A 263,532-nucleotide genomic window follows, 5' to 3' on the forward strand; every position below is an offset into this window, starting at 1 on the left:
GGTGTATGGTACGTTCAAGTCAGAATTTCCTGACCCTAAATAGATGGGATTTGTTTTTATATATAACAAGATTTATTGCCTTATATGACCCTAGTCCTATACAATTACATATAATATGTAAATATATGAAAATTACATTGTAATAAAAACACTTAACATACCAAATTTAATAATTACTAGGAAATAAAAAAAAGTTATAAACTCAGCTGTTTAATCAATGGTTTTGATATTTACTGTATATACTGTATATTTAGTGCAAACTCTAATTAAACGTGCAGTCATTTTAAAGGTATAATCTGTTAATTTATCCAGCCATTCTGCTTCAACTGACTAAAGCATTCTCTCTCTCTCTTTCTCTCTCGCTCTCTCTCTTTCTCTCTCTCTTTCTCTCTTTCTCTTTCTCTCTTTCTCTCGCTTTCTCTTTCTCTTTCTCTTTCTCTCTCTCTCTCTCTCTCTCTCTCTCTCTCTTTTGCTTTCAGAGTGAGACAGAGTGACATTCACACACTGTTCTGCTGCCTGTAGGCCTGACATTTCTGCTGAGCTTTGATGACAGTCTTTGAACAGAGATGTGTGTGTGTGTGTGTGTGTGTAGGGATGCGATGTCTTTGGCTTTTTTTCAAATTTCGCATCTCACAAAGCATTTAAAAACTACTTCTATGGCACTGAATTCCCAAACTCCCAAATTCCTCCTCTCACCTGGTTCCAAACACCTTGGCTCTCCAAAGACATTATTTTTCAGAATCACCTTCACACCTTAACCATCCATTCATTCATTCATTCGTTGTCTGTAACCGCTTATCCAGTTCAGTTTGGAGAGGATGGAGGGTGGTGTGTTTTAACCTGAGTGCTGAGAGAGTGTATTTTGCACTCAACCCCCTCATACCCCACCCCTCTCAGCCCTCACAACGTAGTCAACACATGCATCTGTCAGATGTACCGGTGCTGTGAAGTGGGTGGAAAAAGTGCACATTGGGCACGGTATGCCATCTCTCTCCCTCTTCCTCTCGCCTCACACATCTTCCTCCTGTTTGATCCCCGGTCTGTGTTGTAGCTCTGAATCGTCTGAAAAAACGCTGCAACTTGCAGAACTGCAGAGAAGAGGTGAAAAGTGGATTGTTTGAAGGTGAAGGTGATGATTTGTTTGCCTGTGTTTTGGCACCAGTTTGGCACGGCAGGTTTTTGTCACATACTTTTTTGCTTTTGTTGGAAATGTCAGCTGAGTCACTTTTAATGTTCTCCTGTGTTTGTTCGTACTGAACCTCATACAAGCCTAGTCTGTATAAACTACTGCTCTTTCACACAGCAAAACGCCCAGCTCTTTCTCTCACTGACATTATTTCACCTTTGGAACACGCAGGTTTGTACTGAAGCTTGAGGTGAATATGGAAATGCACCTAGAAATATTTCAACGTCCTGTTTTTCATCTTTCATTACGGAGCTCCTCTGAATGGAGGGATGCTGGTGAGTAGGGTAGAAAAGTGGATGTTTTTGTCTTGAACTAAAAAGCCTACAGGTACAAATGAAAATACAAGTGACCTTAACTCTACAAACAGTGGCACCATAAAAGAAAGAAATGCAAAATGATCTTTTGTAGCAATTAACAGTAATAGGAAGTTCATAGTACATAGTATTTTCTCCCAATAGTTCAGAGGATCTATAGTTCTGGGGTCTCCTCTGAGTTTTAATGCAGAGCTCACATGATGCTCAGACTGCCCAAGATTAACTAAACCATTCATTCATTCATTATCTGTAACCCTTATCCAGTTCAGGGTCGCGGTGGGTCCAGAGCCTACCCGGAATCATTGGGCGCAAGGCAGGAATACACCCTGGAGGGGGCGTCAGTCCTTCACAGGGCAACACACACACTCACACATTCACTAACACACTCACACCTACGGACACTTTTGAGTCGCCAATCCACCTACCAACGTGTGTTTTTGGACTGTGGGAGGAAACCGGAGCACCCGGAGGAAACCCACGTGGACACAGGGAGAACACACCACACTCCTCGCAGACAGTCACCCGGAGGAAACCCACGCAGACACAGGGAGAACACACCACACTCCTCGCAGACAGTAACCCGGAGGAAACCCACGCAGACACAGGGAGAACACACCACACTCCTCGCAGACAGTCACCCGGAGGAAACCCACGCAGACACAGGGAGAACACACCACACTCCTCGCAGACAGTCACCCGGAGGAAACCCACGCAGACACAGGGAGAACACACCACACTCCTCGCAGACAGTCACCCGGAGGAAACCCACGCAGACACAGGGAGAACACACCACACTCCTCGCAGACAGTCACCCGGAGGAAACCCACGCAGACACAGGGAGAACACACCACACTCCTCGCAGACAGTCACCCGGAGGAAACCCACACAGACACAGGGAGAACACACCACACTCCTCGCAGACAGTCACCTGGAGGAAACCCACACAGACACTGGGAGAACACACCACACTCCTCACAGACAGTCACCCGGAGGAAACCCACACAGACACGGGGAGAACACACCACACTCCTCACAGACAGTCACCCGGAGGAAACCCACACAGACACGGGGAGAACACACCAAACTCTTCACAGACAGTCACCCGGAGGAAACCCACACAGACACAGGGAGAACACACCACACTCCTCACAGACAGTCACCCGGAGGAAACCCACACAGACACGGGGAGAACACACCAAACTCTTCACAGACAGTCACCCGGAGGAAACCCACACAGACACGGAGAGAACACACCAAACTCTTCACAGACAGTCACCTGGAGGAAACCCACCACACTCCTCACAGACAGTCACCCGGAGGAAACCCACACAGACACGGGGAGAACACACCAAACTCTTCACAGTTAACTAAACCTCATTATCATTTTGTCTCCTGTGTCTCATTTCTCTTTCTTTTAAAAATCTCTATTAAGTCTCCTGAACAATTAAGGAGCAACATTTGAGCCATAAAATCTTCCTCTTGTTCGTATAATTCTTTCTTTCCACATCAGTCTTGTCCTTTCCGCGATCACTCTTTATCACTCTTCTTCACTTTCTCGCCCTACATCCCTTTCTTTGCTCAAAAGCCGCCACCCTGTCCCCTTCTCTGCATCAGGTTTTCAGGCTCACCTCTGTGCTCTTCCTCCTCCTCTTCCTCCCCTGCTGCTCTGGATCGATCCCCAGAAGGGCTGCAGTGCTCCTGTTAATTGAAAGCCGATCAGTGGCCTGAGGCAGGGCTGAGAAACAGCAGCTCAGGGCCGTTAAAAAAACCAGCCAACACGACACGCTAAACCCACCAACCTGGAAGAGGGAGAGGAGTGTTAGAGAGACCCCAGGGATCAAGAAAAAACAGGCTTGTTTTAAAGCCAGAAACAAGACTGAGACTTGAAATGTGAAGCTCCAATTTGCTCATCACTGAAGTATTCCACCAACACACTGCAATTGTTAAATATAGAGCCAATGATCTGAAACTTGCCACTGTCACCTTGGGCTTGCTCATCTGTGGCTTTCTGATGACTAATTCTGTAAAGTTGCTTGGTGACAATGTGCATTGTAATAAGTTCGATACAAATTAATTTATAACAAATTTACAAGACAATGAGGAAAATTCAGATTTCTTTATTTAATTTCTTACCAAATCACCAGTGAACTTCAACAATTCTAACTTCTAATGTTTTTTTTATTATTAGGCTAAAGCACCTTTACTGCTAAATATTAATTTAGGAGGTAATAAGTCTCCTTGGTTGTTTATTGCCATTTCACATGTGCAGATGTAGAAAATGAAAGTAGAGGAGATAAACATGCTGAAATAAACCTGATTACTGAGCTACAGCCCAGGTCTTTCTGGAAATGTTTAATTGTAATGACTGTAATCCAGTCTAAGAAGTACAATATCTACACAACCATTGGAAAATTCAGGTAACTGCCAAAAATGATCATTCTGGATGCTTTATTGCAAAAGAAAAACAAAGCTTAAATTGTATTCATTATTCTATCATTATTATATCATCAATTATTCATTATTATGTGAGTGTGCCACTAAAACTTCACCCAAGATAACAGCAGGGTCGTCATAGACAGGGCTGTATGTTGGAAAATCAGGTCTTCTTTTGGAACACTGTCTCATGTGTAAATGGAATTTAACACTAAATCATTGTCTGTCCATATCCATTCTCACATCCCGTCGTTGCTAGTGTTCCTTTGACTTTTCCTTGTTTCTTTCTCTTCACTCCTCATTCTGTACCTTCCTGGTTTTTTTCCCTGTCTTTCTCTTCCAGAGTGATAGAGTGAGAATAGAACTGGGACAGAAGGAGAGAGAGAGAGAGAGAGAGAGAGAGAGACAGACAGACAGAGAGAGAGAGAGAGAGGTTAATTGGATTGTAATTATACTAGAGGTGATTAATTGATAGCATCTGTAAATTTGGATGTTTCCATTGTAAATGTGACAAATGAGCACAGAGGCAGTAGAGGACAGATGGACTTTGAGTGGCTCCTTTACACTGATCTAGGATCAGTTTGGATTCTATTTTTTGTAATTTTTTGTATTTTTTTTTTTTTTAATTAAAATGGAGCAGGTTTTTTTTTTTAAACAATATTCTCATATCAGTTTCGCTACTCTCTTGGTGTTTGAGACTGAGTGTTCCCCAGATGTGAAATTCTTATGTTAATTAAGGGTGTTTTCACACCTGCACTTTTCAGTCCGGTAGTTGGATGTAGGCAACATTACCTGCTTGGGTCCAAAGATCATTGAACCTTTCAATGAGTGTAAAGCTCAGTTATGTACTGAAACATTTTACTCTCATTTAATCTAATGTGTTCAATGTGGTTCAAGTCCCACTCCGGATGACTGTGTTCTCCCTGTGTCCACGTGGGTTTCCTCCAGGTGCTCCGGTTTCCTCCCACAGTCCAAAAACACACGTTGGTAGGTGGATTGGTGACTAAAAAGTGTGTGTGTGTGTTGCCCTGTGAAGAACTGCTCCCCCCCCACACACACACCTCCAGGGTGTGTTCCTGCCTTGCACCCAATGATAGGCTCTGAAACCACCGTGACCCTGAACTGAAAAAGCGGTTGCAGACAATGGATGAATGAATGAAAACACTATTCCATGCTCAAGATATTGGACGGTGGCTTTATAACTACTGAGAATATCGACCCACTGCTCCAATTCTGGGGGGTCTTTTTAGGCCTATAGCCAGTGCTTTCTACTGAACTTGATGACCATATGTTGGAATGCAACTGGCCCCTGTTCTATAGGATTTTCTATTAAGGTAGCTCTGTTTTCACCTTTGAAGTCCTGTGTCCTCACTGTGTTCACCTAAGAGTAATAAGAAGAGTGTGGATGCTTTATCTACTGTATCTGTATACTATATCTCTATCTGAGTAACGCTTATTGTTTGTGCACACGTACGAACACCAGTCCAAGTCTGAGTGACTGATGTTACTATTATTATTTTTTTAAATAGTCATTTTTTAATTTAAAATTGCAAGCAGAGTCACTAGTTTAAAGTCAGATATGAGCTAAATTCATATGCATTCTCCTTGCAATGTTTCATTTTATGTGCTATCAGAAATCATTCTTGGAAATAAGCCTTCTTTTTTAAAGCGCACTGTGATAAATTCTCACTTTTCGTCTGTATCTGTTTGTGTTAAGCTGTGGCTGACGTGCCCTAATGTTTTTGCTCTGATTAATGTGAGACATGACATGGGGGCAGTGTGCCTCTGCTGGGATAAGGAGATTTCATTCCTACCACGCTTTGATGCTCCTTGGTTTTCATGCTTTTTTTTGTTTCTTCTTTTTTGTTGACATATTTCCATACACACACACACACACACAGAGAGAGAGAGAACAGTTACACAAACAGAAATGCAACTTTCAAGCTCCCCATCATAGGAGAAACAACAGCCTTCTCTTATCTGCTGTGCTTTGGGTGGAAAGAAAAAAAAAGCTTGGTGCATCACAAATGCTGAGAAAACAGAGATTTTGTTTAATCTCTACTGTGTGGGCTACACAAGATATAGGCCACATACTAAAAAAAACATAGTATATGCCTACACATTGTTCTTAGTGTGTGGTTCTTTACTCGTCAGAACAAATTGCTCATTAATTGGCGAGGGGGAATAAGTTGTCTGGCTGTGTCGCTGGAGCATGTGAGGAATGCTGCAGAGGAGGACCACATGAGGCTGGAATTAAGCTAATCAAATAAGCCTCTAGCTAGGCCCTATCAGACAGCTCCAGACTAGAGGAACAGTGTACCCACGTCCCTGAATTTACATTTCATCTCTCCCCCCTGGGAAACACACTCTGCCTTTCTCTCCCAGAACAGCTTACAGCAACATGGAGAGTGGAAAATAGAGAGTAGAAAGAGTAAAGAGAAAAAAAGAGAGAGAGATTTATAAAGTCCTTATATATCTTTATTTATTTATGATTTACTCCAGTTTCGTACTCATTAAACCATTCAGCACCTGTGGTTGGAAACATTCCCATTTTGGGAGGGACCCCTCTCATCAGGATAGATCCATTATTCCATTCCTATTCCATTATTTCATCAGGGTAAAAGTAAGTGAGCCATGTTTTTGAGGGATAAAATTTGGCTTAATTCAAGCTGTCGTTCCCTCTCACTATGGGGGTCAACCATTTGACCAAGGTCACACGTGCAGCACTTGCGTAGAATACGTATAATCATTTTTCTACATCTCTATATATCAATGTCTATTGTTATGTAGAGATGTTAAATATCAGTCATACTGCACATGATGAATCCAATTCCACTGCAAGCCTCTGCTTCTAGTCTGTTTTATTCATTCATTCATTATCTGTAAGCGCTTATCCAGTTCAGGGTCGCGGTGGGTCCAGAACCTACCTGGAATCATTGGGCGCAAGGCGGGAACACACCCTTCACAGGACAACTCAGACACAAATCGTTTCACTCACACCTACGGACACTTTTAAGTCACCAGTCCACCTACCAGCGTGTGTTTTTGGACCGTGGGAGGAAACAGGAGCACCCGGAGGAAACCCACGCGGACACAGGGAGAACACACCAAACTCCTCACAGACAGTCACCCGGACCAGGACTCGAACCCATAACCTCCAGGTCCCTGGAGCTGTGTGACTGCGACACCTACCTGCTGCGCCACCGTGTCGCCCAGTCTGTTTTATCACCTACTTAAATATAAAAAGGACCATCTGACAGATGTGTGAAACATCCATTAAGAATGAACATGGCATCTAAGAGTAGGGGGTGGGGGTCCAAATTGTGCCTCAGAATAAGAGAAGACCGATCCAGGGGATATGAAAAAGCACACTGGTGAAAAAATATGAGAATACGATGATTACTGGCTGCTAATGGGTTTCAACATATCTATTAAAAATGAGTTATTTTATAACTCCTTTCTTAATATATCTTCCTAGACATTTCCTTTTCTCTTCCATTTCCCGTGACACTGCTTAGAGCACAGAATGCCCAGAACTCCAGCCGAAGTTCTCAGAGTTCACTCCCCTCCTACACTCACACACACTCTTTTCATAACGCATATATTGCAGGCATAGTCTGGACTAGCAAATAACTGTTAAAAATAGTATAGCATCAGTTATTTTTCAGTTCAATGACAATATCTTTCTCAGAATGTATTATTATTAATGTCACTGTGTGCTGTGGGTATTGCTTGCTTTCAGGCCAGCGTTTAGCCTGAAAAAATGTTGCTTGTTTTCAATTGGCTGCATAAAAAGGGATACACAAAGAGATGTGAGGAGAAGGTTTCTGATATCTGTAGTAAAACACTATACACTGATCTTTTTCTATATTAATTTTCAATTTTAAAAAGCTCCACTTAACATATAAGCACGCTTTGTAATTCTGCAGTTACAGACTCTAACACTATTCTCCAGTGGTTAGGACCTATGCAGATATCCTACTAATTGCACCTATTTGGAAGTTAAAGCTGACAAATAAATGGAAAATGAACATAGAAACAAGGTCATTTAATGTTAAGACTGATCAGTCTCTCTCTCAGTGTGTGTGTGTGAGAGAGAGAGAGAGAGAGAGTATGTGTGCATGAGTGTACGTGGGTATGTTAGTGATGTACAGTTGCAGAAATAATTCAACTACCATTGCAAATTAGGTTTATTAGCAAAATTTACAAACTTTCAGATGTTTAAAATAAATCAATTAAAATAAAACAATTGGGGCACGGTGGTGCAGCAGGTAGCGTCGCAGTCACACAGCTCCTCTCACAGTCCAAAAACACACGTTGGTAGGTGGATAGGCGACTCAAAAGTGTCCATAGGTGTGATTGTGTTAGTGAATGTGTGAGTGTGTGGGTTGCCCTGTGAAGGACTGGCGCCCCCTCCAGGGTGTATCCCCACCTTGCGCCCAATGATTCCAGGTAGGCTCTGGACCCACCGCAACCCTGAACTGGATAAGCGGTCACAGATAATGATAATGAAAAAGAACAATTAAAATATCTCAACACAATTAAATTAACAAGTGTTTTCTACAAATTAAACATAATGCCACTTTTGACTACTGCGGTTTTAGAATTATTCAGCCCCTTCATGAGAATCAGCGTTTGTACTTTTTTCTAAACTGTTATGACTTGCTGCAATTGTGATGCATAGCCAGTCCCAAGCTTCTGGCAACGTTCCTGAGAAATCAGAATCTTGGCCCATTCCTTAGCGGCAATGGCCTCCAGCTCACTAATATTCTTGGGTTTGCATCGTGCAACTGTCTTCTTCAAATTCCACCAAATATTGTCTATGAAGTTCAAGTCAGGTGACTGTGACAGGAAATCCAGAACCATACAGGGCCTTTTTGAAACCAAGCGTCGATGGACTTTGAGGTATGCTTGGTATCCTTGTTCTGTTGGGAGTTCCAGTGACACACAAACTTCAGATTCCTCAAAGAAGTCATGATGTTTTCTCTTAGGATTTCTTGATACTTGACTGGACCCATCTTGCTCCCCACATTCTCCAGGTTTCCAGTGACAGTGGAAGTAAAGCAACCTCAGAGCACCACTGAGCCACTGCTGTGCTTCACTGTAGACAGTGTTCTGTTCTGCTTATGTTATCATTCATCCTTCTCCAAAAATGCAGCTGATCCATAGGCCCGACCAGTTTTGTTTCAAAGCACTAAACAAAACAGAATGACATACTTATATTGTTTTTATCATACTGGAGCTGATTCTTCTTGTGCTTTTGAGTCAGTGGAGGTGTACATCTGGGAGACCTTCAGAGTTTAGTATGTGCCTTATTCTGCAAATTGAAACCTCAGCGCTTGCTGCCACTAAAAATCTTGCTGCAGGTCTTTTGCAGTCACTTGAGGGTTTTTGATCACCTGCTTTCTGCCCTATATAATCCTTCCAGCATTTCCTGGGTGTATTCCTCCGTCCAGTTGAATGTGCCTGGTATACCTCCACTGGGAGGCATCCAGGAGGAATTGATTTTAGATGCCTAAACCATCTCAACTGGTTCCTCTCAACGCTAAGGAGCAGTGACTCTACTTTAAGCTCCTCTCTAATCACTAAGATCCTCAGCCGATCACATAGAATACGCCCAGCAACCCAGTGAAGAAAACCTATTTTGGCTGCTTGTATTCGCGATCTCGTTCTTTTGGTCATTACCCAGAGCTCATAACCATAGGTGAGAATGCGTACATAATCTGACTGGTAAATTGAGAGCTTTGATTTATGGTTCAGCTCTCTTTTCACCACAGCTGTCCAGTACAGTGATTGCATTATTGCAGACGCTGCACCTAACCTACGGTCAACCTGACAATCCCTTTTCTCATCACTCATGAACAAGACGCCGAGATATTTGAACTCCTTCACTTGGGGTGGGTTCTCACCCCCTACCTGAAGAGAGCATGCCATCTGTTTCAGGGAGATAACCATGGACCACCTAAGACTTGGAGGTGCTGATCCGCAAACTGCTCAAGTGTAAGCTGAAGGCCTCAGTGTGAAAAAGGCAGAAGAATAATATCAGTAGGGATGCCACCTCCTGAGCACCTCGACGGAAGCCCTCCTGTCCCAGGCTACACCTTGCTACCCTGTCCATAAATATCAGGAACAGGAGTTGAGACAAGGCACAGCCCTGACGGAGTCCAATGGCCACGTTGAACAAGCTTGATTTACTGCAGATGATGCGAACACAACTCAAAATCTGACAGTTTATTTGGAGAAGACGTATGGCCGAATTTCCAGAGAGATTCAGTGGGAGGTGCTTCAGGAGAATGGGGTGCAAGGGTAGCTCCGCCAAGTCATATGTTTCTTGCACTCTCATAGTTTGTGTTGTGTTCGCATTCTCTGCAGTCCAGTTATTTGACGTGTTACATTTCAATCAGACCTGATACAGCTAGTGGAGTTCTTGATTAGTTACATGAGATGTGCTTGAGACAAACCTAATTTGTAAAGGTGTGCTCTTGTAAGGGATTTAGGAGGTTGAATAACTCCTGAGACTGCAGTAGTCATTTAAAGTGCCATTTTGTGATGAATTTAGAGAAACAATTTATATTAGTTGTGCTGAGCTATTTAAATAGTTTGTGTATGATTGTTTTATTTGCAAACAGCTGAAAATTGGTCAATTTTGCTAATAAATTTAATTTGCTTTTGAACTTTGGATTACAACTATACAATTGTAGATCACATCTGTGAGCAATAGCCGAAAGTTAGGTCACATGCGTTCAAGTGGAGTTTTGATCTTCAGCTTCTCTTGAACAATCAAGCCAGTATTGCTAATGATGGCCTTCATCTCCAGAAGAGAAGTGCTCTCTGAGAAGGCAGGAGTGGTGAACAGACGAGAAACAAACTCCCAAAGCCCTCTTCCCCCCTCCCTCACCACATCCCACACTCATCTGAGAGCCCTCTAAAGGGAGGCTCCAGCAGCACTACTGCTCACAGTTCTGATTAACCACCTGTGCCTCTAAACACTCCAAGAAGCTAATACAAAACCCAGCCCCAAGCTAGAGACAGCCATCTCAGCACAAGTGTTACAAAATCAGACAATATTACATGGCTGAATGATGCTGAAAGTGTTGTTAAACAATGCTGTTATAGTTGACTTTTACTCTGAAGTTCCCTTCCAGAGTTTGTCTAGTGTTAGCTACCAAAAACAAACAAGTGTACGCTTTCACAAGTCCTTATAATATACGGGAAAAACTGCTGTAGGATGAATGTTGAGGTCATCAAACAACTATGATGGCTTCAAATTGGGCTTCGTTTCCCCAGTTAATAGTGACCAGAATATTATGAAACGTCCAAAAAACATAGTTTTATATAAATGCTTCTATGATTTTCCATAGCAGTCATTTTTGGGACAGAGTGCAGACATTAAGCAGTCTGAAACATACTGTTAGCCACAGGAGTCATGACTTTGTCATTAACACTAATAAAAATACGATACATAGCATACACACTTAAGATTACATCTTTATTATTTCAGCATTGATTTAACACTCCAAGATTAAAAACCAAGGGATGTTCTGTTCTATTAGTGGATACATTAAAAATGGTTTTTAAGCAAGGCTGACCAAAGTTAATGACTATCCTTGCTAAACAGCTACAGTTTAATTGTGGCACTAGCTGATGTTTGACGTGAAACTCCCCCTTGGTTCTTATACATTAAAAGAAGCTACAATCCCACAATGCACTTTGTTATGGAATACACTATTAGGATGGATAATTAGTATATAATTATAATGATAATACAATGTATTTTAGCCCCTATACTGATGAGAGTCATTAGAAACATTAGTAAGTATTGGGGAGTGAAGCAGCAGTTTATAAAGATGAAAGAAACATCAGCAATGTTATAAAAAGCTCATCCACTGATGCTGTGGGCCTAGGTGATAAGAGATCCTCTAATAGACCTTTTTTAAACATGGCTTTCCTATGTGTGGGTTTGTTTCTTCATCTGAAGTGGCTTGGATTTTACAGAAATGATCCGAATAAAACTAATCACTTTCATAAATATTGTGTACGTCTTTTTGTTGGTGAAAGTCACAGAATGCTCTTCTAAACTGCTTCTATAGATTGTTAATATTTCAGTCCAAATGCATAATAAGCTGCAGCTTTGTTTTCAGATAACAATATCTGACAAGCTAATGAAAACTTGATCCAATTTAAAGGCAACTGTACAGCAGAGCTTCTGTTCTGATTTCATGCTGATAAGTCCCAGCGCAGAGAGAAACCCTGTGATGAATTAGTTATAGTATCTGGAACTATCCTTATATGGCCTTATTGATCTGAGTGTTATTGCAGCATAATTCAGTTTCCATATGAATCACTAATCACTGAGACACGCACATTCACACACACGCACACACACACACACACAAAGTCAGCGATTGTATCTATCTATCTATCTATCTATCTATCTATCTATAATAGATCTAGTTATTGTGTATGTGGTATGTGTGTAGCCAAATCATCCATCAAGTCAATTGTCTCCTCTCATTTGTCCGTGGTGTTTGTGTTTACTATTTACTGGTTGCCACTGTTGTTCACTGATACATTTGCTGACAGCTTGTATTTCCATTACGAGTCCTCAATTAATACTCAGAAACACAATTATTATGACAAGGTGTCTAATGTGGGGTGTGTGGCCACAGAATGTATTGTGACAGGGTGTACTTCAACATCACTCTCATTGCTTTCTCTCTCTCTCTCTCTCTCTCTCTCTCTTTCTCACACACACACATACACATATACACACACACACACACACACACACACACATTTATCTCTCCCTATATTGCCCATTACCCTACTCTCAGCCAAAATTATAAAATCACTTTTTTGATTCTGCACTTACATTCTGTTTTATCAGATCCACATGCTCCATTATTAGCCCGTTCCATCCAGTTTTTTTTCGTGGTCAGGACCTGCAGAGAACCACAAATGTGCAGGTATTATTTTGGTGGTGGATCGTTATCAGCGCTGCAGTGTGTTAGTGTGTGTTGTGCTGGTGAGAGTGGATCAGACACAGCAGTGCTGATGAAGTTTGTAAATCCCTCAGTGTCACTGTTGGACTGAGAATAATCCACCAACCTAAAATATCCAGCCAACAGTGACCTCTGGGTGGCAACAATTGAACACTTCTGAAAGACTAGAGGATGACTAACTTAAAGCACATCTGAGCTACTGACTCAGACTTTACATTTCCAAGGTGGACCAAGGAGGTAGGTGAGTAATATAGTGGACAATGAGTGGGCACATTGTTCTAAACCTCCAGCAGCGCTGCTGTGCTGAGACACTGATGTGGTGATCACGTCTGCACTGCCCAAATAACTCCTGCTCTATAGGGGGTCTTGACCAATAAAGAACAGCGTGAATGGGGCTGCAAATATATGCAGAACAAATAGTTGGACTTTGTAATTTTAGAACCTAAAACGAGAGAGAGGGAGGGAGAGAAAATAATTGTTTAGGTTTCTGTTTTTGTTTCCACATGTTCTTTGTTTGTTTGTTTTTCCATGATTTCATCATGCCATCATGTTCTTGTTTTATTTTTTTTAATAGTCTACTTTTACACACACTACAGTCAACAAACTATATACAGACTGTCAACAACATGTCAGTCAACAGTCATGAGCTAAATGATTCTCAGTAACGTGATTAGATATTTATCTTTCTTTCAACAAACATGTCATAAACACAATCACTAGATGTTTTCTATCGTGGTATACATCCTACACCTCCTGTCAAAGAAGTGATATATGAACCCTTGATTTATGACCCTTGATTTATGACTCCTGCTTTATGACCCTAGATGACAGGTCAGTTTGATTGACAGGATCCTCCTTATGGGGCAAGTCCAGATATGTCCTCCCAGGCCCCCACTCCAGCAAAGATTTTATGGCACATACATTATGTCCCCTCAGTTTGGATCAATCACAAACAAAGCCTTTCAATATGTTAATGTTAAGAGGTGTGTTTTTTGGTGGTGTGTGGAATTTGTATATATACAATTATATAGTAGTTTGCATTCCTCTTACAGACAAGTCTGAATGATTTACATGATAAAATGTATCCAGAAAATAGAAATCAGACACTTCAAAGTGTTTCTACAGCTACACGAAAAACTAGTTCTCATGACTCAATCTGTCTTTTGCATTGAGGAAGACTTGAGGATAATGTAGTGTTTTTGGATATAGCTTAGGGGAACATTTATTTAATTCATTCATTTATTGTCTGTAACCCCTTTTCCAGTTCATGGTCACGGTGAGTCCGGAGCCTACCTGGAATGATTGGGTGCAAGGCAGGGCACACCCAGTCCTTCACAGGTGACACATATACACACTCACACCTACGGACACTCTTGAGTCACCAATCCACCTACCAGTGTGTGTTTTTGGACCATGGGAGGAAACTGGAGCACCCGGAGGAAACCCAAGCGAACACTGGGACATGGGGACTTAAACCCACAACCTCCAGGTCCCTGGAGCTGTGTGACTGCGACACTACCTGCTGCACCACAATGCCGCCCACGAATATTTCAGTGACATAAAAGATAACCTCTTTAATTCACAAGACTCTAATGTTGTGAGGATGGTCAATACGAATCACCTCCTACCAAATGTGTGCTTTTAAAAGAAGAATTGACCACACACGGTGTATACCACGAAACAAGGCTCCACAACACTCAAGCCACCATGTTTGAGGATTTTCATCCAGTAGACCACTTTGACTCCTGTAGCGTGTTTGACCGTCCTGTTGGGGGTGTTCAAGACAAACCTGCATGATTGGACCATGGTGCTGTGAACTACATTCATGATCACAACACAACACCAGACAAGAGGTGGTTGGACCAACTGTGCTGTTATTCATTCATTCATTCATTCATTCATTCATTCATCTGTAAGCGCTTATCCAGTTCAAGGATTCCAGAGCCTACCTGGAATCATTGGGTGCAAGGTAGGAATACACCCTGGAGGGGGCGCCAGTCCTTCACAGGGCAACACACACTCACACACTCAAACATTCACACACACAATCACACCTGCAGACACTTTTGAGTCTCCAATCCACCTACCAACGTGTGTTTTTAGACTGTGGGAGGAAACCCACGCAGACACAGGGAGAACACACCAAACTCCACACAGACTGTCACCCAGAGCGGGACTCGAACCCACAACCTCCAGGTCCTTGGAGCTGTGTGACTGTGTGACACTACCTGTTCAATAAACTGTTATTGAAGTTCCTAAAGACAAAGGTATATCAGCACCCACTGAAGCTATGGATGGTTGAGTATGTGTCACAGGGTTTGGGCTTATAAAGTATGCCATCGTTGCAATCCTGCATTATATCATACACAGCCATTTGAAAGACTCATGTCTTGCTTGGGAGATTGACAACCCTAGCCAACTTTGACATTCAAGAAAGCTTGAGCCTGATATTTACTTTTTCGAAAATACTTTGAAGAATTAATGTATAAATTGTTCACACCAAATTTGAAGCGCGCTATAGCAGGGCTTAAACATCGCTATGGAATACAACAACCTCTTCTAAAAACTCATGGGTCTGTTGAAACCATTGTATGTGAATCATGGGGCGAGCCATTCATTGCAGAAAAGCTTCAGGAAATAAGACAAAACTGATTGATCACATACCTGAACTGTTTTCTGATGCTGTCAATTCATAGTCAACACTGTGTTTCAACACAGTCTGACAACACATAGTCCTGTCAATCAAACTGACCTGTCACCTAGGCTTGTAAATCAAGGGTCATAAATGACTCTTTTGACAGGAGGTGTAGGATATATTCTGTTGTAGTAGATAAAGATCAATCCCTGTGTAGGGTTGCACAATGAGGTCTAAAGATGTGTGCCTCTCACAGTTTATCAGATCAGTCTGAGACCAGACCATATTCCAGATCAGACTTCATTCTGGAACCAGTAAACAGCATTATATCCAGACTGGTCTCCTCTCTTCATTTTGACACTGCCAGAAGACACGTTTACAACAGTATTCAACTAAATATCAGGTAACTAACTGGCAACAAAACATGTAAATATTTCCCTGTTTCTATTCACGTGTAGTAATTAATGTTACATCTGATAATTTGTTGCATATTACCAGACTCCTTAATGAAAATCTTGTATCGGTTGGAGAAACAAAGCCATGACAGCACCAGACAAGCTGATAATCTACAATATCACCTCCATGTCTATAGACCAGACGGTCCAAATACAGTGAAAAAGTTGATAGTGTATCGAATGTCTACTAAATATCTACAGCTTTAGAGACACTTTAATCTGTAGACACTTTGTTGACAGTCATTCCCACATTCCCAAAATTTCTTAGATGATTGACAACACGTAGCGGGTTGACTGAGTTTACGACATTCATTCATTATCTGTAACCCTTATCCAGTTCAGGGTCACGGTGGGTCCAGAGCCTACCTGGAATCATTGGGTGCAAGGCGGGAATACACCCTGGAGGGGGCGCCAGTCCTTCACAGGACAACACAGACACACACACACACATTCACTCACTTGGACACTTTTGAGTCACCAATCCACCTACCAACGTGTGTTTTTGGACCGTGGGAGGAAACCGGAGCACCCGGAGGAAACCCATGCGGACACAGGGAGAACACCAACTCCTCACAGACAGTCACCCGGAGCGGGAATCGAACCCACAACCTCCAGGCCCCTGGAGCTGTGTGACTGCGACACTACCTGCTGCGCCACCATGCCGCCTAGTTTACGACATGTTTGTTGAAAAATAAATAAGGCCTATTCACATGTCTCTGAGGATCAATTGTTGAGCCCATGGCTTCATGACTCTCAACTGACAAGTTGTTGACTGTGTCTACAAGCGGACAAGAATTTTGTGAACCATGTTTCTTGAACTGTAAAGCTATAAAACGGATTCAGCGCACCAAAAACCGCAGGTGAGTGTTGTGACTACTTTTCTAATGTGATTTTCGGAGGGGGAGATTAGGTACTGTGTTTCAACTGATTTGTTTTTGCTAAAGTTGTAGCATGACAACTGAATTTCGCTTACTCGACGTTACATGTTCTTCAGTGTGGCTGTTCTGCAAGCACACATCACAGGGACAGCAGTGAAAATGATATATTGTATAGCCCAAGTTCATATCTTTTTATCTCTCTCTCTCTGTTTTTATCCATCTCCCCCCACCCCCACCCTTCCTCTTTGAGAGGTGCTCTGTGCTCTGTGGTGTCTAATGGGATTACATGACACACTTCAAATTGTACACAGACCCCTGGGCCTGAATCTGACCTCCATCTGACCTCGCACTCCAAAAACACAGGGTCACTCTCTCCCCTGAGCCATCATTTCTCTCTCTCTCTCTCTCTCTCTCTTTCTCTCTCTCTCTCTCTCACATTAACTTGCTTGCTCACTGCCCCATCTTTCTTGCCATCTTCTATGTCTCTTGCTCTCCCTTTCTTTTCTGTTCTTAATGTCTTTCTTGCGGTGCCTTACTCTTTCATGCCCTACTTCTCTCTCTCTCTCTCTCTCTCTCTCTCTCTCTCTCGCTTGTTTTCTCTCCCACTCTCCAACACCCTCCTCTCCAACAACTCATGCTCTTCTGCTTGACCTTCTGTCCACTTTTTGTACTTTTTTCTTCTTGCTTTCTTCATGAATAATGACCGTGTGTAATACTTTTTCCAGCGAGTGCTGTTGTTCCTTTTCTCGATCTTCTCTCACTTTTCATATTTTTGTTCATTTTCTTCTATTTTCTGTTATTGACTGCCTCTCAATGACCCTCCATCAGGCACAAAGCGCCCTATTGTTATAAAGCCAAGCAGAAAACAACCCTCATCTTCACTCTCCTACTGCAGTATAACAGTACCTCTCTCTCTCTCTATCTCACACACACACACACACACACACACACACACGTAGTGCTCAGAAAGGAAGCGTGTGAAAAAGCAGCAGGATGTTAAATGTATTAATAGTCAGTAATGAGAACCTCTCTTCAGCTACTACTGACTGCTCTGTCCAGAACCTGACGCTTTCATTTAAAACTCTAGCAGATCGTCTGTATAGAATTCATTAAAATAAATGTATAGTACATGCTACAATTTCAGTGAAATTTATTATGCAACATCCCATTTTTACAGATTTAAAGTAGGACTTAAAATGGTGTCCGTGTACGTGTCTGGACATTCAGATTAGTTACAATATTCAAGGCATAAAGAAGAGTAGTCATTAACATCCAGTAAGAAAATAATCTTTAGATATTTAGAAGCAAACAGCAAAATACATCCAAATACATATTATTGCTTCAAAATATCTGGGAAAATCAATAGGCTCCTGAGCTACAGAGGCTGCATTGTCAGATTATCCCAAGGGCTATCTCTACAGCTAACTCAACTGATTCAACAAAAATAGATACTGATTAGGACGAGCCATGTTCTACACAAGTCTGTTTTTCACAGCGGACATTGCGCTAACATTGCGCTAACAGCTAACAACTGATGTGAAAACATCAGTTTGAGGGTTTGAAACATATCTTGCTTGAAACATCATTCCTACCTGTAATTGTAAATATTACAATATATTTCCCATACTCGTGCCTGGAAGAGTTTGGTAATATTATTTCAGACACCCCTAAGTAGATCATTTCTCATCTCGTCTGCCTGCCTCACTCCCACCATTGGTCACATCTTCATTAAGGTGCTGTTGTGCAGTTAGAGAAAGAACTATATGTTACTGTGATGAACTAAACATCTAGCTTGTTTAATTCACCTTACTTTATGGTATTCTGGGTTTCTGAATTAGACTGTGACCACTGCATATGGATGCTAACATCAGTATACTGTAACTGAACTGAACTGGTTGACCCCCAATTGTCACTGTATAATTTGCACTCTGCTCCTAACATTACATTAGTCCACATCAGTAATAGGATTAATATCATATTTATGCTTCTACTGATATTTAAAACATTTTTAACATCAAAGTGTCAGTCAAAGTCACATAAAGAGCCTGTTAAATAAAAAGGGATTAAAGGTGAGAAAATATTCACATTCAAATGAGCCAGCAAACAAACGAATCACAAACTAGTAAATATATGCATAAATAAGGAAAAACATAGGAGTTAAGAGCACTTGGTGGGAGGTAATTTGCCCATGTGGTATTTCTGAATGACACATATTGGTAGGACACACACACACACACACACACACACACACACACACATCAATTTCCTTTCCTATTTTAGCAGTAATTTATGTGCAGCTCTAGTGCCTGTCAGCCAAGAGGATATAGTAGATGTGTGTGTGTGTGTGTGTGTGTGTCTGTGCATACAAATGATATTTTAGTATTATGCAGTGAATAAATTGGCATATATTAATGACTGATTTCAACATTTTAATATTTCAAAATCAACATATTCAAAAGTAAATATAACTATATTTCAGCTTAAGTCCACTCACTTTAGTGACAAAAAAGTAAAAAAATATATATTAAATAGGAAAGCTGATGATCTCCACTGATTTTTTCCCTTTGCTTTTATTCCTGCAGTTGTGGGGATGTTGAATTGTTCTGGGTTTGATTAATTCAGCCTGTCTACAATTAGTATTCCTCTCGGACTGAGCGCAGTGGCCGTTACACATCGCCATGATTCAACGTCTTTATCCCAGTGTAAAGTCCCCTTCACGCTCCCGCGCTAATTAATAACGTTATCAGCCGCCATTAAAACGCCTTTCAAATCACACCGGACCGAACACTGAGATCCGTCACAGCCCAAACAAGAGGTTAAACTGAAAGAGAAATATAACTCTCTCTCTCTCTCTCTCTCTCTCTCTCTCTCTCTCTTTCTCTCTCTTTCTCCCCCCCCCCACACACACACACAAACACAACTTACGTCTTATATTTTTCTTGGTATCAAACACTGCTACAGCTCTCTCTCTCCTCTCTGTAATTTAGAGAAGACAGAGAGAAGTAGAGGTAATTAATAGGGGGAGCACGGGGAGGTGAATGATCATAATCTACAGAAAGGGTATAGACACAGATGGCTGTGATTCTGTTACAGTGAGGAGTAGCAGAGCTGCTGAAAAGCTGCACTGGATTTTAACGTGACTCTGTGAGTTAGCCTTTACAAATCAGACTCACTCTGTCACAAATATAGAGCCCTTACACCATACACTCTTGACCTGACCAGTTTTTAACTCTAAATAGTCTAATGTTATATTTGTAATTTCTGGGCTCTTTTACATATTTCAGATATTCTGAGCTATCTGTAACAGATTATTGTTTAAGTAATTGTTTGTCTGTTTCAGATGATCTGATTGTGAAGAGATGGTAACACTACACAGCAGTTAATATTCATAAGTGTCAAAAAAGAGAAATGATCAAATTTAGACTCACAAAGTCTGAACTCACAATGTTATAATTCATTTTCTGGATTGTCTGTAAAGTGATTGTAGGTCTCTCTAATTGTTTTCATTCATTCTTAGATTAAGTGTGAAACAAATAAATACAGTGGAAGTTGAGTTCCTAACTTGTGTTTATTGATAGTCAGAAAACATGTTATTTCTTACTAATTCAAGGAATAAGGTTTAAAAGACCGTTGGTTCCCCCCCTCTCCAACGGTGTTCGGAAACTCTAATAGGCGTCTTGCCTGTGACGTAGATGGTGGACAACAACTCTAGAAGTTGCACTTAATTTAATGCAAAATGACGAAAAGGTGTGTTGTTTTTGGCTGCAATCATTCAATGTACAATGGGACATCTGTGAACAAATGGCCCAAAGATCCCAAAATATCCAGAAAATAGAATAAATTTGTCAACTTTAAACGGACACTTTGGAAAGGACCATCCGCTCACTCCATTATCTGTAGCTCATTTCACTGGCGCTTTTCCAACAATATGGGCATGTAAGGACACCAACGAAAGGTGTTCAAGAGCCTCTGTAACATGGAGGTAAACAGGGTAAGGACACTCACTTCGCCTGTTTTAGTTGGTGTTAGTTAACGTTAGCTTGACTCGCTAAACTCGGTGGCTCAGATTATACTCGGCTACGTAGTTGTATTACAGAGGTTTATAGTGTCGGAAGTCTGAAGAACCAGCACTAGAAAATTCGTAGTCCAAGTCAGTCATAACGGTGTTTTACCGCGGTGTTGTTCAGCTGTTGTCCACCAGTGACGTCACGGTTGCGTTCAAGAATTTCCGTAGCGAGCTCAGGTTTTTCCGTCAATTTAATAAAATGGTCAGTTTTAAAGCAAATTAAGCAGCTATTTTCATTTTAATTCATACTTATATATGTCAGTAACTAAAATAATGTGAAATATTCATTGAGGTTCATTAAGTGGTGCTTTGCCTTTAAGTTGTAATTCTAAAAATGGCAAAGCACACATTAACACACCATTCTAGTTTCTGAGTAGTATATATTATACTGCTAATAATAAATATATTTAGTGACTTTCATATTCACTTTAAACACCTTAAAACACCAAGTATACCAGATTAAAGTATAACATGACATGGTACTGGACTGACAACAAAAGTTCCACTGTTCCAGAAGGCAACCAAAGATTCTAGTAATTTGGGTAGATTAATATAATCCTATATTTAATTTACATCCAGAATTGACAGGTTATATTTATATTTACATTTTTGGCACTAGGCTGAGGCTGATCCAGAATGACTTACAGTTTAATCATGTTACAAATGTTAGGAGTCTTTCTCAAGGACTCTTATTGGTGTAGCATAGTGGATTAATTTCAGCCTGTTGCAAGGAACACAGTAGTGTTATCCAGTATGTATCTAGTGTCTAGATCACCAAACAAATCAGTACTTCTTCACATTTGATTTGATGATAATAATATAAAATATCATTTAGACACTCGTACTCTTGATTAAAAGTTTAGTGTCTGAAATGTTTTAACAAGCTACCACTAAGGAAGTGAATTATATGAAATTACAACATTTCTAAGGGTTAATCGCTACTTCAGGGCATACATATGGCCAGCATTTGGCCCTGAAATATTTCCCCATCACGCTTGTTGTTTAAACATAAAGAATATGGCACAGTGTAAAGCTTTTAAACCACAAGCTTCTCTTCAAATGTATTCTGCTTCAGAGTGGGATTTTAAGCAAAAGCTGGAAAGACTTTAAAGCGAATCAAACAGTTTTGCTTGATATAGTGAATGCAGAACAAAATTATGCAAAAAAAAAAAAAAAAAACGAGGACTCGCTGTGTTATAAGAGGCGGTATATGTGAGTGTGTGTGTGTTGTGTGGGCTCAGTGTATGGGGAGTGTATTTGTGAGTCATTGCCATCATCTTCAAACAGCGTGCTGCTCTCATGCTGAACAGCCAAAAGCAAGAATTTTCACTGGAATGCCAAGCCGTGTCCTTCATAAACAAGGCCATTTCCATTCTACCCCGGAACAAATGAGTAACAGATAAATAAGTGTATCACCAACACCCTCTCAAAGTGAAAAAGAACAATAGTTCCTTCACATCACATTAACAATACACATCTCCACTGTTACATGTTGAACTGGCAGGATACATCTGCGATGGTGATCAAAGACAATGAACAAATCCCATATAATAATTTTAAACAAACAGAGCACTGAGTTTAGAAAATACACCGACCTGAAAATGAGAAACCTACGTAAAACACAACGTACACAAAGAACACAGTAGGGCAGATCAGCTCAGATGTAAACATACGGGAAAGGGCACACAAGCAAACAACAGGTTCAAGTTATGACTGAAACAAAGGCCTTTTTTTGCATTTGAATCTTCATTTGCCTAGTGACCAGTCATTCACAACTATGCGATGGAGCAAGGGACGGGAACAGAACCAGAACGCTTATGGGACTGGACCAGACAGGATAGCCTTCTGTCCCCTTGCAAATCAATAAGCCTTGGGCAGTGATTCATCAGTTGTCCTTCCAGTGACCACTTGTCAGGTACTAACCACTGCATACAGGGAGCGGCCCTCAAGACCTGCCACTGTGAAGATGCTCTGACCTAATCATTATGTCTATCACAATTTGACCCTTATCAAAGTGACTTAGATCCTTAGGCTGGACCATTTTACCACCTCCCAACATCATCCTCAAGAGCTGACTGTTTACTTGCTGCCTTATGTATCCAACCCATTGGCAGATCGACATATGCACAGCAAATTCACCAGTGTAACACTTGTTTTTAATGTGTTTGAGACGAGATATATCCCTTCTGTCCACCCCCCACCCCACCCCACAGAAATGACTCAATACTCCAGCAGCAGAAGCAAGATGCCACAGCTCAGTTGGAGTAAGGGAGTGGTCTGAAGAGCAGGAAACTCAGGTGATGCAATGGCCTCACAATCACCAGATAAAAACCCATCAAGAACTTGTGGTTCTCTGCTGAGAAACGAAATATCCACCGTGGACAGGAGTGAAGAGTGTGGAGTAGTGTGAGTGTAAATAAATATTAAAAAACATTAAAAAAATAATAAAGGTTTCTTTGCCGTAATACCGCATGGCATAAAACTTTCCCCCCTCAGGAACTTTCTGTAATGTTTCTGAGAGTGAATTTTCTTGTGGAGTGTTACTCACCGTGTCTTACCAATATTCACAATATACCAAATATACTCTAGTTTCATTAAAACTATTTCCAAAAAGACAATACAGAAGAGCCGGGGAGCTGTCTGTGGGGCCACATCAAACATTCATGCCCCATGAACCCTATTCTGGGCCTTGTTCTATGTCATCACTCCAAAAACCTGTTTTTTTTTGGCACTTTTATTTTGATTTTATTTAGACCCTGCAGATTCATGTCTCCAGCAGGTCATTATTTGTCTGCAGATGATCAGCAGACGCAGCGGCAGCGATGTCACTGTGACGCCTGAGGAGCAGCACATAATTCATATGCATCCCTGGGCCACACACACGCTCCCTACACAACATTAATTAGTATCTGACTGAGCTCTTTCATTTCACATTTCAATGACTAATGACTCTGAGATCAGCCCCTCGTTAATTCCCTAGTTTACCTGTCATTTCATTTGTATAATTATTCTTTAATTATTTCCCTCACACAAGGCGCCATTATCGACATCAACAAAATATCCACCGTGACATTATAGATCACACAAACACAGACGGTAAAATCCAGGGCAGGTTCCTCATGATGCATGATATGTCCGGCTGTATTCTGAATTATTTGACCAGTCGTATGGGAGAGTCTGGAGTAACCACAAAGCCATATACTATAAGTGACCCTGTTCAGAATAGCCATTTTCACTGCCTGTTCCTTTAAATGAGAATGAGCCACAGCTCAGTTCAGCACCAGGCACCCAGGACCCAGGAGTGAGGAGCAGAAATTCTGCACTTTAAACCATTTTTCTCAGTTCACTTCCTTCTCCATTCTCGTTTTCACAACCTTTTTATCAGTCTACATATTCCACCATGCTGTTTGTGTTTATTTTTCTCGGTTTAATCTCATCACGGGTCTGTCACGCAAACACAAATCCAGCTCTGTGATTGGAGAGGCTCAGATGAGGAGTCAGGGCAATCCTAAAGTTAGCTTGTTTGTCCCGTGTTATCAGTTTTACGCAGCTCTCAAAAACAGGTTCATTTAATTTCTCAGTTTGTCGGGTGTTGGGAGCTCCACATCCTCAAATAAATGAGCTAATGCATTGAAAAGGTGTTTTTTTTTTTCATGATACACATCGCCTTTAAAACAATTGATGCCACTGTTTACGTCAGTGCCAATATGAATGTAATTAAATGCTGTGAAACAGTGTCACAGTAAAGTTTTTCACCATTTCTCCACATAAGGTCCACTTACTGTAACTAGGTACAATGAGAAAGATCCTCAGCCTCTAGCTGCATGAGCTTTCTTCCGCATTTTGAATCAAAACCAAGAAATAATTAACAGTTTGCCGATGTGTGTGCCCTTTCTCTGCAGGGGTGGATATTTATACAGTGGCGCTACTCCGGCAAAGCAACACAAAGAGAAGTGCTAGCTTGCTCTGGGAGGCCCAGGGGTTGGCAGCCGGAGAGGATTCTGGGATTCATTAGTTGCCAGATATGGGATGACTCATGGCGGTCCCAGTGACCTCTTGTTCATTTGTCTTTCATTTATTCATTCCCTCGCTTTTAGCGGATGAATAGTTTTTATGAGCTGTGCTTCAGAGAAAGGCCGCTGTGTCACTCGTCGGAGCGGACAGTATTCAAACTAAACTGATGTCGGCTGTAAACTGATAAAGAAAAAAAAATCCCCTCTATCGATGAGCTGGAGCTTTTCAGAATATCAGCTCCTAACTACGGCATTACAAAAAAAATAAGACGCAATGGACTTGTTTGACTTATCGACCTGCCCCTGTTCCCTCAGATCAGAGGACAAACCTTAAGCCAAAATCCCATTCAAACTAATGAGAAACTAGCCTGCCACTGATGCAATTTGTCCTGCTCTGCTGTACTTAGAGCTTCCGCTGGCAAGGTTTTCCAATGGATGATTGGAACATTTCTGTGAGGATCTGATGTCAATGAGCCATAGGAATCAGGATCAGATATTGGATAGAGCTCTTACTCCAGTTTCACTGCTTCACAGCCCAGAGGTGTGGGACTTCATACCCCTTTATCTTACACTTGACATTGAGAACAGAGAGACTGGGCTTGTGCAGCTTAAGAACATGCCATCCCCTTCCTTTTCTTTTCCTTTCCTTTCCTTCCTTTTCTTTTCCTTTCCTGTCCTGTCCTATCATGTCCCGATGTCCTGTCTTATGGAGTATGCCTTGCTTAGCCTTGCCTTTTTTCTTTTCTTTTCTTTTCCCTTTCTTTTTCTATTTTTAAATACAGTTTACACACCTTAATGATACACAGCAAATTCTTCAGTGTTAAATCAACACTATTAGTGTTAACCTAACAATGAGAGTGTTAATTTATTACAATAACTGTGTTAATTTAACGCTGATTGATTTAACGCTGGTGTCTATACGTTATGAGACACGATTTCTAAAGGATGAGTGAGATGTCAAAGTTGCTACCTGGCAACAGTTGGTGTAGAATAGCAGGATTATTCTGTTTGTATACGTTCTTGTGTTGATATTTTGAAGTCTGGGGTGTGGTCTTCCCTGCAGCTGCTCCTCTTGCTCCTGTCCTTCCAGAAGCAAAACAGGAGACGATCGGAGAAAGCAAATGATGAGTTCCTGGAGACTTTATCAATCTCATTCGTAGAGGAGGAGGTCAACAGTGACCTTGCTCCTTAGATAAACAGTGTGTGTGTGTGTGTGTGTGTGTGTATAAAGCGTTTGGATCACCCTCCACTCGAAAATATAGCAGAGTACTCTCAGTCCTCTTTGAGGTAGCTTCATGAATATCAATGCCATCTGCTTCTGGCAGTCTCTCTCTCCCACTGTCACTCATCCTCACCCCATGACAGCTGCCGGAGAAGGTTAAAGCCTCTTTCATTTACCATAAATAAAAATTATTGCCACTTGAAAAATAAAAAGGCCATGTTACGCAATCTGAAAAATGATGTTGAAATGTTTGTATGTGTACATGAGCATCTGCAGCAATACCCCCCCCCCCCCCCCCCGTCAATACCCCCCTCCCTTATGGTGCTCAGCTCCATTCACACTGAATTGCTCGTTCCTTATCTATAGTCTCAGCCACAGACACTCTGCCCACAAGTAGATGGAGAGTCTGATACCTTCAGTGCGTTAATCTGGCTTCATTGTCAGGATTCTGCCAGTTGCATTTTGATTGGCTCTCTGTACATCAGTGTATTCGCGCTTCCGTGTATCGTACAACTGACTCTGGTTAGACCTGAATCCAACACTGTGTCCAAAACTGTGCCCTATTTACTATATAGTGTACTTTTAGGGGAGGTGTTTCAAAAACATATTGGATCCCACAGTACACAGCAAAATGTGGTGTTGTCATGTACACTAGCTGACAACAGTGGATAGTAGATACCCATAATGCACTGCACTGCTTAGTAAAAACCTGCATGAGCTAGTGGATGATTTCAGTTCCCTATAATAGTGCACTATATAGTGAGTATAGAGAGTAGTGTATAGGGAGCCGTTTTAGACAAAGCGCAAGACTGCATCCTTCTAAATGTCATGCCAACAGAGCAGACTTTGATTGGTCCTTTTAAGTGCTGAAAAGTACCAGGCTCACCCTACAGACACAGTTACTGGCCATTTTATCAGAAACACCTAAAACATAACTGTGCATATTATATATATAATATAACTGTATATTTTATATTTTATTGCAGACTGTTGCAGCTGTTGGTGCAATTTTTTATTTTTAAAACACTAGGTAAGATTTTGTATTTTGCTCCTGGGCTCCCCCTAGTGTTGCATAGTGTAATTCACTTTTTCAGTACAACATTATCAGATTGTCAAGTCCAAGGGGAATGGGGAAGTATTGGGTGGTTTCTTAGCCTTCTCCCAAATATATATAGTGAATTTTTTGCAGTGCTAAGCTGGCAGTAGCAACAGCAGAGGCTCTATTCTCCCAATAACACTGTCTCTAGGCTCTCTGTCCTTAAACCTTCTAGATGTGCAGGACTTCACCAAGGCCACCTCTCTCTCTCTCTCTCTGTCTCTCTCTCTCTCTCTCTCTCTCTCTCTCTCTCTCTCTCTCACCCACTTTCTCACTGTGTGCCATAAAGACGAGTAGATGCCTCTATAAGAGAGAGAATAGCTCTGTGGTATCTGTATATCCCTTACCAGACATTTTTGGAAATCTTCGCAGCTTTGCCGGCATGGCTCCCCTGCTGAGAAAATGACAAAGCGGAGGAAACAAAAAACCATCACAAGCCCAATAAGCGTCACAGAGGCAGAATTAGCAATGTCTTTATGGAAATGAATGCCTGTGATGGTATTGACAAGGGGCCCGTTGAGCTACCCTGCTCCGCTCAGCTCATAAACGTGGCAGGATCTTTTTAAAAATGATCTACAAAGATGAGGTTAAATGGAATATACCAATAAACCTGCACATTTCAGAGGGAGCTGTATAGTAATGTATATATTATATAAAAATACCACGTCCCCCATTGTCACCCCACCCCATTATCAACAGATTAATCTATGCCCTTGTTTACATAACCTATTTACAAAAAACATGTTTGTTGTTGCCCACCCAAATAATCCAAATTCCCACCCAAAGATGGCATACTAGTAACACCTCTGTGTGATTATGAGTAAGCGCCAACATCTTTTCTTCACTGTTTATTTCTGTATATTAAAAAATAAATCCCATCGATTGCAGTGACACAATAAAAAAATGTACATTCACAATAACAAATGTTATTCCAAATGTCTTTTAACATCATCCCAGATATCAACATTTGTAAATGTTAAGGTTCTGAATGAAGGTTCTATTGATGTAATGACATATAGTAATAATATTTTTTTGACCCATTTCTGTTAATATGCAGTCACAGGTCTATCACACTTGAGAGTAGTAATGAACTGCAGCTTGTGCACTTCAGCAAGATTTATTGCTATTAATTAATTTATGTTAATTATTTTCCCGCCAAATATGGGAATATAGGTATCACAACAAATTCCAGCCAAAGAGAGACATCCAGAAAGTCATAATAATATTCGTAATAATAAATAGGGATTGTTTTCCTCCAAATGTACAGATCTCAAGATTCATGCAACAACTGCAGCCTGGGTTCAGCACCATGGTCAGCAACAAGTCGGCTTTACTATTGTAACACTTACACTAGTGATTTATAATTTGTTTTATTTTATTTTATTTTTTAAGAGAGCACACTTTGGATAAATTAACGACAAAAAGGATATGGCTATTTTATTATTATTATTATTTAAAATTTATTGAAATTAAGTGAAGAAATTATTGATAAATAAGGTTTTTTCTCTGAGGCTTGAACACTCTGGTTCTCGTTCATGTCCCCAGCTCCTTTTACACAAATGTTTGGATTTTCACTCCGCCCCTCCGGGCCCTGCTCTCATGCTGCGTTGTGATTGGTTGAGCGGCGCCCTCTATGCAAATTACACTGGGGGAAAGGGGCGTAGTGAAAAGCCCAACGAACTGACGTCACACGGCAGAGTGGCAAGTGACACGCGGAGAAAGAAAAACAGACTGAAAACGACACCTAGGGTGACAAAAATTAAAGAAATAACAATGCATATATAAGAAAGAGAGAGAGAGAGAGAGAGAGAGAGAGAGAGAGTGGAAGGGACAACAAAAAAGAATAGAGTGGAGAGAAAAAAGAGAGGGAGTATAAGAAAGGCAAGAGTAGAAGAGAGAAGGGGTGTGTGAAAGAACAGGAGTTTATAAAAGGGACAGAGAAAGAGAAGATAGAAGAGAAAAAGGAAAAGGGTGAGAGAGTGAAAGAGAGAGAGAGAAGAGGAGGAGAGAGTGAAAGAGGAAGAGAGAGCGTGCAGCTTGTGTGTATGTAAGAGAGGGAGAGAGAGAGAGAGGAGGGGAGACTGGGAGGGAGGGAGAGAGAGAGAGAGAGAGAGAGAGAGAGAGAGAAAGATGGCTACAGTCACGGCGAACGGAGTGCAGCAGGAGAATGGCTTCAGCACCACGAACAGCTCCAGCAGAATGAACGGACTCAGCATTGGGCAGAGCACCATCCCCATGAAGGACCACGACGCCATCAAGCTCTTCATCGGACAAATACCGCGCAACCTGGAGGAGAAGGACCTCAAACCGCTCTTTGAGGAATTTGGGAAGATATACGAACTCACCGTGCTCAAAGACAGATTCACAGGAATGCATAAAGGTCGGTGGGAGCGATGCCTTTCTAACGGTTTCACCCATAAACAACACACAGAGTCACTGTCCACAGCTTCCACACACAGTCAGGAGAATGATGTGTGACACAGGTGATATAACATTGCACAGGACGGCACTACTGAGATCTGTGTATGTGTGTGTGTGTGTGTGCGTGCGCGCGCGCGCGCCCCTGTGTGTGAGTGCATGTGTCCATGCTCGCGCCTTCCCACATCCACGTGAATCGCTACTACTGTCCCAAAATGCTCTCAGCCTTCCATTCAGTTTACTCACGCATTTTAAAGGGAAACGGGGCTGGATTCCGTTCGGGGCTGTGTGTGTGTGTGTGTGTGCGCGCGTGCGTGTGTATTTCTTTGCTCTGATCTCTACATGTACTCTAAAGAATGGTAACTTTACAGAAGTGTGGTACTTTATGTGCTAACAGGCTTTTTACTAATCTCTGCATGAATACCTGCATGAATGAAACCTTTTGAGGATATGCATTTAGCAAATTCAGCCACTTTATCTTCCCTCTTTAACATCTCCCTCCATCTAGCAGCGGCAGGCAAAACTTAATGGACATTAAATTAAATCTAGTTTATGTTTGTCATTTCAATTACGGCTGTAAAAACTGTTCCATCTCCACTTTTGTTCATTTTTCTGTTGTGTGAACAAACATTTTTCCGACTACACAAATAGAAATGCTTCCAACTTGAAAGAAAATCTCATGCATTAACTTGCATTTGAGTTAAGACCACGTTTGCCTTCGATTCAAATGAAGTATTATATACTAAAGACACGTTATGGATAAGTGACGCAATTGTAGCTTGCCTTGATTACACATTGTTTCTCTCCAAAAACCTAAAATACATACCTCAATGAAAACAACCTCAAACATGACCCCTAAACGTACCCCCCAGGATCATACGATCGTACCAACCCCTATAACCAACGTTTGTCCTTTGCATTGTAGACTTTTAGAAATTAGGAACACATGCTACTTTTCACTGCCAATTTGAAGCAAATATTAGCGACCGGTTCTGCACACTAGCTTTCCATTTACACACTGACAACACCACGGAATGAGTAATGAAGCATTCTAAAAATAAAAAAAAAACACTAATTAAGCCCACCAGAAAGTCAATTTCATGTTCGCCATGAGGCATCCATTGCACTGCTGTGGGACTGCGTATTATGATCCAGACCATTTAAATATTTAATTCTATCATGTCATTATTTGGTATTGTTCTTTAGAAAAGTGCTTAGCCAGGGGTTCATATGCCCCGAGACACGTGCATAATGATAATCTGTATTTAAACTTCATTTTGAATTAAATGATATATTTTTTTTCTAATAGACCACTTAAAACGTACTTTAAAAAAAAAAAACCCTCTATGGTGATGTTCCAAAAGTGCGCTCAGATAAGAAGTGATTATGCCTCTTTTCTCTTTTCGCTGTTCCCTATAGTCCACAGGGAAACGCCGCCCTCCACAGTAAAAGTGAATATATCCCTTCATTTTCTGTAACCGCTATATCTTGATTAGGGATGTGGTGAGTCTAGATCCTACCTGGGATCACTGGTCACAACACACCCTGTATAAGGCATCGCTCCCTCACCCAGTCACTCATACACTTACACCTATGGACAGCTTCCAATAGCCAATCGAAAGAGAAGCACCCAGAGGAAACCCACACAGACACAGAGAGAACACACCAAACTCCACACAGGTCTGTCGCCTGAGGCAGGTCTTGAACCCACAATCCCAGGACCCTGGAGCTGCGTGACAGTGACACTACCTGTTGTACCACCGTGGTGCCCCAGTGTTAAAATTCAAACATTGACAAAATTGGTCATTTACAGTAATGTAATTCTAGCTGAAGGAAGTAGTAACAGGTGATGTAAAGGGTTGTCTGGAGTAATAACATAAAGAGATAAAGATTCAAGCAGCAAAAACAGTGCTGTCATTAGCTGCCAGCATCATTTATCATTTAATTTTATTTAGCATACATCTAGTATTTTCTATGTTTTATAGCCTATAACTTAACCCAGTTATATAATGAAGCTGACAGTCTAATTTCACGTATTCATTTTAAATGTTAGGTGTACAACTAAGTTTGAAACAAATTTGGGCAAGGCATAATTGTTATTCAGTATCCAGACATTATCCCACTTATTTGCCATTGTTTGGTAACTGTTTCATAGCAGAAAAAAATGCTACATTCAGCTAATATTGAAATCACCATCTTTAACTCGTCTAAAACAAAACCCACACAATATTATTCCTCAAATAATTACAAATTAATGCACATGCTTTTGCAGTGCTATGATGGAACTCACAACAAATGTAGTGATGAATAGATTATTCTTATTTGCCATTTCCAGACTATTTAATATTTAGCTTTTTTTGTTGTTGTTGTAATAAATGATAATTGTCATTCTTTCATACTACGTAACAGTTAGCACAAACGAAGTTTGGGACAATATTTGATATATATTTATACTTTTATAATTATACATTAAGTAAAAAGCTTAAACTCTTGTAAATGTGATATATCAAGATTTTCATATATATTTTAAATTTTTTAATTTCTTTCTTTTTTTTTTTTTTTTTTTTTTGTGGTTAAAACAGTGTAAAGTAAGGTTAGGTGTCATGCCCAGAGACACATTTAACTATTAAATGCTGTTTCTGCCAAAGCTGAACTAAACTACACTAGCAGCAGTAGCAGAGGTGGTAGCAGTAGGCTTATCAGCAGTAATTTAGTAGTAGTAATGAGTAGCAGTACCAGTACAAGTAGCAGTAACAGTAGCAGTAGTACAAGTAACAGTAGCAGCATTAGCAATTACAGCAGTAGCAGTATAAATAAATAAATAAATAAATAAATAAATACGTATTTTAGTTTTTAAAAATTTAACAAAATAGTAATGACTCTTATTTTGAAAGCAGTTGCGTTTCATTTTGATGAATTTTCCTGGTTTAGGATTAATCTAGATCCTTTTTGATTGCGTGATACGTTTTGAATGGTTTCTTTTGTGTGATGTTGGCTTTTCTCGGCCGTGTGTGTGTGTGTGTGTGTTATTAATGACTCCACACAGGGAGACTAATGTGTGTGTAAATGTGAACTCTACTGAAGTTTGTTGTGGTTAATCTCAGTCGGTCCCCTCTCGGTCTCAGTGTGGAGTTTGTGTTTGACTCGTTAAAACGGTTGCTCTTCCACACAGCGCTTTAACTTTAATCACTGTATGGAGCTGACTTGCACTGGTTTTGCGAAGTTTATATTCAGCATCCAGTCGCAGATTCTACTTCCACTCCTCAGATGGAAATATTTAAAATGTGAACGTGTGAAAGACCGCGTGAATCCGCATTAATATCCACTCAGCTCGGTGTCCGAGGACTCCAAGGTAAATAAAAACACAATTTTAATTAGGGTGACCGGGTCTGAGATGGTGAAAAATAGGACACGTCTTGGCGGGGGGGGGGGGGCAGCTTTTAGGTCCTTTACACCTTTATTTGCTACACATGGGAATATCTTTTTTTAATTCATCCGAGAACCTACATTTACGTTTCGGCATTGCTGCTCGAGATGAGAGTAGGTGCCTGATGTAAACAAGGACTACTGACGTGCAGACTGACCAATTAATTGTTTACAGAAAAGGTTCGACCAATAACGGTAGCTCTACAGTCAGACCGTCCAATCAGAAGATTCTAGGCTACTTCACCACGCCCCCTACTCACTCTCACTCAAGTGAACCAATCGGAGAAGGGGAGGGCGGGTCTAGTTTGTGAACGGAACTTCTCGAAGTTCTATGTAAGTTCTAGAAAAACAAAGTCCCGGACGTTTGTGAAATTCCGCCCTGACATTTTTTAAGTCTAAAAAAGAGGATATGTCCGGGTAAAAGAGGACGTCTGGTCACCCGAATTTTGATATATAGAGACGGGGTTAAAGAGTTACAGGCAAGCTTTTTATAAGCACTCAGTCTAGTTTGCTATTTAGATTGAAGGGTTAGCTAACTTTTTAACAGTTAACTATTAAATTCTTAACAGGTAGCACCCGGTCGTGAACAGTGGTCTACAATGTCAGGTCATTGGCTTGGGTTTATGACATCAGAAACCCTGGCTGTTTGAATGTTTATCCTGACAGGTCAAAACACTCAGACTTAGCTTGACTGCTTATTTTACGTACATATTCTAGTGTATAAAAACACCAAATGGACATGTTAACAAGAATAAATCTGTAGATTAAACTGTAAACAGCTCTCATTTGAGATTAAAATCACAAATTGGGATATTTATTCTGTATGCATGCCATTATTTTTACTCTTTCATTAAAATTAGCCGAAAAACAGCAAAGCTGGATATTCCCCAAAGTAGGATATCACATTTAGCCAGATAATTTAGGCCAGAATTTGAAAATGTAATGTTCCTACGCTCATTCTTATTGGACAGGCTTTACTTCGGATTTGAATTTATCTGGCTGTCCTGAGAAATCCTGGTGGAATTCACTCTTTTGTGAAACAAGACACAGTCTTCTCAGTATTCACATCCACTACCACTGCTCCGACGAGCTCCAGTGTTAGCTTCAGGTGAAACCACATAAATCTAGGTTGTTGTTTTTTTTTTGTTTTTTTATATCTGATGATTTAATACAAATGTAGCAAGTGAATTATTTAAACAAGCGTATGCCTCTACAATGATTGTGGTATGGTGAGTTACTGTAAGATCATAGCTTTTTATTATCATATTTTTAATCATCTTATTGACTTTTATTGAATTAAGAAAGTGGTTTTCTGTAAACCTTTTGAGAATGCATTTTTTTTGTTGTCTAACACTAGTATTTATTAAAAAAATATTTTGCCCACTGATATTAAGCCATAAACCTGGACTTTTTCTGTGATAACTATTTATGGCTAAAATTGCAGTTTTATAGATGTGATACATTTTACATTAAAGCAACACTAGGTAAGTTTCACTACTTTTGCTCTTGGTCTCCCCCCACAGTTTTGAAGTGTAATTCACTTTTCACAACACTGTCCTGAAATCAAGGGGATGTTTTCCTGCCTGCCTTCAAAAGTATGTAGTTTCTGCAGTGCTGAAAGTGTTGTTTTAAAGGCAGTAAAACATGGGCCCGTTTCCCTATTCAAGCTGTAATCATAATGCAGAACCAGATTAACATAACCAGGATCTTGTTTGCCTAAAACAACTCGCTGTGACCTGCAGGCTCCCTACACCATGCCGCCTGTTGTAAACCTCCAGTTGTCTGTCAGCTGTAGTCTAGTCCATGGTGATCCATATCTCACCCCGTCCGTGACTCAGTGATCGATTAAAATAACACTCTGGCTTTGTTTGGGCCTGTCCTCGATCGTCTATGAATGTCAGCACACAGGAGCCATTTATTTCAAGGAGAATGACATCGCAAAAGAGTTTGACTTTTACAGTTGTCCACTGTAAAAGAAAATAAGTGAGGACTTGTAGACCTTGAGACTGTTTGATGAGCTGGAATGGCTTGTGGCAGGCTTTTGTATTATTATATTTTTTATATATTAACCTATAAATGTATTGGTCCTACAAGTTGTGATGCAGGCTAATAATCACAAGGCCACTTATCTCCCTGAAAAGAAGAATCACAAATAATGTACTGAAGTATTTTACAGTTTGGACACATAGTGTTTGGAAATCCCACATTGCCTGCGATTGTTTAATGCTTTTTTTTTTTTAAGATACATATTGATGTTAAAATGTTACAAAAACAAACATCTCTGATTTGTTGATTCTCTTGAAGCTTGATTTAACTTACAAAAGCACAGAAAGTATTTCCAATGTTTACACTTAACAACTTGATAGTATTTTGTAAATATAAACACATTTGTTTATTTAATTTAATGTCTGCCACATGCCAAAATGCAAATTTTTCCACTGTGTTAAATCACATTTACTTTTAATTAAACTATTTAATTTACTGGGAACTGACTATTATTAAAATACAAGTGGAATTTTTGCCCATTAAAGGCAACATCATTCTAAGACACTGCTGTTCTCCCTGGTTTGTTTACGTTCAGAAGCTCTTCATCTTTTAAGGTGGAATGGTATATTTGGAAAAAAATATATTGTTGTTTGTATGTGGATGAAATGTAACTTTAACTGTAAATTTTTTATTCACTGTTTGATTTACCACAGAAACTCATTTGCCTTGAGTTGTTTAGTTTTTTAACACTTTCAGTTTATGTTTACTTTCATGTAAGCACTATTCTGAATTTTGAAGAATTTCTAGTTCCAGCTTACGTAATCTGAAACAGCAAAAATAAGTCAGTATTACCCACCCATGGAGCAGCAATAAAGCAACAGACTCATCTTTTTTAAGATTTCTCAATGTTTGGAGACCTCTCAGCCATTTAAACACCTCCAGATTTTTTTTCTGTTCCATGAGGAGAGAGAGATAAAGCCTAGAATATTGGACTGAGTCTGTTTTTTTAAACCTGTTTACTGACACTAGAGCTTTGTAAACACATCAGACTTGTTGTCTAGAGCGCAGATCTAGTGGAGAGCTAATTAATGATGAAGAAACATCCTCAACATTTTGGAAAAAGTATTTTTTGATTAAAAGTTTTTAAATAAGACTTCAGTTGCTCATCACTCTATGGTCATAATTGCCCGAATCTATGCTTTTTGATGCACCATAGGAGACACATCAGGACTGCAGGCAGGTCAGTTAATCACACACATTTTGTGTCTACACAGTCTTGTTTTTGCAGTATGTAGCGCATACAAAATGAGGCCTTGCTCCTTGCGTATTAATTTCAGTTTACATTTCATGATGCGGTGGCAGAATCTGTTAAATGACAACAGTTTTAGTTTTTTGAAATATTCCCAAGTCTACGTGGCTATGTTTATCATTGTAGCATGGCAGTTTCTCACGCAGTGTTGTGTGAGAGCTTGAAGTTCACGCACATTCAACATTGGTGTCCAGTCTTACCCAACACAGATAAGGGAATTTCTCAAGATTTCCTGACTCGTTTTGCAATGTAAAGTACGGTGCTTCTCTTATAGCATTTAAATTCACCTGCTTATAATGCAATGCTAATAATAATGAATTGAAACATGAGTTTCCAATGAACGTTTTACTTTTATTTTGCCCCTGTCCCAGCTTTGTTGGAGTGTGCTGGAGGCATCAAAAGCAAAGTTAGTTTATATTCAATAAACACAATCAAGTTATTTAGTGAAAACTTTGGAACCCTTTTCATTGTATCATTGTCTGTTAAAATAATTTTAACAGAATTATTAAGCATCACAGATACTTCTTTTTATTGAATTTCGTACCAAAAGAAAGCATCTTTAAATAGTATTATATTGGGGGTAAATTTATGGCAGACTGGTCTGTAGAGACCCACTCCAGGTGAAAAGCCCTCAGAATCTATCACCACCTCTGTGTGTGTGTGTGTGTGTGTGTGTCTATTTGCATGTGATTGTGTGCATGTTTGAGAACATTCACCTACCTCTTGGTCCAGCTCTTTGTCTGCCAGTCAGAGAAGCACCCCATTGGTGGTGGGGGGGCAAATATTTCAGCTGACTATAGTTATCTGTCAAATTTTAGCGGCCACTTCCAGCGCACACAAAGGTCCGGCACAGTGGGAGTTAGCCAGTACTTTGCAATGTTTAATTTTATCATTCATTACTCGTGCCCCAGTAGCCCCATATAAATGATGTAATTGGTTTTAAATAGCTTTACAAATTGACTCTATCACACACAAAAGTACTGAAATGTCAAAGGAAAGACTGTAACTCTGGAGTGATGATTCTGCCGCTTTAATGAGCCAGGTTAGACAGTGCGCTGCATAGAGAAAACGCTCTGTGAATTGTTATTTCATCCAGTACATTACTTACATTTGTCTTTTTCTGATTTTTTTCTTTTTCTCTCCCTTGTTCTGATGAAGAGTGACACTTCTTGGCACAGGCGATGCTGTTGCATAATGTGGCTGAATTTATTTGACTGACAAATGAAGCTCTTATATTCAGAGTAATGTAAGTGATTTTCTGTGTAGCACAACAAATTATGAACATTTATTTACAGTCATGCATCCATTACTGAGTCTTAGACTAGTTTAATCGGCATAGCGAACTCAGGCTGAGTTTGTAGTGAAGTTAGAAACAATTGAGGATGATTTCTTGGGAACTGAAGGCCAGCATTCGTAAAGATGCATGTCACCAACTTAAGTAAATACATACGGCTTTATAGCAAAACGTTTTAAGTACATACTCCAACAAGCCTGGGTTTTAAAGGTTACTTTGGGCCATTTTAAAGTGATTTAACCTCTAAGCGTTATGATAACTGGCACTTGTTGCCTCAAGTTTGTGTAGGACTTACGTATGTTTTTGCTTCAGTGGTCATACGAGGCTTGTGTTGGTGTTGTATAGCTGTGATATTCTGAAATAAAATTCACCTGATTACTCTGAAGGACTGATAATATATTACCATTCGAAATTCATTTTTAAAATGCATTTTAAGATGCTGTTTAACATTTGAAGCGATTTTGGAATTTTGTTGAATGATTAAGTACAGTATTTATACTTAGTTATCTATAAGTTCCCAGCCTCAAGATAAGATCACATTGTTTCTAATACCAGAGATTTTAAATGATTTTATTTTACTAACGTGTCTCAATTTCTGAACCTGAATTCTGAATGATTGTGAAGACCAGCAAAGAATAAGGGAGATCAGATAAGAATGACTGTAGGGTAAATTCGCTTAATTGAGTGATTTAAGATTGCCCTACGTTGTCCTCTCTCATCATTAGCTTGACTTAACATGTCCATGACGTCTTATCTGATAGATTCTTCAGAAGGTTCAGTTCCAGAATCCGGGATTTACCAATATTATCAATATTTATAGGTGCATCATCCATCAGACTGTACTCTGTGGCATATAGTCATACGACAAACTAATAACAGCAGTGTAGAATGCCACTAGGATGTTGAACTGTGACTTTTTTTTTTTTTTTTTTCTTATTGAGAAATATAGTAACACTTGATCTCTGGTCAAACTGACAGCCGGCATGTGGTAGCTAAAAAGTCCTTGCCGTATGTTCACGTATAAATATAATCACACTTTGTCCGTTAAGAAACACTTTGCTGGTGGAGGCTTTTACACAGTAAATAAAGACCGAGAGAAAGGGAATAAAGCCCTGTAGCTGATGCCCTTTTTGTAAGTTTGACATCCTGCTTTTTTAATGGTCATTTGTAACCAGTAATGAAGGTTTTTCAAGGATAAGTGTTGAATTCTTGGAAGCAATATGAATGTTATAATAGAACCGAGTACAGTACGTGTCCAGCTTAGTGGGTCTTTATGTGTCAGGCTCAGTTCCACTGGACAACTGGAAAATGACCATGATCCGTCTGAGCTACTGTGGCACAAATTCCAAAGTACTGTGTGTTCTGTCACAGCCAGCATACACTTTTTTTCAGTTTATGCTTCAGTAGCTGTTCTGTGGGATTGAACCATATGTGCCACCCCTAGCCTTCATCAGTGAGCCTTTGGTGCCCATGACCTGTCACTGTCCTTTCTTGGGCCGCTTTTGGCAAAGACAAATTACTGTACACCCCACAAGAGCTGTTGGAGATGCTCCGAACCAGTCATCTAGCCATCACTGTTTTGTCCTTGTCAGATTTTCCAGATCCTTACACACTTGCGTATGTCAGGAGCTGACTATTCACTCGCTTCCTGATACATCTCACTCCTTGACTGTCAGTGGTTTTAATCTTGTGGCTGTTAGGATGCAAAACCATTTAAATTTAAATCAATACATCATAAATCAAGTTTGTGAATGTGGGTTCTTTACAATTAAGGTTTGTGTATTCATTTCCAGTACAATTTAAGAATTTTTTAAATCATTGAGAAATAGTCTTTATGGAGATGCAAGCTTTTACAATGCTTTATTCGTCATAAACACACAGAAATCATTCTAGCTATTCTTGGTGTGTAACTCACATTAATGAACAACGCTATAATTGAAAATTTTATGGTCCTTTCACAGTGATTGCTTCACTCATTCCAAACACACTGCAGAAGGTATTTAAACAGCCTCACACACTTCACACACTCAGACTTACTTATATTTACCTGCTGTGAACTCCAACCCTTAATTGACAAAGGGTTTTCTGAAGCTTGATTGAACACCCTCCTTCATATTATCAACAGTGTGTGTTAACAACATAAACTACTCGAAGTAGAATGATGTTGATGGTCATGTTTGTGCAGGTTATTTGGTTTATCTCCTGATGATTAACACTTTGTATTTCTTGCATGCATTGTTTTTATTTGTTCGTTCGTTCATTCATTCATTCATTTATTCAGTGTCGCACACACTTTTGAATAGCTTGATTGAATGTGAGGAGGAAAACTCCTCACAGACTTGAGGAGGGGTTTGAACACAACTCCAAAACCCTGGAACTGTGAGACAGTGACGCTGCCTGTGGAACGTTTTGCTTTCAGGCTTTTTGTGGTATTTCTAATTATGCATCATTTGATTGGAAATGAATTCTGTTCTGTTCAGGAACGTGTTTATTGGGTTGCAGTAATTAAAGTGCAGTATTTTATAAGAATGCCATTCACATTTATTCCAACTTTAAATCCGTAGACAGAATATTTAGTGCAGTTTAAGATAAAAACAAAGCACTGTTGATGGCTTCTTCACTGATTTTGGTTTCTTCATGTCGCTCACAGTTTATTCAGTTGATTCAGTAGTGGGCAACCTGTGGTTTATAGCTTGTTTTTTGTGAATCTGCACGTTAAAGTGGATTGATACAGTGTCCAGGTTTTGGGACAATCACTGCTGGGTGTTGCTACTCAAGTCAGAATAATTCAGAAGATAAAAGACGAAGAGAAGGGTAGGCTGTCATTCTGATGATACCTTGTTAAGTTTTGTTGTGGCCATTATAATTGGTCATTTATTTCTGGTTATTACTTAATGCGTTTAGTAACTTTTTCGGTGCATAACCAACTCATGTAAACTCATAACCAAGCATTTTATTTAGGGGTTCAGATATTGATGAGTCTTGATGAGTCTTGATGTATGAGTGGCTTGATATTTGGATTGAAGTTGCAATGCAGAAATCCAGAAATGATATATATTTAATTTTGTGTGTACCCTTTTAAATATATGTAGTTTTGCAGTAATTTGGGAACAAGTTACTAAAGACTGCTATTATAGAATCATTATAGACGTGTAGGTTCATTAAGAATAGCTAAGAAACAGTGCTCTGAACTTCTGAATTGGGATTCCCAGCTCTGAAGGATAGTGTCCAGATGGTGTTATAGTGTGCTTTGTTGGCTGAGTATTTGTGGGAGAGCAGTGAACATGTCTCGGAGCACGTTAAGGGGAGACCTGCTTTATATTCCACAAAAACAACCTGGCATTTCATTTTAAATTGATATAACCATTTATATTTTACTGTGAGAAAGAAACATGAAAGTGGAGAAAGGAGTAAACAGAGATCTGAGATGATTTCTTTTTCCTCTTTTGATTACTGTAAGGCCTGTGGAGATGAAACGGTTCATCTGAATTTCTAAAACCTGAGTGTCCTCGACTGACTTACTCTCCTTCTCTCTGTGTGTGTGTGTGTGTGTGTGTATGCCTCTTTCTGTGTTTTGCAGGATGTGCCTTTCTAACTTACTGTGCCAGGGAGTCTGCACTGAAGGCTCAGAGTGCTCTTCATGAACAGAAGACTCTGCCTGGGGTACGTTCCCTCACTTTCTTTTTCTTCTAGCCCTCTATCTTTTGTTCTGCATACACTTTCTCGCTCTCTTTCCACTCTTCCCTCTGTCTTTTGTGCTCTTTTTGTCTCAGTCTTGCCCTGTCTCTCTCTCTCCCTCCGTCTGTCCCGAGCGTACACACACACGCGAACCCACTCCGTCAATCTCCCACTCTCCCGTGCTATCGGGCCCTTAACCGAACCCATAATCTACACGAAACAAATAATGTCCACTGTGGTCCTGTGTTGTTGGAGTTGATTGGACACGTGCTGTGGCTGCTCAGTCCCTGTGCTGTCTGATCTCACTATTCTCTTTAATGATGCTCCATTAGGACTCGCCTCCTCCTCACACAGGCGTGAGATAGTGGGAGTTGTGCTGCTGCTACATCAAAACTCCCAGCATTTCAGAACACATTTGGTTGAAGCTTACAGTCCGTTACAACAAAACTCGCTGCATTCCAGAGCACTAAGATGGACTTGGCTGTTGCCAGAAACAACCCTGAATTTTAATCCAAACCCTTACAACTTTGAAATGTCACAAAATAAATAAATAATTATTTAAATTAAATTAATTTTATTTTTTGTGATATTAGCAAAGCCTTCTTTACTAATAGGTTTGTACCTACCTTTTGCTTTTTTGGTAATAATTCAATTAGTTTTTCCCTGGATACAACAAGTGGTAAAGTTATTAATAATTTCATCATAATCAATAGCATGTAGGAACAAATGTCCTCTGTTACAGGAGCTTTTAGACACATAGGCTGGGACCTTTACATACTGACAGCTTCCAACTCACAAATAAAGGGTTTAAAAAGTCTTAGGAACCTGCAAAGTCAAAGTCTTTCAGTCTGTGTGTCTGTGACACAAGCCGTGTTGTGATTGTGCATCGTAATTGTGCTTTTATTGGGGAAAAGAAGCTCCTCGTCTCCAGCGTCTGTCTGCTGTTCGCTGACTGGATTCTGACACACCAGTCTTTCTTCTGTTGCCGTGGCAATACAGCAGTGTGACTAGGATGGCAGTAAATGTGGTGTGTACCCACTCTCTCTCTCTCTCTCTCTCTCTCACACACACACACACACAAACACTCATATGCACACACACAGCTTTTGTCTGATGAAGGCCTCAGCGGCTTCATGCACACCACAAACGCTCACTGGTGTTAAAATGGATCATCAGTTTTGGCTCAGAGCCAGGGGGCGAATAAAACTAGCCAAGCTGACCCAGGCTGTGACGGAGCTGCAGGCCAGGCTTGGTCATAAAATCTAATGTCCAGCTGTACTCTGCTCCAGCCGAGGACACAGCACTGCCCAGTTTTAGTTTGACAACATCTAATACAAAGCTATAGTGACCACAGACACAGCAGAAAAGAGGGTGTGGGAGTGAAGCCAGTGTCCAGCTCAATTCAAAATGTTTAATTCAGTGTCTATATATTAATCAAAAATAATCTCAATTGTTGTCAGTTTTAGTATTTAAATAGATTTTGTTGACCTTGTAGAAGATAAACCACTTTTTTTTGTATATTTAAAAGGACTTGGATGATGATGTGTTAACGGTGATTTTAATTAAATATGATTATTTTAAAGATCATTATCAGCATATTTTTTTGTAAACAAGACCAATTGGTTTTGAAGTAGTGTCTTAGGAAAGGAGGCATATTTGTACATTTTTGTAAGTATATTTAGCACTTTTTGTTATATTTGAAAAATATATCATTTTTGTGAAGCCACTTTTTTGGAAAAGTGTATTATTTTGAAAAGTACTATGTTTCATTTAATACTTTCAAATAAGTTGTGTTTTGACTTTTATCAAATGCGCATTCAACAAATCTATTGAGATATATATGTATATATAGTTTGTGTGTGTTTGTAGGGCATATCTACATCACAACCATCATTTCTCTCTTGTTCGGACCAGTTTTAGTTGAATTTTTCACTTCATGTTGAAGTATTTCTCTTTTGTTATTTTCTTTTTTTTCTGTTCTTGCTGCTTCTATTCTTTTTCTGAACTCCTCGGTGCTTGGGCTTATTAACAGGATCGTTAAGTGAAGCTGTACAGGCTCAAAAGCCAATTAAAGCTTTCTCAAAGAGACCTTTCTGCATCTCTCTCTCTCTCCCTCTCCCTAACCCTCTCTCTTTTTATCTCTCCCCTCTCGTTTATTTTGTTCAATGTGACTGTGCAGTTGTAATTTGTTTTGATTCTTTATTTGTGGAGATATTCTCAGAAAGCCAAAGTCTTTCATAAACGAGTCACAGAAAGGAATGACTGGATGCACGTAGAGAGCAATTGCGTCTATTTTAGCATGCTATATCACTCTGCTGTTGGTCACAACGCATCCTTCTGTTACTATAACTGATTATTGGCCTCTTTGCTGGGTTTTTCCCTTCTGCACATGGGGTCATGCATATAAGGATTATATATTACACATGTAAGTATTTTCATATAATAATCAGAGGTGGCAAATACAGGTCAGAACAGAAAAACAAAAGTTTCAGCTGAAGAGGTCTGAGAGGTTTAGAAAAGTCAGGCCGTTGAAATGAAATCCTGGAAAGTATTTTCTTACTTGTGCCAACCCGGGTCATAACAAATAACCTACTCTACATAACCGATATCATGTCATGAGTGTGGGAACATGGGTTGCCAGATTGTTTTCCTGAATTTGAGAATGATGTGAAATCCAAAGGGACACTGAAGAAAATCTAGTCGCATTAAATTTCATAAGAAATAAAAATGGTTTTCAGTCCTGTAAAAAAAACTCAGGGAGTATTTCCTTTGTTTTGGGTCATTTTCCACATATTGTGAATGTATTGTACTCGTCAAAAATTTGGATATCTTCTCAGTCAATGGTTTTTCTTTGCTTTTTATTATTCTCTACATTGTAAATGAATACAGAAGACATTAAGACTATGAAGGAACCGGTATGGAATTATGTAGTAAGCAAAAAAAGTGTTAAACAAACCAGAATATGTTTTATACTTTAGATTCTTCAAAGTAGCCACCTTTTGCTTTGATGACAGCTTTGCACAGTCTTGTCGTTCTCTCAATCAGCTTCATGAGGTCATCACCTGGAATGGTTTTCAGTGAACAGCTGTGGCCTTGCCAAGAGTTCATTTGTAGAACTGTTCGCCTTTTTAATGTGTTTGAGACCATAACTTGGGTTGTGCAGAGGTAGGGGCTGGTACACAGTTGTACACAGTGAACAGCCCTATTCCACCAATCTCTAATGAGAAGATGTGTCCAAATTTTTGATGTGTAATAAATATACATCCATTTACTTGGCCGATTGTTTTAGTTTATTGTAGCGTAAGTTGGTTTTGTTTCAGCTTTTCTTTAAACGTAAGTATATTTTTATTAAAATGAAACAAAAACCAAACACATGCACTTTTACACATTTGAGAGAAAGTTTAAATGTGCACTCTTCCACTCATGCACTTGTGCACAAAGGACTCATGTTAATTGACACATTCAGTAAGTGATCTTCATCCACATTCTGAGCAGGTTCATGCTTTTTTTTCTTCCTTGCGTCAGTGCAACGGTATCCGGGGCAACCAGGGATTCGGTCTGCCAGACACTTCAGTCCAGCATCAACTCTGTGTGTGTTTGTGTGTGTGTGTGTGTTTGTGTGTGTCAGAGTCAAACCAAGCTGCTCTTTTAAAAATGAGTTGTGCTTCTGTGAGCTTGGTTTGTCACGCATTGAATTCTTGGTAAAAGGCCCCAGCCCCAAAAGAGCTTGTGAGTGTGTTATTAGAGAGACAGACGGACACAAAATGAAGCCATTGATTATCACTATTTTCTTCATCTAATTCTTTGCCTTTCATACTTTTATGTTCTATTGAAGCCCATGTACACACACACACACACACACACACACACACACACACACAATCACAGAGAGAATGCAAAGGAAATGCCACACTGCAAACTAAGAATTTGTGTAATGTATACACCTTTTACTTCAAGGCATCAAATTTTACCCAAGCATTCTTTGTGAAATTCCTTAAATTCAAAGATTGAATCCAAATTCTGAAATAAACTTCTTAAATGAAGAAAATAATAATAATAATTTCAAAATCTTTTTATTATTATTTAAGTGTTGCATGTGATAAAATTACTGAGGCATTAAATCACACATAGCTCCAGGGACCTGGGGGTTGTAGGTTTAAGTCTCGCTCCGGGTGACTGTCTGTGAGGAGTGTGGTTTGTTCTCCTTGTTTCCGCGTGGGTTTCCTCCGGGTGCTCTGGTTTCCTCCTACGGTCCAAAAACACACGTTGATAGGTGGATTGGCGACTCAAAAGTGTCCGTAGGTGTGAATGTGTGTGTCGCCCTGTGAAGGACTGGTGCCCCCTCTAGGGTGTGTTCCTGCCTTGTGCCTAGTGATTCCGGGCAGGTTCTGGACCCACCTCTACCCTGACCTGGATAAGCAGCTACAGACAATGAATGAATATAATATTTAAAATATTAATGTAGTGTATGTGTCAAAACTTTGTCTATGCCTACTGTGTGTGTGTGTGTGTGTGTGTAGGGTCTAGATGTATGTGTATGAACTTCAGGCCCAGCTTTTACTCAGATGCTGAGAAACAGTGAAAAAACAGAGAGAAGAAGAAAAACACAGCAGTGCTGAGTTCAGCAAAGCTCAATCAAAGCCATCAACCAGACTCTTCAAACAGAACAGTTAATCACACATCAATCAACACACACTCTCTCTGGCTTTCTCACTCTCACACACTGTTTCTTTTACTCTCTCTCCCTCTGTCTCACACACACACACACACAGTTTCACAGACGATTCGCATTCCTACTCAAACACGGCTGTCGAAGCGCACACACACACTGTTGCCACTTTCCGGGATGGCTTTAGCAGTGGAGATTTAAGTTAGTTAGACTTTCTGCATATCAATGAGTCTGTCTTAGGGGTCAAGCTGAGGACGAGCGCAATTAACACACTCACAGATACACACACTCATACACACTATAACTGCAGAGTTCCGGCCTCCTCACCAGGACAGTCTTCATCAGCATGTTGAAAGGATTAACTACGCTGCACTCATCTTATCAGAGCACACATTTAAGAGTGACCTTGCTTCTGTTTACATCCTGATTAAAGGAGAGGGAGTGAGTGACAGAGAGATACACAGAGAGGGAGAGAGAGACAGGCAGAGTGATTCATTAATGATAACAGCATGGCTTGTGTAACTGTGAACTCTGTGCTTTTGTTCAGAAGTCTGTATTCACCATTCAAAAGTGTTCTGTAATATTACAAAGCAATGAGTGACGAAAGGCCATGCGTCACAGTGATTTTACACTCTTACAAGTACATGTGCCAGAAGAGTTCTTTGCGTTATGCCTTTGCAGAACATCTTTTTTCCTAAATATGTTTCATGTAATGCTTCTTGGAAGAACTACTGTAAAGGAGGACTCTAAATGTGGAATTGCAGTCCTCCACATAATGTAAAAGTTCTGGGAAGAAAACCTGTTTCCAACATGTTTTTATTTTCTAAGCATGCAGAACAACAGAGGTGTCTATTGTATTAGTGTACCACAGTGTGCTGAGATGTTGTCACGTATTCTAAAGTCTTCTTTCAATAAACTTTTAATAAAATGTTGATAATGTTTACTTTTAATAAACATTAAATCTACTTTTGATGGTATTTGCTTAGGAGTGTAGTTTGGTAAACATACGTGGACATGAACATCTAGAATCATCTTTAGTTTTGAATACCGTTCCATTTCCAGAAATGATGGGACAAATGAAATGTGCAAAATGAAAAGTGCAGTGATGTGCAACTGATTTAAACCAAAATGTAGTTGAAAATAGCACAGAGACATTATTTCAGAGGCTGGGTCTATTAGAAGTAAAGACTCTGTCAAAGTCTGCCTGGGCAAATAGTGCTACAGTTCAAGAATAATGATTAACTATATTCAAAACTTTGGGATTTCACGATCTACTGTACATAATATCATTAAAATATTTAGAGAATCTGGTGAAATTTCTGTAAGCAAAGGACAAAACCAAAAAAAAATATGGTAATACTGTCAGGCTGTAAGCTTCAGGCCCTCAGATAGTACTGGATTAAACATGCATTGGCGTGCATTACTGCATATGGAATGGGTGTCTTGCACATCTGTGAAGGCACTGTTAATGCTAAATGATATATACAGGTTTTGGAGCAACATGCTGCTATCAGGGCAACATCTTTTTTGGGGAAGACTTTGCTTATTTCAGTGAGACAAGGCTAATACACATTCTGCATTGATTACAACTGCATGGCTCCTTAGTGGAAAGAGTCAGGGGGCTAAAAGGGTGCTAAACTAGTCCAGACCTGTGAGATCCAAGGAAAATGAATGGGGAATTCAAATAAAAATCTATAATAGAGAACCCAAGCTATTGAGCAGCTGAAATCCTATAACAAGCAAGAATGCAAAAACATTTCTCTACATCAGCTGATCTCCTCAGTTCCCAAAAGCTTACAGTGTGCTGTTAAAGATTATACAACACAATGTTAAACATCCCAAATTTTTCCAATGTGTTTTGGCATCAAAAGAAAATAATTTTTCAAAAGTATTAAGCCCAGAAAGCTCAGCAGCATTTATTTTTAGAAGCGATATATGACTTTCTCCTTCTGCAATAGTTTCAGATTGCGTTTGCTGGTGCAGGGGCAAGTGTTAAGTGACAACAGTTATAAATGTATTCCTGAGCACATGTGGTTTACTCACCACAGTAGAATAATAGTTTCTCACCCAGAGAAATCTGAGGGCTGTAAGGCCAAGGCCAGATTTTGCGGAAATGGATTTTTAACTGGGAATGTTAATTCAGATTTCAGATAATGTAAAACCCCCTGGTTTTGAAGGACACAGTATGTAAACATTGTGGTATTGTTGGCTTCTGGAGCCAGCTGAGGTTAGAGACAGCTGAAGTGCATTTACACAGCATGATGTCTGAATGACACAGTGCTTGAGTTGTTGGGGGAAATTTTGTCCTCCCCACCCTTGACTGATAGATGTGTCTATTTAAAGTGAGTGTGTGTTTGTGTGTGTGTGTGTATGTGTGTGCGTGGCTTGACAAAACAAGGCTAGAAACTGTTAAAGCAGAGCAAATGCATGCTGGAAGTGTAGGGTGAAGAGATACGACAGCAGAGCTTCTGAAATAACACCAAGGCTAACATTACACACACACACACGCACACACACGTACATGAAGTCACAGTTAATCTCTTCACACTTGAGAGAGAGTGAGAGAGAAAGAGAAATTGAGAAGCAGAGACAGAAAAGTGATAGAAAGGGTACGAGAGAGAGAATTGGTGAATGAGAGAGGCAGGTTTGCGGAGAGAGTGAGTGAATGAAAAGTGAGAGAAAGGAAAAGAGAGGTAGAAAGGGCCTAGAAAGAGTGAGAGAGGGAGAGGGAAGCAGACAAGGCGAGTTTGAGAGAAAACTAAAGAGGGTGAGAGATAGGAAGGGTAGGCCTAGAGAGAGAAAGAGAGGTAGGGCAGTAGAGAGAGAGAGAGCTAACAGAGAAAGAATAACCCTTTATTCACAGAGGATTAAATTAATGAAGTTTTCAGTAATAATTAGTGGCGTCAGTAATTATTGCAGACGTCGATGTTCATTCAGGACGGATTACTAGCTCAGTACAATGTATTTCCTTTGATTCTAGGATGCAAGTGCTACAAGAGTTGTGCTTGAACACCCACTTATGAGAATACAGAAGCACTGCACTCTTACAAAACCTGTCAGCTGTAATGACCATGGCTTGATTAACCCTTACAAGTCTTACAAGGAGTTATTTTCATGCCATAGTTACATTCATGTGTTCATACATATTTACTGACACGGTTCAAGTCAGGTTTAAAAGGCAAAATTAAGATCTTTTTTCAGTTTTTATGTTCATAAACCATAACTGCACACACATCAATATAAAACCTCAATAATATCTTTTTATATATACTTTCTACCTATGAGAGCAAATGTGGGGTCAGTTGACAGTTTAGAATCTGTTTTGTGTAGATTACCTCCGATGAATTCAATGAGCTTTATATGAGTAGAATAAAATAGCTAGGAATAAAACAGCAGGATTTTTTTAACAAAACTGTGATCACAGTGACCTCTAAGGGTTAAAATGGTGTTAAAGCATTAGGGAGCACTACTGGTGGAGGCTGATTTTAGTGCCTTTCCTCCTCTGACACACCTGGTTACCCACACAGAGAGCTCAATAAGCAGCTGATGAGATGAATGGGGTGTGCTGAATTGGGGAGAACACTTACAGCGCTGAGGTACAAACTCATTTTCAGAGAGTCTCTCAGGGACCAGGCCTTAATGCCAATGCAAGCACTTAATTGACATTTTAACTGTGGATGTGACATTATTACACTCTTCAAGGACGTGCAATGATGTCTGAAATGTCCTATTGTTGTAGGCTACTCTTCGTGTTATTATATTAATGTTTTAAAACTTATGCACTATTCTAGATTAGAATGTCATTATTACATCCTATGTTTCCCCTTGTTTAACTATACCGCTTGCTTATTTTTTTCTGTTATATTAATAATTAAATCATGCTGTTATTATTACCTTATTTTCAAAGAGCATGAACTTCAAGAAAACATTTCTACTTGATAGACTAGTGTTGCAAAAAGGGTTTTAAAGTAGTTGCTTATTATTGAGCTATGACTAAATGATAGAATACTGCACTATGGAATTATTTGAGCGAGGAATTGAATATGGGTCATTATATGGGTCCTAATAATTTAAGACATTCAATATGGTGTTCCACGATTAGTGATTGGATCTGGAGCTTTGGTCTGGAATATTTGGGAACGTAGATAGAAATGAAAAAGTTCTATTTTATGTTCAAAGTTAGAGTTCTAGGTTGTTTGAAAATCAGATTAACATGCTTTTACAGGTGCAGTTGCTCCCAGTGAAGGACATGCACTTAAGGAATGTTAATATATTTCATAAACTATTGAATATGCTGTATGGAAGATCCCAGCTTCAGCCCCACCCACACATAAACAAGTGTGTGATATCTACAGTGAGCAGGTCCCTGCTCAGCACACCGTGACTGAGCCGTTCAGGGTGAGAGAGTCACTAGATTTGTGAGGTTTGTGAATTGACTAACCTTTAAATGTTATTTGAGAGTTTTGCTTTTGAGCAACATATACTTGAGTCTATGTTGTTTTCAGTTGGTTTGTTTCGGTTGTAAACCCTGCTGTGAGTGTTTCCTTCCCCCACTATGACAGCTGAAGAAGCTACTAAATGTAACTGTAGTCTGACCACGGAAATCACTGCTTGCCCGTATTTAAAAATAGTAATAATTCAGATTCACCCTTCAGTGTGAACACAACAAGAATTCAAATCTAATTTCTGTGGTCAGACAATAGGGTCAGTTTTGTTAACATATGTAGCCACACCAGTTATGGTAGTGATGCATGCATGAATGCACTGAGGGCCAGAGGGCACATGAAAAAACACACAAAATTTACAGACGGATTGGTCCCATTGAGTCACATTAGAGATTTGAATCCGATTTGAATCTAATTTCAAATGTAGCTTGAATCTGCCGCTTTCTTCTCAGAATAAGTTGTTCTTGGATTTGTTAAGGAACCAAACGCACCAGACTCTCTAAACGTAAGAAGTGTCAATGGAGGTATGGGTTGTGAGACTAAGGCGTTTACATTTGAATGACACTTGGCTCACTAGAAGTGCTATTGCAGTCTATATCACCTCACTCTGGGAGATCAGTCACCAGCCAGTATGCTTTCTGATGGTATGTGAACACAATAGAAAGTAGAGTGCATGGTTAACATGTTTTTTTTTTTCCAGTTATAGTGTTTATAGTGTTTAACCATGAGCTGTCAAAGATCATGTCCATGCAGCATGTTTCCAGCAGCTGATAAAGTGTATTTCCTATTAACTTGTATAACACCCGGGATAGTGGCATGCTTTCACATATATAAGAGGTGTTAATTGATTAATCCCCTCGGGGAATGTGAACACACACACATAGGTGCACTGAGCACACACGCCCAGAGCAGTGGGCTGCCAGGGCTTGAGGTGCCATAGATATTGAGAGAGGAGACAGAGCTGTTCCTTCACACCCACTCTACCCATCTTCCTGCCAGTCCTGGGAATAGACCTTCCTTCAGTACCACGGTTTACAGTCAGCCTGATCCATGAGTCTTGTCATGTAAAGTTTAGCTGTGCCTGAAAACTTTCGGTGCTGTTTGACCCTACTCCCACCACACGCGCACACACACACACACAGGTTCCCTCTTTGTTTTGTGCTTTCCTCCATGGCAAAGCCTCAGCTTAAATCCCCCTTAACTCAGCGTAGGCAGCTGTCCTTAAAATGCCATTATCTCCAATTAGCTCCGACACCTGCCCATGCCCAGCAGCACACACACAGAGGCCTGTCTGAAATATCACACCTGGTCTGCTGGGATTACAGCGTGCTCCTGCACCTGCCCCCAAGCCCCTCACACAGCACAGAGCGCACACAACACGGCGGATTAGAGACGGAGATTAGCACAGGATATTGTGTGTGTGAGTGAGTGCGTGTGTGTGTGTGTGTGTGTGTGTGTGTGTGAGTGTGTGTGTGTGTAAGTGTAGGTGGTGTGGAAATGATAAATTAAGTCAGTGTGTAGGGTACAGGGTTTCTGTGCTCTGTAGCGTTTCTGATGGATGAGGGAGAATAGACTGTAGAATACCTGTAATACTCACTGTGCTCATTGGTCAGGCTCCGCCCACTCTCTGACAGCCTGTGTTATATTATGCTATTAGATAGTGTTATACAGAATTATACACCGTTTCCATAAGAACTCGAGCCAGAGAGAGGAGAGAATCCTGAACAAAATTATAGGCATAAATATGAGCAACAGAGTGTAAGAGAGAGAGAGAGAAGCAGAGAAAAAGGGAGCAGTAGGGAGTGATGGAGGTAGAGAGAGAGGAAAGAGGAGTGGAGAGACAGAGTTAAAGGGGTGAAAGAAGGAAAGAGAAAGAAAGGTGGAGACAGAGTTAATGGAGTGAAAGAAGGAGAGAGAGGGGTGTTAAAGAAGAGAAAGAGCAGTCGGGGTGATGGAGTTAGAGAGAGAGATGTGGAGAGAATTAAATGGAGAGGGAGGTGGAGAGACAGTTAAATGAGTGAAAGGAGAGAGAGAAGTGTAAAAGAAGAGAAGGAGCAGTAGGGAGTGATGGAGGTGGAGAGAGTGAAAGGGAAAGAAGGCGGGAGAGGAGTGGAGAGACAGTTAAAGGAGCGAAAGATGGAGAGAGAGGGGTGTTAGAGAAGAGAAAGAGCGTTCGGGAGTGATGGAGTTAGAGAGATGTGGAGAGAATGAAAGGAGAGAGGTAGAGAGACTAAAAGAGTGAAAGAAGAAGAAGAAGAAGAAGAGAGAGAGATAGAGAAAGAGAGAGAGGGAGAGTGAGAGGTTAGAGAAAAGAAAGAGCAGTAGGGTGTGATGGAAGTAGAGAGAGAGAGGCAGAGAGACAGTTAAAAGAGTGAAAGAAGCAGAGAGAGAGAGAGGTTAGATAAGAGAAAGAGCAGTAGGGAGTGATGGAGGTAGGGAGAGTCCATAAAGAGGAGAGACAGTAGAAGAAAAGAGAAACAAAAGAAAATAGTGAAAAGTGACAAATAGAGAGAGAGAGAGAGAGAGAGAGTGTGAAATGTTTTGGAGCAAGAGAAATAGAAATATGGCTTGAGGGAGAGACAGAAAATCTGTAAGAGTAAGAACATTAAGATGACTGAAAGTAGGAAAAAATGAGAGGAAAAACTAAGAAAAACAGAAAAGTGACAGAGACAGGGAGTAGAGAGACAGTGAAAGGAGGAGTGAATGAGATAAATAGAAGGAGAAAAAGAAGTGAGGGAGAGACAGAAAGAGCGAATGACTGATAAGAGTGAGAACAAAAATGGGAGTGAAGTAAGAATAAGAAAAGAAAGGAAAACAAAGAAGAGCAGAGAAAGAGAGAGAGTGAGAGAAGCTGCTGTAGGTTGTGGCTGCTGATGTGGTTGATTGACAGCGATGGCAGATAAGGAGCTGCTGCGAGAGAGGACAAGCCGAGCTGCTCTGGAAGATAAGAAACAGATTAACAGAGAGAGAGAGAGAGAGAGAGGAGGAGAGAGTGAGCGTACAGAACCGAGACTCTGAGTTACAGATGCTTTAGTGAGTATGTAAGAGATGTAAGAACAACACTAGTCTTTGTCTATGGACTTGTTGAGAGTATATTTCTATGTAAGGTCTGAATGATACGGCTGCATCTGTGAATTGAAGAAGTACGTTTTGCATCTTGTTGACCACACCATAAGGAGGAAGCAGCAGTGTACTCTCTCCCCCGTAAAAAACAAGCTGTAACTGCCAGTCTTCCCTTGACTTCTTGTCAGGTGTCACTCAAATCACGTTTCTGTGGCAATATCCGATATCTGCACTGACTTTGACTGACTTTGACCGACTTTGGTCTGACTATTTCCCAGTGGCGGGGAGAATTCCACTGGAGAAAACGTCCAAGTGTTTTAGGGCAAATGGAAGTAGAAAGAAACTGCCCGTCTGACAAACAGTGAAACTGTTCATTTCAAAAACTGATTCAACGAGCAGGGCTCAGTTATGAAATATGTTGCAGAAATTGTTGCAGCATTGTTGCAAATAACCCATTCAAAAATAAAGACGCCATAAAGTTTTCCTTAAAGCCATAGGGCAGGGTGTCCAGTCTGAGTCCTAATGATCTGCCACGCTGAACCGCTTAGCTCTAGGTGTAATCAAACACGTCTGAACCAGGAAACACAGAACCTCAGTGTAAGTTATAGCTGAACTCTCCAGGGTGGTAGATCTACCGGACCCAGACCTGAGGACACATGTCTCAGGACAGCCATTTTGTTTTGTCAATGGTCCTTCGAAGAATTGCGTTTGTAAATGAGAGTGAAGAAGCTTTCTGTCAAACTTGAGCATAGTGTAAAAATTATTTATCAATTGTTTGCAAGTAACTAATCACTACCAGTTCCAATTCAGTCATTTTCCCTGTTGCTGTTGTTAACATCTGACTGCTGAAATACTTCTTGTGCTCTAAGCAGAACAATCAATGGCTTTTAAAAAGAGAGAAGGACTTTCCAGAGCCTAATCTGTTCTACTGTAATATTTTCAGTTTTACAAACATGAGATGAGCAGTCAACTTTCACAGAATTCTGCACAAAATATTACTTACTAGAATGCATCTACCTAGCTAATAAAACATTATTTACATATGGTTAGAAAGATGAATGGATGGATGGATGGATGCTTGGACAGACTTTATGGTCCCCAAGTGAAAAACTGAAATTCATGAAAATAACATGGTAGAATATTTACACTCAAACTGTACATGACCAGTGTACAGTAAGAACTTGGACACCCACATACAGGAAAGATCAGTGTCTACAGATTAATAATCCCAGTTGGCAAAAGAGCCTAATGGATAGATGCAGAGCCATCAAATCCAATAAACGCATTACCGGAGACTTAGAATTGCATTAATACCGGTCAATAGTCTGCTGCTTCATTAATCAAGTCTTTATGTTTAAATACATTAATAAAATGTAATCATACTGTTTAATCAATACTGTGTGCTACCTGGGGAAAAACAGCACACAGCTCTTTACTATTTACTTTACTTTCTCTCTTACCACCGTGTAGTCTGAAGGAGGAAGGAACTTAAGAGTGCTGGTAAAGTAGATAATAGTAGATTATTCGTCTAATAATAATACGTCTTCTAATATCAGTTTTCTCCATATGTGTTTTTTCTTGAATAAAAAAAGATTTCGATGAATTAATAAGCAATAACCAGTGTTTTATTTGCTCTAAAATTGATATACTATGTTTACACGAGGTTTTAAATCGTTTATGTGGAAAATATTGTTGTAATCCAAAATTCAAACATTCTCCTACATTTTTGTCATTCTGTTGTAAATGTTGCTTAGTATTAAAATGACAATTTTCATGTATTAAAAAATGTATAATTATAATAAGTATTAATATGTTCTGGTCGGCTAACGTTGAAATCACCATCTCTAAATCATCTAAACCAGAGCACATGCTTTTGCAGAACTTTTCCTTGATGGGACTTTTTATGTTATTGTTGTTGTCATTTTTAATACTACGCACCAGTTACCGAAATATGTCAAAAGATTGCTAGAGTGTTTGAATTTAAAGTTTGAAGTTAATGCTTTATTCTACACCTAATATTTCCTGAAGGTGTAAAAATCACATGATGTTTAAATAGTAAATGAAGGCAAATTTAACTCCTGAATAAACAAGTATTAAACAAACAACAAATGAATGCCACCAAATGACACGCCTTATACTATTATGATTGTATATTATACATGTTTTTAAAACAGTGCGACCTCTCGGTTCTATTTATGTAAATGTAAGATGATGATTTGCAGCTTACAATAAGTTTTTTTGTGCTTTCAAAGCATTTCTCCTTCAGTACCGCAAACTCAATCTGGGAAAGTAGGGCACAAAAGTCTACTTTGCATTTGGTATGAATAATGTCAATATTGTACCCCTGCTTTTCGCCTAGAAGGAGGCGGAATATTGATGCAGATGCAGATTCTGAACTCTTCACCCACAGCTTTTCTGGAAAACATCCAGGGAAGCCATGCAGCAGGTCAAATGAGTCTGTAGACTAGATTTATCTGTTTACCCAGTGATGCTGTTTTGTCATTAGAATGGCTGCCAAATGCAGGTTTGTTTATAATCAGGTACTTGTAATGTCTGGAAAGGGAACTCGCTGTAAAACTAACAGACTCCCGACAGACTGCGCAAACACAGCAGCTCAAAATATCAGTGTCCAATATAGTCCAAACTTGTCTGCTAGTCTCTTCCCTGAGAGGATTCAGAGTAAATGCATGAGAATGACAAGCAGAGCAATCGAAGGACGTTTTTAATGGGATTTTACAGGAGATGAACGTGTGACACTCACTCTTCTTCTGTGTGAATCAAATGAATTGTAATAAAGGCAGATGGGAGTCCAGTTCTGCTTTCACTTGATTGTAGCCTGTCAACAAGTTCTTTGATCACAGCTGTAGTGCCTGTTATGGGTATTTGTCATTTGTTGATATATTTATTAGTCAGATAGTTTTCTGTTTGCTTTGTTTATTTAAATGTGTCAGACATTAACCATCTGTGTTCCCAGGACAGGTTAAACATTCAGAACAGGACAACTTTACATCAGCTTTGATACTGTAAAGTAAGAATTTGTTGGACTTTTTACAAAAGATACCATTTGCTTAGTCGAAAAGACTGAAATATTTATTTTCATTTATTATATATCATCAAGTTGCACATTTTTTATATATATTTTTGGAACATTCATTCATTATCTGTAAGCGCTTATCCAGTTCAGGGTCACGGTGGGTCCAGAGCCTACCTGGAATCATTGGGCGCAAGGCGGGAATACACCCTGGGGGGGGCACCAGTCATTCACAGGCAACACACACACCTTCAGACCTACGGGCACTTTTTGAGTCGCCAATCCACCTACCAATGTGTGTTTTTGGACTGTGGTAGGAAACCGGGGGCACCTGAAGGAAACCCACGTAGACACAGGGAGAACACACCACACTCCTCACAGACAGTCACCCGGAGGAAACCCACACAGACACGGGGAGAACACACCAAACTCCTCACAGACAGTCACCCAGAGGAAACCAATGCAGACACAGGGAGAACACACCACATTCCTCACAGAGAGTCACCCAGAGCAGGACTCGAACCCACAACCTTGGAGCTGTGTGACTGCCACACTACCTGCTGTGCCACCGTGCCGCCCTGTTTTAGAACAATTAATCCACCTGTCAGCTAGGATTCCATTACTCACATAGTGACACCAGCCTGAGAGGGTGAAGGCAAGCGCATGCTTCCTTCAAGACATATGAAGCCAGTCACTGCCTCAGGTTGAACGGCTGATAACGCAACATCACTGGACAGTTCGGTGCATCAGAGGACACAGCCAACTGCCCAGATCTGCCACATCAGCCAAAAGGTAGTTCAGTTCAGTTCATTCAGTTTTGCCTGCTGTTTAAAGTACATACATTTTTAAAGTGGTTCCCAAGACAAAAAGGCATTTTTAAATTGATGACTATGTATAAATTTATGTCCAAAAAACCAAAAAAAAAAAACCAAAACAATTCATGAAGGGCAATGATAAAAAGAGAAGGTGCCATGATCATTATTTCATCCTGATTACTGTGTTTCTTCTTTAAAAATAAATAAATGGAATATTCAGTTTAGTTTATGCATGTCAACCAATCAGAAATATTCTAACAGGGAAGGGCGGGGCCTAAACAGCAGTGTTTGGAGTATCCACTTCATGTTTCAGAGTATTCTATATGATGTAGTTTAGGTTTTCACCATGAAATTAAATCAGCATGTGGCCTGTGCATTTATTCTTTGAAGAGGCCATAAAGATCTGTGTGTGTGTGCACGCTTGTGTGTGTCCGTCCGTCCGTCTGCTGTAGCGGTGCAATAGTTGATATTAGAATTGAGGCCTCTGTCCTGATTGTGTGTGTGTGCTTCCCCGCGTGCATTAACTCAGACCTGAATCACCTAACAAGGATGTATGGCTTCCTCCGTCTTCATCTGTGGCCATTTCTCCTGCACATTTCACCCTCTCCCATCCTCCTTTCACCATCCCTCGTTCAGCTGGACCTGTGTGTGGCAGAAATGTGAGACGTGCCATTACCTGACTGTTACCTCATTCTCGGTGCCTGACAAACGACGGCCGTGTGGTGAATGGGGAGCAGGCAGAGCAGGCCAGGCTGTGCTGTGCCTTGCTGTCAGCCATAATGGAGCTAAAGCTGTTATCAGAGGGTATAAGCCGTTGCTGCAGCCCCCCCCCCCCAAACCCCCTCCCCCCCGGCTCCTGCACATCTCCGGCCCACTTCCTCCTACTTGCACTGGCCTTGCTTACCCAAGCATGGCTAATACCTTATTATCATCTCATTTCCGTGTGTAACTGATTAATTAGCAGATACTTTTAAGGCTTTTAAGCAGCACCTCTGGCCCCTTTTAGCTTTTAAAGCAGCCTGAGCTTTGGCTGGCAGTAAAGGTGTTTGGGCTGAGCCGGAGCGGAGGCTGAAAGGTTGGTGAAGCTTACCTCCAGCAATCTGAGCACTAATGCTAATGTTTTTCATAAGCTTTCATGATTCTGAAGGAAATAATTAAATAAATAAGTGCATGTGCGATTAAAAAGAAAACAAATGCCCAGATTTGGCATGCAAGCATAATTCTGCACTCCCTCAGGATATGTAGGCACTGGTGCAAAACAGAGCCTCTCTGAGTTTTTGCTTCTTCTTTTTTTAATGTAGGGAAAATAAGTTCTATATTATTAACATTTCAAACATCTAAACAAGACAGAAATGGCTTGGCAGAGTTCCTGGCCTTTTTGTTCTCGCTCTCTCCACAGCCCTCGTTAGCTCCGTTTCCTGAATATTTGTTTTCCCACTTTGATGGCAAGTGAATCGGTGAGAGCAGGAACATCCGGACTCAGATGACAAACAGTGCAGAGTTATCATCACATATAATACAACTGAGAACAGTCCTTTATTATAATGAGTTGCACTGCTGACCCTTTTGTCTGGATAATACTCACAGGGCCAGAGGTGCTTACATTAAAAGGCATGATAGACAATGGATTGACTCAGTTGCTATGTACACTCATAATAATGAAAATCTGAAAGTAACGTTACAAGCTAATCACACAAACACTGCCTATTATTTGCACCGTTGTGATATGTAGAGTTTAAACCAATGGTTCCCAAACCTTTCTGCAGCGTTTCCATTGCGTAGATAAGAATATACTCCACTGGAATCTTATTGAACAAAACAATAAAGTGGTAAATTATGTGCACAGTGGATTTTTTTTGTCATTTATAAGTGATATGCATTATATATGTATTCATTTGCCCACTGTTATTTTGGAGTATTCTGTTGGTAAACGTAACTTATGACAGGAGCCTTGATTATAACAAGTCTCCCAATGCACCCTATGCATTCTGTTTGTGCCTGCTGAAAAAGACTTAGGGCATCTGGCCCTCAGTCCAATGGTCTGTTTTTGGCCTTATGAGCTTTGCTTCATAAGCCCAAACATCTGCTTCTCCTTCCCAAACTCACCCTCTTCCCCCCGCCTTTCTTCCAGTCTCCTGTACTAATCTATTGATCCTGCATCGACAGGGCAGAGCTTGGAACAAAAAGGCACTTATGTTCCTCTTAAACGAGCATTGAAAAGCCTTAATTCCCTCTCCATCTACCTCCCCCTACCTAACACTCACTGCAGCACATCTGGCCTTCAGAAAGAGAGAGAGAGAGAGAGAGAGAGAGAGAGAGAGAGAGGCACTGTAATGCCCTCAAGGTCTCATTGCAATTAAAAGGCACCAGAAGTATTAAAAAGGCATTAGAAGAGCTGGCAGGGTGTCTGTGCCAAACACGTCTAAGACCCTGGCTCACCCTTACGCACGCACACACACACCCACACACACACACTTTAACACTCACTCCTCACTTCCCAATTACCAAATCAGTCATATATGCAAAGTAATGCTCAAACTTTTCCTCTTTTAATGCTTCTGTCTCTAGATTACATATAAAGAGATGATTAAAATCAAATGAGTGATGTCATATTCATTTGGGTAGAGTGCCTCTCAAGGCCTTTTAGATCTCACTGAAAAGACCTACATTTTTCTGCAAAATAAAAGCATGTCAATTATTAATTTTGGCATGTTTCAGTACGCTTGTTGTGTTTAAATTCTGTGTGTATTATAGGAATACGGTTATTTTATTAAGGGTTTAAATGGAAAAATAACAGAAGCTTTTAAAATGGTGGAAAAAAAGAAACCAATCAGGGTTTTTCCTTTTCCCTCTCTATATACAGACCCCTTGTTCTGAAAATCTGATTTCTCTTGAAGCTTTATTTGAAGCTTTATTAATTAAACAAAAGAAATTCACTTAACAGCTTGATTGTGTTTTGTAAATACAAAAAATAGTTACAGTTTGACACCTGAGACACACTCCAGAAAAGTTGGGACAGTGCAAAATAATAGGGTAAGAGAGAAGTTTAAATTAATGTCACAGTGTTCTGAAGCATTTCACTAAAAGGAGGTCAATATAAAAAGGTATAAAATGAACAGTCACTAAAGGCTCAGCCGTTCTTATCAAATATAATAACATTTGTTCAATTCAAGACTTTTATCTATAAAAAGAGCGAAAAAACAGTCACTGTGATGGCATGGGGGTGCATGTCTACTCAGTACTGACGGGAACAGCAGTGATTTTAGATCATGAGTGGGATATAAGGACAATACTCAATATTTTTTGTCTTGAGATTGAGTTTTGCTTGAGATTATAGCAGCATGAAAACACATGCGTACACACACACACACACACACACACACACACGTGCAGTGAATAATACACATACTGACACACACATGCCATGGTTTGCTGATATATTTTCTTAAAAATAACACAAATGAACATAAATAAATGAAGCATATTCACTGTATTGTTGTCCTTATCGTTTAAATAATCTATTTTGTTATGTTTTATAAATTGCATTTTTTTCTCTTTGACTCAGAAGAGGGAAAATGACACAACTTTCCAGGACTGCTACCCACTTTGTCACACCAATTTTCCTAGCCTACTTGCATGCCCTACTTATTCTAGGCTACTACTGTGTTGTTTTTTGTTACATTACACTGTGCAACCGAGCACAAAAAACACATCACATCACACCACTTTGGCAAATGTTTTCATCAAACTGGGAAAAAAATATATATGTGTATATATATATATATATATATATATATATATTGCAGCTCAAAACAGGACCTTAATATCTGCCTAAATTTTGCAAACTTGGGCAGATGTTTGCTTACTTCTACAGTCTTTTTATTTATTTATTTATTTATTTTTTACAGTGAACCTACAGAAAGAAACCGACAGTTGTCACCACTCATACAAGGCTGATTTTTTTTATCTCAATGCCAAAATTATAGGTTTTACATATTGCAACTGTTTTACCTTGTGTTCTAATCACACCTTTGATATGAGATGAATTGAAATGAGATGCGTTTTTTTCAATTATATATTTATTGGATTTTACAAGAATACAAACAATAAAATATACAAAAATCAAAGCAGAAACCTCGCTGCAACTTTATCAAAGGAAGATTGATACACAGTTTAAATTCTGATAGATAATTAAAATAAATAAATAAATACATAAATAAGCAAATAAATTCATTGTAGATATAAAAGGGTAAAAGGATAATATGTAAGGCAGTATAACAATAATGTAAGAAAAATCATTTATCACCCACCAGTTTTCAAACTGATAACCAGATCTCACAGAAGTTTTGATGTCTGTTATGGATTTCAAAGGTGAGCTTTTCTAGAGATAGAAGATTCTGAGATTTGTGACAGCCACATTTTAAATGAGGGAACATCTGGTGATTTCCCAAAATGAGTTTTATTAAATTATTACTAAGTCAGGAATATTCTTTTGAATTTCCCAAACAAAACGTAACATTTTAAAATACAGTTTTATGTATTATCTGAGGTTATTTACCCTCTCCTTTGCTTCTATTTTTGACTGTATTTGTTGTTGAGATGCTGTTGGGTACGACCAGTGTCTTTGGCTTCATTTAGAAATCTAAATAAACATCATGATCCCAGCTGAGGGCCTGTGGCTAATGTCATTTCAATATCACCACTCAATGTCACTGCACTGGCACATACTCCAAGGGGGGGAGGGAGTGACCAGGAGAGTGAGGGGTGGGAAAGATGGGGTAATTGCAGGCTGTAATTCTGTCTCCCTCAGCCAGCGACTGCTTTTTTACACAACGTCTGTGAGAAGATATTTCATTTTTTTCTGTCCAGTACGGTCTCCCTTTCACCCCTCTGCCTTCGCTTCTGTCTGAGTCAGTAATATATGAGGATACTTCTCCACGGCTCTGGATAGAGAGCGGGAGAAAGAGACAGAGGGAAAGAGATAAAGAGAGAAATAGGGAGATGTAGCGGTGCATAGAAGAATTAGATGCTGGAGGGCAAGGGGAAATACCTGCGAGAGAGATGGCTGATGGGATAGCGGGGGGACTGCCAGGATAATGTCTAAATGTCTGTGTAGATCTGTCTACACAGTGTGTGTTTGATTCACAATCTTACAAATGTCTATCAATTTACTTATAACTTCTTATAATACAGCGTCATTGCTTAATAAAATCTCTCATCTTTTTGAGATTGTTTGATGTCAGCTGTCCATAAATAAACATTAAATATTATAATGCTTATGTACAAACCATTCCATTCCATTATCTGTAACCGCTTATCCAATTTAGGGTCGCGGGGGGTCCAGAGCCTACCTGGAATCATTGGGCGCAAGGCAGGAATACACCCTGGAGGGGGCGCCAGTCCTTCACAGGGCAACACAGACACACACACATTCACACCTACGGACACTTTTGAGTCGCCAATCCACCTGCAACGTGTGTTTTTGGACTGTGGGAGGAAACCGGAGCACCCGGAGGAAACCCACGCGGACACGGGGAGAACACACCAACTCCTCACAGACAGTCACCCGGAGCGGGAATCAAACCCACAACCTCCAGGCCCCTGGAGCTGTGTGACTGCGACACTACCTGCTGCGCCACCGTGCCGCCCGTATGTACAAACCAAATTCCAGAAAAGTATCCTTTTTTTTTTTTTTACTAGAACGCAATATCAATTAATACTGAATATGAATAAGCTATTTATTAATTCTCTTACTACTTGATTAGATTGTGCACATATAAACAGCTTTAGGCTTTGATGCCTGCAACATGCTCCAAAAAATTGGGACATTGTTTACCACTGTCTTACCTCACCTTTCCTTTTACTTACACATTTGAATTTTTGGAAGCTGATACTAACTTTTGAAATTTAGCTCAAGTAATCAGTTCCTCAGCAGCATGGTCACCAATGTCTGATTCTCCTCTTCATGCTGTTCCACAGGACACAGATCTGGGATACATGCAAACATGCAGTGTGAGGTCCGGCATTCTCTTGCTGAAATAACCATGGACTTCCTGGGGAAAGACTTTTCCTTGGTGGCAGCATATGTCTCTCCAAATTTCCAATATACCTCTCTCATCACTGATAGCTTCACACATATTTCCATCACATATGTCCTCTGAGGGCTATAAGGACACAGGGAGAACACACCAAACCTCATACAGTCACCACAGGCTGGGCTCAAATACACAATCCCAGGACCCTGGAGCTGTGTGATATTGACAACATCTGTTGCCCCACCAAAGATTCAAAAGAATTAGCACGTTCTTTATTAGATTTGACAGAAATAAATCCCAACTTTTCTTGAAATGATGTTTGTACTTTATGAGCCAGAGGCTTTGTTCTAAACTTACTTTCGTTGACTCTAAATACAGACTCACTTTCCGGAACAGTTGGAATTTTATTGTAAAAAAAAATGGGTTTGTATGTTGTGGGTAGCTGTGTCGGCAACATCCAAAAAAAAAAGTAGAGTAGCCAAAAGTCTTTTAAAGTATTTTAACCTGTCAAATTTACTGAACTTAATTTTACAAGTTAATTTTTATTTACATTTATATATATTTCACATTGCATTTATTATATATTTTTTTTCTTTTCTTTTCTTTTTTTGTCATCTCAACAAGTAAATACAAATAGTTCACTAAAGGATTGGAATTGAAGTGTGTGTGTGTTGACATTGTGGGAAAACGTGTTTATGTGTGTTTTCATGTATGAGTGTATTGACATATTGGGAAACCAGATGTGTGTGTGTGTGTTTCCTTCATACCTCTTCACCTCTCCTTCCCGCCCCTCTTCCCTCTCCTCCTCTCTCTGCATGCCCTCTCTCTCAGTGACAGTAATTTGACAGGCGGGGAGTTGACACTCTGGAGTTTTTTGCTGGAGTAAGTGATTGTCAGGCTGGCAGTGGTGGGCCGCCACTGAGTGGCGGGCGGGGGGCCTGAGGTGTGATCCGTGAGCCGTGATTGGCCGGGAGATTGATGGGCGGACAGACAGGCCTTTGAGGGTTGGCAGGCCGCTTGTCACGGCACTGATGTGCGTCCCCCAGAGGGTCCCCGAACGCTCCAAGAGACAGAAGTGGACTCCACCACGACGGAAGAGGTGGCAGGTGTGTGATTACCACTGCAAAAGCCCAGAACCACACGCACAACTTATCACTAAAGCAGGACCCTCTCGCATGCTCTGGGTGTGTCTCACATTAATGCCATGGACCCTTCAAACCCTGAGGCGTGTGACAACGGTGACATTTCACTGCTTTGCGTTTTGCCTCTGCTGTCAAAGTATGATTTACTCTAAAAGTGAAATTAAGTTTTGTCGTTAAAACTTTGCTCAGCTGTCATTCCTGTAAAAGGCACCTCTGTGCGTTTTATGAATGGAATATGGGGTCTGCTGTTTTTACAGGAAAAGCAGAAGAGCTCATACCTGGTAAACGAGGAAAATCAACAGGAAAAAAAAACAGACTGATGTTTTTTTACACACAGACTGATAAATAAATACATTTATATACATTTAATATAATATATTTATTTACGTGCCCCTTACACTTGTGCTCTCACGCTGAACTGAACTGAGCTATGGCTTATTTTGATTTAAAGTAACAGGAGCTGAAACCAGTTCTATCTACTCTGAAAAAGAATATCTCTGTGCTGTTTGTTCCTTGTGGTATTTTGACCAGAAACGTGTCACAAATGTTTCATTAAGAGTCCAGATCGGTGCTGACTGGTGGAAAAGGGGTATAATATGTTCTCTTTGAGAAGTCCCACCCTATCGAGGAACCATTATTAGAGCATATCTACACAATTCTTTCTATCTCAAATTAAGCATTTTGCCTTGTGCTTTTCAAAATCAGACCAAAATACCCAGGATGGAATATGAATAAGCGTACATGTAAATGTTCAACCCAGTTTGAGATTCGGTGGCACTCATAAGGAGGTGTGGGCTTAATTAATGAGTCTGTGTTTGCAGCTGATTTGTTTGCAGGTAAAGCTGAGCTCGTCAGTGTTTGGTGTGATAAAGAGACACCGAGGGAGATGTTAACACACAGTTCCAGCACCGCTGTGTAAAGAGTTTAACCCATCCGTTTGTGTGCGTGTGTGTGTGTGTGTGTCTGTGAGTGGTGATTAGGACACACAGGAGAAGCAGCATCAGCAGCGTTTAGAGCAGAGAAAACAGGTGCAAATTGAGCCGTGGTACACACACTCTCTCTGGAGAGACAGACAGCGTGTCTCTTGTTAGTTTTATCTCTCTAAGACTTATTCAGATTAACTGTACCTCAGCCTGCTTCTGGGTGCCTGTACATACGGAATCCTTCCTCAAAAACAGATCCTATACACTCCAAAATGACACCACTAAACATCTTCAGCTTAGAATTATGTTCACCTCACACCTTCATCTAAGGTGGCCATTTTCACAACCCTAGAAAGGAGGACATGACACCACAGCATCGGGAAAAAATGGTATGGTATGGTGTCTAACTGAAATGCATTCATGAGTGTACACAATCATTTCGATATCAAGTAACATCAAATCTTATATAAAAGACCGAACCCACTTGAAAAACATATCTATAATATAAATTAGAATTTTTCTCACCAAAATAAGTTCTTAAGTTCTTTCCTGGCTGCCTCCAGGAGTTTGTTATTGGCCAGGAATTTGTGGTACATCTTTAAACACCCTTCTGTGAGGTTCACACAGATCTGAAACTCTGCCTTAACACTATTCACCTCAAGACAATTTCTCTCATTTATCCGCGTGGTGCTCACTTTCACAGCGCTGCTTGCGGCAGTTGTTAGAACTTACTAACAGACTAGCACTTAGAGGCTTTTAGCGGTTAGCTCGTTGGTGAGTTATGAGATCACATGGCGATGCTGTTAAACCAATTAAATTCAATGCGTTTGTTGCGACATTGGTTCATGAACCAATGACAAGCACAATGATGTACATCAAATGCAACCTCAGCTGCCCTCCAAAAGGAGGGCTAATAGGTGTTCGTCCAGGCATTGAGCCGGACCGAGGACAGGGAGCAGAAAATACACTGCAGGATGTCTGGCCACTCTACATTCATCCCACAATTTAATAAACACATTTTAAACAAGTTCTAAATATGTGTTATTTTAAGGTGGTACCATTTGGTTGAGATTGCCCAGTGTATTGTGGGATATGTACTTAATTCTGACATTAAACATGTAAAGTACAAAGCCTTGTACCATTGGCTTTTTTTCCCCATTTTTATAAAGCAGAGGTCTTCAAATCCAGACCTTGGATATAGGTCCCAGGCTGGGATTTTAAAACGTCTGGTAGGTATGACACTATAGCTGCAACTGCAGATGCACCTGACTGGCCAAGTATAGTCATACCAGCTGACCATTTTAAAATCCTGGCCTGGAACTTGGATCCAAGTTCCAGATCTGTAGACCTATGCATGTCATGACATCTAACTGATGGGTTCAGTTCAGTACTTAAACTCTTTATATAAGGATTTTTAGAAATGTCTATGAGCTGCTGAAAATGTGGGTGGTTACTCAGTAATGCTCTCATGGCTGTAAACAATCAGCAATTTCCAGTCTTCTTGAAAGAGTAGAAGTTGTAATTGCAGAAAATTGGAACAAAGGACATATTTATACCTCATATACTCATGGGGCACTGTCGGGATGTGTGAGCCTTATATCTGTGAGCACAAAGTGAAGTGAAGGGTCAGCACAGCCTGACAGGGCACAGCGGCACAGGTGTTGACAATAAAATCCTGTGTCTGAGAGAGCAAATTTCAGCAACTGGTGCTTGAGGAAAAGAAATGTTCGAAAATAAGCTAAATAAAGACTCAAAGTCTAGGAAACACTTATTCACTCTCCTGGACTCCTGGCTTTGAACAGTTGATGCATTACTGAAGATAGAACTGGAGATCTCCTGATGATAGGGCCAATGCTTATAGCACTGGGCCACTCTATATGCTGTGGATCTATAACATTTTTAATAGGCATGGGCGGTATCCACATTTTTCAAACCGTCATACGGTCTTGAAATATTATCATGGTATATGGTATTCCTGCTGTAGGGGGCGTACACTTCCAGGCTGCGTGAGCCACATATCTGTGAGCACAAATTCGACTGAAGGGTTTTTTTAGCTGTGCAGTTCAGCTCAGTACAGCCTGACAATGCACACCAACACACGTGTTGACAATAATTAACGAACTTGTTTCTGAGAAAGTAAATTTCAGAGACTGGTGCTGCAGGAATAGAAAAGTTTGAAAATATGAGAAATAAGATTGTACACCTGTGAAGTATATCTGGCCAGCTAACAGGCACTTGTGGTTTAGCACACCACAGCAGATTGTTTTCCAGTGAACAGAGTTCAAATCACATATTTAAAAGATGAAGCCTCATATCAGTGTCTTTTAACCCAAACTTGTAGTGCTGGGCGATAAAACGATATTGATATGTTTCGTGATTAATTTTTTGCTCGATAACGATGATAAGCATTGGGTAACAGAGCTTGATAACCCTTCATTTCTATTCCCGGTTAGCACAGCCACCTGCACTCTATCTGGCGCGTATACTCATGCAATTATGGTAAATGAACAGGCGACCGCATGAACGTAAGAAGTTAAACAAGACTATAATACGTTTAATTCAAGTGCTTGTGTGTGTTAAATATATATACATTTATATTAAATATGTTATAGTCTTCTGTTTGCTATGTGTTTTGGGGTGTATCTTGTTTGGTATGGCAACACCCTGTCAAAAGACAAATGTAGAAACTTTCCCTTTGTGCACAGGGAGGATCCGGTGGGGTTTTCTTCACTCAAAGTGTATTTTCCTTCCGCGAAATGTTTTCCGGTTTGCGAGAGCACTGTTCGTTGCCTGACCTGGTTTTCCTCACACGAAATTATTTTCTTTGCTCGTGAATTTTAATGGGCTCTGATGCCATAGATCAGGCTGCTTCTCTTAAATATAAACTCCCAAGAGTGGAATTTTCCTGCCTGGGTATGCTCCAGACCCACCGCGTCCCTGAACTGGCTAAACGATTAAAGGCAGTGAATGAATAAACGTGCGAAACAGAAAACGTTCTAGTTTCCCACTGTTACAAGCACTGTTCTAAGCCTTCTAATGGGTTAAGTGCAATATGATTATAGTTCAGCACTTGGGAGTGTTACTTTATTTATTTAAACATTTATTATTTTAATCTATCTTTGAGGTGGTAATGCACTAAGAATGTTTTCATAACACGACATAGATATCATTACTTTTATGTGGTAAGAAAATGTTATTGTTCAAGTGAAATCTTTCCTTGTGAATTTCAGTAATGTGCAAACTATATGTGCATATATATATATATATATATATTGTATTGTAATGAACATTTGATGTATTCAGTCTATATTTTTAGAAGGATCTCCTTTGTTACAGGTTGACAAAATGTTAATATCACGATAAATATCGAGATTGATCAATATAGAAAACCTTATCGTGAAAAAAATGTTGGCCATATCTAACATGCTAAACTCTGAACTGCGGAGGCTACACGGATTGTGTTTTTTCGCCACCCGTTTTCAGAGTGTGACATAAGCGGCCAGGGGGCTCCCACAGCACCCCCTCCCTGTGGCTCTCCTAAATGCACATGAATCAGCTCTGGCCTAGTACTTAACCTGTCAGAAACAAAACAGAAATTTGACACAAACACACGTTGTAATTTTGAGATATTGTCCACATATTCAGATACTGCAGTGCACAGTATTATCATTATACCGCCCAACCCTAGTGTCCACAGTGCTTTGGCAGTAATAGCCAAAAGTTTAATGTGCTTCCAGAACCCTGTGACTGTTTGCAGTGAGTGGCCTGGTTGCTTGAATTCAAAGTGCTGCTGAATTAAGCTAGTGAATCATAAAGGAGCAAAGGTCAAGCAAAGTTTATTTTTATTACATTAAAGAATATGGAGCTGATGTGGGTTTTATGCGGTGAACGGATAATGAGCGTTCTTTGCTTCATGGTTTATAAAAGAAAAACGGGCTGGGCCACGGGCCAAGAGCGCAAACGCTCATAATCTTTGCTCTTTCCTACTTTCTCAGCCAAAAAAACAGTTGCTTGCCAAAATCTGCTCCAAGCAGACAGACCAGGGTGTTACTCCCACCTTACCCCCCTCTACCCCACCTCCAAATCTCATGCTTATATAATTATTTAATCCAATAATCTGCTTCTTCTCTGGAAGCCTCCTGTCTGGTCTCAGTGGTTGTTCTAACGAGGTCCTCCAGTAATGGGCCCTTAATGAGGACTCTCTCTTAACGAGCTTTCCTGCTTCTTAACGAGCACACGGCCCTCCCCGGGTCCGGCAGCATCTGTGCTCAGGATAACGGGCAGCTAACCGCCTCGTCAGGCCAAACTATTCATGCAAACCCACCCTCACATACACACTCAATCATACTACTGTACCACCACACTAACACACACAGAGCACAGCTAGCCTATAGAGACCGGGTTGTCTTCCCCTAGCTCAACCCCCCCCTCTCTCTATCCCTCTCCCCGGCCATATGTTCACCTAAAGAGCATCTAAAAGAGTGGAGAGAACGCTCAGCGTGCCCAAACTGCCTGTAAACTTTTGAATTTCAGATTCACAGCCAGACTTGTCCTTCGGAGAACAATGCAGCCAGGCATTAGGAGGCTGATGGCTGGATATGATGATGGCAGATGGAGATAGTGAGCTTTTATTGTTCCCGCGTGTGTGAGGCGGCCTCTCTGATGGAACACACGTCGCTAGCACAGGGCCTTAAAAAGAGCTCCAGCTTTCCAGACTTGGACATGTCGCCGCAGAGTGGTCCTAATTAGGGCTCTGAATGTGGTCTGCCGAGTTCCAGTCAAAAGCAGTACCACTTCGCCCAAGGCTCTACCGTGGCAAATCTTTCAGCCACTCGCAGTGCACACCGAGCTCTGCTACAATCTGTCCTGCCTCGGCTGACTGATCTGAGGAGTGTATCAGCTGCTGTGAGATAGATGATTACCTGCAGATGCATATCTGCCTTAATTCATGCTTATCAAGGTGTGGAATCATAAGAGCTGAGGAAATGGAGATGGAAGACATTGCCAGAAGACAGCAGCATAAAAAACAGATTCCTACTGCAGCTGCGGTGGTGCCAGAATGACTGGCATCCCATGAAATATGTTGAAATAAAGGACCAGTGTTAATTTATTCAGTCACTTTTTGAAATTAGGGAGAGAATGAAATGAACCCGACAGATTTGGAGTAAAATTGCAGTAATAACTTACAGAGAAATATAGCTCAGGATAAAGGCTAACATGTTTATATCCCCTCAGTAAAATCCTGTGTAAACTGTGACAGCAGTCACACAGATACCTCTCTGCAGAATAACCCTGAGGATTGTTTTTATCCAGTTACTGAGTGGTGTGCAATAATTAAAAAATACAAAATTGTCAGAAAAAAACGTACCGTACAGGTACAGACAGAGTAATGGTAACTGTAAATGTAAAATTGTTTCTAATGTCTAGTTGTGTTGTCTAAAGGTACATTACATTCTGTTCTATAATAAATAAATACAGTAAAATAGAATTATATTAAAATAAATAAATGAATGAATAAGTTCTGGAGATGAAATGGAACGTATTATAAACTTAAAAATCTACAATTAATATAAAATATGGAAAGGTTATGTTCCCTAAGTAAATGTACTATATGTGCCCTTCAGTGTACCACCACGGTGACAGTAAAAGGTGTACTTCAGATGACTGTAATTAACATCTGTAATCACCTCTTCTATATTTCCATCAAAAATAAATGTCCTATATTTACACTGTCTTTTATCAGTCTTTTCACTGATCACATTTTTGTTGATAAATATAACTTTACCTTTTTAGAATGGAAAGATTGTCTGGTTCAGAATGTATAGAACTTTTAGTATATTGTGTTGTGTATGTAATGTCTAGTAAATTTAACCCCTCAGTCTCTTACTGTTATGTCCAACAACATTATTAATATTATCATCTGCTTTTATATTGCTTTCAGCTGAATGAATTAGAAGTGTTTAATTCTAGAAAGTTGCTTTCATTTGAAGTAGAAAAGTGGAGGCTGAAGGAGTTTAATTGTATTATGTCCTTTTTAAAATTGTTTAGCAAAAACTCTACAGTAAATTTAAGAAAATGTTTCTCACATTTCTGTTCCAAAGATACAACAGCTACGTTATGATAATTATAACATATTCATAAAGCGCCTGTTTTGGAGGAGACTGTTTATTCTCTTCTCGTCAGATAATTTTACCCTGACCCATAAGGTTAAACTTCTCTCTCATATTTTCAGTGTAAGATCAAACAGATAAAAAAAACAAAGACCATTTTCTTTCATGGTGTATTTTTGTTTAACTCTACCAATAATTCCGGAGGGCTCTGCACATTCTCAGCAGATTATAGCTGGTCTCGTGTTATTATTGTTGACAAATTGCAGAATGCCAGAAAGCGACAAATAAAACAATGCACAATTCTTGGAGAAAGGCAGCAATACGGCTCTGTTTTTCAGGATCCGGGCGGGCTTTGTGTCTGGAGCTGTTTGTTTAGTTTTGTTTTTAGAGGCAGAGCGGCTGCCTGTGATGTGGATTTCATTTCAATATAATTGAATCCTCTGTGCTTCCCTGTGTGGGGCAGAATTTGGTTAGGCCAGAACCTCCCTCTTTCTCTTGCTCTCTCTCTCTCTCTCTCTCTCTCTCTCTCTCTCCTCTCTCTCTCTCTCTCTCTCTCTCTCTCACTCTCTCTCTCTCTCTCTCTCTCTCTCTCTGGTTACCATGGCTCAGATTTGGTTACCCCAGTCAGAATGGAGCCTGGACTGGTCTCCATGGAAACTGTTCCTAATTACCTTGTTTATTGGAAATTAAAGATATAACATATAATGAAACAGAGAAAGCATTACCCTGATCTACTGTCATTAATTTCACTACCTGTCTGCTCTCTCCTCAGAGAGAAAGAGAGAGAGAGAGAGAGATAGAAAGAGAGGCATTAGCATAAATATGAATTTTTGTCAGCTGGAAAGCACTTGAATGCAGAGAGGAGAGAGAAATAATGAAAAAGGTGTGTTTTCATTTTCTCTTCTATATTTTCTGCATCAGGATAAATAAAAAGAGGATGGTAGGTGAAGCAGGAGGTTGGAGGAAAGGACGTATGTGGATGGGTTGTATGGCTGAGTTGAGATTGTTCGTGGCTGTTGGTGGCTTTAAGACCTTTGTAGTTTCAGAAAGTTTCATTTCAAAGGTGTGTTAGCATCTACGGGAAAAGCTTGATTTCAAACAGCAGTGACGGATGATTCTGAACTGACTTCTGATTTGCTGTAAAACAAATTAAGCTTGTAACATTTTAACGTTGTTTATGTAGATCACTCGTAGCATTGCTAAAGCGTGCCGTACCCCTAGATGAGTTTAACGTTGGTTTAGCCGCAAGCTTCATGATATCTCCATGGTTGATGGCTAATATTGACGATAGAACTGGTCAATTCTCTGTTGTTGTATTGTGTTACCTTCTCATAACATTACAGAGAGCTTGTAAACAAGCATATTGATGGCATAGTGTCTTCTAAAGTAATTAAGAAAGGAAGCAACAGATAAATTAGACTGTGAATGGCTTGTGAACTCTGTGGGTAACCTGCTCTCATTCCCATTAACCAGGGTTTGGCCATTTTGGGCTTTTTTGACCTGTTTTTATTGTAAGCTATTTATGGAGAGAGATAGAGATAGATAGAGAGAGAGAGAGAGTTAAAAAAATACTAACAAACCACATTTAAGAGTGTGCTATGTGGGAAAACTGTCCATCCATCCATTAATTTATTCTTAATAAAAAATAATTTCATACTAATTAATGTTTTTATTTTATTATTTTATTTTTAATAGAGGCAGTATATGAATATTGCGCTGAATTTAAAAGGGTAAATAATGAAGTAAAGAGTCTAATCACTTTACATATGAGCAACTAGGTCACTTTTCTCGAAAGAGGCTCTCAGTAAATTCTGCACCTAGTTATGTTTGGCCCAGTGTGTGTTAAGGGGCTAAAGGCAGGTGGATCATGACTCTGTGTGTGTGTGTGTGTGTGTGTGTGTGTGTGTGTGTGTGTTTGTGTGTTTGTTTGTGTGTGTTGGTATACGTCTGAATGGTCAGAGACAGGTAGAAGTTGAAAGGGTGCAGGGGTCTTTGTTAGGTGGGGGGCTGTCATGTTGCTGTCAGGCAGTGAGTACACACCCCCACCTCACCCCCCAACTCACTATCCCAGTGTAGCTCTTCACTGCCTACACACCCCTCACCCAATACAACTTTCCACTTTGAAACACACACATTCACACACTCTTGCCCACTCTGTTGTCTTTTCCATGCTGTAACCTCACCCACAGGTCACTGCAGATGTAGAGAACTCTCAGAACGACCCACCCTTGGTCAGTTTCCATTATCTAGAAGCTGGTCTAATAGATTCTATAAAATCAAGCTGTAATTATAGTCAATTTATATCCTATAGAATCATTATTCTTTTATTTAAACAACTGTGCTCCATGACTCTGTTAAACTGCTATTGATGTATGTTAATGTTAATGTAAGTTACAAGCGTTAAACAACATATGGAAAATAGTGTATAGGCTGTACATTTCTATGTAGTAGAGTATGGTTCTTGTGAATCTTTGTTAGTTCAGCATTAAATTAGTGCTGGAGTCCTACAGGGATGGTAGCAGAAATAAGCGTTATTATTATGGAGATATTTCTAAGTTTTGACAGTGAATTTGTTTGTTTACCAGTGGAAAAGTTATGCCAAAGTTTTGTGTATTTTAAATATGTATTCATTTATAATCTTCTCTTCTGTGAACAGTAAAAAAAAGGTAGTTCCACTACCTTTAGAAGTCCCTTGTCAATTTTTCTTGTCTTATTGTTCCATTTGTTTTGTTTCAGGCTTTTGTGCTTTGCTTTGTTTCTTACTTTATTGTTGTATTATTCTTATAAACAAAGATCTTTGTTCAGTGCTCTGGGCGATGCCAGTTGATTTAAAATGTGCTCTATAAACAAAACTTGTTTATTTACCATTTCGCTTACTTCCGGATTCCTTTCCATTGGGTCAATGAATAATAACAGCGCTTCTCTTTTTAACTGTAACTTTATTTCTCATTATAAATTGACCTTCCCTGACTTTTCGTGCACTCTCCGTCTGGTTCTGCTTATCCTCCTTTCCCAGATTTGCACTAATTCTCCCTGGACTAACAGCTGAATATTGATTATGTAGTTTGTCACTGTTCAGTTGTGATTTTAGAGCAGAAAAGTATGGAAAAGGACAGTGATACTATTATATGTGTAAAATAATAATAAAGAAACTGTATTTAGTTTGTAAATAATGTCAGTGTAACAGTAATCTATTTCAGATATTACTGGAGCATTGCTATTAATATTATGTTTACATATGAAATAATAAATAATATTTAAATTAAAGCCACTGAGAATGATTGGCTCTTTGCACAGACAGCGAGCAGAGCACAGTGTTCTTCTGTAGAACTGCTCAGCTGTTTGCATCGTCTTAAACTCCCTGAATCATACAGAGATGACATGTAATATATGGAAAGGATGCACAGAACAGAGAAGGGGCAGTTGAAAGTGCTTTTCTGTTGCATGAGCTCTTCTGAGACATTTTTTTTCTTTCTGTCTTTCTCTCTCTGGAGAGCATGGTCTCTAAGCACTGTGCTCAGAGTGGACACAGAGGCCCAGGGGAGAGCAGCTGTGTGTATGTGTCTGTGAGAGAGTACAGAAGTCCCCTTAGCCTTCAGAGAATCGCTCCCTCATTTCTCTTCTTCCTCCTCAGGCGTTTCTATCACTCTCCTTTAGGAGCTCTCACTGCACAGATTAATGTAAGGACAACAGAACAGAGCGTGTGTGTGTGTGTGTATATAGACTCTTCCCGTGCCCCGCTGTGTTGTGCGTCAGCCTCAGACTCCTTCAGTCCAACGCTGTGTTGTGTGTCGGCGTCGGTGACGGTGTCACGTCTGTTGAGTTTTATTCAGCGGGACTTCGACTCAGTTTGGGCGAGCACTGCGGAAATTGGAAGTGAATACTTTGTTGAAATATTAAGCAGAGTGCCATTCATCTCCTCTTTCATCCTCAGCTGGAGTTAAATGCAGTCAAACCACAATCTAACAGCTGCATCAGCAGCAAAACAACTTAGAGACTTTAAGATAGTTGCCCAACAAAGTTAGAAAGGAAACTGTTCGACAGGCTTTGCAGGTATTTAATTAGGTTTTTCACTGGAGAGGCTGATGGAGGTGATTAATGCTTACAAACAGTCCTTATGTTTCTTTCCCTCTCAAATTTGGGCTTTTAATTCCCTAGACTCTAGTAGTATTTTTTTATGCATAAACACCATAGGAAACAATCAGTTGTCTAAAAGGAATGTAAAAGCCTGTGTGTTTGATATATATATGATGTAATATATAATATATAATACAGCACTGTGCATAAGTTGTTGGCACCTGAGAAAATGAGATTTAAAAAGCTATTTATCTGAACAGTGCAAATGTATTTGCTTAAAACAAACAAACAAAACTAATATTACAATAGAACCAATTTCATTATTACAGTAAATAGTGATGTTCAGAGTGTGAATGTGTTGTTTTTACCCGTCCCAAATCTCTGCTCTTGCCAGTCCAGTGTTATTTAAGGTCGTCATCCAATACTTTATATTCAATCAAAGGTGCTGTTGATTTAACAAATCCATTTGATAAAGGAGAATGTCTGAAAACAAACTTTGTTTTACACAAAATATCTGTTTACATTTGATGTACATTGTTGTATTTGTTGTAATTATATATTACTACATACAAGCACCACGCTTATTCAGAGGATGATTTATCTTTAACAACAATGACAACAACAAACAACAACAACAACAACAATGATAATTATGCCAATATTTATAGCTCTTTAAAATACATGTACACATTATATTATGCACGCCATTATGTAGTTTCTTTTAAACAATGCAGATAATAAATAGTTCTGTGATTGATTAAAACAAATGCAGGTAACAAACCTGTTGTTAAACTCCTGTCATTATTGACACTGCTTTGGCTACTTCACCAAACAAGGAACTTCACCAAGAAATGTGGACTGGAAGTAGTTAAAAACCAGTTACTGCTTGGTTTCAGAGTGTAGCTTTTATACCAGTCATGTCCCGTTTACCCTTCAGCTCCAAAACATTGTTCAGCATCAGAATCACTTTATTGGCCACTGTGCTTGCACACAGAGGAATACGCTTTTTAACCCAATCCGTGCTGTGAAACACACATTTACACACACAGTAGTGAACAGCTGGGGTGCCTTGCTCAAGGTCACTTCAGTCATGACCTTCCTTCTCTGAGGATCAAAGCGGCAACCTTCTGGTTACAAGCCCGGTTCCCTAACCACCAGGCCACGGCTGTCCACCACCCTGTTCATCTATTCTTAGTCTTAATTCCCAGATACTTACTGTCTCTTCCCTGGGTTGCTAGTTCGTATATTTTGTGTTGTTTTGTTCTTTGCCTGAATTTTTTGGGCTGTTTTATGATTTCATTGGAATTATTATGTTCTCTGCTTAAGTGTACACCCTGCCTCAAAATCTGGTGGTAGGCGTTAGTCTTTACTTTTCCCCTGACACTTTCCTTGGGTTGCTACTAATCTCAGGGCTCTTCTCCTCTTTATTTCTCCTTCTCATGCTTCTGTCGTCCTTTTACACCTCGACGTTAGGCTGCAGTATGATTAATCAGGTTTAGAGGAATGTCTCTCCCAGTGCATCCTCGACCTAGAGAGTGGATATGCGAGTGTGTGTGTGTGTGTGTGTGAATGTGTGAATGTGTGTGTGTGTTTCCGCATGGCCTTTAGACACTCAGAGATGGCAGCCATGATGAAAATAAACACATCTATCAGCTTCTCCAATATTAAAGCCCCTCTGATTTCATCATCTCTGTTCAGACAGTGAGGCAGAGAGAACCACCAAGATGGTGGGGGTGGGGGGTGGGGGGATGACAAAAAAAAACAACAACCAGGAATAATATGCATGAAATCCAATTTGAAAAAAGCAATAATTAGATTTACCAACATCAGAGATGAGATTTGATCTTTAGATTATAAGTCTAATGAAGTCCTGCAATATTGGCCTGCATGTAAATGATTAACAAAGTTCTTGGTCATAAATCTTGTGACAGATTCATATTGCAGAACAGCAGGAGGAGGTGGGGAGGGCTGCATGTGCAATAAGGCTTGGTTGGGGCTGTTTTTGGTGACTGCTGCAGTAGTGGACACAGACAAAATATAACAAGGGTGAGTGGGTGGGATGTGTGTGTGTTGAGCTGCCCCTGTTTTGGAGCTTGCAGTGCTCATAGTCGTTGCAACAGACAGGGGACATTATGCAAACAGGCAGGTGAACACAAGAGTAAACAAAATAATGACGCAAAAACAAACGCGAGCGCAAGAGGCATGATACATCGGGTAATGCAGTGGGTAATACAAAAGAGGACCCTTCATAAGACCACGAGGACCTTGCTCAGCTGCAGTCTGGCTTCTGGAAGACATCTAATATAGCAGAGTTCATGAGTTCAGGAGCTAGCTGCAGGTGTGTGTGTGTGTGTGTGTGTGTGTGTGTGTGTGTGTGTGTGTGTGTGTGTGCATGAGTGGGTTGTGGCAGTGTGAAGCTAGAGATGGTTAAACCCAGTGCAAAATGTCCAAGTGCTGTCTGTCTTCCATGACACAGAATCACTTTTTGGCAGCATCCACCAATAAATATTCCAGTGGCGATGCACTAATTGTGCCATACTGTTTTTTTGTAGTAGTATATGTTTATGGAAGCAGCTTTAGTCTTATTTCCTTGTCTGGGAGTACACAAATCTAGATCCGCTGGTGTAACATGAAAGGAAAACTCCAATATTAAAATACGTTATTATTAAAACAGTATTTTCTTAACTGTTGGCTGTTTGTCGCAGACTCATTGGGCTTGTGATTGAATTCAGCCTTTGCCGTAGGTCTGGTTCCACTGGGAGGATGTGGGGCTTTGATAAAATAATGGAATGGTGTTTTTTTTATGTTTGCGGTGGGGTGAGGAGGGGCTCAGGATGCAGCATTTGAATGCACAGAGCTAAATTGCTTCTCAGTGTCTCAACTCCACTGTCTCTCTGGCCATCAGTCAAACGCAGGGAGAGCTCGCTACTCATAAACAGAACAGGCTCTGTGTCATGGCGGTTTGGAGGGGTTAGTGTGAGTTGGGTGTGTCTTAGACTCCTACTCTTTCCTTTAGCCTCATGCTGTAGATAACAGCTTTAGTCGATTTTTAATAAACAGTTTATTAACCCTGTAAATCCTTGAATATTACATAATTTCATGTTTTTACAAATTATTTATTACAAGTTATGTATAAAAACCATGGATATCCATTTTTGTGTGGTTTTTTTTAGTTTAATACATCATTGGAACAGCAGCTGTCCTTCACATCGTCTGAAAGTTTTGTAATGAATGAACCAATAGAAATACTCCAAAATGACTTGGAATAAAATATTTTCACATTGCCTTTCACTGAAAGAGAAAGAGGTACTTTTGTTTTCCTGTGAAGTTACTGGTTTGGAGAGACGTGTTAGACACGTCACAGTCACTTTATTTCCTAGAAGATAACTACGTTTTTGGAATTCTGACATCAGCGTGCATGTGAAAGTTATTTTCCAATTAAAGAATTTTGACAGAACCATGAGGCCAGGCCCAGACCATTTAGGCTCTATTACTTGTAACTGAGCAAATGGTATTCTTTTAATATGAAAAAGTGACGAAACACCATGGAGCAGCTGGTCGTAGTGGTCGGAAGCTCTGGGTGTACGTCAGGCTGGAAGGGTAAGTGTGACAGCAGGCTCCTGTGGAGAGCACCGTGTTAGTGGCCATGGGAGGGGACTTCTAGCCTGTCAGTGTGGAAACTGAAAGGGCTCTTGAGGAGGGGGTCACTTTTAATGAGCAGCTTTATGTGTTATCCCCCGGGTGGGCTTTCACCACTCTCTATAGCGCTGTGTGATATCTGAGGTGAAAGGAAGTAGAAGAATAGAGGAAGAGTCGAGACTGAGGGAGACGAGGAGAGGGAGAATGAGAGAGAGACTTATTACTAAAGTGAATTAATGTCAAAGACACAAAGTGAATGAAACTTTTGAGGGATAAATTGAACATAAAATCAAAAAGTACATTTCTGTGTTGAAGTCTGTCAGTTATTTTTACTGAAGGTATTGAAATAGATGACATTCACTTATTTTAAAGAAGGAAAGGGTCAGACTATTGCCATGATTGTCATGTTTTTATAATCTCCCGATCTTCTTGATGCATTGCATTTGATGAATCAGATGAAGACGTAGTCACGTCATGAACATTACTCACCAGGAATGATCGGCATAACGGACAGACAAGGGGACAGCGGTGCATTTCCCCAGTGAGTGGGAATTTAAAGTTGCAGGGGTGGGAACCAACTGCATTTGAATTTTTAAACAAATGCCTTGTGAAGAAGAGCATTGAGCACTTTGATTTGCACTTGCAGATATGATGTGGGTGGTGGATCATTCTCGTGATGGTGGTGGTGTTATTATTATTATTATTATCGTTACACTTATATAGCGCCTTTCTAGATACCCAAGGACGCTTTACAATCCACACTGCTCAGCACGCTCAATTCACACACACACACTGGCGAGAAGCGGCAGCCAAACGCGCACAGCGTACTCTGGACCAGAAACGACTGTCCACCTGGAGGACTGCATCGGGCACTAGGATTTCACCCAGGACAGAGCGCCAATCCATTTCTGGGCACACACATTCACTCACACACATTCATTCACTCACAAACCAGGACAGTTATTAGACAGAAGCCAATTCACCTACCCTCCATGTTTTTAGACTGTGAGAGGAAACCCACGCAGACACAGGGAGAACATGGAAACTCCACCCAGATGGGACTTGAACTCAAGATCCCAGCGCTGGGAGGCGAACGTGCTAACCACTAAGCCACCGTGCCTCCACGTTACTGTGTGTTACTGTGTGTTGCACTGATACGAGTGGATCAGACACAGCAGAGCTGCTCGAGTTTTTAAATCCCTCAGTGCCACTGCTGGACTAAGAATAGTCCATCAACTAAAAATATCCAGCCCACAGCGACCTGTGGGCAGTGTCCACTGGAGAAGGACTAGAGGATGGCCAACACACTAACACACCACCCAAATCACACCTGCTGTTTGGGGGTCCTGTGGGGGTCCTGACCATTGAAAAACAGTGAGAAAGGGAGCAGCCTGTTATTGTAGATCTACAAAGTGCCCCTATATGGTCAATGGAGCTGAGAGAATGGACAAGGAGGTGGTTATGATCGCATGGTTCATTGGTGTATTATGTGCTGTTCAACACAATCAATTAATGAATCAGGGATGAGGTTGAGCTTGAGGTTATCTGACTTCCAACAGTGTGGTTTTTGAAAGCATGCTGACTTTTTCTACCCGCCTCTGTTTGAGTGACCTCTGAGTTTCGAATGGCCAGTGACTTCTTCCTCAGCATCCTCCTCTCTGTTGTGTGAGGCTGGAGGGCTGTTGTTGCGCGTGTCCTGCTCTGGCTCTGGGCTGGAGGAGTGTTGTGTTCGCTGTCACCTCAGCCCCTCACTCGCAGCTCTGCGCTGCTGGATGCAGACTGACAGCCACTCGGTGAAGACTCAGACGTGGGGATATTGGGATTTGAAGGCCGTCCTCACACTCCTGACTGCTCGCTTCTTCAGCACCGCTGTTCACTTTTACTGCCATCACACACTCCTCTCAGACACCAATCAAATGCTGTGTGAATACACTCTGGACCTACACTGCCCAGCTGAGCTTAGAGGGAGGAAATCTTTATTGTCTCTTCCAGTGGGAACTCGGCTGTAGTTACACAGACAGATTTATAAAAGAAAAAAAAGAACAGCAGCTGGGTTTCCAGCAGAATAGGCAGAGTTATGGCAGTCGGACACACACATTAATGTAAAACGGATGCAGGTGTCTATAACAGTTACATTAACATATTACTTGTCAATTACTTATTTACATATGTCAATAAAACACTAATAACTGAAACATTTTATGATGTCACCGCATACACAATGAATTATACAGTATAGAATATAACATACTGATTTGGCATTAACATAATTAACATCGTTACATAACCTCGTTACAGAGGTGAAGTAGCTCATGGAACTGGCTTATGTCTCACTCGTTTACAGACATCCTCACTCATGTTCAGTGAGAAATACTCCACGGGGGCGCTGTTGAGTGCTTTGCATCAATATCACTTTTAAAAACAAGGTATCTTTTATTGCCACCCAATTTTACCCTGAACAGGATCCTCCGCTAGTCCCAGAGCCCTGTGTAGGACACCTTTGTTTAATATTTAGCATGTCGCCTAGAAAGCTGTTTAGACCTTTCCCCAAAACTAAAAATGCAGTTGAGGAAAGTATTGTCTTGGGAATAACACCAAACTTTACACGTTTTGTCCCCTGCTGTGATGTTAGCACTCAAAACCTTTCCAATGGTAAAAAATAAATAAATAAAAAAGAAAAACACCTTTATTTGGCAACTCAGAAGTGTAGCTTGGAGAAGAAAACTGTCAAATATTTTTTATATTTTTTTTTTAGCCAAAACCTCTTTATATCGAGGAGCACGTTTAATGTTGAAGCTAAATATACCACGTTACCACATGACCTTATTTTTCAAGTCAAACTTTCTGAAGGTGATTTTCTTACACTGAAGATTCAGAACAAAAGCAGTGTGTCCCTCATTTCTGATGGACATTAAACGTTCAACCGGTGGGTTTGTCTGCGCCAGGTTAAAAACTCATCCAAATCACAAAGCATCCATCAGGTGTCAGGATGTGTCTAACAGAATAGCGTCTCAGAGATGGGCATCATTACTCAGGGTCTTCCTAGATCCTCAGAGTAGAGGGTGAAAAAGGAGGGGGGGAGAGAGAGAGAGAGAGAGAGAGAGAGAGAGAGAGAGAGAGAGAGGTTCTTTGTTGCCGCTGTCTGTGTGCAGAACCTTGTCAGCCAGCGTCTTTGGCTTATTCCTCAGCCTCCAGGTGTTTACCTGCAGGCTCCACTTCCCTCCTGAGGAACACATCAGTGTCACACAACTTGCTGCTGCCCCCATCCATGGCCAAGGGGTGTGTGTGTGTGTGTGTGTGTGTGTATCTACATTTTCTGGAGCAAAACAATTGAAAATAGTGTCACACAATGTCAAGATCAACATCAAATTCCTCAAAAATGTTGTTTGTAAATTAAGTGATATACATATTGTTTATGTTTATAATTAACATCAATATTAATATTATATTATATACATATGTTATTACAATAAACATAAATACATATGTAACTAAATATGAACATATAAAATAATACATATGGGATACATGTGTGTGTGTGGGTGTGTGTGTGTATGTTTATGTGAGAAAGAGAGAGAAAGAGAGAGAGAGAGAGAGAAAGAAAGAAAGAAAGAAAGAAAGAATGTGAGTCTCTGAACAAGTGTTTTTGTGTATTTCTGTACTTGAGAGGACAAGAATGACAGAAAGAGCTCTCTCTCTCTCTCTCTCTCTCTCTCTCTCTGTGTGTGTGTGTGTGTGTGCGTGCATGTGTGTGTGTGTGTTCTGTCAGCTCTGAACAAACAGAGTAGCGAGTCGGCACTGCTGAGGCTCATTCTCATTAGTTAGTGTGGCATCTCTGTGAAGCCATCTGCATCATCCCAGAGACACCACTAGAGACCAGCGACAGAGCCATCACATCTCACCAGCTCCCGTCCCCCCGAACCCCTACACCCCGGAGAGAGAGAGGGAGAGGGAGGGGGGGAAGAGGGATAGAAAGAAAGCAGGCAAAGTTTAATGAGATTTCTGCCTGCCACAGCTGCTGGGAGAGAAAGATATGGCTTTTTGTAGTTATTTGCTTATTTTGTTGTTGTTGCAGAAACGTGGCAGAAAACAGTAGCACGCAGACGGTGGTGGAACAAAGCTGAGGGTGTGTGTGTGTGTCTGCATGTGTGTGACGAGAACTCTAAGTGATACAAATGTGTCTCATTTCAACAAGCCTTCCACATCATGTCATACAGCTGTGAGAAGGGTCACGCATCCCCTCGCTGTCGTATCACAGTATCAAATTCTCCTACCTCCTATGTTTTTTAACACCATTCCGGAGCCCCAGCTGTCTTTTACATTGTGTGAACTTTCCATAGCAAACTTATAGAAATGATTCAGAAGTAGTTGGAAAATCTTGTTACATTAACTCAGATCAGTGGTCCTGGTCCTGATGGGCCTCCGCTCTGAGCATTTTTTTGGAGATTGCTCTGCTCCCAACACACCTGAGGCAACTAATGAGGTCATTAACTACCCCTTCTGAATGTGAAGTGGGTGTGATGGGGTTGAGATTAAACTACAACATGCAGGACAGAGGACCACCAGAGCCAGGGCTGAGAGTACACTGTAAAAACCAATTATAGAAGTGTGTTGTTTTATACAAGATCAGGGCTTACTTGTAGTGTCCGAGATCCACAAACTGATATTCTGGTCTCATTCAATATGTCAAACTCCTCCTGTTCTGTTTGTTTCTCTTCTTTTCTTTTGAGTTAAATTCATTAAAGGATTGAACAATATAAATGGTCCAAAATAATTTTGCATATCATTTCTTTATTATTAAACAAATTTAAATTAGCAGTATTTTTGTCTTTCACCTGCAGAGTTAGCATTTTTGTTTTTTAGAAGGAAACTTTTATTTTGACAATGACAGAGTACAGAGTAAAGTAGTCATCTGTATCAGTAACACTACCTGACCTTTAACCCGATTTATCCCTGATTTCCAGTCTGGTGCAGTCGCAGGTGTCAGTCGGGGGGAAAGTCGTGTAGTGTGCGAGGGACTCTGACTCTGATTATTTGCCTCCAAATGGCGTTTCAGACCAGTCGCAGCATATCAAACATGTTTGAGTCCCATCAATAGCCAATGAGCAATAATAAACAGTTAATTTATGGAAAACTACAAGACATTACATAGTGCAGGATGCACCTGTCCCCAAAATAACGAGTATTACCGGTAAAAGAAAACACTGAGCCACAAAACAGCCTTCATTCCAACTTTATTCTAATTTTCCATTCCACCTTAAATGACACAGCACTGTGGCATTTCCTCAGTTTCGTTTTTCCATCTGACAACTGCAGCAGCAGCCTCCCTCTTTCTCTCCTCCATGTTTGAAATGTGCACCAGACAGCACTCTGTCCTCTTATTGGTCACCACATCGTTGATCTTTGATTATGTCACATTACATGACCGTTTCTCACCCCCGACACTCATATTCGGTTCAGACACTGGAAATTTGTCGAATACAAATTTGTCGAATCAAGCCAAAATCAGGCAAAATTCGTGTAGTCTGATCTCGGCTTAAGATAAAGAATGTAAGCTTTGAGGTCTAGTAAAATGAGAAACATTTACTTGTAGGTAATAACTGTTCTCAGAGTTACAGAGTTATTTAGAGTAAGAAAGTATCTGGCGAAAAATGAAATGACGAATTATTTCACAGGACTCACTTCACAGCCCAGCGCTGAAGAGCACATGTTGGAAATGAAATTCAAAAGCAAAGGCAACAACCAAATCTAAACAATATATCGGACCACTGAGCAGTAGCAAACAATGTAATGTAGCTACAACACAGCCATACAGACTCCGGCTTGAGAAGAACGGGCATCTTTCTACCTTAGCTGCGGTATACACGGTAGTGCAGAAAGAATCAAACTCACTCAGGAGAACTCATGCCAGGTCAAACAGCTACACTTAGACTTGTTTATGAAGATCTAGATTACATTTTATGTTTGTTTTTAAGGGAGCTCTACTCTCTTTTAGGATCTCTACCTGTTCTCAGACTCCCATATGTCGATTACTGATGTTTTGGTGGCTTGTACGGAACACTTATCTTGGAAAGTGTGATTTACACCACATTACAACCTGGCTCTGTTTACACATCTTGGGGAATGTTGCCCGTGGGATCCCTACTCGCATTTTTGTTCTTTATTTTTCTCAAACAATGGTACACAGTCAACACCAGCGTCCCCACTTAGGCATAGACACTTCTCGTATGATCAGACTTAAAGATGTCAAGCTTGTTTTCCTGTGTCTGTGTGTGTTGTGTGCTTGTGTAAGTGTGTGACTGGTAGGTGCCAGTGGTGCAGGTGGCACCCCTGGCATAGAAAGGGCTGAAATATCATTTACCAAGGTCGTACTCAATTAGGCTATTTGTTGAGCATAGCTGCGTGGGGTTGGCCTAATCAGGCGAGGAATGAAGACAGCGGCGACAAAAGAGGAAATAAATTAGCCGAGTCTCTCTCTCTCTCTCTCTCTCTCTCTCTCTCTCTCTCTCTCTCTGTGAGGCATGCTGCTACATGCCACAGAAATGGTCCATTTACCTTCGTCATCTCTCTGCTCAGTTCCAGAACCCCACTCCCGATTATGACTCTCTGGCTCCTCCTCTTTTTTATACTCTCTATTTTTCTCCCTCTTTCGAGAAATTCTTAAACCTCCTCCTCTCGTGTCCTCTCCATGCTCTGCCCTCAATCCTTCCTCGGCAACTGTTGCTATGTTTGACAAGCTTTACAGAATGTGAACAACATTTCATCTGACGTAATGAGGAGCTGCGTCTTACTTTTAGTTATAACATGTCAAAATACGTACATGTAAATCACATTTATGATCCTGAATTCTGATTGGCTGAGCCACATTTGAAGCCAGGGTAAAATACACAATGTATGAACACTTATGACCTTCCATATTAATGCACCTCTGTAATCAACCCAGTCAGTTTTACTCAGTTCTCCCCTCACAGAGATAAGAGTGTAAGAGTCCTTTTAAAAACAGGGCAAACATCAGAGGGTGTTCCTACCCTCTTCCAAAAGTTACACAGTTCAGTTGGTGCAGTGCTGAGTCCGGAGCAGCAATGGCAGAGGCTCTTTCTCCCTATTGCAAGCCAATGAAACATCACAGTGATTTACAGGGAAGCTGTAATTTTAAGGTAAAAATACCCCCTGGTAAGACTTTAAAGCCATTTTCCCGCTTATTGGATGTCAATTTGTTAAAAACAGTTGTGGTTTTATTTAGAATGTACTTGAGCTTTTGTCAAAATGGTGGCAAAATGATTGTTGTACCCACAACCTGCCTAGTTTTAATGAGTTGCAGGAAGCCAGTCTGCCTCAGTATTGTTCCGCAGTGACTCTATAAATAAAGATTAGCTTCAGTTTCTCATTAGAAGATAGAAATGTTAATTGAAGTGTCAGAGGCAGATGGGCTTTATTTCTAAATAAAGACAGCACGAGGACTTCCCATAACCATCTAAAGATTACATGTATTAAATCTAAACTGCTCTGTCTCGACAAAGACTAGCACTGGAGCCTGCTCTGTACGAGCTCCTGATTACGGCAGCTCATTTGGTCGTATTCAGCAGGCCACAGCCCTGCGGTGGTGGGCAATGCCACACTAATAGTTTAGCAATAAGAAGCCACTGAGGTTAATGGGATTTTGCTGCTAGATGAAGTTAGCTAATGTCTGATTCAGAGCCTAAAGCCTGCAGATCATCATTAGCTGACACAAATGTGCGAGCTCAGAGCCTGAGAAAGAGGCGGCCTGCTGTTTACCCAGATTTGATTTGGGCTCGTTTCCCTTTGTTGAGCTTTACAGCGGCACGGCTCCTCCCTCGAGTTACATGGCTGTTTGACTCTGACAAAAACAGTGTTCCACAAAGTTCCCTCTGTTTACCAAGCTTGCACCTAATCAGAGAGAGAGAAAGGGGAGGGGAGGGGAGAGAGAGGCTGAGGGAAACAGAAAAGGAAAGGAAACAAAGCACAGACAGACAAAGAAGACCGACAAAAAGAGCGAGAGACAAGGTGAGAGAGAAAGAGGGTGTGAAAAGAGAGATGAAAAAGGGATGAGAAAGTCAAACACAGAGAGATAGCGGGAGTGAGAGAGAGAAGTGAGAGAGAAAGAGGGAGAGAGAGAGAGAGAATGGATGGGTGGCTGAAGGTGTTGGCAGATTAATTTGATCGTACAAAAATTCTTTGATAAAGCGACAGTCTTGCCACTGAGATAAGGAGTAATACATCGATCACCTCATCTACTTTTCCCCTTCTTTTACCTCTCTCTCTCTCTCTCGCCCTCTCCCTCTCTCAAGCTGTGACATTTCCGTTTCCCTGGAGACGGAGTGTGCCAGGCGGTTGTCATGGTAACTCCAGTGCTCTTCACGGCTCTCCCGGTGCCAGAGCTCCTCTCCTGCCGTGGCAGAGGGAGAGAGCGAGCGAGCGAGAGGGAGAAAAAGCACACCTGCTGGCTTCCTGCTAATTGGCTATTTCTTTTTCTCTCTCGCTCCATCTCATCACTGGCATTTTTTTCCCCTCCTGGTATAACTTTTCTACCTCACAATCCCTCACTCTTTTTCCTCTCCTTAACACTGCTTTCAAACCTCTTCCTGTCGGTACAGAGACACGTCAGTGCCTGTACAACACAGAAGACCTTGTAACTCCATTTTTTGAAGGAGGGGGTGGGGGTGGGGGTTAAGCTTTTACATGAACAGTACTCACCACAAGGTTCAAACTTTTAGCACAGCTTTTAGAAGTCTACACTACTTTGTGTAGTTACTGAACACCCCGCCTTGTTTAAAAGTGTGTAATTGGCCTGGGATTGAAATGTTTAGTACGTTTGGAAATGACCCATTGCCCTTTACAATATTGCAAGCATTTCCTGATGAATGAAGCAGTCGAATAAAGTGTCATGAAAGTTTAAAGATTGTTGTTTCCTCCTCCTCCTCCTGTTGTTTGAAGATATTACAGCTGCAAAAACACACAGTGAAAGGCAGTACAAACAAGCCAGGGATTTTGATTTCTGTCTTCTGTTTCTTCTTATTTATTTTTATTTTTTTTGTCAAAGCTCTATCTAGGCTGGATTTTCCTCTCTGTTGTTGAGCCAAACAGACATTACAGTGTAAGACAAGGCGGCGCAGTCAGTGCTGTTGCGCGGCGTATAGACAGGAAGCTGTTGCGCACACTTGGGCTTCCAGCTCATTTCAGAGCCTGCCATGTTGACGCACAAGATAAAGTCGCGAAAGCATTCATTTTCTCCCCGAGCTCACATTCCACATCCTAACCAAAAGATCAGCTCCTATCCTCAGGTGAACAGGACAAATTGCCTGTCACCTCGCTACCGAGAGACGCCTCAGCGCCGTGAGAAGGATAACCCTCCCTCTCCTGTTTTCAATTAAGCAGCTGAACAAACATTCAATGTAAGAACCAAATCTTATTTTCGACACTTGGAAAAGGAAGACATTTTCAAGGCATGATGTTATTAGACCTCAAATAACAAGCTGACAATGTAACACTATTTATACCACTCTTATTACCATTAGTGTCATTAGGTTCAAAGGCAGAGAGAGATTGCTTAATAAGTCAAAACACCCGATCTGTTTGTTGTGTAATGCTGCTTTAGTGATAGATTGGAAATAGAATCCATTAGATATGAGCAGCAGCACAATAAAGTGAAACATGGTTTAAGGATTTATATGTTTGCTGTGCACGGTATGGCCAAATAAAACATGAACCAAGACCGTGAGCTTTACAGAAAGAACCTCCAGAGAAAGAGGTGTTACCCTCGTGTGAACCTGCAGCGTGTGGAGCATAAACTTCGCCTCTTAATTCTGAGATTAAAGCAGCTATATCTGTCTTTGAATTTATAACAGTATCTTAAAGCTGTCATCTACTGTATGATGTAATGAAGTCTGGGGGCGGCACGGTGGTGCAGCAGGTAGTGTCGCAGTCACACAGCTCCAGGGACATGGAGGTTGTGGGTTCTAGTGCCGCTCCAGGTCTGTGAGGAATGTGTTGTGTCCGCGTGGGTTTCCTCTGGGTGCTCCTGTTTCCTCCCAAAGTCCAACAACACACATTGCTAGGTGGATTGGCGACTCAAAGTGTCACACAAGTGTGTGTGTGTGTGTGTTGTCCTGTGAAGGACTGGCGCACCCTCCAGGGTGTGTTCCCACCATGTGTCCAGTGATTCTGGGTAGGCTCCTGACCCTGACCGTCACCCTGAGCTGGATAAGCAGTTACAGACAATGAATAAATGAATGAATGAATGTACTGTGGTCACACACAACTGTGAATGTTTATATTTACTGTGGTGAAAATTAGGGGGCGCCAGGCCTTCGCAGGGCAACATACACTCACACATTTACTCACGCACTCACACTTATGGGTTGCCAGTCCACCTACCAACGAGTGCTTTTTTTTGGACCGTGGAAGGGGTGGAGTAATAGCATTATGTTTATAGCATTTATTTGTGGCAATCATCCCCTGACTGGAGAAATGTGTTCCTCTGATCGTATCGGGATATTATTTGCAACCACTAATCTGTTTCTGCTGTAATGTGAGTAAGACAGTCACACTGAGGATATGAACGGGTGTATGAACTTGTTGGCTAATATAATATGAATATTTTTGGCTTTAACCTGTGCTTTTGCATTTTTATTGATTTTCTCTGAAGCCATTTTCACTTAGAAACAGAAAAAGTGAAAGGACATTGTCAGTGTGTAGATCAGTTCCTTGCTGCTTTATTGTACTGTGCCTTATAGAAAAACGCATGTGACCCATGTGACTCTCGGGGCAGCTTTTAATGAGCCCAGCACATCTTTGCAAAACTCTCTGGATATATCTGTGATGATATATTAGGTAAGACAGGGTTAAAGAGTCTTCCTCCTCTTCCAGAATTTTAGATGAATTTCAGCCCTTCTAAATTTCCTCTTCGTGAATTTTAGATGACTTTCACCTGAGCCTCGCTGACACTGATATCCCAAAAAAAGGAGGGAAGGAGAAAAAGGAGGGTGAGTGAGGCAGAAGGGTGAGGTCACGGAAAAACCTGGTAGACTTTGAGGGCAAGCAGACAAAGAGCATATTTGAGGGCACATGCAGGGTCCCGGAATGACTGGACAGAAAGGCCTTTGGCTGTGGCCTTTAGACCCGCCAGCTCTAGCACACCTGCAGCCAGCGATTGCACTATTGATCCATCGACTAGCAGGGTCTCATCTGTCCAGCCTGGTCCAGTAGCAAAGTCCAATTATCAAAGCTATCTCTGGCTTACAGGGAAGACTGGCAGCCCATTCACCACAGTGATCTGTGTAGGAATTGGAATCCAACCAAAGCCATGCTACTAAACCACAATCTGTGTCACAAGTCACCTTGATAAGGAGAGGAGGACGTCTATACTGACAGGGGCGCTATAAAAGAGTGACAATCGGCACAGCGTGTGGCACGAGTTGATTAAAATCTGGAGTGGAAAAGTTGCTGTGTAAATGCTCTATAGGAAGACGGATATAGAAGGATGATTAAATTATAGCTGGTGTGAGTGGTTTTAATCTCAGTGGAAGTTAATACACAGAATAGTTAGCTTGGCACAGCATATATATATATATATATATATATATATATATATATATATATATATATATATATATATCATGTAACAGTAGTACAAAAGGCTGCAATGTATCTGTAAAAGTGTAGGTCGTATTTTATTTATTTATTACTATTTATAGATTTTTAAATTTTGCATGGTTCAGTCTTTGTATCTGAATTCCGTTTCTATTCTTCAATTCTGTGATTCTGGCTGTGTTTTTTTGTCCAAGAAATCAGGGGGCCCTACTTTATGGCGCTTTTCCACTGCATGGTACCTACTCAACTCAGCTTGGCTCTACTCATCATTTTTTGCATTTCCATTAGACAAATTTTGTAGTCCCTGCTAACTCCTGGGTCCAAGCAAAATGAGCAGGGACTAAATTATGATGTGGAAACATTGCAGAGCCAGAGAGACTTGTCTGTCATGAAGACATGCAGACAACCAGCTATATAACGAATAAACATTGCTTAACGTTACTATTGCCATTGCTGTGTTTTAAAAGCCCGTGGTTTCTGTTCCTGGCTACATTTCATAGTAGAGCTGTTCTAGTGGAGAAGTGACTAGGGACCAGGGACTAAAAAGCATGTAGAGCCCAGCTTGGTCCCACTTGTGAGTCTCGGTTCCTTCCAAGGTTTCTTCCTCCAGCTTTGAGGGAAGGCTTTTTTTGCCACTGTCACCTGGGGTTATTTATCTTCAGTTTTGTTTTAGTTTTCAATGACTTTCAATGAATAAGTATTTTAATATTTTTTAACTACTAAAATATTTCAGCTTTTTCTTACAATATGGTGGATAAAGTCTCAAATAACTAAGATAATATACTAAAGGGATTTCCAGTGTAAAATTCTGCAGTGACAGTGCACCCTTAATGCCATTAATCACAAAGTAATTTGCTGTTATAACACTAATTTGTGCTACTGATGTATTCAGTACTGTTCCAAAGTTTACAAATAACCATGCGAGAGTTTATAATACAGTGTTTTCAAAATTGTAAAACCAATTAGTCAGTGCCCTGTGTTGTAGTGTGACTAGGCTGCAGATTTATATGCACGTCTTGTTGTTTGCAGTGTACTGTCTGTAATACAGCTGAATATCCTAGCTGCAGTGTATGTGTGCAGTCTAACAGACAGGGTTCATATTTGGTTGGTGAGTATAAATAGTCCTAGATGTATAATAGAGGGCTTTATGGAGGAGATGCGCTGTTGAGACTGAGCTCCACATGTTGACAGGGGGCTGTCAGGGCCGGTTTTGTCCGGTCATGCAGCAGGGTTCAGGATATTGATCTGTAATCTGGACACACAGATCTGCGAGGCTCGCTTCAGCCAAAACGCCCACGCACACTCGGGACTCTAAGAAAAGCAACATCCCTCCCTTCCTATCCTCCTCTGCTTCCAGACGGCTTGCCGCTTCACTTTTCCTCCCATCTCCCTGTCCCCTCCCTCTCCACGGCCTTCCGGTCACTCACACTGTACCTGAACGCACAGCTGCTCCAGGAAGTAAACAATTTATTGAGTAATAAGATTAGAACAACAACAAAACGTCTACTGAGATACTGCAACTTTATCAGAGCAGAATCTGTGCATGGTTCCACAGTCCACATAATGTGTATGTCCTTTCTTTCATTCATTATCTTTAAGCGCTTATCCAGTTCAGGGTTGCGGTGGGTCATTGGGCACAAGGCAGAAATACAACCTGGAGGGGGCGGCGGTCCTTCACAGGGCAACACACACTCACACATTCACACCTACGGACACTTTTGAGTCACCAATCCACCTACCAACGTGTGTTTTTGGACCGTGGGAGGAAACCGGAGCACCCGGAGGAAACCCAAGCAGACACAGGGAGAACACAACAAATTCCTCTCAGACAGTCACTCGGAGCAGGACCTACCTACCTGCTGCGCCACTGTGCTGCCCTGTATCTGTCCTTATATAATGAAATATAGTGTTTTAGCTTTTTTTTGTTGAATTTTATTTTTTATTTTTGTAACTGAGAGATCAGAAAACCTAGTTGTTTTCTGTGTTTGTATCTTGTAGTAAGAGAAAGTGGAGGGACTATACATTAGGGTAGGGATGAAAACGATGCCTGTGTTTGTGATTGGTCTTTGTAGCAAGCTCTTCTAGGTGTGGTGACAGTCTGAGGTGAGTTAACTGGATAAAGCTAAGAGTTTAATACTAAAATAAACAAGAAACAAAGAGAGTCAGCAGTCACATTAGTATTGTAATAATAGGACTGCGTATAAACATAAACATTGGTAACATCCAGTTTGAAATAAAGCAATTATAAAGTTTACAGTTAAATTAAATGCTCTAGTAGTAAAAGTAAAAACGACGTCAGTACTAGAGTGGTCAAACGGTCACATGATCTCCTGTCCTGTGAGTGTCACTGTTTGCTGTTTGTTGTATCTGTGCTGAAATTCGGCTCTAGACGAATACAAAAATGCAGATTGCTATTTGGTGTGAAAGTTGTGGTTTTTCGTGAATGTGCTTGAAAGTGGTGCAAGTGTTTGTACTCTTCAGAACTACAAAGCATATTTACATATTATTTACTCTGGCTAGTCACAAATATGCATCGTGTTCACCCCTGCCCTGATGGTACAGTCCAGCCACTTTCACTTCCTCAAGATGCAAAATCTAAAACTATACATTTCCATTAATAATAATAAATAAATAAATAAATAAATAAATTGCCTTTGTCCGAGGCTTATTTCCTGATTTAGTCTTATTAACATCGGAATGTCACAGAGAATACAATGACACATTGTAATGACAGGGACATAATTAGGTACTGCATTTAAAAAAAGGTTTGTAAAATGCACAGAACCATTTGGAAACATGTATAAAAATGTATAATAAATGTATTGTAAAATGTTACAATCAGCATTTGCTAACAACTCATACCCAAACTCTCTCTCTCTCTCTCTCTCTCTCTCTCTCTCTCTCTCTCTCTTCCTTATACAAAAGTTCTTCTCTCTACAAATAGCAGTAAGTAACTAATTCTGAGTTCAGTGAGCAATGTGACTGCTCTTCTCCCTCCCTCATACTTCCCTCTCTGCCTCAGCAGCTCTCTTCCCAGTGACACTTTAAACTGTCTAGTGAGCTGAGGAGGAGCCTATAGGAGGCGGAATGGTGTGATTTTTACTTAACATCAGATCAGACAGTGTTAGACTCACAGCCGAGCTGTAGAAGCAGAACCGTGCTTCTGAGAACTGTATGGCTTGTGACATTGTGTTCTTTTGTGTTCTTATGAGTTGTTTTCATGGTGTTAATAGAAAATGAAGACATTTCATTAACACATTTCAAGCAGGAAAAGACACATAAAGAGTAAAGGTAATTTAAGGAATACACAGTAAGACAGGGGTGTAAAAGGTGTAAAATTACCTATGTTCTGCATTTTTACATGTATATTGATAAGTTCCAAAGGAATATATATATATTTATTTGTGTCTGGATTCTGATCAGGTGAATTTGTTGAACATTGACTAATCTGTGGAAATGACCTGGGCCCTGATTGTTTACCTGTGTTGTGCCTTGCTGGAGTTTTAAAATTCAAACTGAAATCAGATGTCTAGATGGTTTGAAAATCTCAGCTGATAAATCTGATTCCTGACATCCATGAAATGCATATCTTTTTTTTCCACTCACCTACTTTAGTAACTGTCAGCAGTAACAACACCCCGTATTACTTCACTGGGCCAAATTGCTCTGGACTGAATGGGAGGTCATAGGCAAATGTATTTGTGTTTGTAACTTCACAACAAGGACAAATTCAAAAGAGTTAGTTTCTATAGAATTATATTAGAAATATTAACAGTGATTACACAGTAGAACACTCCATGTTCCATATCTATGATATGGGCCCAATAAGTCAAAGTGGGCAGACACAATAGTACTTCTTTGTTGTCATCCCAGCAGGGGATACCTGTTAAACCTCTTGTCTGGGTAACCTTTGTTACCTGTCACAGTTTGCTGATGTAGTGGAGCTCCTGTTTGATTGCGTTTCTTTTCAAAGAGCTTCATGCTTCACTCTGATGGCTTTTATCTGTCATTTTGCTGTATAGCAGAGCAACATAGGTTACTCCCTCTTTCACACTAACTGAATATCCAGCTCCCCCCAACCCTGTGCCGAAGGCTAGAACACTTACTGATGACACGTCTACACTCACACTGAACCATAAAATCGCTGTGCTGCTCAGGTTCTACTGGCTTGGGTTAATTTCGGCCAGTGTAGCGGTACATTGTCGTATCCAAACTCGACTGCGTTAGTCATTAGCGCTGTGCCTTAATCTCCTTCATTACCCCTGTACATCAGCAGATTTGCACACACTTTTTACGCCACCACTTTTAGTGTCCTGTTTATTTTTAGACTCCATGGCTAATTAGAGTGAGCTGGGATGGAGCCACTAGCGTAAAACGGCAAACATTAGCACGCGCAGCGCTAATGAGAGGAGATACCGCGGACAAAGATGGGTAATTTCATTGCCATATTATTATTTCCCCATTATCTTCCCTGAGCATGGCTGACCTCTCTCCATGGTCAGGAAACCGAACTGTGTTTTTGTGGCATTCTTGCTAAGTAGACAAGGATTGCTAACTCTCCTGGAAACGGACAGCTCCGTATGAGTGGCTATGTATCGTAATGGTTGTTTCTGCTGCTGGCCTGAGATCAGTTTAGCTTCTTAAGCTCTTTGTACTCGAGTCGGTACAGTTTGTCCCAGATCAGTCCTCGGCCAAGACAGACGCCCCCCTCTGAAATGAAGCATGGGAGCCATTCCACTGCAACACTTTAAAGGCATCCTACATTTTTCTATCCCTCATAGAGCAGATAATGTGCAACCCTAATATACCTCCTCCTTTCCCTCAACCATCTGAAGGCAAAAAAAAAAGACATAACAGTGTGAAACAGAAACCATGACGGCACGTCAGTCACGCTCCATAAACCCACACAGCGGTGTCACGCTGAAATATTTTTCCCCATCTCTTCCTGATTCATTCCCCTGGATTTTGTTTGAGACTCATCAGTAACCATAATGCACCTGGCATGCTTCAGAGGGCTCGGTACGGGAGCATCACGCTCGAGGAAAAAGACAACACAGAGATTATTTGTCACCATGTGTATCTACTGTTGCGTAGATTGAGACAGGATGCCTAATGGTAGGCATAGCACCTGCGAGGTAATTTATGGCCATATTAGTGTCTGTGCTGATTGATAACCCAGGGACGCTAATAGTTTTGTGGATATTTCCTCTGTATCTGCTCTCTGTTAAACAAACAGTATTAATTCTCTTACTGCTTTTAAGCTTGTCTTTCCGAATGGAAGATAACAGCTGCCTTGCAGTCGGTAAAACAAAAGCAAAAGCTCTGCCAACTGCCTGAAATGAACTAGGTTCCCATCTAGCCATGTTTATTTTTCAGTACTGGGTCTCCTGTGAGACAAAAAAAATATTATATGACAAATAAATATTACACAATGCTACTTGTTTGTATTATTATATTAAATAATTAAACTGCGGGGTCAGCCATGACCTGGTGGTTAGGGAACTGGGCTTGTAATCGCAAGATTGCCGGATTGATCCCCAGAGTCGACAGGTCATGACTGAAGTGCCCTGGAGCAAGACACCTAACCCCCAACTGCTCCCTGGGCGCTGTGGCTAGGGCAGGCCACTACTCCGGGCATGAGGGGCTCACTGCCCCCTATTGTGCACTAGTGTGGGAGTAAATGTGTGTTTCACTGCACGGATTGGGCTAAATGTGGAGAACAAATTCCTCTGTGTGCAAACACTGTGGCCAGTCAAGTGATTCTCATTCTAATTCTAAATATGTGTTATAGTGATATAATCAACAACTTTTTACATACTGACAAATAAGTCAACACTAATATAACGGTATATGCAGTGTACAAAGTTATAATTAATGGATCAACTGAAATGGTTCTTAGGTCCATCTGATGCTTCTTTCCATCACCAAATTTAGACTGATTTCAGCAGGAGGCAGATCTTTCAGTATCATGACCCCAAAACTATGAAACGCATTATCTCAATTTCTCCATCTTTGTCCCTCTCTGTTTTCTGTTTCGTCTGAACTGAAAACATACCTTTTTTTCTCTACATTTTCATCAGCTCCCTCTTGTAAAAAACTGAATTTATAAAATTATTATTATTAGTTTATTTATACATCCCCTGTATTGATGTATATTATGTCAATATTGATATAAACTGCCCTTGAGTGTGAGAAAAATGCTATATAAATTAAATTTAAACTGTTTTGACTCCTTTTGGCTCCATTTTACCACCTCTTGCTGTGTTTCCACTTGGTAAAAGCACCACTGGGTGTATCACCACCTACTGAGTGTAAGCACCGGTGGGCCTGGGCTAATGCCCACCCAGTCAGCCATTGCTAATTCCCCACGAGTGAGTTCACGCGTGCGGACACTCTCAACTTCCTGGTGGAGTCGGATTTGAGGCTGGAGCGCGAGGGGAGGTGAGAGGAGTGGGAGGCACAGGAGAAAATGCTGCCGCTTTTTGTGAACTGTGTAAAGCCCCACTCGGATGACAAGGTAAAAACGTTAAACACAACCTCATTTAGTGCATTAAGCCCAGTGTGGTGTTTTGTTCTCAAGAGGTGGATACAATAATACCTCATATATGTATGATATGTCACTTTTGATGGGTCTGTGTATCATTTGTCTTGTTTGGCCAGGACCAAGGGAACAAAAATACAAACATAAACACACCCTTAGAATGAGTCTGAAATACAGTCTTACGCTTTTATCATTTTCATAAACTGGCTCCAGATCCCCATGGTCAATATGTCGATATGAAGCCTGGTGTTTACTTTATATACACTTCATGGATTCAAAGCATTGAAAGATACGTTTTGTTGCCTCTCGGAGAAAGCAATTTTGGAAGACCAGTCCACCCTTTTCTGATTGGCTAGACGCAGTGCATCCGCAAGACTCATTTGCATAAAGTCGAAGTCTGCTGAACAGAGTATAAGTTGGAAGTAAGTGGACGTGTGCTGTTAGTAGGTGATGGTTGTTTTTGATTAAGGCCGGGAAAAAGTCCTGATGTTCTGCTGGTCAGAGATTCAGTGGAAAACCTCCACTCAGAGTTTGATTCCTCGAGGACTGGACTGGGTATATGTTGGAAAAACTGCCCTTATGTCTGATTTGTTCCAGACAACGCTGTAACACTTTACCTTGGCCAGTGGAGCTGAGTTTAGTCCAGTCATTGATGCAGTAGTGCTGAGGTTTGGGGGCAGCGGACAGGAACTAAGCTGCACACACAGTTTCCTGCTCTTTTTTCCAGTTTGTTCCGGGTGTACATCTTTTGTCATGACTTTTTCTGTCCATCAACGCGGTCATTATGTGCCTGGTACTAGGATGGCCATGAAAACAAAAATATGTCTGCACCAACCCACTTAGAACGAGGGGAGAGAGAGAGAGAGATAGACAGAGTGAGAGAAAGAGTGAAAGTGAGAAGGAGGGGGAGGGCGAGTGAGAGTGGCTGATGTAACTCGGTGCAACACTTCCCACAATCCTCAGCTTCGCTTTACTCCTGGAGACTTTAATAAGGCAACTTCACTAGAGCCGTATGGAAAGAGGAGAAAAAATAATGTTATGGCTTTTCACGAACACTCACTTTTTCGCACTCTGTTTGCCTTTCTGCGTTTCACGCTTTTAACACGGGCAGTATTGATCTATAAACCGTCTCTTCATCTCGGCATAAGTAAAGCCGCTGCACCTGGTTCTAATGCCGCCCAGAGGCTCTTTCAGCTGGGATGATGTAATCCCCTGAGGCTTATTAGAAATATTTTACAGCAGAACCACGCAGGTCACATCTTTAAAACTCGCTGAATTCCTCACTTCTCACAGAGGAGAGTAGAGGACGAGTTTTTTTTTTCTCCCCTCTGAGGCGGTACCTACTGAGCGTCTGCTTTTCACTGAAAGAGAAACACACAAGCCATGGGACAGATGGGTGTTTTTTCCTCTTCATATATCTCAGGCAGAGAGATGATTTTTTTTTTTTAAACTCCGTGATAATAGCACTCCCTCTGATCATTATGTATCGCCCCAAGGCTGAAGGCTTTCCCAGAAATCAGATAAGGTTTGCCCGCATGGTTCTGAACTGGCCGTGGTGTGAAGGATCTCTGAAGTATCGTTCATTATGATTTTCACATAAACAGCAGGCTGAATTTGTCATAATCTTTCAGAATTAAAGTCATTTTTCTTCAAACCAAAGAACACATCATGAGAATGTTAACTGTGATGTTAGGCTTAGGGCAGATGCAGAGGTGCACAGTTAACAGCAATGAATGTTTAACAAACACATTTATATTACATTATAGGATGGACAAAGTTTCTTGGACATGTCCTATGCCTTTTATACACACAGTTACATATATATAATAGTAATGTCCTGTGTGTGTTATATTACACACACAGGAGAAATGGAGCATTCAACAGTCCGGCAAAACCTTCGATGGTGAAATACAAAAAAATGCCAAACTGGAGGTGTTTACAAGAAGCATATTGTCGCTGTCTAGTCAAAAACATATGTCTCCAAAAATAGTAACTTCATAAGAGAAGGATTAAAGCTTCTTAACTTCAAATTAAAGTCAATGTAAAAAGATTGTATTCCATATAATTCTGGAGCATTTCTATTGGTCTAACATCTGCTGTGTTCAAATGATGCAGTTAGGGCTGGACGGTATGGCCAGAATTTATATCACAATAAAGTTCTTAATTTTGGTCGATACAATATAATTCTGATATCCATATAAACAGTATACAAGCCACTGAAAAACCTCCAAGACCAAACAAGAAACATGACATCACCATCAAACATAAACCTATTGGCTTTGTCAATGTTAGTATTTTTAAACTAAATTTTAAATTAAGGGCACTGAACTGACAAGAGTGAGTTGTAATGAACATCAGCCAGTGACAGATGTTGTAAATAATGTATACTGAAAATGTGTTAAAAAAATCAATTTTATTGAAACATTTTATATTGCGTATCAATATATATTGATATTGAATTTGTCCAGCCCTAGATGCAGTAAACTAAAAATCCACAATAAATGGAGATACATGTTTTTATTTGGACAGCGATGATATCTTTGCAGGTTTTGTAATATTGAATACTACAAAGCAATTTTATATAATGTCTGTGTAAATAAATGAGTCTATGTAAAACTTATATGTCATCATCCATAACATAACAGCTTATTTGTAATGTACATTTATTTGTTTGGACATTGTAAGTCCAACATTAAACTTATCCTTAGTAGCCTGAAATAAATGGCTTGTCTTTTTATTTTTTACGACGATGCATGGGGCATTTAAAAATAAATAAATACATATGGTGAAAAAAAAGGGTACCAATGACATTTTGTCTTAAAAATGTATAAAAGCAACACACACACACACGTACACACTTATCCTTCATCCTCTTATCTCCCTCCCACCCTCCTCCTTCCTTAGGGGCAGTAGAAATCCAGACCCTCGTTCTGACCTTACCTTCATTGAATTAGTAAATAAAATCTGATTATACTCAGAACTACAGCATCAAGGCTGATCTTCTTCACGGATGCCTCTCTACAACAAAAGAGAAAACTTTTCACCTCCCACTTCTGCTTTGTTCTTCTTTCCTAATGACTTCATCTATGAACTCTGATATTTGAGGTTTCAATTAGGCTCCGACGCGCCGTATAGCACGGCATACTCCGTACAGTTATTATGATGAAAACCCATTACGACAAATGGAGTTGGACTTAATTGGACTTAATATTGTGGGTAAACAATGTTGACATTCAGTGAAAGTGATGGAAGGAAAACACACTGCTGTTTTATTACCTCCAGGGGCTTAAATCTCAGCTCCGTCTTTCTGCCTTTATGTTACGCATTCAGTTTAATAAGCCACAGTATACATGTTTGGGTTGTGGCTGCTTCAGAGCTCACTTGGTTAACCTGCTTAACAACCGTGCTCTCTGTGTGGATAGAGATGAGAGGCTGGAGATGGACTGAAGGATGAGGGCTTTGCTCTCATTCTTTTTGCTTTCCTGCACTTGCCAATTTCTCTTTCATTTGTTCTTCTCTGATGCTTCTATAAGTGTCTTAGGACTCATCAAATCAGTGTGTGCCTGTTTCCAACTTCAGTGCAAGTGCTGGGCAAGTGCCTGTGCATGCGTTTACATATTTACACAACATGAGCAATAACGCTGCTCACATACACTTAGTGGTAATACATCAGGCAGAAGTGGGCACGTATGCACACCTATTTGTCTGTGCAAATTGACAGATGAATGAGCTCATAAAGTAGAGCGGTACCCCCCCCCACCCCCACCCCCCCAACACACACACACACACACACACACACACATTTGCAGCTTCTTTGATCCTAAAATGGTTTCTCCATTTTGCAAATGTCTGTTTATAATTTCTTCACGTCATATTTCCCTCTCCATTTTAGACCTTAGTGCTGAAACATTGTAAAGACTAATATAGATGTAATTATATTCAATTATAATTAATATTTTTTACATATGATGGTGTAATTATATTCAGTTCTGTATAATAATTAATTACGCAGTGGCATAACTACATATCCTTTATGTTGTCATTGCAGCGCTAACTACATTTGCATTAAATACTTATTGTATGTTCAAATATTCCTATTTTGACATAATTACACAGGAAATGGCATAGTTATTGCTAAATGGATTCCATGCATCAGTCTGCATCTTCTGGCTCATGGCGACATTTTAAGAAGTGCTTTTATTATTTATATTTCTGTAAAAACTATAGTTTGGTAAGAAAATTTTAAATGTTTTGACAATAATAACTTTTTAATTTTTATAACTATTAAGTTCTGATCAAAATAAATCCTTTTGTTTTCCACTTACAAACAAAAACTTGTTTGACTTAACCTTTAGAATCAAGAGAAAACATATTTATTTAAAATAAACATGCAATTACCTTCATGCTTTTTTTAATTACCAGAAATAACAGTGAAAACAAGGTTTACCACGTGAGTCTCACTAAGCTACTAAGCTCATCCTTCTCTCTCTCTCTCTCTCTCTCTCTCTCTCTCTCTCTCTCTCTCTCTCTCTCTCTTTCTCTCTCTGTCTGAAAGCAGGAGGTGGTGTATTACAGAGACACGCTCAGACGCTGTAATCTAGGCAGGACTCCTCTGCGTATGATTAAAGACAGCGTTTACGGCCCTAATGAACACACGCACATCCATCAGCCTCTGCTTCTGACCGGCCGCTGTGCCGCCAAATCCGCTAAAGACCTTGTGATGTCACCAGTTCCCTCTCATCTTCATTAACTTGGCAGAGAATTAAGGGGGAAGGTATAGAGCGAAGTGACACCCAGAAGGTTTTCGGAGGAGAGTGTGTGTCAGAGTTTGGGCTTCAAAGCAGCGAGGGAAGTGCTTCTGCTGTGGAATTAAAGCAATGTGATTTTTCTGATTTTTGGGATCAGAGGAAGTTTTTTTTTCTCAACATGATCCTTCTGAGACTTAGTAAGAAATGTTTGGCTATTAAAGTAGTATTTGTAGAATAATTTGAATCCAGTGTGAATCTGCAGTACAGGGTCAAAGTCACAGGACACCCTTTTATTTCAGAAACAAAAGAGGGCCTATCTTTCAGGCTATATCCAGAACATGGCCGCCATCTTGAAAGCCGCCATATTGGATCAAGGGCATGTTTTTTCAATGGGAAGGTGGTAATGTAGCATATCAAAGAAGACCAGAATTATCTCAGAAATCAATTGCCACAATCAGATTTGCAGTATCTCTTGTGATTCAAAAGTTACAAAAGTGACAGGCTCATTACAGGCTAAACCAGACCGTAAACACTCAGCGCCATTTTCGGTTAGAGCGTATGGGAGCATTGTCAGACAGCTCTGAGCATTTTGACTGTGTGTGTGTGTGTATATGTGTGTGTAGTATCTGAAAAACTGTCATCCTTGTGGCTACCCTTTAAGAGTATAAATTATTAGCATTACTTAAGGAGCCTAATTGTGCCATGTCCTATATTAATTGATTTTTAAGTTGTATTGATCTCATAGGCTCCATTTCATCCCCAGGACTTATATTTTTCACAGTTCTACTATGAAAGCTTACAAATATCCACTTCTTATTCAGCCTTTAAGGAAAAAAACTGGGCTTTAAAACCACTGCTATACCTGTGTACTGCTAAAGTACACATACATTTAGTGAACAATATTGTACTAGTACATTACCTTTTTTCTCACAGTTTAGTTTGTACAGTCTGAGAATAATAACTATGGGATGATTGGAATCCAGTGTGGATATGCACTATGTGTAGTTCATTTAGTAGTGGAATGGTTTTAATCCAGTGTGAATCTGCAGTGTGTAATTTGTACAGACTGACAGTAATAACTGTGGGCTGATTTAATCCAGTGTGGATGGAGTGGTTGTTTTAATCCAAGTTGCTACAAATACTTTTTCAGCAAATGACAGTGTTGAACACAGCATCTGTAAGTGTACATATTCCTGTACTGAAACTGGACATTCACACCTGTCACCTGTAACTCTTATGATCTTCAGCGCAGGCTCAGCATCTTCTCGTCCTGTTCCTTTGTTTAATCAAATCCTGTCAGCAGAAATGGTCATATGTTGTGCTGCTGTGGCATAAAGTGAACGTTCATGATGTGACCTTTCAGTCCGAGAAAGAGAAAATTTCATTTTCTCTTTAAAACACAGCTATACAGGGTGTCCTCCTGTAAACACCGATGTTCTCCATCCTTTGGTGAAAGAAATTCAGCTCCTGTAGCATTTTTCTGAGCTTCAGAACTCTTCCTCTATATAAGTTGCTCGTAATTCCCCGTTGGACAAACGATGCAGTGAATGCGGTGTTTCTTGTGATGAAGGTGGACCTGAATAAAGTCAGCGGTGGGAGACCTCTCCCTCTCTCGTCTTTATTGGCAAGTGTTCCAGGAGCCTAGAGGGAGATGCCCCACTTTTTTCACGCAACACTTGGCCAATCGCAGGTGTGGCGTCGCTGCTGTGTGCAGTCCCACACTGTTATTGGCTGCTCTGATGTTAGGCCAACTCTGTCGGCCAATCACTGCTGGCTCCAGGAGGATTTCCCAGCAGGCTGTGCAGCAAAGGATGAGAAAGTTTTGACAGGGAGTTAAGTTGGTGCAGTGCACTGTAAATGAATAAATAAATAGATAAATATATAGATAGATACTAGAAGTGAGAACTCACTGTAATACTTTACTGGCTCAGTGTGATGTTGGGAACAGAGTTTATGGTCAGCTTTACTGCTCCATTTGTGGAAAGAAGAGAGGTCCTGTCTCCAATGAAGTTCACTAGCCTATTGAAGGACCAACTTTGCTACTTCAGCACAACCTGCAGATGTATGAAAACGTATGGAGGTTGTGCTGTCATAAAGAAAATAGGTTTCTGCGCAGACTAAGGTAAAGGCCGTGTGGCTGTGTTGGAGTGAGAATGAAACAGTATGGCAGCAGAGCTGAGAGCATAGCTTGAATTGAGGTGGTTGGGGTGAGGAGGCTAATAGCTTTTGAAATATCTGTTGGAAATGATTTCTCAGTGAAATGTCGGACTGGGGTTAGCTTCAGCTCAGTGCAGGACTTCTCACACTCCATCGTCCACGGTAACGGATCCTGACCTGCTTTTGCCTTCTGCCGTAGTTCAGATAACGTTTAGTTAATGTTTAATCAATGATGTGGTAATGGCTGATGTTGTTGCTATAACATGCAGAGTCAGTGCTGATTCATGATGATAACGTTTACACAGAACTGTGTTGGGTTATACTCTTTAAAAGATGGTTCAGAAAGGGTTCTTGATTAAAGTCAATGGTTCTCTTACTGAATTCTATACAGTAACTAACTGTATTTAGCTTGTGGTAATGTGTCGGTGGATTCCAACATTTGTTTTCTGTTTTTTTATGAGGACAATATTAAAATAATTTTGCACACTTTTACTCAGGTCAGAACTTCTTTTTATTAATGACATTAAAATGATTATAGCTCTGTCTCTACATTGTCTTTCCTAATAAAACAAAAACATACATAGAGCACAAAGGCTGTTCTTTCAAAACAAATTGGCAGCGATGCTCAGTGACTTTGTTTTCGCGCTCTCGTCCTGAACCAATCACGAGCTGAGATCAGGCCGATGTGATCAGCGACTCGTGAGGGTTCAAATGGTCTTTGCACAGTGAAATGATTCTTTAGATTGATTGAGGATACGCTGTATGTAACAATGAAAACAGCCGTTAAAAATATTATGAATATTACAAATATTATTTGAACACATACCACCTGAGGTCGGGAATGGACGGAGCTCAGAGAATGTGGGTGTGGCGGTCACCTTGGTCACAAAACAACATGTCTGATTAAAGCTTGACTACAAGGACACCACCCCTCTCTCTCTCTCTCTCTCTTTCTCTCTCTCTCTCTCCAGATGCACAGCATCACTCTGACCTTCTCCTCTGTTCGTTCTGGAAGGGTTTTATGTCTGTAATAAGTGCCAGTCTGCTCCTGGTCAGCCCCCCTATCCTCTTTCACCTCTCTTTTATCCTTCCATCTTGTCTCCCACTTCTGTTCACACATGCCCATGACATTGTGAAAGCCCAGTCTCGCATCTCACTTTTTTATTTTGTGTGTGTGTGTGCTTTCAGAAGTATGTTTGGAAGTACTGTTGTGTAATTTCATGTTGCACATTTCCACTTACTCAGATAGAGGAGAGACACATATGCTCTTTGTGTATCGACCGTGCTACTGCCACATAAAATACGGTTTATTCAGTGCAGACATATTTTTCTTGCTGTAGGGGTCCAGCGGGTTCACCTATTGAGCTGCTGGGAATAATAATACATTTCATAGACCAAAATGATTGAATATGAGTTATGAGTATATGTGGTTGGTAAATTCCAAAATATAAATAGAATATATATAAAAAAAATAGGACATTCTAATGTTGTCTCTCTCTGTATTCATTGTGTTGTAATATCATACCATCATCTCTGTGTATGAAAGGGGTCTTTGCTGAAAGCCTTATATGCCACTTATTATTCTCATGATATACGTTGTTGGAAGCAGGCGTTACACATAGAAGCGATGTCTGTTAATACATTTACTTCTTGGGAAATGAGAAACATTCTATATTAACATTTCAGCAGTATTTCTAATTGTGAGCAGGGGGCAAAGAGGTGAGCTATTTTGCATCTTGTTGTTGCAGAGATACACCCCCCTTCCCCTAGCACCCCCTCTCTCTAACTGACTTTAATATTCAATAACTGCTGGTCAGTTTTGTGCCTGTGGCCTGTGAGGTCAGCTGTAGTTGTTTAAATAACAGCATGTACAAAGAGAGAGGTGGGAAACAACGCGTGATTTATCATCTCCTCTGCTCCTCTGTTTCTGCTCTTCGTTACTGCTGAACTCTATCCTCACAACACACACACACACACACACGCACATAAACAAACCAACACACATGCACACAAACATACTTCTGGGACAGTTAATCTCAGTGGACAACTTCGCTTTGAATACATTTTGTGAAGGCTGCAAGACCACACACACACACACACACACACACACACACACACAGAGAGAGAGAGAGAGAGAGAGAGAGAGAGAGAGAGAGAGAGGTCAGACCAGCACACACACACACACACACACACACAGAGAGAGAGAGAGAGAAAGAGAGAGAGAGAGAGAGAGAGAGAGAGAGAGAGAGACAGGTCAGACCAGCACACACACACACACACACACACACAGAGAGAGAGAGAGAGAGAGAGAGACAGGTCAGACCAGCACACACACACACTCACACAGAGAGAGAGAGAGAGAGAGAGAGAGAGAGAGAGAGACAGGTCAGACCAGCACACACACAGATCCCTGGCAATAGACTTAACATTGAAAAGCAGCTCACACACACAAACACAATATACAGTACTTATGGTAATTCTGGGTTTATATATTTTAATAGACATTGGAATCTGCAGCAATAATAAGGACAAGGAGTACACAGTTACAAACCAAGGAGAGGACACATTAAAGGGAACGTCTACAATTGTGGGGGAAAAGCAGTTCTCTCTCGTTGTTTACATTCAGAAGCTCTGCATCTTTTAAGGTGGAATGGTGTGTTTGAGGGACAAAAAACAACAGTTGTTGGCATGCGGCTGCAGTTTAACTTGTCTGTCAACTTTTATTAAATATAGTGCATTAGTTTTGTAGCACTTTGGGGAATGCAGTAAGCCGTGTCCAGAGTTTGGAGACTTTTCCACCTTAAATAATCTGAAACAGCAAACATAAGTCAATATGAGCCACCTAAGGAGCAGGAATAGAGCAATTTCCTCATCTCAGTTCATGCTTTTCAAAGTTTGGAGTTCTCTCCATTGTCTAAAAAAATTCCAGAGCCTAGCATACTGGACCGAGACAATTTGTTTTTTCCCCTCATTTACAGACATTGGGGCTTCATAAACACATTAAACTGCACACACATTTTGGAGAGCAGCAAATAACGAGGAAACACTTTCTGAATTTTAAAAATTGTTTTTATTTATTTATTTATTTTTTTACTACAAACGTGAACATGGCCTTATCTTAGTTTTGATTTCTTGGTTCTGTCTGTGATGATGTTTTCCGATTTAGCTTTTTTTTCTCCTGATGTAGGTAGCAGCCCTTTTGAGTGGGAATGAATGAAGTGAGTTTTCTGACATTTGCACAGAGCTTTTCGATCACGTTCCATTTGCTCTGAATAGACCGGAGTAAATTGCACTTAGTCGTTCTTGTATGTGTTCTGGTGCAGTCTGATATCTAGCTGAGATCCTGTGGTAAACGCTGCTCCACTGAGGTGAGAGTCATGTGTGTGAGAAATGGAGTGTAAGGGGAAACCAAAAGAATACAGCACCACACCCTCCAGGTCCCCCAGGGGCTTCCGGAAGGATTTCATCTGTTTTATCTTGCACTGCATTTTTTTGGGCTACAAAAAGCACATTCCTCTCTCACTCTCTCTCGCTCTCTCTCTCTCTTTCTCCCTCTCTCTCTCTCTCTCTCTCTTTCCTTCTCTATCCCTTTCTCCTAACTTGCACGAGCAAGACAAAGATCCTAATCAGAGCTGAGTGTAATAGCAGCAGTGAGAGACACACCAGAACAGAAGGAGAGAGGAGATAGAGATCACACGCTCGGAGAGGAGAGGAGAGGAGTGTGCTGTGCTTTTATCTGATGTCGGTTGTAGGTGTGTGTACTGATGTACATTGACTCTGCACCTTAGCACAGCACACAGACAACAGAATAAGAGGAGCAATTTCGTTCAGAGCCATTCCCAAACACAAACACTGAAAACTGACCCGGGACCAGCGTGGAGCGGGAAATGACAGATTGATTATTGCGGCTGGCACCTGTAGAACCTGAAGCCTGTTCTTACGGTTAAATATGGCATATTTATTTTAACGTTATGCTTTAAATAATATTGCATTCCATAATATCACTATAACACAATTAATTACATTTACATTCAAGGTATTTTCTGTATTTATTTCCTTGACTGTGTACACAGCAATAACCTCAGATCATACTAAAGTTCAGAAGCATGCACTCGACTAACGTTTACTGACTTTCATCTGAGACAAAGTGATGCATAATATTAGAAAAATGAAATCACACAATTTCTTGACCACATTAAATGACTTTAAATGTTTATTTCTTTATTTATTTACAATAAGTAGCTGAATTATGGCTGGGCATAGACTTACAGAGTTACTCTTTTGGCTTCAGCTAATAATGATGTTACTCACTGAGCAGGGAAAGGATCAAACTCTCCAGCTGGACGACAGAACCAGAAACACTGCTATGCCTTTAAAAACAGTTCTTTCTCTGCTTTCCTCAGTCCATCTTACTAGATCACTTCATCTTTCCATCACGCTGCAGGCTTATTAATGTCCTTTAAGTAGGAAAAATGAATTAGTCCATTCTCTAATTGTATACGTCTGGTGTTTTCCACCTTACAGTAAGCATTCAGAGGCTATGCAGGTGTCATTCTGCTGATGTTTATACATTTAAATGTGTGTACAGTGTTCTTGCTCCATTTTCCTTCTTCAAACTTTCACACACTTATGATTTCTGTGTCTCTCGATGCTCAGATTGATTACGCTCTGCTTTAAATCACAGCACCACAGTCTCATGATTGTGCCGTTATGTAAAATGTATTCCTAAAATAGGAAAATAAAACAAAAGCCGAAGCCAAGACAGAGGCTGGATTTTACAAACATATAATTGCAGTAAACACTACAGTAATATCCAGTTAATAAAGGTGGTGATTATTGCCCCGGTGGCAGTGTTCATGGGTTAAATGTTGCTTACTCGATGGGAATTACCAGCGTAAACTCTCGCTCTGTGTAACTCAGGCACCGTTCACGTTCGCTCTGCTCTGAATTGCCAAAAGAGGGAAGGAGCAGGAAACTGTTTAAGTAAATGAAATAATCTATTCATGCTGCACGGCAATCTCCAAGTGTTGCCGTGTGTTTCATGCTCAGGGACTTTTAAACCGTAATAGTGATCAAGTTAGAGTCAGATCAGTGGAGCACTAACGTAATACTGTTTATCTATCCTCCTTTTCTCAGAGCTCTCGTCTTTATCCCTCATTTTCTGATTCTGATTTAGAGAAAACTGTATTCCAGCCAGGTGAGAGTACGCAGTTACGGTTTTAAACAGCCGTGAATACGCTGTAGCCTCTTTGTGAGGGACTTTTATTAACATTTATGCACTAAATGTGATGAAACGACTGGAAATAGCATTGATCAGCACTCAACAGCTAGGTTTATCCCTTAGACATTGCAGTAATATATATTATATTAATTATTTCTCACTTTGAGCGCAGAGTCCACACTCTCAATCCATAGTATGGATTGTGTCAGTAGAAGCAGTGATATCCTGTGGAGATATTTTGTTATCTGAATTTGATAGTTATTGCTTCAGTCATGTTTTTGTGGATAGTTTTACCTCCGCTGACATTCTTCTGCCATGCTTTGGAAGTTTTAAAAAAGGCAGAAGAGCAGAAACCAGCCTTGAATCTAAAATAAATACAGTGCCTATGTAACTATTACATATTTAAGCCTGTATTTACATTTGTTACTTTTGCAATTACACTTTAATAGCCTCAGTACTGACAATAGATTTCTGTAGACCTACAGTGCCTGTGCGTTTGTGAATGACTCAGCTCCTGTGCCGTGATGAGCTCCTGCTGTTGTAATGGTTCAGCTCCATGGCGGGGTTTGGGAGCAGTAATGCATTGGCTGGTCATTGTCAGGGCTGTTTATCTGGAGTAAAGGCAGTGTTATTATATAGGACCTGACACTACACGGTCAACAGCTCCAGGCGCTTTGAAACAGTTCTCAAGTGGCTGTCAGACTCATTTGTCTCCTACCGTTCTTCTCCCTCCTTTTTCTCTCTCTGCTCCTTTCTTCCAGCTCTCCTCCACTCCACTCCATCACATACCACAGGCTCCAGGCGCCTCTGAAAGTGACCGCCTCCTTTCCATTTTCTCTCTCTCTCACACACACACACTTTGGTCATTCTGATTATAGTGCAGTCTCAGAATTGATTATGGAAAGGTTTTAAAGATTCACCTACTGTTTTTTGGGTTTACGTGGCATACTGACCCATACAAATCTGCACGTTAACTTACGACTCTTTTGTTTTGATGTTTCAAAAAGACCAAAAGACGAGATTTTCTGAAGTAGTCTTCCTGGTTTAGAATCCTTCGTTAATTTTATACCTTCACTGATATTTCCCCGTTTTTTCGAGCTACCTGTAGGAAAGCACTAGTACTCAATACACAGATATAATCACAAGTTACAGAGGGAATTGTTCCACTGGGAGGAGAAAGGAAGTCTTATATCCATTCTTGATAAAGTATTTTTTTTTTTTTTTTACTTTCTACCAGCAAATAGCAATTAACATGCAAAACAAAATGTAAAAACACAAAATAGCCTTTCCACAGCTGGGATTTCTCAGTTTTATCAGTGCTGGGACACAGTGCTTGGGAGTGCCATACAAAAAGCAGGTATAATTAAAGCTGGTTAATTAGGTTTTAGATGAATAAAGAAATATTAAAATATTAATTATTAAAATCTGCCAAGTCCATGTCTTCTTTGTGAAGTGGAGACAAGTGCAGGGAAAACTGTAATAATAAGACTGCAAGAATTATATTTTTTCATAGGATTCAGCTAAATATATATATATATATATATATATATAGTACTGTGCAAATGTTTTAGGTGCCAGAGATTTTAAAAATTATTTATTAGAGCTGTAAGTGTTTATTGCTAAAAAACAAACAAACAAACAGCAAATAATGGCCAACATTAGAATAAAACCAAATAACATTATTCCAGTGAGTGTGATACTCTGTGTGTGAATTTTTCCAAATCTCTCCTCGTGGAGTCCGTATTATTTGAGGTTATCATCCAATACCTAGTTTTAGAGGTTAATAAATAATGAATTTAAATAATGTGTGCTGTTGATTTCACAAATTCATGCAAATCAAGGAGAATCTGAATAAATCATTGTTCTTCAAAGTCACTCTTACATTTTTTTTAAATATATTTTAATTTTTTGTATTTACTGTGAATATATAAAACTTTATACAATCACAACTCTTACTGAGAAAGCATTAGTTTAAATATATATCATTATGTTAGGTGTCTAAGACTTCTGCACCGTACTGTGTATATAAATTAATTCGATTATTGTAAGATTGTTAGAAGGAGGGTGATTCATATATTTTCCAAAAAAAGTTTGGTGTAATCCAAAAGATTATGACGGATGTTTTTGTGTTATTATTATTAATATTATTTGACTTGTTAAAACTCTTACAGTGCCTCTTGAAATTTTGTTAACCCTTAAGGACTTTCTTTATTTGAGCAAAGATTTGTGCAGATTTTAACACAAGTCTTAAATAGTAGACAAAGCAAAACAGATCAAACAAATGAGAAAAAAATATTAGTCTCTGTCATTTATTTACTGAGGAAATGATCTATATCTGTGAGAGGCTAAAGGATGTGAACCTTTAGGATTAACTGATGATTGAAGGTGAAATTAGAGTGTTTTCAATCAACGGGATAACAACCAGGTATCAAGTGGGCACCCTGTTTTATTTGAAGAACCAGAATTTATCAAAGTCTGACCTTCACAACACGTTTGTGGAAGTGTATCATGGCACCAAAAATTTCTGAGGACCTCAGAAGAAGAATTATTAATGGTCCTCAGGCTGGAAAAACTATTACAAAACCATCTCTGAAAGGTTTGGACTCACCAGTCCCCAGTCAGGCCCATTGTGAACAAATGGAGGGAATTCAAGACCATTATAACCCTCCCCAGGACAGTCGACCAACAAAGATCACGCTAAGAGCCAGGCATGTAACAGTCTGTGAGGTCACAAAGGACAAAAAACCCATGCTGGCTAATGATAATGTTCAACTTTTATCATAAACCAGAGTTCCAAACAAGTAGACAGACAGAGGTTCAAAAACCAGAAATCTAAAGACTAAACCAGGTCAAGGCAGGAGAGACTCAATGCACTAGAAAAACTAATACAAGGATAGCTCAGTAATATTGTGCACTGGAGAGAGGCAAACTCCTCACATAAATACCCTCCAGACAGGGGTCTCAAATCAGTACTCGGGGGAAGGACAGCGGGGTGTGCAGTCTCTTTTTGGTGCGGGAGCTGTCCATCAGCACCACGTGAGCTCCCAGTGTATCTGTGTGGAGTTGGAGTTCCTGGGACTATGTGGAGCAGTTTTATAGGCTGACATGACAAAATGAGAAGCATTATGTTCGGAAAAAGGAAAAACGCTGCCTTTTTTTGCATCTGGCTCCGGACAGCTTGCCATTACTGATGGAGCAATGAGCTCTGAATAAAACCAGCTCACATTGAGCTGAATCTCAAAAGGATGTGTGTCATGACCGTAAGCTCACAAGACGTTCTACCAAAAGAAAGCTTTCAGGAGAAACAAGTTAATGTTTTAGAATGGGCAAGTCAAAGTCCTGATCTTAATCCAATAGAAATATTGAGCAAGAACCTGAAATAGTTCATAGGAGGAAACCCACCAACAAAGATGGGCTAATATTCCTCCAGGCCAGTGCACAAGGGGATTAGGTTTACATCATTTAGCCCCCACAGATCTGGAATACTGGATCACATTCCTCAATATATAAATGACCAAGTGCAACATTTTTTTATCTACTTTTGGAATTAGTGTATAATTCAGATAAAAATTTAACTCAAATTTATGAGAATTGTCTTAAAAAATTCCCTAAATTTCAAGCACCACTCTAAATGACCTCTATTTGATTGGGTAGATTGCACTGTGCTTCACATACCTCCCTCTCTCTCGCTCTATCTGTCTGTCTGTCTGTCTCTCATTCATCACGTTGATATTATATGATACAGTGTAATATATACCCCATTAAAAATATGAGATATTAGGTTTAAACACATAGGAATTCATTTAAAACAGGTTTAAACTTATATTGTTTCATGGCAATTTTATAGTGAGAAATGTTACATTAGTATCACTTGTGAAAGTATGGGTTTGGCCATGTTTTCATGCTTGTATATATATATATATATATATATATATATATATATATATATATATATATATATATATGTGTGTGTGTGTGTGTGTGTGTGTGTTTGTTTGTGTGCTGTAAGCTTGTTCTGGTGGAGTGTAACTATATTAAAAGTCCTGCTCTGTTGTGAGGTGCTATATCTTACTTTATAAATTTGGAGCTGGATGATGGAAGCTGCATATTTGTGTGTAAATTTAGCCCAAACTGCTGAGGCCTCCATCCAGCAATGAGCCCTGCACAGAGCAGCACTTCCAGCCTGGAACGACTGGAGCGCGCTGACGGATCGGCTGCCAGAGTGAAGCGTGATGCTTTTCTTTCTCTCTGCGTCATACACACACACACACACACACATACTCACAGTCAGGCTCTCCTGCCTGCAAGGCCCTGCCAGCAACAAGCAAGAATAAATGCCATCGTGTATTCTCTTTCAAGTGCTACAAGTTTTGTGTAATAATAAAACTAATAGATGTATAATTCATTGTGGCTGTTATGGGGATGATGACGGAGACAAGGGAATAAAATGTGGATACTGTAATGCGTGTGTGTGTGTGTGTGTGTGTGTGTGTGTGTGTGTGAGAGAGAGAGAGAGAGAGAGAGAGAGAGAGGTGTGTGTTCAAGTTGTCAGTTGAGTTTTTTAAAATGTAGGGCATAGGCTCCTCAGGAAAATAGGCAGCTCTTAAAAAGGCATTTTATTTTCCACAGTGTGTGTGTGTGTGTATGTGTGTGTGTGTGTGTGTGTCTATGTTCTATTGTGCTTACTATACAGTGCTTAAATTCCACTGCACAATAAGATTGTCCAAGATGCATTTGTTTGTTTGTTTGTTGAGCACTTGTTGTGAAGTAAGGGCTCCATTTACCCGACTAATTTCCCCACTTTGGCACATATACAAAACAACAACCCAGACAGTGTATACAGTAGAACCCGTGTGTGAGATTATAAATGACCTGCAGCTTGTTTGGTCAGATTGTGAATACGAGTGTTACAGCGGGCCGCATCACATTCTGAACGTGACATTAAGGAGGCTTTGTGGTCAACAGCTGTGACATTTAAACAGACTGGAATCAGCCAGACCTGAACAGAATAGAATTCCACAAACCAGACGAGCTGTGAAATGCTTTACACACCGACTGGAGCAAAAAGGCATTCAGGTTAATCTGGTGACTGCTAAAAAAAACTGAACCTCAGGGCTTCATTGCTTTATTGCATCCTCAATACTGTGATTGGAAACCTCTGAGACAAATACAATACAGTACAGGCTCCAGTCCCCGGTCCTCTTCTGTTTTCCTTCTCTAATCTGCCCTCTACAGCTCAGGAGGGGCGTGTTAATGAACTGATTAGTTAGTTTAAGTGTGTTGGGAAATGGGAAAACACTTAAAAGGTGTCGGTCACATGGTTCTCAAGGACATGGCTGGGAACCAATCAGGGTAAAGGAAGCGTCGGAAGTGTGTTGAATTTTAAAATGCTCGGTAACAGTTTAACCTTTTGAGCTGGCAGTGCGTAGCTCCAACCTCACACCCGTGGCCTCTCACAGGACAAAAAAAGAGCAGAGAACATGTGGAAAATGTTAGATGTGAAGCACCACATGGAACTGGTTTGTAGCTCACTCACACTGTCACTTACATATGCACTCACTCACCTTTAAGTACTGCTCCACAAGGGGGTGTTTTTCAGTGCTCGGCATCAAAGACACTATGTTTTCTGGTTTTTGTAACAGCACAGTTGCCCAGGACTGGCTGAGCATAACCAAGTGAATATTCTTCAGCTTCAGGTTTGCTGCGAGGATTCTGTGCTGCATTGCCCTTCTGTGTTGCTCTTAGTCTGCTAATTATCCAGCTAATTAACATACACAGTGCGAGTCAAGTTTATTATTAGTAGTAGAATTGTTAAATAGGTATTTATTAAAAGAAAAACAAATTGTTAAATAAAATCCCAGTGGTGAAATATATAAATCCATAAAAAACGTAAATGGCTACCGGTTGTTATTTATTTATTTATTTATTTGCTCATTGCTCTTTTTGAATTTAATTTCAATGTGTTTATCTCGGTGAAAGCACCTTGCTCATTTTGTGCCTGACTTTTGAAGTTTACCCTTTTATTTATAGACAGTAAAGTCACCACAAGACAAGATTAGAGTCATATAAACTTAAGTTCCTATGGGGAGAGATGCTGGATGTTCTGTATTTAGAAGTTCTCTGGCTGTTCTAGTGTCTTTTCAGTGCTGAACTAGTTTATTGAATTGGTATTTTGTGCTTCCGCACCAGATGCTCATTGGGACAGTTATCTTTGACTGTGAGGTTAGGGTACTCTACCCAAATATGAGTTTACCTGTAAGATTTGAGAATGGTTAGCACAGGTTACCTCCTGTTACAACAAATCTTTCATGTTGAATCGTATTCTTAAAATATCTCTGTCATTCTTGTCCACAGAAAACCACGTATCTCAGTTTGTTTTTGTACATATTTCATTTTTTAATATATTTGAATACTTCTCTTTACATGGTGTGAACATTTCACAAATACAACTTTATATTACCTTGTGTTAAGTGTTAAAATTTTGGAGGTTCATGTTTTGACAATTAAAGCTATTTGTGACATACGTTCATTTTTGGCAAGGGTTAGTTTGCCTTTCATCTTCATCTCCAGCCACATCAGGGAAAAAAAACAACCCTCTTCATACCCTCATTAGAGCAAATTCTCCATATTCTGGAGTTTATATTTTCATTATGGAATCATTCAGCCTACTTTTGGCCACAGAGATGAGTGCCATTTACATGTGGGCACAGGGAAGACACAGGGTATAATTACGTTTACTTTCCCGTTAAGTCAAGACAGCTCTCACCTTGTGCTGTTTCCAATCACTTAGTTAATAAAGCTTCTTGAAGAGGGAGTTCAACATGTTTCTCTCTCTCTCTCTCTCTCTCTCTCTCTCTCTCTCTCTCTCTCTTTCTTTCTCTCTCTCTCTCTCTCTCTCTCTCTCTCTCTCTCTGTTGTAAATGTAATAGAAAATAAAAAAACATTATCAATTTCCCGTCAAGCAGGCAGTTCTTTGGCAGGGAACTATAAAGATGTATAAAGATGAGATAGCTAATCATTCCAAAATGCACTTTTTTTTTATTATGAAAGGCTTTATATTAAACTTTATTGATGTGGCTGTAATTAGCAGTAATATAAAGACGTGAGATTGGAACATGTGGGCCCTCTTTTCATATAAAGGTCTGTTATTTATGTGAAAATATAGACTTCAAATCTGCTTAAAAATTCTCCTCTAGGAAAAGTGTGGCACTGAGCGTGAAATTCTCTACAACTCAGCTCCCTCTCGCTTTATAGACCTCCTTTCATTTTAATGTAAAATACCCAACTACGCCACTCTCCATTTACAGGACGAGAGAAACCTATTAAAGACTACTTTAAAGACTCTCTTTTCCTCCGAGTCCTGTTCCAGTAAATGAGCTTCAGAATCCACGTGAAATACAGCTGAACTTGTCAACATTTATTGAATGTGATGAAATGAACAGTAAAACACAAATAGAAGGAGCTTTCTCATGAAACAAAACTATATAGAAATAAAACAGCTCTTTTTCTTTCTCTCAAGGTCCTTTAAAAGGAGACAAGGACTTTAATGCGCTTGTCACTACTCTCAGAACAGAAGTTGTGTTCATTGTTAGGAATTGATGTTGAGCGCGGTTTTGTAGTTCTGTTTGTTTCGATCTCTTGCTATTAACGTCCAGACTCTCAGACTCTGAAATGTAAACATTTTTTTTTCATTTCCCTGGGTTGTATGATCTAACAGGTTGTATCAGATCAATAAGCCTTAAAGTGGATCACTCAGAAGGTGATCTAGAATTCTGTCATGGTGTAAAAGGTCAACTAATATTCCTGTCAATCACTTCAACATAAGACCTAAATGCAGTTCTGAACTATAGCTCCTCATCAACTGTTCACCAGGCAGTTAACAAAGTAAACATCAGTAGATAATGAGTTTGGGAATTACCAAACTGTCACTATATATCTTCCCCTCATTTTAAAAATGTAATATATATTGAATGCATTGCTCTATAGCTCAAAAACACTTTATCACTTTAATTTATGTCTCTGTTAAAATAAATTACATTAAGTATATAGGTTGTGCGGTATAACAGGGTCATGGTGGGTGCGGAGCCTACCCGGAGTCACTGGGCGCAAGGCAGGAACACACCCTGGAGGGGGCGCCAGTCCTTCACAGGGCTGTAATACTATATACCGCTGTATTTAAAAATGTGGACAATGTCTCAAAGTGAGGGCAGAATTTCAAAGTTACGATGTCTGTGCTGTTTTATGTCTCACTCTGTACGTACCATGCCAGAGCACATTCCCCATCGCAGTTGTGAGTTGAGCGCTGAGTTTGTGTTAAAAGACAGAGGAATGAAGCTGAAAACAGACAAAGTACTCAGAAGTACTTTGTGCGCACAGGTGTGAGGCCTTATCCTCTAAATACGTGTGATTTGAACTCTGTTTGCTGGAAAACCATGTGTGCTGTGTGTGTGCTAAACCACAAGTGTCTGTTCGCTGGCCAGCTATGCTTCTAAACAGAAACAGAACGTTTTAATCATCATGTTTTAATCACAGAAACATGTTGGGCTGTGCTGAGCTGAACTGCACAGCGCAAAAAACCCTTCACTCGACTTAGTGCTCAAAGATACAAAGCTCACACAGCCCAGAATTGCACCCCACCTCCCTTTCCAATGGTAGTACAGTATACCATGATAATATTTGGAGACAGTACAATGCTATGAAAAATGTGGATACTGCCCATCCCTGTTAAGAATATTCTGGATCCACAGCATATTGGAGTGGCCCAATGGTTTAAACATTGGCCCAATCATCAGGAGATCTCAAGTTCTGTCATCAGCAATGCATCAACTGTTCAAAGCCAGGAATCTGGAAGAGTAAATAAGTGCTTCCTACACTTAGAGGCTTTAATTGACTGCACTTTCAAAACCATACTTTGCCTTACAAATGCACAAGAATAAAAAAACAAACAAACAAACAAGACTGAATCTAAGTTCATCATCAAAACAAAGGCAGTAAACCATCTCCGTAGTGTTTGTAAGGGAGGCTCCATCAAGTAACTGCTCAGGTTATTTTGTGCTGGATGGCCTTAATGTGCAGCCTGATGATATTTTTGCTTTATTTTATCATTATATTTTTTTTTGAGCGTGTTGAACAAGAGCAGGCAGCCGTGCCCAACTTTACACACAACACTCCCTCCCTAACTCTCTCTCTCTCACACACACACACACACACACACACACACACACTCTCTCTCAGACCTCGCAACTGCCAGTCAGTGTAGCTTCCAGCACTGCCACGGCAAAGCTTGCATAAATTAGCATCTATTTGCATAAGAATCCACTAGTTTAGCAGCCTCACTTGGCTCACTCAACAAATGGCATTCTCCTGCCCCCCTACCCCAAATTCCTCTCTGTTTCTCTCTCTCTCTCACTCACACACACACACACACACACACACACACACACACACACTTTCAATGCCCCATCATTTCTCTTTAGTCTAAACAGAAATAAAGTGCTGTTTTACACATCATTATAAATTGCACATAATGTGTCTTCATCTTAGTGTCCTTGTGTGTTAAGTATGTGAACGTGGACACAGCCTTTTTTGTACATGTCCTGACAGTCTAATTAATTTTAATTAAGTAAGCTCATAATTAGGAGCCAATTTCTGAATTATCTTCTTTCCAAAAATCTTGTCTATGTCATCGAATGGCTTGAGTGTATAGACACACACTGACCACCCAGTTGTACATTACAGTTTTCACTGCATCACAATTTCACATTTCTACATTGGTTCTCTTCACCTGTGTGCATTTGTTTAGTTTTTTTATTGTAAGAAACTTATCAAGTTATTGATTTCTGCTGTTTGAATTCACACGACTGTGTCAGGTGATAAGTGTCAGAAATGAATTTGAATAGAAGCTTCGTAACTGACCAACAGTGCTTCGTTCTGATTCTGAGGTAGGGGGCTGCTGAATTCATCTGTTGAACATGAATCACAGACCTCACAGATGGAAGTCGTCTGTGAGCACACCATCAGAAATGTCCATGACGTCTGCATTGCTGTGATTGTAAACGTCTAGATCCAGCAGATTTGTGCTTAATGCTTCCTTATAATCCGTGTATGTGGAAACAGACTGGGTCATTAAATTTAGATCCTGATTCTGAGTGTTAAGTGCTGAACCCCTCTGTTTGCGTTCGGTTGGTAATCAGCAGAGAGGCAGTAGAGTGTCTTAGACAAGCAGAAGTGTGAAAATGCTGCTTATTGCAGCTTGAAAGCCTCAGCCTGGGCTGGGTTCCCACTGCCTAACGGAAATAAACAGTCAGTAAGAGAGAGTGACCCCATGACCTCCGCATGGGCTTGGCATGGCACTAATAGGCTGTGTGCTTCTCCTCAGAGTACACTTGAAACAGGAGTATGCACGCCTAATGAAGGGCCCGATGACTTTCTGCTCTCTCTGTCTCTCTCTTTCTCTCTCTCCCCCTGTCTCTCCCTCTCTCTCCCCTTTCTTTCTCTGCCTGTGCTTTTCTGCACACCTCACAAACCTTGTGGGATAAATTATTTAGAGTGTTCTGGCATCCAGAAAGCAGAGAGGGAGTGAGTGTGTAGACGGGGTCTTGGCTGGGAGCGACACTCCTCCACAGGTGAATGCAGCACAGCTGAAGATGCAGTGCTAGTGAAGCAGCCCACTACAGCAAGGAGAATAAATTAACATAAAGTTAAAAGCAAACCTAGCGAACAGCAGCCCACTCCGAAACTAGCTCAGCATTTTCATTTAAGCTTTGTGTGTGTGTGTGTGTGTGTTTGTTCTCGTGAGTTTCACTAAGCTGCTAAGCTCATCCGTCTCTCTCTCTCTCTCTCTCTCTCTCTCTCTCTCTCTACCTTTCCTCTTCCTGCTTTACATCACACATCTTCCTGTAGGCTACGCACCCTCTTGTCTCACCCAATCTCTAACAAAATGCTAAGACTTGATTATTTCAGTCTTGTCCTCAGGCTATTTTAGCTGATGCTAGATGAGGTGGACCAGTGGTGGGTCATTATTCATGGCTCATAGCTTCAGTCAAAAAAAAAATAAAATAAAATAAAAAATAAAGGCTAAAGGCATTGTATAACCACTCTGCCAGTTCCATTCGGGCACTAATTCTTTATTTCCATTCTGTGTAAACTAAGTACAGAGATAATGGGAATGTCACTAATACAGTGGGCTGAAACTAGAGAGAAAAATGTCACCTCTTCAGAAGCGTTGTTCCCAATGAATTAAAGCACATACTAAATAACATGATGATGACTAGGCCTCATTTTTTTTTAAATTAATATATTTTTTTATTTGTGACTGTCACTCTCATAGCACCCCCTGCTGGTGAAACCTCTGACTGCTACATGTGTGTGAGTGAGGGCATTCCAAAGTCACATAATGCATATCAGAAATTAACATTTGAGAACACTGAGATGTTACAGCAGGGACTTACTGGATTGAGCAGTATAAGTTTGTGGGGTGACGCTGTACGATTCTAAGCTGTACGATTGTGTCACTTGCCTGTCGTATGGTATGTAGCAAAAGAACAGTTGCTGTACTTCAGTGTAATAATTGTGTATTAATGCTCCACTACAATCAGTTAAAAAGAGTTAAGCATCACAAGTAAATATCTAATAAAGTAAATATTTAATTTTATTTAGCAAACTTAGGTCATGTCTAAAGCAAAAGGTCCTGTCTAATCAGTTTTCTTTCCCAGGACAGTGATTTTCATATTTGAAACACTTTTTTTTTGTTATTTTGCAGATAATTGTTTCAGTAAACTAAGTAATCAATCTGTTTAAGGACATGTAGCTGTCCTTAGAAAATGATTTTTAAAGAATAGATAGGGTAAGTGCACCTCTCATTTGAAAATGTATGCCTTAGTTCATGTAAGGTAATGTAAACTGGTGGCACTGAGCATGCATTAACTGTGCCAGTGGGGCTTGGTACAACTCTGTAAAGCTAGCTTGGAGTAGGGGTATATGTGAGATGACACACCTCACTGTTGAGCCTTCTGGAGGTGTCATGGGCTTAAGTCAATGAAACACTGATGAGGGGAGTGCGTACCTGATGACCCCTGAGAAGAGCTAGCAATGTAGGGGAGATTTGAGTATTGATGAAGGGAATGAGCTGGGCCAAAGGGATAACCATAGTTGTAAGGTGTAGCTGGTTGCTGATTGAATCATAAAAGGCTACAGCAACCCTAGTGGTTAGGTGTAGAGTTGTTGTGGTTCCGGACTGGAAGAGAGTGGGCCCTATGTGAAGCTCTAATGGACTGGCATTGGGTATTATCCATCTTACCCTGTGTATAATTACAATGAAAAATGTACAGTAACATCACTTTCTCACAACTACTGAGTTAATGCTCAGTGACACTCATTTATCAAGAATGATCAGCTTATTTAATTTAGCCCTCTGTTAACTACATTTTTGTTTTAAATTTATCAGTACTTCCTGCTGATCTACCCTCCCATTTACAGCGAAATCTAAAATGTACTTATAACAGAGTGATACACACAAATTCTTCTGTGTTATTTGAATGTGGGCTGTGGGATCCAGCAGCATAGTCGCACAGTTCCTCTCTGTTCCTGCTAGAGAAACATGTGTAAACAGTGAGTTTAGTGAAGAGTAATGACTGGTTGGTGGGTCTGAACAAGATAAGTAATGACCTCCGTTCACTATTTGTTTTACATCATTGTATTCCTTTAGAACCTCTAGACACTGTACAGTTCACAGTAGAATCACAGCCCCCAGGTTAAGATCAACTGAAGCTATTGTTTTGTCTTTAATTGGATGGTTAACCCTTAAATAATAAAAGTCATGCTGGCTCGTGTGTGCAGTTCTGGCCTTTTGCACTCGATTCAAATCAAGTCATTAAAAGCAAAGCAACAGAATAGATGTTGGTTTTTCCCCAGAAGACAGTGATTGGCACCTGATATAAATGTTTTTCCTGCCACAAAACAAAGCCGTTCTCACAACAGTTGCTATTCATCAAATTCAAATAATAGTAAAGGTCTCTTCTACTTAAAAACACAAATCTCGAATGAACTTGAGGTTTTGAATCTACATTTTGGACTGGGCGTATTTCAGTGATTTAAGTTTGTCCAGTACTTCTGTTTCTGGTGTATGGGTCGTCTAAAATGAAATGACGAACCTCAAAAGTCAAGGGTATGAATGACCACTAAGCTGCAGAGATGCAGTCGCCAAGGTAACAATGTTAAACACAAAAAAAGGAATTTTTTAACAAATTACGAAAAAGCAATTTAGTAAAACCTAAGGTGCTTATATCAACAATACACCCAAGTACTAATAGAAGTATTACTATACATGTTTTCTACAATACGTGAATCACATCCCATCAGAATTTTACTTAAGTGGCTGGTTCATTTTCCTAACACTGCCCCCAGAGGCCTGGAGGTGGATTGCAGGACTATCTTTCATTCTGTCCTCTGTTCTCTGCCCTCTTTATGGACAGAACTAATTAAAAGAGTGCAGCAGGGGGCCCAAGCACTAGAGTCTAAAACAGCCGGGCCCTGTTCATCTCTCCTCTCTCTCAGAGCAATGGCCTGACTCACTACAGAGGTGTGGATGGAGGGTGGGGATGACCTCAGATTCTTTTATTACAGAGGAGCATAGATCAACTCTCTCTCTCTCTCTCTCTCATTTTGTCTCCTTCTGTTTTTCTTTCTCCCTCTCTCTCTCTCTCTCTCTCTCTCTCTCTCTCTTCAATTTGCTCCCTCTTTTTCTCTCTCTCTCACTTTGCCTTTCCTGTTTCTTTGTCTCCCTCTTTCTACACCTTCCTCTGTCCCTCTCTCTCTCATGTAATTATTTTAATGTTCAGCAGCTCGGGGTGTGTCTGACTTTAGAGAACAGCTCTCACTGTACTATAAACCAGCGGTTCCCAAAGTAGTGGGCGTGCCCCTTGAGGAGGGCGCAGAGCTATTCCAAGGGGGCACGGCAAGACAAATGTATACATTATAATGAATGTCACTGGTAATAATTCCACTGTAAAAGTGATCAGTCACTTTATCTTGTTTCGTTCAGTAAGAACTTGTAGTTTTGTGGGAATTGCAGAGTTTAAACTACCCAGTAGAGTTTAGAAGCAAAAGATGTAGGCGTGTTTCAAAGTTGGGGTCTCAAAAATGTTTTTTCATAGGGGGCGCTGCACAAAATGTTTGGGAACAACTGCTATACACACACAAACACACACAGGGTTTTCAGGGTATCATATTATGTGCACTTCTGTCATTTTCAGCATAAAGGATCTCTCCCAATACACTTTCACTGTTGATACTGTCCTGCTAGTGTGTGTTGCGCTGGTGTCTGTGTATCGGGATATTTGATTTGGAGAAAAAAAGTGTCTTGAAGACTGCAGTGTGTGATCCACTCTGTATACAACATCAATGCACGAACATGCACACACCCACCCTCAACCACACAGTTAGAGTTAAAGTTACCATATTCCTGAGCCAATGATATATATCATGTTGTCTGCCATTTTTAGTTGCTGTGGAGTCTTTGGGATCAAGGGTCAAATGCGTACAGGGCCTTCAAACAGAGAACTCACTGGAGTCCATAAAACATAAAGGGCTGAAACCACTAAAATCCTGTAATGACTCACTGAAAAACATTGTTCTTCGTGTGTTCTGTTCCACTTACCGTCATAAATACTGCATTCAGTTTCTAAAAATCATTACTGAATGTGTACAGTACTGCATTTGTAAAGTGTTTTCACAGTATGCAGTGTCTGTTCTACTCATATTGACTGCTTTGTGTCTTGCACTGCATCAAGGGAAAACGAAATGTAATAATTAATATAGCATAACATTACTGTCTAAAGAGAAACATGTCTTTCATTTTCTTTTGATTTTTAGTTTACTATCATTTAAACACAGCAGAGGTCGATGATGAATGAACCAATAGAAATGCTCCAGAATAAAATCATTTCTCTTTGATTCCACTGTAAGTTAAGTTTTTTCCTTGTGTAAAGTTAATAATTTAAAAGCGAGGATAAGCAGGTGAGCATTCGACGTTGTTAACTCTGCTGTTTCAGTTTGAGCCTTTAGGTTTAGGAGATATCTTCTTCACAACAAAGAGAGGGAAAAAAAGCCCTTGTTCAGAAGTCACTAGAATGATTATTTGATATATGGAGCGGTTAAAGCCAAATACATCACAGGTGTCGGGCCTATACATCATTTGTAATGTTGCGTGAGCCTGCTGCCTGGCTGCTGTTTGGCAGCTTTTCTGCGGAGGTATTTTGCACTGGCTGAAAACAATCTAACGCCAGCCTCATTGATGATGATGAGTTCTGTGCCATTGAACAGAGATCTGTTCCAATTCCACAGGCTAATTCAGCCATTTGTCTTCAGCGTAATTGTGGCACTTCGTCAATGTGCTGAGTGTTTTATTTATCAATCAGATTGATGTGATCGCTTTACAGAAACAGGGCGAGCAGAATCAGACTCATGCAAAAGCATCAGAGCAAATAGCTCTGCATTCTGTGTGTGTGTGTTTGTATGTTGGGTTGAGTAATGTATACTGCTGACATATGGTATGGCTTTGGGGATTTCTTCCACTTGTTAGTTTTTTGCACTAATTTCTTCATTTGTTCTTTTGACGTGCGCTAGCAGTCAAAAGTTTAGACACTCATTTCAGTTAGTCATAATAAAGAAGGATTTAAAATCAGTGATGTTGAGATGTAAAAAATAATTTACATTAGTTTGGTGTGAAATGCTCTGTTAGTCAGATTAGTGTTGGTGATGGGAACCAAACGTTGGAGAGTCTAAGGCCTGTTGCATGAAAATGTTTACAGCATGATCGCCTGCTAGAGCAGCACGGTGGTGCAGCAGGTAAGTGTCGCAGTCACAAAGCTCGGGGACCTGGAGGTTGTGGATTTTAGTCCCACTCTGGGTGACAGTCTGTGAAGAGTTTGACGTGTTCTCCCTGTGTCTGCATGGGTTTCCTCTGGGTGCTCCAGTTTCCTCCCAAGATCCAAAAACACACATTGGTAGATAGATTGGAGGCTCAAAAGTGTCAGTCTGCAAATCTGATCAACATTATATCTGTAAAATTCACAAGATAAATGTTCAGCCTGCTGTAGATGGTGAAGAAAATCAAATTTGAATATCTTTGCTGTCCAAAAATAGTACATTTACAGGAGAAGTAATAAAACCTTCTTACCTTTCACTCAATGTGAATGTAAAATAATGAATTGTCCCCATGATGTGAAGGACAGCTGCTATTTTCAAATGATGTATTAAAAATGAAGATACGTGTTTTTAATTGGGCAGAAACGATCTACATTTTAAAGGGGCTCATCTAAAATATCAGTTAAAATAAGTTAAAAACATTTAACATATGCTCCGAATGATTTAAAAAAATAATAAACATATGTTTTGGGCCCTGCATCATTTTATAATAATAAAAAAAAAATCTTAATTGGAAATCAGAAAAAAACAAGTAATGAAGTACAAATAACTGAACTCTAGTATGGGGCGGCACGGTGTTCGCAGCAGGTAGTGTCGTAGTCACACATCTCCAGGGACCTAGAGGATGTGGGTTCAAGTCCTGCTCCAGATGTTTGCTCCAGAGTTTGGTGTGTTCTCCCTGTGTCCACGTGGGTTTCTTCCGGGTGCTCCGGTTTCCTTCCATGGTCCAAAAACACACCTTGATAGGTAGATTGACGACTCAAAAGTGTCCGTAGGTGTGAATGTGTGTGTGTCTGTGTTGCCCTGTGAAGGACTGGCGCCCCCTCCAGGGTGTATTCCTGCCTTGCACCCAATGATTCCGGGTAGACTCCAAACCCACCGCGACTCTGAACTGGATAAGCGCTTACAGATAATGAATGAATAAATAGGTGTCTCCAATTTATTGACTGATGCTGTTGCTTCATTATCTTTTTCCCATGCCATGTTTCCCTATAGGACTTCAGGAGAAAACACTCACTGGTGTATGTGCTAGTCTCTTTTGTTTGGACGGCTTTTTTTTTCACAAAGTAAAACTACACATGCACAAACACACTCCTCCATATCATTGGATCACAGGGCCTTCTGCAAAGCTTTCCCTCTTGCCTCTCCTCTATTCCACCTTCCTGCACTCTCCTCTCGTCTTTCTTGCTTTGCTCTGGACAGTGGGACAGTGGCTGTTCCTGCGGTACTGGCCCTCTGGAGCCTCATAAACCTGGCTCACTTGTCACAGTGACTGATCTGTTAGTCTTGTCTTTCAGTGTCTGATCCTCACCCTCCTCTCTGTCTCTTCACTGAAAAAAAGCCCATAAAGGTAATGTAGTGCACTAGCCCCTCGCTAGCTAACGTGATCTATACGCCAATCCATCCTCAGCCGGCCAGGGCGTCCTCTTTACGCTGCTGAGAAGAGCAGCAGATTCCTCATCCAATCCAGCACGTCTGGTTCAATGCCCCCAATACACCTCTCACCCCACCCAATGAGGCCAGCTGAGCGGAGGGGGTAAAAATAGTAGAGTAAGGAGGGTCATGGATGTTGCATAGAGCTAGATTAACAAGACTGGAACAGCCTTATCTGGACTGACAGCAGTTTTAATATCTTTTATAAATGCAGTTTATACAGACATTGGGAACTATAAACTTTATTAGTCATATGCAAAATGTAGGCAGGCTTACATTGTTGATTTTCTAAGTGATCATCATTTGGCACATCCTCTGCTAATATATAGTAAACCAGATTAGCTTTGTACCTCCTCATACACACATACCAAAAATGTATATGGATAAACAGGAGATGGTCCACAACTGTGGATATAATTTAAAATATATAGCAATCTGTACTTCTAGATTACTTCTTTCCGTTATCAACTAAATATAGTGTGTTCTCCCTGTGTCTGCACGTGTTTCCTCCGGGTGCTCCCGTTTCCTCCCACAGTCCAGAAACACACATTGGTAGGTGGATTGTCGACTCAAAAGTGTCCACAGGTGTGAGTGTGTGTCGCCCTGTGAAGGACTGGCGCCCCCTCTAGGATGTGTTTCTGCCTTGCGCCCAGTGATTCCGGGTAGGCTCCAGACCCAAGGCGATAAGCGGCTTGTGATGAACAAATGAATGAGTTTGCAACTAAAAGTGAGAAATTATTCTCTCAAATTTAATCCTGCTGTTATTCCAGGTCCATCCATCCATCCATTATCTATAACCGCTTATCCAAATTTTTTAGGGTCGCGGGGGGTCCAGAGCCTACCTGGAATCATTGGGCGCAAGGCGGGAATACACCCTGGAGGGGACGCCAGTCCTTCACAGGGCAACACAGACACACACACATTCACTCATACACTCACACCTACGGACACTTTCGAGTCGCCAATCCACCTGCAACGTGTGTTTTTGGACTGTGGGAGGAAACCGGAGCACCCGGAGGAAACCCACGCGGACACGGGGAGAACACACCAACTCCTCACAGACAGTCACCCGGAGCGGGAATCGAACCCACAACCTCCAGGCCCCTGGAGCTGTGTGACTGCGACACTACCTGCTGCGCCACCGTGCCGCGTTATTCCAGGTAATAAATGCAAATACTAATAAGTTAATGATCACAGCATGTCAGCGGGTTTCATCAGGACCAGATTACTCTGTGGAGCCAATTAGCAGGTGAGGGCAAGAGATCCTTTCATGTGTTACACCTGAAGTCTCACATTCAGAGGTTGTGTTTAGTGCGAGCTGGAATCACCTGCGAACACTGACTCACTCCAGCACCATTCACATTCAAACCAAAGTGTGTTCTGTGTGTTTTTATCTTCTCAGTGAGCACTGCCCTATAATTGCATTTATCAACAGCAATATGGATCCAGCCTGGCCCAGTGCCCCCAATACCCCCGTTCGGGCAGGCGTGCTCAGCTGCGGTAAAAATAGAGGTGGTGAGGGGCTTATGGATGTTAGTAAAACTGGATTGGAGCTGTTCTTTTGGACTGTTTTAGACATTCTACAGCACTGAAGGAAAAAATTTGCCAAGCCGTAAGGATCCGGCTTATTTATGAATATAGATGTGTGCTTTTTAGGAAAACATCTGGTGAGCATCAGATACTTTCAGCTTTGTATTAAATACTGTGAAGTGAGATTCAGATGTCACTACAGATCTTTGGAAGGCAGATAATTAAAGGAGAAGATCTGCGTGTATGTGAAGACCATGGAAAATGTTAATGTAAATAAGACATTCCAGATATTGTGTCTTTTTTACTTTCACAGACACTGTCTCTCACCTTCACCTAAGACCTGTCCATAAAGTGTCTTTTCTCACTCAGCACTGCAATATTGCATTTGTCAGAGTAATGACAATATAGATCCAGTCTGGTCCATCTGGCCCAGTGCCCCCAACACCCCCCTACAGGAAGTCCTGCTGGGCTGGGGTTAAAAATAGGAGCAGCAGGGCTGTTATGGATGTTAGAGAAGCACTAGGCTAACACTCGGTGACAGTTCCTTTGGATGGATTGCTTGGGCACTTTTCAGAACTTTTAAGCACCGGTGTTACATATAGGATAGTGCCAATGAACCTGAGGACAAAAGGAGCTCAAGTTAAACAGTTTTACAATGTGGAGCACTTATTTCTTCTGCTACTTGGGTTCATAGATTACGTGTAGAAATAGGTCTTAAAGCTTGTTTGTGTGACGTCGAATTGTTATTCAAAATTCAAGCATTCTCCTGCTCTTTGGTCATTTTATGGTAACTGTATTAAAATGGCAATTTTATTTGACAAAAAATATCTTAAAAATGTATTCATTTGAAAATTGGCAAGTGAGAAAAAATGATTCATCACTGTATTCCATCAAGGAAAAGGAGCAGAAAAAGCATGTGCATTCATTTGTTCTGTTCTTGGGGACAATATTGTACCCAAAAGTACATGTGAGTTGTGGTTTAGATGATTTAAAGATGGTGATTTCAATGTTAGTGTTCGTGAATATAACGTATTTCTGCTTCAATTATTCAATTATTTTTAGTTGAATTGAATGCCAGTTATCATTTATAATATGTATTAGGCATCAATTACCATAAAAGACAGAAGAGCAGGAATATGTTGGAATTTTGAATTACAATTATATATTACACACAAAATAATACAAAATACAAAAAGAATTTGTGAACCCAATAAAAATATCAAAGAAGCCTCTTTGATTTTTTATTGGGTGTACAAATATTATATATTATAAATAGTTTTTCTATTTGTTCTTTTTTTTTTTCGTCCAACAATGTCTCTCCCTTCTCTTCATCTCTATCCTACACTGAATTCCAAAGAGCTGACTGGTATAAAATGATAAAATGACCTTTGTCATTCAAAAATAAAAGTGTAGATCCTTCCTCTAAGATGAAATTTTCAGTCTGCTAACTGATAGTCTGTAATGATAATTGACAAGATTCAGATTTGGCTTGAGTTTCCCCTTGTTCCACCTTGGTATACTTTTTTCTGAAGCTGTATTTTGTGAAATAAAACTTAAAAGGTTTTAAATGTGTTTAAATATGACACTTTTTTTATCTTTGCTACAACCTTTTCATTTACTAAATCAGTGAAGACCTTATCATTGTCTGTTAAAGCTTTGATTTCAAACTGAAAATTTGTGTCCTAAAATTCAGCCTAACCTTCCTCTGTGCCTTGTACTGGGTTTTGTATTAGGGCCTTGTTCTATTTCACTCTTCTCCAAGACACGTGCAAAACTGCCATATATAATATGACAATATTTGTCACCTAAGAATAAAATATACACCCAGTTTGGTCTGTCTGGCACAGTGCCCCCAATACTCACCACTCCTGCTGAGCTTGGGGTAAAAATAGCGGCTAGGCTGTTATGGATGTTAGCGCAGAGCTAGGCTAACAGGATTGGAGCCGCGGCCTCTCTCTCTGGGAGGCCGGTGAGGAAGGCAGTGTGAGCGGCAGGTTCACTGAGGGGAAACAGAGGAGCAGAAAACTTTCTCCTGAGGGAATCAGTGCTGAGGTAATTAATGAGCTTAAAGAAAAAAGATCTCACTCTTTTACACACACACACACACAGAGAGAGCGAGAGAGAGAAAGAGAGAGTCACAAATGCATATTCACAAGTAAATAACCATGAAGACCTGATGTTCTGGTTACAGTTCTGTCTAACTGAACATTAAGAAGGAATTTTTAGCCTCTTACTAAGAAATAGCACCCCTGTAGTTAATTATTTAGCTGCTTTTTACAATTGAGTAACGTGAACTTATTTTGAATTAAGAAATTTAAATGACTTAATCTTAGAAGCATTTTACAGAAAACTTGTTTATATTAAGTTTTTTTTTACTTAATTAACTTTTCCAGGTTACTTTTATTCATTCTATTTATATATTTTATTTGTCTATTTTTATATCCTGATTTATATCAAACCAACTACTGATTAACTGATAGCTTATTACTGTAATAATAATTTATAGGTAGATTTAATAGATGTAATGCTGTTAATGAACCTGAATAAAAGCTGAGAGCAGCAATGGGCAGCAGTCAAGATCAAGGAAAAATAAAGATGCGTGTTTCAGTGTAGTTCAGTTCTCATGAAGTAACTTTTCTGACTACTCAAATTAAATGATGGCTAATAGCCAGTGATGGTTTATTACCCAGTGTGTGTGTGTGTGTGTGTGTGTGTGTGTGTGTTTGTGTCTGACTGAGATGCATGTTTCAAAAGACCTGTATTGTTTGATGTTTTTGTCTCATTTGGCTTGGTTTGAGAGCCCGGGCACTTTCAGCACAGTTCAGTCAGTTCAGTTTTGTTTTGATTCTTCTTTTTAAACATTAAAAGAGGAGCTTGTATGAGTCTGAACAGCAGCTTCATCAGTTCATCAGTTCGAAACACTCAGAGAGGAAGAACAGACTTTCTGATGGAGCAGTCCTTTGACATGTTTCTTATAAAACAGTGCAAGGTACAAGAGTGAGTTTTGTTTTTCTTTTCTTTTTGTCTGTGATATTTATGATGGCCGTCCAGATTCACGTCCACATGCACTAGTCTTCTGCTCCGCCACATTTACATATGTAACAAAAAAAGTATAGATTAGCTGATTCCCCCAGCAAGAAAAAGATTTGGAGTGTGAAAAAAAGAGATAATAAAAGAAGGGAGGGGTGGGGGGGTAAATAGATAGATGCAGAAAGGAATAAGGGGATGAGTGAGACACAGAAAGTGATGTGTGCTCCCCTGGTTAAAATGCTGAGTTTATTTGTTATTATTGATCACCCCATTAGGAACGTGTTCACAGAGGCAGACTGGGTTTTTAGGGAGACAGAGAAGAACGAGGCATGAGGCTCAGAGCTGTCTACTGGGACTCTGGCAGCACTGCAGAAGAGAAAAAGTTTCTCTCTCTTTCTCTCTCTCTCTCTCTCTCTCTCTCTGACAGAACCCTTTATTTACTATTTTTGATTGCTCACTGTGTCAAAACCAGTTGTGTGTGTGTTTATAAGAAGCAGTGGAATATATTTGCAGTATATGTGTTGAGCTGTACTACTGTGTGTGTGTGTGTGTGTGTGTGTGTGTGTGTGTGTGTGTGTGTGTGTGTGTGTTGTAGTATATGAGTGTGACTCCTGGGGTGGAGTGGTGTGTCTTGCCCAGTCTCTGATGAATCCATCTAATTAACTGAGTCTGATCTGCCGGCTAATCCCTTGCTCTGTAATAACGGATTAAAATGCTGCTTAAACCACCTGCTGTTACCGAACTGCCAGACCCTGCTCTACATGTGCCGACACCTCCTCATGGCCGAGTGTGTACGAACATCTGTCCGCGCAGATTATGTGCCCATCTTCACTGTCATCAGAAATGTGTGTGTCTCTTAAATGGACATTACTTTGTGGGAGTTTGATAATGTTCTGGACAGCGGTTATACAGTGGGCGTATTAACTCCACTACTCTCCACATGGTTTGATTTGAAGCACAGGCATGAGCACCGCAGTGCACCAATAAGAGTACTTCAGCAAGACCTCTAACACTACATTAGTTTGGTTTAGGTTTGTCATGTGTTTTCATTGTAAATGTAAAACCGTTTTTAAGATCATGCAGGAAGGTATATGTACTAAATATTAAAGCAAAAATAGCCCTCAAACTAATTTCACCATTATTAATATCACAGTGATATTTCTAAGGAGATTCTTTGGTCATTTTGGTTGGTTAAATAAATCAAGTTAATAAATTAGTGATGTATGGATGGTAAAAAAATGGGAACTGGGAGAGGTTTACATTTTTCAAAGCATCATTGACTTACACTGGAATGAATGAATGAATAAATAAATAAATAATTCATTCATTCATTCATTTTCTGTAACTGCTTCATCACATTCAGGGTTGCAGTGGGTCTGAAGCCTACCTGGAATTACAGGGTACAGGACACTAGTCCATCACAGAGCATCATACAGTCACTTATACACTCTCACAAATGCAAAAATTCACATAGCCAATGCACCTACTAATGTGTTTTGGACTGTGGGAGGTCACCAGAACACCTGGTGGAAACCCACTCCAACACTGAGAGAACACACCAAACATTTTCACAGATATTGACCCCAGGCAGGGCTCGAACCCACAACTCCAGGACACTAGAGCTATGTGACAGCGGCGCCACGTGCTGCACCACCATGACGCCTGAAAGCTTTTCGCTCATTCCACTCTATACAGTTACTTCAGAGAAATAAAATAATGTTTTAAAATATGTCTAACAGTATTATAGTCATGTAGTATTGCAAAATCTGAGGTATATTGATTATGTTTCAGAAGGCAGATGTCATATTTTCACAGTGAGGTTTTTATCCAGACTACAATGAAAAGGAAAGGCACTGGAAGAAGGAGGAAGGGTTGAAGGTGGAACTGGGCGTTGTCTGGCAGGAGGCGGTCAGGGGGAGTGGGGAAAAGTTTTTGTCACACTTGCTAAAAGAGGACATTAAAGTGGGACAAGGGAGAGTGGAGAGGGGGGCACTGGGGGGGCTCGTGAAAAATTGGAGGTTTTCTTGAACCTCATTGGGTACACAATGAAAACGGGGGGGAACGGGGAGAAGGGAAGATGCCGTGTGCCAATTCGCTGGTCCAGTGGGCTGCCAGCCCATTCTGCCCCGTTGCTTAGCAACTCCTAGTGTACCCTGGGCAGCTTAATGACTCTTGTTGCCGCGGCGACTCTGAGGATTCTAACGGGGCAGATTCGGGGAGGTGGGTGACCAATCATGTGAGATTAGAGCTCTGAGAACCGACTAATCAGCCGACAGGGGCCAGACGACCTTAAACGAACCCCAGCCAAACACTACCTGCGCCGTGCTGGTGTAGTCCATGCATTTATATCTGTTTACGCAGGTCTTACACTACGACCTCCTGATGTTCCAAATAATATCCGTAATATTATTCCCACACACACTGTGTTTACACTGTGTTTCTCAGAGTCTGATGCCGAGGTGAGCTGCTCCACAAGGTGAACTAACAGCACAAGCTTATGAACATATAAGACATAGTTAAACGTTGTGTGTATAAATATAAATGAATCAAATATAAAGTATTATTCAAAAATGTTAGAAAAAGAGTTCTTTGTTTTCAAAATTCCCACAAAATTCCAGTTATTCATTTTTTAAAAAAATTACCTGCAAACATGAAAACATGCCTTTGCTGAATTACACAAATGCCTCTACAAATGAATATCATGTTCATATGCTCCATATTTATTATACTCACCCTATACCTTTTTTCTGCTTCTTTATTCAAAGAAATCTGAATGGATATGATTCAAAGCTTCAGTGTTTAGTGTCGTTGAGGTCTGGACTCTGGAGGTCTGAGGGCGGCAGGTTCATTGTTCTGAAAACGACATGGACTTTTTTTATTTTATTTGCATATTTACCTTTTTGTATATTTTAGAATTTCAGAAATTGTTGATGAACAGCTACACATCCTTTCAGACCCTTTGTCACTGTGGGAGGATGGAGAGAACCGTCGGTCAAAGCACCTCCTAAAATATGAGCAAATTTAAATTAGTAGCATTTATGTTTTCAAATTAAATTTATTAAAAAAATGAATTTCCAATTTTTAACATTTAAAATGACGTCTTTGTACTATTTTCAATTTAATACAGAGTTGAAATGATTACTTAATTGTATTATGTTTTTATTTATATTTTATATATAAAAGGGTTTTGTATGTCTAAAGTAGGATGAATATTTCGTGAGTGTGTGTGTGTGTGTGTGTGTGTTTATGTCAGTGAAAAATGGCTGTCTTGTCCAGCTCTAGTTGTGAACTGGTCATTCTGTTGGCCAGTTCTGAATTAATTAAAGGTGCCAGAAAGCATGGCTCACAGGACAGTGTGTGTGGGTGTGTGTTTACACTTAAGTTGCTGTGTTTGTTTTTGTTTATTTGACACACTCTGTTACACCCTTGGGACGCAAAGGGACAAAGCACTTAACTCATATGTGCATCCACACACACAGTTACTAACCTTTACTGCTCTCTCTCTCTCTCTCTCTCTCTCTCTCTCTCTCTCTCTCTCTCCAGATGAACCGGCCCATCCAGGTGAAGCCGGCAGACAGCGAAGGACGGGGAGGTAATTAACCTTTTTTTACATACATGAACGAACACGTTCTCATTCACACCTCCCCCAAAACATGCCCATGTGGATACTATGGTGTGTGTGTGGGGTGTGTGTGTGTAGAGTGGCATTAATATAGGTCAAACGCCTCTGTTGACTCTCCATCTGTCTGGGCCTTCCTGGTTCACTGTCACTCGGCCCAGTTCAAAGACACATTAGGACTCTTTCCCCCTTCATGTCCCCGATCTAATGACTCCTTCTGATTACAGATGAGACATGCATTTAAAACACCTTCCAGACACATTCTTCAATGTTTCAAACAATGTTTCAGAAAGGATTCTCCAAAAAGATGTGGTTCTTCCAACAGTTTATTTATGTAAATGTGAGAAAAGTGAGTTTTTTTTGTTTTGTGTTTTTTTATTTGTAGCCAGTCTCTCTCCCCAGTTTACGGCCAACTCCTATTCATGTCCAACCTGAAACCACCCCGTCCTTGTCTACCCACACAAAGACAGGAAAGTTGTTATCTCTTGGACGCCTGGCTGTGGCTGACTGTGGCATTGCTGAGGCGTTTGCTATCTCTCAAAAATAGAGCATTGATAGTTGTGGCATCAATTTGGAGTCCAAAAAACATTTGGTAAGTTTTAAGAGTAGAGCTAGAGGTGCCTGACACAATCCTTTGGCTGGATGCTTTGGCTGGATAACGTCAAAACAGTGATGTAAAGTACTTGTCTTTTAATAGATGCTCATTTGTGTATAACATATGTCTGTACTGTGCTCAGTTTAAGGACAGTTCTCTCAGCACTGCTGTGTGTTTGTGGTTTTACAAATTTCAGAGCCATGTAACAGTGTATTGCATACATTTGGGGTCCAAAACTATCCTGGTTCTCTGGCATGAACCATGAATGCATAGGTTTGTTCTGTAAAATAAAGGAAAGTATTTTCTGGAATGACCATATTCATATTTGTTGGTGATATTGCTCATTTTTGGTGTTATTTTCCTACCGTACACCATGCCAGATTCCACATACAAGTGCTGCGCCAATGCTGAGGACCTTTAGCGATATTGAGTGTCGTCTGATGAATAGAGTTTGTCCAGAATCTTTAATTAAATCATGCTCAGTCTCCTTAAAGGTGCAGTCACTGAGATCTTTTCATTAAGATATCACTGCATAGTCTCGGGCAAATCAGTGGCTATCGGGACATTTTGTCATCCTCGTTAAACTTCAGCAAATGCCAAACTTGTCTTCAGTGCCAAGCGAGTCAGCCTGACTTCAGAGAGAATCGACAAATGAGTTTCCAACCCACCAATCTACTGCTGATAAGCACTGGAAGAAGACACAGAATTAGAAAGTGAGACTGAATGCAAGCAGTCATCCAGCGCATGTTTGACTGGGCTGAGGAAGGTAAGGGGAGCCTGCACATTTGTTGGTTTCAATGAGTTTGTCAGTTGCTCTTAAGCGTGTGCCAGGCTTATATCTTTTAATTGCAGACTTTAAAGCGCTTGTGAGGGAGAGAATCTGGATTGGAGAGCAGGGTGTTTTTTCCGTGTGCGAAGTTGCCTCAGAGAGCGCAGAGAATTAACAGATTTTGGTGTGGTGAAGGTTCGCTATAGAACATAAACAGTGAGCGGTTGCAAAGTGTGGTGGCAGTGTCTGTCAATTCCAATGAAATAAAGCTACATTGGGCTCTCAGATTCAGACTGAAAATCATAAATATTACTCCATATATATTTCTCCAAATATGTTTTTGTGTGCCAGTGACTAAAATGTTATCATGTGGATTATAAAAGCTGAGTGGGACAGTATTCTTCTTTTTATTATTATTATTATTTTATTTATTTATGCAAACTGGGTACAGTAAGCCTCTACTTGCCTTGCCTTAATCACGTAGTCCTTTTCCTTTACCTCACTTTAATGTTGCTGCTTCTTTGGATGCTGTGCTCTCTATGTATCTTTTGTTCGAATCCTTCATACTCTTTTTCTTATTTGTTTGCTTCTTCCTTGCTTGTTTCATCATATGCTTCTCCTTCATCTGCTTCTGTTTCTTTTGCTCTTTCTTCTTCTGCTTCTGGTTCCTCATCATTGTGCTGCGAATCACGGTGCATTACTCACGATAGCGATATTACAATACTGTGATTCTGCGATGCTCTAAATATTGCAAGACAATTCTCTACGATAAATCATGGCATCTGTGTAAATGAAGAGAATAAAACACACCAAAATAAGCAAATACCAGAAATTATTTATTTCTTGGTGTCAGTTTTAACAATCAGTATAAACAACATAAAACTAAGTGCATAGCTTCTTGTGTTTCTTTAATACACACACACTGACTGCAACCCTTCCAAGGGTAAGGTAAAATAGCCATAAACTGACATCAATTGGAACAGTTCTGCCGTTAAAATGTATAGGTAGAATTTGATTACTCACATTTGATACTCTATGTGGAGTAATTAAGTAGTGATTTCAGTAAATCGAACTGGAGGGTGTGTCTTAGAGTGTTTAGAGCACTTACGCTTCAATAAAATATCAATATTTGACACCACATATTAATAAAGTATTGCAAACAAAAACGATATATTGCCATATCGATGTTTTGCACCACCCCTAGTTCTCATTATTCTATTTCTTCTATTTTCACCTGTTCACCTGCTTCTTCTGTGATGTCTTGTTTGTGCTGTTTCCATTAGCTTCTTCTTCTCTGTTTAATATCGATCTTCATCATGTGCTGCTACTTCTTCTGTTCATGATTATCATGCTCTTTTCTTCCTGTTTCTTGTCTCTTCGTGTTTGTGTGTTTTGCTTGTGAGCAGCTGATGGTCAGCAGGTTCTCTGTAGCTGAGTGTGATGTGGCGACAGTGATGGAGTTTATGTTTCACTCTCGACGGCGGATGTGGTCTGAGTGTGGAGTCTGTGATTTACAGAGACGTGTGTGAATCAGACTTTTGTTTCTGTCACTCTAAACCCATTCACATCAGAGTGCTGTCAGATGGCCACTTTAATTAACCACCATCTAAAAACCAGGCCAAGCAGTGACACAGCCTGGGCCTGAGCCAATCAGCTTCCTCCCCCAGATAAATTAGACACGGGCGTAAAGGTAGGTGGATGGATGAAGCTGGTATCAATTACCATTCTCCTTCTTTCTCCACCTGAGCGATGGAGGGAGAGGAGAAATAGTGCAGAGACAAATGAAATACACACGGCTCTGGTGCCTCAGGACTGTCAGACAGTTTCTGTAGACCTTGTGTGTGTGAGAGAGTGAGAGAATGTTAGCAAATCAGAGTGAAATAGGAGGTCCCTGGCAGACTGGACAGAGATATTGAGTTAGAATGGTGGCTGGACTTGAGTGGACAGACCAGTAAAATGAAGAACTCCCCTGGCTGACAGTGGTTGTAGATTTAGAACTCAGTTTAGAGGACAAGAGGAGGAAAGCTCAGAAAATACCTTTGTAGGTGTTTTAGGATTCACACCTGTGTGCTGTTGTGTGTAATCACATGGTTATAGTTCTATAGTATTATAGAATGTAGTACTACATGCTACATCCCTCTTATCAAAACAATACAAATTGATTCAGCAGGTAGTGTCGCAGTCAAATAGCTCCAGGGACCTGGAGGTTGTGGGTTCGATTCCCGCTCCAGGTGATTGTCTGTGAGGAGTGTGGTGTGTTCTCCCTGTGTCCGCGTGGGTTTCCTCCAGGTGCTCCAGTTTCCTCCCACAGTCCAAAACACACATTGGTAGGTGGATTGGCGACTCAAAAGTGTCCATAGGTGTGAGTGTGTGTGTTGCCCTGTGAAGGACTGGCGCCCCCTAAAGGGGGTATTCTCACCTTGCACCCAATGATTCCAGGTAAGCTCTGGACCCACTGTGACCCTGAACTGGATAAGTGCTTACAGATAATGAATGAATGAAAGGATTCTTCTTTAGCATTTCATTTGGCATAGAGGGAGGAACATCTCAGCACCCCGGGCTGGGGTGATGGACTGCGGGTAATGGTGGACCTGCCTACCTACATATCCATGGTTGAAGTTCTGTGTTGTGAACTTGACTGTTGTTGGCTAAAATGAAAATAAAATTTGGCTTTTGACACTTTTCTCTCAGAAAACAGTTTAGCCTAAAGTCAGTAAATATACTGTAGTTTTGAAAGCTAGCAGCTAACAATCTCAGGGATTAAAGTTCTTAGCTGCTACCATGGATTTCCGTCACAGCAAGCCATTCCCTGCTGAGTTGCCTCATGCTATTGACATACAATATGGTGCTATTCTGTTGTAGTATGAACTTAATGTATTAATCCCAGGTCTGAGTAACAGGATCTGAACAAGCAAACATTTGCGACACTCGCTCGCAGAAAAGAGAATTACAGCTTGGCGCTTCTAGATAGTTCAACTAGGAACTGTGCCTCTAATGAGATAGCACAGCCAACTCATCCCCACCTTCAGGGTCAAAGAAAAAGGGTTTTAATGGAGTATACACACCTACATTGGGAGAAAACTGGGTAGTACCAATGAAATGAAAATAACAAAACAAGACTAATACCTAGGCTTTATGTCTATACTCTATAGACCTCTAACCTGACATCTCTATACAGTGATCACACACATCTAACCTGATCTCACCTTTCTTGGGAAACACACACAAATATTACTGGCAGGATGTACAAGGGTAAAAGACAAAAACAGTAGGAGCAACAATAATAGCAGCACAACCAACAATCAAACTAATAGACCAAAAGAAAAATAACCAAGATAGGATTTAAGAGTTACAAAGTGCAGAAGACAAAAGTGTAACACACAAAGCTGGATAACAACAAAACAAAAGCCCACAGTTGCAGCAACCATGTAAAGGAAAGAGCCCAAATTGGCTGCTTTGCAGACCTCCTGGAACAGCTTAAAAGAGCTACATGTTTCAGGACCAGTGAGTTGTTTTTGCGAGCTTGGATTGGCTGGGGCTGGAGGGCTCAACAGGTCAATGGAGATTGACCCTCCAGTTTATCTATGGAGTGGGAAAGACAAATGGGAGCACAAAAAAAGTAGAGAGAAATGAAAGAGACACACAGGTCAGATGCCAGAATGTGGTAACTCTTATACTTACCTGCATTTCTCAACCCTATATCTGTTCTCCTCCTGAGTAAGGGTTAGATTTCTTGTGCATGAATCAATCACAAACTGCCAAGTTCCTGTCCTGTGATAATTAATGACATTCACAATTCAGTGTTTGTTTCCAGAGCAGAAACCTATGATTTCATTACGCTTTCTTAAAATCATAGAGCATATGCCAGGTTTTAAAGTGCATCACACAATGCCGAGCATCATCTAGGGCTGTAAATATCTATAACATCAGCCTCTGAAGAAGTGAAGAGATGTTTCCTTTGGTGTGGTGAAGGATCATTGAACACCTTTGGAAACAGTTGTGGTGCTGATTGTGCGACAGACCTGAACGCCCAACGCCATTGCCTAAGCTGATTAAAGCTCCCGTGGGCGAATGGCACCAAATCCCAGCCGCATCATTCCACAATCTAGTGGAAAGTCTTCCCAGAAAAGCAGAGGCTGGTATTACACCGAAGTACCAAAAAATATCTATTACTTTTTCACAAAATCTTATGTTTATCTTCAGTTAAGTACTGTCTAGGCTTACTCCATCTGACAACATTCCTGGAGATTTATCACAGCTATATACGGGACTCCAGAACAAGAGTTTGGGGTTCTCTAATGAAGATTGAATCCTGACCGGTTTCTTAATGCAAGACTTTAAGGGTTGGCAACCCTGGGTGTATGGATACTCTTGTGTTCCCACAGAAAGAACATTGAGATAGCATGCTTTAGCCAGTGACTTCAGTACCTCCAGGAACAGAGGCTCATTCATCACACAGACATCAGCAATTATCCATCATGGATGGCCACAGAGGGGTCTCTATTGTATGCCTCAGAAGGCATTAGGCCCCATTAGTGGACTCCATACCACCACTACACCGGACACCCCCTCATCCTGCTCACGCTATGCCCTGGAGAGACGCTCCCTTGAGGGAGAGATAGTAAATCACAGAGTGATGAGCAGGAAGAGATATCAGTTCTGGAAATGGTTCTGGTGTAAGACAGCATGGTACTAGAACATCACCGCTAGCGTTACTGGGGCATCTACAGCATGATTAGAGTGTTGGTAATTTTACAAGGTTCTGTAGTCTCGTTTGTAATGGATTTAACTGGTAGTTGTTATTGGAACATAGCTCCCTAAATATCAACAGAGGCTGGATTAGAATAAAAGATTATCATATCCCAGGTATTAACAGTATTTATGAGTTTTGTGTGTCAATCTTTTGGGTGTGAATCAGCTCAGTTATTTTCAATGACCTCCAAAGCACTGGGCAGTTGCATTCCCATCAAAGCGTGTTGAGTAGTGTAATGTTGCTGTTTGAAAAGATGTATTGTGTGGCTTTATATGCCTTTGTATATGTGCTAGTCTTCACACAGCTTGGTATTATTGTGTGATGGGGTACATAGCTTGTTGGTTGAATGGGCAACGACTACTATTGATGTATACAACTTATACTGAATGTGCATACTGGATTCAAATCACAGGTCTTGTCTTTAATCACTTAAATTACTCTGTGTGCAAAGGCATAACTAATCCAACCCCAATAGAGCATCATCCATCCCTGATCTTACACGTTTGTGTTTTTTTTCTTGTTCTAAGATACCTGAGCTAATTAATCAGCTAATTAACACGACTTTCTTGAGAAATAGTGGGAGTGTTGGAACAGGGAAAACCCTAATTGTACAAAACCAGGACTGGAAGCTGCTTATTTAATTCTCTCTGTTTTTTATTTATGATTTTTTTGCCAAGGATTATCTCAGTTATCGATGTGAGAAAGAGCGACAGAAAGGAGAGACTGATTTTTTTTTTTTCTTTGAATCTCATCCCAAATAAATCTAGGAAGATGTTAACTCAAGGGGGAAACTCTAAATGAAGTGAACTAAGCAATGTGCTGGAAAGAAGTACGAAAGTTGACTTCAGCAGAGCAATCTGGGAGTCCAGTAAAGATTCCTTGATGTCCTGTATAACATCATTGACCTTTTGCTTTATTTTATTCTCCTAGGAATGATTTTATCAGATTTGTTTTGACAAGCTCTGGCCATCCTCTGTACTCTGTCTCTTCCTTTATCAGACCGCTCTGATTCCAATTCTCTGATACGAGAAATGCAATCAAAAAAAAAAAAATGAAAGCGAGAAAGAAAAAACAAGCTGTCAAGTGTTCTTCCTCAGTGTGGAAAGGGCCTGAATAATGTGCATTTAAACCATTAAAGAGAGCCAATTTGCCTCGACCCATTGCAGCTAGCAGAGTGCTGCTATCTTGCCTTCCCGGCGGCCAGGTGGGAGAGAGGAAGAGAGAGATGGAGGAGGAGATTGGTGAGTTTTAAAGGAGGTGTGGAAGTGGAAGGAAGAGTGGGGGGAAGGCAGGCGGCAGGGGTGAGAGAGATAAGGACAAAGGCAGGTAGAGCTGCATTTTGGAGTAAGGCAGTAAAGAGAAGGAGCAGAGGTGTAGTCTAAGTGATATGCAGCTATATACCACATACCCAGTGGAAAACTACTATGAGTTGCATACGTACACTGACACATACACTGTATGGTGAAATGTTGGTAGACACCCATTTGATATTGAATATTGTTTTTTTTTTTTTTTTTTAAATATTATAATATTTAATAATATAGTTGTGCTGCAGTATCTACTCTTCTCTTCTGAGAAGGCTTTAGATGACGTGTTGGAACATTAATTGCTGAGAGGATCGCCACAAGAGCATTAATGAGATTACGTAATAGATATCGAATGCTGCTCCAACATAGTGTGAATACATAGGATCTAAATGAATTATTTCCACCTTAAAATTGCAGCTACATAATCACTGTGATGCTTCACTGACATGTAAAAGGGAGAATAGAGCCTCTGTTGTTGCTACTCCAGGCTCAGCATGGCAGGAACTGCACTATGTAGCTTGTGGAGGAGGGTAAGGAAAAAATGCACCCTTCCCTCCACCTGCTCCTTGATTTCAGGACAGTGCTGTAAAAGTGAATTACACTCAACAGATGCAGGGGGATATACCAAATCTTACTTGCCGTTTCTTTAAAGACTTCTTTAATTAGCCTTATATATTATAACTGAATCATAATACTGTACATTCATTAGAGTTTAGTGAAAATATAACCATAGTGTAACAATAGAAATCTGCCAAGAGAAAAACATATATACTTATAGATTAGGGTGACCATATTTGAGTTTTCAAAGAAGAGAACACATGGGGCAGGTTGGCAGCACAAATGCTTCCATAACCATGCAATTATGCTGCTGAAGTTTAATACATAAACAGATACTTGTTAACAAGATAAAAAACAAATGCCTTTTTGGACAGATTCATTTCCATTCAAAAATTGGCCCTAAGCAAAAATAATAAAATAATATTTTTGTCATTTCTTGACAATTTATTATCATTAAAACCTGTTATTTTCTGTTCATACCAAACTTCAAAACTGAAGTCCTGTGTTAAAGCGACTTGTTTACACCAGAAAGCTCATGATCTTGACAGAAACTGATGAGTTTACTTTTTAACTGTGATTTTTAAACGTTACTAAAATCAAGCACCACATTTTATCAACCAGAAGTAATACAGACTTGATAAATGATCAGAGCATCGCTAGGATCCAGACATTTATGTAAAAATACTTATAATTCATATTTTATAAGGTCTGGCTGATAAAAACATGCTGTATGTGAGAGCTATAATTCAGTCTCTCCCCTGTTCTGATGTTAATGATCCGGAGAGTTGGCCTGTTTTCTTCTAAAGTTAATGTTAAACAGAAAAACTGCGCAGATGTAACTTGATTAACTCGTCAGTAACGGTCAGGTGTGTCCATGTATTTGTGTCGTTATAGGGACAGAAGTGATGACTTTCAGTTTTTAAAATATAGAGCAGAAAGTGAAAGGCTCGTGTGACACAGAGACGCTTCCAAATATGAAGGAGAGACTATGATAAATTACCTCTAAATAACAACTTTCAACACATTTCTGTTCGAGGCTCCAGTAAAACACTGTGATGTGGAGTGGACCTTGGCTGAAAGTGTTGTAAAGTGTGTCCCATTTCTGCTCTGAGCTTTGACACCTTGAACACTTGAACCCGGCGTGTCTCACCTACAACAGGGTCATCATATGTGATCGAAGTGCACACTTCAAGAAAGTGATTAGGGCTTATTGTAAGAACAGGGACAGGGGGAAGACTGTGGACGGCAACATCCCGAACAGTTTTGGAATCCCGGCCGGATGCATTTTTTAGGTCCCGAAAAGAGGACATGTCCGGAGAAAAGGGGAGGTCTGGTCACCCTATTAAAGATACATTGATACATACAGTGTTCCCGACACTGTTTCTGCTTTGGTCACCTTGTTTTGCTCATTTGCATACATATATGCCACATAACAGGAAAAAGAAATTAGAAGATGTTTCAAACTTTTAAAGTAGTGCCAAAAAACCACTGATGTTGCCACTAAATGGTGAGCTTTCCAGCGAGGATTGTTATGCAGCCACACAGATCAGTTGTGGACATCATTAATCAGTTTTAAAACTGCGATGGACTAGTGGAGTGGGCCTTTAGCAGTGAGGCAGCCGAGTGAATCTGGACAGTAAATCAGCCTCCTGTCCTCTAGCTGACATTTTAGTCCTCAGTGCATTCTCCCAGACTACACCTCAACTTCTAAATTCCCTCTTCCTCTTCCAATCGCTGTTGTTCGTTCTCTCTCTCTCACTCTCTCTCTCTCCCTGTCTCTCTCTCTCTCTCCTGACCTTGTCCTCCCCTGTGTCTGTGGAAGAAAAGATGAGTCTCCATTATCTATGATTGGAGATGGCCATTATCTAAACACAATCTATGAGGCAAGTCTCACATCATGGCGCACAGCTTCTTGTGGGACGGGGGCCATTTTGTTGGTAGGGAGAGAGTGCCGTTTCTGCCATTTTCCTTCAGGTGAACTTTACTGTTGTGTTTGCTGTTGTGTTGTTTCATTTTAGCCTTTAACCCTTTATACTTTAAGCGTATTACTCAGTTGTTAAATCTTTATTAACAGTAAAGACCTCTGTAAGCCCTAGACATAAATTTCTCATCCTCAAACTCATGCTGCATAATAAGTTGTGTGAGTTTCAAGTTACCAATGGTGGTGATGCATTACTCAATTAAAAAAAATCTTAGAATTTAGAACCAATTAGTAAGTGTAAGATTTAGTAATTAAATATTACTAAAAAATCTAATATATTTGGTAAAATTTATTCACATTGAAATACTGCTAATGACCATTTAAACAACATATTTCTTGTTTACCAAAAATTAAACATCTTTGGTTTATATAGTAGAAAGTATAAATGCTATAAATATATCTATTATAAAGTATTAATATTTCAGTAACTGTTATCCAATAATATCAGGTCTGAGTGAGGTCTAATTCATTCATTCACCTTCTGTAACCACTTCATCCTGTTCAGGGTAGCAGTGGGTCCAGGAAAGCTATTGGGTACAGAGCAGAAACACACCCTGGACATGATACCAGTCCATCTCATGACACCGCACACTCACACATTCACACTTATTGGCAATTTCACACAGCCAGTCAGTTTATCAACATGTGGTTTTGTGAGAAAACGAAAACACCCAGAGGAAACCCGCACAGACTTGGTGAGACAGGGAGCTATAACGCATCTCTGAAATGCATTTTGAGCTAATCCCATGTGCCATCTTTGATGAGCAGGAAAATGTGACCGCATGCCATTTGTCATGTGAACATTCCAATACAACGCTGAACAGTGATCAGTGATGTATTAGGTCCCAGAAATCGCCTGTAAACTGTTTGTTCTTTTAGTTGGCTTCATTCTGATTATAGAAGAGTTATAAACATCGTAACCGCCTGACTTTTTGGGTTTTTAATCATTTTTAAATATTGTAATTAATGAGGCTGTGATGAAAACACTTGAATGAAGGCCAGTTCTTTTATGTATTTTATATGCCACAAGATGTTATCTCCATGTCATATTACTTATACATTGGTTGTAAATTACAAAGTGAAGATAAATCAGGCTACATAAGGCTTGGACGGCAGACTAAAGCATGAATCAGCTGGGATTAGTTTACAGGGAGATGTGGTAAAGTAAATATTTGCCTACTATGAAATGAACCGTGGAAACATCAATCGGATGCAAATTGACAAGGGTAAATATTCCATCTCTTCTGCTGCAGAAAAAGTCTTCCGTGGTGTTCCCTCAGCACTGAGGCACCAAAAGAAAAGTTTACTTGAATTCTTTGCGGCTCTAAACAAGCTAATAATTACCAGCTTCAAGTATGTAGCACAGACGTTGTTCACTACTTGTAAATAGCTGAAGATCTTAAATATGAAGTATTTTGGAATATAATACAGATGTCTATACACAGTGCTAATGCACAACAGACGGAATGGGAGTTTTATACATTCTATTGAGCTTGACAGTCAAATTCCCAGTGTGAACCTTTTCATTTTTGGAGATAGATTGTCTTTCCTCCTAAGGCGATGTGTCTGTCCATGTATGGCCTTTTTCACCTTTTGACTAAAAGTTTCCTTCAGTTAGACAGAGTGTGAAGTTGACAGCAGCTCAAGCTGTCCTGAGCCTTTCCCTGTCCCTCTCCTCAGCAGGTGGACGCCACGAAGGCTTCTGGGTAAAAACAGACCAGGCTGCCACACGGGATTCACTGCCCGGGTGCAACTTTCGCCCAATGAGAGATCTTGTCCAATCGTCATGCAAATAAGCCCCTTCAACCCAAAAGTCAGACAGCCCCCAATGTCGTGTTTTACACTCGCCTTCGAGCGCTTTTCAGTCTCCGGCTCATAAAAGCAATAACTTAGCATTTGCTCTGCATTAATTTAGATTGCCTTGTAGGAACAGGGTATTGCACTCCGCAGCGTCGGCTCAAGTTTTTCATGGAAGAGCGTTCAGAGGCCTGTATCTGACTTGGGTAAAGGAAGTGATTTGAATTTTTTACTCAACAGATTTTTTTTTCCAGGAAAGAATTGAAAATGTGGAGCCTAATAACACACAGCATGAACTTTATCTCAAGTTACACTATAGCATTACTGTTAATAACAATAACCTAATATTACACTATTAAATGAGGCATGATATGCACCCTCAAAATATATGATCACTTATTAAACCTTGCAAATGGAATCATTTGTGTGGAATGGGGTTTCAGTTGATTCTGCTGAAGAAAACTGAGATTAGTCTGAGATTAGTCACAATTTTAGATCTCATAACTGGTGTATGATACGGTTAAATAAATGGGGATTTAAGGTATTAAAATGTCTTTTATGATGTGTGTACATAAAAGGAATTATATATGTTTGTTTTACATTTTTGCAGGACATTTTTCCAGCTTCTTTTTGCCCCTTAAACATTATGTACTGTCCCAGTCAAATGTTTGGACACGCCTACTCAGGGAGGGTTTCCTTTGTTTGGGCCATTTTCCAGATATTGTGAATGTACAGTACACGTCCAACGTTTGGACACAGCATCTCAACCAATGGTTTTTCTTTGCTTTTTATTATTCTCTACATTGTAAATGAATACGGAAGACATTAAAACTATAAAGGAACACATATGGAATTATGTAGTAAACAAAAATGTGTTAACCCAGTAAACAAGGAACGTCCCTGGACGTTCAAAATAGGTCTAAAAGTAGTCTGTTATATTTTAAACGTCAATGGACGTCCAAAATCCATCTTAATAAGTTAGTTAAGTGGTGACCAATCGATAACGTCAGTGGACGTCCAAAACGCGTTTTATACAAGTAATTTATCTCGGGACCAATTAATAACATCAATGGACATCCAAAATAAGTCTAATAGTCATCTTTTCAATGTCTGTGTTTCGATGTCTTTTCAAATTTCATTTTCAACCTTAAGAGAACGCTGATTAGACGGCAGTCGTTACGTTATTTCAACGTTGAATCAGTGGCTAATTGTTTACTGGGAAACAAACCAGAATATGTTTTATACTTTAGATTCTTCAAAGTAGCCACCTTTTGCTTTGATGGCAGCGTCTTGGCGTTCTCTCAATCAGCTTCAAGAGGACCATAACTTAAGTTGTGCAGAGGTAGGGGCTGGTACACAGTTGTATCCAGTGAACAGCCCTATTCCACCAATCTCTAATGAGAAGATGTGTCCAAATTTTTGACTGTGTATATATACACAGTAATAGTATATATTTACATAGTAAGTCATGTATAGTCCCTTTCACAATTCCCTCTGTCTCTCCTCCCACTCTCCGTCTCTCTCCTCTGTCTCTCTCTGAAAGCAGGGGAAATTGTGTGGAAAATGAGGGGCTGTCAGTCTGCTGCCGTGTCCAGGCAAGTGGACGGCCCTCATTCTACAAATGCAAATAACAAAAAGGAGGATCAAAAGAGTTATCAAAACACTAGTGACATCTGACAATTGCTTGTCTCAGGAAGCCTTTTCATTTCAGCTCGCTATATTAAAAATTAATGGATTTCACACAGGCGCCATATGCTGTCAAGATTGATGCTTCTCTCAGTGGAATAAAGTGCTACTTTTTCTTGTGGGCTGTATGCTTGTGTGGCATTCCGTCAACGTTGCCCTTTTTTTTCCCCCTCCACCCTCTTTGGATCTCAAAGGGAAAGAGGATTGAGTTGTTAGGGAAACCTACTTAGACAAAGTTCTCTCTCTTGTCTTTGTTTGCAAATATGTCAGCCCTCCAAACAATTAGTCCCATGCAGGAGTGTACTGGATGGTTAACATGTTTTTTTAATGATGGCCACATTTTTTTTCCAGCAACTCCAAGCCAACAAAGAGTGATTCCAGTTTTCCAATTCATGGAGAAAGTGAGCTACCGGGGAAAAGAAAAAAAAAAGCGGACAGCTGCCTCTGACGATAAAAGGCTCCTGCTGAGGGGCCTGTGGGTGTATTTCAAAGGCGGTGTGTGTGTGTGTGTGTGTGTGTGTGTGTGTGAGAGAGAGAGAGAGAGAGAGAGAGAGAGAGAGAGAGAGAGAGAGAGAGAGAGAAAGCGGCACATCAGAAAGCACAATGCTCTTGTTTCTTGGCACTGGCTGGCTCTGGCATTCAGCACTGCCCTGTCATGGACAGAAACTGATGAAGATACAGATGGATGGCAAAAATAAAGGAAAAATCAACTACAGAAACAAGCACCACAAGCCACTAGAGCAACTTTAAAGCACCTGGCTGTAGATTCTCCAAGACTGGGGAAGTGTGCTGTAGAGATAGACCAGCATTCTTCCAATAGATATTCCCTCATTTGGGTTTGAGTTTTGATGATGATGTTGTAGAACCCTATGGAACATGACGCTCCAAAATCTCTTAGTTTTCAACTGCGTTGAGATCAGATGGAAAGATATGGTACATGATGGACAAGCCCACACCAGGACAGAAGCAAAGTGATTAAAGTGCAGCTATATTTTAGAGAATGTGCTGTATTATATTCCAGTGTGAACATGAACTGAACCTGGCATGTTCACTTCTAATCTGAGCCGCTTCTTTATGTGGTAATGATAACTCTTACATATCTGATTCACAACACTGTGAACGCTGTTCAGAATTCATTGTTGGAGCAAAGTCTTTTTAGCAGCTTCCTTAAAACGCCTGTCACAGTGCTAATGTTTTGGTTTTAGAGGAAACACAGTGCTTTCTTATGAGATAAAGCTAGAGGGAAAACAATCTCAATAGCTACAGAGGAATAAATGTCAGTGAGGTTGTATCCCTTTCCTAGCGTTTTTCTGAATGGCTTTAAACAGAACTGAGGTTCACTTCTGTTGGATTTTCTTCCATTATTAAATCAAGAACAAAAACACTCTTCTCTATAAGCTTTGTTGATTGTAGCCATTTAGCTTTCACAGCTCTGTGTGATTTAATGAGAACGGTTTGAGAGAAGAAACAATGAGTGATGGTTTTAGCACCACATAGGGGATCTTTTGCTGTTTTGTCTCAGTTTTGGGGTGAAATCTGTTCGGAATAACGTCAGATGCAGACTGGGTTAAAAAGAAAAACATGAACTCCAAACAAAATAATCAGATTTTGGAAATACATTGTATTTCACCGTTGTTTTGATTTGGATTTTTAGTTTACTGCATCGTTTCAAAACAGCAGCTATCCGTCGCACTGTGTGAATGTTTCCTGATGAATAGACCTATAAAAAGTCTCCAAAATGACTTGGAATAAAAGTAATTAACATTGATCTCTACTGAAATTTATGAAGATTTTGTTTTTCTCCTGGAAAGTTACTGTACTGCTGCCTGAACGTAGCGTACCGACCACGAGCACGAAGCACCGAAACAGAAAGCGAAGAGCCTGGGTTTAGTAATAAGGCTGGCAGTGTAAATGCAGCTTTAGTTAGCTACTGCAGTGTGTATGAAGAACGCTCAGTGAGTAAAGGGCACAGTCTCAGTGTGCACTGCTGTTAAACAGCGCTGCTTCAGTCATGTACAGACCACGAGGAATCCCACCCTGCTCTGAATGGAAATGAAGTGACCCCTCTCAGAAACTATCGATTTAAATATGTATTGAGGAGCTGAGCTGAGCTGAAGGCTAAGCAGTGCTTTGTTTCGAGAGGCTTTTAGAGGCCATCTACTCCTCTTCATAAACGCTCTCTGAAGTCCAGCCATGGGTAAAAGAGAGACAGAAAAAACTGTAGCAGCCCAATGGGATCAGCCTGGGAGACAGGCACAAAGTGGGCTAATTAATTGAAATCCATATTCTTGTGTGCCTGTGCATGTAGAATGTGTGTGTGTGTGTGCGCGCGTTGAGCATGATAATCTTTACTGCTGCTGCTGTGGTGTGTTTGTGGTCAGGTACTTACACTAACTAAAGGAAATGTGAGAGACTGGTGGTAAAAAGTAGAGAGTGAGAATGAGGGTGAGAGAGAAAGAGAAGCAAAAAATGAATCAGAGAAATAGAGAGAGGCAGGAAATGAGAAACAAGAGAGACAGAAAGAGGAGAGAAAATAGGAGAGGATTAAAGAGAGGTGGAATGAGAAAATTGAGAGATATAAAACAGAGAATGAAAGTTAGTGATAGAAAGAGACAATGGGACACAAAGTAAGATGAGAGAGAAAAACAAAGAAAGAAAGGGATGAATAAAGACAAGGGCTGAGAGAATAAGAAAGAGAGAGAGAGAGAGAGAGTGACCATAAGAACGGCGCAACAGAGGCAGAGAGAAATAGAAGAATTATAACTAGGAGGTCTGGCAATGAAAAGATAGCGGACTACAAATTCAATTTTTCTCTCTGTCCCTCCCTGAGGAGAAGAGCAGGAAGAGCCCTCGATGCCCATCCCACACCCCCCCCACATCTTCCACTGAGGGTGATTTATTTTTTTAGCCTTTGCTAACACGTTGGAAATGTTCTCTCATTGTTCTCATGGCTAGTTAATTAGCCTTGTAAAGCTGACATTAGGTCTCTGAAAGGCCCCCGACGGGGAGTGAATCTGCAGCCCCTTAAGACTGGAGCGCCACGGGGGCACAAGCAGTGCAGAGAGAGAGAAAGATAATGAGGGAGAGAGAGAGAGCACAGAAGCAGAGGAACTGTGTTAGTTAATCTGAAAACAACAGCACTAGTAGTTGTTTCTTTATTTTTTATTGTTTTACATTTAGTTTACCATATTTGCATTTTAATTTCCCAGTGTTAATATTTTTGCTTATTAATGTTTATTTCATATTTGTGGATTTTCTCTGCGGAGTGATGACTTTGGCATGGTAGTGATGTCACTAGTAACTGAACCTGTGATCTCCTGCTGAGAGGGTAGATGCTTAGAGAGTCACATGTGGTTAACTAGTAGTATACGAGAACATATAGCAGTTATATGTGACCCCCTCGGTCTCCAGAGAACCCTGCCTACGTCCATGACACTGTTGTGTTGTGTGAAAATGAGAGGATAGCTCTGGGATTGTATTAGTGGCCGTATGATAGTGCTTCGTGACCAGAGGAAAATGCCATTCCGCCTGTTGCTCTTCTGTTGATATGCACTTTATTAACCAGTATCTAGCTCTTCATCGGTGGTCAGTTTTTGTGTATTGAACTGGAAACCCCCAAAACCAAGCTGATATGCTAAACCCACTAATGAATTGTGTAGCAACAGGTGGGCTACAGAATTTCTACACTTGCCAGGACCACCTGACTGCTACTTCTGATAAAATGGCCACTGAGTGTGGGTTATTATTAAGTTATTAGTAAGTGTTTCACATGGTTTTCACAAGCTTTAGCTGTTGCTTCCTGGGAGACTCACACACACACACACACACACACACACACACACACACACACACGCACACACACACAAAAACACACTCACCCACACTTATTCCAGTCCACTTGACCATTATAGTACCCCTCTATATTTGCATCTCCATCCTTGACACTGACACCCACCAACACTCACTTTGTGTGATGAGCCTTCCACACAGGCATTTGTGTGGGCAGGTGTGTGTGTGTGTGTGTGCGCGCACATGAGCGTTTGTATGCATGTGTTAAATCATGCACCTTGTGCATCTCATTTGAACTTGTGTGAGACAGTGTGTGAGTCAGGACGGAAGATCTCACTGAGAGGAAACCTGGCCTGTATTTACCTCTGCTGCTTGTGTGTGTGTGTGTGTGTGTGTCTGAATCATTTTCATAATCTGCTCAACATTCCAATCCAAGCAACATACACATGAAGAGTGAAGTGAAGAAGTAGGGGTAGCCATGGCTTTAAGGTTAGAGAGCAGAACGGAGAACTTTGGACCAGAAAGTTAAAGGTGTAATTTTAAACACACCAAGACAATAAAAAAAAGAAAAGAAAACAAGAAATAGGAACAAAGTATTAAAGCCTCATGGTAAAACATAAAAAAACAGATAAACAATTAATTGTATTTATTCTAGTCTAAGAGAAAGAACCAAAAGAAACAATAATCTCCCACTTCCTCCTTCGCAATAAACTGGAGAAAAAAAAGGAAAGAAAAAAAAGAATTGGCACCCACCCGCTACAGCTCCCATAACAGACGCTCTGTACTTACAGGTACACCGGCAATATTTACTAAAAGACTTAAGGGCAATTTACACATAGATAGAAGGATCTCACAATGAAATGAGCTAACAACATGACGCCATGTCTGAGAAATGCATCAAAAAAACACAAAAGGTTAAAAAATAAATGTCTAGACAAAGCATAACACAAGCCGGGATTCTGCAACCCCATGATGTCACTGGGAGGACCACCACAGGGTGCCGAACTCTCATTGGTTGCTGGCTTTTATATGCAGGGGAAAAAGCCAAGCACAGGAACAACTATGAAAACAAACAAACAGAAATACAAACATAACAAATATCCTCCAAGAAATAGGAAACAAAAAAAGTCTAGGGACATAACAAATAATAATGATCTTACGTAAATAAAATCACTACGTTTTTATTGTAGGCTGCATAGCTGCATTCATTCATTCATTCATTATCTGTAAGCGCTTATCCAGTTCAGGGTCGCGGTGGGTCCAGAGCCTACCTGGAATCAGTGGGCACAATACGCCCTGTAGGGGGCGCCAATCCTTTCTTACCAAAGACTAGTGAGAGAGAAATATTGAAAAATGAATTAAAACCATAGAATCCTCAAACTCTCGTCTGAGTACAGAGACGTCCCACTGTGGATTTGAGGAATCTCCCTCAGGATGCAGGCCGGCGTGGCTGTTTGTATCCTGTCCCCACATCTGTGCAAAATCATCCCCAAATTCCTGCCCTCCAGATGTTTGTGTTTGCATTTCCACCTTTATTTTTTTTCTCCTGCTACCATCATTCCGCTCATAAAAGGTTTTATTGGAAACAACGTGGTTGAGTTTGACATTTCTGAGACACATTGGTAGTTGGCTGCCCAACAGAAGCAACCAGAGCTTTATTTGAAAATAAACCCTCTGTGTTCTGAAAGAGAGACCAGTGCATTTCAGCAGAGCAGCTGATAAAAATAACACTATCCTATAAAAGTGATGGGAATTCACCAATGAAACTGATACAAAGACAATAGCTTCTCCATCTCTCTCTCTCCCTCTATCCCCCCCACCATCTCTGAACATTGGGGCTTCAATCTGTAGCGCTCTGAGAGATCTGCTGCATAATGTAGACGAGCAGGAAGGTAGCGGAGATAGATGATCTGTCCCATGCTATAGAAATACAGAGATTATAGTTAAAAGGGTTTAGCTTCAGAGATTAAATATGTCTTAATGGTATGTATTTAGGTCGTTCACAGCAAATCCCTTCTAAAGGTTTTATTCAGTTGTACTTGGTTTAAATTACTGGGATAGTTAACAATTTACTGTAAGTCATTTTACATAAGACTACATCCCAGATACACATGCCTTTCACCACAACTGACATAAGCACCCCTGAAAACTAGAGGGGCTTTTTCCCACAAACCTCAATCATCACTGTCCTTTCTGGGGTGAAACTGACTCACCCGGTATTATCATAGAGCATCGGGACAATGTACCTGCCCCATAATTCAACCTAGGTGTAATATTTTAGAGTGGGACTGAAGGCCTAGCTCTAATAGTCACAGTTCCCCAGTGATCGGAGCACGCTTCTGCGGCGGAGTGTGTAGGACTTTACTTTCATTAATATCTTAACTCTGAACCGGAGTTTGAGTTTGTTTCTCCAGACTTAGCATCACATTTCTTTTACTTTGGAAGGTTCTTCCTGACAGCTCTCATGGCAAAGCTCATAGAATCATCCAGAAATAGTTCAGTAAAGCCACATATAACTCACAGAAGGTTAAAAGCAGAGCGTCGTGATGATGAGTGTGTGTGTGCCTGTCTTGTGCGAGTGTGTGTATCTGTGTACACCATATAGCTCTGCAGAACGCTGATAGGGGTTGAGAAAGTGTGTGAGTTGCGTTTGTTCTGTTTTTCACAGACTCACTTTCTCACACTATCTCCCTCCCTCTCTGTGGCTCTTCGTTCTATTTTTCTTCTCGTTCCCTCGTTTGAACTCCTCAGTAGATCAGGCCTTTTCAAAGGGTCCTTTTAATGGCATAATAATATCATAAAATATGCCCACCTCCCCCCAGCTGAGCTCAAAGGAGCTTTATTGCCATGACCATGTAACAGCTGCCAAAACATTAAATCTATTTATAATACATCAGCCTATTAACCAGTCAACACACGCGCACACACACACACACAAAGAACTGTGTAACTGTACACATTTATCTTACATATAATCAGTCATAAGGAAACCTCAATTCATTTAAATTTTTTATATTATTAAAAAAAAAAAACGTATTACGGAGCCCCTGGAGGGACATGGTGAGAATTACTTTTTAGGGAAAAATCTCATGAGCACCACTTAGTAAGTCATGAGCACCACTTAGTATGTCGTGAGCACCACTTAGTATGTCGTGAGCACCACTTAATATGTCGGGGTATGTTGTGGGTTCGAGTCCCGCTCCGGGTGACTGTCTGTGAGGAGTTTGGTGTGTTCTCCCTGTGTCTGTGTGGGTTTCCTTCGGGTGACTGTCTGTGAGGAGTTTGGTGTGTTCTCCCTGTGTCTGCGTGGGTTTCCTCCGGGTGCTTCGGTTTCCTCCCACAGTCCAAAAACACACGTTGTAGGTGGATTGCCAGCTCAAAAGTGTCCCTAGGTGTGAGTGTGTGTTGCCCTGTGAATGACTGGCATCTCTTCCAGGGTGTGTTCCTGCCTTGCGCCCAGTGATTCCGATTAGGCTCCGGACCCACCACGACCCTGAACTGCATACGCGGTTACAGACAATGAATGAATGAAAAAATAAATTTATTCTCCTTGAAATGTTACCAGAATGTAAACGGCAGCTGTTTATTTTATTTATTTATTTAAATTATGTAGGACACTATATAATAGAATTTAAACTATACATAACATTCTCTCTCTCTCTCTCTCTCTCTCTCTCTCTCTCTCTCTCTCTCTATCTATCTATCTATCTATCTATCTCTCTCTCTCTCTCTCTCTCACTCACTCTCTCTCTCTCTCTCTCTCTCTCTCTCTCTCTCTCTCTCTATCTATCTATCTATCTCTCAGAAGACCGGAAGCTGTTTGTGGGGATGTTGGGGAAGCAACAGAGTGAGGAGGATGTTCGTCGGCTGTTTGAAGCGTTTGGTCAGATTGAGGAGTGCACCGTGCTCCGGGGGCCTGATGGGGCCAGTAAGGGTCAGCACCTACACACCTCCCTCTCTACCTCCTCAACTCCATTATTCTCCTCTTTGCTCCTACACTTCATTGGCTTTCACTGTAACACAGTGTCCCTCTGAACCATTCCCTCTTTTGTTCCGTATTTGCTTCGTTGCTATCTTTCCTTCACTGCATGCTTGTTCTCACTGGGGATACTCTCTCATCCTTGGCCAGTTTTTAAAACACTGTCTGCAGAACTGTTTTACAATGTTTTGTAATGTGTTTAAACCATTACAAGACTAAAGCTGGTTGGTGTGGTATAGCACCGCATATATACATGTATAGGCATGTGTTTGGTTCCCAGGAACAGCATGAATATTAGTCCTTGGGCAAGATTCCTAACACTGCATAAATGTTCTTCAGTGAAAGGACATTTTGTAAAATGCAGTAAAAACAATGTTGATATATCTATTGATGGAATATTGTAAATAAAAACAAATTTAAGAAGTGATGACTGCAACAAAGTCCAGGCAAAATAAGAGTGACATGTTTAGAACATGATGTAAGAGGCATCCACCAAAGAAAAGATGGGTTATGACTTATTATTTTGTGTCAAACTTCATGAAAGAATATTTCATTATCTTTGGTGATAACTGTGATTTCAAAAGGTTAAAATCTTCCGGTCTTCAGGTTTAAGTATATTCACCTGTTCGTTTGTGCACCTTGATTGCATTTGCACCTTCTTTCCCTCTCAGTGTGTAACATAGTGTCTCTCTCTCTCTCTCTCTTTCCGTCTTTCTCTCTCTCACACCTATTCATTCTATGCCTCAGCACACACCTGCCTCTCACACCTTCTCTATAGCGCCTTCCCTTTCTCTCTCCACATATTCATTTTCCCTGCTCTGCTCCTCCTTCAGTCCTTTCTTTCTCTCTCTCGCAGCATGCTCCATTCAAACACCTCCTACTCACTCTTTTCTTCTCTCACTCTTGTCTTCCGCTCTCTCCATTCTACAGCCCTGTGAAGAGTTTTCTGTTTTGGTGCTTCCTTTGCAGTTCAACAAGGAAAAGTTTCAATTATATACACCCTGAACAATACACAAAAGTGTCAGATTTTTTCCTGCCATTCACACTGCAGCAAGTGTTTAAGTAGCTGCTCACTTCACCCACTCAGCATCCCACCTCTCTTCAGTCTCCTGTGTAATTTGTGTAGATTTAATTTCTTCCTATTGTTAAACTCCTGATGGATTCTTTAGCCAGGTCCAGAATTATACCTCCCCACTGCACACTCCAAATATTAGTCCTCCTACGTGCTATCAGTAAGAGGGGGTGTAATCTAAAGGGGGGGTGATGTGGGCAGAGAACCCATTACTATTAGGTTTAAAATCTGCATAATGAAAGTAAGCACAAATGTATCCACTGAGAGACATTATGGGACTTCAAGTTCGTGAACTAGTTCCTTTAGATGGCAGTGCTGAGTAATGTTTGTTTATTTGAGCTCAACTGGTTGCTACTGTCAGTTAAACTGTTTTATTTATTTATTATTGTTTCTATTTTTTAATAACATTTGCCATTGGAGTTGTTAAATTACCAAGAACCATCAAGCCAGCAAAGGCTTGAAAGTTATTCGTAAGTTATTCGTACGTGTCTAATACAAGTTTGGACATTTCTGGCTTGTCTTGTCTATGCAAAGGTTCATCAAGGACTGTTAAATGACCACTAAATTTGATAAACCAATAAAATCTGCATATGCCATTTAATGTTAATAACATGTATTACAGCTCAGTCCTAGGTATTCATACATATGCTTAAATATATGAACTTTTGCAAAGATCAAACTATTTGTATTTCAGCAGAATGACAGTGATTTTATTGGTTACACAATCTGATCTAAGAATCTGATTATTCTACAAAATCTCAACCTAGATTCTCTTTCGCTACCATCAGCTTGAAAATAACTCTAATACTTTTTATGACTTGTAATGTAGCAGACAGACTCTGGCATGAACTCAGTGATGCAGCTTTTCATTTCCCAAAAAGCGTCATAGCGTAATCATCATCTCACTTAGGCTCTCTGAAGCGTTTAATGATGATCGTATTGCAGATCTTTATGGGAAGCAAAGCCAGGTCGTTTTTTTTCTTTTCTTTTTTTCCATTTGCCAACTGTCGTCTGCACTCAGTAAAATGGAAAGAGGAAGAGTTTCAGAGCGAAGGTGAAATGCTGTTAGAGAGTAAGTTTCTGTCCGCAGGCAAATGGACTCATGTTTGGAATCTCAGGATCTCGCTGGGGATGATCAGACTGTCTGGACTGTGAGATTAGTGGATATACAAGATGCAGGATGCTGTGGTGCAGGAGAGTGTTGCTCTGAATCACATCCATATACTGTGTGGAGTAGGGCCGTCTCTGCTGAGATCTTTCATGTAGATATTTAAAGAGCTGTGTCCATACTATCACTTGAATGTAAACGAGGCATCTCTCATCTTCTCTGCAATTTCTGTCTGAGTGGAAAACAGCATTTTGAAGTACCTACTTTACAGTGTGTCTCATTAGGATTCTCAGTCATTTCCCACTTGTATAACAGTTTTCATAACTCCGTATTTCGTTTGACAAATGTAAACTATGTACTTTCTTGGACATAAATGTAATCTAAGCTTATAGAAACCTGTTGTAACTAATGAATTTGGATACTTCAGGGTGCACTCTCTGTGGACCCAGACATTCACTTGTGTAAGCACAGCTTGTGTAAACTCTATAGAAAAACATGAAATTAAATGTTTCTTGCCCACTCACTGTCAATTCCTTGCTAAACTAGTATGAACTTTTCAGAAGTTTGGTCGTTTGTTCAAGGACTTAAATCTGATTACCTCAGCCACATTGAGATATTCATGTGACCACATACATTAACTGAATTCTTCATTAATGTGGCAACTTACATTGGAAACTGAATGGTTATTCTGTATCCTGTTCTCTGTACTGGAGGCTATGGAGTGATACAGCTATAGTGTGTTGGTGTATTCTGATAGACAGATTCATCTCAGCATGTCTATAACCCAGCAGAGCGTGTGGTTTGGTGATTTTGACGTGAGATAATGTGATGATGTCCCAGGCTCAGCAGGGAAGGAGACATAGCTCTATTGAACGCTGTGATGGGTGTGTATCATTGCGTGTATTCATTGTGCTTTTTGTCAGATTGAAAAGTGTGTGTGTGTGTGTCTGTGTGTGTATCACTGGCAGATGTGCAGCACTATGTATTTTACTTGCTTGTGTTTATAAATACCTTTGATCATATACAGTGACTAGCGTGGGGTAATATACAGCGTGGCGTGCAATATATTACATCATACAATGTACCTGACTTTAAAGTGATGTTCATGATTTTAATTAAAAATACACTTTTTTATACAGCTCAACACTTGCTAGCTCTTTGTTCTGTTTGCATGCTGGAAAATGCTCAGATGTGTATACACAGCCATAGCTCAGTTCATGGGGGGGGGGGGGGGGGGGGCTCTCTGTCCAAAATGGCTGTGGCTTTTGCTCTGTGCATCACAAGAAAAAGCATCTTGAAGCATTTGGAAGTGGAGAGAACTCAGAAAGTTCAAAAGCATGAAAAGAGATAAGGACGTTGCTCTATTTCCGCTCCATATATGGGGATATTGACTTAATTTTTGCTGTTTCTGTTTATTTGAAGTGAAACAGACTCTAAATTCTATAGACAGCTAACCGAATGAAAGTAAACACAGACAGTGAATAAAACCTTACAGACAAATTACACTACATTCCCGTTTCAGACTTAAACACTGAAACATACCATTTCACCTTCAAAATATGCAGAGCTTCTGAACGATCACAAAGATGGGGGGAGGGGGGGGGGTGCTGTGAGAACAGTTCCCCAGAATCATGTACTTTGCCATTATTTAATTTTTGATTTTACAATTTAAGTTTGTTTTTTGAGTGATTAATTCGAGTTTTATTACATAAACTGTGCATGGCCTTATCAAATAAATGCTCACTAATGAGGGCCAAGATTTATAAAACCCAATGAAACATTAGAGCCATATACAAGCTCACGACAAAGCAGAGACTGAAAATGAAGTGTTGAAGAGAGAGAGTGCGATTAATGAATGAAGATATATCACAGATGTTAAGATCCGCACAGCCGGGACTGAAAAAGAAAAAGTTGCACACTTTGGAATTTAGTTGCACAACCTTTAACTTTGATTATGGCATGCATTCACCGTGGCATTTGCTTTAACAGCCTTGTGCAACATCGCAAAATTTATTTCCCTCCAGAGTTGCATTTATTTTTTGGCCAAGATCATGTACTGACAACAGGAAAGTTAAACATTTTGTGAAGTCTTCTCCGGTTTATCTCAAAGACTAGCAGTGGGGTTAAGGTCAGGACTCTGTGGAGGCCAATTCATGTGTGAACCGAATCTTCACTGTTTGAGGCTGATGAATGTTGGCACCGTCATCCTGAAATATGCCCGTGCCATCAGGGAAGAAAAGATCCATAGATGGAATTAACTGGTCATTCACTGCATTCAGGTCCTCTGACTCTGTCTGACTCTGACAGCTGACATCATTTTATTGCCATGTGAAAATGCTCTCCTGTCAATTTTTTTACACTTCACAAAGCATTTACACGATCTCGGGGCACTGCCATTTAAGTTTTTCTTTAAATTCTTCTGAGATGTTGAGAGTTCACCTGTATATTTCCAGCTGAAACATATTAATCACTATACCAATGATACAATCACATTCTCTTTAGTTATTTCTTCATTAAATTGATTTGTTTTGTTTGTTTGATTTATGTATTTATTCAATTTTTGTTAGGTACTATGTCTTACCATAAGTTGCAGTGTCACACAGGCAGCACAGTGGCGCAGAAGGTAGTGTCGCCATCAGCTTCAGGGACCAGTTTGTTGGTTCAAGCCCCACCTCATGTCGTTGCCTGTAAGGAGTTTGGTGTGTTCTCCCTGTGTCTGTGTGGGTTTCCTCTGGGCACTGGTTTATTCCCATGGTCCAAACCCATGCAAAACCTGACAGAAAGCTTTCATAGCTACATAGACTATAGCTTTACTGTGTTGCATATATAAGGGGTATAAACACGTGATCATCGTATTTGTTCTGCCCATTGGGAGTGGATGTCAAAAAAGGTGATTTTGACTGAGTCCACTGTCAGCTCCTAATTATGACAACAGTCATAAATTTGGTCTACGGTGTAAAGTAGAATTGTTCATGTTGAGATCTGCATTTAGGGATGAATCTTTATCCGAAAGTAAGATGTGTGTGTGTGTGTGTGTGTGAGCGCCTGCTTGTCATGATCCCTCACGGTCTTTAAAAGTCTTGTCATTGCAAACGGTTCTGGCAGTGTGCAGCAGTGAGGCCGGCTTCCAGGAATTCAAATCAGACTGCCCCCCCCCACCACCACCACCCTCAAACCAGAAGGGCTGCATGGACCATAACACTTTTCTTTTGTCCCAGTGTTGATGTAGATTCATGTGGCTCTCAGCCTGTTAGTGTCCCCAGACCCAATAAAAATGGCCAAGAAGCTTAATATCCCTATCTCCCTTTTCCCCGGTGCTCCCCCAGGGCTGCGCGTCTCTGGCAGCCGGAGCTGAATAGAGTTCAGGCCTGTCAGTAATAATAGAGATATGGCTTTTAGTTCTGTAATTATGATGTGTTATACATGTCATCCATTCAAACAGTCTGAATTCATGCATGAATATTATTTTCTCTGTGAATTCAAAAGGGAGCATGGAAACCTCTCAGCTAAAAGCTGTCCAATCTTTTTTTTTTTTTTTCTCTTTTCACGTCCTCCCTTCTTTTTCACCAGCGAGTACAAAGCCCTCAAATTTGCACTATAATTTCTGAGTCCCTCATCACTTCCATTTCATTGGAGATCTTCAGCTCTTGGCTCTCTGTAATTCTCTTCTTTCTGGGTCAGGGAAAAGACACAGAGATGGAAAGAGTAAAAAAGCCACGGTGCTCAATGCCATCCATATGCTTTAAAATTCCCATATCATAGAAAAAAACTCATTTTCCAAGCCTTGAAATAAAAGGCTTTGACACAGAGTGTGAAAACACAGAGCAGGGCACAGGTTGATTCAAAGTGTTTGTGAGGTTTAGATTGATGAAAAATATTGCCTTTTTCCTTCTGAAAACTACTTCGCTATATATTTAACTTTTTATTTATTATTTACCTGAATAAAACCACCTGAGCTTTTTTTAGATAAAGTTTCATAACATACAAAACTTTGTTATATGTTAATGAAATAACAGAAGATAGAAATACCTTAGCAAAATAATGATCATGAAAAAACAAATCATTTATATGCTTTTAAATATCTTGTTGTAATATATTAATGGAAATAGAAATTGCAAACAAAACCGTTGAGTGCCGTTTAAAGTAATCTATGTTGTGATGCCACAGCTATGAATAAAAATTACACGATAGCCCAATGAATAAACATTAGTTTAGTTCCACTCTTACACTGAAGTAAGGAAGATTGTTGTTAGACTGTCTCTAGCATATATATTGAAGTGGAAATTGTGGGGGAGGATGAATTAAATTTTATGCTGCTCCGGACTGTAGGGAAGCAAATAGTTCATAACATTGTGGCAAAGCATACGCACAGGTTAACATCCAATGACCCCCATGTGTTAGCTTCCTCTCAGAAGGCATGGTGTTTTCTCCCAGGATTTCTTGATACTTGATTAAGTTCATATTGCTCTACGCATGCTGCAGGTTTCCAGAGGAAGCAAAGCAGCCCCAGAGCTTTTCAGAGCCATCTCCATGCCTCACCGTAGTGTTCTTTTCAGCTGATGCCTCATTCTTAGTCCTCCAGTCCTCCAGCTGATCCATAGGGCAGTAAAGTTTCAGTTTAGTTTGATAGCTCCACAGAACAGAATCCCAGAACTTATTTGCTTTATTCATATGATTCTGATTGTACTGGAGCTGGCTTTTCATGTGCTTTTGGGTCAGTACAGGTGTACATCCTGGAGTTGAGACTTGGACACCTTCAGTGTTTAGTATGTGCCTTACTGTGCAAACTGAAATCTCAGTGCCACCAAATCTTGCTGTAGGTCTTTTGCAGTCACTCAAGTGTTTTTAATCACCTACCTTTTCAGGATAATGTTGGCAGGTGATGGCTTCTTCTTTCTGCTACACTCAGGTAGTGTAGCTGATGTTCCTTTAACTTTGAACTTGTGAAATATGTTTTCAATGGTATATCTAGGAACATTCAGTGCCTTTACTATATTTTTGTATCTTTTTCCATGCTTGTACATAGCAATGATCTCTCAGCTTTTTGGACAAATCTCTTGACTTATTTCTAACATGAAATCACACGTCAGTCAACAGACCCCTAGCCAGTCCAGGTATTTGTAGTGCTTTATCTTAATCAGACCTAATGCAGCTGATGACGCCCTTGATTAATTACATCACATGTGCTTGATACAACACATGATTCTGTTTAGGAGGCTGAATAATTCTGAGACTGCAGTAGTCATTAAAAGTGGCATTTGATGTTGAGTTTGAAGAAACTACTTGTTGTTTTAGTTGGGTTGACTTATTTAAATTGTTGTTGTTTGACTGGTTTATTTTGAAATTTTGAATGTTTATATATTTTGCTAATAAACCTTGAAGTTGAATAATTTAGATCGCAACTCTACTCTTGCAGTCGGTCTGAAGACAGATACATGTAACATGCACAGAAACTCTCCAGAATGCTAGGTCTAAAGAAGAAGCAACAAATTTGTTAAATGTGAGTTACTATATAAATAATGTCATTAAAATAGGTTTTTACACTACTGGACATGTGTATATATACATCTTACATTTATGTATTTAGCACATGCACTTTTCCAGTGCAACTTACAAAAGTGCTTTGTGGTCATGAGGTAAAGGGTGAGCATTTCAAAGCAATACAGCAGGTCTTTTCAGATTATTTTAAAAATGTCTTGGTTCTGATACTGGCGACCTGCTTCTAAATTGAGACGGAATCCAAGGCAACCAATCAGAACAGAAAGCATTAACCTTTTAGACTCCAATATCTGTGACACATGTAAAGATTAAATGCCTTGTGTGAAATCTACGAGCATATGTCAGCATTAATTGGTTATGTAAAATAAATTCTGGCAGATTTATGAGCAAAAACCCCCACATATGTGAGATCTGAACTAAGTAGAATATAAATCTGGGCTCTTTAATTCACATATCTCAAAGAGAGGAAAGTTGTTCTCTCACTGCAGCTGGCTGGAGGATCACTGGTGGTTTCAGGTCAGCGAGGTTTGACCATTGCCAGGTTTGTTAGATGGATGTTTGTGCTGGACCATGTAGCCTTGCCTTCTCCCTACGTAAACGAAAGGGCCTGGGGGTCTCCACTTCTCACCGCTCGAAAGGTTAAGCTCCTTCTGTTTCCTCAAACAGAGCCATGTATTCAGGATGGCACCCCAGCAGGCTGACTCATTTAGGGTCACAGAGGGAAAAAGAGAGGAGTTTTCATCTCCATCTGGAGGGGGTGGTGGGACAGGGGGCTTCAGACACCAATTGTACAGAGCCACAGGAGAAATCAAAGCATGTTTCTATCTCATCGGACAATGCTCTTAGCTTCCTTGCACTCCTCTTTTCATGTGCCCTCTTTTAATACACTCCTTTGTTTTCCTGTGCTTTTCAGAGGTGTCTTTTTCCCTGCCCCTTCATTGCTCCCAATGAGAACTGTTCACTATCAGAGGCAATGCTTAGCTTTGATGCCTCTAACAGAGAGATGCTATTGAAAATCACTGGCGTTAGGAATATCAGCACAATTTAATATAAGCATATTTTAACCCACCCAAGTCCCCCACTGTGTGTTTGTCTTGACACATTTTTGTTTAATTGTTCCTCAGCAGTTATGCATGTGATCTCTGAGTTTGAAACTTCTGACAGAAAAACAATCTTGTTGCTATATTTTTATGATTTATCTTATTTTGGAAATGGGAGCAATCTAAAGAGAATCAGTGCCAATTCAGAATATAAATTAAATGTAAATAATGTCTAATTCAATAGACAACTAGCTATAAATATTAGGCAAAATGTATTAATAATTACAGGTTAACATCAAAGACTTAAGGAAGACACTGTATTATTGAAGTGAAGTGAAGTTGACATGCACCACACTTGCACTACCTCTGTATAATACAACATGAGCATGTGAGTTTGTTACAAGCCCAGTCCACAAACACCTTATCTGCTACCCCCCAAAACAGTAATACATCAATATTTGTAGAATATATATATTTGTTTTTCACTTTTTAGAGCTTGATGCTAACAATTAGAGTTAATGCTAATTCGATTTTAGAGTTTACTGCAGAATTACAATCATACAGATGTTCCAAATGTGGAAACATCAAGTTAAATTGGAGGTATGTCTCTATTTTGTGGTGTTTTTTGTCATGCCTGTCATAATTAAAACACTCATGCTCTCACACACTCAGTAAGTCTTTCATATATCCATACATTTTATATAGGATCTAAGAAGATTCCTACTCATCACTGAGATCAGTACATCACGCTTCATAGAAGAGAAAACAATGGAAAATGGAAAAATTGTATAAAACTGAGCCAAAATTAAATTACCTTTGTGAACCAAAATAGAGCGCTGTGTCCACATTAACATAATGTATGTTTAATGTGATAGACTGGCATTTGAAACTGCAAGGTACTCGTTAAAAGCCACATTTGTTAACTTTGGCCATGTCCCTGTATGAACTTTCCTGCTGAGGTACTCAGGCTTCCCCCTAAGGCATGAGAGCTGAGGCTGGTTTATGTTCTGGTGAAAGAATCTGATGTAACGCTTTGTCAATACAAACCTGCTGCTTTCTTACAGCCTCATTTATTCCGGGGGAATCCAATGAAGCAGCACTTGCTCGTAATTCTACTGAACTCTTTGTGATAACAGATTTGCTCTAACCTACATTATGCACTGAAAGTGGGCTGTAAATAAAATCATGTTTTAGGGTTTAAGTGTGTTTGACTACACCTTTTTGTAATAGACTTCATTCATTTTAGGAGAATTAGTTTCAGGTTTGAAAGAAATCTGCAGGGACATTTACTCTGCACACTTCTTTTTTACTCTCAATCACTCTTTTTTGTTATTATTATTACTTTTTTATTATTATTCTTGCCAACTTTATGCACAGTTTACAGTCACTGATTTGATGGGCTATCATGTCTTGCATGGATTTTTGGGATCTGATACTTGCAATATCCTTTTTTCTTTTCTTTTCTTTTTGTGTTATTTTGCTTTCCCATTCTCTTCCTCGTACACAATCTTTGGATTCTGATAAAATTGTCATTAAAAACATAACGTTTGCGTCATGGCGAGGAATAGAGCCAGCGCTAGTAGATAAAAGAGAATCCAGTTAATTTTAATGAAACAAATCAGGGTCACGAACTGAGGAAATGTAAGCTACAGTCCAAGGTTAAAAACATAAACACGAGCGAACAGATTAAAAAAGGGCAAATCCAAGAGAGTGTTCAAAATACACAGTAAAAAGGTCATAAATGAAAAACGGAGACAAAAGGCTTATATACTAATTAAAAATAACGAGTAAAGGTGTGTTAATATTGAGGTGGAATGCTAATCTGGAATGTTGGAAAGTGTTGTGATTGGAAGTTCTGTCCATGTGATCCTCCAAAAATATCCTGAGAAATGTAGTCCTTTAACAATACAAGTAGAATAGGATCATTCATATCAATGTAGAAAGTGTGTGGGTTGAGTCTTCCTCAGCAGGAGGCCTGACAGTTTGTGGTGGTTTGGACTGAGAGTGAAGTAAACGAAGGATACTGTTAAGGTTTATGTGTACATTTTTGAGCCAAGAGTTATGATATAGAGAATGTATGCCTACGTGTACATGTGTGTGTCTGTCTCTGTCTGTGTTCCATATACGCCTAGGTTTTCAGAGTGAGGTGTTCAACACACTAGGAGCGGGAACATTGCTGTGAGAATATGATCACACTCAGTCTGTTAAAAGTCAGTGAGATCCAGTACTGATGTTAGCTGTGAATTGAGGGGCTTGTTGTTTCCCTGCCTGTGGCTATGATATAGGAATATTTTATATTTGAACCTATATCTAATTGGTTTGGTGAACACCAGTGTAAAATGCATCACGGTTCCAGACCTGTAGCCGGCCTTGCTGCAGCATATGAGAGCAGTTTATCAGTCATAAGCACCACACCACCCTCTGATAAGTGAGATTAAATGGACTGCGTGATTCCTGTGATATTTTATAATTCAATCTGTGCAAATCCTGTGTTCTTTAGATATGAAGGATGTTTACTCCTCCAGTAGATATGGAGATGTGAAATAAACAGGATGCACAAGATTGAAAACTGTATTAGCAGTGGGTAAACTAAGCCCCCTTTTTCGCCTAAATTTATACTCATGCATGAAAGGCGAATTATATTGGCACTCTTTGTCATCATAATCTCCATTATAAGAGACTGCACACAGATCAGCATGTGTAAATATTAAACAGATTAATAAACACAAACAAGGCTCTCAGTGGATGTGCGTGTGTGTGTGTGTGTGCGTACATGTGTAAATGTGTGTGCATGTGTGTGTCGGGTAGGGTAGGTGCTAGAGAGTAGAGAGAGAGAGAGAGATTAGCAAAAGGACGTGCTGCTCCATGTGTCTAATACATTCGGCACAATTATACAGATTTATTCAGATTGCACACACACTCACACACACACACACACACACACACAAATGACAGAATACATTAACACAGCAGATAACATGAAAACAATGGTAATGGATGTATTTGCCCTATTCAAGAATATCTTGCTAACACTGACCCCTGTTTTCTCTCTCTCTCTATCTCTCTCTCTCTCTCTCTCTGTCTCTCTCTCTCTCTCTCTGTCTATCTCTAGGCTGTGCCTTTGTGAAGTTTTCCAGCCATGCAGAAGCGCAGGCAGCCATCAACAGCCTCCATGGTGGACAGACCATGCCGGTGAGTGTTTACACACAAACACACACACATTGATAAATAAATTTTACCCAGCACCAGAATAGAGACAAAAAAGTAAACTGTTATACAGGTCAGTCTCTCTCTCTCTCTCTCTCTCTCTCTCTCTCTCTCTGTTTTTCCCTTTCTCTCTCACAGCTCCCTCACTCAGTCATTCTCACTTTCCTTCATTCTTTGTCTTATCACCCTCTGCTCTTCCTCTGACACTTCTAATCTCTCATTCTTTCTTTCTTTCTTTCTTTTTTTCTTTCTTTCTTTCTTCTCTCTCTCTCTTACACACACACACACCCCTCCCTCTCCCTCATTTCACACATCTGCTGTCTCTTATATACTTTCCTCTCTCGTTCTGTTACTTTTTAAACATATATTTCTCTCTCTCTCTCTCTCTCTCTCTCTCTCTCTCTCTCTCTCTCTCTCTCTATGTACTTATGTACATATGCTTCCCCTCTTTTCTCTCTTGTCTTTCTCTCTGTCTAATGCTAATTGGGTTACACTGTAAATCCGTGATTCCCTGCTTGGCACTTCAGGACATTATAAAAGAGGCGTATGCTTAAGACCGTACACAAGTTACATATGTGATTAACCATCCAGATGATGTTGAACAAACTCTTTCCATGCCAATAACATAATGCGTTAATGCATATTCAGTAGTCACATTTGTCCTGTTTGGCACAGAGCACAGTAGAGTGACATCACACGCTGCTCTATTGGAGCAGCAGTGCCATGTAATGATCTCTGTGCTAATAGCAGCCATGCTTTGTTGTGTTTAGAATTAATCATGAAGACAATGAAATACAGCTTTTTTGTGCAGGTCTTTAACATTCAGCATATTGCTTGGGTCACAGGTATACGCTGGTTCTTTGTGAATGCATGTGGCTTTAAGCCAAAGGTGAGGCTCACCTGATCAAGTTACTGGGGAAAAACACATAAAATATATATGTGCCCAAGTCTTTCATGTGCTGTAAATTACAGTTTCAGTGAAAACACTGTGTCTTAAGGTCATGGCAAATCTCTTTCGTTTGTGGAATTGTTGCATTACTCCAACATGACATATGGGCCTAGGAACAATCCAAGGGTGCTAAAACCATCCAACTTGTCATTAATAATCCATATCGTCTATACCCTGCGCTGCCTCTGCACCTGTACCCTTCACAATCCGTCCAGATAGGAATTAGATTAATAGACAAGGTGGTCATGAGAACTCAACCAAAGCCATTAGGACCTAGTGGGAATATTCTTCATTTGCTCAATATCTCTGCCACATGTTGTCAACAATGACTAAACAAAATGGTGGATCCAGAACAGGAGAGAATGGTAGGCAGAACGGTAGAGAGAGAGAGAGAGAGATGGAGGGATTGTGTGTGATGAGAGGATGATAAGAGTGGGTACAGTGCCAGCTGCAGGAGCTCTCGTAGCCAACGTTGGCACAGGAGCAGCTGGCGCCTGTATTAGCGTGCGTAAATATCACCTGGCCACTGATATGTTTGACCATAATGAAAGGATTTAATGGAACAGAAAGAGCAGACGCAGACACAGAAGGACACAGGGGATGGAGTCAGTCAGGGCTGGCATCCTCACTGGCTTTTGGCTGCTCCAGGACTGTGTTAGCATCCAACTTGATTAGCCACTCTACAGCCTGCTCTCCCTTAGAAGTTCTAGAATGTACGTACGCTCCAGAACGTGGTTTGAGTCTGGAGCCTATCCAGAATCAGGAACACACCCTGGACAGAGAGCCTGGGCGTCACACCCTCACACATCACACACTCTATCAGTCATAAACTCACACCTATGGACAGTCACATAAAATAACAGCCAGTTCACGGTGTTTCAGGCAGTGACCCGAGGTGGGGATTAAACCCAGAACCCTTGAGCTTTGTGACAGGAACACTTCTTGTCGGTACATTGTACCACACTGTTTTAACATTAGCTGTGAAGATTTGTTTGCATTTAGCCACAAGTGCATTGGCTACAGTTATTGAATGGATGAGTGGATGATAATTCAGAGAAAATAGATGCATAACTTCAAAACCTATTGCTGGGTTAGTCATTTTCAGCTTTGGAGTTGACATTGAGCATGATAACCTTATGTCCACCATCAGTACACATCAGTACACTATTAGAAATGGTGTCTAAATACAAACCCAATTTCTATGAAGGTTGGGACATATTGGAAAAGGTAGTGAAAATAACACTGTGTGATTTCTTATTGAATTGACAAACAGACAGCGATAAATATTCACAATGTTCTTTTTGTAAATATAAACACATTTAGATGTTGATGCCTGTCACACACAGCAAAAAAGATTGTTTACCACTGTGTGGTACATGACCGTTCATGAGGATGCTAATTATTAAAAATTTACAAGTGAAATTTGTACCCTTTGTGGCTTGATACAGTTATTTTTTAGCCGCTCAGCAGTACATAGTTACTGTTGCCTGATTCTCCTCTTCATGATGAGCCAGCAGACCAGTCAAGCACATGCATTCTGTGTCAGTGAAGCCATGTTGTTGTAGCACAAACAGTATGGGCCTTGGCACAGTTTTGCTGAAATAACCCCAGTCCACCAGGATAAGACATCATCCTGACAGCGGCATATGTCTCTCTGAAAATCCTATGTTTACCTCTACATCAATGGAAAACTCTCATGTTTGTATGTCACCCAGGCTTGGTCTCTAATGCACCCCATACCATAATACCACTGATAACGGTCTGGATGGTTCCTTAACATAATGTCTATTTTTGTTTAAAATGTAAAAAAAAAAGCTGAAACATGGATGTTTCTAATGTCACAATACATTTCTATTGTCTTTGGATCACCTGAGATCCGCTTGGGCCCAGAGACGCATTAGAGGTTATTCACAGAAATGATGTATGGTTTTCTCTTTGTGAAATAGATTTTCAGGGTGTATTTCTTGCTGCAGTGGTAGACTGTGTTAAGTGACAACTGTACCTCCAAGCTGATATGTCTATATTTATCATTTGAATATGACAATTTCTTATGCATTGGCATCTGAGTGCATGAAAGTCACACTCATTTAACATCGGTGTCCAGCATTACTCTACATGGACTGGTATTCTGCAGAATGCCTGAAACATTTCACAGTATTAAGTTTTATAGATGATCAAATTCTTTGCACTCCTACATTGAATAATGTTCAGTTTGAACTATTTGATGATTCTCTCATGTTGTTCTCTCAACTTGTCTTTGGTGAATTTGATACCTTTTATATTTATCTGCTCATTATGCAATGCTTCAAAACAGTGTTATATTTTTTTATAAACGTGTCACCTTTGTGTTGCAGGCATCCAATTCCAAAAGTGTTTATATTAAAACAATATTAACTTTGAAACGTGGCTCAGTGAAAACACTGGAACTTTTCATTTTTATCACATAAAGCTTCAGCAAAATTATAAAATGTCCCAGATTTTCGGAAAATGGAGTCTGTACAAAAAATGGACATAGGCTGTGTGTGTGTGTGTGTGTGTGTGTGTGTGTGTGTGTGTGTGTGTGTGCACACTAGTGGTGTTAGATGGCGAGGTGTTTGGCCCATGGGCAGCTGTTGTCAGGTATTGTGTTGACAGTTGCCGTTGAGCTGATGACAGTCACAGCTGAGACACTCTGTGATGGTAGAAATGTTACAAAGCCAAGGCCAAGGCCACCAAACTCTAGTAAATGTATTTAGACACTCTCACATTGTGCATACAAAGAGAACTATCACTGTGAAAACTAAGGGATGTAATTTTCAAGTATCATCAGGTGTATGAATCAAATGCATCTAAAACAACTATTAAACTATCCAGCAGCAGAAACCTTCAGCTAAAAATAATTCATCTGAACATCTCATCGTATGTTTCTATTTAAAACAATGTGAATGCAATAAAAGGATACACTGGTTTTACAGCATGTTCTGGCTTGACATTAGGGCTGCTGCCATGTTAACTCTGAATGATAATGTATGCGCTCACCATATGGATTGTGATCTGACCATTGCCATTAAGCTTGCATGGCCACAAATAACATGTGTATGCAGTGTCGGACCACACATGATAGCCATAGTTCAGGTTAGTACAGGTTGTAGGGTTCTATGTCTCTAAACTCATTACAGTCCCTCATTAATTTGAATTTGAATTTGGGATATCTGCAAAAATTCTTTGAAGCTTGTCCAACCTAGCAACAGTTGCCAGGAAATAAATATTCATGTGATGTCACCAACCATTGAGTGTGTTTGTGAGAGAGTGAGTTAGAGGCAGAGAAATACACACACACACACACATGCAGAGTGATTGATGTGTATATGGTTGCCCTGTTAATATATAAATGTTTATTTTTTCCATAACAGTTAAATATATAACCATGTCTAAACCCCATATCCAGGTGTGTATATATACTGTGTTGTGGCAGATTAAGTGGTATTTGTCCTATCTGAGAAAACAGCTAAAGCTTTTTATTGCATATTTGTCACAACAGTCGCCATCATGTCACTGTATAGAGTGTAAATTATGTCAAAGGCATAAATACACCTTGAAGCTTATTGCTTTTCTCAGAGCTTTCTCTTTTCCTAATTCCACAGCAATCCTTTGGAGATGACAGCAACTAGGCAGAGTGTCTCTTCTCTAACTCTGATCTAATCCTTCAATTATACTTTCAGTTATTGTTTTTTTCCCCCTCCCCTTCTTCTTCTTTACATCTCTGTGGCCCATGCAAAATCTAATATAGGCGCTCTTCACAAGTGCGGCGTGTTCTCTTCAAAATGGGATTAGTTTTTTGAACCCGTGACAAATGCCTCAGTCGGACCTGTCAGAAATGACGGCTCCCTGTTGCAGCTTATCAAATTCGGCAAATTTATTTTTCTGTCGAGATAGAGGGCCTGGCAGTGGCAGTGATTATTGTGTTTGTTTGTGAGGATATAGCTTTCAGCAGGGACGGAGAAAAAATGTCCTGCTCTCCTGCCGCGCCTGTAATGCCTGCTGTCACTTCAGCGCATCATCCATGTCACAGCAACACAGCAAAAGTTTACACAATAAATTGACCTTTTGAGGGCAAACAGACCTGGGTTTTTCATTTATTTATCCACACAGACTAAATTTCCATAGCTACAGTCAATAATAATGGCAATAAATCAGAAAAGTCATAAGAAGAAAGCTAAAAGGGACCGTAGTAATATTGTAGAAATGATACACTGTGCAACAGAGAAGAAACTTTCAGCTTTATTGCAAATGTTTGTGAGAACAGTTTTCAGTTCTCATCTAAAGTAGCCCTGTGTCTTACCTATCCATCCTTACTTCACCGTTATCTCTCTCTCTCCCTCTAACTCTCTCTCTCTGTCTCTCTCTCTCTCTCTCTCTCTCTCTCTCTCATCTGGCCTCCAGCCGTGTCCCCTTGCTGGCCCTGTGCCAACATGATGCATTCTTCATGAGATGATAAATAAACAAGAGAACACACACTCACAAAGCAGAGATTGAATGTGATCTAATGCGAGAGAGAGACAGAGCGAGAGAGAGAGAGAGAGAGAGAGAGAGAGAGAGAGCATGCACACAATGAGCGACATAAGGAAATGAAAGAGAAATGAATAGAGAGAAAGGAATAGACAATAAAGACAGGGAGAGAGAGGACAGTACAGTGGTAGAAGAGAGAAAAAGAGTGGAGAACTAAAAATGAAAGAGTGAGAGGTGCAGCTGAGTCTTTGGAGACAATGAGATGGAGAAATAGCTCAGCAACAACAGAGAGAGAAAAGGAATGGCCAATGGACAGAAAGAAATGAGAGAGAGGAAGGAGGTAAGAGATAAGAAACAAAAGTGATGCCAAAAAAGAGTAAAAAGATGATGAACTAAAATAATAAAAGAGTAGGAGAGAAGTACCAGGGCAAGGGAGAGAGAGCAAGAAAGGAAGGGAGGAAGTAAATGAATCAGAACCCGGAAGTAGAAACGAAATGAAAGCAAGTACGAAGAGAAACAGAGCAAACGAAAGATGAGAAGAATGAGAGAAAGACAAAAAGACTGAAGGAGTGAGAGAAATAGACAGAGAGAGTGAGTGAGACTGAAGGAGTGGAAGGGTGGCTAGTGCTGGAGGGAGAGATGTTTGTTAAACGTCGACCTCATTAAGTCCGACAGTCTGCTGCTTCACCGGTGGGGAAAGTTGTGGAAAGAACAGTGAAAGGTCAGGAGGTGGGACGAAATGAAATTAGAAAGGACAAAATAGCGGCAACTCTAAGTCCAGTGCTGCACAGAATCGATTGGACTAATTGAAACGACGTCCCAGGAGGCACGGCAGATGGGTCCCCTGTGTGTGTATGTGTTTGTGTGTGTGTGAGAGAGAAAGGGAATTAGAGAAAGAGAGAGAGAGAGACAGGATGCGATATGAAACCTGTAACACCCTGTAAGGGTCGACCTGCAGCTGCAGCAGAGCTTCGGAGAGTCTGGAGTGAACATCACGTGGGTCTGACACAGCAGCCCCACAGCCACATGCAGTTCAAGACACACATCATGTCTGTATCTGGAGCCTGAAAACAATGTGTGAGAAGGCTGATCACAAACTGTTATTTTATGTATTTCCCCCCTTAAAAAGTATCTTTATGTAGAAACAAAAGGTTTACACTGTCAAATTTCAGCACACTTACGTCTCTTTTCCACTGCATGGTACGTACTGTACTTGACTCTACTCAGCTCTGCTCGTTTTTTGGTCATTGATACCAGGTTGCCTTTCCAGTAGCACAGCTACCCTCTGAAAAGTAGCCAGTGATGTCGCAAAACACCTTTTCTAACAGGAACCGCAGGCTTTGGAAACCACAACCATGGTGGCGCAAATGTCAAGCATTTTTACTCATTGTGTATTTGAATGTTTTTATTTATTGGGACTAAACACGGCTCTGTGCAGCACTTCAGACAGATCAGGGTAGTTTTTTCCCTTGTTGAACCATCTGCAAAGCTTATGCTACTGCTAACGGAAGCATTGATTTTTAATTTTTTAAATTTTTGCTATTAGTGCAAACATTTCATATACCTTAATGCTTTTTGACTGTAAAGTCATAAGCCTGAAGATTTGTGAAACCCGACACCAGTGTCAGGGCTGTTTCTACAGGCTTTGGCTCCAGAAGTAGGGGGATGAGGAGAAAGAGCTTGGAGAAAATGTATGTGATGTCTCACTAGAAGCACCAAGCACCGGTCATTTGACAACAGTGCTTTAAAAGACAAAAAACAAAAAGTCTTTGCAGTGGATCAGGTTCCAGAAAACTCTTCTCTCACAACTTTTTTATTCAGAATTCCTATTTTTTTTTTAAATCTTCCATGTGAAGGTTAGTTTAAATCAATTTCTATCCTATCTGTATGAAACTGCAGTCAGGGATTTTTCCTGCATTTCAAAGCTGTAATTCTCTTTTCTGCCAGCGGGCGTTGCAAATGTTTTCTTGTTCGTATCCTCTGTAATTCTGACATGAGTTGATATTAAGTAAACCGTCAACAGCATGACGCAACTATCCGGTTAACGGCTGGCTGTGACAGAAATCCATGGCAGGGACAGAAAAATGTAATCCCTGAAGGTTTTCACATCACAGTTTCATCTCTACTTGGCTCATTTGGAAGGTACTGCAAGTGAGAATGTACTAAAATGTTTCCAGTTCCAGGTACAAGGTCCCAAATTTGTCTAATGGAAAAGCAAAAAAAGTGAGTAGAGCCGAGTCGAGCAGAGTAGGGACCATGCAGTGGAAAAGTGTCGTTAGTTGAGAACACTATTACATTAGCTACTTTATGGATCTTCAGCTGTGCTTAGACATTTGCACAATGCTTAAGCCCGCTTGTAGACAAAAAATAACAAGCTCAGACTTTAAAAGTCTTCATCAAGAAAAATCTCACACACTTCAGAAAGTCAGCCTCTACTCTCTTCCAATTTTTCCAGAGTCAGTGGCTTAACTAAATTCTCCACAACACACAGAGCACAATCTGGAGGACAGACCCATCCCTCTGCTCATCACAGTATCCACAGCTTTATCTCTCAGCAACAAAAAACCCACCAGACCATTATCCAGGGACGCTTCTGATTTTAGTTACAGCACACCTGTGACGGATTCAGCAGCACACCTTATTCAATGAGTTATTTTCTCATTCAGTCACTTCCTTGCTCTCTCTCTCTTATTCCAAACCCTTCACACCCTTTCTCCTTTGTCTCTCTCTCTCTCTCTCTCTCTCTCTCTCTCTCATACACACACACACACACACACACTCTGTCTCGTTTTTTAATCATGTCCCTCACAGCTTTTTAAATGTGTGTGTATGTGTGGCTTCTGTCTCATCTCTAGCATCCTGGTGCTGTAATTAAATAGGAGCACTGGGGGAAAAGTCTCCTTAACATTGTGTGTCAGCCTTTCAAGCCTCTCTAGACATCACATGAGAAACTGTCTGTGTTCTTTGTCCCTCAAATAAATTAATTGGATGCAAATTGAGCAGTGTTGTCATCAATAGTGCAGTATATCTGCCATAAGGCTCAGGGAGAAGTCGATAGCTGGCCTCTCTGTGTGAGCTGGGGCGTTTGGCAGCTGTAATTAGGGTGCTGTATCCACTGAGGCGGTGGTAAGGCAGTTCTCAGTGGGGTACCTGGCCTTTGCAGTCCTCCTCAGTTCATTCTGAAGGAACCTGAAGCCTGAGATAGCCACAGAAAGCCATCACTCATACACCTCATCATCTTCATGCCAGCACCCATCATTTTTCCTTATGGCAACCCCAGGGCCCAATTAAAAGAATCAGTGCAGAGCCTTACTCCACTGTGCTTTGATGTGGACATTTCTCTTAAGAACACTATAAGAAAGTCCACTGGCCTGTGGCTGACCTGTGTACCACAGCTACCAGCAGCGCTAGAGGTGGGGATTATGGCAATATTTTACCATTATTGTGGTCATTTACCTCACAGTATGTATAAGGATGTGCATTCTGACCACTTTTGATATTCCAGTGTCCAGGAGAGTTAACAGCAGGTATCTGGATGACCGCAGAAAAGTAAAAGCAACAGTAAAACTAAATAAATAAATAAATAAATAAATAAAAACAAAAATAAAAAAAACAATGATTTGGATTGCCCCCTCCAGGATGTGTTCCCACCTTGTGCCCAGTGTTTCCGGGTAGGCTCTGGACCGACCGTGAACTTGAACTGGATACGCGGTTACCGACAATGAATGAATGAATGAATGAATGAGTGAATGAATGAGTGATTTGGATTGTGATGTTGGCACTGGTGTTTGGAGACTTCTTCAGATGTAGTCAGGAAAATAAAGTTTTGCTACAAACAATACACTGATGCATCCTAATTACATATTCTACACATAACTGACTAACTAACTAACTGAGTGCGTGTGTTTTTCATTTGTTTATATATTGGATCATTACAGAACTCCCACTTTGGAAAACCTTACTTTTTCACAGAGAAATGTTAAGAACATATTTTATATTTCATGTATTATGAATGATCACTGGATTAGGAACACCTGTACCTTGCATCTACACTCATTGTCCTTTTTATCAGCTCAACTGACCATACAAGAGCATTTTAGAGCTCTACAATTACAGACTGTAGTCTTGCCTGTTTTATTGCATATTTTTTTATCCCTATTTTACACTGGTCCGGACCAGCACAGAGCAGGTAAGTTACGGTGTTGGATCATTCTCAGTGACACTTATATGGTGGTGTTGTTTTAATGTGTGTTGTGCTGGGATTGAGTGGATCAGACACAGCAGTGCTGCTGGGGTTTTTAAAGCCCTCAATATCATTGCTGGAATGAGAATAGTTCACCAACCAGTATCCAGCCGACAACGTCCTGTGTCCCCTGATCAAGGACTAGACGACAGTGTTTAAAAACTCCAGCAGCACTGCTATGTCTGATCCACTTGTACCAGCACAACACACATTAACACACCACTACCACCACATCAGTGTCACTGCCGCGCTGAGAACTATCCACCACTCGAATAATACCTGCCCTGTTGTGGTCCTGTGTAGAACTACAAAGTGCCCTTGCATGGTCAGTGGAGCTGATAAAAAGGACAATGAGTGTAGATACAAGGTATGTGTTTCTATCCAGTAATCATTTAGTGTATTCAACACATGATTAACAGTTACTCCTTTAAATACAAGTCTCATAAATCTCTAAAAACAACCAAAGGCTATATTTCACCCAGCTGAATTTGTCTTATATTGTCCCATGCCCAAAGAATAAGAGTTATCCCCCATTTGAGTAACTTCCTTGTTGTTTTTCATGCTCTTGTCTGCAGGGGGCGTCCTCCAGTCTGGTGGTGAAGTTCGCAGACACAGATAAGGAGAGGACGCTGCGGAGAATGCACCAGATGGCCGGTCAGCTCGGCATCTTCAGCCCCATGACCATCCAGTTCGGGGCCTATGGAGCTTACACACATGCTGTAAGAGCCAATAATCCCAGAAACTCTCTTATTCTAACTACACTACCGTTCCCTGTAGTCCACTGTAGCATACAGCGTGTAGCATACACACTTCTGCATACAGAGTCTGGCTACATCTCTCCACACATATTCATGTATGTAACACCTTCCATTCAAACATGTGTAATCCAGCAAGCTTTAAAGGTTGACATGCAGGTGTAATGCAAACTGACAACTTAAGGAAGAGTGCAAACAGCAGAAATGTGCACCATAATGTTTAGCAGCAGTAAATTATAATACACAATGGCAAAGATAACTGCAAGCTTACAAACAGGGCTTTATCCTGTTGCCACTGCCCTTATCAACCCTCTTCATCAGTCGCTTCCACTGTGATCCCACATGTACGACTCATTACTTTTCTCTAATTCCGACCCCACACTTCCTCTAACTCTCTCACTCTCCCTCTGCAGCAGATGATGCAGCAGCAGGCCGCTCTTATGGCCGCCACACAGGGCTCATATCTCAACCCCATGGCGGCCATCGCGGCTGCCCAGATGCAGCAAATGGCAGCTTTCAACGTCAACGGCCTGGTGGCTGCCCCTATGACGCCCTCTTCAGGTGGGAGGACTTAATATTCGCACAGCACTTTCTCACATGGGTTTACTGCCCATTTAAAGGCCCCTCGGGGTGAACGCTACCATTATACTCGCTGTCACAGCTGCACCAAGCAATGCACTGTGGGTTATTATGTGGTGCTTAGGCATGTACTCTAGCCGCATGAGCATCATAAACCACCTGTTGAAGACCATGTCTGACCTCATCAAATAGCTCCTCACGGCATTAAAGGAATACTCCCGCGTTTTTCAGACTAATCTCTATCTGCCACTTCTGTAGCAGAGAGCAGGTTTTCATGGACAGTCATTTCATTTCCCTGTACAGAAAACCTGTTACTTTAACACACACTTATAATTGAAACCATTAGGAAGATGTGGATTATGTTAATAAAGCCTTAAACGGCACATCAAAATATATAATTATTATGGACTCCTGTGCAGTCAGGAGTCCAAGAGAGATCAGGTAAATCCCTTTTTTTGTTGTTTTTATTTTACTTGTTTTCAAGTGTTATCTTGCCCCTTGGAACTTGGAGTTACAAGACGTAGTGGTTAAAATCTTCCCCTATGAAATGGGACAATTCTTCAAGAGCCTTATACGTCATCAGAACACAAAAGCATGAGCAAAGAGAAACTAGGCAAGCCTAGTTTTACCGGACCGCTATTAGCCATATAGCCATATATTTTTATTATGTGATTGTGTTGTACAGAAAATATGGAGGGCAGGACTAATACATGCAGAAATGAAAAAAGTCTTGTTTTTAATATATAACACCTATTATTTTATTTAAAAATAAATACAAGATGATCTAAAACCAAAGAACAAAGAAGACCAAGAACGTTTTGTTGATTTTAAAATAAAATTACTTATTTATTCAATGTTAGAGGAAAACACGTGTATTGTGGCTGTGCGCAGTTATATAGAGCTCTATAAACACACTAACACCACAAAACATCCCCCCACCAAAGACACACACTCACATGAAATAAGAGAAATTCAGCCAAGGCTCTGGCGAACGCGCATGGTGTGTCATGCCAAACACAGCTCCAGAAACACACACACAGAGTGTGTCCCTGCCTTTCTTTCCTATTATTCAGACACAGTTCATGCTGAAGAACCTACTGTCCTTTGGTTCCAGCTGGGAATTCATTTTTCTGGTTCATGAACCAGTTTATATTGGTGGAAATGTGCTGAACGGTTCCAAATTTATATCACTAGCTGGAATGTGAAATATGGCGGAACTAACAGTTTCCACTTGCGCATGTGCATTTCAACATTGGAAGTCAGTCAGTCAGTAAGTGAAAATACCTCTTCTAGGCCCGGTAAGTGTTCCTACAGTGGTCCAGCAGCGCTTTGCTGCCAGTTTGTAGCGATATCAGAAGACCACTACTGGACTTTAACATAGCTAATTTAAAGGCATCATATACCTTTAAAAGTGTTCCACGATGCTTTATTATCACCCACTTCTAACACTGTTTGACTTTGTTTGTTAGGTTTTTTGTTAGAAGCTTCCAGTTACATATTAAGTGTTGCAGTTGCCACAGGTTCTAGAAAGTAATTGCTTCAGTATTTAAGGTTGAACTGGAAATCTACTAGTTAACTACTGAGACATCAGCATGTTTTTCTTGGACTGTTTAATGCTAGTTATGAAGTAAAGAAAAATGCATTAATGCATTCAAACTACATAAAACAAGGGTTGTCATAAATTTTAAAGGAGAAAATACTGACACTTGTGGTTTTCTTTCGTTGCTTGCATGGCCATCTTGCTGGTGATTCATAGCCCTTCATTTGACGTTTCAAGGGGTATATAACCCTACCCCTATTTCCAACAAAAATTGAGACACCCTACCCTTAGGCAGAAAAGGAGATTTTCCAAGGAAACCCTATTGGCTGTGTAATCAAACAGCATGCTGAGAATAAGGGCAAGACTCAAGTGGAGTGCCAGATCACTTCCTGTTGTGCAATACGGGGGATTTTTGTTTGGTTTTTTTTGCTGTTTACATTTGTGCCAGGCGTGTGGCCAATCTGATGCCTTTGCAAGAAGAGTCCTTGACAAAACAAAGCTGGAGTGAAGATTTGTGAAAGATAATCCTGGACCTGAGTTTGACCCCTCTCTCTGTTGCAATGAGGGTCTTTGATGACTCAACAATGATAAGTAAGCTGACATTCAGGGTTGGAGAAAATGAATTAAATAAAGTGTCCTTCTCGTTTTAAACCCCCACCCACCCTTACACACTCCCAGCCGGCTCTCCTGCATTTGTAATCCATAAAGCCTACACTCACTAAGGTTATACACATCAAATTTAATCCTGCATGACTTAAATGCCCTTCGCAGCTGGAAGGGGAAAAATAGGAGCCAAAACCAAGGTGACAAACCTGAGATTAGATGTGACCATTGGCTGAGGAAAATAGTTAGAAACACCATAGCATAAGTCTCTGTGTCTAATCAGATGACACTCAGCATTAAAGGGCCACTGTGAATCATCTCTCCTGAATGCTTCTCTGTTATGCTCTTCACTGTATTGCATCTAACTTTAGAGTATCTATAATATCTTCTACAAGTTTATTAGTCACATAACTAAGAAGTTAGTAATAAAGCTTTAGATGCTTTCCCAACACTTAAAATATTTAGTTACTGACTGAAATTTGAAAAATATATGTATAAATGAAACTGCAAGAAAAAGAAAAATGTCTAATCACAAAAAGAAAAAAAAAAAGTCTAATCAAAACAAGAAGCTGAAGTTGAAAAAAACGACTGACCTCTTCAGAACTCATACCTCAGCAAATGTATTTTGGGGTATTTCACAAGGAGCATAGAATTCAAACAATGTCTAAGACTGAACTTAGGAGCAATAAAGATATCTGACTAAAACTGAACTGTGGTAAAGTTTTATGTGGAACATCTTTGTGAACATTATACATCTATGTGTTTTTTTAGGCACCAGCACACCTCCAGGGATCAGTGCCACAGCAGTGCCCAGCATCGCTGCTCCAATTGGGGTGAACGGCTTTAGCGCCCTCCCTCCACAGAGCAATGGCCAGCCAGCCTCTGAAACCATCTATACCAATGGAATTCACCCATACCCAGGTAACACTCCAGCATAGCCCCTGTACAAAGGGAAAAAAGGCACATATTCTTTAGGCCTAATCACAGTTTTGGATTAAAAAAAAAGGTTCCAAAGCAGCAGGAATTGTTTAAATCATATTTGATTGAGTACAAAATTCAACTCTTGAAACGTAAACAGAGTGCAGGTTCCCATCAGTGGAAACATAGAAGTGTGTGTCTGACCAGAGAAATGGTACTTCTGCTAGACTGAAAACTACTGATAAAAGACCTACTGATGATTTTGTGTTGACGTCTCCTAAATTTCCAGATTTCTCTGATTACATCTCATTTACATCTCTTTAATACTTTTTGTCTTCTGTATAATTTTAGGACTAGGTAGCTAACTGTTATTAGAGTGGATGATGAAGAGGAGACAGCTGACTGATTACTTCTGAGGTTTTAGATGCTGTACTCCTCTCTTTTAATCAATAAAGACTAATATGAAATGCCAAAACAATGCTCTTGAACACAAAAGTATATGCCTGTGCTTCCTATAATCCTTTAATTGGATAGGACCCCAATTCAGTTCAAAGATTTAATCCATCCTATAAAACCCCTATACCTTCTCACCATCTAACTACCCAGGCTAGTGACATTCCCTGGAGCTCGGTATATTCACACACTCCTTCTCATCTTTCTGTCTTACCTATCCCTTACTTTATCTCACCCTCTCTCTCTCTCTCTCTCTCTCCAGCACAGAGTCCAACAGTGACAGACCCTCTCCAGCAAGCCTATGCGGGTGTGCAACACTATGCAGGTGCTCTCTCTCTTCCCTTTATCTCTCTTTCTGTCTCTCCCAATATCTCTTCATCCTCCTCCAGCTTTGTCTAGAAGCAGTGGTCTCTGCTCAAAGTGACACTTGCTCTGCCATTTCACTCTGATAAGAGTCAGTGCCCAAAACTGGAAAGCTGCTCTCTAGCCAACTACATTCAGCTAAGCATACAATCTGAATATTACATGTTAGATTAGGTCATGATACACTTTATTTAGTTGTATGCGCCATTAGTTTTTGATGTCAGCACATGATAAAAAAGTCAGCAAAATATTTCATTATATTTTTCACTATTCAGAAGATGATTGTACACAGAGAAATTACATTTTTATTTCTATTTTAAATGCAGCAATTGAGTATTTTTTTGTTTTTATGGTTACCATTGGATGTTTACCTAGTGTACTGTTCCAAAGTGAATGAAAGCAAGTTTACAGCTGCTTTTATTAGAGTTCATATTAAATCAGTGCTGAAAATGCTTACTTGGATATTGTGACTGTCATCAGAAAAAAAATGATATCCCTGTACATTTGAATCAGCAAAAGGAACACTCCTTAATTCTGAAAGGAAGTTTATGAAAGAAGATTTTTTGGACTCTTTTCATTGCTCTATAAATATAAAGTGGCATTTTCAAATAATGTTGAAAAATAAAGTCATAGATTGTGATGGAAGGGGCTTGATTTTCTCGCTGCCCATTTTCATTGCCCCTGTTCAACAGCCTCAGCAGTCTCAAACGTACACATTTCCCAGAGTATAAAAAAGAGAAACGGCAGAACTGCTCTCAGAACACCAGAGAAGTATTAATAACAACTCCCTCACTCAACAACATATGGACATTATGCAATTTCAGAGATGGCTTTTAGATGTCAACTTCAGCTAGTGGAAGCAATCATGACTAGGATTATCACCGTTTTTTTTCTTGATCCTCTGCAATCCTCTGAGGATCTGATATAAAATCAGAATACCAAAGTCCAGGATTTACTATGCAGAATCGGGTCCAGGATAGAAGTCTAGATGCAGGCTTATTTACTGGATAAGCACTTAATACAATGCCCCTGTCTCCTTCGGCACTGCCTATGGGAGGACTGCTTCTATAAAAGCCCTTTTAAAGAGTTTATTTTCGCTGGGCACTGAACCACAACGAAAATGAGGCCGGCCAGCTCCTAGCCATAATGCAATTTATTTATTCAGTGTCTGGAGAGTGAGAACAATAGAATAATGATTTAAGTTGTTGTGTCAAATCTGGGAATATTGATGCGAATTCCCTTGCTCGCTTTCCCCTCGTCTGTCTCCTTGCAACAGCAGCCTATCCTGCCGCCTATGCGCCAATCAGCCAAGCGTTTCCCCAGCAACCAGCCATCATCCCCCAGCAACAGCGTGAAGGTAAGAGCAGCCCCGCCCACTGCTGATAAAAGGTGATAATTGCTGTGTTCCATCTGTATGTTCTCCAGCCTTATTTATCAGGGGAGGGAAAGTCGCAGAGAAAATGAGAAATATGCTTCACATGAGAGTTTTTTTAGGGTGAGTGCTAAAACAGGGAATCTTTTCTTGCTAAACTTTCAGTGCCCGAGAAGCCCTGAAGAAAGGAACAGTATTTTAAGAAGCAGTGTAATCCTTTTTCTTTTTTTAAACAGTAACAACTTGTAGCAGTTGCAGATGTTGGCAAAACCCTAAGTGATATTCATGAGGCTGAAATGGCCTGTCATAAGTTGGAATTAACTGCGTATCCGCAGACCATCTATCATGATTTATAAATATTTACCATATCAATGTTACTGCAGTGTGTGTGTGTGTGTATTCGTATTGTTCTAGTAAGAGTGGATCAGGCACAGCAGTGCTGCAAGTGAGTTCTTAAAAAACTCAGAGTCACTGCTGCACTGAGAATAGCCTCCAGCCAGCAGTGTCCAGTGTGTGACGTCATGTGTCCAGGGTACAAGGAGCAAACAAAGTATGCAGAGCAATAGATAGACTAAATTTTGTCATTGTGTAAGAACTTTATGGCTGTGAGGATTTACAGTGAGTGTAGAAACAAGGACGTGGTCATAATGCTATGGCAGATGAGTTTATAGTATGAATTTGTATTTTGCATTTTGAATGTGTGTGTGTGTGTGTGTGTGTGTGTGTCTCTTTGCAGGGCCTGAGGGCTGTAACCTGTTTATCTATCACCTGCCACAGGAGTTTGGGGACGCCGAGCTCATGCAGATGTTTCTGCCCTTTGGCAACGTCATCTCTGCCAAAGTGTTTGTGGACCGTGCCACCAATCAGAGCAAGTGTTTCGGTGAGGGAGAGAGAAAAAAACAACATATGAAAAAAAGAAGTTTCATGTAGCGCGTTCCTTTTGGAAATCATCTCATGCCCCACTTCCCTCGTTACGATTAGTTTTTTCCCCCACTCTCTTTATTTCCCACATCTCCACTAATCAAGTTGCAATTAACGTTGGAAAAGTGGCGTCACGTCTGAGCGAGCAGGGAAGTGAAGGCAAGCAGGGATTCGTGTCCCATTCCCTCGGATTTTGCTCATCAGCGAGCGTTTATAGGGTATTAAACTGCAGAAGAGCTCTAAGCAGCGCAACCTGAAAATCTTTCACTCTGGTGCTCACTCACTGCTTCTCCACCTCCCTCTCCTACTTTCCCCATGTACTCCTCTCCTTCTCTCTTCCTCTCTTCCAGCCTCTAGGCTTTGGAAAATCATGCCTTTCTTGCCCTCAAGCTCTTTGCCCCTTTGCATAAGTTCGGGCTTCCAGCTCAGACCAACCGAACTTGAGCTGCTTGCCGTCTTAAACTTATTGAATCTGACTTCTCTTTCCAGTGACCTTCTTTTCACTAATGCACACTTGGCCTGTCACAAGTAAACCTTGATTAAACATATGAACATATGGAGATGTTTGAGTAGGTAACACGGGGACTGGAAAAGTTGCAAGTGTTGTAGCCCAAATTAAAATACTGTTAGGTTATATGTAGGTGTGTATATGTAATGTATGTGTCTGTGCTCTTTACTGTATAACTTCTTGGAGTTTGTTGATTTTTTTCTTTTTTCATTTGTTCCAAGGGCGGCACGGTGGCGCAGCAGGTAGTGTCGCAGTCACACAGCTCCAGGAACCTGGAGGTTGTGGGTTCGATTCCCGCTCCGGGTGACTGTCTGTGAGGAGTTGGTGTGTTCTCCCCGTGTCCGCGTGGGTTTCCTCCGCGTGGGTTTCCTCCGGGTGCTCCGGTTTCCTCCCACAGTCCAAAAAAAACACACGTTGCAGGTGGATTGGCGACTCGAAAGTGTCCGTAGGTGTGAGTGTGTGAGTGAATGTGTGTGTGTCTGTGTTGCCCTGTGAAGGACTGGCGCCCCCTCCAGGGTGTATACCCGCCTTGCGCCCGATGATTCCAGGTAGGCTCTGGACCCCCCGCGACCCTAACTTGGATAAGCGGTTACAGATAATGGATGGATGGATTTGTTCCATTCTGTTTACAGTGTGGGTGAGCTGCCTTGAAGCCGTTAACAAATTAGATTAAGATGCTTTGAAGTAAAAAAAAAAAGATAACATTTCCACATATCAGCTTCCTTCCGCTTTGACTGGGACATCCAATCAGTTTAATTACATTATGAGGACAGTACGCTTATGACAAATATATTCATTCATTCATTCATTATCTGTAAGCGCTTATCCAGTTCAGGGTCGCAGTGGGTCCAGAGCCTACCTGGAATCATTGGGCGCAAGGCAGGAATACACCCCAGAGGGGGTGCCAGTCCTTCACAGGGCAACATACACACTCACACATTCACTCACACCTACGGACCAACGTGTGTTTTTGGACTGTGGGAGGAAACCGGAGCACCCGGAGGAAACCCACGCGGACACAGGGAGAACACACCAAACTCCTCACAGATAGTCACCCGGAGCGGGAATCGAACCCACAACCTCCAGGCCTCTGGAGCTGTGTGACTGCGACACTACCTGCTGCTCCACCGTGCCGCCCTATGACAAATATATATAGTATAGATTTATTTGAGGATCCTTGGACTACTGAAATCCATAAAACAAAACGCCTTTCTTTTAAACAAATATTCATGTTATCAGCAGTGCAGGTTTTCAGCCGTGGTGATTCTATTGGGCCTGAATATCATTTTTGTGTCTTTAGCTGCAAAAGCGTTTCCTCAACCACAGAGAGTTGTGCAGCATTGGGAGAATCTTTTGGGATATTGTGTTCTTTTAATCCACAGTGATCATTTAACACTGATCAAAGCCTGCCTCTTTTAGCAGGATAAACCAAAAGGAAATGGATTCTTCTAGAATCTCTTCACACACACACACAGACACACACAGGCATCCTGGGGGAAATATTTGCTTCTTGTCTATTTTATTAGGAACAGCTTTACACCTGCACAGAAATGCAATTAACCAGTCAGCCAATCACGTAAAGGTTAACATGGATCAATGGATGGGTTCACACATCAGAACAAAGAAAAATTGGTGACTTTAAACATAACAGAGTTTTGTGCCAGACGTGGTTATTTCAGAAACCAATGATGAGTGGAAATACCATATTAATGAGAAAAGGCTGCAGTGCCTTGAATAACCACTCTTGATAATAGCTGAGGTCTAATGAGCACCTCTGAAAGAACAACACATCAGACCTGAAGGTGGACAGGCTCCAACGTCTGAAAATCACACAAGCAGGGCTCTAAGTCTGTAGTGTGCAGAAGCTCACCAAACTTGATAGTGTAAGATTGACGAAATATCTCCTGGTCTGATTTATCACAGTTTCTGTGACATCATACCAATTATACAGGCAGAATTTGCATAAAAAGCATGAGCCCATACCTGCATTGTGTCCACGGTTGAATCTGGGGAATGTGTTCCTGTCATTTCAGGTCCCCTAGTGCCTATCAAGCATTTTTTGAATGCCACAACCTTTCCAAATACTGTTGCTGGAAATCTCTTTATCACCGCGTTTTGCTTGAGTCTAAAACCGGTTCCTGTTTTCAGTGGGCTCTCTCTAGTCGTCATATCTGAGGCTGGTAGAGCACCTCAAGTTGAAGTTTCAGTTGAACAGGAAGAGTAAAATAAGGTTTTTTATTGTTATTCCTAATAATATGACTGATGAATGTCTACATATCCATGAATAAACGTGTAATTTTTTTTTATTTAGAAAACAATTTTATTATAGAAAACAAACACAAGCTGGATTAAACTGAACAGAACTTAACAAGAGACAACCGTGAACTGATGTAAATGAGTGCAAACACAAGACAAAGACAGGAGCAGACATCTACACATAAGACCAGACAACCAAGCTCTGAGAACTATGAGCACAGACAAGGAACACCTCGGAAGGATAACGAGAAAGCGGAAGCTGAGGCGGGACTAAGTTGGGGCTAGGGCGGAGACAAGAACAAAACAAACAGAGCCATGTGCACCTAGCACACGGCAAACAAGGAAACAAGGGAGACAGACAGCAGGAAAGCACGAGACAGGACCAGAGCATGACACCAAACAGAAATATTCATTCATTAACTGTAACCACTTTTCCAATTCAGGGGCATGGTGGGTCCTACCCGGAATCACTGGGCGCAGGGCAGGAACACACCCTGGAGGGGGAGCCAGTCCTTCACAGGGCGACACACACTCACACATTCCCAAACAGAAATATGTTTGATAAAAATGAAACAATTTTTTTTTCCTGACAAAAACAGTTTCCTTTTCCTACTAATTAAAACATTATTTTCAAAACATCGTACAAAGGAAAACAGTGATTCCAGGAAGTGTTTTATATGAGTACTACATACTACACTATATACTTGGAAAAATCTCCACCAGCCTATGGAGTTACACCTGTTTTATTTTTATTTTTATCTCTGTGGCTTAAGAGACTGTGAAATTCCCAGGACCTCGCACTGATTGCTTTCACACCACTGCTACATGAAATATAGATGGAACGTGAAAATAGCTTGAGGCCCGAGTGAGAAAGCAGTCTTGAGCCACTTCACCTTCGGCTGCATCCTGAAAGAATCTTTAGTGGCTTGCCCTGAAGTGAGCGGCCCTTGTAAAGCACATGGCATCCTATAAAACATGGCATAAAGTCCAGTGCTGACTGATTTACATAGCTTGAGCTGGAGGATTTACTGTCCTTCCCTTCTGTCATCTCCTGCTCGCCTTTCCCTCCACCTTGCTGTCTTTCCCCACCCTAACTGTGCTCTGGAAACAGAGGCAGATTTATGGAGACCGGGACTGAGGGGATAGAAGTTGTCTGACAGCCTCGGCTTGTTTAAAAGGTTTGTAAAAGCTGTGCTCTTATCTCTGGCCACCATGACAAAAGCATGGTCTCTCCCCCCAAATTAAATTGGAGCAGGAGCCAGGTGATTGAATCAGCTGGCAGGCGGAAAATTTGGCCCGTCAATCAGAGAACTGGATGATAAGGAAAGGGCAGGAGAGCGGCAGGATCATTTCGTCTGGACATGCAGGCGATAACTCAGCACACCTGTAACGACAGAGTTAACCGCAACAGAGCAGCTACAGCAGCCCAGAGAGTCCAAACCGCTGACCCGCACGCTAAGCCACTGCCATTTATCCCTCACTTACCAGCCCTGTTTCAAATGATTTAGTGCTGGTCTTAGCCACTCGTTTGCTGTTAAGAGAGTGCTAGACTTATTGTGATGGAAATTCTGAATGAAAATAGCATCAGAGATCAAGACTATCAGAGATCATCTACAAAAAATATGATGTTCAGCTTGGTTGTATTATTTTCAAATTACTTTACATTCACTTAATGTGTGTGTCCCATTTGTCCCAGATTATCTTTCATATATTTCTCTCTCTCTCTCTCTCTCTCTCTCTCTCTCTCTCTCTAGGCTTTGTGAGCTTTGATAACCCATCCAGTGCTCAGGCTGCCATCCAGGCCATGAACGGTTTTCAGATCGGCATGAAAAGGCTCAAGGTCCAACTGAAACGGCCGAAAGATGCCAACCGCCCTTACTGATCCACCAACATCCACATCTAGGTATAACCACCATTCACACACTGCTCAAGTCCTCCCTCAGCACTTTCTGATTAGATGTTTCATACTTTTTTGCACATATGCCAGGTTGCAATTCCATATGCCAGATATTTACATTAGTGGGATAGAGTTACGGGTAATAACAAGAAGAACACTCCACACAGCTGTCTAATTTAGCTGCTACTGAGGTAGATTTTAACAGGCCTAATATTACAGAAGGAGCACAACCCAATTATTACCATCAGACTGCAGAACTACATGCCATGCATTTTTATACTGGTCTGAAATCAGTCTACATATTTATAGACATGCTGTAAAAGCTGCAAAATCTGCCAATACATACTGGATCGAAGTTACAGTTATTTATCTGATGGCCAAAAGAAAAAAAAATTATATATATATATATATATATATATATATTGTATATTAATATTGGGTTTAAATGATTTCAGACTATAAAAACTAAACATAATACAGTTATACACTAGAGTAAATTCACAGATATCATCAGTAATCACTTAAATTTCAGCAGTACAGTAGGAAAAAAATAGGAAACTCATAATTCATCTGACTGATATTTAAGCTGTTTGAAACATTGTACCTCGTTTTGAAAGTATACCTCATGTTTCAGCTGTAAGCAGTTCTATGATCACAAGGCAAGGATGGTAGAAAACAATACAAAATATGATGGATGTCGTTGAGCAAGGCAGAAGAGATTGTGTTTGCAGTATATTGTATGGAAAGAAAGGGGGGAAAGGCAGGATTGATAAAAGCTACAGCACTGAGACATTTAAAAACATTATAAAAGCTATTGCAGTCCAGGCTCCCTGAAGAGCAAAATTTTCCACAGAGCACATGATAGACAGATGTCCTCAAATTACAGCACTGGGAGGTTTGAGCTTTACAATGGCCCACACAGTCAGGATCTGGCAACCCACATCTCAGTCTCAAAACAGGCTTCTCACTGTTGTCAGCAGGAGGATTTGTGTGTGTGTGTATGTGTGTGTGTGCATGAGATAGGCTAACTTGCGTCTTCTTACGGGCTTCTTTTCAGGAAGCACATTGTGTAAGAAACTCTGAATGTAAGTGTTCATTTCATTCTTTCACTGGTGCCCTCTCGTTTCACTCTCTGTATATGTGGCTATGTGTGTGTGAGTATGTGTTTGTGTGCTGTCTGTGTGATAGATATTTAAGGAAGTATATCACACATAAATAAGTAGTTAATAACAAATGTAGACCATGACCTGCTCTCATTTACAGTTAGTTCATGGGGACTTTTAACAGTTGTGATCATTTTTAACTGATCTGCCTAAAGACATTTAACATATTCGTTAAGTGGGTAATGATCATTACAGTTCCAAGTGCAGAAATAGAAATTCCATTTTTCCGATTTGTTTTTCTTCTTTTGCACCTAACCAACCTGAAACCCAGGCAGGGTCAATCATAGCTCAAGATGGCTGCCCTGTTGCCTAGCTACATGAGCTACATGTCTACGGTCGGGGGGTCAGCAGTTGCCCACGGCTGTAAGTTCAAACCATGGTGTCATTTTCTTTTGGATGACGTCATGTGTACTGCTGTGGTGGAGTGGCATGACGTGCTGTTGATCTGTTTGACTCTCTTTCTCTATATCTCTATTGTGGCAGTGTTTTTTGGATTATGTATTCATGGAGTGCGGTATTTTATTTGCTCTTTTGGTAGTTGGTAGCTGATTTCTAAATGGGATGTGAATTTTGACCCTTTTTTGCTGTTGTAATGTGAGTCATGTGCTCTTGTTTTTTGCGTGTGAACTTGATAAAATGTGGATATCTTTGCTCTCTCTATCTCTTGCTTTTCTTCAACATGAGCTGTGAATCGCTACATCATTTCTGTTTGATCTGATCTGCTTTTTTTATATGTACATTTATTGCGCAGCTGAGGGTTGTTACTTTTAGCCACTAACTATAGAGATGTTTATGATGACACCATGTTTGTAATTTCAATTAAACAATCAAACCCCATGCTTCACACTGTGGTGCAAAGGCAAATGTTGACCCTGGTCTCCTCTCCGTGCTGTTTTCCATTGTATCTACATTTGGAGCACTTTCCTGTAATTGTTTTGTTTGCCCAACACGAGGATTGGTTCCTGTTTACTTATTTATGAGGTAGCTAACCAATTACAGACTGATTGCAGAGCTGCAGGCACTGCTGTGGACCCACACATGGCAACCTCATCAACTCTGACTCTCTCTCTCTCTCTCTCTCTCTCTCTCTCTCTCTCTCTTCCCTGCTGATAAAGCTCTACTCATTTAGCTCACTGAGTTACAGATAGTGTTAAAATCACCATAGTCAAGTACTTTACATTTAGGACAGTGGATTAGTATTTAGCTTTGTACCAGCAGATCTATTATGCTGAGTACTAATGATGTAATATTCTTTATACACGCATTTGGCCATTTTGAGTGTGTTTCTCAGACAGAAAAAAAATTAAATGCTAAAGTTATTATAAAGATATTTTACTAAAACGCAAGTAACTTCATTTCTGATTCCTTCTCTGTATAATGTGCAGTGAATGTCCATTTTGGAGGCTAAATTAAGATACAATTAAGGTGCAATTTCTTTAGCCACTTGCAGTTAAATATCACCAATGTGAACTGTATCATAATTAAAGTTCATTTTTATGTCAATGAAACACAGCAAATTGCACTAATAATGAAGCTTAGAACTCTCTAACAAAGACATGTCCATTGCCTGTGTCTGAGAAATTCCTGTGGGATTATATCTTCTAATTATTTTGCTCTCATTTTTTCCTGATGTTCCGAATCCCATGCAGGAATAATGCACCAGACATGATATTCTCAAAAATGGACTAGAAAGTAGCTGCTAAGCAGCTTTATTCTTTGTTGTTAGAGTTAGAGAAAAGAGTGGCATTGGAGTTATTTATAGAGCTGCTGCGTTTGTGTTGTGCATTTATGTGGTAGATCCCCTGCCTTTGAATTACTTCTGCTTGGTGGAGCTAGAACATCTATAATCAGATCTTTTCACACTAAAGCCCTGATTCTGAGGCTTCTGTTTTTCTCTGCAAGCAGAAAATAAGCTGGCTGTGTTTCAGTATTCACATAAAATGCTTCATTATCATATTTTAAGAAACATATTTGCCAAGAAATGGAGCTGAAATGATATGTCACATTTTTGCAGCTGAGAGAAGGTCCAGTATTTTTTTTTTGTTTTGTTTTTCTTTATGATCTACACCCAAAACTGATGTTCTGTGTTCATTTGTCAACGTTTCCTGAAGCACAGTTAATAATTATCTTTATGTCCTTCATGCATCTCCATCAAAATTAGCAAAATTATGAAAACAATGTTTTTGCTTCATATCACAACTTCTACAAAACTCATTATATCATCATTATTTAATTAAGTTAGCTACTCTTGTAGTGTCTTTCTGCATTATTATTTATTTATTGTTTAAAATATAATTTGTAGGCTGTACTAATCATTGCAGATGTCAGAAATCATTCATCATTTATCTCACATCTGGTTAAAAAACAGCCATTAAGTGCACATTATTAATTTTCACAATTTATGTGGAGAACAGACAAAATGAAACAAACTGCTGGTGTTTCCTTAAAAAATAAATTGACCACCTCTGAGGTTCCATCACTGAATGTGGTGAGAATGTCTTTGACTGTGGACAACTGACAATGCAGCCAACATCAAGTTGGATGGATTGGAAAATTATTAATTTATTTGAAAAACGGAAAGGCTAAATACACTACAGAAAATGTTTATATTATATTAAGTTAATGCTTCTGTATAATTTTTGGTAACTATGTGATTTTTGTTTTATAAATTAATAATTATTTACTTAATGGCTGTTTTGATATTAAATATATTAAGTGGCAATACAAAGCTTTAAAAATTATTATTTTTGTGGATAATATTTTTTATTTCATTATTTAAATATATTTTATATACATGTTTTGCTTCTGGTGAAGCTATAAGTTTATTTTCTGAATAATTAAGTGATGTACTGTTAAAAGGTTATTGCCGGTCTGTGGTGAAGTGTCAGATCCGTTCGTATAATTACACTTCAGTCATCTGCCATTAGCCTGTCCACACATCCTGTTCATTTGTCCTGCACATGTCTACTCCCCTCTGATGTCATGGTGATTACTTTTAGACAAGACTAGACTGACGTCAACATTGGTTTAAATGAAAGATTTGAAATGGACAGCAACAAATATATCTTTCCCCTATGAACTATATACAGTATGTAGCTAGTGAACAGAGGTGGGTAGAGTTTCTTAAATCCACACTCAAGTATAAGTATTGTTACTGGAGTAAAATGATAACTGCAGCCAAAACCAATGACTAGAAGTATAGAAAGTGCACAAAATCCTCCTTAAAGTCCCTGAGGTCAATACAAGACATACAAGACACAAGTCCCCAGAGTCTTAATGAACATCTATGACATGCTTTGGTCAAAGTGCCACAATGGTCAGGCAGTACAGCACCATTCCTGAGCCCATCTTAACAGCCCTGTTCACAACGACCAGTTTCAGTGTCCATCCCCTTAAACCATAACGAGACACAGTTCACCAGTCCTTCAAATGTGACTGGATTGTTGATGCAAAACTTTTGGTCCACAATAAAATAAACAATCATTAGCAGTGTGACAAAGCAGTACAGGTGATGTCACCAAGGTGAAAGGATAAAACAATCCACATAGAAAGGAATCTGTAATTATATATTTACATGAAAATTCATAAGGGGATACATAGCACAGTCTATAGTGTATCACTGTGGTTAAACTAGATATTAGATTAAATAAAAGTGATGTGATTATTGACAAATATGATCTAGCAATGCTGTATAAAAACATTTCTAAAAAAAAAAGTACTGCAGAACCTTTATGGTTCCCTTACTGGAAAAATAAATGCTGCTCATTAAGACAGAACATAAATGAACTACAAATTGTTATCCTATACTTAGCTTGATAAAACTTGCTCATGTAAAAACGATATTGGTAGCTCACAGTAGAATGAAACGTGGCACTAGTAACTGAAGGGTCATACAGCCCTCTTTTCTCCTCAGAAGCTTCTCTTTGTCTGTTTATTTGCTCTGTGGTTTTGCTAAAAGCTCGACCGGCATATTTAAGATGCAGCAGTGTGTCAGTCAGAACAAGTGCTCTGTCATTCAAGGCTGGATTAAACAGCTTCATGGGTTATGATGAGTGTTTAGTTGTTTTCTGTTGTGTGCTGTTAGGAAAAGGTCTTCTTTTTAACTGTAGTGAAATGTTGTGGTAGCTCTGGTTTTAAGTGTCTGGTTGATATTGTTATGCTACAAGAGAATAAATGGTAACTTATAGATATGTTAGGAGCGCTATTATCAGAACAGAATGAGGCAATCACAGATTACATCTTAGCCAATCACACCGTGAGGTCAAACTGTAACTGAGTACAAAGTAGATTCCCTATTTCCTCACAAATACATCGGAGTAGAAGTAAACGAACTGTCATGTGAATGTACAAAACCACCAGTATTTTATTTGAGTAAAGCTATTTCAGTAAAAGTAGCTAGCTACTACCTACCTCTATTCGTGAGTGACTCTTTTCACTTTTTGTTCTGTGGGTGTATTTTCTCAATGTTGGCTGTAACTGTTGGTGTGTAGACCTGGAAATCTCACTTAGGTCTCAGTGCACACACAAACGTATTCTTCTCTCTTTCTTTCCCACTTGTTCTCTACCATTCCCCTTTTCTCTCATTCTTTCTCACAGGATGGAGGACTACAACACCTTATTTCCACAAGTGCAGTATAAGTACAAAAGACTTCTTCGCTCTGCCACATATCATGAAAGAAGAGTGGTCCCTTGATTCTGCGGGAAAATCGTCGAGAGCTGTTAGACTGGGTGACTGAAGGAACCAGGAGGATTTCTTTCTTGGCTAAACCTTTCGTTTTTTTCCCCCTCTACTTTTCTTTCCTTTTTGTTTTTTGCTTTGGCATCTGTGGAACCAGATTTTGCAGAGACCAACTTTTTTGCTGCTGTTTTTTAGACAAGATGGGGAAAAAAATCTTTATAGACACATTATGCTCAAAGCATGCATACAGATATACACATATGTAAACAAACACACACACACACACACACACACACAAAACCCACATACAAACCCTTTGCACTTAGGCAGACATGCATAAAAATGTACTTTAGAAACAAACACGTTTTAAAAATCCTCATGTAAATACTGATGTTTATTTACAAATACACACATGCACATACACACACACACACACACACACACACACACACACACACACACCAGCCTGCTGCCATTTTGGTTTTTGTGCCTATACAGGTGTTGTGGTCTGTGCCAGGAAGCTCTGGAGAGTTGGGAAGAGTGAACGATAATCCAGGATTATTTACATGCATCATTCCTTAGGAAATAGGGACCAAAGGACTACATGCTTTTTAAAAAAAAAAAGAATATAAAAATATAAATATATAAATATATACATATATATTTAAAAAAAAAACTTGTAGCTGCAAGTATTACAAAATACACATAGTAGTAGTTGAAAGAAATAATTAAGTCAGTATCCAGTGGCCTATGTGAGGTTAAAAAGGAAATATTGATTCTAAAGTTAAAAAATTAAAAAATAAAATAAATAAATTGTGATGGGGTTGGGGGGGGGCTGATGGTTTTTTGCGCTAGAAGCTGTTTTGGCACCAGATCGTAGATTAGAAATGTAGATTATAGCAGTAGATTTGCTAAACATTTTTGCTGTTTTTTTTTATTTTAAACAAGAAGAAAATACTTGAACTTGTAAAGAAAGGTGGAAAATGTACAAAAAAAGTAAACAAATTAAATGATATAAACATGAAGAGAAGAAAAAACACAAACACACATATATACAAAAAAAAATCCAATGTCTGTCCTGATGCCTCTCTCCAGAACATCCAGAACATATTTAACCAATGGATAAAACAGCTCCCAGCAGTTCGTCTCAAGTCTGCTCATCAGCTCATCATCAAGACCTCTTCACCCTGACATCTGACATGGTTTTGGAGGGGAATTGGAGAGAGGGAAACAGAAAAAAAAGAAAGCTAATGTGAAAGGAGCGTCTAAAGTCTGTACTTGACAGGGTGCAGGCTTTCCATAAGCCTTTTTGTTCAAGCGACAATCCACTGTAAAGACCAAGCTACTGGATATGGTGTGTACCTTTTCTTTAGGCTTTTTTGTTTGTTTGTTTGTTTGTTTTTCTTTTTTGTACTATGACAGGGAGCGTGCTATCTCAGACACTTATCTCTATGGTTGCTACTGCAGTCAGGAAGGAACAACAAAACGAAATAAAAGAGAAACCCTCAAAGATCGGACTTAATGAAGTATGGGACGGAAGAAAAGGAATGAGAGAGTCAATAGCTACAGAAACTGCCAAACAAACAGGACTTGGAATTCAAGAGGTAATGGCTGCAGCGACTATTTTCTAGGAATGACAAAAATCCATTAGAGAACAGCACCACGTCGTGTTGGGGGGAGGTTTGCTGAAGCCATCGCAAACTTAGCGGAAAACTTTGAGACACCCACTCATGTCTTTTCCTCTTTTTTTGCAGATGTATCCAGAACTTTTATGGCAAAACAAAGCAAAACTAAAAAAAACAACAACAAAAAAAAACAAACACAAACAAATGCACTCACAGCATTAACACCTGAAAGCTTTTAGTCATTGAGCTTTGCCGTAAACCAATGTAAATGCAACACTATTAATATACTCTCTCTAATTCCCTCTGTTACCATAAACCTGGAGAAGGACTTCACCATGGTCTGAATGACAGTCTCTCACTCTTCTCCCAAGCCTTTATTGCACTCCAACAGAAACATGTTGTCAGTAATCTAAAGTTCAATGTAGAGAACATGCTCATAAGATCAGATCTTTGGGTTGATGTTTAAGATTGTACTCTTTTAAACAGTTACACGTTTTCTATTGACCTGCGATGCTGCCAACCAACCCTGGTTATCTCTTCATTTTCACAAACAAGTTTGTTTTTAAATTTATTTTTTTTTAAGTTGTTCTTATTTGCATCAGTTATTTCCAGCTGTTTATTTAATCATATCCTGTGAATCACTGGCATCTTGGGGAGAGAAAACTTCCTGAATGTAGCTAATACTTCTATTTTTTGCAATGCAATTATTATTAGATTATTACAAGATTACTCAGTTTAATTACAGATGATTATGCTTTTTAGAGATAATGCTTGATGGAATGAAACTTATCTGCTAGTGCAGCAAGACCATTTTACCCAATATAATTGCTTAACACAAGTAAAAATAATAGCTAGTTATTGGACATCTAGAATATAGATAAATTGAATAAGCTTTTAATAATGTGACAATAATGCAATTATGAGATATAGTAGATTTATTGATTACATTCAGTGTTTTTACTTCCCAAGATATTTTCTCAGTCTAGTGGTGGGGAAATTGAAGGCTAATGGCGCTATTAAACGTAGAAATGAACACTGACCCCTTAAAATCCCAGGTTTATTATAGTCTTAGTCCTATTATTCTGTCACGACCATATAATCTGAGTTATTCATGGTGGCACTGCACATAGCGTCACTGCTACCATTGTATCTTGAGTTTCTGGGTTTGATTCTATGTTGATTATAAGAAATGGGGTGTATTTCCAGCCTTGAGCTCAATATTTCCAGGTTTGATCGCGACCCTGATCAGGATGAAGTGGTTATGGAAAATGACTGAAATGGATGAATGAGACAGTCATAGATTATAACAGCTGATAATAAAGGGTAGCATCTCCTGGCATTTTAAGGGGTTAACCTGCTTCCTAACTGTTACAGTGTCCTTGGCCTGGGCAGGCTGGAAGCTTCAGAGTACCACATAATGGAGTGGGCAGGAAATTATGGATGTCAACAACCAAACCTGACCTCTAAACTTTGATGCCAGCATATCAAACCTCGCTTTTATCCTTTAAACTGAGCGCTCCCTTGAGGATTCCCAAAGGACCAAAACCATGCAATTCTAATCTGCTGCCTCCCCTTGCCAAATGAAATTTGTCCTTCCTGCCTACTTGAACTTGACTGAGGTGATTGATTTTAATGAGGAAACTGGGATTTGTTCAAGTGATATGTCCAGCCTGCTCACATCAAAGGTCTTTTTACCTACAAATCTAGCTTTAAATGAATTTTACAAACTTGGAAACACCTGGGATTTAAGCACGTGTCAAATCTAAAAAAAAAACGTAACCTTAAGGTAATTGGAGTACTAATTTTTTGATGCTGTTACTGTAATCTGCATAAAAGGTAACCAAACCTACATTTATTTTTATTTTATTTCCATTTAATTAATTTCAGTGTTTTATTTGTTTGTGTTTTGCCATAAACCTTATTGTGATTCTCTCCCTGTACATACTTTCGTTTGTTCAGTCCTGCCCTTAAGAGAGAGAGAAAAAAAAGCTATTATAAGTTTGCTGGAGTATTACATAAAAACCTTAACAATTTGCACTAGTTATGACCTCAGTACTTGCCAATGATTTATTTAGTCTTACTATATGAATAATGAGCATTTTCATCTCTCACAGTCATTCCCAGTCGCTCATCCTGGACATGTCGCTTCTAGTGCTGTGCACTTCAAACCTGTCAATCTGCAAAGCTTTCTTTGTTACAGAAGAAACATGACACAGGCAGATTTTGAAGAAGTGCCAAACCCTGTTTTATCTTAAAGCCTGCGTTTTTCTAAGTTGCATCTGGGAAATGGTCTGCATCATTTTTGTTATCTAAGCACTTAACTGTACCTCTGCCTTTTTTCTCTGGGGTCCTTCATTCAACAACAATAACAACAAAATGTCCTATTCATGTTACGCTGCCTTTTGGATGTAGCTGTAAATGTGGGCATCTGCAAAGCACACGTTATTAAGCACTGGAAGAATATTTGGTGAAGCACAGTATAAAAGGCTACTTTAATTCCCACAAACGCTGTCCTACTTTGCCTGTCGTGGGCTGCCTCAAATTGCCAGGAGAGACTTTCCCGTTTACAGCACTATTCCTTATTTGTTATTTAAAAAAAAAATGAAACGAAACAAAAAAAAAGCAAAATAATAAGAACATGCATCAATCAGTTTCTAAGTGGTGAATACAAATGCCTTGTTCTTTTCAAATTACCACCCCACAGTGATGTCTGCAGTAAAATTCATATATTCTTCAAGAAGCAACTGTTGCATTGGACTTCTAATTTTATTTCTTTGCACTGGAACAATTTTTTTGTTGTTGTTGTTATTTTTTCCTCACAATATTTACAGTGTTTTCTGTTTTCCTATTGCTTGTATTTGCCTCGTTTTATTTCCGTTATTGTATGTGGAATTTCACCCGTCCTTTACATCAGCTCAAATGCATGTAAAAATCAGGCCAGGAACTGCTGTTTGGGATTAAAGTGCCATATTCCTTTAGTCTCTTGGGGAAATGATCTTTAGGAACTAAATTTAACTATGTTCAATCAAGAGCCCTTTTCAGTGAGACTGCTCTTATTGTGTTACGAATGAAGTCAGTTGTGTGGCTGCTAAGGTGGTTTACTATGTCATGGGTTTAATAAATGATGTGGATTAAATGCTAGCAAGTATCACTAAACCCAATCCCAGTTTAGATATAATCCCAGTATTGAGTGACTCATTTCAGGCTCTGTTTACATCTGGCTTTTTCGTGTGACTCTACAAACTCCATTTCCAGACAAGTTGGGACATTTTGTAAAATGCAATAAATACAAAAATATCTGATTTGTTGATTCTCTTGAACTTGTTTGTATTTTCTAATATAAACACATGTAGAATTTAACCTCTGCAACACATGCCAAAAATCTTTGGGAAAAAGCCATGTTTACCAATACATTATATACGTTTTCCATTTATTTAAACTGTTCAATCATTTGGGAATTGAGAATACTAGTTGTTACGTTCTTGCAAGTTGAATTTTTGCCCTTTCAGGCTTAATACAATACTGGTCAGCAGTCCACGGTCACAATTGCCTGGTTCTCCATTTCTTGATGCACCATAGGAGACAGATGTGGACTGCAGGCAGACCAGTCAAGCTCGTGTCTACATAGCCTTTTTGTAGCATGTACAGAATGAGCCCTGGCATTGTTATGCTGAAAAAATACATGGACTTCCCAGGATAACACCTTTTTTTAATGGCAGCATATGTCTCTCTAAAAGTCCAATGTCTGCCTTCACATTAATGGAAACCTCTTACATATGCAAGTCACCCATGCTGTGGTCACTGCTGCACCCCTAACCCCCAATAACATGATAGATGTATGCTTTTGGATGGTTTCTTTTGTCATTCGCACAGAAAACATGATGTTCATTTTTTAAGAAAACAAGCTGAAATGTGGACTCCTCTGACCACAGCACATATTTTACGGTGTTGTGGACCATCTGCGATGAGCTTGGGCCCAGAGAACACAGTTCTGCACATAATTCAAGCATGGCTTTTTCCTTGCGTAATCAAGTTTCCAGTTGCCTTTCTTGGTGGACTGTATTAAGTGACAACTTTTTTTTTTTTAATTTAAGTAAGGTATTAAGTACGGTATGTGATAAAAGACCTAAAATCTTTGCAAACATGCACTGAAATATGTTTGATTTGGACTACTTGGTGTGTGTTGCAGACACTGATTTCAAAATGTTTTTATATTTACTAAACACAATCAAGTTGTTCGGTGAAAACACTGGAAATCTTTTCTTCGTATGTTTGTTAATTAAACTAAGGTTCAAGAGAATTATAAATCGGATCAAGTTTTTTATTGTATTATGTCAGATTTACAGCAGTGTTTACAAAGAGACAGCTTTAGAACAACTAGAATGGTCTATATTGTTCAGAACGTAATGTACTGCAGGTCAAATGAGGCTTCGGAAGAAGAAAATGGTTACACTTTAATAATGCATTGACAAAATATGTCTCTTAAAGTGGTTTGGTTTGTCATATTTAAATTTGTATTAATTTGGTAGTGGGAGCACTTACACTTGATTACACATGATCCTACACATGATTACACATGAGGACATATGAAAGGACCAGGTGTAAACAGAGTTTTAATGTCCTTGGGAATTCTGGTAGCTGGACATTGTAGTAGTAGTAGGCTGATGACAGCACTCGTGCTCTATTCTCCCCTCTGAATCATGTTGCTGTAGAGATGAATGTGGAACTAGTATAGTGACCTGCAAAGGAGGGGGCCACTGTGCACCAGTACGCAGCCCCTAATCTCCATTCCCCCTGAGGCTTTACTGCACTCCTTAAAATAGCAGAGATTGTCAAGGAAAGGAAGTGAAATGTAATTGACTGAAAGTCGAGAGATAATTAAGGGAACCTGTTGGACAGCAGGGGAAAAATTAATGCCTCTCATTTAGTAGCAGGTTTTTGGAAGGAAAAAAAAAGAAAAGTGGAAAAAAATGTGCTCCTGTTTAAACAAGTGGTCTTTCGAAGAAGAACAAAGACAAAAACAGTAATGACGTCAGAGCTGACATGTGTACATGTGCTGCAGCTGAAGTGCCACAAGTTCTACTCCAGTTCTCAGGGCATCAGGTAAAATGATGTCAAGGCTTGTGGGACCTGGCAGGCATCATACACTTTGGTCAAGCCACACTAATGGAGGACAGTGGATTCTCCAGGCGCACTGTAGATAGAAGGAAGATGAGAGGTTATGAGGTTCCTGACAGTAGAGGGGTTTCAGCCCACATCAGCAATCAGTTTTTATTTATCAAACGGTCATGCCATTTGGGAGGCATCAAAGGAAATGCTTTGATCTTCCAAAAAATAAACAAGCCTTCAATCACAGAAAATGTGCAATCAGGTTTCACAAACCAATCCCAAGATTCAAAATACTGCAGAGGTAGACCTTTTTATTTTTATTTATTTATTTATTTTTTCATTTTTGAGAAAAAAGAAAGAAACAGAAAACAACAACATTGACAAGCACTGTGCAGAGACTTTTCTCCATTTGATTAGATGCACTGACCATGTCAATGAAACGTGAATATACAGCTTCAAAGGGGATTGAGCATGGGTGGGTTTTAGGGGATGCAGGTTTTTTTCACAAATAACAATCATTAACCAGTGATTAATCTTTAACCAATAATATTAATATCATTGACATCACTCATCAAAATATCAATTAGAAAATAGTATGATTGGCTTGGGCTCATAAGAAGCCATTGAAATATAACTGATAAATGCAGTCTTGTGAGAGCACACATGAACAGAACTGTGTATAAAAATCTCCCTCCGGCTCCTGATAGTTTAATCAAATGTACATGTTGACATTTTAGGAAAAACTTAATTCCTTAAAAGCAGCTTAGATGTGATTCTACAACTTCGCCTTCAAGTGTGGATCTATGAAAATGCAGTTAGTTTCTCCCTCTATCTCCAGCAGCCCCCCTGCAATTTGCCTGTATTATGAGCTTATCCAGAAAGCCCCACCCTACACACGGATTAAATTGGTTATTTAGGTTTATGACGTGATAAACCCTGAACTGATTGGGTGGGGAGTTGACTGCCTACTTTACTAATGAGAGCCCTTATAGTATATAGACTTTAAAATATATGAATGAGACAAGATTAAAAATTAGGTTTTCAATGGAGGGTGGTTTAAGACAGTTAAAACCCTAACCCTAACCCTAACCCAGAAACACTTTCAGTGAGGCTTTGCTCTCAGTTTTTTCAAAATCTGTCCTTTTTTAATACTCTCTAGAAAAAGGTAAAATTCCATCTACCTGGACTAAATACCAACAAGGAGTAATTTTGTATTTTAATGTTTAAACGTACTTGGGGGTTAAGGGGGTTAAGGCCAGGTTTCATGAAGATTAATGCAGTAGATATGGTGTGCAAAGGTTTGGGCACCCCTGACCAAATATCGTGTTTTGTCATCCACTTGCTGGATCCATTGCTTTTGATTTGCTGAACTTTACAAAGGAAAAATAGTCATAATTAGTAATAAATAAATGAAGCATATTGCATGGGATTTCTCAAATGTGTTAAACTCAACATAAACATGGCTCATTTAAGTGCATTCCCTGTAAAGAGGTGTTAATGTATTTTCGCTCACAATATGTATTTCGATTGAGTGTCTAACCTTTTGCACATGACTGTGCTGTGTAAAGGCCAGGCCTGCCCTGGCAGTTTGTTTAGAATCTGGTGTAGACGACACACACACATCTCCTAATGTTAAATGCGGAGTATGGAGGGTAAAGGGTGGATGTACATACAACCCAAGCGCAGGTTGATTTAGCAGGTGTTTCTCTTGTCATCTGCCTTGAGCTCCAGCCAGGGGAGGGAGGGGGGTGAGGGCAAGGCACACTAACTGCAAGTTGAGACAAAGCCGCCCACCGTCTTCCCTCTAGCCTTTTTTTCACAGAGTGTACCATATCCCCCAGGCATCTACACAATGTGTAAATATACAAATATGATATAGCTTATTTTTCAATTCTGTTTCTTCTTTATATACTACATGGAAATAATCATTCCAGCAAAAAATAAAATATAAAATAAATTTAGTGAGACTAAGAGGGAAGCTATGAAAACATTTATGAGATTATTTTTATTTATATTCCTGATGTTCAAACAAATGTGTGGCAAATAATTTATTGTTTTGTTTGTTTGTTTGTTTGTTTTTGTTGTTGTTTTTTTTGTGCTTTTATTCCTGTTTTTTTAGTGTTTTGTATGTTTTGTTCTGTTTGAAAGCTGGGATGACCCAGTTGTTCAGAAAATTCACTTGATGAGCTGACAATTTGAAGGAAAGTTTATGGTGTGGTCCCCGAAAAGAGACAGAGAAACCTGTGTTTGACAGCATTGTGTAATTCGAGTAAGGATGGGGATGGATATGATTTATGGATATGTTTAAAGACGAATGAGATCGGTTTTACTGTATGGGACTAATCCACAATCATCCTATCTTTCTTTTTTTGAAAATCTCAAATATTTAAAACCAGACGTTTGCCTTGAAATCTTTCACTGGAATCGTCACCATTGTCTGTTCTTATTTTGTGTGTCATGTTTAGAACTACAGATTTAAATGAAGGGTAACAATGGAGTAGAAACATGTCCAGTTTTCTTCTGTGTCGAGTGAAAGGTAAAATGGAAAAGACTGAATTGAATATAATTTTTTCGATGCTAACTCATCTCATGTTTCTATGACTGTGAGTCACTGGAGCTGTCTGTCAGTAGCCAAGAATAAGAGAGAATGGCTTCTCTGATTTGGTGTAGATGCCAAACACTGGGGGACATTTGCCTTAAATACAACACGTTTTCTCTAGTTAAGCTACCTAGACATCGACCATGCCGCTCCATTTTTACTCAGACCCAAGTTCTTTCTGTGGCTTCATCAGTGCCTCTGTGTGGGAGCATTGCTGAGTCCCCAGAGGTTTCCAATTCATTCATTTAATGCCATTAAAAGGACCAAAATGAACCACAGTGTAAACCTGCAAAGCAGTTTCCACATAATATTGCCAATTTGTTTTTGAGAAGAGGAAGAAAATGTGAAAATATGTTTTCCATGGAAAAACAAACAAAAAGCCACTGCATCCCCAGCTTCATATTTATATTATATTCTCAATCATTTTGAAGTTTTATTTCTCTGTCCTCTTCCTTTGTAGGTTGATGCATTTGAATTGTGTTGGATGAAACACCTTTTTCAAATTAAATGCTAAAAATCTTGAAGAGAAAAACAATGGTTCTTTTTTTTATTTTTCCTGAAACAGAGCTGTAAAATAGCGTTGGCACGAGCCTGTTCTCTTCTCTCAACACACGGGCTGGTTTTTCCCTCACTGCTCCTGAACTGTGTAGCTCTAGATCATTATATTCTCTGCTTAGGCTAAAAATAAAGCACAGTCCTGTAGACTAGCATGGCTCCTTTTCATTCATTCATCTGATCTGTTTGATTCCCGTCCTGTCTCCTTCACTCCGGAGGAATTGCCTCTGCTTCTGCAGCTGTAAAATTTGTGGTGGCTTTTTTTGTCACTGGAATTATACAGAGAATGTGTTTAGCATGTGTCATTGTATTAATTGAGATAATAGCGTTAACCATATCTGAATTCCAAATTAGACGAGAGAGGCTTGGTAGCAAATCATTTAAAAAGGGTGAATAATGCATAATAAATAGAGGGAAGGAGTGGGAGGGGGATGAAGGGTGAATTGATTAAACTGAAATAAAACAATGTTTAGCACTCACCCCACACAGACGGATTATTCTGGAGACAATAGTAGGAAAACTTTTTACTTTGCCTAAAAGGCAAATACAGACCACAGGAGATGAATACGAAAGTCAGAATGTTAAACAATTCTGCCATAACAGCAACGATGCCCAACAAAGCAGACAGCCTTTTAGGAATTGTATTGTTGTGTATCTCATCCTGCTCTCCAAAATATGTGTAGGTATATAAGAAAGGTTATGGAGTACATCTATAGTACTGTGTAAAAAATTTTTTTGAATTTCCATTGACAACGGGTACAAATGTAATACAATTTTAAAGAGATGTCCTTGAGTGTCTGAATGCATGTCTCCTCGAAAGAATGGAAATCAATAAAGTAAAAAGAATACTTAAAGAAAAACAATATTAACTTATAGATACAGGTAGGTATATTTCTGCTAAATACATACAAAATATTTAATTTAATGGCCATTACCACTGGGAAAAATGAAGGTTAGTCTCTGACATCTGTAGAGAAATCTACATTCCTAAAAACATGTGTGCTAAGAGGTTCTTTAAAGCACTGCCGTGCAAGAACAAGTTTGTGTTCCCTGAGGGAATCCAGTAATGCTTTTCTATATGACATAGGTGTGAAAGAATTTGTTTAAGTATAAAGAATTTGCATGGAATCTAATAGTTCTATATTAATTAATATTTGGTCCCCAATTTTTCAAAGCCAAGAAAAATTTAGGAAGATTTTTCTGTATATATTGTGCTTCTGTTGAGTTGATTCACGCTTGTGCCTCTGGGCTATACACTCCAAACGCACAGCTGATACCCAGTGTGTTACATTTCCATTAAAGCAGCTGAAACAATGTAGTGTTTACGTCGAGGGTGGCCAGGTCAGCGGGAGGAAATTGGGCTCAAAAGGAGGGATATTTTCCTTGTGCTTTGAGCTCCTGGCAATATGTGAAGGGAATATAAATGAAGTTTCAGTGAGAGGCAAACATCTTTAGCCTTGCCAGATTCTGTGTGCGCTTGTCAGGAATGACAGATGTTTTCATGCAACACATTTAAAGTCAAATTCATAATGAATTTCAATTAGAGTCAATCTTACTCCATTATCAATTCATGCTGGACCCACAAATCCATTCTTTAGCATCAGTTGTTCAATCGGACAAGATCGGAACAGCCTTAAAGAACATGGGTGAAATTCCCCTTTGCTGGTTTGTAGTCAACTACAAAGGCTGGAGTTTAGATTTAGAACACTGAGTTAGGATATGAGTTGGACTATGTGGTAATCAGTGGTGAACAAAATACATAAACCATATACTTGATTTAAAGTACAGATACTCAATGTAAAATATTACTCCTGTAATGGTCCTCGTAGATATCCACTTGAGTAAAAGTACAAAGTATTTACCATCAAATGTACTTAAGTAACATTCATTCATTCATTACTTGCGTCCAGAGGCTACCTGGAATCATTGGACACAAGGCGGGAATACACCCTGGAGGGGGCGCCAGTCCTTCAGAGGGATACTTAAGTAACAAAAGTTTAAAAAAAAAAAATAGAATGTCATTAATTTGTCTGGCACTGATGAACACAATAGAACCTAAGATCCTTTACAAGGAATGTTATATCATCTGTCACATACACCCCTCCAAACCAACAGAGGTCGCTGTCTCCTGAGTATTAAGCCCAATGTATGATTCTGTGTCAAACCTACGCCGTAGGGCACACATCGAACTGAACCCTACGATGTAGCTTGACTCACACCTCTTCAGAAATATAACTAACTACACGTCACATCGACGCAGACTGCAATACCTCTGATTTGTCTGCAGCCAGACCAACATAGATCAAGTTGAATTGAGGAAGTCCAAAAATATGAACTCCTCCATGCTACAGAGACTGCAGACAGCAGCAAATTCACCTCCAGAGATTTCCTCAGACATTTGTTTGGACGTCACAGAATGAATAAAAAGTTTAAACAAATACGAATGTCTCAGGAAAAAAAAAACTCACATGGAAGAGCAGGAACACAAGAAAAATACACATACCCTCCTTCAAAAGTGCAGTTTCTGCAGTGCTGAGCCAAGATTAGCATTGACAGAGGCCCTGTTCTCCCTATTACAGCTCAGTGAAGCAACACAGTAATTTTGAAGTTATGATTTTAAGGTACAATTTACTTTGTTACTTTAAGTTCTTTGTTTTGTCTTTATAGTTTCAAAGTAGGCCTATTGTTTGCTAATTCTGAGTTGTCCGTTTCTTAAATACATTTTTAGTTTACTAAAATACTTGGTTTTGTTTTTTTGGATTTGTCTTTTGGACTGTACTGATTTTCGGGTTTTGGAATATTTCTGGTTTTGGCCTCACTTCATGTGTTGTGTTAATTTACTCTGTAAATTGTTAAACACTGTTAAATTAACCTGCAACTGATTCTCACCCTCAGTTTGGAGTGACTAATGACATCTACAGATCTGTAAACCATGTAATATGAATGAAAATAGTCACTGCTGACTAACGGTACAAATGATTTTGTTAATCCTTAATGGTTCTAAGTACTGAAACAAATGATTGCTTACAGTCTCAAATACACACAACAGTTAAAATAAAACATCTGCCTTTCTTATGACTTGGTTTTATGTGGAGAAACTTATGGTTTGCTTGTTTTTAAACCAAAAGTAATGGCAGATATTCATAATGTCATGGAGTAAAAAGTAAGATATTTGACTTTAAAATGTAGTGGTAATGAGGTAAAAGTTCCCAAAATGGAAATACTTCAGTAAGTGAGGTCACCGTGTGACATAGTTTTGGGAGCTAGACCATGCTCCAGTTACCTCTCCTCAGCTCCATTTATACCCCTTCATTCTCACTCCATCCCCTTGTCAAACAACATCGCACCCACCACCACCCCATCTCCTCCCTTCTTCTCTCTAAGCATTTAAGCCGGCTCTATGCGCATGCCTCTAAGCCACCTCGAACTCCAGCCCAAACCTTCTGAGTTCGCCCCCCCTCTCCAACTCTTCTCTGGGCGTGGTCTATGCTAGTAAAAGTACAGATATGCCAAAAAACTACTTTTTTACTGTCCACCACAGGTGGTAAAAAACATGTTAGAAATAGCAGTGGGTGTGATGCCATGCACACACACACATACACACTCCCTCTCTCTTTCTCTTTAGAGCCAACAAATTAATTTGGGTACAATGAAGTTCCAACACTCTAACTAAATAACACTGAAATGTCAAACAGGATCTACCTGCAGTGTATTATCTCTGTAAATGTGAGGTACAAATTCCCAGGTGGTAAGTAATTATGGGGGGAATGATATTAAGTAACCTGGTGGTCTAGCCAAATATCCAAAAGTTTAAAACCAAATATCCAAAATAACCAAATATCCAAAAGTTTAAAACCAAATATCCAAAATAGCCAAATATCCAAAAGTTTAAAACTAAATATCCTGTCACATCCTGTGTTTGTTTTCCTAGCCATGTGCTCATTTAGCACATGGCTCTGTTTATACTTCCTGTCTCCGCCCTAGTCCCACCTTAGCTCCGCCCTCTCATCAGAGTCTCCCTTGTAGTCCTGCCCTCTCGTTATTGTCCCCAGGTGTTCCTTGTCAGTGCTCTGTGTATATATAGTCCCTTTGTTTCAGTGTTGCCTTGTCGGTTCTTGTGTGTGTAGATGTGTTTCTTTGTCTTACACCCTACCGACAGTTCACAGTTATGTTCCACTGAGTTCTAGTTTGTTTTCTTGCCTCCCTGCTCCTGTTTGTTTTCTGTTTGTTGTGTTTGCCTTGGTTTATTTAAATAAATCTTACTTGCGTGTACATCCACCTCCTCATCCTCCTTCAACTGTGACATATCCAAAATAGCCAAATATCCAAAAGTTTAACACCAAATATCCAAAAGTTGGGTCCTTTGATTTTAGAAAGGAGAAACCTATTGTTTCACATCAATGTCCAAAGTAGCAGGTGCAAAAACACCAAGTAGACAATATAAACCTGCAAGTTTTAACATTTTGTGTGTATAAATATCCTTCTCGAACACAAATATGAACTTCACAAGACAGAGTGAGGAATTTGAGAATGAAAAAAAGACCTATTGAGAGACAGATTATGATCCGTATTCACACTTTTCCTCTCTCTTATTAGATATTCACACACACAATGTTAAAACTTAGAGATTTATATTTTAAACCTGGTGTTTTGCACCCTATACTTTTGACATTGATGTGATGCCATTGAAATTGACAAGCTCTACTTTTGTTGTATGTGGATCTCTAATTAGAATAAACAATAAGAATATTAATGAAAAAAGAATGACATTTGGGGCAGCACGGTGGTGCAGCAGGTAGTGTCGCAGTCATACAGCTCCAGGGTCTGTGAGGAGTTCTCCCCGTGTCCACTTGGGTCTCCTCTGGGTCCTCCAGTTTCCTCCCACGGTCCAAAAACACACGTTGGTACGTGGACTGATTACTCAAAAGTGTGTGTAGGTGTGAGTATGCGAGTGCGCCCCCACCAGGGTGTGTTCCTGGCTTGCGCCTAGTAATTCTGGGTAGGCTCTGGACCCACCCCGACCCTGAACTGGATAAGCGGTTACAGACAATGAATGAATGAATGAAAGAATGACATTTGTAATCAGGCAAGGGGCACCATGAATTGATAAATATTTGACAGGAACATTACTAGGATGTCACAGAAAAAGTCAACCTTTACCCTAAACCTAAACCTAATGTTTAATCTAAACCTAAACTCTAAAAGGTCAGAAGCAGCAGGATTGTGTTTCTTCAGCAGAGTTAAAATTACCTTCTCTCAAAATAGTTTACAGCAGTCTTGCTTTAAAACTTTTTTCCAGCACATAGAAGACTGTGGGTTAAGTGAAATTGTGCTATCAGTGGAAAAAAAGCCTGTTTGTAAATTATTGTAAAATTGTCTTCAGACAAGTGTTACGATTACCTGTCATGTTCCTTTTTATCTTATGGTTACAAATATCCTGAGATAATTGCTTAGTGCAATTCATTGTTTTATTATTTTACAATTACCCCAATAATTAATAAAGAATTACAAATTTTTATAGGTGTAATGCTGCCGGCACACATAGTGAATCAAGGCAAGGATCAAATAACTAAGACACAGGACGTGGGCAAACCATGACGTATTAAGAAACTGTTATGATATACTTTCCTAAACACAACATTACAATTAATTTTACTGTGAATTTGTTAGTGTATTATATAAGATCTTATATTATATAAGATCAAATTAGACTTGGGATTCCAGGTAGGCTCTGGAACCACCGCGACCCTGAACTGGATAAGTGGTTACAGACAATGAATGAATGAATGAATGAATGAATGAAATTAGACTTGGAATTAAAAGACTTGGTAGCAAATAATTTAAAGGTTAAATAATGCATAGGGCGGACCTGGAGGTTGTGGGTTCAAGTCGAACTCCGGGTGACTGTCTGTGAGGAGTTTGGTGTGTTCTCCCTGTGTCTGCGTGGGTTTCCTCCGGGTGCTCTGGTTCCCTTCCACAGTCCAAAAAGCATACATTGCTAGGTGGTTGAGTGACTCAAAAGTGTGCCTGTGTGTAAGTAAACACCTAGTCTTACTATATTAGTCTGAACCGTTCTAGGCAATAAGCATATTTAAAACTGACATGACTAATAATATATAGAATATATGTGACAACTGTGAGCTATTTTTCAAAAGGTTGTGTTTGTTTTTGTTGTATATTTTGTTGTATATATCTCTAAAATTTCAGATGTTTTACCACAGACAGTAGTTGTCTCTAAACAAGACACAGACACTCACTTTGAACACCAAATTACTGTTCAGACCTGATCCTCACACCTGAGCACATCCACTTCCACATCTACAGAAAACCACCACCCACGGTTCCTCATGATCCAAAAGTGGTTCTTACAGAACGTGGGAAAACACAAGGACAAAACAAAAAGCAAATGCTTAGCAGACACAGAGAAGATCTTTGAAGGCTATGGTTATTAAATAAAATATTCAAACAAACTGTATTCATATAAAATATCATGTAAATATGCATTAGTTTTGAAATATTGAAACTTTATGCATGACTTTTAATCTGCTTTCCCTCTTGCTTGGCTGCAATTGCCATGGTATTTGTTTAGACTTTGTGCAGCTGCGGCTGTGTTCTTATTCCCATTCCTGACTGAGTTTTTTCTGAGGCTCCAAGACAAAAGAATGCTGCTTTTATTATTATAATTCTTTTTTTTTTTTTTTGGTTTGTTATTTGATTCCACTCCCTTCTTAACATGCAGATTCCGGAATAACAAGGGCTTATAAATAAATGGCAATCAAAAGTCAGAGACCTGGGTGTAGGCAAAAGCCTCTCAATCCCTTTGATCCTATTATGTATCACAAAAGCGTAATCAATATCCAATCAGGACTTCCACAGCGTAGGGGTTCTTACAGGGGCCTACATTGTCAGGGGTCATGTTGCCATGGCAACAGGACAGGTGTGGTGATCTTGAGCAGGGCCAGTATTGATTAAATTTTGGGAAGCACAGCTGAAGATGAAGGGATAAATAAGAGAGAAATAGTTAAGCTGGGAGATGCAGAAGGAGTGGATCCATCTTGATTAAGACTGGAGAAACAAGAGGAGGGTGAAGCCAAGTCAATAAATACCTAATGTATCCCGTTACACAAACAAGTTTTAAACAATTTGATGAATATTGATAAGGAATGCTTGTAGAATTATGAATCACAATATCTCCGTAATTGCATATGCAAGCAACTAGATTTGTTTTGAGTAGTGTAGAGTGCGTTATTAACCCGCTGGTTTAACCTCTGGCTTAAAGGGACCGTCTATGGTTTGGGGGAAATGCAATTCAAATCTCTGCATTTTTTAAGGTGGAAAGGTGTGTTTGAGAGGAATAAATGACAGTTGTTTGTACATGAATGAATTTATTCACTGTTTTAATTACCACAGAATCACATTTGTAACTCGAGTTGTTTGGTTTTGTAGTACTTTCGGTGATACAGTTAGCCATCTCCTGAGTGTGGAGACATTTCCACCTTAAGTGATCCAAAACCTATGGAGCAGGAAATACAGTAATATCCTCATTTCGGTTCGTGATTGTCAATGTTTGTCAATTGTCAATTGTTGTCTAAAATAACTCCAGATGCCTCTGCCATGACCAGAGAGAGAGAGAGAGAGAGAGAGAGAGAGAGAAAGTGTAGCATACCAGACCGAGACGGGTTTTTTTTTTAACTCAGTTAAAAAACTGAACTCGTGAAAACTGAAAATCGTGAACTACGCGTTTAGTGTGTTGCATATTATTTTTTGTAGGCATCAGATAATTAAATACTGATAAATAACTATGGTAGGATGTTTGTCCATTTATAATCATACATGACATAGTTTAAACGGCAAACACAGTTATTAACATTGTTCATCAATCCACTGTGTTAAGAATAAATCTTAACAGGTTATTTTTCTGTTTATAAAATGCATAATAAAAATGCAATATTAAAGGTTACTACTTAATGCGTAAAATTAATAACTGGACACCAAGGGTTAAGTGCAACCCACACTGGAGCTAATTAAACAATTCCTTCTCAATATATTAGTTCAACATATAGATTTAACAGTTTCCAGATTCAGTGCAGCAGGGTGGACTATTTATAAAAGCCTATTTTCCACTTTCTCAGTCACCTCAGTAATATTTTACAAGGCTCTATAGTCCCCTTTGAATTTATATGATTTCTGATGCATAGTTTCCATAAATACAAAATGAAATGTGCATAGAGAGATGATGCACTGGCCACTTTTATATCTCAATCTTTCTCTCATTCCATTGTAATTCAGAGGATGATAAAAGTATGATGGTGATATATGGTGCCAATGATTTGAGCTGTGTGAAGAACACCTGAGTCACTGGAGAGTGATGTCATTGTGACAGATGATTGTGTGGAGGTCAATGTCATGTCGCAGGACACTTGGCTTTTGGTTTTTCATGGTTATCTGTCATTGGTCAGTGCCCAAGTAGCCAACCAAGACAATATGCAAGAAGACTCATTCGCACTTAACTAACCTCTGTGTGCTCAGGTCAGAGACTGAAGTCAGAGAGGAGAGAGTCCAACGTCAGCCCCTGATTAACCCCAAGGTTAATGCTTCATTACAGTGAGCAGTCAGTCTGTGTGGTCAGGGCAGTAGTCAAGTGACTCTTCAGTGAAAGAGGAGCACAGGCTTCTGAACCTGCTTCATTTTTAAAGGTAAAGGGACAGACCCTCTGCTCTGGACCTGGAGAAGCAAAAAAACAAGTAAATCACAGCTGAACCTGACATGACTTTAGTGAACTTTGTACACTTAAAATAAGTATCACAAGTGTACTTGAGTTATATCTGTTTATCATTTCTTCTACATAAATACCGTCATTGTTAGAACAAAAGCCTTTATCTCCATAACTGCAAGGAAACACTTAACCAACTTACACTAGAATATGTAGGTATTTAAGAGTGGCACAATGGCACAGCAGGTAGTGTCGCTGTCACACGGCTCTGGGTTATGGGTTTGAGTCTCGCTCCGGGTGACTGTCTGTGAGGAGTGTGGTGTGTTCTCCCTGTGTCCGCGTGGGTTTCCTCCAGATGCTCCGGTTTCCTCCCACAGTCCAAAAACACATGTTGCTAGGTGGATTGGCGACTCCAAAGTGTCCGTAGGTGTGAATGTGTGTGTTGTACTGTGAAGGACTGGTGCCCCCTCCAGGGTGTATTCCTGCCTTGCGCCCAATGATTCCAGGTAGGCTCTAGACCCACCACGACTCTGAACCGAATAAGGGTTACAGATAATGAATGAATTTATTAATGAACGTTGGTATTTAGGTAAATCAAATATTACTTTTATTAAAAGGTATTATTTACCTTGCCAACATGCCTGTCATTCTCTGAAGACTTCTGGATTATTGGTTTCTTGTGATTGTGAGATTATCTGTGCAATATTCAAATCATGCATCTTTGGAAGTCAGGAGAATGTGAAGCTCCATATTCGCCTTCAGATATTAAAAATCTGAAAGATATGAAAATCTGTTACCTGTCCATCATTCTACTGTGAGGAGACAAGTCATCAGTATGGGTCTGAAGGATGTGAAGCTGTCAAGATGCTGTTACTGACAGCTGGCAAAGGGACTTAAGCAATAAAGAAGAACATTTAAAGAAGAATTAAAGAAGGGACTGGAGTTCGCAGAATAAGGGACAGACGTCAGAGCCCAGATGTCCAAAAACTGTGAAAAGCAGAGAATTAAACCAACTTCTAAGATTTGGATGTTCAGATCTCTGCAGATCTATTTGAAAACCCCTGAGGATAAAATGACACCAGTTATTTTAGGTGAAAGACAGAAGTGGAAGATTTTTTAAAAATCTTGGAGAATGGAGAAGAAAAGAGAAGTGAAGCAGGCTGCTGGTCTGGGACAAATATTTTTAAAAATATTTACGTTAAATTAATTTTCTATCTCTAATGAGAAAGGCTGAAAAAGGTTTCATTTTAGAATTGCCAAGAGAAAAATGTAATATTCCTTAGCATTCATCTAAACATGGTTTGGAGCAAATCGAATTTGGGTTTTTTCCTGGAAAAAGGAAAAAATAAGTTGCTATGCCTCTACAAAAGGAAAACCCACAAGCAACTACTTAAAATCTCCTGCACCCAGTGGAATTTAAATTCCAGAATCTTTGGCTAAATATGCACCCTACGGAGTCTCATTTATCTTGGCCTGCCATCGCAGAATGAGGAGTTTGAACAAAGGAAAAGAGGGCACACCTTCACACACAGCCCAGAGGTGGATGATGCAAGCGGCAGCAAGGCCTGCTCAATTCTGCTTCACTACAACAGCAGAAAAGTTCTGGATGGCTCCCCTTAGCGGCCAGCACAGGAATAACACTCATTGCAGTTCCAAGAAGAAGAAGAAGCCACTTCCTCTTCTCAAAGACATTTTTGTGCATTTGAGTGTGTTTCAAATGTGCAGCTGCTGTTTAACCTTTTAAAGGGCAATTATTGGGAATTCCATCCATCCATTTTCTGCCTAATTCAGCGGCTGAGGTGTAAATAACCTTCATGATGAATCAGGTGAAATATTTCATTTTAAAGAAACTTGCCTCCAGTTTCTCTGGTGGTGATACAAAACAAAGATCACAATGTGTATGAAGCATGCTGTTTACTCTCCAAAATGACCAGTGAGCTTTTATATGTACGATGTGTGACTTTGATCAATGTAAACCAGGGAAAAAACCCACCCTACATTTATCTGTCTGCTAACGTGTTGTCATTTAAGAATCTCCCCTTTAGAGATGTGTATTTTTTTATTTTCTATTTACAACTGATTGTTTTTCCTATTATTTAGCATAAGTCTCTGTGGTCCTCTGGGTCTGGAACTCAGTCTGTATCTTAGCAACCTGCTTGGCGACAGATCCAGATCAGAGAAGCTACTTATTAACCTGTTGCTATGACTACAGCACTCGGCAGTAAAGTCTTAAGATGTGTTTAAACCTTTCCTTTAGGCTGGAAACCCTTTCTAGCCCTGACCCTCAGATAACATTCACTTCACTCTGTCAGAATGAAGGAGTCAGAACAGGCAGAGCACATCCACTCACTGTTTTTCACGGATTTCTGCTCATTACCTCTGCTGCTGTTCTCACACCTGTTCTGCTGCCAAAGAAATGGCAAACAATAATTACTTTCAAGCTTCATTGTTCATTCAGGAATTTCACTTGTATTAGGCAACAGGTGTTTGGGAAATTTGTCTCAAGAAATTTCTGACAACACATGGTAATACTGAAGTTTGGAATCACTTGCTGAAATTAAATGCCTAATATATACTTAATAATAGGACTGTAATGGAATGGAGATTTAAATATATACACGGTGGGCCATTTATATGGGTACACCTTAATAAAATGTGAATGGTTGGTGATACTACGGATACTGGAAGCCTGTGCTAGCATTTCTCCTGCGGTGTTGCTATCAGTGTGTGAAGAGTGGGAGAAGAGGGTTGCATTGACAATCCAACACAATGGGCAGCACTTTGAACACATTTTATAAGTGGTAAGAAACTTGTAAATAACTCATGAAAGAATAAAAGTACTTTAAAACCAAGCACCCCATTTCACATTTTCTTGTGAAATTCCCAATAAGTTTGATGTGTCACATGACCCTCTTCGCATTGAAAAAATAGTTGGATCCAAAATGGCTGACTTCAAAATGGTCACCACCCATCTTGAAAAGTTCCCCCCTTCCATATACTAATGTGCCACAAACAGGAAGTTAATATCACCAACCGTTCCCATTTTCTTAAGGTGTATCTATATAAATGGCCCACCCTGTACACTGTAAAAAGTGGGACTGGGTAAATTAATATTTAGTTAAAAACTAATAGTAACTTGAACTTAATAAAAAGACTTCATGTAGACTTCATGTAGTTTGAAATAAAATTGAGCTAAATTCAACAAATTTGAACAAAGTATTAATTGCAATTTACACAGTTTTGGGTAAATAAAATTAGCTGGGATATGTTGAATAGAATTCATTCATATTTTATGAGTAACACCAAAGATCCAGAAAATGCAATAGATTTTACTCATTGGGAGGTCTTTAATTTTAATCACACACTTCCGCCCAACGCATTTTGAAACTCGTGGACACCAGCGTTGTTGGGTTCTGAACGTCCCCGGACTTCCCAAAGTGAACAGCTTTAAAATTATTAACAGTAAAATAACAATTTTTATCTAAATTTGTGTATTTTGTTTGAGGCGCTCTTAAATGTGGGGACACGCAGTTCTAAGCTCCGGATTTTTTAAGGTGGATCGGTGTTTTTGAGGGGGACGACGACAGTTGTTTGTATGTGGATGAAGTTTAACTTGTGTGTAAGTTTGTAATTCACTGATTGATTTACCAGAGACACTCATTTGTAACTCGAGGTGTTTAGTTTGTAGCACTGTCGCTAATGCAGTTAGCCGTCTCCGGAGTTTGGAGGCATTTCCACCTTAAGATATCCGAAACCGCAAAACCATGGAGCAGGAATAGAGTAATCCTCATTTCTGTTCGTTGTTTTCAACGTTTGGAGTTCTTTTCTCTGTCTAAAACAACACCAGACGCCTCTGCTATGAGCAGGGAGAGAGAGGCCTAGCAGGTAACTGAGGCGGTTTATTTACTAACACTGGTGGTTCGTAAAGACCGGTTTCGAGCACAGACTGGAGAGTTAGCTGATGGTGAGGAACAACGTTTGATTAAAAAACAAAGTGTTTTTGTGATTACAATCCTGAATTACGGTTTTAAGAAGCTGATGTTGTGCTTTCTGTAGTTTGCATGTTGTTTCATGTGTCTGTTGACGGTATAATGAAGCCATGACCCGACGCTCAGTCTCTGTGAGAGTATACTTTCAAACGGTCATTGCAGCTCTAGCGCACTCTCACTTCATACACAGAGCTGCGTTTGAACAGAGTTCAGCAAATTAGAGCACACCACGAAATCAGAGGCAAAGATTCGTCTGTTTACTAAACATTTAACATTTTACGTATTATGTTAGCATTCCATTCTCAATATATCAGAATGCATGTTTTCATAATATTGTGTAGGAACACCTATTTGTTTTTATTTTTAATCTCTTTGTTTTTCTGCTAAGTTTTTTTTTTTATCTATTTCCCAATAGCATTTTCTCTTTTCGTGCCATATACCCGATGGTTTCTGTTAAAGTTAAACTGCTGTGTTATTTCTGTGTCAGAAATGTGTTATATTCACTGTTTATTTGCACTAATTTGTGTTTCGGGTTTTTGTAGCGTTCGAAAACAGGCTGTAGCCGATATGGCTCGTAGTTTACTTTTTTTCTGTGAATCTGAATCGTAAAACTAAATTCGAGCGTGACTTGAGGGCACTACCATAAACAATATAATTAGTACTTATTAAAAGCAAGACAAATTCCAATGCCAATCGTTTCTATACAATTTCATGACCTGTGTTTGCTCACTGTCTACAGTCTGGTTTAAATGATTTAACTAAAGCAAGGTTATGTCTGTTTATATTTTATGTACATAATGTATTTGAAATACAAGATATCATATTTTGTTAACAATTATACCCGGTCAATCTAATTAGGACTCAGGGTGCACCTGCAAATAGATGAATAGAAAAGACAAACACTAAAACATTACACTTGTTTATGAAGTTAAAACTAATATTCATCTATTTGCAGGTGCATACTGAATCCTAATTAAACTGATCTGGTATAAGATGATTGCAGTCTCAAAACATTGTTGAGATTTAGGTGCTGAACCAACAAGTTTTGACCTTGCATCACATCCCCAAAATATATTCTGCCTGTGATCCTTGATGTAGTTGTATCAATTTTAAATTTTTGTGTGAATAAATGTTTCAAGACTTGAATAAATGTTTACCTGGTATTATTTTTATGCACATTGTCCTGTTGACTCGAACATGGCACAAAAAGGACAAATTAAGTAGATTTAACATAAACAAATTATGGCAACAAAGTGACACGTGATATTATTGAATAGATGTAAAGTTACTATAATTAGTAAATAGAAAGAAGCTTTCTCCAGAAACCTAGTACATGCTACTCAATTTTTGCCAGATATTTAGTAAATGTAAATCAATACTTGCAAGATATTTAGTAAATATTAATTAAGTTTTCTCAGATAAATAGTCCTTTCCTTGTGAAATTAAGTTGTATTTACTCAATATTTTTGAGCTATATTAATTCATATTTAGGCATGTTATTACTAAATCCAACACATTTTAACTGTGCATTTTATTGACATTTACATAATCTTCTTGCTTAAATTTAGTTAATTTATTCAATGAATGTTACTTAAAAGTTGGAAAATTAGAATCTACTCATTAATATTACGTGTCACTTTGTTGCCATAATTTTTTTAAGTAACTAATGGGTCACATTTTTTACAGTGTAGTAACCTAGATAACAAAAAATATTTTTTAGTATATCCACATCATTCAATTCAGGGTCACAGAATCACAGAGCGCAAGGCGGGAGCACACCCTGGACCAGTTTATCACAGAACAAAACACATTCATACAGTCACACACATCAACATATTTTCCATCAGAAATACCACCATGTTCTTCGGTGGTCAGGACCCCTACAGGAGCACCACTGAAGTGGTACAATTAGAGTGGGTGATCGTCCTTAGTGCTGCGGTGAACCTGACATGTTGGTGGTGGGTTAATGTGTGTTGCACTGGTATAAGTAGATTAGACACAGTAATGCTGCTCAAAAAATACCTGTTCTGTGGTGGAACTTTGAAGAACAGTGTGGAAGATGCCAAAAGAGTATGCAGAGCAATAGATGGACTACAGTCTGTAATTGTAGAACTACAAGGTGCTCCTCTGTGGTCAGAGGAGCGGAAAACAATGGAGAGTGAATGTAGAAATAAAGACGGAGTGTTATCCTTATGGCTGATCCATACACAAGCCAATATCCTTTGGCCCTTTGGCCATGCCAGTAACATTGTAACAATAACACACAGTAAAATGTAGCATTGACTCCTCCCTAATCTGCAGAAACTCCCTGTCTATTATTAGCTGAATATAAATCTAACTTAAATTAGTATATCTACCAATGAACCTATTCAGTTCAGCCATCTGAAAAGATTATTTTCTTGTGTGAAAAGAAAATTAGGAATTGATGCCATTTGTTAACTTCCTTCCACCACCATCCCCTCTTTAAACTCCAACCACTGGAAATAATCAAACAGATCAAACATCTGAGCTCAAAGATGTGGTGAAGCCTAGGAATGTACTGTGTTATATTGTGCTACTGCCAGATTTGCATAAAGTAATTATAGCGGCACATCAATGGCTCCATTTTTGTCTAATTTCATTTAAGAGCAGAAACCAATTACTGAAGTTCTTCCACACAGACCGACTGGGCCCCTTCCCCAGGTGGAGGAGGAAAGGGAAATGTGTCATGATTTTACAGTTTGTAAACAAATATTTCATGTCTTGCAGCCTCCAGGGGTTGAGCGTCAGAATAGAGCATGGTGTTGACTCAGAATATGAGAAATCCTTCATCATAATGTGTGAAAAAGTGATTAGATCCATAGTCAGGTGCAATCGTTGCTTTGTGTGGAATGAGCAAAGCTTTGCAATTTCACAGCAAACTTAAACATCATTTCAAATTGTGAATGATTCCATAGTTCATTTTCAAACTATGAGGCCTCAGTTTAATAGCTCAGAGTCAGTCTGCTTTATCATCTCTGGAGCTTGACTTACAACTAACAAGAAGCAGAAGCCTTCAAGTAAAACATATCAAAAATATATCATTCAATTACAAATATTTCTAATACACTGATACTTCCTTTACAACAAAAGTGGTAATAATCATATGCAAGTAAAGGCAGTGTGGATTTAAGACACTGATTTAAATTGGTCAGTGACTGGGAATGGTAGCAGTGCCCCCTGGAGGAAAAACTAAAGAAAATTAAATAGTGTAATAATGGATTACAAAAGCTGTTTTTGTTGTTTGTTTTGTTTGTTTGTTTGTTTGTTGTTAAATAGAATATGAAAGTCCAAAATATTAAGAAACAGAATTTCTTAATATTTTTTGGCCCACCCAAGATGCATGATGATGCAATCAAAACTCCTAAGACATTTTAAAAGCAGACCAAAGTCATTTCAATCTAAGGTTAAAGAAAAGTTCATGTTTAACCCAAACTATTATATTATTGTTGTGTACATGTAAGCACTTTATTTGTTATATTTGATTTGAGATTTTACAATGCATTGCACCAACACTGAAACAAGTTACACTTGCATCCATAATATAGCCCACAGGACATACACACCAACTACATAAACACAGACAGGACATTTTCCGCTGTATGAGCCCATCATAAAAAATACTCTGCCAGTGTGTCTTTCTACTGCTCCCTTACCCACCATATCTCTCCATCACTGTCCATTTTCACATTACATTTAAAGACACTATCTACCTTCCTGTCCTCTTTTCACTCTTCCTTATCACCTTTCTGTTTCAGGCCATTATCGATATCTCTTTTTTCCCTGTTCTCTTTTGATTTTTTCCCCCCACATCTCTCATCGCACTGCCATCATGAAGGACCTTGTGGCCTCCCACATAGCTGCAATGTGGAGAGGGGTCTGTATCTTGGCAACGCACCTAGCAACCACTCCTCGTAACCATGGATTATAACCTGTTGCCAAGGGAGACAGAGATGGGGAATTGATTTTCAGGGATGAAATTTACATGCCGAATAGAATAGAATAAAAAAAAAATAGAATGTGTTCTTAAATAAATCACATGTATTTAACTTTTTTTCCAGTGTCAATGAAAGCTAAACATAAAATAAATGATTAAGGATCATACCATTTTATTTATAGAAATTTAACTATATACTAATTTAACTACTGGTAGTGCACAATGTCACATATTAAAACAAACATTTATGAAGTGCACAGTTGGACACAATTACAGGTACAAAATAAATACACCTCATCTGTGACCATTAGTGACAGTAATTTTCATTGCAAATTATATTATTAGCATGTTAATTTGACTGGATATATGTGCATGAATTTCAGAACATCTGAGTATTCAGCATGTCCCCCTTTTACTGTAATGACAGAGTGCTCTTGACCTGCATGGACCACTCACATTTGATTTAAAAGTCTCTTGGGAATCAAACATATCCTCATGAGAGACTCTGAACACAAGCTTCACTGACATCAGATCAAATTATTAATTCATTCTTTTATTATCTGTAACCGCTTATTCAGTTCAGGGTCGCGGTGGGTCTGGAGCCTATCCAGAATCACTGGGTGCAAGGTGGGAATACACCCTGGAGGAGGTGCCAGTCCTTCGAAGGCCGATACACACACACACACACACACACACACACACACACATTCACTCACACTTATGGACACTTTTGAATCGCCAGTGGGAGGAAACCAGAGCGCAAGGAGGAAACCCATGTGGACACAGGGTGAACACCCCAAACTCTTTAAAGACAGTCAACGAGAACAGGGCCCGAACCCCCATTCTTCAGGACCCTGGAGTTTCATGACAATGACACTACATGTTGCACCACCTTACTGCCCCAGATCAGATCAGGAAAAAAGAAAAGTTGATGTACAAATCAGTGCCACAAATTTGCCTGAATAGGGACCAAGAATAGGGACCAATAGTGTGTAACAATATGTAATATCTCATACTTATTTTACTATACTTTGCTACATTTTTCTAAACTTTTTGCATGTGTTCTGAAGGGGCTATACTGTGTTATATGCTCACAAGCTCAAAAATGATACCACAGATATTGAAAGCTTGGTAGCAACTTTCCTCACGGTTTGTCTGCTTTTTCTGAAATCCATATAAAAACAACCTACTGTTTCTTTCTGGGCATGATGGAATCAGTTTTTATTTTTAAACAGGACTCATAAAGGCTAAATAATTATAACAATTTCATTATTAGAAAAGGAAAAGCTAATGCTCTTATGGGCCTATAATGCATGAACATTAATGACTCTCCTATCCCTCCCTATTAAAATTACAATTGAATCACATAAAAATCACAATATAATTGCCTTGTTTGCTCTTTATTATGCTTCTAATGACTTGGTGCTCTTAAGGTGTGCCATGATACATTATAGCACCATGTAACAATTTACTAAATGTTATATTCCCTGTGTAAGGCTGTGGAATTATAAATAATGAATATATGATATTGCAGGCTGTGAAGTATCTTTTGGAAAAGTTATAATGAATGAGCTGCATTATGAAGACAACTGAGATAAATACACACTGGAGCTGTGTGTGTATTGCTGATGGAAGTTAAGCTGCAGTATGTAACTTTTGGGGAATTGGAGACGCTGCTCATGGAAATGTGTAATTATATAGACATTATGCAGAAGAACATTTGGTATATCAGTTGTTCTTCCCTGAGTGGAGGAATCTGATAATGCAAGCAAATTGCAAACTCAGTTAAAATTTGGTGAAGGGCATGTCTTCTGAGGATGTAATTAAACGATCTACAATTGTCATCATATTCTCATCAGCATAATGTTGATTCTGGATTTGAGACTCAGTCTATGGAGCTCTAGCTTATTCTTTAATTTAAAAATTCCCACCAAATTCCCACCACACATACTTGAGCATTCATTCATTCATTATCTGTAAGCGCTTATCCAGTTCAGGGTCGCGGGGGTCCAGAGCCTACCTGGAATCATTGGGTGCAAGGCGGGAATACACCCTGGAGGGGGCGCCAGTCCTTCACAGGGCAACACACACTCACACCTACAGACACTTTTGAGTCGCCAATCCACCTACCAATGTGTGTTTTTTGGACTGTGGGAGGAAACCAGAGCACCCGGAGGAAACCCACGCGGACACAGGGAGAACACACCAACTCCTCACAGACAGTCCCCCGGAGCGGGAATCTAACCCATAACCTCCAGGTGAACTATACCATTAACACAATCCATATTGTTTACACAAAATATGCAGTTAATTAACATGTTGGTCCCACTGGTGCAAAAGGTAGTGTCACTGTTACATAGCTCTGGGTTGTGGGTTTAATCCCTGCCTCAGGTGACTGTGAGGTTTGTGTGAATGTGTGTGTGTTCTCTGTGTGTCTTTCTCCAGGTGTTCTGGTTTCCTCCTAAAATCCAAAATAAAATACTCGTTGCTAGGTGTACTGGCAATTCTAAATCGTCCACAGGTGTGAGTTTGGAAGTGACTTTGTGTCATACACTGTGGTGGACTGGAAGTCTGTCCAGGGTATGTTCCTGCCTTGTGCCCAGTGATTCCAGGTAGGCTGTGGTCCCACCGATGCTCTGAACAGGATGACACTGTTACAGAAAATGAATGAATTAATTCAATGAAATTATTTAATTCGTTCATAGTCTGTAACCGTTTATCCGGTTTAGGGTCACGGTGGGTCTGGAATCAATGGCCGCAAGGCAGGCACAGACCCTGGAGAGGGCCAGTCCTTCACAAGGTGAGACACACACACACACGCACACACACACACACACACACATTCACTCACACCTATGGACAGTTTTAAGTTGCCAAGCCACTTACCAACGTGTGTTTTTGGACTGTGGGAGTAAACCCACATGGACACGGGGAGAACACACTAGACTCCTCACAGAGCAGGACTTGACCCATGGCCTCCGGGTCCCTGGAGCTGTGTGACTGCGACACTACCTGCTGCACCACTGTGCCGCCCACTTAATTAATATTCAATCATTCATTCATTATCTGTAACTGCTTATCCAGTTCAGGGTCGCGGTACCTGGAATCATTGGGCGCAAGGCGGGAATACACCCTGGAGGAGGTGCCAGTACTTTACAGGGCAACACACACACTCACACACTCATACATTCACTCACACCTACAGACACTTTTGAGTCGCCAATCCACCTACCAACGTGTGCTTTTGGACTGTGGAAGGAAACCGGAGCACCCGGAAGAAAACCCATGCGGACATGGGGAGAACACACCAACTCCTCACAGACAGTCACCCGGAGGAAACCCACGTGGACACGAGGAGAACACACCAACTCCTCACAATCACCCGGAGTGGGACTTGACCCACTGCCTCCAGGTCACTGGAGCTGTGTGACTGCGACACTACCTGCTGTGCCACCGTGCCGCCCACTTAATTAATATTATGAATTTTAAATGTAAAGCAGCATGGTTCACCATTTTTTGACATAAGATGACACATTCTTACACAGGCACACACACACACACACACACACACACACACACTCAGAGAGAGAGAGAGAGAGAGAGAGAGAGAGAGAGAGAGAGAGACCCTCAAACAAATGCTCACACCCTTACTTCCTATCCTTATCTATTGCTTACTAATGACTGGTATTAGATGACAAGAAGAACACAAACTGGTTATTACACCCAAACTTCCACTCACCTCGCAGCTCCATTAGAATACAAACATGCCATGGGCCTGTGGGCTGCCAGCGAGAGCAAAAGCCTGCAATTCCCATGGCTGTCACCTCTGCTGGCTCTTAGCACTGAGCTAATGATAGCTTGCCAACACTGAGCCACAACAATTCAGCTCTAATGGCCTTGGAAAGCATGAGGCTCGCTGCTAAATTGTATCTGTGCTTGTGTGGATGAGTATGAACGGACTTGGCTGCATTTCTGTCTCTCTCATGTTGCTTGTTAGTTATCTATCTTTGTGCTACATATAGCTAGTCATACTATTGATTGTTCTAACAATACCCTTTAAATACCACCAGAATTGCTTTATTTTTCCACAATGGAGCTGACAATTGTTGTGTTCTCTACATTTGTGTCATATAACTTCTATAAAGCCTTAGATTTTTCCAATTGTAAAGTACAGGCGCCTCCCTGTGGACTTGGTCTAAATTGCTCTGTATACTGGTGTAAGATATTTGATGTTTTCTGATATTGTAAATCATCTTTTATACAACATCACGTGGAGGTTTGTAGTTTCTGACAAACTAAAATCAGACAGAATAAATGGAGTCTTAACAGGAGTTTATTTTGCCTTTCAATGTCACTTTCACTATTTCTTTACTTTCCTGATCACTGAATACCTTCCTCCATAAGATGGCAGTACAGACCTCGGAATCACAGAACCACTCGCCACTCACAAAACACAATTCTGCCATTTGTTCAAAATTACTGTAAAATTACAGAGCCAGATAACTACATAGTACTTGATAAGGGGCCCAGACGTCCATAGTTTTATTCATTGGACAAAAGAATAACAGAGATACACGCACAGTGCAGGCAAAATAGTTCTGAAATGTTGTTTTGTCAGTATTTTACTATATTCAACAATATATAAAATGGATAATTTGAAGTGGAAAGGAAGTGGATATATTTCCATTATCCCAGTAAACATTTAGCCATTGATTCAACGTTGAAATAACGTAATGACTGCCGTCTAACGTTCTCTTAAGGTTGAAAATGAAAGATGAAAAGACGTCCAAACACAGACATTGAAAAGACAACTATTAGACGTATTTTGGACGTCCATTGACGTTATTAATTAGTCCCGAAATAAATTGCTTGTTTAAAACGCATTTTGGCCGTCTGCTGACGTTTAAAATATGTCCTTGACGGACAGACTACTTTTAGACCTATTTTGAACATCCAGGGACGTTCCTTGTTTACTGGGATGGCTATATGCAGAAACAGATGCAGTACAGAGATAATTAGACTGATACATTCTACAGTATCATTTTTTAACATGAAGAAAGCGTGCAGATGCTGCTGGCAGATGATTATTGTTTCCATACATATGTTTGAAGGACATTCACAAAAAACAATGAAATTCCTCGTAATGTCAGTGTAGTGCATGGTGTATACATTACAGTAGTTGAAAACCCTTTTATACAGACACACAACATATGGTTTAACAATCAGTCGCTTCAATTCCATTGACTATCTACGCAAGTTACAAGTGATTCAATGGCATAACAATTTTTATTCATTCATTCATTCATTATCTGTAACCGCTTATCCAGTTCAGGGTCGCGGTGGGTCCAGAGCCTACCCAGAATCATTTTTATGCATTATGTAATTAATGTATTATATATTTACCAATGTAATGACATCATTTGAAGAAATGCTTTTTGGCATTTAAATCATTACACAGATAATTTTTGGAACCTTATAGTTTTGTATAAGTCTGCAAAAGAAATGCAAGTAATCATAAAAGCACACTGTAACTGTAGCCTGTAGGGCTGAGCATAGATAGACCAGTTGTCAGAAGAACATCTTAAACATGAATCACATCAGGAGGATGGTGAGTAAAGGTGTAGTTAATTGGTCAGGAGGTAAACTGCAGTGCCACAAAGAGTAGAAGAGACAGATAGTGCTTATTATCAGTAATGACTGCATGACCTGTATGGATGACAGCAGTCTAATAGAGATGGATGGATGGCTCTGCAAAACGAAACACCTTATGGTCAGAAGAGATGGGTGGACCAGGGGTAGACAGAAACTAAATAGAGCTGTCATTTTACAAGCAAAATGTGTTTTTGCAAAACCCAAAGCCACTGTGCGTCTCAAATAGAGTTTTTATATTGCAATGAAAACTGTACTGGACCGTGAACAGTCACTAAAATAACATTTGTAGCTGCAACCATTTTTAAAGCATCTCATCAGAGCTTCTGCAGCCTGCTTCTCAGTCAGTCAGTTATGAACTAGTGTGGTGTTTCAGTCCATTTCACAGAACCAATCAGTAAGTCCAGTGCACAATATATGCATAGTCTATTAACTGCTGCATTCACTGACTGAACGTGCAAAAAAAAAAAAAAGACAACTGGCAAACTGGTAGAAATATTCAGACACACATTCATTTTTACAGCATGTTGTTGTCAATGACCGTAGATGAAAAGACCAGTTTCCCAGTAATTCAAACAGTGGAAACATAAAAACATTCCCTGCACTTGTACAGTTTCTTTTTTCACGTTTTCACATTTTTACTTTTGACTTCACGGGTTTCAGGATTCAGAAAATCATTAAAAAAATGTGTGAGAAGAAAACACAGTCAGGCTGCAAGGCACTCATTGTTTAAAACACACAAAATCAGTTCGTCAGTCTGAGCTGAAAAATAGATTCTCTTCTGTTTCCCTTTACCTGTTTGCTGCCTTGATGCCTACTGTACTTTTGACAAATATGCACATTTCCCATATGAATAAAATGTACTCTAAATGTCCAAATGTTTGTAGACACCTATTTTAATTAGTTATTTCAGGTACTATAAAGTACTTTACATGGCGGAGCATGTTGTGTCACTCTCACACAGCTCCAGGTTCCTGGGGTTGTGGGTTCGAGCCCCACTTCGGGTGACTGTCTGTGAGGAGTTTGGTGTGTTCTCCACATGCTCCAGTTTCATCCAACAGTCCAAACACACACATTAGTAGGTAGATTGGCTACTCCATAGGTGTGTGTGTGAGTTTGTGTCACCCTGCGAAGAACTGGTGCCCCCTCCAGGGTGTGTTTTCCTTATTTGCGCCAAGCGACCCCTGGTAGTCTCTGGGCCAACCATGACCCTACTGGAGAAGCGGTTACAGACAATGAATGAATAAATGAATAATTGCAGACACACCTTAACACTCAGGTTGTATTTTCTTTATGATTAAGTATTGCCCTTTAAAAATAGGACTCTCAAGGACATCATATTATCCTTCATGCTGAAAGCAAAGTGTCAGCTAGATGGGTTTACTGTAATATCAACATGCTCTTGTCCACATACAGTTGTATCTCTTGCACATGAATGATCAACACTATTGCAGCCAAAAGAAGAGAACTTGAGTTTATTTTATTAATATGCAACATTTTAACAGCTTTGAAAAATGAAATGTGTCGATTAAAGGTATTCTTTAGTGAACGTGTGAATTAATATAAGCCGATCTGTGTTATTTGGTTTAATAAATTTGATAGGAGTGGCGTGATAAGTGCCCTGCCTCATTTTAGCTTTCCATCACTGTCGGTTAATTATGTAATTTACAGCAGGATTTGGCAACCAAGAGGTCTAGAGAGAAACCGGACATTGCTGCCATTAACACACTTAATGTGTTGTAGCAGAGGGGCTAATGAGAGACTGGATTTTGTACAACACAAAATTAGAGGTGTTAAAGAGTGAACCCATTTGGGTGTAGATTTCTGAACAATGTCATGCAGTTTTCACACCCTGTTTCAAATGCAACATTTAGTTTATTTTCTAACAGAAAATACATCTTCTACAGGGAACACAGGCGTATGTCATTTTTACATTTTTTGCTATGACATTTGAACATCCACAATTGTATTAAATGTTTCAGATAAACAGAAAAATGATATATATATATATATATATGACTACACATCCTGGCATTGTATGAAAACTGTGTGTGTGTGTTTCTGTGAGTGAGTGAGAGGGCACATAACATATGGGCATGCCACATATTGTGGTTCATCTGTAAAGTGTGAATGAGATAGATGTGACTGCTGAAAGTCGTCTGTGTGCTCCTGGCACTGCAGCCAGCTCTGTCTCTGAAAACGTGAGGCTCTGTGAGGGATTAAGAACAGCTGGAGTATGGACAGCCACACACATGTGCAGTGTGGGGTAATTGTCACTGTAATCCATTAAACAGCAATGAAACATGGGCTGGAACAATGCTGTGTGCCTAGGAGTCTGCTCTGATAGATTGAATTGAAACTGCTCACGGTTTGGAGCCTAATTGAGACGTCAGACAGAGGGTGGATGTGTGTGCATGCATCGCTGTGTCTCTTAACTGTTATTTATTATGGGTATTTATTGTGGTTATTATAAGGCCTCTAGCTGGCATCAGTTAATGTTTTCCATGTATTCTGCATCAGTATTCAGTGGCAGAATGAAGCACATGTGCTGGAACTGCTGATACAGGCCCACAATATTTGATTTCATGTGTTCTTTGTCTCATACTATTGTAAAGGAAATAAATGATGGCGTGCTTTTAAGCAGGCGCTGGTAATAAAAGCATTTCTGTGGCTGAGTTAATGGTTTGCCTGTGTTTTATGTCACTTTCTGAAAGCTGATTCCTAGGTTGCTCATTTTGCATGTTCAGGGTCATGTTCTGTTTTTTTACATCACCTATTAATGTGTGTTGGTGGGCCATGCTGGAGTATCTTTGAGTGCCTGACTTGATAGTGATGATGATAAAAGGTCTGTGTGTGTGTGTGAAATTCCCAAAATGATTTATAAAATATCAAAGAATTTGAATATTGGCCACATTTAAATTCTTTATTTTTCACTGTATTTAAATATTTAAAGGGGACTATATTTTTAGAATAGGTCTATGGGTTATACAAAACATATTCATGAAGTTCTTTACACAAAGTCACTCTCACATGAAGAGATATCACCAGCTCTGTTCTTGCCAATTTCAGTCCCTTTCAGAACAAGCTGTATAAGACCTCTGTCACTTTTATGCATATGAGCTATTGCTGGCCACGCCCCACCCATCCCATGTTTACGCAGGTGAGGGGTGGTGCCAGGGTGGTTCTATGCAAATTTCCTTAGTGTGACCTCAATAAGGGAGCCATCCAAATGACTCACAAAATATGGTTGGATGTTTTTTTCCACATTTGGAGGGTTTAGGAGCAGTAGAGTAAAGTAAGTTTTGCATAATAAGTTCCCTTTAAGTGTCAGTTTATACTAAAGCAGTGGTTCAGTCCTTAAAGCAAGTTCAGTCCTGGGGAGGCCCTTTCCAGCCCAGTTTAATGTTTACTTGATCAAAACACATCTGATGTTGTCCGTAGAGGACTTCATAACCAACTAATGAGCTGGATCAGATACGTTTGCACATGAATATTTGAAACCAGGATGGAGAGGGGGTCCAAAGTACTCAAATATAAACCCACTTGCTAAAGTATAAATGCTATAATATATGTTCAGAACTCAGGCAGCTGTGAACAGTAATGGAATGCTACATTATTAACACTGTAAAGTTATTGCAATATCTTTGTTTTTGTTTGTGATCCATCCATCCATTATCTGTAAACGCTTATCCAGTTCAGGGTCACGGTGGGTCCAGAGCCTACCTGGAATCATTGGGCCCCTGGAGCTGTGTGACTGCGACACTGCCTGCTGCACCACCGTGCCACCCTGTGTTTGTGATGTGAAATTATATTTTCTTAGTTGCTAAGTGTCTTAGTTGACAAAGCTATGCAGTAGATACATTATTATTTTTATTAGTATTATCATTCTTACCCATATGTATGTCCAGCACTGTATGTGATATATAACACATGTAAGTGTGTGTGTATATATATGTATTCTCTCATAGATGCATGTGCCTTAGAGCAAGAAAGAAGATAATGTTTCTCTCCTTTTCACACTTCCCTCTCTCACTCTCTCACCCCCTCGGCCCCTCGTCCTCCGTCACACTGCTGCCTCCATCAGCTAATCGTCTCCTGCCCCGGCGGCTGAGACGTGCTGAGAGAATTAAAGTATCCCACCAACCCTCACCCCCTTTCCATTCTCTATATCTTCACTGTTCTTCAGCTTTTTCAAGCTCTCTGTCTCCGTTGTTTCATAGCATTTGTACAACACCATTTTGTACACTGACACATCTCACAAAAAGAGAAATAGGGTTTGCTTGTTGTTTTGCTGCCTGTAATGGACTGTAAGTGCCCTTTCTACCTCTGAGAGACAGCAGTGACCATCACTTACAGACATTTGAATGATAAAAGAATATGCAATAAGTATCTGAAACACAGGTATCAGAGGATAGAGCAAATGCCCCCCCCCCCCACCGTCTCTCTCATTTTCTTCTCTTTTGTCTGCCTTGCCTCTATTTTTCTTCTCCTTATCCTGCCCTTCTTGTGCTTTTCTCTCCCTCTTTTCATTTCCTGTCTTTAATTACTTCTCTCTCTTTAACTCTATCGTTCATTTTGTTTCCATTTCTTCTCTGTTTTTTGTCCTGCCTCTATCTTGCCCTCCTTCTTGTCCTCTTTCTCCATCTCTCCCTTATATCCATTCTCTCTCTCTCTCTCTCTCTCTCTCTCTCTCTCTCTCTCTCTATCTCTCTCTTTCTCTCTCATTCTCTCTCTCTCTCTCTCTCTCTCTCTATCTCTCTCTTTCTCTCTCATTCTCTCTCTCTCTCTCTCTCTCTCTCTCTCTCTCTCTCTCCTTATCTCCTTTCTGTTCCCCCTCTCCATTTGTGACTCTATTCAGGCTGTGGCTGTGGTCTAATCAGTTTCATCATGGTTTCCATTAGTGTGAGAGAATACGGAGTAATTAAAGCATGGCCAGTTGAGCAGAGAGAGAGAGAGAGAGAGAGAGACCCAGCCAGCCATGGCATACAGAGAGAAATGCAGAATAAAGGGCTGCAGTGTGTGTATGTACAGGTCGTGTGTGTGTGTGTGTGTGTGTGCGTGCGTGCTCGGCAGCTCAGAGAGACACCAGTGCCGCATGTTAATGAACAGAGATTATTGCACTAATACAGGCTCTTGCAGTGTGGGCAGGAGCCATCACAGACTCATGATGAACACAAGAGCAAGGAAATGAACATAAACAAAACACTAAACACAACAAAACACTACACAAAATCAAACAAGTGCATACACATCCCTTTACTCAAACATGAATATACTCTTTTAAAACTAAAATAAAGCAGTATATGGCTTCACAAGAGTTAAAACAGCTTCCATAGAGCTTTATAAAAACAACTGACAGTCTTACAATAACACTTAGAAATGCTTGTACTAACAAACCTAACAGTCACAAGCTCCTCATGCTTGAAAGCTGAAGTAGATTACGGGAGAAGTATTAGTAATGTTAATTACAGTTTTTTTGTATTGTAACATTTATATAATTTATATTACTCTTGGTTTGACAAGCTGTTTAAGCAGATGAATTGATTACAGCACGTGGTACATTAATTCATTCATTCATTGTCTGTACCCACTTATCCAGTTCAGGGTCACGGTGGGTCCGGAGCCTACCTGGAATCTCTGGGCACAAGGCAGGAGCACACCCTGGAGGGGGAGCCAGTCCTTCACAGGATCACATGGTACAGCAAAAGTAAAAAGTTAAAATAATAATAATATATCTTTTTTAAGTATTTTAAAACTTGACACTGAGGACTTTCTGGAATAAAAGGAAGTCAGGTGAAAGTCAGGTGGGCCATTTATATGGATACACCTTAATAAAATGGGAATGGTTGGTGATATTAACTTCCTGTTTGTGGCACATTAGTATATGGGAAGGGGGAAAACTTTTCAAGATGGGTGGTGACCATGGCGGCCATTTTGAAATCAGCCATTTTGGATCCAACTTTTGTTTTTTCAATGGGAAGAGGGTCATGTGACACATCAAACTTATTGGGAATTTCACAAGAAATACAATGGTGTGTTATAACATAACTTTATTCTTCCATGAGTTATTTACAAGTTTCTGACCACTTATAAAATGTGTTCAAAGTGCTGCCCATTGTGTTGGATTGTCAATGCAACCCTCTTCTCCCACTATTCACACACTGATAGCAACACCGCAGGAGAAATGCTTGCTCAGGCTTCCGTTATCCGTAGTTTCAATGGTGTCCTTGGTTTTAACGTAACTTTATTCTTTCATGAGTTACAGCTGTAGAGCAGTATTTAGATTGATTTCTCTTTGTTTTTGTTAGAATGTCTCTATCTCTGTATCATTTTCAAATGGTCTTATAAATTCAAAACAAAAGGTCCTAAAGGTGCTGCTGTGGATGATTGTGAGAAGACTTGCTTCTCCATCTCTGTAATTTTCCCTCATGTTTCTCTCTCTCTCTCTCTCGCTCTCTCTCTCTCTCTTTCTCTCTCTCTCTCTCTCTCTCTCTCTCTCTCTCTCTCTCTCTCTCTCTCTCTCTCTCTCAAATAATGAATAATCCTGCACTCATCTGCAGTCATATCAAGTGCAGAAAATGATAATATGTACATTGATTCAAGGTTATGGACCTGTTCTGTATCTATATTGCTTCATGAATTGAACTGATGAAGAAATATTAGCAGCATGCCTCAGTTTGACCTTGATAGGAGGAAAAAAATCACTTAAGATTAGTTGCAAATCAGTAGGGCCATATGGTACACAGAGCCACACACTCAAACAATACTGATGCAGATGTGAGACTTAATCTTCACATATAATCACTGAACAAAAGCCTCCACCTTAATAACACTTGATAAGCTCTACTAGAAAATTTATTCTGTATGTACCATTTTCCTCTGAATTTCAATGAATCCTCTGAGTTACAAGGTCATTTATAAGATGAACTACTGACCACTGCTGTTCACTGAATTGAGACCATAAGATTGGATACCGCCTCAACAGACTTTTCAGTAGTTTTCAAGTTTAAGTGTAGGTTTACTGTTTCGGTAGTGATAATCAGAATGCAGTTTTGTTACTGGGGGCAGAGTGGCGCAGCAGGTAGTGTCGCAGTCATGCAGCTCCAGGGACCTGGAGGTTGTGGGTTCAGGTCCAGCTCCGGGTGACTGCCTGTGAGGAGTTTGGTGTTTTCTCCCTGTGTCTGGCTGGGTTTCTTCTAGGTGCTCTGGTTTCCTCCCACGGTCCAAAAGCACACACTGGTAGGTGGATTGGTGACTCAAAGTGTCCGTGAATGTGTGTTGCCCTGTGAAGGACTGGCTCCTCCTCTAGGGTGTATTCCTGCCTTGCGCCCAATGATTCCAGGTAGGCTTTGGACCCACCGCGACCCTGAACTGGACTAGCGATTACAGACAATGAAAGAATTACTGAGTTTTGTTAGCTTGCTTTTATTATGTATGTATCATTCTTCATATTTCTACTGCTCTTAATCAGAAGATCCTGTGAAATCCTGAAAAAGTGTATGGAGGACAAATTGCCCCTGGATTATAATAGAGGAACCTGTTGTTAGTCGAAATAAATGAGCCTTGACAATCTTAAACGTTCTAGAACACTGAATAACAGGAAATATATTGGAGAAAAATATTTACAACATTGTGATTGAGGTAAGCACTCTAGAAAAGTGTGAAAAGGTGCCAAACTTTCTACGGAAGGGTGAATGGAGGTAAACAATCTAGAACAGTGTTCTTTGATGCAGAAATTTACATCTGAGTTCAGTTCACTGCAGAACGCTGTGTTGCACTTGCAGTTGGTTCAGTATGCAGTAGGTGAAATTAAAAGAAATGAAGGAATCAGAATGAGTGAGGCATATTGCCGCTTATAATCACAGCCATTTCGAGAGCGAGAATAATGTGCTTCTTGATTTCTCTCAAACCCTATATTAAGAAGTGGAAAGCAGTTCTGCAAATTTGTCTCTCACATTCAGCACATTTAGACTGTTCCATGCACCAACTGCTTTTGTTCTCCTCAATAGTGTTTCTCAAGCATGGCCTCAAACCAGTTCCATATAACCAGTCAGATGGGGTTAATATTTATAAACACATTCTCTTGAATCACAATAGGTTGGTCATGGTGAATAGCTCTCAGATTGATTACCCCAAGGCTCAATAGACTCTCCTTTCTTAGGGTGGTATAAATCCAATTGTTTTAATTTCACTTTGATCAATTTTTCGCTCAAGCTTGCCGTGTTTGGAACTGCTGCTTTGATGAACAGAGAAGGAGAGAAAATGGTGTAGGGGGAAGATTTCTTACTGAGAAAAAGAATAATGGAAAGAACAGTACACTGTGGAGGCGACGCTCAAACGTCTAACACAGCAAATCGCTCTGCAATCTTCTCCTCTTTTTTCCTCCTGCCGCTGTCATCCTCTTTTTCTTTTCTTCCCCGCCACCCCCTCTTTCTCTCCGCCAGTGATGATGGCTGTCTCAGCACTCTTTTACGCTGCAACTTCACAATAGGGGCTTATTCGAGGAGGCACTCTGGCAGCAGGAGCTTTCGCCATGACAAGGTCTCATTATAGTGGGGTTCAGAATTAGAGTGCACACCCGCTCACACCTACAGCTGGGAGCTGTCCTACACCACTCTGTAGAATCAGAGCAAAGATGACAAAGGATCAAATTTATTAGGTATACTTTTTTTTTTTTAATTTATGCTCACTGGCCATTATTAAGTATCCCTGCCTTACAGGAGCAGTTTTGGTTCACAGTTACTGACTATGGACAGTGCTCTGCAAAATTCAGTGGGAGGACAACTATCAGACTGTCACTAACCAGATATTATATAGCTGGTGGGTATTCAGAGCACAAGAGCAACACTGACAAAGTAGTTTGTGTTTCAGGGGTGTAGCTGAATTATTGTAATGCTTTATATGTATAGTTCTGAGTGCACCTGATGTATCGACAAAGACTGTAGTACCTTTTATTTCCAAATGTTGGCAGATATTTTTACACAATAAATACTGTTAAAAATAGATTTCATTTTCTTTATCATTGACATTAGCTTGCTTTTCGTTTTGTAATAATAAAACCGATGATGATAATAATAATAAATGTTTTATATCAATTACAAATAATTAAACACAAATAAAAAGACTACCTCTGTATAATATTAGTTATTTTTGACCAAAATTATTTTTGAAATAAGTTTTTCCACAAATCATAGACTCTGTCTTGCGATTGTTGTTGTGCTTTCTTCCTAACCTCAGTTTCTTACATTTATGCCTGATGTTTTTCATAAACCCTATAATAATGGGAGTTTGAGTCTGACTTGTGCACAGCCTGTTTCACACCATTAATCTTGAAATGGCAATTAAACTCTGTCTCAAAGTGTTAACACTGAAATGGTATCATCATATGCTCCAGTTTGAGCAGTGGAAATGTATGGCCTTATCAGAGGCTGTGGTGAAAATGTAAAAGAGCGACATGCTTCATCCAGGCTCAGTGGGGGATGCTGATACATGTAATAAGCAGAGGCCAGGTATAGGCATTTCTTTTTTCCAGGGACTCTGTATATGAGCATGAACACATGCATGGATTCATTCTGCACCCGTCACACCGGTGATAAGCTGTGGAATGAGCATTTGGATCGAATAATGAAAGATAAATCTCCAAAGATTTTTAAATTATAGCTTTTCTCCAGTGTGAGAAAGGCTTGTCAATATTCGATAGAGAAAGGCATACTTCTTTGTTTTGGCTCATCTCTGATTACCATCATAATCCAGTAGCAGTTCCACTTAGTAGTCCACACACACACACACACACACACACACACACACACACACACACACCCCTTATTCAAATTTATCCCCAGCACTATGATTGCCTTGTATTTAAAGCTCTTTACGTATGGCTTCACTGCGACAAATGCTTTTCCAATAGCGGTCCCAGGCGAGCGCCCTTCATTTGAATCTGTGAAAGGCTTTGATTCCATCAGCAGAAAGCTCCGTCAGGCAAGGCGAACACCATTTAACAATCTAATGACAGAGGAGAAAGAGAGATTTTATGTTTTTTGGTCAAGGTGGCTAGATACATCTAAGAATTAAAGTCATACGGGTTAAAGGGAGTGTTACGGGTGTGCCACTCAGTGTTCAGGGCACGACAAACCGGGACTGAATGCAGTCATTGTGATAATTATTGCCATTAACCCTTAGTTCACAAAGCCTACATGTTTGCCATCTGTTTATATTGCTGTTTCTAAACCTCATAACCCAGACGGGATCTAATTTACATACATAGTCATCGTCCATTTTATGGCTACCTGCTCATCTAACATTTCTTATAAAATCACGGGTTTTAATAGGGAGTTTGTTCCCCTTGGCTGAAGTAACAGTGTCTTCTTAGAAGGCTTTGCACAAGATATGGGAACAATAAAGTGAGGATGATTTAATTGAATTCAGTCAAAAGAGCATTAGTGAACCGCTTATCCAGTTCAGGGTCGCAGTGGGTCCAGAGCCTACCTGGAAACATTGGGTGCAAGGCGGGAATACACCCTAGAGGGGGCGCCAGTCCTTCACAGGGCAACACACGCACTCACACATTCACTCACACACACACTCGGACACTTTTGAGTCACCAATCCACCTACCAATGTGTGTTTTTGGACTGTGGGAGGAAACCGGAGCACCCGGAGGAAACCCATGTGGACACGGGGAGAACACACCAACTCTTCTCAGACAGTCACGTGGAGCGGGAATTGAACCCACAACCTCCAGGCCCCTGGAGCTGTGTGACTGCGACACTACCTGCTGTGCCACCATGCCGACTTATGATAAAACAATTTTTAAAAAATGTAAAAATAAAGATAGCAAAGTCCTTTATTCACTTGTCGGATAGATACGTCTGAGTAGAATAGTGTTTATGTTTGTAAGAATACACATTTCAAGGATAATATCATGTGAAGATAATCATATACAAATTCACCCTGTAAACAGCCACTGAATGAAACCTGTTTTTCATCAAAACATTTATTCGAAACCTCTCCTGCAAAATTCGCAAAAGCTACAAAGTGTTTTTATGGAAACATTGCAGTCACAGGGGTCTTGAGCGTTGACTTCTGCTGACACAAATGTGATTTTGCTGTGCTGGCACTAGAAAACTTGCGCCGGAACAGCGAGTCTGAGTCACTGTATCCCTTTTCCCAGCCTGTTAACCCCTAAACTTATTGGCACATACCTTTTGTTTGGAGGTTGCCAGTTGTACTGTCTGAGGGGGATTCTGATAATTCATCCAAATAGAAATCTGCTGTAAATCCTTGCAGTTGATTGCCTAAGTGCCTTGGAGAGTTGTTAAACATGCTTGATGAAGGGCATCCTGTTTCCAGTGTCCTAGTCCTTTTATTATTTCATTTCCAACATATAAATTGATGCTTAACAAAGTCTTTCAGTCTTGGAGTAAAGATCTAAGAACCCATTATGCATTCATTTCTTTATGGAGTCACATTCAATCTGTAATTTTCCAGTGCCCAGTTTTGTTGAGTGCCAGTGTTGTCACATGATATTGTGGTTATACTTCAACAAGACATTTTTAAATACAAATATTTAACTTTGAAATTGAGGATATTTGTTTAAATCTGTCAGAAAATGACATATCTGTAGATATAATATATGGATAAAAAGGATTGGGACATAACTCCTAATCACTGAATTCATGTGTTTCGTTCAGTACTATGGGCACAGGTGTGTAAAATCAGGGACCTAGCCATGCAATTTGCATTAAAAAACATTTTCGAAAGACTCAGTAACTGCAGAAGTCCTTTCACATTAGCATCAGCACAAACACTGTGCACCAGGAGTGTTTTGTCATGGGTGTCCATGGCCAAGCAGCTGGGCACAAGCATTAAAAACTAAGAACTATGGCAAGTGTCACTGGACTCAAGAGCAATGTGTCTTCTGTGTAGTGTCAAATCCCACATTTTATTTGGCATTCTGATTGATGACTCTGGGTTTTGTGAAGGCCAGTAGAATGCTACCTGTCTAATTTCATTGTGCCAACTTGTTAAAAAGTTAGGTAGAGGAGGGATAATGCTATGGGGCTCTTTTTCAGGGGTTAGGCTCTTAGTTCAAGTGTAGGGCTATCTTAAATGGCTAATCATACCAGGACAGTTTTGGACAACATTTCCAACATTGTAGGAACAGTGTAGGGGTAGGCCCTTTTCTATTCCATTCTATTCTATTCCAGTATGACGTGCACAAAGCATGGTCCATAAAGGCACTGTTGGGTGAGTAGGGTGTGGAAGAACTTAACAGACCTGCACAGATCCCTGACATCAACCCTATCAGACATTTTTGAGACAACAGTGGAGATTGTGAACCAGACCCTCTCATCCAACATCAGTGTATGACCTCACAAATGCTCTTCTGGATGAAGAGGCAAAACTTCCCACAGACCAAATCTTGTAGGAGCACTTCCCAGAAGAGTGGAAGCTGTTACAGCTGCAAAAGGGGAACCAATTAAATATGCCTATGGATTTAGTTTGGGACCCAAGCTCCTGTGGGTATAATGTGTAGGTGTCCCAATACTGTCCCAATAATGTAGTGTAGGATGTTTGACTATGGGGAGTTCCCATATTCATGGAAAAAATATCATCATTCATTCATTATCTGTAAGCGCTTATCCAGTTCAAGGTCGCGGTGGGTCCAGAGCCTACCTGGAATCATTGGGCGCAAGGTGGGAATACACCCTGGAGGGGGTGCCAGTCCTTCACAGGGCAACACAGACACACCCTCACTCACACCTATGGACACTTTTGAGTCACCAATCCACCTACCAACATGTGTTTTTGGACTGTGGGAGGAAACCGGAGCACCCGGAGGAAACCCACGCGGACACGGGGAGAACACACCAACTCCTCACAGAGGTTCACCCGGAGCGGGAATCGAACCCACAACCTCCAGGCCCCTGGAGCTGTGTGACTGTGACACCTACCTGCTGCGCCACCGTGCCGCCAGAAAAAGAAAAAAAAAATATATATATATATATATTGTAAAGTTAGTCTGAAAACATAGTCAATTTTCAAATTTTAATTCCACTGTCAGCAACTGGCCCCTTTTCTGCCCCACCACAACATTACTGCTACTCCTTTTGCATTATGATAATTGCTGGCAAATATCTGCCACCTCATTTTAGCCCTGTTTCTAATTACTGAGGTCTTCACTGCAAAGCAGACACAGAGTGAAATGACAAACACGCACACACAGCAACACACTTATATACACACAGACAAACTCTCTCTCTCTCTCTCTCTCTCTCTCTCTCTCTCTCACACACACACACACACACACACACACACACACACGCACACACACACACTGAGGGAAGCAGAGCAGAGCATTGGCATGCAATTACAGTCCTGCAATTATAGTTCCATTGTAAAGCAGGGATTTATGGGGGATTTGTGCACTGATTGCACTCCTTTGCAATTATAAATGGGACAAATCTGGTTTAGTCCTGTAGAAATGTGTCAAGTTGTTAGTGTATCTGCTTAAAGCAGCACCAAACAGGAGCTAAACGGGTTACAGTTCTGTAGAAAATGTGGTTTAACCCTGCGGAGACGAAGAACCTGTGCGTCTGCTCTACATTTATATGAAAAACTGAGTAGTAGTGAAGAGAACCTCCCTTTATCTTATTGCTCAGAAGGAATTGTGCTTAGATGAAACAGCTATATGAAGGCACAGCGTGAAGTTTTGGGCTTTTATATTAAAGCCGTTATAAAGAATCTGTGCTTTTAGAAAGGACTTTAAAAAGGAGCAGTCCTTTTTACCTGTTGGTGTTAAGAAAAAAATTAGGCTTGTACCATGTAGATATGAAGTTGTGATTTTAACCTGCCATAACATCAGAGGATCATAGGCACACGCACACACACATATTTGACATTTCCTGGGCTGCCTGCTGAGTTAGATGACCCAGCTCCTCTATGCAGCATGACGGAGAAGCCAGTGACCCAGTACGAACAGGCACTGCAGGGGAAACTCACTCCCTCTCTCTCAATTTCTCTCTCTCTCTCTCTCTCTCTCTCTCTCTCTCTCTCTCTTTCTCTGAAGACCCTGTAGCCATCTGCTAACATGCTGAATAGACTACGTTTACATGTGGGTCTGGGGAGCAACAAACACACCCATTGAGAACCACCGTTGCATTATAATTTATTCACTTCCAGCAAACAGCTTGGTAACTGGACTAAAAGGCTCATGTCTGCACGCAGTAAACAACAGAAATGTGTTGTCTTTTCTACGATAAGTGGAAATGTGTTCCTGCTTATCACGAATCTGTTTATTAGAGGCTTCTTAGTGATTCAAACAGTCATGCTGAACTACACGTGGTACTGCATATGGGGCAGTAGACAAAAGGAGTCTAATTTATTGTTTCAGCATTTACATTTATGGAACTTGTCCAACACTATTATAGAGAGTCAAGTGCTACAAGAAAGCCAAAAATATCTTTTTAATGCCTTCAATAAAGTAATGAGTAATTTTATCATATAGTTATGTACAAACTTACTGTATATATTTGTTTATTTTCCCCAATCCAGCTACATCCAAATAATAATTACTGTCAGGCTGCCAGATGTATTTGCCATGAATATTCAGATAGAGTCATACCAATTATTTTCTGAGCTTGGATGGTTAATATACTTGTTATTGCTTAAACTGGTTAGACTTATTGATGTAATGAAAAGAAATATTTTGATTCAGAAAAATTTTATTCACTGTGAGGAGTTGGTGTGTTCTCCCAGTGTCCACGAGGGTTTCCTCCAGGTGCTCCGGTTTCCTCCCACAGTCCAAAAACACACGTTGGTAGGTGGATTGGCCAATCAAAAAAAGTGTCCGTAGGTGTGCGTGTGTGTGTTGCCCTGTGAAGGACTGGCGCCCCCTCCAGGGTGTATTCCTGCCTTGCGCCCAATGATTCCAGGTAGGCTCTGGACCCACCATGACCCTGAAATTGATAAGCGGTTACAGATAATGGATGGATGGATGGAAAATTTTATTCACTGTGGACAGATTTTGCGTTGCTGTTTGTCATCAGTCACTGCTAAATATCCTACAGGTTTACTTAAACTGTTTAGTTTTTTTAAATATACTGAATGTGTGTGATATGTAAATTAAAGTTTGATATTTAAATTCCATTTCTTAAAAAAATTTGAAAAGAAAAGATTCAGTGTTTTCTGCAAAACACTCAAATGCTGGGACAGAAGCATGTTTACCACTGGGTCACAAAATGTTCATTTAAAGGCAACATTTATGATTGTAGGAAACTGTTCTCTCATTTGTTTATGTTCAGACACTCTGTGACTTTTAAGGTGTGTTTGAAGTGGAAAAAAAACTGCTGTTTGTACATGAGTGAAGGTTAACTTGTAAGTTTTTAATCACTGTTATCACTGTTACTGTCTGAATTACCACAGAATACCATTTGCAACTGAAGTTGTTTAGTTTGTAGAACTTTTGGTCTATGTTTATTTTTATACAGTTAACGCTCTCCCAAATTTAGAGTCCGTTCCATCTATGTCAATATTACCCTCCTATGGAAGAATAGAGCAATATGCCCTCATTTCAGCATCTCAGCATTTTGATGTTTGGAGGTCTACTCATTGTCTAAAAACCTCCAGATGCCATAAACAATAACCAATAACATTTTTTTACCCATTTAACACATAATAGGGCTTCATAAACAGCTTAGAGTAGTTTTGAGCAAGTAAACAGACTGGAGAACAGCAAATGGTGAAGAAACATCTGCAGAGTTTTATTTAAAACAAATGTGTTCTTTGGTTAAAATCATTTCAACTTCATTTTAACTGTAATTTTTCCATATTTAGGAATCGAAGACACTGATTGTTGCCGTTTTGCAAAGTGTTTTTATTTTTTTATTATTATCATTATTATTTTATTATGTATTATTATTTTGATGCACCCCCCATGCCATCACAACTGCTTTTTTATGGAACATAAAATCAAACATCTGTTTTTCCCCAAACACAAGCTGATGCAGAGTCATCTGGTCATGGAACATGTTTCTATTGACATTCTGTCAGAGAACCTGCCAGCATTTTGGCTAAAATCAACCCATGGCTTTCTTTTTTAATTAAACTGTTTCAGGTTGCATTTATTAATGTGGTTGTGGACTTTGTTAAGTGATGGTCATTTTCCAAAATACTCCTGAGCCCATGGGGCTATGACCTCAAACAATAACACCTGAGTGACATGCCTGATTTTGTGGGTTAGGTGCCTTGCTCATGAACATGTGTGCAAAATCACTTTCCAAAGTTTTGGAGGCAGCAGGAATGTAATTTGCTACCGGCCAAAAGGCAGGTATAAATGTGATTCAAATACCGCTTGAAAAACTGGTAAAACTTCATCTATACCCTTGTGTTTGCCTGCTCTGACTTCCAGAAATGTCTCTCGAAACCTGTATTTTTCCTTTCATTTTGTTTGATTGTATGATGTGTTTAATGTTTAATTCCATTGTAATCAGCACTTTTGGGTCTTTAAAAGCACTGTATAAAAGCCATTTATTTATTTATTTATTTCCATCCATCCATCCATTATCTGTAACCGCTTATCCAATTTAGGGTCGCGGGGGGTCCAGAGCCTACCTGGAATCATTGGGCGCAAGGCGGGAATACACCCTGGAGGGGACGCCAGTCCTTCACAGGGCAACACAGACACACACACATTCACTCACACACTCACACCTATGGACACTTTTGAGTCGTCAATCCACCTGCAACGTGTGTTTTTGGACTGTGGGAGGAAACCGGAGCACCCGGAGGAAACCCACACGGACACGGGGAGAACACACCAACTCCTCACAGACAGTCACCCAGAGCGGGAATCGAACCCACAACCTCCAGGCCCCTGGAGCTGTGTGACTGCGACACTACCTGCTGCGCCACCGTGCCGCCCTATTTATTTATTTATTTTAATTAATTTATTTATTTACTTATTCTTTCAATTATTATAAATTAGGGCGGCACGGTGGTGCAGTGGGTAGATGTCGCAGTAACAGCTCCAGGGAGGTTGTGGGTTTGATTCCTGCTCCGGGTGACTGTCTGTGAGGAGTTTGGTGTGTTCTCCCCGTGTCTGCGTGGGTTTCCTCCGGGTGCTCCGGTTTCCTCCCACAGTCCAAAAACACATGTTTGTAGGTGGATTGGTGACTCCAACGTGTAGGTAGGTGTGAGTGTTTGTGTTGCCCTGTGAAGGACTGGCGCCCCCTCCAGGGTGTATTCCCGCCTTGCGCACAATGATTCCAGGTAGGCTCTGGACCCACTGCGACCCTGAACTGGATAATCGCTTACAGATAATTAATGAATTATTATAAATTAGTTTCACATTCAAAGAAGAAACCATATATAAACAGGATCCAGAATTGCTGTCGCATTCTTTTGGTACAATCTCATTTAAAACAGACTTAGACAAGGTGTAAAAGTGTCCTGTGATTCAACAAAAAAAAATGTAAATTATTTTTGGAAATCATGGATCCTATAAAAATAAAGAATTTGTATTATAAGTACACAGTTATAAAGCCATATTTTTTTTATAATTGTTAAGTGTTGCTGGCATCATATAAATAATGGGCAAATATTTTTCAAAAACCAATCTTTTAACATTGAAAATATTTTCTTTGTATTCTCTCTACCTACCAATGTATGGTATATTTGGTATCAGTTTGGTCTTTAAGAGCATAGATTCATTTTACAGAGAAGCTGTATAGTGGATTTGTGGAGCTCTATTAAATACTTTTGAAATTAGGTTTTTGTTGGTGTTTGTGACTAGTCTTCCAACATCAGTACTTACCCACATTTATGTTTCTGCAGCTGGATGCTATAAAATCCTCACAGAATTGTTCCAATATCTAGTGTAAATACTTTTCAGAAGAGTAGAAGCTATTACTGCAGTAAAAGTGTTTAATTAATGCCCTTGAAATCAGAAGAAATATTGGAAGAGCAGGTGTTCTGCCAAACCAGCAAACACACAAACAAAACTCTTGGTCTTCCTTAGTCTTCGTTCTCGTTCCATCACAACACACGGCTGATTTCTATCATTATGCCTTCTAAGTAATTTTCTGAGCACCTCTTCACTGTCTAAGAAACTCTGAATATGCAAAAGTCCCATTAGGCTTTTTTAATTAGCCTGCAGCTTTTTTCTATAGTGTGCTAATTGACTGTAATTTAATTGATTGGAAATTTCCAATAAACTCCATTAGAGAGAGCTGAGGCAGTACGAAACAGAGATGGCTCACGCAGCAGCCATTATCAGATAATGACAACAATTACAGTGAAGAGATTTTAAGCTAGTGCAGAGGTAACAACTGCACACAAACCCATGAGAATGGAAAGCACATTTTATTTATTTTAGTACACTCTTTTGGGCTTGAGACTCATTTGGGTCTGATTCATTGTCCTATTTGGACATGCTTCAGTTATCAAGTGCACTGCCATTCATTCAGTTACGTGTGAAGTGTAGAGAGGTTTGCTCAAAATATTCCAAAATATTATAGATTTCTGACAAACGTAAGGATCATCTTTATGATCAGGGCGGCATGGTGGCGCAGCAGGTAGTGTCGCAGTCACACAGCTCCTGGGGCCTGGAGATTGTGGGTTCAGTTCCCGCTCCATGTGACTGTCTGTGAGGAGTTGGTGTGTTCTCCCCGTGTCCACATGGGTTTCCTCCAGGTGCTCTGGTTTCCTCCCACAGTCCAAAAACACACGTTGGTAGGTGGATTGGCAACTCAAAAGTGTCCTTAGGTGTGAGTGAATGTGTGTATGTCTGTGTTGCATGTCTGTGTTGCCCTGTGAAGGACTGGCGCCCCCTCCAGGGTGTATTCCTGCCTTGCGCCCAATGATTCCAGGTAGGCTCTGGACCCACCGTGACCCTGAACTGGATAAGCGCTTACAGATAATGAATGAATGAATGAATCTTTATGATCATCTGAGGGAAACAAGCTTTATTAGTGCATAATGAACTCTCTCTCTCTCAGACACACACACACACACTCTCACTCCTTTTTAGTTTTTATTCCTCCTGTGATTATCTGTATCCTGTTTGCTTACTCTCTCTCTCTGTTCTAATTGTAAATCTCTTTCTGCTTGTCTCTTTACTCTCAACTCTCTCCTTCCCTCACATATATTCTGCAGTGTGTCTCTGTGGCCCTTTCTCTTTCTCTTAGTTTTATTTTATACATTTTTTTGCCAATATATGATGCTCACATCTGCATTGCAGTGTCTACTAGGATGTATAGAGAGTGAGAGAGAGAGAAAGACAGAGAGTGAGAGAGAGAAGTGTTGTCAGTGTTATTGAATGTTAATTACACCACACCTGCTCCAGACAACCCATTCTTTTTGCTTATTTTCTATTCTCTCTATCCACCCATCCTTCTTTCTTGCTCTTTCCATTCTGTTCTGTACATTGGAACTGCCACAGCAGCTCATAAAGGCCTGAAAGGTGACAGTTTTGAACGGGAGAATGATTATCGATATTTGTTGCCGGGTGCATTCTCAGAATTTTATTTGCCCTTGAGGAACAGACAATGAATGACACACACACACACACACACACACACACACACACACACACACAAACACACACCATGCTGTTATTTTGCACCTTTGTGATGCTGTCAGCTGGGCAGGTGATAAATGCTTTTCGTCTGTTTGTGGTTTAAGGTATTATTTTCTCAAGCTTTTATTTTGTTGTCAGTGACCCAAACTTTCCCTTAAAGTGCTGCAAAAAATCGTTGCTATCCAAAACTACCTCACCTCTATGTAAGACCACTTCTATGTATTGTATCTTGCATTGTGTTTTCTACATGTAAGAGAAATTATAATTTATATGTACAATATATATAAGGACATATTATTATCAATTGAATTAAAAATGTGGGGCATCCTTTGCAAAATACCATCTTTTGTTTTAATTTTGCTTTTATTTTCAGAATAGAACAAGTAACCAGTAATTCAGTCAAATATTATGCATTATTAACATTATTTATTCATTCATTCATTTTCTGTAAGCGCTTATCCAGTTCAGGGTCATTGTGGGTCCGAGGTGCATGGCAGGAACACACCCTGGAGGGGGCGCCAGTCCTTCACAGGGCGACACGCACTCACATTTTCACTGACACATTCACACCTATGGACACTTTTGAGATGCCAATACAACGTGTGTTTTTGGACTGTGGGTGGAAACCGGAGCACCCGGAGGAAACCCACGTGGAAACGGGGAGAACACACCAACTCCTCACAGACAGCCACCTGGAGCGAGACTCGAACCCACAACCTCCAGGTCCCTGAAGCTGTGACACTAACTGCTGCAACACCGTACCGCCCTAATATTATTTAACATTTGCATATTTTGTTATAGGGCGGCATGGTGGCGCAGCAGGTAGTGTTGCAGTCACACAGCTCCAGGGACCTGGAGTTGATGTGTTCTCCCTGTGTCCATGTGTTTCCAAAAAACACATGTTGGTAGGTGGATTGGTGACTCAAAAGTGTCCGTAGGTGTGAGTGTGTGTGTTGCCCTGTGAAGGACTGGCGCCCCCTCCAGGGTGTATTCCCGCCTGGACCCACCGTGACCCTGAACTGGATAAGCGCTTACAGATAATGGATGGATGGATATTTTGTTATTATTATTATTATTTCATTATTATTGTTGCATATTTAAAACCAATAAATAATATATATATAAATGATTCTTAATTTAACCCCCTCAATCTCAGAATGCAATAGGAGAGCCTTTTTTGTCATACCTTTTTTTTTTAATGAAAAGGTGCTAAAATATTTTAACACACTGTATCAATAAATAATGGATCAAATCTAACATCCATCCATCCATCCATTATCTGTAACCGCTTATCCAATTTAGGGTCGCGGGGAGTCCAGAGCCTACCTGGAATCATTGGGCGCAAGGCCAAATCTAACATGACTATGTGAAACCAGGCTTCCCCTGTCTAAACCTGCATTAAAAAACAAAAGTGAAAAAGACTTACCAAAGGAGGAGAAATGTAAATGAAGGCGTGTGGGCAGTCAGCGTTGTGGGCCCATGCGCTGAATTATGGGGTTTGATCAGATGTGGAATTGATCAGACGTTAATAGCTTTTATATAATGTCAACTGCACATCCAAACACATCAGTGAGATGACAAAGTGTTGATTTTTGTAATGACAAATTATAAGCAGTTATATGGCATTGTGCATTTGAATGACCTGTATGAGCAGCTGGTTGTGTGCTGTTGTGATGGTCTCTATGGCACCATAATTGCCGCTGTCTGATACATACACAATCACGTTCAGTTTGATTAATGTGTTTTGTTTAATGACAAAAACAGATTTGGTGTCAATCTTGTTGAACTATGATCAAAACAATGGAAAACACTGGTAAATATCTTCAACATGCTCTGCATAGCAAATACGTTTGCCCAAAGCCTGCCCCCTGCCTCCCCCAGTCCCCCTCACTTGTATCATTGGAAGGCTTTCTTGCACAAATTAATTCTGTCACAATGCAGAAACATGTTACAAAAGCAATGTAGTGTTATCCATTTACTTGTCAGATTTTAGAGAGACTGAACAGAGAAGGGGAGGGCGTGTGTGTATGTGTGTGTGTGTGTGTGTGGGGGGGGGGGGGGCGTTATAATTCAGTAACATTCCTGGTTCCCCGCAGGCAGCTGTGCATCTCTTTATGAATGATGAGGGTAATTTCTCCCAAACAGCCGAATGATCATTCTGCCACCCACACACACACACAACCCTCCTTCCCCAAACTTACTGTGTCAGTTCTGGTAATAACCAAGAGGCTTTACTAGAATATATCCTGCTAGAGACAAAGTGTGTTTAAAGAAAGTATAACATACAAAGTCTGAATTGGCACTTTGATATCTAGATTTGAATTACGTCATGGCTGTTAAACTATTTCAGATGCATAAGCACATGGATGCAATACACATGATCAACAATGGAAGAAAAAGATATATGTGTGTCTGACAGAGTATACAGTAAGTGGAGAGAGTGTTTAAAATCTCCAGAAGCACTGCTGTGCCTGATCCACTTGTACTTGTACTAGCATAACGCATCACCACCATGTCAGTGTCACTGCAGCACTGAACTTTCACAAATTATATGTGCTCTCTGGGGGTCCTGACCATTTTCTATATATATACTCACATGTTCATTTTAACTCCTGGTTAATCTCTAGTTGTTACCCTGTAACAAAGTTTCTTTTATCCTCTTTAAAACAATTAGAATACTGTACATATTTTGGTAGACTGGAATAGAAGTTTTGTTGCTTTGGTGGAATAATACAGTTCCTAACAGTGTAAGCACTGCTAGTGAAATCAGCCAAACAAACAGAGGTATTCTCTTTTAATTGTGTAACAGTAAATTTAACTGTAAGTAAATGTATTCAGTTAATGTAACTAACGATTTCTCACCCAATATACTAACAACAGAAAGATATAAAAAAAGCAAACATCTCTCTCTATATATTTCTCTCTCTCTCTCTCTCTCTCTCTCTCTCTCTCTCTCTCTCTTTCTGCTCATTGTTTCAGGCTGAGTGGCCTGCCTTTACCCATTTTACCAGCTGTCCATCACCTGAGCTGACTAACCCAGCTGTCCTCCAGATACCAGCTCTACACTGCAGCTGTCTGCACAGGTTCTGAATTGAAGTAAGAGTTCCACACAAACATGAATATATACATCAATACTTGGATATGTAATCAGAGAGTGGTGGTGCTGAATTTACCTGAAATCTGCCTGATAATGTGTGACACCAAACACCAGCATGGTTGTACAGCTAAAGGAATCTTGAGGAATCAAAGAACGGGCCTCCATTTTGGACTGCTTTCAAACCTGGATCAGTTGCCATCTTCAAATCCCAAACCAAGCTCAAGTGTTGTTAAAAGCCAAAGAGAAACAACACAGAGGTGAATGTTTTAAAATAATTTTATCCATCCATTATCTGTAACCGCTTATCCATTTCAGGGTCACGGTGGGTCCAGAGTCTACCTGGAATCATTGGGCGCAAGGCAGGAATACACCCTGGAGGGGGCGCCAGTCCTTCACAGGGCAACACACACACACACACACACACACACACATTCACTCATACCTACAGACACTTTTGAATCGCCAATCCACCTACCAACGTGTGTTTTTGGACTGTGGGAGGAAACCGGAGCAGCCGGAGGAAACCCACACGGACACGGGGAGAACACATCAGCTCCTCACAGACAGTCATCCCGAGCGGGAATCGAACCCACAACCTCCAGGTCCCTGGAGCTGTGTGACTGCTACACCTACCTGCTGCACCACCGTGCCGCCCCAAATTATTTTATGATATGTTTAAAATATTTTAGAGGCATCAAATTTGGAAATAACATTTATTTAAGAAATAAATATACAAGACACTTAAACATCAATTTGAATAGATATAACATTTAGTATTAGGTTCTTGTTCTATTTTCAGGGTAAACATGGTGAACCGATGCCTTCTTTCTAAGGGTAGGAGTGGGGATGGAGGCAATGTTTGTTTGTTTTGATTTTACCCCCAACACTGTCCCCAGTATTTTGTAAGTTAATTTTTCATTAACCTTTTTTTAAGGACCTTACTGTGATTCATTTTAAACAAACCCAGTGAAACTATTCATGTTCAGAATTTAGCAGGTGCAAAATAATGTATCGGATGACGTCTTAACTCAAGATTTAAGCGAGCTAAAATGTTCTGGGCTTAGTAAGACCATACATCTTCCAAATCAGATCTTGTTGCCTCTTGGTGCCGAGAACATTAACACCACATTATGCAAATAACAATGTGCAAAAACATGTACAAGGATACAAGGCTAAGTACAGTGCAATTTAATGCCTCTGACTTTCAGCAGTCCTGTGAAGGATGTTTTCAATTAGAAGGGAGCTAATTTCATTCATTGTTTCGCCCGCTGAAAATGCATTTTTACAAGCTTGACTGGCTCCCTATTTCAGAGCTGCGGGTTAATGAGTCATGTACATTGAGCACATGCACTGGAACGTCCTCTAAATAGATTGACACAAGTTGCTTGAACAGGCACTCTTGTTCTTAAAGGTGCAGGTAACTGGCATTAAGCAGTGGAAATTAGGTGCTGAATGAGAGTTTTTATTCCTCACAAGGGACGACTACACCTTTAAGAAGGCTGAGATGTTTCTGTCCTGAGCCGGCCCCCCTGCCTCTTGCCCACTAAGCCACACAGACACTCCCCCACTCGCATTTACACACCAGTACTGCTCCCTTCACCGTCTCTGAAGGGAAACAGAGCAAAGACTTTTGTCGCTTGGCAAGCCTTGAAAGAACGTAAGCAGCACACATGCCAGCACAGCCAGGAACAGTGAGAAAACTAAAGAAAGCAAAGGGTACTTCCAGCATAAGAGTTTTCTGGCTTCAAGAAAAAGAGAAGAGCAGTGAGGAAGAATGAAGAGCAGAAAGACCAAAGTTGCCTCATAACCAAAATGCAATCAAAGATATTGGAGCACTATTGCACATCAGTGATGTTGCTGTGAAAGCACCACTGAATTTTGAGGGAAGACACCATGGACATGAAGAGCAGTTGTTTGAACTGCATCCTCTAAACCAGAGGTAACATTTCCTTTCATTTAATGGTGGGAGAAATGTTTCTTTTTCAGCACTACATTAAGGGCTATTGAGATATTTCCATCTCTGTGTGTGACTTTCTTTCATTATAATTGCCATTTATATTTCTCTTGTGTTCCAGTGCATCTTGAGGTGGAGTATGAGATGATTTCAGTCAAAGGCTGGATAATATTTCTTGGCCAAGGCTTACAGCTGTTAAAGCCTTTTCAGCCTGAGTGCTAATACTCACTATGAAGACCTAGATTTTAGCTAGATTGCTTTTTTTATGAGGGAAAATATGACCACACTGATAATGGCAAGGTACGTGTGAGCTGCTTAGATACTAAGTAATTTAAGCACTGAAAATGAAGGAATTATTATAACGACTCAGTGCTGCAGGCACACACATTATCCAGTGTTGTTTCAGGGTCTCATTTGGTCTGGTTAATGTTCCTGGAGGTTACAGAGGCATTCTTATGGATCTGAGGGACCAGTATCTACCCTATCAGGGTGAGACAAATACTGCTGACTGCATCTCTGCCACCCTTCTTGCCCCCAAGCCTCTGCCTTGCCCAAGTCCAGTGGTCAAACAGGGTCTTGCAGCTGGCTTTAAGAAAGTACTCCGGACGGAAGAGGACTGCCCAAGCCCTTTTACAGGACTACTGCCAGGAGTGCTGGAGATGAGGGTCAAAGAAGGCAGTAAGATCCGCAACCTAATGGGCTTTGCCATGGCACGGATGCAGAATGAACCTGGAGACAGCGGTCAGACTGGTTTAAGACAGGTTGTGTTCACGGGGTCAGGCCGAGCAGTCACTAAGACAATCACCTGCGCTGAGATCATGAAGAGAAAAGTGGGCGGACTGCACCAGCTCACCAAACTGCAGTCCAAAGGCTTGCGAGAGGTGTGGGAGAGTCAGGAGGGAGGAGATGCAGAGATGACCATCCACAGAACTGTGCCCTCCATCAGTATCCTGTTGTCTAAAGACCCACTGGACCCTATGGAGCCAGGGTACCAGCCCCCAGAGACCCAGAGCACTTTCTGGGGGGAGAGAGATGGAGCAGATGTACTGCAGTCAACAGGGAAAAGGGCGCTTGATCAGACTGTTAGTGAAACACAATCAAAAAGATTCTGCCCTCAGGCTGGGGTCACTTTTTAAACAAGCTTATGGGGATCCAACAGCACTAGGCCCATTTACAAATATATGCTGGAAGATATGCTGTAGTTATACCACTGTAGAGCATATCATCACTGTTATATCAACTTCCCTTTTTTTTTTTACTCTGTTTGGAAAATCAAATTTATGGACATCTCATTAAGGATGGACCAAATGTAATGGCTTGAATATAATACAAGAGTTACTTACTTTGTAAGTTGAAGAAATTTTTTCCTTTCCTTATACCGTGACTTAATCTCAGAGATAACAGACATTGTTAGAACAATATAATGGGCTTTTAGATTATCGCCATGGTGTAAGTTTTGGTGTCTTTTAAAGGGTGCCATTAAACTTGACACGATGAAATTCCCGAACTGACTAGAATAGTTTATCTTATCACATTTCTATGTTGTAACACTGTAAAAGGTCCAAACTTAATTATTCATGAACCATACAGAAAATTAATGGGAAGTTCTCCAATAATGCCAGAACATAAATTATTTTCTGAAGATGGGTTTTTAAATGGACACAGTCTTTGGACCACATACCCATCAAATGCGCAAATTCGTTCCTGATGTGACGATGCAGCTTATAATATTATCATAAAATACAGCTTTAAATGAAGGAAAATACTGTACATTACTGTGTTACAGCCTGATAAATGTCTGAATATATTCATAATTAATCCAGTTGGTTAAATCCAGTAATATTAATAATAAAACTGCGGAACACAAAGAAATGTCACTGAAACAGCAAAAATAATTTAAAATGCACCCTTAATTATTGTTGGGTGCTTCTGTGACTTAATATTTCAGTAAATGGAAAAGGTGGATAGAAATAAATCTGACATATGGCAAAGTAGTTTTGGAAAGTTTGTAATAAACACATACCCCAAAGCAGGTACGAGTAGGAAGCTCAAAGAAGGTTAAATGATGGTGGACGTAGGAGATTCAAAGAAAATTCACGGACGTTATAGACATTATCGCTTTTGGCCTGTGCCTGGATCCACATATTAGATTTGTTTTCTGATAAAACAGAACAGAACCCTAAAGGCTAAATCCGGGGAAAAGCCTAATTTGCTTGCATGGGTTATACTAAGTATTAATCTTATGATAAATGTAAAGCTAAAAATGGATAAAGCTGTAAAGTTAATTCCCATCTTAGTTTGAGGATATGGGTTAAAATATGCATATATACCTTAAGAAGCGCAGACACATTATTTCTGTGTTTTACTTATGGAGTTTATGTCCTGAGATCATGGTTCTGAACAAAAGAACAGACTACAAAAGTGCCACAGTAATTATTTAATATCCAAATATAACAGCCTCTAAATAAAACCTGAAAAAACATATACACCTCCATCACAAGGTATACTCAAAAACCTCAGTATTTCCATTCTTTCCATTCTCACAGACACTTTCAGTATTTTTTTAAGTCTAATTTTCCATGCTTTCAAAGATCTGTCCTCAGCTGGTTGCAAATTCTGCCTCTGAAAATGTTCTTTTCAAAAATCTGAATAGTGTGGAATTGATTTTCTCCTGTCTCTAAAAAGATGAAAGGGGCTCCTTTTGATGGTCTATCAGGTCTGGAGCGGTTGTGGAGTCCCACGTCCCATGTATATATAATTTCTTGTACACATGGATTGTCTTATATTTCCTCAGAAACATCTCCAGGAAAACTTGCTTAATGCTCTTTTTGACCAGAAATGAAATAAATGTAGGGTGGTCTCTAACATTTGCACAGTTCTGTAATTCATTTATCAGTATCAAGAACTTCAAAGATTTCCTAGATGTGTGTGGCCTGCAAACTGTGTTTCTGTGAGATTAGCCTCCCCTGCAGTGGTTGTTGTGTGTTGAGATAGGACATCCATCATTTTAGGACAAAGATGACAAAATGTCTGCGGGGTGCCTCGTCCAAGTTAAGTTCTTGAGCCATGACTCAATATGTTTGTTTTTTTTTATTCATGTGTAACCTGAGGATGTTTCTGCTGATCATAATGAAAATCTCTACGGCCTGAAGACCACTAATGCGTTTAATTTATCAAGCTGTTTTTGACACTCCTGTAATAGGTTTGTACAATACATCACAATGCAATCCAATTTTACGAATGTACTCACAATCTCCCTGTGGTACTGCACATGGCTGGGTACAATAGGGAGGACGTCTTTAGAAAGCTTTTGAATAGTATTCCTGTGATCCTCACTGGTTTTCTTGTTGTTCCCTTGTCTGCAACAGACATATAATTAACCTCCCCGTCCAGCTCAGCAAATCAAAGCAGGACACTGAACCTGGGGTCGAGGAGAATGTGATTAGACCAATCCACTGGCTGCAACTGGACCAAACCACAGAATGCTGTAGACAAACAAGATGTAATTTTTGTTGTTGTTTCATTGCCTATACAGGTCTCTTCTATATCACTTGCACACAGAAAAATCAAAACTTGCTATTTAAATCGATGTGCATGCATTGCCCTTTTCTTATTACATAACCTAAATTACTATCTTCATGTCTTTACATAAAATACACATATATACATGCATTCTTTAACATAAACTGACTTAAAGAAGGTCTATAACGACAACATACATAATGCTGCGTAACTCAACATCTAATAAAGTATTTCATGTCTTCATATTCACACATGTAAAGGAGCTACTTTGCTACATTCATGCTTTAATTCAGCAACACACCCTGGACATGACCCCAGTCCACCACAGGGCATCACATTCACAAAAGGCGAGGGTGGAAACCAACGACCGCAGTCACTTTTTTCTTGCTCTTTGAAATTGTAATTTGTGTCTCGCCAGGCCACCACAGTAAATAACAGCATGTTCTTTATGGCCTGTGTGGTTTAATGGCTGGGGGTAGGTAAATCAGGCACATATAAAAATATATACATGGAATATATATGACAAACATATAAAACTATCTGCCTACCACACGTGCACATACATTTATATAAAGCTGGCACTGAATTTACGTAATTAGAAAACCAACTGAAAGAACCAAATTTACTCTGAGGATCCACATAGAGAAGCTATAATGAAGTGTGAAAGAGTGTCTGTAAGGCTCAGATGGGAAGTCTGGAAGAAGATGAAGCAAGGAAGAGAATCAGAGGAAGAATAAAGGAAAAAATAAAATAAAAATGTTCCATTCCCTGGGAAACCTGAGAACTGTCCATTTGTATTTACTGTTTGCACAGCCAACCTTTCCATAGCCCTTACTCAGTTGAAAATAAATTCATTTGACCCTCTGATAACAGTAAGCACAATTCTCTCTCTCACTCTCTGGGCTGTGGGATGGTGTGGGAGTTTGCTATCTCCCTCCCTCCAGATGGTGCCGTCTTTTCTTATCTAGAAGAATGGCCGCTGCCTCCATTTTTCAGACGCTCTTATCTGAAAATCCTTTAAATTGAATATTTACTGGGCTGATGTTTCCAGGCGCTCTAGGCACTCTCTCTCTCTCTCTCTCTCTCTCTCTCTCTCTCTCTCTCTCACTCTCTCTCTCTCTCTAATCTGTGGGAGAATAAGAGTCTGATTGACTATCAGCTGTAATGGTAAACACTCAGTACAAACATATAAAATCTGTTTTAAACAAAGATGTATGATTTTAGCTTTTAAGATTATGCATTCCTATTTTTTTAAAAGTAGAAAATAAAAATATGTGGCCTGCATTAGGGATGCAGAATGTTCTGTTGTTATAAGCATATACTTACCTGAGAAATATTGAGTTATATGTAGATTTGACCGAAAAAGCAGAACATCTTTAATAACATACTTCTATAATGATAGTTAAGGTGGATATATCACACTTTATGAACATTTTCGCATTAGTATTAGCAAATATGTACACAGTTTCAATATAATTGTGTCTCTACACTACATTCCACATACATCTAGGGAAACCTCTATAAAGTTTATAAATGTTGCGGTGGAAGCTATCATTAACCTGGGGACTAACCTGAATATTTCTTTACAAAAATAAATTATATATATATATATATATATATATATATATATATATATATATATGCATTAATATTAAACATCAGTCAGTTGTACCACAGCTCAGTGCAACATGTATCTGGCACTGTTCAGTGGCCAAGCTTTTCGGAAATATGTGCGCATTGAATTAATCAGTGCATCTGAGGGTGTAATTGTGAAGCTAAAGTCAAAGCTGTAAGAGCAGATAATGGCTGCTGAATAAAACTCAGCGCTAAAAAGTATTAGAAGATTACACACATCAAACAAGCTCTGCTTAATGTGTTACTGTTGAGATAATGACCTAAAACTAATGGCATTTCAATGATATCTATACGGGTAATGATTTGACCATTATTAGTGACAAGTAATATTTAAATGGTCAGTTTCTCAGATCCATATTAGGCATACAATTGAACGTACTTTCTGTACTGTGGTGAACAGACAGTGTTGTTCAAGGGCAGGCCTAATGTCCAAAATGTCAAGGCTGCAATGCAGCAGATGTTGTGAACTGTTTTACTTTATTAGCAAACTACATAAAATGTTGATGAGCTGGATCTGGTGTGTGGAGAGGGATATTTGAAACAGTGTAAATGCTCTCTCGGATAAATTAGATTAAGATAAAAAAAAAAAATACTTAAAATATAACTTTGTTTATGTTATCTATTTGGGGAAGTGTGTGTGTGTGGGGGGGGGGCAAGCCTCGCTCAATGTATTGTAGTTATCGCCATCTAGTGGTGACACTACCCCAGCTTTTATTCCACAAATCACTATACAAGAATGAAAGACAGCAGGCAGGAGACCTTGTTCTCACACTAACACAAGAGCAAAGAGAAACTAGGCAAGCCTCCATTAGCCATATAGCCATTGTCTCAGAGGTTTTTCTGGAATTTCAGAAACAGGAAAGCCCAAAATACATACTCTTGTCATTGGAAAGTCTGGAGAAGTTTTGGTGCTTCATATCAATGTCTTTGTTTATAATAATAACAAATAACAACCTATAAAAATAGTTTATCTTGTCAGTTGCTGACAGTGTGTGTATGAACATGGAAAGCCTGTTATTTTCTGTTCATACAAAAGCTACAAAACTGAAGCACTGTGTTGAGATTACATTAAAGCAACTTGTTTACCAGAAAGCAACAAGATAACATTGAAGTTTTTGAACATTTCTAAAACCAAGCACCTTAACATTTTATCAACAAAGTAATCTATACTTGATAAAGGAACAGGGCATCATTGGGCACTAGATATTTATCACTGACATTTCTATTAGGGTCTGACTGATAAAACAGTGCAGTAACAAATTCACAGCCTCATTTATTTTACACCTCGCTCTGGTGGCTTTTGGATTTAAAAATCCAGAGATCTTGTCCGTTTTTGTCTAAAGTTAAACAAAAAGCTGGACAGATGTAATTTACTCGTCAGAAAGTCAGTAACGGTGAGATGTGTCCGTGTATTCGTGTCGTTATAGGGACAGACAAGATGACTTTCTTTTTGTTAAATATATAGTAGAAAACAAAAGGCTGTGTCACAGAAACATTCTCCAAACACAAAGAAGAGACTGAGATAAATATTACCTCAACAACGTTCAACACATTTCTGTTCGAGGCTCCAGTAAAACACTGAGCTGCACCGCGGTGGATGGTGGACCTACAGCGCTGAAGCGGCGCCAGTGTGTCCCAATTCAGCTCTCAACTCTCTGACTCCTTCAACACTTGAACACACAATTTTTAAGAGTACTTGTCCAGGGAAAAGAGGACGTTTGATCGCCGCAAACGCTGGAATGTGAAATATGGCTGAACTAACAACAGACGATGTAGTGGCGCCACCTTAAGTTCTCTCTGTGAAATACGGCTGAATTAACAGTTCCTACTCACTGTATTCAGAGCAATTATATTCAGATGCATAATTTCGAAGCAAAATATTCAGAGGTGTAAATCTGAAGACTTAAATTCAAAAGCAGCAAAATTCAGATGCATAATTTCAGTGCAAAAAAAGTGAGTGCTACAAATTCAAAGGTGGTAATATTTCAAAGTCTGATGAAAGAGATTTGCTCCCATACCAGTCAGTCAGTATTCGCTTATGTGTTTTCTAGGCAGGGCCAGTAGACAGTCCGGCAAAAATTTTAAAACAACTTGCAACTACGGGTGGCACGGTGGCGCAGCAGGTAGTGTCGCAGTCACACAGCTCCAGGGGCCTGGAGGTTGTGGGTTCGATTCCCGCTCTGGGTGACTGTCTGTGAGGAGTTGGTGTGTTCTCCCCATGTCCGCGTGGGTTTCCTCCGGGTGCTCCGGTCTCCTCCCACAGTCCAAAAACACATGTTGCAGGTGGATTGGCGACTCGAAAGTGTCCGTGAGTGTGTGTGTGTCTGTGTTGCCTTGTGAAGGACTGGCGTCCCCTCCAGGGTGTATTCCTGCCTTGTGCCCGATGATTCCAGGTAGGCTCTGGACCCCCCGCGACCCTAAATTGGATAAGCGGTTACAGATAATGGATGGAACTTGCAACTACATATAAAAGCTAAATAACTGAAAAGCTGGACTATTTTATTTTGTAAATGTAAACACATTTAGAATTTGATGCCTGCAACATACTAAAAAATGGTTTGGTGGCATCTTTAACACTGTGTTACACAGTTACACAGTGTCTCACAGTTTCCTTTATACTTAAGAGTCTCACTGTTAATGGTTTGCATTTGAAATTTTTGCCCATTATTTTTTTATACAGAATTTCAGTTGCTCAGCCATCCATGGTCACTGTTGCCTGATTCTCTTCTTCATGATGTGCCTATTTTATTTCAGCAAAACAATACTTGAAAGACCATAATGTAGCATATACAGAATGAGGACTGGCCTTGTCTTCTTGAAATAACTATGGACTTCCAGCAAAGAATGTCTTCTTCTTCCAAATGCATACATCACATATTGTCGCTAAAATCACAAAAGATCACATCTCCCAAAAGAAAAAAAAAGTAAAAAACCTTAAATTTCAGTGGAACTAAAGGTACAAAGAATATAAGTCATTTTGGAGCATTTTTTGGTTCATTCATCATGAAATTTCCACACAGTGTGAAGGACAGCTGTTATGTTCAAATGATGTAGTAAACTAAATATCAACAAAAATGGAGATACATGTTTTATTTGGACACAACAATATGCAAGTCACCTGTGCAACCCCTTTGACAACCCCATATTCTAAGAGATGTTGGCTTTTGCATCTATTGCTGATAACAGTCTGAATGTTTCCTTTACGCATTAGCACAGAAAACACAATATCCACTCAACAAGATAAAACACTGACTCCTCTGATAGTAGCGCAGGTTACTACTGTCTTTTGGACCATTTGAGATGAGCTTTGCATGATACTAATAACATTTCTTGAAGCAGTTGCTACGGAAATCCTGAGGGGCATTATGAAAGTTTTAAGCATGTTCCTGAGACTAAGTTCAAAATTATAAATTTTTTTCTGCCTGTAAAAAAACACACCAAAAACAGCTGAAAAAATATTTCTAATATCACTTGTACAGCTTTAGCCATCAAAAGCATAAATACATTTTTTTCTTCCTGAGAATTTCGCAGCTCTCCAGGACAAACCATGCATTTTCTTGAAAACGTAATATCGCCATTTTTAATTGTTGCGTCACATAATATTGTTTATTAATTATTTACATTTTGTTTTTACCGGAACAGAACAAAAGAAATGTCCAAGCACTACCAGTTTAAATAGAATGGAGTTTTAGGGCCACGGAATGGAAAAAAAAATATAATAATACGATTCAGAGAATAAAGTCAGAATTCTGAGAATAATCTTGGAATAATACGCTGCACGTATAAAGGGGCATACACAACCACAGTGTAATTGAGGAATGCAGTGAGTTGTTGAAGTCATACTATGGTATAAAGGTCAGGAATAAATACTCAGTTCTCTGCCACATCTGGACGAGACTGTGATTAGTATTTAAACCCTAAATCGGTGCAAGAACCCGTTTATTCAGAAGACGGCATGTAGTTTCACAGGATTCAATTAATGATCATGAATATGATTGATCGAGAGCGTGTGGAACTCCGGCTTGCCCACGACTCCCCATTGCATTATGGCTTATAGACTACATGGATACAATAAACCAAAGCCGTATGCATCGCAGTCAGGGGCTGCACTGAAGGGGGTTAGTCGTGTGGATGTGTTTAAAAAATAATTCTGTTCACTTCACTGACTGCTTCTTTCACAACTCACTGTATGGCACATAGACTGTGAGTCTGTCTGTCTACACTTTGTAATAAATAATAACCCAAAAACCCACTTTATTCTCTGAATCTTTTTTTTCAGTGCCGGTTCTAAATCTCCATCATAGTTTAAGTGTCTAAAGTAAAACAATCTTTCCAGTGTCTTACATGTGACTCGGTGTGAGCTGCTGATGTCCAACTCGTTTTACATTCCAGCTGTGGTCGTTTATGACATACAGATCAGGAGATCAGCCGCCTTGGTGTCAAGAGCGGCATTTAATAAGCTTAATATAAGTGGCAAAAATAAAAAAAATGAATAGCCAAATTTAAAAAATGAACAATAGCAAAACCATGAAAAGTTTAGGAATATATTAATGGCAGAATTGATGTTAATGGAAATGCTGTAAATACAGCAACTGGTTCTAAACCTTTAACAAAATTTTAGTTGCAACAACAACCAGCGTTCAGCATACTGGTTAAAATGTCTATAAATTCAAGTCACATTTCAACGTTATGTCAGATTTACTATGGGATTAAGGTCAGGCCAGTTTGCTGGCCAATTAAGAACAGGGATACCATGGTCCTTAAACCAGGTACTGGTAGCTTTGGCTCTGTGTGCAGGTGCCAAGTCCTGTTGGAAAATGAAATCTGCATCTCCATAAAGTTGGTCAGCAGCAGGAAACTCTAAAGTACTCTAAAACTTCTTGGTAGACGGCTGTGTTGACCTTGGACTTCAGGAAACACAGTGGACCAACACCAGCAGATGACATGGCACCCCAAACCATCACTGACTGTGGAAACTTTACACTGGACCTCAAACAACGTGGATTCTGTGCCTCTCCTCTCTTCCTCAAGACTCTGGTACCTTGATTCCCAAAGGAAATGCAAAATTTACTATCATCAGAGAACATTCACTCAGCAGCAGTCCAGTCCTTTTTGTCTGTAGCCCAGGCAAGATGCTTCTGATGCAGTCTCTTGTTCAAGAGTGGCTTGACACAAGGAATGTGACAGCTGAAACCCATGTCTTGCATACGTCTGTGTGTGGTGGTTCTTGAAGCACTGACTCCAGCTGCAGTCCAGTATTTGTGACTCTTCCCCACATTTTTTAATGGGTTTTGTTTCACAATCCTCTCCCGGGTGTGGTTATCTCTATTGCTTGTACACATTTTTCTACCACATCTTTTCCTTCCCTTCGCCTCTCTATTAATGTGCTTGGACACAGAGCTCTGTGAACAGCCAGCCTCTTTTGCAATGACCTTTTGTGTCTTGCTCTGCTTGTGTAAGGTGTCAATGGTCGTCTTTTGTACAACTGTCTTCCCCATGATTGTGTAGCCTACAGAATTAGACTGAGAGACCATATATTAAGGTCTTTTAAG

At 40.0% G+C, this 263,532-nt stretch overlaps 2 protein-coding genes across 6 annotated transcripts; both read left to right on the forward strand.

Moving 5' to 3' along the window:
• Positions 1-29,430: 29,430 nt before the first annotated feature.
• On the forward strand, positions 29,431-196,593 carry celf6 (CUGBP Elav-like family member 6). 5 transcript variants are annotated; one of them, XM_066685525.1, is made up of 14 exons: positions 29,431-29,680; positions 41,314-41,396; positions 135,099-135,147; positions 156,215-156,343; positions 168,220-168,299; positions 178,570-178,713; positions 179,163-179,310; positions 182,243-182,392; positions 183,105-183,167; positions 184,482-184,562; positions 185,314-185,457; positions 190,017-190,165; positions 191,217-191,244; positions 195,919-196,593. In XM_066685525.1, exons 1-12 carry the CDS (start codon positions 29,431-29,433, stop codon positions 190,142-190,144), a joined length of 1,449 nt encoding a protein of 482 aa, XP_066541622.1. In that variant the 3' UTR covers positions 190,145-190,165; positions 191,217-191,244; positions 195,919-196,593. The 5 variants fall into 5 exon arrangements, with proteins under 5 accessions (XP_066541622.1, XP_066541621.1, XP_066541623.1 ...); XM_066685524.1 differs by lacking the exon at positions 191,217-191,244; XM_066685526.1 differs by lacking the exon at positions 191,217-191,244 and having other exon boundaries at positions 29,501-29,680; positions 184,485-184,562.
• Positions 196,594-253,278: 56,685 nt separating this feature from the next.
• On the forward strand, positions 253,279-254,063 carry LOC136710117 (ribonuclease P protein subunit p25-like protein). The gene has a single exon (XM_066685768.1). It carries the CDS (start codon positions 253,279-253,281, stop codon positions 253,957-253,959), a length of 681 nt encoding a protein of 226 aa, XP_066541865.1. The 3' UTR covers positions 253,960-254,063.
• The last annotated feature ends 9,469 nt before the right edge of the window (positions 254,064-263,532 follow it).

Source organism: Hoplias malabaricus, chromosome 11 (assembly GCF_029633855.1).
Source record: "Hoplias malabaricus isolate fHopMal1 chromosome 11, fHopMal1.hap1, whole genome shotgun sequence".
In the NCBI taxonomy this organism is placed as follows: Eukaryota; Metazoa; Chordata; class Actinopteri; order Characiformes; family Erythrinidae; genus Hoplias; species Hoplias malabaricus.

What these genes read in the sequence shown, in the direction of transcription:
- celf6 (XM_066685525.1), top strand. Translation starts at nt 29,431, where the DNA reads ATGGCTACAGTCACGGCGAACGGAGTGCAGCAGGAGAATGGCTTCAGC. An exon ending in GGGTGTGCAACACTATGCAG is followed by an intron (nt 183,168 to 184,481) that starts GTGCTCTCTCTC and finishes TCCTTGCAACAG; the next exon opens with CAGCCTATCCTGCCGCCTAT. An exon ending in CCCCCAGCAACAGCGTGAAG is followed by an intron (nt 184,563 to 185,313) that starts GTAAGAGCAGCC and finishes GTCTCTTTGCAG; the next exon opens with GGCCTGAGGGCTGTAACCTG.
- LOC136710117 (XM_066685768.1), top strand. Translation starts at nt 253,279, where the DNA reads ATGGATCTGAGGGACCAGTATCTACCCTATCAGGGTGAGACAAATACT.